Below are 288358 nucleotides of genomic sequence, written 5' to 3'. Positions count from 1 at the left end.
TCGGGTTAATATGTGAATTCTTTTTAGCTTTATGTGGAAGCTACTTTTACCCACATTTACAGACAACGAAGCTTATAACAGTGAGCATGCATGGACATAATTACAAATGAATACACAAAATAAATGAATCAAATAAATAGAGAATTCCACCTTCTCAAAAAAATGAATCTACGCGCTTTAGATGCACGGTTGCATTCATGATAAATGAGAAACGCAAGGGAAGTGCTGCTCCTTACACCGTCCAACTTTTCTCTTTGCAACCATTTTCTCTATCTCCATCTTAATTCAAGATGTAACTTGTCTCAATTCAGTGGCTGACTATGCATATTTAAACCAGACAGCGGGAAGTCTCGTTTCGTTATTTATACAATAAGTAACAAACGCTTCCGTCGAATAAAGCCGCGAACGTTTTTCAGACTGGCGTTCCACGTTCGAGATGATTTCAATTTACGTAACGCGTGTTAAGCAAGCTTTAGCTAGCGCGCGAGTATGTGCTCCGATTTCGTTGGCCACCGAGGGTTGCTATACTTTGACGAAGTTTGATGTTTCCTTTAATTAATTCGCACCTGCAAGCTACTGATTAGAATTGTCAGTGGAAATTAGCTTAACAGAGGGATCGCCTCGAACGCCGATTAAATCGATCGCATTTCGATGATTAATTATCAGAAGAGTCTGATAGAAAAGTCGGACTGCTGCTGCAGTTGTAATCGTCGAATCGGAAGACAAGAATACGTTTATTTCATTTTTGTGTAATTTCTACGTAGTGATCTAATTTAATTTCCTTTCTTCCATATTTATGGAAATATTTTTAATAGATGTCAGATAATTAATTAAAGAGCGTATTCTACGTCACGAATATGATTTCAGTGTTTTTCAGATACGATAGAATGTTATTAATATTATCTTGAAAATTTATTACCATTTCCCGTTTAGGATACTATTTCACCCAGTTTTGGTGGCCGACGGGTATCTTTAAGATCCATGGAATTAAAATTGAAACGGGGATTATGCCCGTTCGATAATAAATAATTTTAGCCACTTTCAGCCTCCGTGAAATAATTAAGCGAGAAGATGAAGATTTATGTATTTCTGTTTCCTCGAAAGCTTACAAAGACGTTGGTCCCGGTACAATATTGCTTTCCGCGAAGTTCAGTGTTTGAATTCGACGTTGAGTTGTTACAAGATTGTAACATTGATTAAGAAAGTTCGTTTCAACTTTTCTTGCAAACATTTTCTGCTCTCTTGATTGGAATAATAATTGCAGCGCCGCAGCGATTATATAAATGCAACGTTTTTAGCATTCTATCCACCGAACTATACAGGGTGTCCCGGAAATCGTAGTACAACTGAGCAGGGGGTGATTCTACAATACATAAAAAGAGAAGAAGATATTTTGGTATAACATTTTTTCATCCGGTGCTCCGTTTTCGTGACAATCGATCAAAGTTCGTTCAACTTGTAAACGATTTAATACAATTTGCTTGTCACGCATTTCTCTGCTCTGCTTGTCTCTGTCCGGGACAATGTTTACAAACAGTGATAATTGTACTGTTGAAACAATACAAAGTGTATCTACTGATTACTCATTTTTTATTCTTTGTGTACGCGGTTGTTGATCCGGCTAGTAGGACCAGATTGTGTGTACGCGTTTGGTACAATGCCGTAGTGATAGAGACGCTTGGTTGCTTCTATTTACACTTTATTTACAACACTGTACAGGTATAATATTCGCGATTTCTTAATGTGTTCGAACGCGTTATGTTCGAGTTATTATTCGATCCTAGTATGAATGCGTTATGTGTGAATGTTACGTTCGTTTTTAGTATATAAATGCGTTATGTATGAATGTTTCCTTGGATTTTTGTATGAATGCGTTATGTATGAATATTTCCTTGGATCTTTGTATGAATGCGTTATGTTTGAATGTTTGCTTTGATCTGTCTTTCGTTCGTCGTGTTCTGTCTGTTGTCACCTCGGTTTTCCATCGATTGGTGGAGGAAATGAAGCGTTTTTGATTGGAGGTGGGTGTGTCGCAAGAAACTTGGAATGAGGAGTGAGAAATTTGGTAGAAAGTTTTGGTTTGTGTCGTCTTCTTTGTTACAGTAAAATTGATGAATGGTTGTCCGTACAACGGTACTGTAGGTCTGTTGCACGTGTTGTCCGTTCGTCGAGTCGAGTTTCGTTAAGTACCGTAGTCGTAAAGTGATTTCGTTCGTATGATTTTTTACCTATTGCCAGTCTATTCGCATGTTCGTGACTTAATGACTAAAGGGATGGCTAGGCACTTTCGACCTTCGGTGTTGCCGTCGCAACATTCTTTTTTACTACTTACTATTACAATGCTATAATAATTGTTCAGTTTATTAATAAGTTTGCTCGATGAATTAATGACATCTGGACAGAGTGCAAGTTATTATAACTTGTTCTTTTATGTGATCCCATAAATAAAAATCTAGAGGCGTGAGATCCGGAGATCTTAGTATATAATTGTAAACACTGTCCAGGACAAAGAGAAGCAGAGCAGTGAAATACACGACAAGCAAATTGTATTAAATCGTTTACAAGTTGAACGAACTTTAAAGTCGATTATCACGAAAACGGAGCACCGGATGAAAAAATGTTATACCAAAATATTTTCTTCTTTTTTGATGTAGAATCACCCCCTGCCCGGCTGTACTACGATTATACCCTGTATAATATCGCTTGTAATAAAATGGTGGACTGAAAATGGTGGACCCATTTACCGTCGACTAACGCAGAACTTGTATTTTCAGGTTCCCTGAGGGCTCGACTTGTAAGACTATGTAAGGTGAGCTACACCACTGATTCTATGCACAAGGTCCGACCGGAAAGTATCCTACTTTGTGGTACATCAAGCGAAGGGGTTGATCTCCCTCAAATAGTAACTATGCTCCATTTGATACACTGTCCTTGAAATACCGCAATCTTCTTCCAGCGAACCTCCAACCTGTCGTAGCGGTTTTCAAATTCATTTGTCCCAATTGCCATCTAATCCCGCACAATATGACAGCACCTTTAACGCACCGTATCCACATTTCGTGTGGATCTCGATGCTATAGCATTCGTTTTCATTGCGATGAAAAATTACACGAACGCTATAACACTCAAAATAATTATCGGACCTTTATGTAGTGGATCTTTATGCAACGTGAAAAGTTCCTTTATTGATTGAAAAATCCAGGAGATTTGGATAAGAGTGTAATAATTTTAACAAATTTTTCTAATATTTTCACTACTCCGAATTTCATGTATACATTTTTACCATAGATAGCAATGGCTGTATTCTTATTTTAGTATAGAGTAATGTGGAATAAATAATAAAGAATACCATACGGAAATAGAATATAATAGAATAAATAATAAGGAATATAATAGAATAAGTAACAAAGAATGTAATATAGGAATAGATCAAATAATTCCATTCTACTATTCTATTTCTTATTATTCTATTGTATACATGTATATAGATCCATAACATGGGAAATATAACTATTAAGATTTTTTACCTTGTGATTTGTGTTATTTTAACAATATTTTAGGAATAACAAGCCTGGTAGAGTAGAGCAGCCTTTGTATTCAAAGACCTGTCGAAGAAAATTTCAACGAACCATCGCATTCGTTCGTCGCGTTTAACGAAGGCAGCTGCTTCGAGCCTCTAGCGGGAACCTTAAACAGATTAATCCTAATGCGACAAACAAGTGTGCAGTATCGCCACCTGGAATGATACCTTGTTGACCTCCATCCGATAGTGCTATAGGAATTAGCTGACAGTAGGCGCGTTCAGCTTCCGTCATAACAAGTTCCGTGCAGGTAACCTCCTTTTCGTAATTAACCTTTTCACTCAGACCTGCGACGGACCAGATCGATTTTTTTCATACCTCGTTGTGCCATATGTTGCACTGAAAATACTATACATTATTGTTGAATGATATTTCAGCTCCAGTCTGATAGCTGCAGTATTTAAAACTCATACCTTGAGTACTGTTATTTATATATTGCATTTCAATACTCGGCATTTAGATTTTAGAGAACCGCAAGTGACTTTTTTGAGAAAAGTGCATTTTTTTAAATTGTTTACTCGATATTTACGAAAGTGTAAATAGATCTCGTAACGCAAAGAGACGCAACATTTTTGTTATAGAATAAATCTTTTAGCATGTTTATCGGACGCCATTCGATAAACAGTTGCTACGTATGAAAGCGAGGGATGTTCCAACGAGACAGCATAAATGAGAAGGGGAGGCGTCCATTGTCAGAGTAAACAGGCGCAGGGTGAAGTTTATAAATATTGTCTTTGCCGTAAATAGTAATGAGGAGACAGCTACCAACTAAGTCGAGATGCATCGCGTGCATACGGCGATGCAGGCTGAATTTAAAATGGAATATCTTTCTTAAAATTGCATCGCATGATATGAATATTTTTGAAACGTTGGCCAAGCTACTCGAGTAACGTTTAAAAAATTATTACAGAAAGTGGCAATTCGTTGTAATGACAAAAAAAATAAAAAGTTAGTCACTTATTTTTTTCTTCTCATTCCAATCAATTGTAAATTTTTTAATACAATTTATCTAGACATTGTCTAATGAATTAGTTCTTTTAATACCTGAAAAGCCCCAGTTGTCTTGATTGGTTTTTTATTTTTAATATATTAATATGTATCAAACGCGTGACGCAAATATCGATACATATTGCAGCCCAACGAAATTAATTTCACTCATCTGAAATCCGAGCGACCGAGCAATATTTCTTCGTAGGAATATGCAGGAAACTTTTAAATGAACTTAACGAACTTGTATCCAGCATTAATGATACTGCTGCGAAATCGCTTGAAGCGGCTTAACTTTCCTGCTTGTCGGTAGTAAATTACTTTCTTCGGCGTAAACGGGAAGTAAATCAACAAAATGTTTAAAATATCAGTGTTCTTTCGGTTGCATTAAATCTCTAGCCTCGATTTCAAGAGACGAGCAATAATGATTCCGCGACGTCAAGGATCCTATGTTGATGCTAACCGTATGTGAGGTGTTATTATATTAATATTATATAATATTAATCGTGATATTAATACTATATAGTATTAATTATAATATTAATACTAAATAATATTAACTATAATATTAATACTAAATAATATTAATTATAATACTAATACTAAATAATATTAATTATAATACTAATACTAAATATTATTGATTATAATACTAATGCTATATAATATTAATTATAATATCAATTTATACAGATTTATTCTCACCAGTTTCTAAGTAGAATAAATCCTCATTATAATTACTAAGATAATGTTAAATTTTTACATCGTAAATCCTGTACTCGCATACGATAATCTATTATTTATTTGTTGCATGCCACGGCAGGTGTTCGTTGCATCAACGCATGCGTTACACAAATCAGAATGGAAATTAATTAATAGTGTGCAATAGAAGCATAACAATCATTGGCATTCATTCTCCTTTGAGGACAAGCATCGATCGTCAGGTTATGTCGACATTCAATTAAGCTTCGACTAATCCAACGATATCAATTTCCCCTAAGTAATTATGCAATTTATGTGTCGCCATAATTGTACGTACGCATTGTAGCATAAAGTTAATCACAAGTACAAGTGCTGAAATTGAAATCTATTTAACGTTGGAATGTAACACAAATATTTCTACATGTAGCAAACCGTTTGTTTAGTCCGATAAATGAAGCACTCATCAATTATACTTTAGCCATCTGACATATGGCTACTTTTCTATAAATGAACAAATGAAGGGCAAATGTAGCTCAGCTTTGTTTCTTCGGACGAGATTATACAATATTCTATTAAATAGATAATAATAATAATTTGTTGACCAACGACGAGAACCAATATTTTTCGATCAAATTATTCGCGTGAAACATAATTTCATGTCAAGAGAAATATTTTCAAATAAGCCTCCATTTTATTTTCGCTAAACGCGAACGTCTCGATGCGTTCGTGTCAGGCGATTGGATCCAGGTGTTATGTCAGTTACACGTCCGCCTCGGTTAGCTCACGGTAAATCCGGGTCGCGCGGCCTGAATGAAAAAAAGGGGGACCGTAATTTCATATACTGTTGCTGGTTCTTATCTTGTCCGTCCGCAGTGGAAGGGTTAAATCTCTGTTGATTTAAGAACGAATCAAAACATGGCTCGCGTATAAATCAAGCTTTCGTCGCTCTCTCGCAATCGCGCAGAGTTGATTACCAAGTCGACGAATGGAATTTATAGCGTCAAGACCTCTCCCCTCCCCCGTCTTGTCCCTCCCCCCACTCCCCCCATTTCTGGCCGTGCTAAATATCGGCCAGCTGATATCCGCGTGACGCTTTTAACGGCGACGAGTAATAGAGGTGTCGCTCGTTTTAATTATCAATCTCTCTCCCCCGCGCGGTCTATCGATGTAATCCTTTCCCTTTCCCCCTCTCTCTCTCTCTCTCTCTCTCTCTCGCTCTCTCGTTTCACGCAGAGAGAGGGGCTATTATTTACGACTTGATGTCATGCATGCAGCTGTTGGATAAAAGTGTCCCGGTAAACTGAAGCCCTTATCGATCGCGAGGAACGAGAAAGAGGAGAAAGAGGGCAAGGAATAGGGTGGAAGAACCGTGGAGCAGTGAAGTGGTCGGCTACACGGGCACGAAATGTATGAATTTTCCATGCGAGCTTTCGCTCTCCCGCTGATTTCTTTCCTCTATTTCGTTCTTCACCGCCAATTTTCTCCTACCGCCGTCGCATTAGCGCGGCGCAAAGCAAGAGCCACTACTTCCGCGCTTTCATGCCACCGGGATTAATAACTCGTTCTCCACTGTCAAGGCCTTGATCACTGGATCGTTTGTTTACCCGCGAGAGCTCCGCCGACGATCCGGCATTGATTAACGCCTGACCGTCGTGGCTTCTGACGAGCAAAGCTCTTCGAATGTCTCTCTGTGCATCGGAAACCTTTCGAGACGAATTATCTTCAAACCTCGCGCACGGAATTCATCGATCCGAATCGATATTGACAATACTATTAGGATAGTGGCTGCAATGCTACTGTAGTGCAGCTTATCTGTTTCCAGGAATAATTCAATTCATCGAATACTGTGTATCAAATTTTCTTATTCGAAAGTAAACGCTGTAAAAGAATTAAAAAGTGTAGCATGTAGTACTTTTTTAAACAATTTTTAATATAATTGTATTGCAAATTATTGCTGATAATAAAATATACGTTTGGCTTGCAAGAACGTGCAAGTTTTATTCCATAAAACTTGTATCGGGTTTTTTTAATATCAGGCATTTAGGTAATTCATAATATTCTGCAGCATTTGACACACGATTTTATTGGAGCAGTTAAAGGATGTCCACTAAAACTTAGCATTCGTCAAGAGGGAAGCCGAGGGTTGGGAATTAGAGTGTGTTACGTTACAAAATTTTGTCGAGTAGAAAGTTACGAGGAGACCAGGAGCGTAAAATTTTTAAAAACCAGGGTACTAATAACTTTACGGGGGAAATTTATGCGCAGTAAAAACCGTTGGCTATTTTACGTGGAAAAAATTCGAAATTATAGTTGCATATTCTCTCTCTTCACGAGAACAATGGTTCACGGACATTATTGTTACAGTCGGTTCGCGAGTAATAATTTATGTAAATGCGTATAGCAAACACGAAACACGAAAATAGCTACCGAAGAAAAAGAGAAAAGAGAGGAACATAGAAAAAGAGAATTGCAAATGGGTTGCGAGATTTTAATTGATTTCTGCGGAAATTTTGGAGTATTAAATTTCAACGTATTTCGCAGCACACATTAGCAATTTAATTGCGCGCCATAGATATATTCCAGAAAATTCAGAAAACGATAGCTCAGCCGGCAATTTTTGTTTTATTTCGTACGGTAGATAAAACAAAGCTTCGAGCATTAAATTTACCAACAATATTATCCGAACAAACAGCCATTGATTAAAAGCCAGGAATTCTCGACCGAAAATTATTCAAATTGATTCGTTCTGCTCCGCGTAACAGGGTATTATTAACTGGCGAGTGCACGTAACCGAGAGATCCTTAAAGGAATTCGTAACTAATGAACACGAAGGAGGAACGTAATCCTCAAACGTAGCTGGTTACGTTCGCTGGAATTGTTAAGTAACGACACATGTACACTCGGTATGCGGTGATCAACGATGTATGAAGACCACAGTCGGTGGAATCTGCAGTAGTCGGTCGATGTCAGCTGCATTTCATCCGACAACTTCGGGCCAGTTTTTTTGAAGAATCGAACGTCAACCGTTCAATGTAGGTCTCGGCTTACTTTCGCGAGCGCATACAATGGTTCGCGAAAACGCGCGAACACCATGACAAACGGAATAACTTTTTTCGACTTGAATGTTGTTGAGATGTTCGACTAGTTTCCTAGACAACGTCTAACGAATTTCTTTCAGAGCATGTCATCGATTCGAACGATAAAACTCACATTTTACAGAGAAACTAATAGCATTCGTTATTCGTCACCCTAATCTCCTTGCCAATAATAATCCTACTCTGTGCATCACCTATCGTTGCTTTAATTCTGAAACAATGAAGCAACGATATCGCGAAGGCTTGATTATTCCGCTACGCTATTGCAAATCGCGGACGTTCCCATCTGCGTTGATCGTTGGAGTGGCAAAGCCAGCCCAAATGCTACTACTACAGCTATTATTACTACTGCACCGAGAACAGTGACCAATTAACAATACACATACATAGTAATATACGTGATAATGCACGCAGGGGTCTTTGTCTTATATTCGTAGTATTCACTTGGCAACGAAGAATCTGAAAATAAAGAGTCTAGAAATCCTAGCTGAAAGGGGTTATCAGTTTCAAATTATTGTTTGAAATGAATCTGTTTTGTAAAATGACCCAAAATGACCACTAGGATCGTGGGAAGTGAGCATTAGGATGGTCACCGAAAACTACATGAATTTTGACCAAATTATTGACCAATAGGACGATCCCTACTGACCATTAGAGGATCACTACCGATCACTACCGACCCCTACTGACCCCTACTGACCACTAGTGACCATTAGTGACCACTAGGTGGTCACTACTCACCACTAGGGTGACCACTACTGATCCCTAGGATGACTACTACGGACCATTAGGATGGCCACTGGAATGACCACTGCTGACCACAAGAGTGTACCAAGGGTCAGTACTGGTTCATGGAGATCCACCATAGCTCAAGACGCTTCTGGAAGAGAATCGGGAACTTGTCTCCTTCCACTGGGAAGCACACAACAAATGACTGAACAATGACACTCCAATGAATATATTGTTACGAGCACCGGATGGATGACCGGTGCCGCCTTAGAATTCGCCCTTCAAATAAAAGACGGCAACGGGGTTCAGGGTCTTCCGACCGAGCTGAACTCCGGCAGTTGCGATTTGATAGTCAATGCGCGACATTGACATAAATTCAATCGATATATTGTAAAATAGAATTGTATCGTAGAAAGTTTGTAAAGAGTTGTGTAAATAAATTGTTAGTTGATTATGCCGCGAACACGCGAAACGGGGCAAACGGGGCGACGGGAACCGGACGAGGTTCCCGAAGCCCGCAACAATATAATCGTGGGTACCCCCACTACTTGTCTTTGATGAATGCTGATCGAAGCGATGGATGACGCGACCATTAATAAATTCCATTATTTCTAGCTTCTTAATGTCTATAAGAATTTCGTTTGTTATAAATATGCTCAAGCACCTTCTTGGCCATTTTCCTATTTAATATGCTACATATATATGTAAAATAAATGCATTAATTTGTCGAGCACGAATGCGTCTGAAATAAATGCTATCCAGATTTAGTTGATATAATAATAGTCCATCGATCTCTCAGCACTATCTATGGCTTTTGACCGTACTCTCCGCTTCCGATCACAATCATGCTTTCAACTGCGAACACGCGACATACGCTGCAAATAAAATGTTCAAATTTGATTTTACTTGACTGTTAAAAGATAATTGACATCATTCGATTCTCTACAGCTGAAAGCTCTTGCGCGTGCATACAAAATGAAACATTTCTGCAGTTGCTTTTTAACTCTGCACGCTTTGAAGTTGAACGGTCCAAGCGGATTGCGTAAGTCCTGGATAATTTGCTTGCCTAATGCCTTTGCTTTGTGACCATGCAGAGGCAGGGAAAAATTATATGAACGCTATGCTACTGCAGATTAAGTTTTTTATATGCACACGGCGATCGTATTATCTTGGAGCTCACTATAACTTGGTATAAATGCATGATAACAATCTTTCGTTGGATCTTTTTCTCTGATCAGTGTTAATGAATATACGTTGAACGATTTTGAAACAGTTTTACCATTAATTGACAAAATAAAGGAGGTAATACAATTATTCCGAAAGCAGAGGGCAAAATAAAATTATTTATAAAGCAAAGGAGAAAATAAAATTATTCATAAAATCAGGTACAAATGAAGTTCGATGTACCAAATAATTTTTATAACAACAAAGTTTAGACTTAAAAAACATTTGTGTAGTGAAACTGTTGCCATGAGTCGCAAGAATCAATTTCATACGTATAAAAGTGCCCTTTAGGATAAATAGAATAGATAGAATAAATCCGTAGATCAATCTGCATATACAAAAATCTGTTAGAATATACTCAACGTTCTTTGGTATAACTTTAGAATTCTGTTTCTCTCATCTCCAATAACAAGCGGACGTGTCATAATCCCACGAGTTTCAGAAAGACAAGGCAGGAATTAGCTTTTAACTACTCTTAGACACTGATGCGCCTGGGGAGAGCCAGAAGATGGTGAAAATTTCGTTTTCCTGATAAAGTTAGCGTTTACTACGAAAGAGGAGAAACGTCTTCCCATGAAAGGCGAAGTAACATCTTAATGGGAAAGAAAATGTCGCTTTGCTACAAAGCTACAATTTTAATAGACCCCGACGAAGACATAGCAGTTTATTCCCGTTGAATTTTTAGTAAGTGCGAACGTCGCGACAACCAACTCCCTTTTTTCATTGAACAAACAATGATCTTTCTCAAATTAAATATTTTATCATGTAGCCGACAAAAAAAGCGATAAAATTTTCCTGTAAATATCTTTTTGTCAAATTAACAGAGGCGCTCGCCTTGTCCTGTGCAGACTGCGCAGTAATTTTTATGCAGCATGTATGTCAACAGCGGTGCACTCCACTCAAAGGAAAAAGAAAAAAGAGTTCAGGTGTTCGAATTTCGTGGCGTTACGGAGTTCGAGGATGCATTTAACTGTCGAATAGAACCGCGAGAATGGCTTAGGTTTTACGTTAAATGGAGACAGACCGTGTAAATCGACTCCCACAATGCCGATTGTTTGCCACAATTTACACGTAAGTTTCCTAGGAAGCAACGTGTGACCAGCAGCCTGCTGGCTCGCCGAATAACGAAAGCGGCTCGAAATCTGCTGAATTTTCTGGCTTCGTCGAAAATATCGCGTCCTGTGAAATATTATGCTCACAGTTCGATGCTAACATCGGACACGGACACTATATTTCCGTGCGGAATTTTTTCTACGTGATTGCAGGAAATAGTAGTTCGGCCAGAAATTATTTTCATAGCAAAAAAACGAGGCTCGCACGTTATTATACGCGGTTGGCTTTGAAATATATTATCGTGACATAAATTTTTTAAATTATATCTATAGTAAATCAAACGCGTTTTTGGGCAGTCGGTGTAGTCTATTTTAATGTGGTAGTTGTATGAAATATACATCTACATTTACATAAAATATAAATATACACTTTATACATGGTATATCGTATTATACATTATTCCCACTTAAAATATGTAAAGTGCTTTTTCTTTGCGTAATTATTACGTAGAATGAAAATATATTTTTAGAGATGTTCATTATTAGTAATATCATGGGAGGTTCTTTTTAATAGAGGGATGGCGTTTAGTTTCAATGGCCTTGTTACATTTCCATGGAGAAATGAAAATTCTGTACTGATTGAAATATGGAATTTTTGAAAGCAAAGTATCTGTCGTGCAAACATTTTTACTTTTTCGATGTTTTCAAAGAGTTCTGCTCTTTCATTCTGCTTCATTACGTTGTATGAGGCAAAGGTTTAATCCAAACGTACGATATTCGGATAATAAGCAGAACGAGAAAAAATCCTCCATTCTTACTGTAACAGTTGCGGTTGCGTGCAACTTATAATTAGCGTCGTTATGATGCAACATCTTTTAAAACAGGTTTCTCACTAACGAACGTGGAAAATAGAAGGAAAAATATGTTTTTAATAACGAGATTAAATTTATGATGAAAACATCTTTTCTCACGGCGGAATGGCTAACTTTTGGATAGCAATTGTATATTAAATTGTTTAAAATACGCTAGTATTTAAAACAATCCTTGGGAACTTTATCCAATGAAGAGAAACGAGGAAAAACATTTGATTCATGAAATCGAAAGGACATCTACTGAAAATGCCCCAGAAATGTTAACGTTCCCAGAATGACGTTCTGTAAGATTTATAATTTCGTTGCTTCGTTCAGAAATTCAAACGAATCGTTTTTACTTCATGAGAATGCAAAACAAGGGATAGATTTTTCAAAAGTCCCCAAACCAGGACAGCCCGTTTAAGTTGAAAACGAAACAATGATATTTGATATTTTTCTGAAGCTTTCACTGTTTTGTATTCCCCGCGCGCATTGTTGTCGCGAATGCATAAAATCAGCAGTCTGTTTATGACACGGCGGAGAATTTATAATTTCGAAGAAAAACTTACGGGATATTCGTCTGCGACATTTCGGGACCCGATGTGCCAAGCACGATTAGTCAGAGAAATCCCAAGCGACCGTCGCCATGTCAAATAAACTAGCGGAATTTTCACGCAAATTCGCGCATTCATAGATCAGCTTAAACAGATTGCAGTTAAATATTATTAACGAAGTAAATATTACCGCTATAACCTATAAACGAAATAGCGCTGGACCCGATTCTGTTAAATATTACAATTGGCGAGATTTTTCGATCTGTACGTCGAATGGAATATAGTTCTATAATAATAATACAAACTAGAAAATTTTCTAAATGCAATATATATTACGTAAAATATAATATATAATATAATATGCTATATATAAAAATACATTGAATGCATAATACATATACAGAGTGTACCAATTAACACTTCTACTTCAGGAAAAAAGTTTTTGCAACAATACTTGAAATACGATAATATAAGAATATTCCACGTGTAATTAAATTTAATTCTGAATTACTTGAATTAACATTGCTCAACTAATTTTGCGTTTGCAAGAATGTAATCTACGCTGTAATAATAACAAGCTGAGAACATTTTTGCCATTCTTCAAGATAAAAATATCAGCTTTCCTCGATTCGCGTTTATTTCAAAGAAATATTTGAAACGCGAGGTTCCTTTATGCGCCACCCATAAAATGATAAAGAAGAATAAACATCTTTTGTAGAATTCATTCTACATTCGAGAAAATCGATTTGGGGATTCGGCTGATACGGGTTGGTTCGCGTTTAAAGTAAGGAGAAATGAAAAGTCATGGACAGACTAACGGGTAACTAAATCCCATGGAATAGCTTGCATGCTCGATGAATATTGGGATTTGCTTTCTTGGGCAACTGAACGCAATGAAAGAAAGATTTTCCTATATATTTTCGGCTTACTGCTACGCGGCCGTTTACTCCATTTTGGTTTTGCCGTCAATTAAAATACGCTTCGTGTGTATGTGCACACTTACATGGTGGAACACCACCTGTGTAGTTTGTTCCTGGCACCATTGTACACTAACAAAAGCTTGATTCCGGTTGAAAAAATAAATCGAACTTCTCGTACACGGGGTTATGTTTTTGAAAATAATCCAATTGAAGCGCTTTGGGAACACGCGCAGTTAGAATGTTGAAAAAGTAGAAATTCTGGTTAAATATACTATGCTGGTAACGAAGTCCTTGAAAAATTAAATGCCTGTCTCTTTGGGATAGTTGACAAAATATTATAACTGTAATAGTAATAACAACGAAAGCTTTCATTGATAATGATATTGTAATGTTTTCGCCGTTTATTGATATATATTTATATATTCTGCATGACTTTCAAACTGTATAAAGTATTTTAATATAAATATCGCTACACGTGAATGTAAATCATTTATAAAATAGTTCCAAGTCGTTTCAATCGTTCTACTGTTATTAGTATTATCCTATACGTAAATTTTGTTATTACCATTGTTTCTATCGAGAGAAACGATACCTCTTTATACAATAAAAAAAGGTTCAATGTTACGTTGATTGCAACGAACGGTGTCGAATCATGAAACATTCGCAGGTACGATGACATACCTCTCCGAATAGCTGGAGATTACAACGGTAAGGCTCTCGACTAATCCCGTACCATTAGTATACACTAACCGGAAATCTCAAGAAAATCGAAACCGGAAGAACATCTCGGTCGGCAGGATTTGAATGGCGAATCCTTTCAATGGAAAAGGAAACCGGACTGCTGAAACTGTTGTCGTTTCATTTTCGAACGCGTAGCCATTGTCGCTTTAACGCCTCAAGCAGAAGTTGGCTTTCTACTGTTTCGCGGAAAAATTCACGTCTTGACATTCCTAGCCACTTCCTTCTTTTGCCCAAGAAAACACATTCGCTTCCCATTGGGGAAGATCTCCCCGGTCCGCGCTATCAACATAGTAACCGCTAAAAGCAAACAACCACTGCAGCGATCGTTCGCGAGCTCCTGTTCGGATACATCGGAAGGCAATTGTCTCGCCAGTGAGATATTTAGTTCGCCGCCGCAACGCGTTGCAACGGGGAGAACATATCCCGCGAAAATTGATCGTTTCTTAACTCAGGGGAACTCTTTTCCTGTCCACCGCAGGTCGAAAAGGAAGCCAAACTCTCTCCCCCAGTTGTACCAAATCGACAATTTGGGAATAAGAACGATACGCAAAGTTACAATAATCGTCTATTTCCTGTAAAATACACATCCATGTCGGATAGACTGTAACATTGCCTCGAGAATGGTGTGTCGCGTTCGTTTCATATTTATCCGAGAGATTGCTCATCGACTTCCAGGCCATGGTTGTTGTTTCGCGAGCACCCGGTACATCGGCAAACGTGTTTGCTTGACGTCTTCGGTATCCGAAAACTAACAAACCCTCGTGTTCGATCATCGTCATTACAGGGAACACTTGCATTTTGGCAGGATTACGACATGGCATGTTAACGAGGAAACAGAACGTTAAATCCGTAATTCCGTGGAAGATTCTGTGCACAGCGTACCGCGTCACAGCGTTGGCCTATACATCAACCACAAACACCCGCGATTTACGTTTATTTGCTTTCACTTTATATAGACCTGCAGACTTGGTACACCCCGTCGCTCGTCGTCCGTGTGTAATGCCCTATGATTTATGAAGTCATTGCCCTCTGATCTGATAATTTTCATCTGCGCGAATAATTTATAGCTCGCGAAGGAACAATAAACATGGCTCTGATCGGAGTCACAGATTACTATGGATGAAGTGTCCGATGGTGGTTAGGGGATGAATATGTAATGGACGGTAGATGTTTTTATAATATCGCGGCAGAACAGAACCGTGCACGCGTTTATTTCATTCCTTTCCGTATTTATTTATTCATTTATTAATGCTTTAAACCAGACGGTTTATTAGCAAACACAGTGTTGTCGAATATTAATATATTCGATATCATTTCCTTCTTATTGGTATTTTTATTAAATGCATCGGCGTGTTTTGTTGTATATATATTTGAAAGATTTTTAGAAGCCTGCGTTATTTGTTAATCATCAAATGTTAAAAATACTTTTGGTAGATGGGCTAGATGGAGTTACCATTATTACGTACCGATTGTAATGCAGTTGTCAATTAGAACGGATTCAATTTTTCGTTCAATAACTAAAAGCAGTGCTGCAATTAACGGTCTAAAGTATGCTAACATCTGATTGCTCTATACTTTGGATAACGACTTAACTTTCTTCATTAAAATCTGAACTGCACTTCAAGCTTCCTCCCAACCGAAGCTTTCCTAAATGAAAGAAATCGACGACTGTATTTTATTGTTGTTTATTGCATTCGAGTCTTCGAATATATTTTTTTTGACCCTTTATAAATCTATTATATTCATGCAACACCCGTATGATATTACATTCGTACCTACTATTTTTTTAATTTTTTAATCAAATCGATACCTCTCCCAGAATCTTACATACTGATGAGATAAATATAATAAAAGATACAGATCATATATTAACAAAAGAGAAATCAAAATGCTATCGGATTTTATTGATTTATAAGCTCTCTTGCGTCTCAGGAATGTGCACACGTCACACATACACAAATATCATTTCATTGCAATTATGCTCTTTCAATGTTTCTCTGGATCCACGCTCTTAAATAATATTTCTTATTTTTTATTTACCCATCCACCCTTCTATTGGCAATGGATTTATCTGCTTGCCTTGCCCTGGTCCGGTTTTTCCCAGGCCCGGCGAACTTTTATGCAGGTTTGACGACTATACTTGCACGAACATCAACCAGTTAGATCTTCCGATGCTCTCCTTACGACTTTCTTACCGTTTCCTGCTTTCTGGCTGCCTTCCCAAGATTTTGCTCCAGTCTGATTAACCTTCTAACCTGACTAACCTCGCAAACCTTCGCGTGCGCACTTGTAGATTTATTAGTTCGCTACGTTTACAGAGTTTCCCCCGTGCTACCACGACTACTTCGTGCCTCGCCGCCAATCTCCTACCGTTTCTATTTTTGTCGTTCCTTTCTTCTATCTCTAAAATTTATGCAACCCCTCGAGGCCTATCAGTCACGTTCCTCTTTAAATTTCAACCGGAATGAACGAATTATTATTCGGACGGTACGCATCGGTGTGCACTTCTTTCGGATTTCACGTTGCAACGCGCTACGTCTCGATTATCTATTATCTACACCGAGCACATCACGATAATACCGGTTCGCTCAGCATTTAACTTCATTAACCTCGGGGATTGACCGATTGTGCATACATACGCACTCATATGGTAACCGAGGCCAGCCAAAATCCGATGCTAATGAAATTTCGCCGACTTAAAACTGCCCACGTTTAGCAAAGATCATCGCGCGCGATTAAAGCTGCTCTCTGTATCGATTCCGAACCGTTTTTACCCAGCGTTTTCGCTTGCTCTGGTCCACGTAATTTCAAATTGATTTCGCGGCAAGCGTAAATCGAAACTTTCGTTGCTCTATCGTAAAATAATGATTGCTCGGATTTATCGATTCGAACGCGGTTAAAACCGTACGTGGATAATTAGATCCCGTTGATTAATGTCAAAATATTGTTTTATCACCGATTACATCACTTACTGTTCTGTAGAGCGTATCTAGTAGCTCTCGATTATAGCTATTCGTTTATGGTTTCGAGCAATAATTAAGCAGAGTTGAGTTACTGACGTTGTATTTCAATTATACATTAATCGAGCCAGGTTTTAATTCAATCATGTAATCGAAACTATTCAGTTAATTAAATTGGTAATTATAATAAATTGGTAATTATAATATTAAAGTTGTGGAAGCGGGAACAGCGGTGGAAGAAACGTTTGCCTTGGTTTAACTAGACTCAATTTATTACAAGATAACGGTCGGTACAAACCCGCGATGCCCGCGTACTGTACTCGCCGAACGCTCTTACTGAACTAACTTACAGACTAGCCGTTCGCTCGCTCATGCATTCCCACGAAAATCATTCTTTCTCATTCTCACATTTCGCTTTCACTCTAAACTCACTAAATGCATGCACTCTCTGTGACACTCGAACCAATCGTCCAAACATCCGCTCGACGCTATCGCGCAGCACGCGGCCCGGTCCATTCGTCCAAACATTCTTTCGTCCTAAAACTAAACACATGGCGGAGATGTGGCGCCGGTTTGTCGCCGCCACAAAGTATATAATTCCAGAATTTTTAAGGAGTAAAATACATTTTCATTATCTTCTCTCGTCGGCTATTAATTTATAATTTCTTAATTCGTAACCTCGATGCAGGTACATCGTAATTTAGAATTAATTGTAATTTAATTACTTAGTATTTTTAAATTGTACTCTAACTGAAGTTATTAATAACGACGAGACTGAATTAAGTTAGTTCTTGTAACTACAGTAATAAAACAGATTATGCCAACTATGTATGAAATATATTTTCACAATAGTAATTCTTATTTTTGAGCATTTGTTTGAACGCATTTAATATCGGGATATCAATTTTTAAACTTATAAGATTCGTGAACAATTTTTAACGTTGCCAGAAGCACGAGGATTTTTCTTTATCCTTGTCATATATATTTAACATCTGAAAGTTACAATGGAGTCGTTAAAAGACAAAAATATGACAAAGACAGTGGCACGGAGAAAATCATTCTCTGATGAAAAAAAAAATGGCAATGATTGACGTTGTCCACGTTGGAAAATAGAGCTGTCATCGTCCCGGAAACAATAAAAAATACCTTGCGTTGCTTCCAAACATACTGAATCATTGATTGATATGAGGAAAGGATGACCATTTGTATAATACAACTGATAGGATTATTTTTGAATCACTGTATGTACAGTCCAAAGAAGGAAATAATACTGCAATTTTAGGAAATTATTGCTATCATGTCATTAATTATTAATATCGAACACAGGGAACAATGATCTCTCGTTTAAGACAATATTCTATTTTAAAAATGATTTGCACACCCTGTTCATGCGATTTCCTTACAAACATTAATTCGTCCAATTCCACCAAATTAAAAATACAATTTTCGTAACGTTTAATTGTACCATCATTATCACCTCTTATTAAACAAACGACTTAATCGTTCAAAGGGAATGCGAACGTAACATTCAGCTATGCACTTAAAATTTTTGGTCAAGTAAAAATCATACAAAATGGCGAAGTTATTCGTTGTTTCCAAAAGCGACCCTTGTAAAACGTTAATTGCTGGCCGTCACGGTTCAGAAGTACCGGGATACTTGAATTGAAAAAAAAAACGTTATTCATAAATTCGAAACTATTATCTACAATGCAGCGTGCGGGATTTCGAGCACCTTAATAATTGCGTACGTCTACTCTCAGTCACCAAAGCTATTTATTATTTCGCATCAAATTAAAGCGTACTATCGCGTTACGCATATCTAAACATTAAAAACGAAATAACAAATATTGTTCTTTCCACCTTAATCTCTGCATATTATGTATTTATTACCGTTTCTAATAAAGAGAGAATGAATTCCGATCAGCATGCCGCCTACGTATAAACTCGATACGACCGTAAAGGGTTAAATATCTCCGAGCGGTTGGCAGGATCGTAGAATACCGGATCGGAAAGAGTCCCGGCGAAACGGCAGTTTTTCGCGCGAACACACGTCGAGCCCGAACAATAATCGTCGCGCTATAAACTGGAAGTTCCCAAAGTGCAACGTAGATTAAGCTTTAGCAGTTCCCCGGGAAATGAAGCGGCGGAGGCTCTAGCGGAGGGGGCCGTGAAGCCCGAAGGAAATTCCTCCGCGTTGCCAAACTCCGGCCGCTGGCGGACATTGGTGGATGCCGCAACTCCTTTCCACAGGAAACGGGATACAGACAACGGAACATCCGCAACGGAGACAGGGACCGTCTATAGTGTCTCACCAGTCAGAAAGTTATTTAAAGTCAGATTTAGATTAGATTACGGTTAGCGGATTCAATGGGAGTTAAGCAATTAGATTTTCAATGGTAATCAGATTCTGATTATTGGTTTAAATTCGCGGAGACCGAGGCGTGCCGGTGCAAACTGTGCCCGGAGAGCTTTGCAGCTGTTGCGTTTGTCGAAACTCGTAAAATGCCTCAGCAGCCAATTACATTTGAGCGATACTGCTGTTTATGCCTGCTAGTTCAGTATGTTTAATAGGACGAAGAAAGTTCGAGTGCTTTCGTCGAGCTACAATATTCTATAATAGGTGTAGTCTATTTTTTCAGATCAGAATACTACATTTGTTTCAAATATTGTAGAAATGTTACAGTGACATATGTTTTCGCTCAAATGGACCATCGTAATTTCATATTTTATTCTTCTTGAGAATAATAATCGTATAAACACGTGTAAAATAACCTTGACATAGTCTTGATATAATTATAGTACTCTAATAGCAACCAATAGATTTGCAAAGTATAATTTTAGAACTATAATCTCGATCGTTATCGTAATTACCAGCGCATTACATTTATAGTAATGATTTATTGTAAGGTAGGTACAGACAGCATAAGACAGCGTAGGACAATTAGGGTCTATCGGTTAATGTGTTTCATGCAATAACTGTGCATTCATTATGGATACGCTACACGTAGTGCTAAACTTATCTGACCGTGTATCGTCATTATTGCAGTGAACAAAGTTATTATCAGTTGGATTAGTTTTCCATTCATTACAGAGATTTGTTACGCAATATATACAGTGTGACAAGAAGGGTTGTTACCAAACTTGTGCTGTGTATTATTGGGAACAAAAAAAGATGATAAATGTCCATGTAAACTTGTGACCAGAAGTGCTATATTTTCTATTATATTAATATGATATTATTGTATTAATACGTTATTATTATACTATATATATATTACTGTGCTGTATATATTATACTATACTAAGTTATATATTTAGATTTCCATATACTCTGGAAAAATAGTCATCCGGATAAACGTCCAGTAATAAAGCGAGGTTCCGCAGGAAAGGGTGTTCGCAAGGGTACGCTAAAAGTTTTCGCAGCCATTACAAAGGCCCGGTTGTATTTCAAGTATACGCGATATTCGAAATTTCCCTGAGACATAAAAGCCACGTGCTCTAACAGATATATTAAGGAACGATGCCATTAGGGACGGACGGGGGGAGCTGGTAGATCAGTAATTTCCAGCGATAAGCATGGCCCAGCCTCATCAACCGGGCAAAAGTTCTCGCCTTTAAACGTTCGCAGACTTTTCATAAGATCCTTCATGGATCCAAGTTTCGTTCAAATTTTCATCAACACCGTCGGAGGAAAGAAACTATCGCGGAACTTTCCGCAAGTTACGGTGTGTCTGGCCGCGAGGAGCAAGACCGTGCAGCGGTACGCGGCCCGGAGACAGCAGCTATCGCGTTTCCTCTTCACAACACTCGCTCCTACGCATTTGTCTTCATTTCTTGCGCCACTCTAACCGGTACACGTAGTTATGATTTAGGGGAGCAGTTTCCGCGACGAGCCGGAGGAGAAGAAAGTAAAAGAAGACGAGCACGGTGACGGCAAAGACGAGCACGGTGTTCTCGCGTTACGCCGGCGCCGCGCACTCCAGATTTCCAGATAATCCGTTTCGTGTCCGGGCGACACGTTTCGCCCGAGGACTGCGGTTAACGATAATTAGGCTATCGCGTGACAACGGATCCGCATGGAAAGTCTTACCTGCCCGCGAATCGTCGCGCCCCGCCTCGATAACGCTGTTCAACACGCGTTTTGTCACACGAACCTGCAACGCCGCGTTTAATAACGAATCAGCCGGCTATAACTTATTGATACCAACTCGTCTGACTTCGATCGCCCGACCTGCTTCCGAAATTATTGTTGCAGCAGCCAATATAGGATGAAACCTATAGACTGAAATCGGTCCCTACGTTTATTTATAAGTTCGTGGCCAATGACACTCTTTCGACCTTAGCACGGCTCTTGTGCAATTTCCGCCATAGTTTCGGCTTAATTAGCTGGCTTTAATTTGCTTTTACAAAAATACAAAATTATATACCAAGTTTAAATTGATCTCGAATTTTATCTGTCCATTTCGATCTTATTTCCTATTTTAAATGTGCGCATTTACCTGTTAAAAATCAACTAGAAGGAAAATGTATGGTGCGAGGTAGTCGTGGATATGAGTCATCGGTAAAGGGGTCATGCATTTGAACGTATGGTTGATTGAGGGACCTAACCCAACTGTATAAAGTAGCAATAATACGCAACCTTGTGTGTCGCAGCTCACTTATACAGTCCCTGCAGGTTTTCGAAGTTATCGTGAAAATTTCATGAAATTTATAGTAGTGATAATGTAATCTTGGCAAACCGAAGCAAGCAAATAATATAGTACTCTCGAAGATTTGTTCTTTACATTTGCTGTACAAGGGTTGAAAGAAATAACCTGGTTTATAGGTCGATTTGAATACGTGCAACGGAACGTTACATCGAAGTGTACAAGGTAATGAGAAAGTACACTGTGTCGCCCTTTGTGCTCGCAATCGTATTAAGAATAGTATCTATGAACGCTTGCAACGCGCGTGAAAGCGATACAGATCTGATCTACACAGATCTAACGAGCGCCGCGAAGCTAGCGTTACGTGGCGGTGAAGTTACCCTTATCAAAGTGAAAGTATTTTACGTGGAACTAGATCGAGGTCGTGGCGTGCGAGATTGTATTAGTATTAGCCGTTTGGAAAAAACTTAATTTCAAAAGCCGAATGGGGAACATGTACTCTATTAAATGAAAATACGTTGCCTAATTCTGCGCAGTTTTATCTCAATGCCGAGCGAATTCATTTCACTTCGCCTCTATAACCAAAGTAATCGCATACGTTATTCCGGATTAATTTTATTGAAAATACAAGAGGGGCCGGTTTATTTTCAAAAGATAGATTATTCTTATTACTTCCGAAAAGTCAATTAATATTATTACTATTCTTGAAACGTGAATTTTAAAAGCGGGTATTTCTTTTAAAAATATTTCAGAAGTGGTTTACCAATGTACGTGTACGTAAGATGCATTTATTTCAATATGTATTGTTATTTAAAACATTCTGCAGGAGATAAATGCATTGACAAATTAATAGAATTATGTTATTTGTAATTCTTGAAAGGGTTACCTAATATATACTACTATGTACAGGTAAATAGTAATGATGAATTCATCATACGTCTATGTCTGACTAATGCGTACTTGTCCTACTTACAAGAGGTTTAGGCAGCGATTTACATTAGCTACGATATATTTCTTTATGAATTATAAACTACAATAAAGCGAAATAGAAGGACATTTCTCAGATGACGAATTGTTGACCAAGAGTTGTTGATTATTGAACAATATTATAATGTTGTATTTATCACCCTAATGAATCAGTACTCAGACTACCTGATGAACGTCGCTTAATAAAGGAAATTGTTGTTTTAAAACAGAAATCATTGCTGTAGGGTGAGCTTTCGGACGAAATTATAGGTTACGAAACAAACAAGTTTTAATAGGACAGAATGACATTTAATGGACGAAAAATAGTGCTGCTCGAAAAGGATTCTGCACACTGCTATCTACTTATTTGCGGCGATGGGTGGAACTTTCTTCCGGAGCAACAGAAAATTTGTTCCAACTTCTAAATCCTTCTCATGCCTTGTTGCTTCTTGAGAAATATTAAAAAGTAATTTCCAACTTGCCGTTCCAGAAATTCAGCATGTACAGGGTGTATAAAAATTATATACGTCTCCGGATCGATGGAGATCTTCTAAAAAATGGATCGCAAAATTCTCTTTGACCTCGGCAATCAACCTCGAAGGATCAAAGTACGAAATTTCAACAAACATTTGACAAGAAAAATTCGGCAAAAATTTCACTGTATTTACCGATTAATATTATTTTTATATTACCGTATATCTTTCGTAACGTTTAGTTAAGAAATCCTTAAAAATCACAGTTCCATGTAAGCATAAATATTGTATTTTAGCAAATACGAAGGGTAAACTAGAAACTCTGACATCATCGCGGAACAGTATTTTCGAAACTGTTACCCGAAGCGTACCCAAAAACGAAGAATATGATTGGTTTTTTTTTGCGCTTTCGTTGAATACCTCGCTAGCCTCGGTGTACCTTTGCCTACCAAACATTGATCAACCTCGACAGTCTCACTTTTTATTGCCATACCATTTCCTCCAATTTTTCGCGAGCATTCTTGTTTCCGACTTCCACGCGAACCACTTCATACTGTTCCGTTTCATGTTTTTCTGAAATCTGACGTCACTGTTGTTTTTAGACCGGAACCAAAGAGTAATTAAAATTCACACGATTTTCTTTGAGAAAAAGTACGACGAGTTTCGAAAGCATGAAGGATATTTGTAATTCCCGTTTCGTTCGCATTCGACTAAAACTCGCCCGGTTTGGAATCGACACGGCGATCCGTAAATATTTGAATGTAAACGTCATGTCAAAGTAATTTCTATAAAATAAATAATGCAGAGAAATAGCGGAATTTGATGATGCCATGAAATGTCACCACTGATGACGAATTCATTTACAATGGGATGAGAAATAGGTTGCCCAGCCGTTTTGGAAATGTCTACAGATATCTCTTTCTCAAAATATACCGGGTGTTTTGGAAACAAATCAGTCCAAGTTCACTTTTCTTTGTAAATTAATTACGCGTCACAGGTGTCTTTTTTAAACAAAATTTAAACAATGATAGAGATAAATAAAAGTAAAAAGAATTAACTATATTCTTCTCAATTCAATTAGGTTAGAAATGTTGCTTTCCATCATTAGTGGCATTGTTATTCGCAAAATCCTCGTTTACCTCAACTTTGAGATTAATGGATTTAACATTGACGTAATCAAGCATAATCGTTCTCTAAGATTTTTGCGCAATTTTATTCATTGCAACACCGACGTAAAATTTCATGACAAATCATCGACGTTGAAATTCGACAATTTTTATCTATTTAAATCCTGCTTGTCACGATGTAACACACGTGTTACATGAATTGAAACCATCGTCCACGCGTTCTAGCAGTTGTTTCACAAATTATGATGCGTTACATGGTTGTTACAGTGTGCAACGAATGGCCCCGGGGCACAAAACCGTACACGAGTGCAAAATCCGGCTTGATGTTATCTCGAATTGGACAAAAATGCATCGATACAAATTTTCATTTGAAATATAAAATGTCGCGTCACTAGCAACAACGATAGTTCATCGGTCAATGAAAGCAGCGCCGATGTAAATAAATGAAAAGCGATTATCGTTCGTTCGTTATGCTGATTTCGTTGTTGCCCAGCATTTTTCTTGTTATCGTTTCATCGATCAGCTCGTAAAGACTTTTTTTAATTAGAAAATTGGTTCGCCAATATTTTTCTTCGCGAATAATCCCGATTTGACATTTTCATCGGGAAATATGAGAGCCATTCAAACGGTTTATACAGCCTCGGTCAAAAACTGACATTACTTTTCCGGCAGATCAATAGTTTCAAATTAGAGTGGGGCACGCTAAAATGAACTTAATTGGTTCTGGAGCCCCGTTCGCTATAGCATGCGATTGCATATTATCAGTGGTATATACGATATATTAGAATACAGACTTGTGGGATAAAAGTTAATGCGTTCCTCGAGCAAAAGAAATTGCAATAACAAAAATTTCGAAAATTCTTCTGAATCGATAAGAAGCATAAAACACACTGATGTTTTCAAATGACACTATGTACCATGCATGTTGTAACATTATGGTTAATGAAGAGGAGACGAATCTAACAACCTGCGGCAAATCCACGAGGAACAGAAATTCGCATAAATTCAGGAAGGGGTGTATTTTCGACCTTAACACTTGCATAATATCCAAAATGCTCTGCACCAGAAAAATAAATCGTCTGTCGTCAACAAATCCAAGTATATGCCACTAATAAGTTCGATCGCGATCGTCCCAGTACAAGGAGAAAATTTCTCTAAGTGTGTTTGACGGAATTAATTACACTAGTCTTAGGTTAACGACAGTCAAGGAGCACATTTCGGATAATCCCAGCACGAAATCGCCGCAATTAGCCTTCAAATGGCATTTTCTCGTTACTGTACCCGGCGAAAGGAAATTGGCTTTCGCCTGACCAGTAAACGCGCTACCTAATACATACTCCAATAGTTGTGGCTTTCGGATACAGACGGTAGCTATGCTAACTGTTTGTTTTCTCCGCGAAATTATTTACTCGTATCTCGAAGCAGATTCTAATTACGCGAATTTGTCAGTTGCTTAAGTTGCGGGGATACCGGGCGATTCGAAATCCTTGTTAAATGGAAAATCACTGATCGAATTCGAGCAGTATATGTATACATACATATATGGCTGTTCTACGTGGTGTCTACATGGCCTATATCTATATATTTTATTTTATGATTTTATTCTATATATTTTATTGGTGGCATAAAATTCTATATATTTTATTCGTAGTATTGAATTCTGTATAAATTTTATACAATTTATTTGCAGTAATAAATTTTATGTATTTTAGTTGTCGCATTGTATTGTATGATACAGCATGGTCTTTTTTTCAATGATTCTTTACGTTCTTATAATTTCATATGTATGATACAAGTATCTGACACTGTCAAGCATGCGGAATGAAAGAAAATCGACTTCAAGCAACCGAAGCAACATCCAGGTGCCCCTACGAATATATTTAGAAAAATTGTTCGTATCATTTGTTTGTCATATTTTCTTATTTTATTATCCCTAATTTATTAAATATTGTCATATTTTCTTATTTTTATAAGTCGAGTTTTAATCTGATGGTATCGTACATCTTGGAGTATAATATAAGGTATTTATTAGAAGTATTTATTATATAAGGTAAAATAACGCATCTAAAAATATAAGTTACGCAATGAAAATAAACAGGACCATCTTTTAAAGTAAAGCATTGAATGAATTGTTGTAATCTTTTATTCCATTTCTGTACGAATACCATTGACATCGAAAATGAGGTCGTTCCTCATATTTCCAGCAGACTTCATTACTAATTAAGGTAGAAGCATTTCGAGGGAGAAATGTCTATCGAATGTATGTATAATTACATCTGTGCACGAATAAAATCGTTTTTTGCCAGTTGAAATTTTTATCGCTTCTGCCTTCTGATGTATTGATTATTTATAATCGACTCGAATATCTCGATTTCACATAATAAGAAGATAGATGTGGAGTAGTTTAAAATAATTTTCCATTACCAGGAAGGTACCAAGTTATAAATTTGTGATGTCCATTATGTTCCATTAGCAATGTGGCATTTAATCCTTAAAATCGATACATAACCATTCAGCTCATGGCAACCGATGCTGCCGTGTAATTATTACCAACGGAGTGATCGACGAGGAACTAGTTTAAAAAGCATATTTAACCGAATTGACGAACAAAGCTGCAAATGGTACTGAAGCACGCTAAGCCGAGTCCCATCGGGAATGGCTTGCCATGCGAGAGTTAAATATTAATCGATCTTATGACCCAAGGGCCAGGATAATTGATTTTCATTCATTTTAAAACAGCGCCTCTGTAAAAAAAAACTGAAGAGTAGTAATTTTAAAGTGTAATAGAAATTGACGAGGGACTAGTTGAACTGGCTGAACTGCAAATTTAACCCTCGCTAATTGACCTGAATTACCTTACACGAGAAGTGTTTTAAGGGTTCGCGTAAAACTAAAAACCTGGATGACAGATATGTAAGAACTTGGGACGAGCAGTCGGTGATATAAGTATCTGTCAGTCTTTTAATCCATTTTTTAGATTTTGTTGCTCCGCTTTAGGATGTATTCTGGCAAATAGGATCTAACATCTGACGGATAAGATTTGTCCTAAAATAAGTATGTCATTAAGAAGGCATATTAAAAAGACGGATTAGAATTTTATCTCATTCCTAGGAAATTAAAATTAAAATGAGCATTGAATAACACATGGTAGAGAGTATAATATAGGACTTCGAGCAGCCTGAGAAATTTAAGAAACGTTTTAAGAAAATTACATTTCCACTCGATAGTAATTTCACTAATAACAGCGTATTAATACCATATAATCCGAAATTTTATATATTTCAAGGAACTGTGATAAGATCACCGACAGTTTAATTAAAACATATTTTGATAGCTGATTCCGTAATATGTATATCCAACACCGAACAAACATCACACTTTTTTAATCGTTTCGATGAAAACCGTTTCACCAATTTTATTAATTTCAGACTTGCACAGAAACAGAGCGAACTTTTTGCCGAGCCCGATAGTTTCGCGGAAACTTTAAAACCAATACTGGCCAGCTTATGTTACTCGCTTAATTCTAGAGAAATAAACAAGTTACCGGTTATTATTTTTAATTACACCATGGCATAGTTTATACTTTCGTAATCGATATTTTCGATTTTCAACCCCGCGAACAGCTTTATGAATATTTTACATATACCGATTCAGCTCGATCCGTATTGCTCGTGTTTGATTAATAATTCTCTGCAACTACTGGTTCTGCGGGATTGCTAAGTTTTATCTGTCAGATCGAAGCACATCACTATCGAGTTATATCTTCCATTCTGGGGCAATCCTTTAATGCGTGCGATCCAACGGAATCGATTTATACACAACGATTAATTACTTCAGCGTATTATGAAGACTGGACGTGAACAAACTATAGCGATACAGATCCCATGAGATTCGAAGTATGAATTTCGTGTATTACATGTGTAGATTCGACTTGAAGTCATCTTTTATATTGTCTAAGGCCTAGACTTGATCCAGATCGAATAACTACGATACGTGTTACATGGGTATATAATATTAGGTTGGTAAGAAATTAATGTCAGTTTTGGAACTTTCGAACTTTGAGGCATGTTTTGGGATAACAATTTACTTTAGTCTGTTCATCTTCTAATGTCATCTTACAGTGCCGACGTCGTGCTGCAGGCTGATATGTATGATTTTGTTTTTACTGTTAATTTGTGGTCACTTCAAGTTGTTAACTTCGTAATGGGTACCAAGCAAGTTCGTATAATATTCTTATATCAATATAAACTGGGTCATAATAAGCTGCAACTGCGACTCGTAATATGAACAGGGCATTTGGAGAAGTTGCCGTAAATGAACCCACGGTACAAGGTTGGTTCAAAAAATTTCAAAGTGGAGACGATAGCCTTGAAGATGAAGATGGTCATGGACGCCCTTCTCTCGTCGACAAGGACCAACCGAAGGCACTAGTTGAAGCTGATCCACGAACAACGGTTCGACAACTTGCACAGGAGTTAGATGTAAGCCATCCAACAGTTATCGACCACCTGAGACAGCTAGGAAAGTCAAAGAAGCTCGACAAATGGGCACCTCATGCGTTAAGCGCAGATCAAAAGAATCGTCGTTCGACCACACTTTGCACAATTAACGCTACAAAAGTTGGATGAATTGGGATATGAAACCCTGCCCCATCCAGCATATTCCCCGGATCTGTCGCCAACCGATTACCACTTCTTCAAACATCTCTACTACTACTTGCAAGGGAACATATTTACCAACCAAGCTGATGCTGAAAGCGCGTTCGAAGAATTTATCAATTCCAGAACAACAGAATTTTACGCTGCTGGAATTAACAAACTGTCAATTTATTGGCAAAAATGTGTAGTTTGTAATGGATCTTATTTTGATTAAAAAAAGACTTATTCCAATTCGTGATATGTCGATTTAAAGATGTAGTTTGGAAACCAACATTATTTTCCTACCAACCTAATACTATTGTGACTGTATTTGAGCCGCCCAGTGCACACATCGATTAACTCCACTTTTTGAAAAATCTTAAATTTAAGTGTCAAAGCACTTGGTATAGTCATAACTTTTTATATTTATAATAACTTTCCTGAATAATAAAGATTAACACCATTAAACGGCAAAATTTTTTCTTTTTTTTTTGGCTATTCTTTCTTGTTAATTTTATACATTAAATAATATTAATTTTATACAATAAATTATACGTTAAATGAAAGCTATATCTGTATTTATTCATTCTACATTATATATGTGAATCTATGTTATAACAGGAATTTTAAAAATCAATGTACATCATTTCATCGCGTTTCTCGACTTTTTGTTTTATGGAGTTAGTCGATGTGTGCACTGAACGGCTCATTTAACTAATTCTGATCTACAGTTAGTTCCATAAGTATTCGTACCCTCGTTGCTTGTAAGAGAAATCAAGGGACGTATGTAAGATTTTGAGATAAACTTTTTATTATGAATGAACACATGTATAAAGTTTATTTATACCAAACTATAATAAAATTGATTAACTACTGACAAAAATATATTGATTTTACTCCTCGTGGTACGTAATAACATCCCACAAAAGTATTCGTACCAGTGTAGATTTTGTCAAAAAGTTGCTTTTTTTAAAATTTACAAAATTTTACATACATCCCTTGATTTCAGCAGATTTCTCTTATAAGCAATGAGGGTACGAATACTTATGGGACTGACTCTAGGTCGGAGTTAAGACGATACTAGATTTCAATAAAAAAGGAACTAATCCTGAGTTTAGTCTAAATTGCATAGACATTGGGTCTGTATTAGATCTGATTTAGGTCTGCATTATGTTCGAAGCGAAAACGTGATTCCACGGTTGCTGTTTTATTCGTCTGTTTAAAATTGTTTTATACTTAAGCGAATTTTGTAGTCGCAGCGGCAGCGTCCTGCCAATCTTTTCTTCCATTAGTAGCTTTCCCATGTAAACAGGGGGAACAGCGAGGTAGAAATAACATAAGTATTCACCGAGGCAAATAAAACAGATCATCGTGACAACGTTGTTTACCCTTTACCTTTACATAGGAAGGGCAATTTGTAAATACTGTCGTACGCTTATATAAACCTCACGTTACGTACACATAATACACGGTATGAACCTAGCAACCGAAGGGAACTGTAACTCGGTTTCCATACTAGATAGGAAAAAAATATCATAGAGTACAATTTTCGATTGTCTATTAAGCTCTATTGTCGAATAGTACGAATTTTTACTAAACAACGTCGGTGGAGCTGTAAAATAGAATCGCGGATTTTTCGAAACGCTACGCTAACATATTTGGCAAATATTAATAACATCCTGATTTTGATGGCTTTGAAACACGACGTCAAGTACGTCTTTTTAAACAATAATCCTCTCATTACAACTATATTTTAACCATTGTCTAAGATATTAGAACAATTAATATAATATATTAACTGTAAAAAAATCCTAGGAGTTAGGAAATCTAGAAACTCGATAAAGTTTTATTCCCTTTTGATTGGTGTTCGAATATTCTCGCGGCGCGCCATGTTCCTCTGTATTTAATATTGTAAACACGACGGAGCCGGATTCCGCTTCAAATTCCAGCACTGATTCGCGGAGCAGCGTAGTCGTAAAATTTTCCGGGCGGAAATCAATTGTGCACAGCACGCGGTCAAATCGAACTTTTACCACTGCTTTCAATTAATTTTTCGCGTCGCGTTGTCGTAGATGAGAAGTTCCCTCTTCCTCCATCAACCAGAGGACGATAGGAGCGGAGCCCGGCGGTATAGTCAATCGATATTCACCAATTGTTCGCAATTCATCATCCTACACTTTCAAAGACCCGATCTATCACGATGAAATTACGCATTCCGCGAGACGACTCGCCTAGTTCTAGCTGATATATTTTATTTTATTGGGTATGCTTCGCTTGCTTATCACGTCGCGTTTATAAAAGTAAATCAGAATTAATTTATTAGCCATTAACCTATTAATTAGATATCGAATCTTTTATCCGCATTCGAAGGAGTATTTACCCGAATACATTGTTACCAATAAACGTTGATAACAATTTGTCACCGGTTTAATAAATTTAATATGTACCATATAATTATGCCTCTTACAAATATTTCTCCTGTTATTAAAATTGTGATTAACCGTGCTCGCGGAAACATTGTTAGAGTGATTTTAGGGCGTCTCATTGAATTCGCACAATAGCACTCTGCCCGGTCTTAAAAATCGAACGTGAGGTTTCGTTCTGGCGTGCTGTCAAATTATTTTATGGCTGCCTAGCTTCGAGACGCGAACACTTGGGCACCGTGCTCATCAGACCGAACCGTGAGAGCCATTTTTGTCCAGTGCAATGGAATTTTTAGCAAAGATATCTACTTCAGAAACTAAGTCACACGGGCCCGCCCATCAGTCTCGATAACATTAACAGAGAAGTAGTCGTCGAGCGTAATACACTCTCGGAGTAATACACTCTTTCGGGGTAGAATAACTGCGGCGGACTCGCGCACATTGAATATTTATCGCGGACACGAAATGACCGAACAAGAAAAACTCTAGGAATGATAACAGGAGAGCTCGCATAGAGCTCGGTGCTCTGGCTACGAAAACAGGAATAAATTATGTTGGATTCGGTTAAGATACAATTAGGGGAAGCAAGCAAGTGGCTGTGTGAATTTCTATTTCTATCGCTGCACCCGCGTCACGGCAGCATCAAACAGATGCATACACGAACAAGTCTTCTTTGCAGTGTCTTCGAAGAATACAGATAATTGAATGCTCAGACCAAAAAAATAATAACATTTTTAGATGTAGAAGGATCCCTTTCTATTTATTGGCATAAGCGACGTCGAAGGGTTGCAAGGGACTCGAAATAATATCTTGATAATCAACTATTATTTATTACTTCCAAGATAGAAAATATAAAGTACGGCACGAATTAGGAGGACGAGGAAACCCTCGATGTTTTACCATTTATTTGCAAGTTTGCAGACAATTGAAAAATATTGCGGGGTCGCCGACAACCCTACGGGGTCGTTGTAGCAGAATAATCACAAGCAGGATAAAATAACAAAGGCGGGAGAAACGACATGTGCATGTGTGCACTGAAATTGTTGGAAATTGTGTTCTAGTTTTTGAAGTTACAACAAAGAATGAAGGGCGGATGTGTTTCGCAAAACGTATTTCAGAAAATTCAAAGAATTTTGTTATTGAACTCGGTGCAGCGTGTGTTCGACAAATATTAATAGGGATCTATGGGGTGAAATATTCGTCGGGTTAATTCGCTGTAGAATGGCGTTAATTAAAAACTGAAGTATCGATTTTTGTAAAAAAAAAAAAAAGATCGAGTTTGGTGCTCGAAGCTGAATTTTCACGTGTAAAAACTTGTTTTCGAGAAATGCGCGTTTAAAATACTCCAAGTACCGTGGATCGCTTTCGGAACGTAATTCAAACGCCGGTAACTTTATAAATTTGGCGCGGATTAATTAGGAAGTTTTACTTATACCAAAATAAAATTAATGCGCGAATTGAATTGCACACTTTCCATCTCTTGCTGGTATAATCTGGAAATACGTGCGTCAATGTTTAGTCCGTTTGATTTCGGGGCATTTGCCTACGACGACCAATATTTAATAAACTGTGTATATGTATCACGTGACGCGTTGCTTCTCAACCGGCGACGTGACGCAACAAATCACCGATTAACATCCAGCTATTTTAACGATTGCAAAAAGAAGATTCTCTTGTACACAGTTATGTATCTTACGGGAATGCGGGAATGTAAAGCAATAATAATATTGCTACATTTCAGCCTAAATCGATTGAATCGAAAAAAACTTTGACGACCGTCGACGACTACATAACTGGGCACAATTTAACGGTTTCCTTTATGGCTAAATATTCTCGTTGCGAGACTCGAACAATGAATTTCCTTCTTATATATTAATGAAAAGCATTACCTCACTTCCGCAGAAGTTCAGGGAACAACATTCTCTGTGCACGTTAGATATTGATAGACACTAACGTGAAGCTTGACAACTCCGACCAAACTGTTACCAATTTTATAGAATTTCAATCACACCGACTTTCATAACTGCGGGTCACAGACACCGCGCCATGGCTGGGTCAACCCTAAAATGGCACACGGCTCCGATACACGCAGCGAAGCGCGAAATCATTTAAGTTGCTTTAGATGTACACCTGCATAGCCGTGTGCCACCTATCAACAACGACGCCAAAATTTTACCGCAAATTACCGCTTGCGTTTGCATGTATTACATATTGCACTGGATTTCAGTTTTGAACAATTTCATTAAATAGAGAGATTCCTATCATACCAAAATTCTTTGAAATTACAGCGATTAGTTTTACTCAGAATCGATATTGGAGAGTAAATGATTAAACACTTATGATATCTATAACACGATATCATTAAATATCTGCTTAATTCTAATTAATCGAACCGATGCTTCGTCGTCTTCTAAACCAGTAATATTTCCCAAAAAATGCTTTAGTATTTTTGTGAAGAGAATCGACTAGTATAATAAAAAATAACGCCGACTAACGTGTGTTGCAATAATCAAGCGTAGACGAAGGAAGTTATAATATATTATTTATAATTTTCATTTGTTTCTTTTTGATCTCTAAACATTTTATATGTATTAAAATTTACGAATATAATTTAGTTTTTGCCAGAATTACAATTTAAATATTAAATTGTAACAAAATTTTACGCGTGACGGATATAATCGTCATGACACAAAATTCTGCCATGTCTCCATGACGGATATAGTCGTCAAACACATTTAACTGGTTAATATTATCAATCTGTGTGCCCCTTAAAACCATTCAAATTCCGCTGGAATCATTTTCTACTATCATCGACGGTTTCTAAGATTTTTCGCTGGGCCGATTTAAATGGATCGCTCGGTGTACTTCTTTCGTTCGAAATGTTGTGCAGATAGCATAGAAACAGCGGTTACAGCGGCAGGAAAAATGAAGAGAAGGAGACGTATGAAAGGAGACTTTGGAGGAAACGTAATTGTAGCGTTACGCCGGAAGAGTATGAAGACTGATGTGCGAGGAGCGAGATGAATGCAAGTGAAAGGAGCGGGAAAAAATAACAAGACCTGATTAGCAGTACAGAAGAGAGAAGGATGGGGTTCCTAAATTGAGCCGGGGAACAGGAATGCGGATAAGCGAAGAAAAAGGGGGAAGCGCGAACTGGGAGCCAGAAAATGGAAGAATGGAAAGTTCTACTTGCGAAGAAAATAAGAAGGGTCGTGATGGAAAAGAGGGTCAGAAGAAAGGTATGAACCAAAACAGTTAGTGGAAAGCAGCGTGAATAGACACTGTGGAACCAACGGAAAAGAAGAAGATTACATAGGACTGATAAACGAAAGGAGAATCCTGCGCGAAGGGCGAACTTAGAGAGCGCTGTCGCTGCATAATTGAAAAATCTGACTAACTTCGACGATTTGCATACTGGATTGCGAGTATCGTTCATTGAACACTGACAGTAATAAAAACTTCTTCGAAAGTTATTCGAACAAAATGTAATCATTTATTTTCGGAAACGTTGTCCTGCAATGGTTCATTACGTCGAAGATTGAAATAGGACAGCAAACCAAATTTAGTAAATACAGCATACAGAATATTTGGATTCAAAAACCATGTATTTTCCGATATTTTGAGCTGTTTTTGTTACAATTTTTCCATTAAAACTCGAAAATGTGAAAATCCAATATGTACTCACGATGCTCCTCTCTTTTATAAACGATAATATTTGCATGCGAAATGGATATCAATTCAGAAATGTTTACAATATAAACCGCATTTGTATTTCATTTATCCATAAATTTGGGAAAATGTAATTTTTGTCAAAAATGATTTCCGCATCATTTTTTTTTAAAAGACGTTTCATTTATAAATATTACTGTTCAGATTGGGTCATATACGGGTAATATCTCCGAGACCGGATTGAGCGGCAGATCATCCTATATGGGTGAGAACACATTTTCGCCTAGAACTATAAACTTCATCCTTTCGGTAAGATATTAACCCTATGGTGGCCGACCGTCTACCAACGGCGCGGAAGCTCTTTTTGAGTCATTTATTATATATCCTAAAGTTCCCGTAATGTGCACATTGGCGTTAGTTATTTTATTTAATTGTATTTTGCTGCGATTTTCGACGAAAATATTTACAATATGTATTTCGAATATTTAGACTATATGTTTCGAATATTTAGAATAATTGAAAATATATTTGAGAATATTTAAGAATACTTAAATATATTCGAAAACATCTAAATATACTGCAGTATATATTGGAGAATATATTTGAGAATTTATTTGAGAATATATTGGAGAATATAGCTGAGAATATATTTGAGAAAATATTTGAGAATATTTGAGAATATTTAAATATATTTGAGAAAATATTTAAGAATATATGAGAATATATGAGAATATATTTCAGAAACAAAATATGAACACGTAAGTTACGATATCATTTTTCCTTATTCAGTATGCGTCCAAGTTGCCTGTAAAATATTGCATGCTCGCGTGAAGCAACGCATATCCGATTGTACATAAACAAATTTAATGGAGGAGATAAAAATGAAGTTTAACAGTTTATACGGTGTTCGTTCCAAGACGCGAATTTGATTCTACTAATTTTTACCCCTCAACCCTTAATACTAATATTGCTAATGTATTTTATCAAGGTTCGCATCAGGATAAGTTTGAAAAGTCTGCAAAGTTTGGAAAAAAATTAACAAACGAAATATTATAAACTGTCAAGAACTGATGTTATCCCAGTAGAAATGTTTACGGCCATTAGTATAGCGAGTTGTCTGTACTAATCGGCGATTAATCATCGCGAACAAGGTGGTGTAACAAATCGTTTGCATGCCATTAGCATGAAACGAGAAAAATTGCGTGGACCTTTTCGAAGTTTCGTAGCACGTGCAGCATCAGTTTTAGAATGAAAGTTTTCTTATTTGAGTAACGGTCAACCACTTAAAACACAGCAGGACGTAACAACTTAGATCATGAAATACTTTCAACTAATGCATTATGTATTCCGCGCCCGATTCGATATTGAAAAAAATATTCCGCGAAGGAGCTCCACGTCTCTTTAAGGTTGTTCTCATCCAGTGCGTTCTATCTACTGGAAGCGATATCACGCATAATAAAAGCGGCATCGCTATTCTATATTCAAATTTTGTCCGGAGCAGAGAATATTATTTTTCTGGACGACGTTAGTGCACCAGCCACCCAAATATCCAAACTAATCGCTATACCTAGTGCTACTGCTTACGATTACATTATCATTTTCTTCCGTCGGTTTACAAAAATTAACATTAAAGAAAAGATATTTAATATTAAGGAAAAGACTAGTACCAAAGAAATGTTTCTTTCGTCAACTAGAGGATGAGACAGATGGATCCTGGTGATTTATACGGTTCAACGCTTTTTGCAAAAACTAAATCGCATATTTCAGATTATTCCATTTAACAACTTCGAGCGAAAGCAAAGTCAAGTCGAAGTAAAAGTGTTTCTCTCTGCTATCTTTATTTTCGTTTCATAATCTTTTGTAACTGTTATTCTGTTTTAAGTTTTATCGTCCGTTGTATTCTTTCGTCTGGATAATCCGCGCTTCGCTTTTGTTTTCTTACAAATTTGTTCTCACCTACAATTCGCTAAATTATTTGGTAACATGTCATATTCTTATTTATACAGGGTGGTCCATGGAAGGGTTTCAAGTCACAACACCATTATTATTGGATTTATGAAAAAATGCCAAAACTAATTATGCAAGCCTTATTGTTAATTGCACATGCACTGCTGCATCTAAAAAAAAAATTTAAAGGCTTACAAATGTAGTGCTCTTCGAACCATTTATCTTTCTCCTTTGGCATTTTTTCATAAATGCAATAATAACGGTGTTATGACTTGAAACCATTGCGTGGACCACCCTCCTGTATATTATAATATATCATTTTTATTCATATTTATTACATCTAAAATACTCTAAAGATCACAATAAGACCAATTTAGATCAATGATTTAATAGCGAAGAAGCAATAACTAATCGGTTTCCACGGTTTCCCAATTAATTTTCTATTTATTTCGATACGGTTGGTGATTCTGGAAACACGCCACTATCGACTTATCTTGTGATCCATCTCGCTCGGGGTGTCTTTCAGGAAAGAGTGGAGGCCGACGGATTCGAAACTATCAGCGTCCGATCTCATCCAGAAATAGGTTAGATTCCCTAGTACTCCCTATAAACTTGTACACGTGGCCGAGGTTGTATACCCATAAACTCTCTGGAGCACGTACGGTTTCGGTAAAGCGACGATTAGTTGATAGTAATCGCCGACGCCGTGTAAACCGGAAAATTCGGTACACGCGGCGGTCATAATTCATTTAACAATTGAAAAACACTGACGGATAAACGAGGCGGAAAATTGCAGCGATCACTGTTTGCGACTCGTTGCAATTTCGAAAAGCTCTGTATCATTTTAATGAATCTCTCATTTAATGGCTCTAAAATACGGAAAGTTTGCGCGGGGAACTAAAGCAACGAGACTCGCAAATAAAATTAATTCATTTAAATTTGTTCGTTCCGATGCTGTACAAAGCAATAATAAACTATAATAACTCTGGCACGAATCAACAGCGTATCAAATATGACGAAACATCGCAGATATTTCATATTTTCGGTATTATTGGGCATTAAATTGAATCGTATTTAGTTGTTACAGAATTTTGATATGCGATTCAATGTACTACTATTGAAGTTATTAGTGCTGCTACAATTATTACGACGAATGTACCTGTAATTTTTATGGTTAAACACCTTGATAAGAACGTTTATAATATTCGCCCATTTTTCTTACAGATTTGGCAAGCCCGAATTCGCGTTTGGGGTAAGTCGAGCGGCGACGCCACACGCCGCAGCGTTCGCGGCGCAAGTTCACAGTCTGTCATCCGTCAGTTAATTTATAACAGTAATTAATAATGGAGTACCGGTTGGACACGTAAATTCTTGCGTGCTTCGCGAGACACATCCGGTGTAAATAAAAATAAACTAGTCTTGTTCCGAACACCAAACCAAAGTAATTAATTACACGCGAGGATCAGCCGAGACCGTCTCGAAAATGGAAGCCGAGTCCTGTAATTTTATCCATCTTTTGGAACTTGTGTTCCAGGGCCTCATTAGAGTCTCCGTACTTTACTCGCGCTCGCCGTAATCCATCTAGATTTTCACATTCAGTCCTCAGAAAAGTTCAAGCTGCACACGTATATTGTCGTACACGGTGTCACCAAGTTAAATATTCAGTCCTTGAGACGTCGACTTGTACTTGCTTTTTCTTAAGAATATTCGCGGAGAATGACATCAGATAAATTTTAATAAATAAAATTATTTATAACCGCAAGTGTAGTTGATGCGACGTAAAATACTATTTAAAAAAAAAAATTATTAGAAATATAGTATATTTTACTTGCTTTATATTTTTTATTTCAACATATATTAAATCTTATTTGCAGCACTGTCTACTGCTGCTTCACGAATAAATACTTTGAGAACATTTGGAAATTTTGCGTCAGTTTGTATGTAACACCGTGAATAAAAAGTAAGGTGAATTTGTTTATAAAATGTAAATTCTTTATTTATTCTTTTTTTATATTTTTCTCCTAGATTGGTAGGATTGTCTATAACATTTGCCAAGCGTCTGTTTGTCAGAAGTGTTTGACCAAGCGTGTTTTTGTAAACAATCAAATTTTGTTTGCGGAACAAATATTCCTGTGCGGACACGTTGAAAATGTTGCGGAAGGCCTTTGGTGACCAAACTATGGCACAAAAAAACGTTTATAAGTGGTAGAACGAGTTGAAAGCGGGCCGAGAACGCGTTGAAGACGAACCGCGCTCTGGACGACCATCAACGTCTACCGACGAGGGCCACGTCCAAAAAATCAAAGATTTGGTGCTTGAAAATCGTCGATTGGCAATTAGAGACCTCGCTGTCAACAAAGAACATTATTTGAGCGTTATGCGTCGTTTGCGTGAAGCTAATCGTCTGAAACGGCCGGAATTATGGGCGAACAACTCTTGATTCAATCATCACAATAATGCACAATGTCATACTGCATTGGTTCTTCGCGACTTTTTTGCCAAAAACTCGACTCATATCGTTCCGCAACCACCGTATTCGCCTGATTTGGCTCCGTGCGACTTCTGGCTATTCAGCAAACTCAAAAGGCCAATGCGGGGACGCCGTTTTGACACGATTGAGGAGATAAAAACCGAATCGAAGAAGGTCTTGAAAGCTATACCGGAAAAAGACTATACCGACTGTTTCAAAGACTGGAAAAAGCGTTGGCAAAAGTGCGTTTTATCGGACGGGGATTACTTCGAAGGGGATCCAATTGATTTGTAAGAATAAATAAAGAATTTACATTTTATAAACAAATTCACCTTACTTTTGGTTCACAGTAGTATATCACTGTAACATATTATTGCAAAACAACGAAGTACTTGCATCGAAAGGGAGCTACGGAAAATCTCTGCGAGCGGTAATCGATAGAAGACTTTTTACAGAGTCTAGGAGCGTGTAGCAGTGATAATTGAAATGAAACCGCAGTGGAATCACTTTCTTCCGCTTCCCTCAGCCGATTCTCCCAAGTGCACCGAGAATAACACAACAATCTAATTATCGTCGGGTTCACTGTTCCCGACGTTCCCACAAAAATGAATAGGGAGAGATGCCGGGCACGTTTCTGTTTCATCGTCGAAAACGGGGAATGTAATACAACAACCCGTTTAATGTTAAGCTCATCCCCCGGATACATGCAACGAAATACTGAGTCCTCCGCGTTGCCAACGACTGCTTCGCGAATCTATAGTTTTCGAAAATGGAAAAGCGTGTCCCTTCCTGGCTCATACCGTGCAATAGACTTTTTAAACATCGTATAAATAACTCTATTATCATTTCTGACTCTGCATAATTTTTATGCCTGGCTTTAAGCATCGCCTAAATTTTTTATATTGAGCATTCACTTGAGACGCATGATTTCTCTCGACGATTACTATATCTGGTAATCGAAACAAAAATCTGACCCTTTGATCCTGATTGTTAAGGCTATGTTTACAGTCTATTTTTTAGCAATTCCTCGCCGATAGAATTTGGTCGTGACATTAATTTTGATATATCTCGTGTACATTATGTTGATGATATAATTTGAAAATGCCTACGCTTAGTGTGTGCACCGTAAAAGATAATACTGTATTCCTTGCGATTGTAGTGTCGACGTTAACGTACAGATCGAAGGAGAAGGGGGGGGGGGGGCTAACGATCGCACTTCGACTTTTCCTAATTTCCTGACGGTTCCCGCACGTCTGAAGGGTCCTGGTTCCAAGCGATTGTCTTGTCGCCTTGTCGTGCTTTATAATGAAACTTCCCATTGAAGTCCCACCGTCTAATGACAACGCCGTTTGTTTTTGCGAATCCTGCGACACAGTAGCTACATTGTTGCGAGACTGCCTGCATTTTGCAGTAATGAGAGACATTGTGGTAGTCAAAATAGCAATTCCACGAGCTCTTTGTTTTCACGGCTGCAGAACGTAGTTCGTAATATCTGCCGCCAACTTGTACGCGTTCACGCGTGGCTACTTGCGAACACCCTCTATTAACAATTCGCGAAACATGTGTCGTTATCGGTTTATTCTTCTCGTTCGAAATAGACTCGCAAGCATTGTGTCACAGTTGTTAATCAAAGTCAAAGTCAATTGCAGATGTCGCTGCCCGTTGGAAACGTTCATTATTGACTTACAGACGACGCAGCTAATTGCTATACTCGCATGGAAACTCTGAGTACATTTAAGAATACTTAAGGGTATTTATATCATTGTAGAAATAGTACGGCAAAAGGAATGCTTTTTTTATAAGAAAGAATTGCCTGATTCGCTAATAAAAAATTGATGGGCTCCGTAATAGGATGCAACTTTCATTTTACCTATTTTGAGTAGATTTTGGGAAGATGTCAAAGATTCACGAACCTCGTACTTTCAGAAATATTAATAATATTTAGAATGACTCGAAATTCCTTCTGTAAAGCGCTTATAAATAACAGTGTTTCCAATGTGGGTTGTAATGGACCAGCATACGTATATCTGCCATGTCTATGTCCTCGAATCATCCGCCTTTCTAGTGTTAACTTCTGTCGTGTCGGAACAGACGGCAGACGTCGCGATATTATTCTGTGTCAATATTGGCTAATACGTAGCAGTTCTGGCTAATTATGATATTTCAGGAGAGGAAAGCAAAGTCAAATTTTACAGAAATGAAACTTGAATGTTCAAGGTGACTGTAGCTGAAGAAACAACAAAAATTAGGAGAAGCTATAGTTGCGTGTTTCTATTTTCCATTGTTCCCAATATGGGAGGATTAGTTCTATTATTTCTAATATAATGTTTTGTTAGGTTTTTGTTTAAATATTACTGAAAATGTAAAAACTACTTCGAGTCTATAATTACTCACACTAATGAGATATTGTTCAACTATACGATGCGTAAAATATTCTTCGAATAGCCAATTTTTCTCACTTGTACTATTGAAGTATTTGTGCAACGTTTATTATTAACCGTATAGTTTTAATAACGTAACTCTAGGAGTGAATCGAGTTTCCATGATTCTCGTGTAACTGGCTAAGTTGCAACAGCAGCTAACGAATTGAAACAGTACCCAGGATGCTTGTTTATGGTTGCTATCAGTGTTCCCGGAAACCGAGATGTATGAAAACAATAAGCTCGGTCAATGTGTTAAGAACATTTGAAGCTCGAAAATGGTTGGAACTCGCATCGTAATGAAATAGCAAGTACATTATGCTATGAATAATTCTAATTAGCTTTGCGAGTTTCATTCACGCCCGAGGTTCTAGGAAAACGTACCACAAACATGGCTACGAAATGCAGCGTAACAAGAACAAAAACCTGTAAGCGAATTACAAATGCGTTGCTTTTAAAGATGCCCTGACATCGTCGCTGCGACTGTTTGAATGCCGCGTCTCGACAAAAACGTACAATTCTTCTATTAACACTTTCAGCGCTGCCGAATACGGGGTAAAACATTTAACTCACTCACCTTAATTTTCCACGTAACCTACATGTTGTATAAACATATACTTTCATTCGAAAATTACTTGATAGAAATATGAGGGTCAGCTTGAATTTTTTAACTATAATGTGCAGCCTTTAACCCCTTGCCGTACTATTTTCTTTATAGTTACAAATTACATTATACTTTTTCTAGTGTAATAATTTCTTAGAAGGAAAGGGAAAAATATTTATTGCGTTTATCTACATTTACTTAAATGGTTAAATACCGGTGACAAGAGAACAACATTTTATTCTGGCTTAAAAGAACAGACTAACATTTATAATTAACAAGATATTAATAGAAACCCCTATGACGAGCCAGATTCGTCAAAATACGGCAAGGGGTTAATCAGGCCATTCGAAAGACTATTAAATACAGAATACAAAATTATTATGGTGCTATTAATAATTATGTCCATCAAAAATAAAATGAAAAGAATAAAAGACATATGTTTTTTGACTTTTTCAATGGGCCTTGCTACGAAAATAAGAAGGACTCGATGTGTACATTCCGGTGACCGAAATTTCATTAATTAATTGTAGGCTTAACGCCGTGTTTACCATAAACCGTGTTAGAAGTTCTAATACAGTAAATGCAAAGAGTTATCGGCTTTAGTCCATGCGCAGAAACAGATGGGAGGCAATTATTTACACGCGTCACAGTCATGAACAACGCCTTCGTCTACGACATCGCGTACACCTGAGACAGACTCGGCACTGCAGCATCCAGCTCATTCTTTTATAGCTCCATGGATCAAATGGTCAGTGCAAAATGCACACAGTCGTCTCATCATTCTGCTTTGAAGAATCCGTGTCTGTTTTACGAAGGAAATAACTTTTCCATCTTTCTCTCACTCTGTTATTAAATAATCGTTTCGCTGGTCGTTAAACTCTTTCGAAAAAATTATTTTGTAGGATTCTAAAAATTACTACGTACACAAGGATCTGTGACGCGACCTGGCAAAAAAATTAAAACACTTCGCGGCTAAGTTCATCGTGCGCATTAGCCGTTCAATTTCGAGTGAAAGCTGCAAAAAAATTGCAAGCTCCGAAAGAATTCGAGGCGTTCTTAATGAAAATGGTTACAATGGACGAGTTGCTGTTACGAAACGGGATATCAAAAAAACGAAAGAAGAGAAACCGTCTAATGCGAGCAAAAAATTTCATTTCTACTGAGAATCATAGTGGAATGATATAATTTTCGTTCGTGAGTGCGAATTTAATATTTCTGGTTCTGATGGAGGAACAATGGCGTTGTGTGCACCAATTTCTGCCCTAGATAGCAGACATCTAGCAAGATTAAATGATGGGTAGGAGATATATTCATTTCCGGTGGTTTCGTTAGCTTCCCCGCATTCGATTTAACGTTAACAATACCATACATGTTTTAAAAGTTATTTAACGGAGTTAGGCGAGCCGCGCTTCTGTTATTCCGCGGAAAGCGGTGCCGACTCACATTTCATCCAAACTGAATTATTACACCTCAAATATTATAAAAAGGAGGTAAAAGGTTTTGTTATCATATATGACCCGCCCTGTTGACGAACTATTAACCCTTTCGCTCCGACGGGCGTATATGTATATACACCCTCGAGGAATGACCATTTATATACGAAGAGCGTATATATGTATACGTTCATACCAAATATATACTTTTATTTCATACTTTGCATAAGATACTTTTGTTAATCAACAAACAGTTGACTATAATATTTAAAAAAATAAATTATGATTATAAACTTTTATAATTTAGAAAGTAAAGTGACGTTACTAAATACAATAAATATCATTGCAAAATTTAGAGAAGAAGAAACAACTTCTACTGCGTAGCGTCTCGTATCTCAGTGTCAACTAATCATAGTAATACGTTCCGGAGCGAAAGGGTTAAGGACGATATTTCAGAGGTCGCCCTGAAGAGAGGCACTCTGTATAAACAAAAACAAATCTCGAAACAAACCAACCCATTTGGAGACACCGTCTAACTAAATCTCGCGCGTGAAAGTCCTACGTTCGTCCGCCTAATCTCACATCAAACTAAAACGTAATTAACACGTTGACGCCGGCATGGGCCACCGGTGGCCCATGCTTGTCTGTTCCATGGGGCGGCCTGACCCACCGGTGGCCCATGCTAGACTGTCCCATGGGGCGGCCTGACCCACCGATGGGCCACGTTTGTATATCAAAAAATACGTAGTACAAAATGTAATTTTATTGATTTAACATTATACATTAACATTTCTACCTTATAATCAAACATTGAACACAAGATACACAACTTATAATTTAATCAATACATTTAAAATATCTATTTATGTTTCCGATGCAATTTTTTAAAACATTTCAAACAAAGTGCCGGCTTATTCGGACAACTGCTACAAAAGGTCATTACTTTTTTTGTTTTGTTTGCGGCATACTGTATTCCTTTTAAGTTTGTTAAGCGTTTGTAACACTCTTTACATCTTTTCCTCATCTTCCTCGCGGATCCTTGGTATGAACTTAAAAAATGTTTTTTCCGTCTCCTTACTATTAGTTCTTCACTAGGGGGATTCTCAACACTTTCCAATAGAAAATCAATAATTTTTTCTCTAAATTTTAAAATTTTGTAACGTTTGGTTCCCCACTTTTTGTGGATGTACCACGCATTTACTAAAGAGGTCCCGCATATTAGCTCCATGACAACTTTTCGATACCATTTTACTGTTTTCCGTAAAGATTTATAATAGGAACACATCTGATCAGATATATCAACTCCCTTTTTCGCACTATTGTAAGAAAAAACGGTATCTGGTTTTAATTTATCACCTTTGCCACGAATAATAGCGCAATTGTGAGATTTCGAAGTGGTTAACATGCACAGGGGTCTTTTGTCGGTCCACTTCAAAAATTTCACGCCGTTCCGATTTTCAAGAGATATAATGTCGCCGCGTTTATGTTTTTGTTTTGCTTGCGGCGGTAGAAATTTTCTGTTCATTTTCACTGTACCGCAAATATATGTTCTCTTAGTGAGAAGTTCTTCGGCTAAAGGAATACTTGTATAAAAATTGTCGGTAAATAAAATCCGGCCCTCGAATAATAGATCTCCTATCAATCTCATGACCATAAAAAACGAATTAGGGTTTTTCCCCAATTCAAGCGACTGGCCACCGCGGGTCCTATCAGCAGGTTAGACCACCCGCGGGCCACGTCAGAATTTTGGAAATTCAGTCTATTCGAATCAGGTAGTGGGTATTAGAGCGCAAGCATTAAACAGTATAATTTGGTGCCACGCCGCCCCATGCAGCGGACCGCTAGTTGAAGCGCCGCCGCACGGAACGGACCGCGAATATCCGCGCCGGCGTCAACGTGTTAAAGTGAGATCAAACATGGCCCTCGCCCCGGGAACAAGGAGCCTGGGTTTGCGCGCAACAAGACTTTAATATTCCTCCAGAAAAGTAACCGTCTCTGGAAAAGCAAACAGCAACGTCTCACCTCGCAACTCCGCTTCGCACCCCGCGCCGCCTGAACCGCGCTTTGCGGGTGCACCGATGCAAGAACAATCCCGTCGCGAAATAACAGGATGCGTCGCCATAGAAAAATTCGACCCGGTTTGGATCGCAGCTGCATCCCGAGACATCAGATCCATCCGCTATAGAAAACGGCGGTCGCGAGACGCCTCGAAGCTGTAAGACTTTTGAAACAACGTCTCCGCGGAGGTTCGCGTCGCCGTGTTTGTCGTTGCCTATTGTGAGGCGGGGTTCGAATAGTCATAGGTCAAGAGTGGAGTTCCTAAGAGACGCGGCTGCTAAAAAGAAGGCTGCGATGGCTGCTTTTTGTCGCGCGTTAAGATAATGACGCGTCGAGGCGGGGCGAGATGTTTGACGCGTTAAGCGTCGCCATGTCGCTCACCGACGACTGTGCTTTCCGTATATTTTAATTCATTGTGTGTACGTATAATATGTATATAATATGTATATATATAGTATATAAGAACATGAAAAATTACCTTTTGACAAAAGAATGTAGTATGGAGGCCGAGTTTCGTGGGTGGTGCAGAGGCTGGAAACAGCGAACATCCGTGTGCGTGGCTATCACGAGGCGATGTTCGAATGGACATGGGTCAAGAGTGCAGTTCCTAAGAGGCCAGCGACACGGCTGGTAAAGGGAAGGTTGCGGAGGGTTGTTTTTGCCGCGGAGCAACGTAGTGACGGATCGGGGGAGATGTAAAAGACAGAGGAGGGTGGTTGTAGCCGGAGAGGAGGGAGCGCCTGGAACTAGAATGGGGGGGGTGGACTCGAGTGAGGGTGGCGCTCCGGCGGCCAAGCCGGGAAACATGGACGGGGTGGCCCCGCGAGCTCTCTCAGTCGCGGACAAGCCGCCACGCGAGGATACCATCGGACGTGTTATCGCGGCAGAAGAAATCCGCTCGTGAACTTGATCACGGTACGACCATCCGCAGACGGGTTCGCTAACCCGCGTCCACTCCAGTGACGGCTACCGCTCGAGGATCTCGCGATAGATCCTCTGCCCTCCCGCGTTCGCTTTTCCCTTCGCGTTCAAACCTACCACTGCCACCACCACCACCACGTGGCGGATTAAAACCGTTCGAGCGCGCGGACAGTGAGATATCCGAGCGGATTCGAGCGTTTCTCGCACATCGGCGTCCCGAGCGGATCACACGTGATGAAGGGTGCGTATCTGTGTTTGTCAAGGGTTGCGCTCGCCTCGCGCCGCGATACCGATCTCCCGTCGTCGTCTCCGCAAGCTCGCCGCGCGCTCGCGGCAGTTCGCAACGCCGAAGCGGATTCGAATCTATGCGACCGCACCGGATCCCTTTTGTTGTGCAGTGAGATTTTTTAAATGGAAATCGGCCGCAGTTTGCCGCCGTTTGCCGCCGTTTGCCGTCGAGCCGTGGGGATGCAACGGCGAACCACGAAGTGGAAATAAGTGTTTACGGGATTCGTGGTGACCGTGATCTGCGACGGTTTTGTGACACCCCTGTGATAATACTGTGTTCGATCGAGATTATTCCCCTGGATCTGGGAAAGTCTACTGTCGAAGTGGAGGAACCTCGGGCTGATACGTCGACGTGAACACGGAATGTTTAATTTACGTGAAAATCCGCCATTCAGTTCGTAACGAAGGCGATGTTTCTAGCTATTTCATTTCACAATCACTCCCGGCTGCTTCGTTGAAACGAAAGCTACGGTAGATATTTAACAAGGAAACGTTTTATAACTCGAAATTTTAATAAATCCGCCGGATCGAGTAATGCTGCGTGGAAAATTACCGCCGAAACTTTGCCGTCCGATTATAAATTATCGGGAATTATTGGAATTCGTAGTTCGATGGTCGCAATGATGAATCGTTCGTCGCGTTTGACCAAGTCAACGATAATTAAACGTTCAGATTGAAAATTGTTCGACGATTTCTAATGTTTGTTTCATTAATTTATCGCGAACGTATTCAAAGCGTCGCCGACGAAGCCGCCATAATCAATAGTCGCGTGATAAATTGAACTGTAAATCTCCGAAGCAAAGTTCAATGGAAAGATTATCGGACAAAAGTTGAAATAATCTGCGTGGCAATGAACGAAACGACTGAAGCTATTGCACGCTGTAACACAATAGCCGCGACCATGCTACCCTTATTCGGATCGTGATCCGTTCAACTGTCCTTTCAAATGTTTTAGCGGGCTTTCGGAAAGCGAACTTTAAATCTAGAGAGTCTAATGACCTCGAGCATAATCGTATCCGCCGCATTTGTCCGTGCGGTGAATGCTCAAAGTGCAAAATCGCTTCGGTAATCCGTTGATTATGCGATGCAAGAGTTCCGTCACTCCTTTTCCTTGAACCTGGCGGCGGACATCTTCGAGATTTAATCGAATCGGCGGATCGAATCGAATGCAATTCGTCTTCCAAATAGACCGGGAAGACTGCAACCGCATAATTTCCCCCAAATTATTTGTCCGCTCGGATTCTCGCGGACGCTTCTCCGGCGTCGTTGTCTCGCGTCCGCGTTGCTTCGTTGAAAGCTTGCTCGACATCGAAAATTCGAAATCCGTTTCTTTACATAATACAGCTGGCCACGCATCGTTAGCATATTCAATAACGCGAGCGTTACATGCACTCGATAATGCGTTCGACGTAATAAGCTATCGACGCGACTCGTTCTAACAAGGGCCGCGCGCGTATCGTTGCATCGCAATTAACTCGACAATTAAATGAGATAGTTGCGTAACGGATTCGTCGGCGACGGTCAAAAGGAAACGAGCGCGCTTCGAAAATTCCGTTTTATAGTTGAAAGCGCGCGTCTACCGTTGTCTGAAATGTTTTTAATTTTCGCCCTTTTGTGCAACGGCGCGAATACTTTTCGCTCGTTTGTCGCGACAAAACGAGCATCGAATGAAAATAATCACTGGCAGAGAGCAGCTCGCAGCTGTCGGGGATGCATTCGAGAAGTGGGTCTGCGGAAAATAAGAGCAGAAACGTAGCGGACGAGACAACGAAACGGAAAGGCGCCGGGAACAATGGGAGCGAAGGCGCTGCGTCGGAAGAAAAGTGAAACGATTAGGGCGAGCGAGATATCGATGTCGGCAACACCGATTCGGCTAGGACGTAAACATTATAGAGGGCCCCGCATAGTAACCGGCGTCTCTCTTTCTCTGCAGTCGATGGGACAAGTAAACGGGCAATTACGGGGTGAAGGAGAGCAGCTAAACACGACCCGAGCGACTTTCCTCTGTGCGTGAATTTTTAACCCTGTTAAGAGAAAGTCCCGGAAGGAATTTCCCCGGGTAACGTTCGAGGAGCTCGACGGAAAATGAAGCAGTTACAGGACGCGACGGACCAATCTCCTCTAACGTCATTCCCTTTTTGAGCTTGTCAGATTAGATGAGATCGTGTAATGCACGGTGCGCCGGTGCCACCTACCTTTTACAGTGAACGATCCGTCTCCTCTGTCCGTCGTATCTGTTACGAAGCCCACGTGCTGCTTCTAATAATTTTGTGCGACGTATCGTTTGTTCGATTAAGTGTGAAGTGAAAGAGCCCGACGCGTCCTCGGTAGCCGGATTTAATTAAGTGTGACGGTAAAGTGATAGGAGTTACGGTGTCACCGTGAATCCCGCGGATTCTTTCTGCTACCCGTGCGAAGCCTCTAGATCACGTCCCGGCTGCACAGTAATATCGAAAAATCCGTCTCGTCCGCTATAGAGACCTCGATTATACGAACCGCACGGCTGACATAATCTCCGGTTAACCCTCGTACCTTCTCCGCGACGATTTAACATATTCCTCGCTTCTTTCGAGATGCTTATCTGTTCCGTGCGTTTGCCAAATGTATTATTTCCGGGACGGTATTTTCGTTCTCTTCGTTTTCGACGAAAGAAATTACCGATTTCGATGGCTTTTGCCTGCAACAGTGTAGCGGATTAGGATTAGGGTTGTTTATTATTTTATCTAGCCATTTTTATGGCACGGTGTTCGGTATATTTCTTTCAAACATGTTGGTTTTTATATAGAGTTCGAATATTCGGGGCGAAGCACAGTGGTACCTTTGTCGAGAATGTTGGCAAAAATTCATAACTTCGTACGAATTTCATGGAAATCGACACTTTTATGCTCTTCTTGTGGCTGCTGAATTTAAACATGTTATCAAAAATGCAGACACCGCTAACAGCGGCGTTATTTTTATCTTATTTTCTTCGACGATCAATAATCTTCTGGTTATAACTGAATAATTGAGATAGGAAAATTAGTGTGGCTATTTTAACCTTTTGTAATCGTATTGAGTTTATACATAGCTGTTATAATGGCCATAACTAAATTTAATAACGTTAATATTCTTTTTCCTGTGCAATATTTTTATATCAATCTTTTTCGATGTCAGGGCTTGTTCAATTTTCCATGCTTTTTCTGGAAGTCGGTACAGTCCCAGCGCAAACTATCTAACTTCAAGAAAATTTTTCGTTTTTTCCGTTCGCATGATTCTGACAGGTGCCATATGTCATGCTAGTAAGGGCTTATGCGCTGAACAGGCTGACATGATTGCACGCTGTCCGATAAATAGAATAACAAACACAACTATGCAAAGACGGAGGCGTCTCTGCATATCGTGGGAATTTTTAGCCATACTATTCACGGTTTCTGCAAAAATTGTTACAAACAGTTACATTATTTCAAAAATGGATACTATGTGAAACATACGCAATCTATAGACATCGCAATTCATTAAATTAAACGAGCACAGCACGTTACATTAAACATTGCAATGTAATATCGAGAGGATACTTGCAGTTTCCAAATTGATCTCCAGTGAGAAAATTATGAATTATTATTATTTATCATTACATTATACGATTATTATGCTGCATTATTTATTATTATGTGTTGCTGTTTATTATCCTTATTTTACATACTATTTTAGTTCCTACTAAAATTATTAAATTACACGATCTAATTACAACTTAAACTGACAGTAAAACCTCCGAATACTTGACGAAACTTTTCACGACGTTTTAAAAAAATTCGGTAGGATTAAGCAGAAAGTTCATACATATTAACAGACGTTTGCGTGGTCTTTCGTAGAAATGAAGCTTTTTAACAGTCACTGTTGTAAACCTGCGACGTTATCGGTTATTCATCGAAATTCATTTTCTGACTAGTCACCACTTTGCTATCGAAGGTTTAAGCAGGTCGAGGGAGAAATGTGCTACGTCAATACTTCTTTTCATAATGGTGACAAACTTTGTAACGATAACTATGATTCGACCTAACATTACAAGCTTATTCGTTTCAAGATACTAAATCGAAAAAACAGGTTTCCACAATCCTATGTTCTTTCATTTGTATAATATATAACTATCTTGTAATCAATTTCTAAAATCCATACTCTCGGCTATAATGCGATTATAATCTCGTTCAGAAATTCATTTGAGAAATAAAGAAATATATCAGAATTTATCTTAATATACGCTCACGTCTACGTTCATTATATATTAATTTTTATATATTAATATATTGACTGATTCTCCAGAAATGTGTTTGCAATCACATTTACCGTAAATTTAGAAATATTCGCTGAAACGATGATTTCCATAGCCCATAGCTTCTTTGAAGTTTAGAAACGTCTCTGCAGTTTCGTATTTGGCTTATTCTTATTTTTGTCGCAAACTCGCAAAATCCGTGGTTTAGAGATAGTCGTTCAGACGTCACAGGTTATCAGATATTGCAATGGGAGCGAAGAGTCGGCTGCGTGTGTCTGCGCGACGTGTTACGCAAACGTCTCCCGCGTTGTTCTTCGAACGAGAGAACGTCGCAATGTACGCGCGTGCCCTGGAACTTCGGCTGCGGAGTTACGACTGCTTAGTTGGCAGGAAGCTGCCATGTAACCGTCGAATTAGTACCTCGATGAAAGACCGTTTTCCCGGTGATCGAAGCACCAGCAATTTCCCCGCCAATAGGCTTCCTATCGTTTCGCCTATTCGCTCCCGGTGAAATTCTGCCAATAGTTGATGGGTTCGTAGTCCTTTTTTGCGGCCAGTGTTATCGATGATGTTGACGCTGCGGAAATATTGTTTCGCTACGATTTTCCTTTGTAGCGGCACCGAACAGATTAGAAGCTTTTATTTAGCTTTCGATAGAGGGATGGCTGATCCCTACAGTGATTAAGTGGAAACGAATTTCTTCGAACCCATTCGTTGTTGATAGAACAGTTCCCCGATAATCGAACAGATTTCATTGATAGCTGGGAGATCGATACGTAGCATTAACCTCTTCAAGGATACTGGCACGTACACTGCCGTCCAAAAGCATTCCGATGCTTACGTGCGCGGACGTCATCCGAATATCTGACGGACATTGCTTCCTTTTACTTGTTCACTCTGATATATTGCAAATACACTCGTTTCTCGATCTACAACAGTTTGCTTTGCGCGAGTCAAGATCACGTAAATGTAGTCTAAAAGCAGAGCAGGTGAGATAGCGAAGATAAAAGATAGCATAAACTTTAGGAATACGACTATCGTACGCGTAGCTTAGCGAAGAAGTAATTTTGATATTTCAGGAAACAAAAGTAGATTTTCTCTTTAATTGACAAATGTTTGGAGATATTATTTTCCTATACATTTTGAATTATTATCAGCATGGATGTTACCTCTTTTAATTTCTGCTATACTATATAACGTGTAGTTACAGTTTCAATCGTTTGACAATTAGTTACTCGAGTGATTTAGTGTTCAGATTATAAATAATAACGGTACAAAATGCTAATGACTTTCAAATACATTCGTACCTAACTTATGCGTTCTATGCGCAGCCTTGAAATATGCCGGGAAAAGATGGCATTAAAAAATAATAGCAATAATTTATGGCATAGAACGTTTCGTCCTTAATTTCCGGTTTTAATTCGAGCTAAAGTCATTCCTTCCGGCATCGCATTCACGATTTTAATCGCATACATTTTGCCACGGGCAGTACTAGTCTTTTTGCACGCCGTTAGCACTGGAATAAGAAGCAAACGAGCGTATTGGCATAGAATATTTCTCAACAGCTACTTCATGATTAGAAAGTATGCGAACAGCAGCGACGCCAAAGAAATCCAGCAGTATTTTTGAAAATTTCTGTGCGCCGAATGAGAAGACTTGAAAGATATTTCAATTTTTGCGCCATTTATATCTTCTCATATTTAATTACGCGCCCAATTATATTTAATTACGTGCTCCACTATTTTACATACAATTAACCTTGTACTACTTTATGCGAGACTGTTGATTTTACGATTTTATACCAAAAATACGTGAACGAAACAGAGAACAGTGGAGACATTCGAATGATTACAGTGTTTTATAATTTTTACTATTTACGAATAATAATTACATCGATCATTTGAATTCGTACGAGCGTGGATCGCTTTAAAGATTATTTAGTAATTAATTTTTCCTGCTACGGATGATTATGTTTATGAATCGCCTTACGAAACGATAGAACAAATTATTTTGCCAATTAAAAACGCCGAAGTTGTCTTAAAACATTGATCTTTTAATGCAGAAGGAGTTTCGCAGAAAATTTCACCAATATCAGATGCATATCCTCTTTACAATCGTTTTAATCGTTTGCCCGATACATTCTTTACACGTGGTCCAGTAATTCGCATTCAAAACTGTCTGGCCATTCGCTTATCGACTTTCGTAACATGTAAATACAGTATTTTAACGTATAAATTGGAAACTGTTCAAATTTGTGGAAAGTTGTTGAAAATTCGTCCAGCACGCGTGCTTTCGGTTGCCGTTCGATAATATATTCGTGTGACCTGTAATAATGTACGATACGTTCTCTATGACTCACTATTTCCGATCGTACCACATTTGGTGCTATTTATTCTTTATCGATCTAATATTACATCTACATATCACCCACCACATAACACATCCCCAATTTCAAAATAAATGCTACGGCTGGCCCAACGGCACAATCGATTCCTCCCACTGAAACGAACAGAAAAACAGTTTCTTCAAAAAACTTTAATCCAAACATCTTGTGCGAACCGCAATTGCGTCGATTATTTAATAACCCTTTGCACTCGAGCGGTGACTCTGAGGCACCACTAAAATTATTCTATCACGTTGCAAAATAATTTCTGTAACAATAAGGTTTGGATTTAAAAAATTATCAAGTAGTAAAACTATTGGCAGGAGTCAGAAGAATAAATTTTCTATGCATAAAAATTTATTTTGTTAAATAGAATGGAAATACCACGGACCAGAAAAATTATTTCAGATTTACAATTAAAATGGCTCCGAGTGCAAAGGGTTAAAATTGCAACGAGCAGACAGCGTAACCTTAAAAGCATTCTACAGTCACGAGTAATATAAAATTTTACAACCATCCATGAATTTCCATACACAAATCGTATGTTAGCTCCATCTAAGAACCTCTATAAACCGCAGAATTAAAGCCAAAGATCCATTAATTAATTTTTTAATGCCACCAACAAATTACAATCGTAAAACTTCGAATCAACTGGTACCGCATAATTTATTATGAATTTATTTTAGAAGCCTTGCGTAAAGGGAAATTAAACAGACGTGAAAGCCTACTAATAGGCTTTCGGGGTAGTAAAGAGTTAATACATTCACTTTAACATAACATTACTCTTATGGCTGAAATGTGTTCATTACTGGCAGGTAGGTTCCTTTAATCCGTCGCGCCCTGCACTTTTACGAACCGCTTTCATTAAAATGCTCCTTTAAATAAGGCCGAGATTCTTAAATTTCATTTAGCTTTAACCGATTTCGTTTAACCCGTTAACATAGGTCGACGAGATAACTCGTCGAGCGTTTTCGCTGTCTCTTTCCAAAAATCTAACCTTCATAATAATCTAACCCTCTAAATCTTCATAATCGCAACTGTTTTATTACTAGTTTATTACTCATATTATTATCTACTGGTTTGGTAATTAACTGATTGCGGATTTTATTAATAGATGGTCTTTGCACATTCTTTTGTTTTATCAACGTATTTTAAAGTAATTATGTTATATTGTTTTCTTACTATCTGGACTTTCATTTTCAATTTAGTAAGAAAATTGCACCCATTAATTATTTAGTTTCGTTTTTATTACAGTTTGAAGATGGAAGGGCAAGGCGCGCGTTTCTAACATATTTTATTACATTATTTCCAAAAAAGTAATCACCGTTATGTTATATACAGTATATTAAAATGACGCGCTGAAAGAAAGGCAGCGTCAAAATTCATTTGTCTAATTGAATAAACTTATATATTTAAGCAAAAGAATTGAATTTTCCTTCTTATTTTGAATCCGCGATTACTTAGTTACCAACCCAATATTATTTGAAACTAAAGGGTAGCGGTATTTCTTGACCATTCCCAAAGTTGCATTGAATATTTTCCACCTATTGTACTTTACTCTTAACTATAAAAAATATAAACAGAGAAAATTGAACTTTTTCGAAGAAATAAAGCAGAAGTTCCATGCTCGGGTCACTCGCAACCCCAGGGCTTAAAAAATTTCTATCGAACAGACCTAAAGCATTTATTTTGTGAAATTACTTTTTCTTGATGGCAAATTCCACGGAAATTGATATTTTCTTAAACGTAACCGATAAATTCGCGGAAGACGGGGACGTTTATCCTAGAATATTAATTGGCTAGAGGTCGGAAGAGTCTCGTAGCATTAAAGAGAAACAGTTAAAGCGACCGAAGGCACAGATTTTTCCCTGAGCGGCAGAGCGTCGTTCCTCGAACAGCGGTATCCACGTTAACAGGCTAAATCGTCCGGATTAGCGTTTCTTCTCGACGTTGTTCGTTGAATGTTGCGAGGATCGACGGCCTAGTTGTCTAAATCCCGGCTATTCCCGCACTTAGGATAGACAGTAATCGCTTCTTAGGTCAGCCTTAAACTGCGGAGTTCTACGCGTGACTCTCTAGGCGCGCTCTGGTCCCTGGGACTTGCCGGCGCACCTGCCAGGCGTCGATGCCTATATCTCTGGAACTTCGAACGGGGTATCGCGTGGCCGACAGGGATAGAAAGAGGTAATTACACCTCGTTCCTGCAGAATTGTACGAATACATACACAAGCCGCTTAAGACGCCTTAACTATCCCAGGATTTGTACCGTCGCGGCGCCGCGCGGCGTCCTCCGACTGTCGAGATTCGTTTAAGCGCTCCGTCCGGTCTGTCTCAATCACCGGCGTTCCCCGGTTCTATACCCACGTCCTCCGCAACTATGATCTCGTCCTGCAGATAGAAATTCAGCCGGCAACGAAACACGTTGAATTCCATTACTCTTCGACACAGTAATTCCGGACCGACGACTAGGGATTCGTGCACGCCGCGCTCGGTCTCCTCGACGCAGCGAGGCCGACGTCGGCGACGACGAAATGCACGCTTTCAAAAGTCTCTTCGCCGCGTTCGTTTTAAATGATCGAGCGCCATTTGAATTTTCCTGTCGAATCTGACCTCGAATTGCGTTACAGGTTTTATCTGCGCGTTGGTAAACACGGAGATTTTACCCTGATTTATTTGCAGCGGTGCACGGATTTTACATGAGATGGCACGGATCTCTGCGTCACAGTGTCTGGAGCTCGGCTTGGTTTTATCTGTCTGAGTGGAGGAGGGTTGAAAATGACTGTAGCGAAACGGAAGGGGTAGGCGCGTATCAATAGACTGCCGCGAGTGGATAAAGTGGAAGAAATAGAATTTTATTTTTAGTAGTTTTTATTTGGCTAAGTTAATTGCAGCACCGGGGAATAGTTGGGACTATTCTTGTTAAAATGAGTCTGGTGAGTTTCAATAGCTTTGGTCAAGATTTATCCAATGACCGCTAAATAATATTTTGCTTTGAAATTCTTTCAATGTGTCAGTAACACGTATGGAGTCGTGTAACTGGGGTGGTACAATCGGACAAGGGATGATCCTGGATGCGGAAATGAGTCGAAAAAAAGAATAACATTTTTTCATTCGAGATTCCGTTTTCGAGAAAATTGAGGCGAAAGATGCGTCGAGTTCGCGTGGCTTGTCCTATGACGAGAAGTAGAATTGGCATGTCATGGCCAGACGAGCCACACCATTCCTGTACCGTAGTATTATTTTTTCAATATAATTTTTTAATCTAGTAAAATCTATACTGTGGAATATATATTTTGTCATTTCATGGCGTAAACAATAGCAAGTGTTAATTTAATTTTCATCACGATTACTATCACATATCCAGCAAACTTTTTGTTGAATTAAACAAAGCAATCTTCGTTTCATTTTTATCATTCTTGTTTTTATTATTGTTCTCTGTTAATTCCGAATGAATTCTTAGTAATTTTCATTAAACCCTAGCTTAAAATTTCCCATGATTTTCAAGCATTTGTTACGATCCGAGAGCCAGTTTTCACACGTGGCCGCAGGTAAATGAGTTTTGTGGATATTTAGATTGATTCTAATTGGCCTCGTAACTTTCAAACAAATATTAATTGATACACCTCGAGCGGCAAAGGGATCGATCTTTGTGGGATCGTACCGACAACTGACTCGAACTGGGAAATGAAATGAATAATTTGTACACTGAATCACAAGTAAAGTTAATATAATATAACAAGTACAGGCTATTACAAGTGTGTAAGTATAGCGTAGAATTCGCGATAGTCCGAAGACACGCTCCCTGGTTTACGCACCAAGTCGGCGGGGGCGAACAACCTCGTATACACACTCGGTCACTATTTGCTCGAAGGAGAACTCGGCTCGATCACGCTACGTCTCGTCGTCTCGATTTGACTTGAAACTAACCCGATGGGAAGTAAAATCTTGGCCATTATATATTCGGCTGAACTGGAAAATTTGGTGGTGGGGGCTGGGCCTACGTGACCAGATCATCCCGCGGATGATACCGTGACACAGGCGGTCCCCAGCCCTTAAACTGGCGTCCATCAAAAACTAAACATTTTTGTGTTTGAATCGCGCTCATCGCGTTAGCTAGCGTAAACCATCAAGAAGGAGCAAAAGAAACGTCGGGAGTAATCTCCGTACGTAACACATTTATCACAACGTAAAACAGAATATTTTTTCGCGAAGCTGTATGTAATGTAATATTCTCCGCAAAATTCCTCTGTTTCGGTAAACAATAAAAATACAAATATTTTCAATTGTACATTGAATTGTATCGTGGAATCATTTTGTAAACTTTCATGAATTCTACAGTTTGTTAATAAAGCTTAAAAAGCTGTCGCTTGAGCGCTCTGGCAGGTTCAGCGTTAATAAGACTCTGCTAACAAAATATCGTAAAACAATACGGTGACGAAATGAATGATGAAAGAGAACAGAATTCCATTTCGCTGGAAGGGTTTTTTTACGAACTCTTTTAGACCGCGCTTTTCGATATTTGTATTTTATTTCTGGTCCCATTCGAACGAACACACGCGCGCGCGCGCATGCACATAGTTCGATACACGTTGCTATCAACACACATCTCTGGCGTCGCATCTTCCATTTCCCTATTTCTGTTGGCAACAACAATTTTTCAACCAGCGCTGAACGTCGGTTCATAGTGCCCCTCTGACACTATTAAATACGTTTCGAATTTAATTAAAGTTCGCTTTTGATCTAGGTGAACTACCGCGTGGTGGCAAATTGAGAAAAACTAATACTCGCGGAATGTTCTTTTGTTTGAGTTTCATAGGGGCTGCGCACCCGTCTGTTTGTTTCTTTTCAAAATGGTAACAGTTCAATCAGTTTTTCGACTTTCCTCGCGAAGCGAAGACGTCGATCGATTGTCGCGTTGCCTCGACCCATCTCGCTGTCCAATTCTCAAGATGTTTGACGCGGACCATTACGGATTAAAGCGTTCAAACTATCTTCATCGATGTCGAGTATTTGTTCCGAGCATTGTGCGCAGAACCGGGAGAAATAATGTTTTAAACAGCAAATAGTAAATAAATATTTTATCTTCGATCATTTAGATCGGTTTCAGAAATACGATATTTTATTTCTCTGAATGAATATACTTCTAAAAATATAATACTTTATTTTCATGATACTAAAATGAAGGATATTTTATTTTATGTTTTAGATTAGTTTCTTTTTAAATTAGAACAAAACAACGCGACAGAGGCGCTAATCCCTGCGGTTTAATGCGTTTTGCTCCCCTTGATATTAGGATTTGATTGAATATTGTGCAACAATCCCACGCGTATGTTATTCAACGATATCGTCATTCATCCCTTTGTAATCTACAACAGTCACGAGATGCTATAATAGTTTTTACATACGAAATAACTGTGGTATTATTGACGAGTATAATGCAAATCAGCAAGGAACTATTAATGCAAATGTATTACGCATTAATAATTAGTTTGGTTCGATGTAGAGCCGCAAAGGGTTAAATTAGTGCACACGATGCGTGCAAATTTGAAACGAAGCTTTCAATGATTATAGTTTTATTAGCGTTAATCGAAACGTGTACGATGTCAACAATATTAATTAGGAAAGTAAATTGTGAAATTAAAATTAATTCGGACAATTTGAAGATATTATACCATTACTGTCAACTCGTTAAAATGATTAGGAACATAAATAAAATAGTTCTTCCATTTGTGATGGCAAGTTATAATTTGCATAATAATCCGCTAATTTAATTGACGATCTATTTCCAAATAAATGACGATGTGTCCATGTTACTTATTTTACAACTTCCTTTTGATTGCACGATTTATGAGACAATTAAGCAAGCGAACTTCGAGCTGTATAAAATTGGACATTTCATTTATGACAAAGGCAGACGCTAGCACGTTGACTGTCGCGTCGAGTCGGTTATATGTGGGTGACACAGTTCTTCATCCATTAGACTGTTTCATTAGGACACGTAAAATCTTCAGAATTAAAGTCAGTGTAACGAACATTAGCTCTGCTGTTTCGGTTTTATTCACCGAAATACATTCATTTCATAGGATTGTTAATTAAATTAAAACACCAACAGCACGAGCCACAGACCAATGCTATAATTTCGCACGAAACACACGTAGAGATAGTCAACATCAAATATACCAAATCATTACGTATATAAAACGAAGGTGTTATTTAAAAGATAAAAAACATGTTACACAGATACATATTCTTGGCTGTAGTAAACTTTTATTAAATATAGTACGAATTCGTATAGTGTCAACGAAAATATTAGTTTTATCTTTTTGTAAATTTTATTTTCATTTTTACTTATTTTTCTTCCGAAGAGAAATTAATACAGAAACGCGCCGTATTTTTGAATATACATACATAGTCCATTGTCTAAAACAAATTTCGTTGCAGAAAATGTGTATTAAAATGATAGAAGAAAGGTTAGACCGGGTTTTAGACCGACGAAAATATAACAAAGGCAATCGAGCCGCCGCACTATAAAAAATGGAACAAGTCCAGGTAAATAAGCTCCGAGCAGGACATAAAAATATCACACATTGTCACCTGATAACAAAACAGGAACTAAAACTTTGCGACCGCCGTAACGTTAACATCAGCCTAGAACATATACTCTGCCGCTGTCCCCAATACATAGATGCATGAAAAAGATTAAAAATACCCAACAGCATTCGGTATTCATCGCTAAATAGGATAACACAGTGTGAACATTTTCTTGAAGGGATAAATACTTTACAGTAGACTGAGGAATTTAAGACTCGTATATGTTCAACTGATAGAAATTTTTCCTATATTCTATATCCTATATTCTATATTCTATATCCTATATCCTATATTCTATATCCTATATTCTATCTCCTATATCCTATATTCTATATCCTATATTCTATATCCTATATTCTATATCCTATATTCTATATCCTATATTCTATATCCTATATTCTATATCCTATATTCTATATCCTATATTCCATATCCTATATTCCATATCCTATATTCTATATCCTATATTCTATATCCTATATTCTATATCCTATATTCTATATCCTATATTCTTATCCTATATTCTATATCCTATGTTCTATATCCTATGTTCCATATCTTATGTTCTATATCCTATGTTCTATATCCTATATTCTATATCCTATATTCTATATCCTATATTCTATATTCTATCTCCTATATCCTATATTCTATATCCTATATTCTATATCCTATATTCTATATCCTATATTCTATATCCTATGTTCTATATCCTATATTCTATATCCTATATTCTATATCCTATGTTCTATATCCTATATTCTATATCCTATATTCTATATCCTATATATTCCTATACATAGTAATATATAGTTTAATTCTGGCAATATATATTTAGCTGCGCTTAGGGCTCCATAACTCTATTACTAAATAAATAAAAGGCAAGTGAATGCCACTTTCAAAGTAGAAACAGTTTTGGATATTGTTTCCTTAGGATCCTACCTACTCCAATGGATAACCACATTGGGCGTCCATTATTTTCGTATCAATAACCAGACGAATCCATAATTATCGTTGCGCAATGCATCTTCATCCGTTCTATTCAATCTAATACAGAATTTAACTCTCTGCGGTCGTAATACCTGTTCGCGAAATGTGTCCGGAAGCAGTTTCGCTGGTTTACACATACTACAAACTCGATTAATAGTTGCTCAATAATTTTAGATTCTTCGAATAAATGTTCCGCTTTTGATTACACTCATTTGCGATAAATGTACATCAAACCCTATTCGTCGTAGTATTAGCAGAAGTATTTGTATTCTTTTGAATTTTGTCATTCTCTTCGAAACTGCGAGACTTCCGAAGACATTATAGATTCCAATATATATCGGTCGGTAGAGACACCCAGCACCCAGAATTCAGTAATATTGTCACAGTGTGTATATCTCAGAAAATCTTTGGCAGCGACGTGAAGCTTTATGCAATAAAGTCTCCCGTATCCGAATACCCTAATATCGGCGGAGCATTCTACTATCCGGGCGTTCTGTTATCCGATTAGAGTGTCTCTTGGCAGCACACGCCTACTTTTATTGCAAGCACGTACTGTTTAGATACAACAGAATGTTTTATACATCGGAACCCGTGGATTTTCAGTAAACAATTTATTATAAAACTGTACACTGATGTGATAGATGTACTACTGTTGGTAATAATGATATATTATGTGTGTATAATGATGTATGTAATTATTGGTAGGTATATATAATTCTTCATCAGTCTTTTCCATGACAAAGATATTCAATTTCTATATATTGTTTTATTTATGCACTTATGATCGAAATGATTAAGTGCAATTTAAAGGAATAAATAGATCGAAATAATCTGAGAACATCGATGACATATTTTCTGGTTATTAAAACGAGTAAGGGAAGAAAGAGAATAATAGAGCTTAAAATCATAATCTAGTTTCCTTTGTTTATCGAATACAAAAGAAACTGTTAATCGAGTAAAAATTGCATTACACGGGGAAAATGGCGTATCGTGTAACCATGCAAAATTCGATATTAGTCGGTTATACAAGTTTAGAGTAAACTTAGATTAAACTCCAATTTCAACTTTTAGAATGATATTGCAGCTAGATTTCGAAGCAACGTTCAAACAAAGTTATTCGAGCTCTCATTATCAATTTGGTTAAAGCTGTTAGCCTGCTGATGTAGCAATCACTTCTCGCATAAATCTTAGATAGCCAGTCGATACTCTTTACAACAGACTTCCCCTGTATCGTATTTCACTTCTAACGATACATTTTCTAATGCAATTTAATCCTTCATTTTTGCTTCGCTCTATAGAAAACTACTAATTTATGAATTTATTCCAATAAAAATTGTTCCTTGGAGTATTTGGTATTACCAAAGCGTATTACTTGTAACGTAAGAAATATTTTTAGATTTGTGTAATGGATTATTCACTTGTAGCTTAAAAATGTTCCGGTTGCCACGAGAATCTGTGTCAAAATAGTTTCCATGCCTTGCTGAACAAATTCCAAATAAAAGCAATACAATAATCGATAGGAGCGAAATTGATAGGCGTAGTTCTACAGTGGCCCAGTTATCGAAAATCTTTGCCGCGATACAGTAAAGTGATAAATGGCGCAAGATTAGCAGAAAGAACCGGTAATTTCATTTTCCACCGCAAAATAGTACGAAACGAACGTGGACTGAATGGAATTCTTTGTTTCGATAGTTTCGAGATCGTATTGGTCGATTTTGTTACAGTTTCTAATTCATTTCTTTATAAATTGTATTTAGGTGACTAATATACTTTCTATTTTTCAATCTGCACAAATCTAATTAAACGGTAACAGGTCAGGATTTCTAATTTATTTTCCATAACGTAAGAGAGCTAAAACCATACTCTTATTGAAGTTTAACTACAGATATTCATAATTTAATCCAGTAAAAAAGCAGTAATCAAAAATAAATTTTTAATTACAAATGATCTTTACAGAACTCCTGTATTTGGTAAATGTTTAAAATAATATTATGTTCGACCCAACGAAAGGCGTGCCACAAACATTTCAGTTACATGTTATTAAATTATAAATTTAATAAAATTTTTATTATTATTTTTACAAATCTAATTAAATAGGAACAGATCAGGATTTCTAATTTAATTTCCATAACGTATGGTAGATAAAACTATACTCCTATTTAAGTTTAACTACAGATATTCATAATTTAATCCAGTAAAAAAGCAGTAATCAAAAATAAATTTTTAATTACAAATAATCTTTACAGAACTCCTGTATTTCGTAAATATTTAAAATAATGTTACGTTCGACCCAAAGAGAAGCGTGCCACAAAAATTTCAGTCACATATTATTAAATTAAAAATTTAATAAAATTTTCATTATTTTTAAAAATAATTTAATAAATTATTCAGCAGTATCAAATATAATGTTGAAAGAAAGGTTGGGATGCTTTTCAATTAAAGTCTACTTCTGTGAGAAACCTCCAAAGCGCTGCTGCCAACGTTGGCAGTAATTTTCGTATTCGTTTGCAGCGCGCTCGATAAAACCACTTGCATTTTGACATCTCCATTTCAACGGCGACAACTTCATACGACTTGACAGCGAAAGCGAAAACCATTTGGGCGAGTCGGTCGAACAAACTGTGCGTTTCGCGAAAGAACGGCCCGCGCGGGTTAAAACAGCCCTTAAAATCGGCGAGAGGGAAGGGTTGAAGCGCCGAGATCGGCAACAATATCAGCCTGCGAGCGAATAAAAAACAAACCGCTCGGAACTGATCGTCCAAGAATAAATCGGTTCCTTTTTCTGTTGCAGATCGCAAGAGCGCCGCGAGTACAGGAAAAAGCTGGTCGACGACCAGGGGTTCCGAAATTCTCTAAACCAATGGAACACGAAGACTGGACAGGCGAATTAACGATCGATTAATGTGTTCTATGACGCCTGCTTAATAGCCCGTGATCGAACTGTGCGATGCACGCGAACAACTGCACGATTTCCCGCAGAGCTTAATTTAAATGGACAGCCAGGAAGAGTCCATTCGTTCGTTTTAATTCGCGGCTGTGTGTAAGTGATAGTTGGGCGAGTTCTCTCGCGCCGGCAGAGAGAGAGAGAGAGAGAGAGAGGGGAGAGAGATACGAGAGATAGAGAGCGTGTCGCGCGTACTTTAATATTTTCCGAGCGAGTTTGGGGCGTCGTCGAGCGGCCGGTTCCGTTGGGATCGGTGTTCGTGGAGGAACGATCATCGGTTCCGCGCCGAAAAAGCCGCGCGCCGGAAAGTCGTGCAGAGGGATTTCGGATTGGCGATTAACCTCGGGCAGAGGCGAACCCCGACCGGTGACCGGCTAGGAATTATGAGCGGACCGATTGCCGATCGACGGATGCAGTGAAAGAGAGTAGGCGAGCTCGCGTCTCTCGCGTGCGAGGAAGCCGAAGCCCCGGGAGGCCGGTTCTCAGCGATATTAAAACTCCGGGGGATCGAAATTACGGGCGGCACCGGTAAAACCGTACAAATGGATTCGACGAATCGATAATGCACAATTGTAAATCCTGGCCCGAAGCGAGCCGCGTGTCTGATGAATAATACAATTCCTCCGGTCGCGTTGGATCCTCGCCTCTTCGGTCACCCAGGGAAAAGCTCCGGATAGAATCGTGGAATCCTTATCGACAGGCGCCGCGACGCGACGCGTCCCCGGACCCTTCCTAGACGTTATTCGAGCGTGTTCCGACGTGCAGGTTCGCGCGCTGGCCCGTGTGTCCTCTAACAACATTTAAAGAGTCTCGCTGCTGGTGATTACGCGGCGGCGGCGTCGACGGCGGATCGCACTCCTCCCTGCGGCCGACTAAGAAACCGGCGGAGCAAGCCGGCCGAAGCCGATCGAACGGAATCAGCGTGTCGGTGCCCGATTGAATTGCAAAGTCTCGATTAGTTATGGTTCCGGGCCGAAGTTTGCGTACGGTGCGAAGATAAACTGGGGAACAGCATGACAGTGATGTGGGTGGATGTGGATCCTCGTTTCACGGTTTACTTCGATCTCTCCGAGTAACTGATAAAGAGGTCGAAGCGCGGAACGCTCGTTCACGCTCGTTCACGCTCCCGCGCGAGAAGAGGAATCGACACCAAGAATTTCTGGAGACCAAGCGAGCGACAGCATGAGGGAGCATCCGGGAAGATGGCTGTGCGTCGCCCTGTCGTTGATCACGTTTCTTTCCCATCAAACCGGTGAGTTTGCATTCCCTTTTCACCGAGATCCTCGTTTCGTTTGCAGTAAAATGTTACAGCGTCTTCGATCCGCGAATACCAATTTACAATGAAAGCTCCGGTTCTACAAGCGGCTTTCCTTGGACCATATTATAGCAACGTCGCCCATGGAGAAACCATGGGAACGCTGTTTCTCGAACGGACTTTGTACGAGTCCGTTCAATTCGGTCGTATAATTGCATTCGGTTAATCTTTTTTCCATAAAATAACGCGTACCTCGAATGTACGTATTATTATTAAGTATTATTTAATATTGTCGGCAAATATTGGCAAGTTTATACATATTAACAATGTCTGTTCGACTGAACTTTATCTATTGAAACCTCTTAAATGGACGACCGACTGTTTCCCAGAGAAATAGAAAAATAATAGTCGGTCACATGTGTCATTTAAAAATCAATTTATCCATGGAAAATACACATTATGATGTACGAAGAGGTGGCAATGATGTTGGATAACTCGAGAAAAGAAAAGAAATTTCTTTACAATATTTGGAAAAGAATTGTTAACCCTCTGCTCTGAATTGACGACTCAAAGACGGCACTAAAAATTGTTGTACTATTTTTTAAAAGAATTTTTACATTATTCAAGTAGACTAAAACAATCGTCATTGTTTTCGAATTGAATTATCTTCGGGTGCAAAGGGCTAAATTATATATTGTAATAATTCTTTGCTGATTAAAAATCTGTCATCTTTAATCAGATTTTGGATAGAAGTCTTAGCGGATAGTGCCCCTCTTCCGAAGATCGTTTTTGGAATTCCAATTAAAAGAGAACTGAAACTCTTCCAGAATTTATGTAGAATTTTCAGCTGGAAGTTAAGTCGGAAATGGTAGAAATTTAAATTGCAAGAGACTATGCAGCTGGCAAGAATGTATTCCTTTCCTAAACTTTGTTTTCGCTTCTTTACGTACTTAACACCGTCACTCGTGTTGCCAACAGTCGTTATAGTCACAGTATTTTACTTATGCCAACAGGTTCGCCTAAAAAAGTACAATAGTTTTGGATTTATCGTCTCTGCTATTTTTAATTATTAACCTCTTAGGCACGGCTGGATTTGGCGCGAATGAAACTTTTCATAACTAAATTACCATATATATATTTATTCTTTTCTTAATGTATTGGACATATACACTTTCACTTTAATCGTTTACTTTAATAATGAATAATACAATTGCGTAAAGCGCGAAACATCCGCGAAAGCCACTATAATGGCGCGCCGTGCCCAAGAGGTTAAGCAAACAATAAATATAATAAAACTCCTGAACAATCGGAAATATTCTAATTTAAAATACGATCGGGTTGAGCTATTAAATCTCGTAAAGCGAAAATAACTTGCGATTCCCTTGGAAAATTAGCACTTCCCCGAGATTTACATTCGACCGGTCTGCTCGCGAGCTTTCGTGCTTTTAAAGACCGTTCCGTTCCAACGCCGGACGTGTCAAATTTATTTGAGAAATTCAGAGCGGGGCGATGCATTGACAGATAAGAAACTCCGAGTGCTTTTGCAATAATGGAAAAACAGAGCCATTCCAGCGAGGCGTTCTTGAGAGTGTTTAATCGCTATCGCGTTCTAGTTGATTTCCATACAATGAATGGATTCATGAATAAAGGAGATCCGAGGAGATCTCCATTGAAGGCAGCCTGCCAGCAATTCCAACGAAACGAAACCGCTATCGACGTATGGAAGAATTTATAATTCCCGCGGTGCGGTTCAACTCTATGAAATCGTGGTAGCAATAAATAGAATACGCCGAACGAAATATTATTATCCCCGAAACCAATAACCGACCTGTCGTAGATTACTGAACTTCTGACCGCATCTATCTTCGTTGCCGTTATCGTCTTTGTCGTTGCCGCGCAACTATAACATCCGCAAAGAAATGATTTTTCAGGCAATAATAACCTTTCCACGCGATGCGAGAAATAAAGCTTCGACGCATTGTGTTTTTAGAATACTAAATCTGAAATTATTAATTCGTTGTTTTCTTGTACGCTTAATTGCAATTTTACGAAAGACAGATATACATATAAAGTCGGATGATTAGTAGCAGACGAATGTTAACCCCTTGGACTATAATAACGAGTCAGACTCGTGATAAAGATTTCATGCACGATCTACTAAATATGAATTTTACTAATCTATTTCAAATCGAAACCAAATTTCATTCTTCTGTTATCAAAGTACAGAATCGAAAATAAATTGTTGTAATTTAGTCTCAGCGAGCTCCGTACACATGAGTTATTAATGAAATACACATGTGTCTATAAATCAACTATTTAATATAAACGTTTAAAGAAAGAAATATACAGCACAATTAACCCTTTGCAATCGAAGCCATTTTAACTTTAAATCTGAAATCATTTTTCTGATGTACATATTTACATTTTAAATAATGATGTGCCTTTTATATATATACCAAATTAACTCTTGTGATTCATACCAACACTTTCATTTTTAACAATTTTACTAAAATTATACATAGTTGCTATAAATATCATTTTATTAGGCAACAGAACAATTTTAGTGGTGACTCAGAGTCACCACTCGAGTGCAAAGGGTTAAGAGACGCGTTCGCACCACATGGCCGAATATCCGCAACAGACCGGGCACACCCAACGGACTCAACAAGAGAAGATCACAGACAAACGTACCCACCACGTGCACTGGCAAAACACGATCGCACATTGATTCTTCAATTATATTGATAATAAATGCTAATTAACACAGCACGAAAGGAATCATAGCGCAAGGGGTTAATTAGAGCAGCTATGAAATAAATCGTAGCACAATGGGCTAATGCAAACTGTAAAAAGGAACAGAAACAGGTCTCCATTGTCAGCAGCGATATCAGAAGAAGATATGGCAGGCCACAGGACCAGTTCCTTCTTCTTTCAATTTCGAAAACACGAAACTGACGTTCGCCGTGGTTGCGCAAGAAACAGTTCCCAAGCTTTTCTTTGGGCTACCCTGTATACACGGCAGCGTTGCAGGACGAGTTAAAAAGTTTACCGCGACTGTCACAGTTTTGTTTCCAGTGGTGAAAATTGAATGAAACCAATTCTACGCTGATGCCTGACATATTTCCTTCGCTGCGTCCATGTACGCGGTGCTATCTAAAACTTCCGGGAATTGGAATGCTCCGCTCAAACCGGATCCAACACAGCCAAACGTCGCGAGATACCGCGACACTTGCGAGGGGGTCAAAGTAATACAGTGGCGTAAATCATATTTTTCTCATTATTAAAACAAAGTGTTGTTCCATATTAAGATTAGCATCGCTTACTGTCAACATTTATTTTTGAGATTATTTACAATATATAGTTGTACTCAATAGTATAATATTATTAGGTCTACCAGAAAGTTCTGTTAGATAATCGAGTTTTAATAAGTATGCATAATATGTTCATTTGAGACATATATTTTTTATAAATTTTATTTACTTTTTATCACGCTAGAGATCATAGGTAACGAAATTAAATTATATAATAAATATTCTTAAATGTATGAAAAATTTATTATATTCTTTCACTTCGCAGACAGAACTTTCCGGTAGACCTAATATATAATATAATAATATTAAATATATAGAACATGAACTCAAAATTTTCGAAACTGTGACTACTATTATTACTACTAAAAATAACTATAATCAGAGGGGTGAATGGCGAGAAGAAATGGCGCAAATATTAGTGTGTATGAAATAAAATAGTATAAGTAAAAATAGTATAACCATTGTCAATTAAATATTCTATTAGTATCGTTAAAAATTATATAGATATCTGAAATGCAACAGTTCACCCTGTACATACATTCTTCCTATGAATTATTGCTTAGGACGTCATAGTACGGCGCGAGAGGCCGTCCATTTGATCTATATTATTTTGTAACATCGCGTCGGTATTGTCTTTCGATCTCGTAGACCTGCTAAAGTGACCGACGCGAATGAATAACAAATTTGCATGAGACGGTGCCCGGAATTTTGGCAAGTCAGAAGCGGGAACATAAAATGTTGAAGGAATCTGTCAATACGAGCGCGGACCTACGGGTCGCGCAGACGTTTCAATAGTAGGGAAACGTCATTTCATGGTGAAGAGCATTGTGGACAATCAGCCTCTACGAAACTGTAGAATGGAAATACTGAAAAATTAAGAGCAAATTATTCAGGGTGTTGGCACTGTTATCATTGGACTATGAATCTCTGTGCAATGGAAAAATTGTTCGAGTCAATTTTGTTGGATTTCAGGCAATGGAAACTAAGGAAAGCTTCCTTTAGAAAACAAATATTTAATGCTGAAGTTGCGAAGCACTGAAAGTAACTATTTCGGGGTGCTCCGTTATAAATAACAAGCATATGTTGCAGCAATTGTTATTACAGTATTTGTCCGGTGAACAAACTTATTAAACGAATTCTCTATAGGAGTGAGTGGGGTAAGTTACGAACATCTTAGCATGAAGCAAATAAAACGAATATCGTGGGTGAACTGTTCAATAACAAACTAGAATGATTAATATCATTATAAATATTCGATTGTTGTTATTATAGTCCGGATTACAATAGTTTGAGTCTACTTGAAAATTATTTCGCCTGAGCAGATAGCTAGAATCTCAGTGTGCGTCACGAAAGGTGGCAGGAAGCTTTACCGACCGAGCTGATTCGGAATGTCACGCATGCGTCCATCGTCGCGGAGCAATTTTTGGATATCTGCGAATATGTCAATCATCCCCTATACCGCCGCGGTTCTGGGCCAAGCTCAATGCGTTGCCTGCTACTTCCGAAAATAAAGTTGAACCTTAAGGGGTGACGTTTCGACGCTGCTCCACGGATCCAAATCAAACTGCAGTACGTCATGAAGACACTGACAGAAAATCACTTCCGTGTATTTCCGATCACGCAAATCCTCGCGGATTCAGTGAATTAATGTTCGATGAGACGGCCCCGACGACGACGAAGCAGAACTGACGTTTGAGGAAACAATTACGTTTCAGGCGAATCCATGCGATATAGGTTACCGCGAACGTGTTAATGCGAAACGAGTAGTAAAATACATTAGAGCAACTGTTACACGATTACCGAAATCTAACGAGAAGATAAGAAAATATAAAAATAGAAGTATATAAATATATTTCTATAAAAATAGAAATATATAAATACATTTCTAAAAAATAGAAGTATATAAATACATTTCTATAAAAATAGAAATATATAAATACATTTCTATAAAAATAGAAATATATAAATACATTTCTATAAAAATAAAAATATATAAATACATTTCTATTTTTCATTATTTCTAATATGAAGTGATAAAAATATCGAATGCTTTAATATACAATTAAAAATATTCTTTCAAACTTTGTGTATGTATGTACCAGAATTACAGGACAAGACTTCCAGCTCCTTTGGTAAAAAATCGATACACTCCGATAATGTAGATAAATAGTACACATGTTTATAGAGAGTGAATTGCATCCGAGCAAAAGGAATTTTTAGTGGGGAATCATCTACGGCAGATTCGACTAAATGAAACTCGCTCGATCTCGTGACGCTCGTTCATGAATAAGAATGCTGGTACGCGATCCTTTTCGAGATGCCGAAGAAAGGTATACTGCCAATAATTCTGACACAACGGCGTGCCGTTATCGACATCCGTAAGAATTTATAATTCCGACAATGATGTCCCCGTTGGTATGCGTGAAACGACACCGGACGAGGGCGCTTTAAACATCCATTTACAAACGACGATTCGCTCGGATGCGTCAATAACTGGGAGATTGAAAATGCTTGCCGACGCTGGCGAGAAATTCCGGCCACGAGAGAAACGAGAAAAAAATCGAACAATAACAAACAATTCGATAACCTTGCGACGCAGATGGAATCGTTTTCCACTTATCGATTGGTCGAGAGTAATCCTTTCGCAAATACTACGATACGTATCGAAGCACAGCTTTCTTTAACGTGGTCTTTAGTGATCTGTTTTTCGTCTGCTCCTCTCTTTGGCCATTTGATATTTTAACTAAAACTTGATATATTATATACGTAATAAAATGTAAGTAGTATACTATATCGGTGTTATATTATTATTATATTATATTAACAATTAATATATATAATATATAATTAAAAACTGCTCATAATATATCAAATTTTACTGAAAGTACCAAATGGCCAGACTTATGTATTTATACATGTGTGTATATGCTTGTTATAAAATAGTAGTTGAAATAAAAATAATGCTCGTGGCTAACTCTCTCTCTCTCTCTCTTTCTCTCTCTCTCTCTCCTTTGAATAACTCTCACGCGTCACTAGGATTCCATCACGTGCATATATGTATATGTATTCGCACACGATAGCTCGGTTATCCTTATAGCTAAAAAAACCAGAACATACAGTATCCCCCTCCCCCCTGCCCCAGTACTGTGTCGCAGTCTTTCACTGTCAACTGATTGCCGTAGAAATCTGACAAATTTATGACACGCGAGCAATATTTTTAGATATTGGCATTGGTACACAGTATCGTCAGTTTTCAATCATCTCACCGAGGTCAACAAAAAACCAGAAAGAAATTATGAGATAACTAAATACACTTCTGCCGATCATGTCGCTTGAAAATGTGACCCAGACTGCACTAAATATAAGTTTAATAAACTGTGGCATTGAAATCGACTTCAGTACTATTATTATTGTTGTGATACATTATCCATTCTAGCATTATATTGTAGTTAGAGTAATTATAATAATAGTAGAAATAATACTTTTTTATTTTATGTCTACTATGCCTTTCGGAAGAACCTTCTTGTAAATTTAAGTAAAGGGAACCGGTTTAAGTAATAAACAATTCCCAACAAATTTGTCGGATATATGTCAGAGTATGTTGATACGTATTTAGACAGGTGTGGACGGACGTCCGCAGCAAATTGCGGAGCGTGCAGTGGATTTTCGTCCGTTATTTTGAACGTTCTAAAGCTGTCGTCGCTTGGTTTCGCGACATGATCGCATAAAATTGCATTTATGGTTAATACATGAAGCGAGGAAATGAAACGATGACGTTTCGCGTGTCGGAATCATGAAATATTCGACAAAGACGCGGGACCCTGGATTTAGCTGTTATCGATCAGGTCTTGTTCCGTTCTCGCGAGGGGGAGGGGGGAAGCATCGTTTCACTAGTTCTATCGCGGTGTTACGAAATCGTGCCGCGTTGAAAAACTCGAAACACAATTAACCGGGCTCCCTAATTAACACGTTATTCTGCTTCTCGCGGAGCTGTTAGCTTACGGAGAATAAACGTCGCCAGAATTAGCAGAACAAATTTTTCCCATCTCCCCGGTCTACCCCTCGAGTTCTCGAGGCTCCCAGCCATCAGCTTCAATACAAGCTACTGCGGCCTGGATCAGAAGACGAGGTGTCTGGAAATTCCATGGAGGCAAACTTTTATAGCGGCATCACTGAAAATTGCATTTTTAAGCGGAAACTCATTTACTAGTAATCCGCTGCGCTGAAACCCCGTTTCCGACTTAAGAACCCAGTGTTTTCACGCGTGTTTCTCTGTTCCTGGTGACTTTTCGCCGACGCACAGTTCACACGAAATATTCGGTCAGCCTTCCGAGTGAAATAATTATTTAAAATGCGACCAAACGACTTAGACTTCTTTGAGATGATTTTAGAAAGACTGCTTTACCGGATAATGTACTAAGAGAATTTTTGCAACGATTGCGATTAGGTTCGAATGACTAAAGAAAAGAAGTGTATGATGTTTTTTAAATTCTCTATCTGAGCTCTTTGTTAATGTTTGAACTATGATCTAATATATATTAATAAAATATATGTTACCATATATTTATTTCTGTATAGTACTGAGATATATATCTCAGTATATATATACTAATTTTACTAAAGATAATTTTAGCATTTTATTTTCACTTTTATGTCCTTTTAGCGCGAACGTTGCAAGTGCGAACAAACAAATTGCTAATTTCACGCAGATAAATGTGGGATGCATCGACATGAAAAGTCACCGCGTTGCTGAATTCGCGGAGAATCGGCGAAAGTAATAGTTATCACCTACAACGGCGCTGCCAGGATAGATGAACAGTTTTTTTTTTTTTTTTAAAAACCTCGCTGTTAAAGTAATTTTGACCCGGAAATTGATGGCCCAATTTTTTACTTCAATATATTCCGTGCGGCGTGAAGGGAAAAAGTTTTAAGGGAACCATGTGTCATGAACCGAACATTTTTGCACCATTCCGTGACTTTTACATTGCGTTTGTTTTTCGGTTTTTGTCGGAATCATCGTTATCTCTCTCGGTTTTAATCTGGACGGCTGGAAATGCGTGCACGGTATTGTGAAGTTTTTAATGAATCGAAGTTTAATTGCGTTAAAGTAATCCAATATTGTTACGAAAGTATTCTCGTTTTCTCATTGTAGAAGATAAACGAGATTTATTTCGATTTATTTTAAGGTGATTGAGCAACAGTTATTGCTAAAAGTATTCTAGTATACTAGTATATAGTGCACGCAACTGGTATATACATTAACTTAATTTTATAACTTGTCGTTATACTTATATGGCGTAAAAATTCAATATTTGGTTGTATTGTTTCAATTCTGTAAGTAGCCTTGTATACTAAATCGAAAGTGTGCTTTAATATAATTTAACGTTATACATTATACTTTATACTTTTTATACTTTACATTCCATACTTCATTCCTTATATGTAAATTTTATATACTTTAACACTAATTTCTACAAGATTGGATTTATTCAGACTTTCTGCCATTTGTATTATAATTTATGCTTCAGTCGTGATATCCATTTAATAATTTCGTATGTAAAAGTCTTTATAATGTAAAAAATTCTATAAGAAAAAGAGTGAAATCTTGGTAAGCTTATTAGTTAGCACTTTAACAACCGCTCACACAGCATGTGTGTGATAGCCGGAACAACCGTTACCGACCGCTCACACAACATGTGTGTGATGCTGACGCCGAAGGTTGTTGACCAGTACCACACTCTTTGTGTGATAATTTATGAATGTAAACAAGTGTGGATATTGCTATTGGCTTCATATTTCATTGTCACGTCTTTGATTATAGGTAATTATCGCCTATTTTTAATTTTTGATTAAATTTTGTTGTTTTTTGTTTTATGTTAACTTTTTCGTGAATTTAATAAAGTTCTTTAAAATTAATTCTTCAAAAATACTGCCGGCCCCTGGCGACGTTTGATCGCGTAGACGTGCGGTCGTTAAAGTGTTAATATACCGTAAAGGATTCTGTCTTTCAATGTCCATTTATTTAAATACATGTCGTGGAAGTGAAAGTTGTACTAGTGTCCGAATACTTTTGGTAGCAACAGACGCCTCGAATTGAATTGTTTAAATAATATTGTGATATTTCTCAGTATCTCGAAAGATATTAAAAGAAATGGAACATTGTCATAGAAGTTTTGCAGGAAGAAAGTTTGGTTTATCATCGATGCGCGATAGCACTTCACACGTTCACGTTCTATCAAACAATGTACTTAAACTTCGTATTCTCGAAGCATAGCGTGCAGCGCTAACGATGTTACGATAATTTGTCGACAAATTGATACGTAGCGAATAGTGAAATTGCTGAAAATGAATTATACCGTACAATTATCGCTGTTGATTGCAGGTTAGAACACTATATAATAGGAAAACACACTGACCAAGCTGGAACGTGTAATGGCAAACTTTCCAATTCGATTTCCCCGTGAAGATAATTGCCGATACATTTTCAAACTACTTTTTCGTGAACAATTCACTCGAATAAATCTGTTCAAACTATAGTAGCTTGTTCGAATATGCGACGAACTAGTTTATAAATGAAATGTTATATATTCCTCCCTGTTATAAAGGAAAGTTTAAACGATCGATTCTACTCTAAGAAAGAGAAAACGTGACTAGATTGTGCTAACAAGGATTGAATAAAATCTGAGAAAATCACAGAAACGAATATGAAGAAATCAAAGGAGAAGGAACGCCCTAAAGAGAATTCTAGAAAAAGACTATATCACAACAAAGTGTCACGAGCTCCCCGAACAACTCGATTTCCTAAATTCGATCAGCGTCGCTCGCGAGCTTGCGCCGCCGCGAGTGTGTGTCCGAAGAACCATAAATAATCAAATTATTCGGATAGATCCATGGTAATACGATACTTCGATCTTGATACTTCGGGGAGAGTTGTCCCAGAATTGTACACACAGGCGGACGTGTTACACGTTTGCGGAATGTGGTTGATTGTTAGACGAGAACCCAATTTGCCAAACTCAAGTTCGTCGTTAGGAATGGGGGGAGCGTACCGCAAGGACGTTGCGGCGTTCTATTGAAGTTGTAGCAGCTGATGTTATTATGCCGTGTTCGGGTAGCTACGGGGGCGGATATTGTGGATTTAGAACATACCACATTTCAACTCCATCGGAGAATGTCAAAATTAAACCCCGAATCATTGGTACGTTATTAAATCCCGCGCGCTGCCGGAGCCGCCTCGGCTTTATTTCCATTCGATTATTGCAACAAGTGGCTTATTAAGTAATTCGATTGTGCCTCGCGCATATTTGTGTTGTCGCGGATCGCGAATTGCCGGCGCAGTATTTCTGAATACAAATGCGCCGGTTCCTACGGTGCACGGATGCGTCTTGACACGCTAGAATACCCAAACGCTAAAGGAAAACGGTACATTAGTGATCGACATACATGCTAACTTCATGGTTCGTGCAATTATTAGTGCTCCTTTCAACCTTGACACATTTTTTAACACATCTGCTGACATTATACGATTCCTACGCCGAGATCAGAGATTGGTTGTACAGTCCCGGAGAAAATGATAGGACGTTTGATATTTTTGAATCTTTCGCATAACGTAGTAAACTATATACGTAAATTGTACACACCCTATATATTGGAAGTGCCCTCTAAAGTAAGCATAATAACTTCTTACGTGTGTACACTCCCAAAGAAAAAGATAGCACACGTGCGCTATCTTTAATTTCTCGCGTTATAATTATGGTACAGGAAATGTGACAATGATACAGAAAGACTAACTTTTACTAATATGTAAACACTGTCTATATTGGAATTTCTACGTGATATTCTTTTAGGAGGGTTGGAAATACACAAATAGACACAGAGGAAATGAGAGCACAATCAAGGTTTATTTTGATTTTCTTCCATATGTAGCGAGGTTTAAGGAAGGTAAAGTGGTCAGTCGGTGTTCAGTGTTTCTTGATATTGGTATGTGTTGCATTTCGTGATGGACCGTGGTAAAAGATTATCTGACAGTCACATAAACGCAATTCTTATTGTAAGAAAACGGAAAGTAACGATTACAGAAATTGCGAGAGAAATTGGTCGAAGTAGAAAAGATGTGGATAACTACGGCAAAAGAAAAAGCATTGGAAGGCTAGCAACGCTATCGCACCGTGACACGACAGTGATTTCGTGCTGCATCTAATTCTTGTGTTACTGCAAGAGAAATTGCTTGCAAAGCTGATGCACAAACTAATATTCAAAATGTTCGACGTGTGTTGCAAATGAGTAATATTATGAACCGATCAAGAATAAAAGCCAAGCCACGATTAGCAAAGAAGCATAAGGAAGCACGCCTCGAATTTGCAAAGAAACATATACACTGGAGGAAAACCTGGACTAATATAATCTTTACAGATGAAAAACGGTTTTATTTGAATGGTCTAGATAGTAGTGCATACTATTATCATGACATTCGAAAAGGACAATTAACAAGAATTAGATGACAAATGAAAGGAGATGTAATAATTATCTGGGGCGGCATAGGGCACAAAGAAAAAACGGATATTATTTTTATACAAGGAAAAATGAATAGTGCAAGTTATTTAAGATTAATGAAAAACCAAATTGATAGGTATGCACAATGCATTGCAGGTCTAAAATTTGTGTTCCAGCAAGATAATGCTGCCGCACAAACGGCAAAAATTATTCATGAATATTTTTCAAAAGTGATAATTCCTGTTTCGGAATGGCCGGCGTGCTCCCCGAACTTAAATCATTGAGAATTGTTGGGGATTATTGTCAAGAGTTGTCTACGCAGTAGGTGGACAATTTGAAAATTTAAATGACTTAAAAATCAGTATTAAAGAGGAATGGAAAAATTGATCACAATCTTCAATTAAAGTACTGTATAAATCCTTACTAAAAAGAATGATAGAAGTAATTGAGAACCACGGACGTTCCACACATTATCAAAAACAGGTACAGTCATATCATTTTCATATTTGTGTATTTTAAATTTACATAATATGGAATATTTTTCAGATGTGCTATCATTTTGTTTGTATTCATTTGGGTATTTATATTTTTACGACGAGAATTCGTTGAAGAAAAGTCAATAAACGTTATGTTTATATATTAGTAGAAGGTGGTCTGTCTGTATCATTGGCACAATTTCCTGTACCATAATTATAACACGAGAAATTAACCCTTTCGCGCCAAGCGCCGCATATATGTGGCATCCAAATTATAGTATTTATTAAGTATTTTTATAATTTTGTAGGTCCTTTCATATTAAAAATGTAGACATACTTGTTACATTAACGCAATGATTGTTTTATTCAGCACAGTTATTTAAAACTAAGAAAAACGTATATACAGAAATCACACGCAATGTGCATATTTCTGGCGCGAGCTTTCGTTCAATGACAGTACTTCGGCGGACGACACTGCCGTAGTGGAAGGGTTAATATAGCACGCGTGTGCTATCTTTTTCTTTGGGAGTGCATATTATACAAGAACGAAGCTAGAGGAAATAATATGAACATGAGCTGATCTGCCACTGTTCATTTACATATTTTGCATTAATGTGTCCTCTGTCAGTCGTTTCTCACCATTGACTAGATGCGAGCTTGTTAATCTGTCATTTAGTTACAGTATTGGTGCAGTTAATTGTTAAAACAACGCAAAATGTGTCGCGGGAAACAATTGAACAGAAGTGAAATCGATTTTTATTGCTTCTTACTGCGGTCTTTTAAAAAATCCGAAAATCTGCGGAAAAAAGAAAACACAGGGAACACCTCGTGTAACAATAGAACGTCACAGACGGGCTATACTACGCGTTGCTTCAAATTATAAAGGTACCGCAAGACAAATCGCTGAGGAAGCTGGAGTTCCAGTTAACGTTCCGACTGTACGACGCGTTCTACTACTGTTGGGGCGTCACGACGTCGTCAGTAATAACGACAAATTGTGACGTTATATGTGTGGACTGTATTAAAAGTAGGACCGGAATTTAGTGGCGAAAGAACTTATATATTTAGCCTTGTACTATTTACACCTTTCCTTTGGAAGTCTGAGATCCTCGAATTCAATTCCAACTCTGACGTTCTAAAAAATGTTGTCTCTCGAGGTAAACTGCTACCCCTCTCACGCATTTCTAATACTCGCCGATTGGTTTTCCACGATTTTAACAATAACCAACCAGCGAGTCTATTCCGAGAAGGCACCCTTCCCCTGCGCCTTGGCGCATCCTTTTGGGCAGTTGCTGGTATATGGAAAGTGGGGGCGACAGCGATATTTTAACAAAGATTTTTAACGGGAAATTCCTTCAGGTGTAATTACGGCTGGTCACCGTTGTAAAGTAACATGGGAATTACCTTTCGGAACTTTCCTTTTTTATGACACGTCTTGGCTATTGAGCCTGAGAGAAGCAAAATCCTAAAACTAGCAATAAAGTATGCGTTCTCTCGGCAGGAAAATTATTTGAAATCTAAATTGCCTACCAGCCGTTGGCGAAAAATCCTAAACTCAAAAATAGCCGGCCAAGTACGTCCGTGTCATAAAGAATATTAGTGCTGGGCACGAACAACAACAAAGTGGTCGTATTGAACGAAAAAAATTGAAAAGAAGACCTTGTTTAAGTAAGCAACATCAGGAAGCCCGTTGAAAGTTTGCTCGAGATCATGTTCTATTGAAAAAAAAAGTGAAGGACTGTGATTTTTGGCGATGAACAAAAGTTTAATTTGTACGGCCCTGATGGCTGGTGTTACTATTTTCATGACCTAAGAAAAGAAGAACAATTTTTGAGTCGTCGAAAAGTAGGCGAAGGTAGTGTTATGATAAGGGCCGGATTTGGCTATCATGGAAAAATTGATACGAACTTTTTATCGGGCCGTATAAACAGTCAGAAGTATATAGACTTAGTGAAAGATCAGTTAAGCAAGCACGCGATTCGTATTGCAGGCAATAATTATATTTTCCAGGAAGATAATGCTGCAATACACACTGCAAAGACAATTAAAACATTTCTCACTTCCAAAAATGTGACAGTCTTGGATTGGCCAGGTGAGCTCGCCCGCTCTCGATATTATTGAAGATATTTGGCCATACTTGTCTAGAAGTGTATATGGAAATGGAAGCAATACAAAGATGTGAGAGAATTAAAAGACAGTATTATTAAAAATTGGAGTCATTTAAAACAAAAATGTATCAAAAACTAGTATAAGTCTATTACTTGATTCTAATAAACTTGTATAAGTTTATTAGATGATGTACAACAAAAAGATGACCTCACTAAATATTAATCTAGCGATCAATAAAATATTTTGTTATAACAATTGCTTCCGTTTAGTAATATCCTATCACTTTGTCCGTTTAAAGTCAGCACATTTCTACATTATTTTCTTTAACTCGTTTCGTGCATGAGATACAAGCTCAAGGTTTATTATGCCTATCTCTGAGAACATATCTAATACATAAGGTATATAAAATGTACTCACATTTTATTATATTTTGCGAAACATTCGAAAATGACAAACGTCCTACCAATTTGTCCGACACTGTACCTATTTATGGAAAAACAATTGAACGCATTCTCATAACTGGACAATTCTTTGCGTGTCTTAAATTATCAGAATTATATATTTTATTTCACATTTCAGATTATCAAATATAATATAAAGAACGTGAAATAAAATATATTATTTTGGTAATTTAAAACATAAAATAATAGCATGCTAGAAAAGCTGTTTTAAGTGCGTGGCTGCAGGACTCTACAATTTCAATTATTTCCCCTTGAGAGAGTTCGTCGAAGCAAGCATGGTGTAGTCAAAGAGACAAAAGACCTATCGTTGCAATGATAAAACATAACGCGTGCCCGGTTTATTCAATCTTTTAACATTCTTCTTTAAACTTAAATAAATCCGACTTAGATATAGCCTCACTTCGCTATCATTTTGTTCCGTTATAGAAATACAGTTCTATTTCATTTCTATATGTCCGCGATGGTATTTCACAAGTTTGTATAAAATGAAACCAAAGAAATCCATTATCAAGAATTTTGGCCACGGTTTCAGAATTTGGGACCATTGCGCGGCGGTCTCAGAAATCCACAAATTTTTCGGCGTATTCTACGGTGCGTCGATCGCCACTGATAACGATATTGCTAGGACGATTTCCAGACATAGTCCGTGGACAATTGCCAGCCATACTATAGGTCTGAAGAGGCCAATCGCCCAAATGACTTTCGCAAAAACGGCATCGAAGCGTTCCGACTGCGTCGCCGGATCGGATACGTTCCCACAACATATCCGTTCGATTTTTCGCAGGTATTTGCCATTCTTTCCGAAAGTGGATTGTTATCATTGCGTTTGAGCAACGAGTCGTAGACGCGGATGCGATCGAACAAATTTTTCTTAGCTTGAATATGCGCCGATCAAATATCGTATCGTGGCGAATGGTCTTCAATACACGATTGCCGATATTTCACGTATTTCCGTGATATCTCGAGCTGTTTGCCCGTCGTCTTTGACGGAAAAATTACCATCGCGAAAATTCGCGAGCTGAATTTGCCATATTTGGTAATATAATGGGTTGTTCGACGTTGAATCGATCACATTTCGACGTACTTCTCAGCGCCTTTGCGCAAAACACGACGAAATAGCGTGTGATTTTATAGAAATGGAAACAATGTCGCCTGTTTTCGTCGCTATTGACATTTAGATATTTATTTCTGGAACTAGTTTATTTATTAATATTTAAAAAAAATTATTTGATGAAGACAGTAATATTGTGGCAATTTTCTGCTATCCTGCAAATATAAATATAAAATACGAATATAATATAATATATATTATCGTCTACACAATATGAAATATTAAATTAAATCCAAAGACTTGCATTTTTAACGTAATCGGAAAAGGTATTAAAAAAGCTCTTACTTATATTAACTCAATATAAAATAAATTCATGAGTTTTATCATGTGTCTCGTGTTGCCTATATACGCGAGAATTAACATTGTTCAAATTACCGAAATGGAACGTAATCGTTCACGGCGCTATCTACCGTTTCAAGGAATTAATTTCACATATCAGAAAAAGTAGCTTCACTTGCTGGCGTGGACACTAATTCGCTGTATTTTACTGGTTTGATCAGGAACAGATCTCGCTTTCTACTCTCCAGGTCGAGAGCAGACCTCATTCATTCTGTTCGGTCAAGGACAGGACCCATTCGATTCGCGTTATCAAAAACTACTTCCGTTCTATTTATCTAACTACCCTTCATTATGCCTTTCCAGTCGCGGCGCGGCAGACCGCTTTATTCCACTTGCTCCGCCGTAGTTATACTCGGATTTCCTACTAGCACGGTAAATCTCAATCCCTGGCAATCGTTCACCACTCTTCTCTCGTCAAAATTATTTTCTTTAGTTTATCTCGACACAAATAATACAGTATTTTATACCATTTATTATATATTATATATAATGTTATCTGTGACATAGATATTGGGTTGGCAACTAAGTAATTGCGGATTCAAAATAAGAAGGAAAATTCAATTCTTTTGCTTGAAAATATAAGTTTATTCAATTAGACAAATCAATTTTGACACTCTCTTTCTTTCAAGGCTTCATTTTAATATACTGTATATAATATAAAAATCCTGCTCGCGATGCTTGCCTTTTTGTAAATAATGTAATAAAATATGTCTGAAACGCGCGCACCTTGCCCTTCCATCTTCGAACTGTAATAAAAATGATACTAAATAATTGATCGGTAGAATTTTCTTACTAAATTAAAGGTGGAAATTCAAACAGCAAGAAAACAATATAGATCAGGTGCTTTAATTCCGCCTTTTTGGAAATTATACAATAAAATATGTCTAAAATGCGCGTCTTGTCCTTCCATCTAAAAACAGTGATAAAAACGAAGCTAAATAACTAATCGATAGAATTTACTTACTCAATTGAAGATGAAAGTAAAGGGAGTAATGAATGAAAGTAAGTTGAACACGTTGACAAAACAAAAGAATGAACTAAGACCATCTATTAACAAAATCCGCAATCACTTAATTGCCAACCCAATATATATAATTACTATGTTAATAAAATCAATAATAATATAGTATAATAAAACAATATACATAATATTATATTATATAATAATTATGTATATTATATGAAATATCAACTATATATTAAATATATATAATATATTATAAAAACATTTTCGTCTACTCGAATCCGTCTAATTTGAACTACTTATTAATTAACTATTCATTGAAAGTTGGCAGCATTTACTTCTCCGTATATTTGTCCATCCTGTAGTTAAAAATGCCACATGCAACATTTCGTAATATCGATAATCTTAATAAAGGCGCAGAGAAGATACACGAAGCGAGCATAGCTACTAATCCTGGTGCGCATAATTTCATTTTAGCCATGACAAATTTACGCGAAAAATAAACCGAGTTTCTTGAAACGGAAGTAAGAGAAGCGTGCTAAAACAAGGGATTTCATTGTACCGGCTCGGCTTTCTTTTCAATGAAGATACAACTTCACTTGGTTTTACTACACGTCCAGCCACATTCCGTGTATTTTTTATAGCGTAGATTTCATTTGAGTATCGTGGCCCAGGCACGCGAGCATGGTATGACCACGCATTGTGCCCTGTACCTGTTAAAGTAAATTTAAAGTGCCGGGGTGTCTCCATTCCGAACATGGGAACAAAAATTAAATGCGCGAGTAAGCATTTTACAAATGTTCCTTCCAACAAATGGGAAGATATTCTTGCCTTTTTACGTTCTACCGACAATTCAACCGTTAAACGTACGAGCAACGTTCTACCGTTCTACCAATGAATAGAAAAATTATTTTCGACAGGTTGCAACGCAGAAATGAAAATGGCCGAGTACCTTGATCATTAACAACAGCTTAAAATAATACTTAAAGTTTAAGTTTGTATTTAAAATTACAATAAACAACAGTAAATTTGATTTATAAATTTATTTCCTTTCGTTTCACTGTGTATCGCATATTCGGTGCGCTAATTCCTGGCAGGTGCTAATTTCAGTTCGGTAAAACCTTTTTCCGAAGTTAGTAATCGGCGAAGTTAGTAAATACAGCTTACTATGACCTCAATTAGTAGACACAGTTAACAACAAGCACAATTAGTAAACGCAGCCTGCGTAAACAAATTAGACAAATATTGCTCACGTATTCAGCTACCTCCAATGAAAATTCGTTCGGTTGTTAATTCGCATTTTTAATAGATCTTTGTTGTTAATTTGGCTCGATACACGCGATGCAATGTAAAACTAAAAATAATGTGGTATGGCAGAATTAATAGCAAGATGGACTTTGTATACTATTTATACAAGTATGCAGATATGAATAAAGATATCTAGCTGTTAAAAAAAATATAAATGTGATCAAAATGTTGTCGTTTATTATTGTCTTTTTAAGCATTGGATCTGGTATTGATGAATCGAAGTATAGATTCAAATCGTATCTCGAAATTATATTCCACTTCGCGTGTTATTTTCGAGATCATTAATTTAATAAAATGCATATATTGAACGTAACAGATGTTTGATGCCTTGATAATAATAATAATAATTACATGCTATCATTGATTAAAAGGGTATGAATTTTGCAGACAGACCAGAAAATTCCCAAAGACGTCAGCATTGTGCTTCAGTAATCTGTTAATAAAATATGATATTTACTACAATATATATTATAATCTATTATATAAAAATAAGTCGGGTTTTCCTTCCTGACGCTATAACTCCAGAACGCACGAACCGATTTCCACGGTTTTGCATTCGTTGGAAAGGTCTCGGGCTCCGTGAGGTTTATAGCAACCAAAATTCTGGAAAAATTTCAACAGAAAAGCAGGAAAACAGGGAAAATCATTTTTCACATACAGTGCCATCTCTGATACATAGCATGTACTACAAACCAATATGGTTTATAAAACAAAAAAAATAACTTTTCTTCATCTTTTAATCCCCAAACGAAATGTTACAAAAAACGAAGCCATCTGGTGGCGAAACGGAGTTCGCCAGGTTTGCTAGTATATGATAATTATTATAATATATAATATTGTTGCGAAGGCTTCGGCCTCGCCTCGCCGGTGAACACATTCTTCAATAACTTTAATAACACTGTTAACACAATAAAACCCTTTTTAGGAATACCTGTACAATATTCAATATCTGGAAGTATTATTTTGGCGCGTGTTCTCGCTTCAATGGCTGGAGGGAATCTGTCGTCTTCCTTCTTGTTAAAAAACCTCGTTGACCGGATACCACAATATCGATCCGACGGCCAACTTCTCTCGATCTCCGCAATCAACAGCTTCCATCGTAACAATATTTAATACAATATCAGTACAATATTTAAATATCTCATTCGAATTTTATTTGGTATTACTACCTTCGAAAGTTAAAATTCCGAACATAATTTGATAACGGTATTACTAATCAGTTCATCGTGCAATTAACTTTCAGAAATATATCACTTGCTGCAAAGTCATGTCTCTGAAGTATATAAGTGGTTGAATAGGATCGGCTAGTAAATGGCACTCAGCCGTACAGGAGTAGGATATACGTATGTACAATGAAATAGACGAAGGTATAGAACGTAAACTATTGCTGTTGGGCTTATCAAAGTGATTCACGTGAATGCCCGATGGAATTATGCAAATGATCCGTAAAATTATTGTACCCTTCGGGCATCGGCAGACAGTAGCGTTACTGAACTTTCTCCTAAAATTGATGGAACGCTTTTGTGCCGTGGACTTGATAGTATCAACGCGGAAGGACGCAGATAACGCGTCTCTATGATCTCGCGAAACCGTATCTGCAGCGACAATTATGCTCCATAACCTAACGACGTGTCAATGAACTTATAATACAGAGCTTTTCAAAAGAAACTTCTCATAACTTTCTTTTCCAATTATTTCTTCTCAATTTAGTATAGTAATATTTTGTTACAATAATTGTATATCATGATATCTAAATAATTTATTCGAATAAAGAAGTTGAAATTATTCCAATAAGTACACGGAATAATTGATTAAGTATAACCAATAATTTGTAAAAAGCTTTGCTTTAAATAATTATTTAATCCGTTGGAACAACGATTTTCGACAAATATTTATTCGAATAAATATTTAATAAATGTTTATTATGTAATAACGTCCAGCTCTAAGTTATTCAAGTAATTACTTCTTCCGAGCAGTGTTTTCGAGAAAGAGATGAACCATCGTCGCATATTGGCGAATTTTTGTTTGCAGATTACTCGGATAGCGCGAGCTCGCAGCTAAATCAGTTTCCAGGAGAGAAAAAGAATTACACGATCATCCAAAAGAGCAATGGAGCTGAGAAATCGGTATAACGGTTTCCCAGGCACGTCCAAAGTTATTAACTTGGTCTTTCTCGTTACGAAGAGCGAGCGCGATCGGAATCGCTTAGATGTTTCGATTCACTCCTCCCCCTCGAGCCCTGAGAAAATCTTAGACTGGCTTTATTAACGTCTCGAAAAGTTCATATACCCTATTCGTGGTGAATAACAATTTTCTTAATAAGATCTCGTCGCCGAGGTAACACAATTTAATCATTTCTCAACTGGAAGTCGTAATGTTAAACAAGTTGATTGAAATATACGTGCTGCAGATTATTGCAAATTATTTTTATTGACGTTTAAGCATTCGAGTACATTTAGACACGGAATTTGTTATTCCTTTTAAGAAATTATCGCTATTGGAAATTTTCTAATCGCAGCAACTGTATTTTTCATGTCGTATTCGTGGTGATTATTTAACATTTTCGTTTTAAACTGGTTTCGTACCAAAACGATAACACGTTTTTAATCTTAGCAAATTTTATTTCCCATTAATGTCGACCGTAACTTCCGGAAACATAAAATCTAAGGTATCCGCTTCAATTAGATGATTTTATTCGTTATATAAATTTCATTTGTCGCGAGCGGTAAATTTTCTAAAGTGGATCCGTATATTGCTCGATAGGTAATAAAGTAATTCGTTGGAGAAAATTAGGTCATGGGAGGAATGTATTAAAATAGGTAAAATATATCGATACTGTATTAAAATAGGGAATTGTAATATTAATAATGATTATTGGGCTTCATCCAATAAACTCGAGATTTTATTAATCGTTACGAGATGTAATTCTAATTCGAATATCTCTCCACTAACCGTAATTAACAATTCGTCTTGTATCAAATAAGTGCCGTGTGCCCGCAAGATTTAACACGTTCATCGCCGACAATTAGACAATAAAATCCCCACATAATTAAAGCAATTTAATTAATTAAAATAAAACTAAAAAGTTCACATTTATCATAGGGGATGACATTGGAATTCTTTCGCATTCAAAAAATCATAGTCGAATTTATTTTGCTCGAATATATTGCAATAAAAATAAATTTTCAAAATTGGTCAGAAATTAATGTCACCCAGATATGGGTGACGCGGCGACGAACGTGTTAAAGATCAATGAATACAGAAACCTGATTTATTATTTAAATCAGATTTCTGTAACAAATTAATTTATTATTTAAATTAATAATGCAAAACTGTGGAGTAAAACAAGGAGGAAAATTGCAAAGAAGGAAAAACGGTGAATTTAGTTCGCGTCGGATAATACAATTGCAAGAAAAGATTGTTTTCCTCGCCCGGTGGAAAATTAGGAATGTAAAATTGAAATGTGAGGTTTCCTTTGAACGCGTTCTTTCCACTCGGTCTGAGGAGTCAGACCGAGGATCGCTGAGAATCCGAATCTTATGTAACGACGTCCCTGTTTGCGCGACTGTTAATAACGTGTCCGATAAAGTTGCAGGAACCATCGTCGTTCTCGTCCCCCCGTAAACCGTAGAGATTCAATTCTCCCGGGGTACGAGTATAAACGGCTATTGGAATTATCTGGAATTGGATACCAGCTACCAAAAATTTATCTACATTGTCGAATCGTTCGCGAAGATTTGTCTTGTTTACGTACTATTAAATAACAACTTCTTGGTCCACGTTTTCTTTTTGGATCGAAAGTCTGCCTTCTTTTCTCGGGCTGAACTTTTTCTTCCTTTAGATCGTAAGAATCGTCGTTGCGAGGAAAACATTTGTAACTCACGGGGGATGATCCCCAACCCCGAAATGTTAAAATTCTAAAACTGGAGATACGTACAACACGTGTAGATATGTTTTATGCGATCTTTTCCTTTGCGTACATTTACTTTCAGAGTTAGAAGTTAACCTCCAAATATTCGGCTCGTTTTTTGTCAAACTTGAATGTTTCATGACATGGTTGAAAGTACTTGCGAAGAGTTCGGAATTACCCCATCAATTGTATATTCGAATCTACTTAAAAGTATCGTTTTTTTGGATTTATTTTAAAGTGGTTCTTAAAGTACTCGCGAAGTGACGGAAACTACCCCCAATCGTATTTAAATAAAATTCAGATTTGTTCGTCCGTATTGTATAGTTATAAAAAGGAAAGATCAACGTGCCATAAAGTCTAAAATCTGAAACCATTAAACGAAGGAAATATAAATTATTGGCAAAGTGGATAGTTGAACTTGATATGCAGCTAGAGATGTTTCCCCATAATTTTCGCTCGTACAGATATACCATAATTGGGTACTCCGATCAGTACGCGAAGCTACTCGACGCGCAATGTAAAGAATTTAAATTGGCATACAGAGTGAAAATAGACTTTCCATAATAATCCGCCGTCCATTAATGACTCGGTAACGGCCTTACAATCCACGAAACTTAGGACGCGCTTACTATTTTCGTAAAATCTTTCAATATTATTGCACGAATGGTTCGGCTGTGTATACCGCCGTTTTCGTGCTTCAAAAACGATATGATCTCGATCTCTTCTATGGAGACGTAAACTGAGCCGTATTCAAAGCCCTAACAAGTCTAACTCTTGACCCGCTTTCGATAGATACTTCAAAACCGACGATATAGATATAGTAACCAGCCGCAGATTACGTGGAACAGTCTCGCTAAGACTGACTCTAATAGTATGTGTAGAAAACCTCGTACTTCAACGTTACGTATAATTAAAGGAGCGTGAACGATCTGATTAGAAAATTGGCTCCTTGGATAGTCTTGTTTCAGAAATTTATGCGCTGGTATTTCAGCGATTGAACCAGCTTCAACCAATCGATAGCCACGGGCAATCGTTTTTAGAAATCTCGATAAATATTCTTACCAACTACGTGAAAGTTCCTAATTAATGTTAAAATCGTTACGGGAAAAATAATAAATTTAGAATATCATTTTTAATTAAAGTCGCGAGTCTTTCAACTCCTTTGCTAAAAATGGTAATTAAAACGTTATAATACGTTTTCCAACCCCTTCGATTTCCTGACATTTTTGTAAAAATGATTTTTATAAGGCCTCCACCATTTTTCAACATTATCGGAAGCATATAAAATGTTATGCATTTACTTGGTTCACCCTTAAACGATTCCGTCTTAACTGTCCGAGTAAAACCTCGGGAGAAATGCCACGGAGAGTTATGCGTTGTCCATCGCGTGAGAGTATGATATTCTTTACTGAAACGATCGCATTGGTCAGTGGACAATCGCCGGAGAAGTACGTCAGGGGGAACAGCGTTGCTCCGCGGTATTTCTATTGCAATTGAAAAATAGCTACAATTCATGTAACATTCTCCCGGATTCTCTGACCCAGTTCCCCGTGCCAATGCAAAGCTCGCAGAAAATGGGTTTCCTAGGGTTTTAGAAGTACTGGAAGAATATTTGGTAGCGACCGTTTATCTCTCTGAACGGCGAAGTCGAATAGTCGCGAAAAATTTCGCCAGTATATTACAAATTGCGAATTTAAATGCGGGGATATTACAAATCTCGCTGTGGTTCTTGCTTTCGCGAACCTCAACTTCCGTTTTCCTCATTTCAACGGGCTATCCCGGCCTGCGTAATACCATTCGCAGTCAAATTTACAATGTTTATTCATACGTGTACGAGTATCATTTAACAATTTTTTGGCTGTCAATGTTAAAATTCGTAACACGGCGTACTCTCGGATATAATTAAGTTTTAAGGACACGCCAGTGTATTAAAAAAATTTGACATCAACTTTTTCGACCGGCACCATGGGTTTAGTCTCGATGCTTCGGAAACTATAATAGTTTCAGCGGCGATTACATGCTTCGACAGAGTTCTGCTGCGCACAAAAGAGAAGTTAATATCGATCATAGCGTTAGAGTAATGAAATGTCAAAGACTTCGCGAGCTTCTTCCGTATTGATCGTCTTTATTACTATAATTTAATTAGTTCTATTTTCTCAGGACTTCCTCGAAAGATTAAATTGCACTCAATCACGATAAGTTGTTTAATGAAATATTTGTATCTAAACTTAAAATCCACCTGCCGTTTCATTGACTGACGGACGTGTATTTTTACACTTCTCTATCTTTCTATCTCTGAATCTAATGCAAAAATAAACGACGTATTTAAGAAGAAATTAAATATAACATTCACGTTGACAAAGCACTCGTCGGTAATAAAGCCTGTTACCATTTTCTCAGCATGATCAGCGAACTTAAAGCCGTGAATCTTCCTTATGGTTAGTTTTTTATCATATCGGATGTATTAATTGCACCATTTAGTCACAGTTCAAACAGACTTCCACGCTCGCTATAATTAACATGGAGATTTGCCGATAGAAATTAAATTCAAATTTCATTTAAATTTAATTCAAAGTTAAACTGAAATTCAATTTAAGTTTTAATTTGATTTAAAATTTTAACATTTTATCCGCCGGAAATTTGCTAGCAAAATTTTCGATTATTTCTGCTATACGAAGAGAAATTTAAACCTTATTTATTCCCATTAAAATAGCAAACGAAATTATTGTACAATGTTAGCACGGGAGAGGGTAGATGGGGATAATTAATTACAGCCAATAAAAGCTCTCGAGGTCCGCCAATAGCTTAATATAATCGGCTCTTCTATTTATAGATCCCGTTTAAAAAAGTCGAAGCACGGGACACAAGTGAGATTGATACTTCCGCTCGGATTACGGGAGTAGCTCCGCGGCGTCTGGAAGTTTCTTTCGCAGCGCGTCCGCGGCGCGCGGAGAGACCGTGAAAAATCACAGTACATAAATCCATAAGGAACAATATACTATCTGAGATCACATAAATTCCAGGGCTTCGTTCTACACCGCGCGGATATACGGCGAATTGTATACCGCGGATATCGTTCGGAGATGAAACCGCATTTCTCATCGCATTCGATGCGCGCGAAACTCCTTTAAGTATTGCGAGGCGCATCTCGGACGGTGTAGAAATTAGCGGACCGTGTCAGCCGTGACGGGGAAGTAGTTTCTCTCATATCGGTGAATTTTTAAAGGGGCGCGTTGCTTTTTATGGCTACGTTGTCTTTTTATTCGCTTTCGTCGAGAACGAGGTTAATACGAAATGATTTCCAAGAACGAGAAATAGGCTCATAAATTACAAGGAGAATATCCCTTACCGAGCGACTAGGGTCCCGGAAGATGATTAAGAGAGGAGAAGTTTTATTAAACTGGAACATGGTTAACTATTTTGCAGTCGACTGCTTCGTTTTCGCGATAGAAACAGAGATTTGCTGCTGGCACTTCGAGGCGCAGTCACGGTGCAGTAACGTTTTACAGTATCCCGAGTAAATTGTCGCAAAACGAAATCGCGGCATTCTTGAGGAAAGTGACTTAATTAGTCACCTAATTAGCGAATTCGTTGGCTGTTGGCAGATAGCAGACAAGGATTAAAACGTCACGCGATAAACTGACTACTGAGAACGTTTTGCTTGCAACATGATTTCTACAGAAAGTTCCATTTTAATAAATTAACCGAATGAAATTATTAAAAGAAAAGGTCTGATTCGTTTGGTACTCTTCTGCCATGTACATTATTTATTTTCAATTCAATTGAATATTGATTATTTTCAAATAAGTAATTGAACTAAAATTTTGGCGTACCTATTTCGATTACTTATTTCATTTATCTAATAATTGAATTGTTTTCTTATATATGTCAGTCGGTTCTCTTGTATATGTGTTGATTGATTACGTTATTTCCCCGATACTAGGACATCGGTATTTATAACTTAAAAAAATAATCTCTATTTTTCGGTGTCAGTGATTTTACAAATTATTGGACACTGGTTCGATGTTAATTATGCGTTGAGAAGAACTGTGGACACGCTCCCAATATGTCATAATTTATTTCTGATTTCTGTATCTTGCGAACGCGCGTAAATAGGCCATGTACCCTGCGAAATTCCCAATAATTGCAACGGGACAGGTCGGAACAACCTGTGAGTAATTAGTGCACATTACTTCATTAGTGGAAACGTAGAAGTAAATACCGCGAATTGATGCCAGCTGCTTGGAACGTTGCAATTTTCAATGAAATTTTACAGTAAATAATATTTAATATGGACATGCATCCCGACGAAATTCGAATGCGACGAGAAGATAATATTCACATGGAGACCTTTAAAGACTTCACTCTCGACAATTTGATAAACAATTAAATATGTAAAAGACAAAAGAGTCTGCACAATTTCGTACAGCTGATTTTATTTCCAATTTACTAGGTGCATTAATAATAATTGATCTTTTCTCACTTCATTTTAATAGTTGAATAGATTTAATATTTAAACCACTGACGCCAATAACTTGAAATGGTTCAAAATTATTAAACTGATATATCTTCGCAATAAAATAATTTAGTTATTACAGTTTAAATGATTAGACACTCTATATTGTATTATAACGTTCTTTGAGTCTTCTTCTTAGTAACATAGTTGCCATATATTATTAATTGCACATGAATGGCTTAAATAATGAGAAAAGATTTTACGACGTCGTGAATATATCACGATTCACCCTGACAGGGCTAATTAAAAACTTACGATTGTGTGAGCTTGGCACAGTCAAGTCTACGCGGAATATATCCATGACTATATTGAATTCATAGAGTACAATCCCAACCACCAGAGCATAAGGAAGCGATGGGAAAGTACAATACCAAGAGTGACAAGGCATCGACAATGCTCGACGAATATTGAACTCGTAGCTTTGAATCCAGCACGCTTGATTCTTCCTCCTTGTTCCCAGGAGTCGACGTTTACTTTATTCTTCTGGGCGAACGAAAATATTCTTATTCTATGTGCGTATGATTCAAACAATTCGATACCTTTCCATCCAGAGCGCAGACTTTTCTACTTTAACACTTTATTCACATCACCACAATAACTAGACCCAATTGTAGGTGATACAGATAATTGTAGATTCTTTCCATATTTTTTCATGTTCAATTTACGAATATATATATATTTTTATTATTATATTTATTCCAATACATAGGGTGTCCCGCAATTCGCAGTACAACCGGACACGGGGTGATTCTACATCAAAAAAGAAGAAAATATTTGGGTATAACATTTTTTCATCCGGAGCTCCGTTTTCGTGATAACCGACTTGATAATCGACCCCCTGCCTGAATGTATTACGAATTCCGAGACACCCTGTATACATTCCTATATTATATTCCAATATATCAATTCGTATTTCAATATTTTGTTAATATCAAACTTCACAATGCCAGTTGCAATGCTTGGCCAATTGTAAAAACAACGTTTAAACTTTACACGGTCCACTATCCTACAATATGTTTCAAAAAAGTGTCCCCGTTTCATTTCCGTGTTCGCATAATTTTCCACCGGCAATTTGCATCGCTGCGGAGGTGTTCAAAACCGAGAAAGGCGTTTTCAAGTTATTTAGAAAAGGAATAAAACCGTCAGCGCTGCACGATTGATGTTCTTTTAAATAAAAGGCGGCATTGTTAAAAAATACTACATAAACATGCCAACACTTTGCAGAGGTTTGCGTTGGCGCAATAAAGACCACCTTTGAGCGTGTCGCCGGGTGGTTGATTTATTCATAAACGCGTACAAAGTGGTCCTAAGTTTCCCGACGAAAATTGCATCGGCACGTTCCACCAGCTAAACAGGAACGAACAATGCGTTCAGCAAGATGTCGCGCACTCAGTTGAATAACACTTGAACCGCCGGAGCTCGGGTTCACTTGGACCACGAATATGAATTCTAATTATGCACAAAAGTTTTTCAGCAATTTTTGCAACGATTAAACGCGTTGGAAAATTCAACGTTCCAGACAACTGTTAGCTATTTATTGAATCTTTATTCGGGCGCTGTTACCAAGTATATTGAATATCGAGTCTCCATTGTTTCTATTAAACAGTTCGATTGTTGTACGGACTGCTTACCCAGAATCCATTTAGAATCGACTCCCCAACAGAGGGGAGATAAGAGGTTCGTACAACGATCGTCGCTGTAAATACAATAGTTCATCGATCCTCCCTAATCTTCGGCGGGAATCCTATTTACGAAACGCTATCCTCCTCTACTAAAACTGTCCTCTACAATAACTGTCCGATATAGGGACAGTCATCGCGGGAATACTGAACTCTTCGCGAGCATACTCGGAGTTCTATTTCAGCGAGAAAGGTCCGTCGTTCGACTGTTAAAAGAATCGGAAGGCGGCGCGACGGTGTGGAAAGCAGCGTTCCGTTTCCGGCAGCAATGTGTCGTTAACGGACGGAGAAGAAATCCCGTCCGGTTTATATTGAATGTTTGCGACACGAATAAAATCTTCCGCGCGACCGCTCGCCGACAAACATTTCCATTCGAATAATTCTATATGGCTATTGCTCGGCGGACGCGGCCCGTAAAAAAGAAGCAGGTCTTCAACAAAAGGCGGGCCGCCGGTCGTACATAAATCTATATAGAACAATACATCTGGGTAACAGAGGAATTCTTGCTCTCTTTTTTCGCGCGGTCGCGCCGCGCCGCGCCGCGCCGCGAACGACGTATCACAGATACCATTCGCGGATGAAACTACATTTTCACCACTTTCGGGATCAATAGTGCATCGCGGCGAATGCGTCCGCGTCCTGAACCCCTCGTGTCTCTTATTGTGGTTGAAGAATAGCTGCAATCCCGAAACATCCGTAGATTCTCTGACCTCTTTCAAGAGGGTCTCTTCGTCTCTCCGGCGCACCGCGTCCTCGCCGCGCTGCACCCCGGAACCGCTGTTTCTCTGTTCTCCTCTTGGAGCACCTTTTACTTAGCGTGCGCGAAGTGTGTATTTCCGTGTGCACACCATTCAAGTGCCATCTGTCGCAGAACTTTCAGCTTCCACGCGTCTTCGCGTTTTCTAGTAATCCGATGGAACGGTAAATTGCTTCTCCTTCTTTCCGACGGCGGCCAGATGCGAGTTTCCGGGGAATTCGAGGGAATTCGTGGCAATACACCGACTAGGCTAACCGTGCCAATTACTGTGCCCGTTAAAGCGACGACAAAGTTGCCGACAAATTGAACGGGTTCTTTCACCTTACAGCAATGCTTAAAACATTTAACCCCCTGCACTCTAATAACGAGTCAGACTCGTGACGAACGTTCCGCGCGCGATTCGATAAATATGACTGCGAATCGTTTCTAGTAAGTCGAAACGAAATTTGAATCACCTGTCGTCGAAATCTGGGAATGAAAGTACACGAGGACAATCGGGACACAAGAATCATCCCATGACGTCAAGGAAATAATTAACCCTTTCGCTACGGAGATCTTGTGACAAAATGTTATAGCTGTGAACGGAACGCATTGCTGAGTAGTTGACACTGAGGTACGGAATGCTATGAAGTAGAGGTCGTTTCTTGTTCTCTAAATTTTACAATGATATTTATTCTATTTAGGTAAACAGTATCGTCTTGTCAGTGGTGTTTTATTTTATGATAATAAAGTGTTTGGGGCGTGCAGCGTTGTCAGATACTCAATTAACAAAAGTATCTCATGTAAAGTATGAAATAAAAGTATACGTGGTATGAACGTATATGTACATATACAATATGCTCTTCGTACCTCAGCGCCCACTTTTCCAGAACGTATATGTATCTTCGTATATGAATGGTCATTCTTCGAGGGCGTATATATACGACCGTCGGAGCGAAAGGGTTAAGGACGAAACAGTCGTAATCATAGCAGCTCTGAAAGTCATAATAGTGCAAGGGGTTAAACCACCCCTTGTGGCGCGTTTACACGAGCACGAATTCGTTCGTAATCGAAATATGGAAATAACGCAGAAATATTTAGCAAAAAAACGAGTTACTGTGTCGCTAAAAAGAGATGAAATTTTAGCAAATGAATGCTCAAATTTGAGCATAATACCAAGGGAGGAGCATAGTAAATAGCACGTTTACTCTACACGGACCGTGTCACTGGCCAGCTGCAGAGTGGCGAAGCTCGCGGAACTGTTGCCGTGACATTATCCTCCCACGGAGGGGAAGTCCCTCGTCGATTTCTGGATCTATGTAATGAGTGTTCTTAGCTTGTTTCCCGGCGACTGTAATAGAATTACAATCCTGCGCTCGGAAGCGAAACGGCCGGGCGCGCGCTGTTTGGTTACCTACGAGCGTAGGCGGCAGTCTTTACAGAGGCAAATCCGGCGGGAGCTCTGATAAAATTTCCCATTCGATTTCCTCGAGCGAAACCTACTGTAACAATATTTGATTCTATATTTTGAATTTACTTTCGCATGAGACGTCGCTTCCTTTTCAATTGCGGCCAGGCCTCCGATACAACTTGCCTTCCGATCCTTTCCGAAGGCTTTCGCAGGCGTGTACAATGCCTGCTGAAATTATTAGGGCGCCGGGATGTGCAATGTCTTTTCTGTGTCTACGCGAAGATTAAATCGCAGGGTCGAGGCTAGTTTATTTTAGTTAAATATCTCCATCTCTATTCACCAAATTTGCTGTAACGGCGGCTTTTTATTTTTAGTAACAGTGCTAACACTTGTCGCGTAAAATAAATGGTGTGCAACGATCGTTTCCTCGCATTACCGTAGATTTAAGGGACGGTTTGCACTCCTCAGGTACAAGCGACCCTTCCAGCGAAAAAGAGAAAGCGAGGAGTCAGTCTCAAGTAAACCAGCGAAGATTGCACGTCGTTCGAGAGTGTCAAGATCACTTATAGTATTTCGTCATAAAGTCATACGTATTTAACTATACATACCTTTAACATTGTTCACGCGTTACCTTGAGATTGAACCACTTGAAATAAATTCTAACAATAAAGAAAATTATTTGAATAAAATTATTTTGATCCTCAGAGAGAAACTTAATACCCTGCTGTCATTTCATTTCGTTTACCTAGAATAATCTTATGAATATCAGATCAGGTGTCTCCTAAAACCATTTAAATTTCATTCGGAACCTTTTATAATGCGATTAACGGTTTAAATAGGTCACTCTATATGCGACGGTGCTTGAAATAATAATGCATTTTTCTGCATCAGAAAATATAGACTTTTGCTTTCACGTGATAAGAGATGCGCAAGGTATGAAAAGACAAAAGACCGAGTCTAAGAGAAACATAAGCAGCCCAAGCAAAAGTTTAATTCCAATTGATCTCTACTCTGGTCTTGTTATTTTCCCAGGTGAGGTTACCTGGAGAAATGATTAAATATTTTATTATGCTTGCTGGCATCGAATGCACCCTCCCCCCACCCCCTTTCTGAATCAGGTAACTATAAAACTTTCGTCCGAAACGTTTTATTGTATCTCCAATAATACCTGGATAGTATCAGAGGGATAAAACTTTGAAAGTAAGTTCAGCTTCTGAACTCGAGTCGTTGTCGATAGAAAAAGGTACGTGTCTCGTAATTTTGCTTCCTACAGAAATACGTGAAGTTTCTCCGAGTAATCGACATCTCCCGTGATCCCGTATAATCGAAAAATAAATTCCTTTTAAATTGATAACTCCCCAACGCGGATGCTCTCCATAACATCGAACTGCGCCGAGGAGAAACTTTCAAATTAGAATGAGATTTCAGGCGACTAAGTAAGCGAAAGTCGATGGCAAACGATTGATGCGCCAGGTCACCCGGACACCATTAATAAAGGATTTTTAACACACCGCTTGGTTTGCCATCTACCACAAGACCGTGGCGAATTTATATTAATTTTACGGTTAGTCTCGCTCGGTTTTATTTCTGATACGATAAAACTTCATTCCTGTCACGTATACACATTAATATTTAACATATTTATTTCTATCACGAACGTGTATTAATAAAAGACATCAGGATAGATGTATAATGGTCAGCATATCAGATGAATCATTTAATATTTACTACATTCCTTTTAGTCATAAATGTATAAAACTCCGCAGTATAGGCATGAAGGACACCAAGATAACATTACTGGGCTCAGCTCGGTATTCTCTGGTGAAAAGAGTTACAGTTACTGGAGAATTTATAAAATAAAGAAGACTTTTTCGGAATTTATGGTCAAGAGACCGTTTCTTGGGAATTTAGGTTACGGCCTTCTTCAGGAAAGGCGTAGATCGCTTCGAATCTTACAGTCGTATTTTGCACGCTCTACCTAGGTCTTCCTAAAGTCGCCACTTGGTCACCAGTGCTACTGTCTTACGTTACGACTTCAAAAATTATATATTTATTACAAGGAATAAAGAATTATGATCAATCGTTCGCTCTAGAATTTTTTTTCTTCTACGGCAAATTCTCTGGTAATTGCAATTAACATGGGGAAATTGTGAGGTGATCCAATTTCTATTTTAAATGAACGGACAGCACTCTTTGCATCCCGGCTGCAACGGCACAGGTGATATTGAGTGTGCCAAATGCACCGTACCTGTACCAAAACTCGATTGCGTTTCAAACTGATTACCGGAGGACCTCGTCACCATTTGTTTCATCGCGGAGAAAGTTTCTCCCGCGCGTGTGCGGGAAACAAAACGGCCTCTGCAATTTAAAAAATTTTATGAGGCTCGACGCGATTCTTTGTGAATTTAGCGTGGCGGTGTGTGTGTGTGTGTGTGTGTGTGTGTCGCGGCCGCGGACGTTAAAAGGTTAATTAAGTTTCCCTCGAACGTTTCGCTCTTGGAACAATATGCCGAGTTTTCTGAAGCGTGGACAAACCCGCGTCAAATAACGCGTCTGTCCCTTCGAACGGACGAATAAAATTGCGGGAAACAAAAGCCCCGTCAAATGTTTTAGAAAAACAGATGGGCGGAGGGAGAGGGAAATGGACGCGGGTATCGACGAGCGAATGAAACGGAAAGACATCTTCGGGATCTAGGCATTGTTCGGGAGCTTGGTACGTTGAAATGTAACAATGCTCCCCCCCGAACATTCCAGCGACACGGAAAAGATTCGCCAGCAGAATCCGCCGATCAATTCTCTCTCGCCGCGGCACCGCGAGACGTCGTTGCTTGGTAAGCCCGCTCGTTTGCGCTTCTTTATATAATTTAATGCACTCGGAAAAAGTCGAGAATAGAGGAAACTCCGCGGCCTCCGCCGGACCAGAGACCCAAATCGCATTAGTTACGATTCGGATCCTCGAAAGCGTCCCCCAATTAATTACAGCAATTAATAAGCGAAAAATGTCGTGTCTTTCTTCGTGTGTTTTCTACGATTACTTAGTAATATGAAAAGAACAATGACAATGGCACTGCGGCGGCTGATTTTATTTTTATCGCACTCGATGTCCCCTACCAATGTATATCATTTCATGATTATGTCAGTACGCGGCAACAATAACGTGGTCTACATACGTGCTGGTACGGTGCACAGCTACTACTAGCCAATGTATGCACATACTAATTTGATAAGCAAATGTATTCACGAGAAATGAAATTGAACCTTTTCCTACTCGAAACACACATTTTCACAGCTGCTATAGTAGAATTATGCACGAACAATAGTGCATCAAGATTTAAAATTGTATGCTTTTACCTGCTATTATACCTGTGCATCGAGCACTCCAATTAAATTCACACGATTTTTATGTAATTCGAAATACGATCATTATTAATAGTCTAGAATGGGTGAGAGAATATATGAACTTTTACCGCAGAATGATTAATAGGCTACGGATTTTTATGCCAAATTAGAATTAACCTTTTCACCGGTCTGAGACCGAGCTCCCCAGTGATTTGATAAAGGATAATTTTACTTCAAATGAGCCACTTTTGGGACAGCCTGTCAATTTCCTGTCAATTCACGGGAACATGTACGCAGAGCTCGCAGTTACGCCAATGACTCTTCGATAATTTTGAAAGTGTATTAAAAACAAGCACAACAGGCGACAACTTTTAAATGTAGAAACCTCGCTTTGTACATCTGTAATTTAGCAGGATTTTTGCTAGACGTAATACAGGTACACAGCAATGTGAGAACGCATACACGCAGGACGAAGACAGCGCGATATTGGCCGCGGCTGTACATAAAGTTTCTTTGTCCGCCGCGAGGTTCCCTTTTCCGCGACTATCCCTCTTATTTCCCAGTAATTCGATACGCCGAGAAAATTGCTAGCGTAGCTGCGGTAATGCTTCCGTGCCCACCTCCCCGACACATAAATATTTCTATTGTGCGGCGTCGATTTCTTGCTCGATTATTCGAGCAGATCAACGCCTGGTAAATCGATTTTTATGTGGTGTGGGCGTGCCTCCGCGCGGCTCGCTAGCCCTGAAAGGAAGGGATTATACCGGATCGAGCGTAAATAACGATGCACATTTACTGGAAGAAGGAATACACCGCGCGGCGCGGCGGCCACCGTCGTTGCGTTCCGCGGCGTGTTCGCGAACGGAAGCGCACTTGAAATCCGATTCGAAGCACGCTTAATACGGATATTAGAAATCGATGTTGAAATAAAAACAGTGCGAGCATCTGCGGAGAAATACGGCCAGATAACGCGGCAACCGGAGAAACCCTCCCGATAACACGTACACGCCGCTTGCATCATGCAATATACAACTGTGCAACATGCAAAAAAGATTTATCTCAACGTATTCATCGTTTCGAGAGAAGATGCTAATGTCCAGATAAATGAGCGCTTGGTATAAATAAAGATTCTATCGTCCCCTGTAAAAACCCTACCGGTGCTAAAGCTTTGATAGGTACACTCGCGTCGGAAAGTATGTTAACACGTTTTCGAACGCAATACCTTTTTCAAATTGGACCAAATCGCTTGAATCCTCTTTAAACGTTTTGTAATAAATACCTAATTAGAAACTAAATATAAACGAAATAATATAAAGACGAAATGATTTTTCATTCTTCATACGAAAATCTATTCGTCGATTTAATAATGTTTTGGACATTTGAGAGTTGAAACGAAATGAATCAAGAAATAATTATTACAATAACAGTGTAGACATATAGTGTTTGTATTAGGTATTGTTTTCGCACGACAAGAAGGCACCTCTGCTTTTAGATTCCCCCTCCTACTAGCTGTCTCACTGGTGCAGCCAGTAGGAGGGAGAATATAAATACAAAGGTGCTGTCTTCTTGCGCGCGAACTATAGTATACTCGTCATCGTTTAGTCTTCGTGACAAGCTTTTCAAAGAAGTTGCAGTAGCTATCTGGTTAACCCCTTGCCATACTTTCACGAGTCTGACTCGTGATTATGATTTCTAACAATAACCTGTTGAGTATGAATGTTATTTCGTCTTTTTAAGTCGAATTAAAATTCTGCCACTAATATTTAAGCGCTGAAATAATTGTAAGCACGATATAAATATTAATTTTATTTCTCCTCTAAGAAATTATTTCAATCGAAAATTATTTAATCATTGCAACTGCGCTGATAAAAGTACTGCTAGGGGTGAAACACGCTTGATCAAGATAATCCAAGACGGTAAAAATTGATCAATTTACGAGTAATGAGAGCATTTATAATTGCGTAAATTTGCGACGAATGGCGACTGTTTTGTCGTTGACAACTACACGCTGGCAAGTCATCGGTCCGCGCGTCCAGCGTGTCATATCTTTCGAATAGTTCGCAGAAGTAATTCGAGGAACACAAATAACTTGGTGGAGACGCCTCCGGTCGAGTTTATACGGCAAAGTTATTGCGACGCGACAGCCGAATCTGTCTCTGCCGAATCAGCCGCGGTCGCATTTTTCAAATAACTTGTTGACACTTATGCAGCGGTGGTACAAAACGCTGGAACGCATACAACTTTTATACTTTATCGTTCCAGCCACGAAACTTGCAGGGAAGCCGCGACGCCCCGCGTCGGCCGGCTGAAATGCATGCAGACAATGCAGTTGCCTGCACGCGGCCGACCCCAGAATTTCATTCGATTGTGTACCACTGGAAATAAGTTTCGATATTATTTCGAAGTTCACGGCTGAATCCACCCTATTCGACTTTTGCCGTGTCCTCGGAAAATATTTATGGAAACTGTTCGGGAAAGCGCCGATGAAATTGTAAAATTTTGCGTACGTTTTACCTTGGGCAATCGGCTCCGCGTTTGCACTATGTACACGCTGTGCCGAAAATGTTAACTCCCAAATGGCACAGGTTTTCCTTAATTTTCTTCAATAATTTCTCGAAATTTTGAGTCTCATATTTATTCGATATGTGTTAAATTTAAAGTCGTCAAGATTTCTAATTTATGTCACAGCATTCGAGGTGCAAATAATCAGGTTCTTTAAAATTAATTCTTTACTTTTGCTACTAGCCAAATACTTATTACCAGAAGTTGTACTATCTTAATAAAGATAACCTCACACCTATCTACAATATTCTTACTTTTTTATTTATTTACTAAGGCTTGAAATCAAATAGTTTATTTATGAAATACAAGCTTGTTACGCGTGCTTTAATTAGTGAAAATAATTCCATGATCCCATAAACGTTTACCTAGTTTATTCTCTGTGCGAGCAACCCGCCGGGATAGTCGTACGGTTGATAAGTCAGAAGATGATTTACAAGTTGTGGGCAATTACTTGTCAAACTGATAGCTATCTGCTGTCACTTCACATGCGAGGGTGAAATCCTCTACAAGGATTAGCCCGCGAGGGACCGAGCTCAAGGGGGGCGTGTACTTAGCGGATCAGCTAACTGCCGCTTTGCGTCTCGAGATTCATGATACGTCACTGACTATTTGGATTGAGACGCAAGACGTCAAGAAAATGCGTTTGCCAAACGGTCTGTTAATAACGCGTCTACCAGGGATCCGATTCCAAATTCATTTCTCCGTACTCGAAAAGACCACTTTTTAATAAAGTAGTTGCATGTTATTAGGAAAGAAATTTCATTTATCAAGGGACAACGATGCACGATTTTTTAGCATTTTGGTAAATCGATTTTTAGCATTTTGGTAAACGCTTGAAAACGTCTCAGAACAGCCGTCCCACATTTTAACCCCTTGCCGTGCCATTTTCTTTAGAAATTTCACGATTAGAATTTCTTCGATCGCACTAAATTCTTAGATGAAAAAGGAAATTTTATATTTATCGTGTGCTTATATCTACTTCAATGTTTAAATATTGGTAACGAGGGAACAAAATTTTATTCCCAGTTAAAGGAACGGATGAATATTCATACCTGATAGCTTATTACTAGAAATCTCCATCACGAGTCTGACTCGTTAGAGCACGGCAAGGCGTTAAAGACATTTGACGACTATATCCGTCACGGAAATGTGGCAGAATTTTGAGTCATGACGACTATATCCATAAAATTTTGTTACAATTTGATATTTAAATTATAATTCTGGCGAAAACTAAATTATATTCTATATATATAATTATATAATAATTATATTGTATATATAATTATATAATAATTATATTGTATATATAATTATAATACATAAATAAATTTTAATCTGTTAAAAATATTTAGAAATCGAGACGAAATGGAAGAAACAAATACCACATGCTCTCTGTTTGACGACTATACCCGTCATCTATAATCATCGCTTGATTATCTCGACAGACACTGGTGGGCGCTCTGCAAAGAGATCGCTACAGTTAACTGGTTGCAAGACGCGAGGAGAAAGGAGAGAATATCAACTGCCTAGGTATTTGGTATCGCTGATCACGAACGGAAAAGGAATACGTATGTCCTCTTCCTCGTGAAATCTGCAATTACTTTCTCACGGTCGAACGTGCAGTAGAAATGACGAGACGCAGACGAAAAGCGTTTTGTTCTGGACAGCCGCTGCTGCGCCGCCGGCACAAAAACCTAGCACTGCTTGTGTTTTATCATGTGTTGTTGGCAGTGGGCCACCTGCACGCACGACCTCACATCGCTATTTGTTGGTTTCCGTCTCGTTAGGTGGAAAATCTATTTCTTCTCGTCGGCATTGTGCGAATCGGTTTGTACAGGGTTTCAAACGCCCGCCGCATCCATATCCCCGAGATTTCGCAGGTACGGACAGAGAAAAAAAGAGATATGGGGAGAGGCGGATGGGGGTGGAAAAGAAATTGACCGAGAGAGAATTGGGTGTTGCGCGATTATTGTTTGCTATCCTTTGCCTTCGGAACAGGCAACGCCAGCGATATCGGTGCTAGGCTTTACTGTTCTCTCGCTGATATTTTCGCTATTTAATTACTGAGAGCAATGGGCTGGAGTGACGAACAATTTAGTCGCGTTTAGAGAGCGGATTTTATGCATTTGTTGCAGGAATGCGTACATGAAAACGTAAAACAGAGGCAATAATTAAACGACAAATGGCAAGTTGATACAATTAAGAAACGAAATAAATATTCACAGTCTTGTGAAATTAAGATACGCGAGCTTCTACAATAAATCATATTTTTATCGTTTATACGTCATATAATAATTTCTATCATGGGGACAGAAAGAGATGGAGGGTATGTGGATAGGAGAAAAGGGGTGGAAAGAAATTGTTTGAGAGAGAATTGAGCGCTGCGCGATCATTGTTCGCCATCCTTTGCTTTCGGAAAATGCAACGCCAGCAATATCGGTCCAGACTTTACTGTTCTCTTGCTGCAGTCATTAAATTCGATTATTTGCTTTGGTCGATGCTGATTTGAGCTCGTCTCGCCGTATAATCGCTGCTGCTTGAAATGTTTTTGATAAGTGCAGTAAACACCGCGTTTAATTCTTAATTAACGCATGCGATTTCGGAGATATCGTTGTTTTCGTATTTCATCAGTTTTGGTCAGGATTTATTATATAAATGTAATTGTACACTTTAATTGATAATATAGAATTATTATATATATTATATAATTATTACATATATTTCTCAAAGATGATATTAATAAATCGCCATCAAGCTGGCAGCAGGGTATAAGTTGCTATTATATTAAATTATTATAATAATACAATAAATATTAGGTGCATACAAAATTTATTGTTTTCTTTCTTTTTAAGAACAGACAGAATTTTCCGGTAGGTCTAATATTTAATATGCTAAATATATTATCGACATTTCGTTCTTGCAGAAATATCACGTTTACTTTGCAAAGCAAATGGAGCAAATACCATCGAAAATGAAAGTGATCATGATAATTTTGGTCGGATTCTGAAGTGACAGATGAAAAACACCGCCAGGAGGTGGGGAGGCAATAGACTGTACACGTCTATCGATTATCGATACTTCCGTTTCCGGATACGAGCTAATACTTTTTCTATCCTTGTCAAACAAAAATGATATGGGAAAAACTCATGATATCGATTTTATTATCAAACTGTTAATCTGTCAATAATTAGTAACAATACAATGAGTCCGAACACGTTATATATTGTCATCAGACAATGTCATTGAAATCAACCCCTTTCGTTCTGATCTTTCGAACCCTGTGTTTATATAAATTAAAAAAAAATGTATTAATATAAATTATAGTAATGCTAGAACTAGTTCAGAAAACGGAAGTAATATACTTGTCACATTATATAATTACAAAGTTCAAAGGGCATAGTTTATGCAGCAGCTTTCATCCAGATTGTAGTACGTTATTTTATGATTTCGTGAATTTCCAACTATGTACAAACTTCAATTTGAACGCGTAACATAACCTGATTTTCCTGAAAATGTTACATGCCAGCTTTATTCTCTCAACCACTTGTGAATATGTTTTCACGCACGATTTCATACTCATTTTCATACTTGAATATCGCGTAGTATCGTATTATTTCACATTAGTTGTATTATATTTGACATATAATCTCTGATGCAATATAATATACAATATTCAATAACTAATATAATCAAATATCTGATATCTAATTTCAATATCTAATATACCTAAAAATATCTATTTTTTAAAAAAGGGTAATTTCATTCGTGTATTCCAAATATTGTATCAAATTTAGGAGTTCAATTAACAGCATAAAAGCTTTTTAAATTTAGAATATTCAATAGCTGCTATAATAAAATATCTAATATCTAATTTTAATATCAAATATATCTAAAACTATCTATTTTAAAGAAGGAGAATTTAATTCGTGTATTCCAAATATTGTATAAAATTTAGCAGTTCAATTAACAGCGTAAAAGCTTACTAAATTTAGCGTATCGAAGAACGGCAAAAGCGCAGCTTTAAAATAAAAAATACGAACGCGAGGAGTCATTACAACCGGAAAAGCTGGCACAAGATTGACGAAATATAAAAACACAAAGAAAAGAATGAGTCGGTCGGAGGAGTATGTAAACAAATTCGATTTCAATCGAGTAATTATCGACCATCGCTTCGCTCTTTCTGCAGTTAGAAAGCCATTGTCGTCGGGAGAAGCGCGGCGGGAGCAGCGCAGCGGTTCGATTGCAACGAATAATCCTTTTATCTTGTTATTTTTGGCAATTTAATTCGTTCGTCATACGCTCTGTTCACGGTCTGCTCTCTCGCAATCAGCAGTCGCTGGACTTAATGACGTTATCGAGGAACCGTGATTGAAACAATATTTGTTTTGCACTTATTAGCAATTAGTCGATATCGTGTATCCTCGGACGTGCGTCAAACTGGTTTCTGTATTAACTTTTAATTCAATTAAAAAATCAGCAGCTTGGTCTTGCTGTTGTTTTTCTAATTACATGAGGTTACAGGCAGCCGCGGTTCGATATATGTATGTGTAACTGCTTTTAATTGTTCCTTTTAATCACCGATTAACAACCCGTCGAATTTTGCGTTCACGATAACTTTTTAATCCCAAGTGAAATTATGATCGGAAAGTATAACCAATATACATATAGTTCAATGTTAGAAGTTACAAGCACGCTCGTCAGGTTTTATAAATTTAATTACGATTGAACTGCAATATTTGATAAGTTGTGTAGCAAACTTTTAACTGCTGATTTATTTCGCTAACTTTAAATTGGTTAACGTTAGATATAAAAAAAAAAGTACCATGACCCGTAACATTCCACGTTGCAATATTATCATTCGACGTTGAAATATAGACGAAAGATACCATGTAGATGCTACTCAAACTTTCATTCGATAATTACAAGGAGGATTGCTTACTTCTGGAGTGACGCAGTCTAAATGTTTGCACGTCGAAGTTTTGCATCGTTTGTTTAGTCATTCCAGTAATGCTTCACTTGTGTCCTCGATAGTGTCGTTCAGTTCATCTAAGTAGCTGAAGATACGAAATTGTATACATTGTTCTTATTGATTGCACGTCACGAGTTGCCAAAGTTTCCGCGAGCTATTTCCAAAAAGTAAGCAGACCGAACACACTACGAGGAACTGGCGACGCTATCGAAATATGATGACGTCATTAGAAACTTACTTGCGTTTATATTGTAATTACTGTGATAATGTTCACTTGATTATTGAAGACGATAAACTGGCGCAAAAAGCTATTTAGATATTATTCAGAACTTCACGTTATTATATCATACAATGTATTATATATTATAATACATGTATAATCTAGTATATATAACAATAACTTGAAATTAACCCTTTGCACGCCTATGTCGAGTGTGACTCGGTATTAGTTTTTATCTGAGCAGCTCCATTGTCGAGTCCCACTCGATATTATTTCATGTCCAAATAAATAGATGTCTAGAAGATGTCATACCCTTGAAAATTTCAAAATATGACAATAGTGTAAATAAAACCGGTGTTTAAGTGAATTTGTTTCATCCTTTATTTATTTAAATTGCCTTATAGTTAAAATAAATATCAAATAAAATACTTAAAAGCGTTGGAAGCTGCTGGTAACGAAATTGAAAAAAAATTCGGAGTGCAAAGGGTTAATAAAGATTTATGATCATGATATGATATTTAATATTTTTATATTCTATGTATAAAATTTTTACACTTTTGCTAATATATATTGTCCTGATCGCTGCGAAAAATATTCAGTAAACGGGTTCACAAAGATCGGCATGTATTTTTTATTAGTGTAAGGGATTTTTATGTTGCTGACAGTCTGTGAAAAATGATCCACGGTTTAGAAGATCCTGCGCTGCAGATACTAGCGAAAATGTGACAAAGGTGGAGACTTTCTTTAGATCTGATCGACGTTTCCGAGCGAGGATAAAAGACAGCCCTTGAAATACTCAGAAAAATGGTTGGCTCGCATTCGGTCTAAAGGGAACGTATCGTAGCGATACTCGCCGATTTTGATACAACCATGGCAGAAAGTAAATCTTAGGAAAATATTCAGCACGGTTTTTTACCAGCCACTCTCTGTATTGAATGGGCGAGAATGGTCCTCGAATTTAGAGTTGCCGAACGCGTTGGCCGAATTGTTTCGGAAAAGAAGAACTGTATGGAAAAAAAGAAGAACTGATTTTACCAAAAGTTCACGCTAGAGTAGCTACACTTTATAGTCATGAATATTATGTTCAAGCAAAGTAAGGTGGTCAATTTTCTATGCAAAAAAGAAACAGTAATGACAGAAAGTGGCAACTAGGATCCGCCATCGTTTTATCAATTTTTATCTGAAAGAATTAATCAATTATTCCATTAAAAACTGTCAACATAAAATGCTATTCTCATAGAAGAGGTATTAATTACTTCTTTGTGGTTGTATTAAATGCAATTACATGGGGGAAGCGTGCATATATATATAATGGTAGCTACACTTACAATAGGAGCTGGTTGCACTAAAAATGTGACTTCATTAAATAAAATGGAGCTTTACCCTGAACGACGAGGCTTCCACTAGCAGATTACCCTGCAATTTCGCTCTACGATCCCTTTTAAAGCTTGAGATGTCGCAACGGTCATGATCAAATTAGTTTCATTTTTCCTTTTTTTTCATACTGTCGTCTTCAGTGGTCCGCGAGCTGGGCTCGAATAAAACTATTTAAATTTTTCGATTAATTGTCGACAAACACCTTTAGCTATACGGAAATAAATCTAACAACAAATCGTCAAAATTATTTCCCCATTGGAAATGAATTTCTTTCATTTATAAATACCATACAAATATTTCCTGGTATTTTGTATGATTTAATCAATGTTTTTGCACGCGAAGATATTACAACAATTTGATTGGCCAGCTGAAGTAGTTCTAGGTCGCGATGTTAATCTCGAACTCGATTCAATTTCTCCGGGAATCAGCTGCTTTATTCTTGTAGTTGTTCTGATAGCGGCGTTGACGTTTTCGCCGTGCAACAATTTCACCGTATTATTCGTCCATCATCGGCAGATACCCAGCAATGAATTCTTTGTCGATCGAGGATCAGCGAACTTCAACCGTTTTAGCGGAAGGGTTGTCAGACTGGAAATGACGCGGTCATTCGGGACAAAGTTTCCGTAATTGCTTTTGGCAGGCCCGTTCCTTTATCTCTCGGTTCTTTCACCCTAAGTATTCCAGTACGCGCGGAACTGCCTCGAACTTCGTCCGTTTCCCCTTTCGCTTACACGTACATTAACGACCTTTTGTTACGCGTCCTAAAAACCTTCTTTCACACCTTTGATTCCTCCCGCTATCGACTGCATAACTGAACTGCCACCGGACTTACACGAAATGCTTTTATTTATTCTCCGTCGGAATTGTTCAAAAATTATGTTCTACTGTTCTTAAGTTCTCGTCATTGCCCCGTACACTGTGCATTACTAAAATTAAAATATATTCCAAATCGATGATTTTTCATCACAAATGCTTCGGTAGTGATAAAATATATTGCATTTAAGGAAATAAAATTGGCCTCCAAATCTCTTTGATGCGTTCACTTAGACAAATCTTATTACATTAATGTATACTGTACACGTGTAATACACGTGTTGTTCTTAAAAATGATACTTCCATACTTGTAAAATAAGATATTTGTTGGGATATTTTACCGCGACAAACATAATTCTGTATAAATAAAGTAATGGATGAAAAATGAAACGAGAGTATATGTAATCGAAGCGTGCGTGAACAATGAATATTTGAAACCGTTTTTCAATAAACTTGAAAACGTAAAGCAGGAGTTGTTTTATTCTTCGTCGTCGTAACAACACAGTGAACAAAATTACGTTCTGTATTTTCCCGATTGTATGTTTCATTCAACCAATCTAGCTTTATCTATACAGATGACGTTAATCAATACTCTAGCGAGGCGGAGATTTCACGTTTGTATTTTCTACTCGTAAAATGCCGGGAAGAATTGGTTTACGTAAGCGAAGCGTATTTGGACAACGCAAAAAATAGTGGATTGTTGTGCCGTTGTTGCAGGTTCCGTGGAAAAATTTGCTTCTGGAAAAACGCATGTTTTCTGTTAGGGAGATCGTGAATCGAATTTCCGGAATAATTCAACGCGGAACGTATTTTGCAAGAGAATATTTCCATATTTTATATTCACTCTATTTGTTTTACTTAACGAATCATATTTTGTTTAGCAAGCCATTTAACGTTAACGAGGCAGTTTGATTTACTGCGATGCTGTAAATTAATATGATGCACGTGTTTTCAATTAATGTTCGCAATTCAGAAACTGTGAATATTAATTCGATAAAACAAAAGTTAGATTTTCCGTGGAACGATTATGGTTTGCAATCATAATGCGCGCTGTCAATGCATTAAGCGGCTAACTTACGAAGCCGTTTCGCGAGCTTCTATTCACTGCACTTGTAGTGCAGGCTTCCGCGAAGCTCATTAAATTAGTAATCAGGAAGCGGTTTAATTACAGTCGAATGCTATGAACTCTTTCATGTTGTTTACTTTACGTATAAATATATAATATAAAAAAAAGTAGACACAAATTTAATTTCATTAAGGGAAAAACCCATAGGGACGAGTAAAAAGGATGGTCGCTTTTAAAGTACGTGTTTTTAAATACAATGAAATTTTTTATAAAAGAATATACAAAATGAGAATTCTTAAAGTAGAGTGGATGTAGCATTTATCATACTTAGAGCATCGTGTCATGGCAATTATTTGTATTGCTATTTCCAATATTCTTTTACCATTCAATTACGAACGTATCGAACAATTTTTCATTGAACATTTCAGAAAAAAGATCTATAAAACATCGAAAAGCAAGAAGCTTGGTAAACATAAAATAAATTGCAGCTGATGCGTTTGACACGGTAAATTGCAACCACCCTTCGTCATAAAACACAGAAACGTTGCAGCATATTTAAATCGCTTTCGGCGCAAAAAAAATCTCTGAATTTATAAACATTATACGAAATCAAAAAACCTCAAACTGCGCGCGCATAGAGAGTTGGAAAAAACGGGATTTTCTACGAGCTTCAAAGGACGTTTCACGAGTTCAAATATTCCGGTTTCATCGAAATAGTCTGGCCATACCGATTTCCAATGGTATGGCACAATCGCAACCGAAGGAATATTTCTTTTCGAGCAATAATGAATATCGCGCGCAAATGAATCGATTGCCAATATTTCAGTTTCGCTGCCTAATGTGTCTCTACGATTTTTCATTCTAGGCCGACGTTATTTATTCGTACAAAACCGAAACTTGGAGCTAGGTTCAACGCGTTGGTTATTCATTAAAGCGTGCAAATATAAATATTTTTACGTAGTGTAAATTTAATAGTTTCGATTACGCGAGTAAACGAAAAATCTAAAATTACATGCAGCCCTCCCTCTGTTGCTTCATTTACAAAAATTAATGTTTTATTTATAATGCAAATATTAGACATTATTGAAAACATTCTACGTAGGAACTTTTTTACATATGAGCCGAATATTATGAGTACAGAACAGATCCAATCGAAACTGAGGTTTTAAAGTAAAGAACCAAGTTCTAAAGTTTCATATTGACATTAATGCTGTACCAAAAATTTTGTGTCATTACACTAAATAATAGTTTTCGTTTAGCACATTGTACCTTCACATGTCTTTAATACATATGAAAATAAGCAAAATTAACGTGATATGATAAACAGAAGATTACAAATAATAAAGTTTGCATGAAACAAAGTAAAACAGAATGATACAAAAATACGTACACTAGGCGATTATGGTACTAGTAAATTCTGCTATAATCTTTTCGCTAATAACAGAATCGGTTTTTGCTCGCGAAGTTAAGCATTCTACCGTATCGTCTTTTTTTATCAGTGCTTTGCTACGAAGTTTCGTAAAAGAGGGGTAAAAATTTGTTTTCATTTTGTTATGAAGAGAATATTCTTAACGTTGTAAGTTCACGGCGAAGTAAACGAGTAAAGTCGTTTAGGAGTACAGTTATTAAGAGCATTCAATTTAGGGAGGACCATAGAGGCCAGGTCGACTGCAACATTATCATCGGGATTCTTTTTCGTTGCTATTTTATCTGCTGGACTAGCTAACGGCAGATTCGGGTAAAGTGCGCCCGGGTATAATGGTATTTTTAAAGGGGCAGGTATTCCCAACTCTTGAACAGAAAACACCATTGAATTAATCTCCGTGGAGAGGAGAGGAGAGACCAATTCCGTGAGAATTACTCCTTCCTTGGAGTGTTCGGTGTACTGTTCTTGTCGCTTTATTAAGTGACGTATATATCTTCTCAAGCTACGGGAACGAATTCTCTATTTTCGAGTTTTCCGATGGTGTAGAGTGTTCAGATTGCGACCATAACATCTCGTTTAAAATATCGATTAAATCGGCACTGTTATACGACTCGCGCCAAGACAATAGAAATTACGTGGAACGAAGCATAAAAACCAAATTCTCATTCGACGATATTTTAATGAATTTTTCCTACAGAGTGTCCAAATAATTGTGTTATAAAAATAAGCGGTTCCTGAGGCCGTTTAAAATAATTTTTTCCTTAACGAAAATGCAACCCGCGGCTTTGTTTAAGAGTTGTTAATGAAAAACATGGAACAATGAGGGGCGAGCTTGGTAGAACTGGCTTTCGACGAAGCTCGCCTCTAATTGGTCAGTGTTTTTCACAATTTTAATATATAATTACTTATTGTTTTATTTTCAAGTCATTAAAATCATTGAGAAATTAAATAAAATTTGTATCAGCTCCAGCTTGCAATTAATGTAGACAATTTTTATTCTGTGCAAAGATTGGCACATTGTCTTTGAACCCTTTGATAAAACAGAGTAATTATAATAATAAATAAATTAAATTTCCTGTTTGTATGTGCATACATCTTGTGAAATCAGGTGTAAAAAACCATGTTCCTACAATTAACAGCTCAAAATTTATTCGCTGCGAGTGCAGCATTACTTATCACATTAGTATGCGCATATATTGTCTAACAAATGATACATTTACGGCAACATGATCGCGTTGTGAGAACGTAATGTAACATTCTGCCATAGAAATGAACACGATCTGCATTTTAAAGTCATTGTTTTAGTTATGAACAAGCGAAGTCATTAAAATTACCACGTATTAATTCATCATTTTTGCTGACGTTTAATTAAATAAATATATTCTAGGTATAGATTTATGATTATCGTTGTCTGATAAACACATAATTCTATGTCGAATTGTCTTAGCCAGTGCGTTTAATCATTCCACTGCTTCGAATTTGATTTAATCATTTTTGTCGGGATTGTATAAGGTTAAGAAAACAATCAATCGTGATAAATAGTTTCTCGTTTTTCCTTGAATGTCGAATTTAAATCTAAAATCAAGATATTCCGAGAACCGACGAAGTTGCTACGAGGATAAAGTGGAAATATTTCTGAAATATACATGGTGTGAATTTAAGTTTTCTTACGTGCAGGAGCAAATTGCATACTCAAAAAGATAAACCAAGCCTTTCAAACGTGATTCTCGCGAAATCATCTTTCCCAAGCATTCGTGCGCGACATCTGAAACGCGAGGCGTGCTATTAACTTCGTTCTTTAAAATTTCCAAAGGTAAAACTTCCTCTGCGAAGCTGAATCCAAAGGTGATTTGAAATTAAATATTTCTTCGTAATCGAAAATGAGGAAGAATGTTGCACTATCAACGACACAAATTGTTTACTTTATTCTACCGCAATTTAGATTTTCAATATACATAATGCATGTAATCAGCATCGAAAAGACTGCATCAACAAAAATTCGACAAAATTCAGAATAGAAGAAGTTTCGGTCATAGAGATTTCTAAGACATTTATTAGGTACAATACCAAGCACAAAAGAAACGTATATTCATTGTTTAAAAGTATTGGTTTATTTTGAGTAGGATTTTTTACGAAAGCTAGGTATTTGATGGTTATTTTTTTCGTAACTGTCCGTTCTCGTATTTACACGATGAAAATAGCCTCGAACGTTGGGAGGAAAAATCTATTTCACGGAATATCTTGAAAAATAATGGAGATCGAAAAAGTGATAAAAACAAAAATGGTTCGTCTTTTTATAAAAAATAAAATGACGTAAACGAAGCGTTTGAATATTTATGAACGTGTGCGATGAAGCTCGATCGACACTTTTTGTTAATGCGTTTACATACGTTTTCATTCGATTCTACCAAATTGTTGGAAATCAAAAACTATTCATTAGATGCGTTTTATCGTGTACTAGGCAATCATCGATTCCGTATATTTTTCAATTTTTAAAAAACGATTGAGGATAGTGCTACATGACCGAGCATAACGCTTCGATTTACAATACGTGCAGTGATATGCATGGACGAGTAGTTGCATAGAACGCTAACAAAAACGATTCTATTAAGCATATATGTTACCAGCTGATCAATATTTCGTTTGAAATGGTGTATAATGAATATTTAAGTCATCCATTTTACATATCGTCGCCCCTGTCTTGGCTTTCCATTTTTATTCTGTCAAACTTGAGTTTCACCCCTGACTACCACTTCAAAGCACATATTTTCTGATGATTATGCAGATTTCGTCCAACTATGCGCCACGAGTCACGCAACTGGGAGGGTGTATCTCTTTTTTTTGCCATAAACGAAAAAAGATACTAAACGAAAACTTGAACACGATTACAATGTGATTCAGCCTTCAGTTACTTTCCTATTTTTACTCGTACCCAACGAAACCCATGCATGATTCAGGTTTTCAAATGCCAGAAGTAAATGTAATGGTAAATCGTGTGCTTTGTCAGACTATTGACCTCTTAGGCGCGACGCGCCACTATAGTGGCTTTCGTGAATTTTTCGTACTTTACGCAATTGTTTTATTAATTACATATATACATATATAGCTATACGGAAAAAATATATATTAAGAGAAATGGTAATTTAGTTATGGAAAACTTTATTTGCGCAAAATCCAGCCGTGCCTAAAAGATTAGGAAACATTGACGCATGTAAAAAAATAAACGATGCATGATTATACATAATAATAATTTTCTAGAAAATAGCTAAAAAATATATAGAAAATTATGCGATAATTACATGCACCCCGGACTGAATAAATTTGAAAAATATATATTTTAAAAATGTATTCGCGTAAATTATCGGTCTCGCAAATATCGTAAGAATATTATCATAAAGTACAAATTCCTTTTAGGTAATACGTAGATATATTGCTCGATCGTGTAGAGTGAATTTTCCTGTTGTATAAGATGATCGTATCGAGACGTGCAGCAGGTATAGCAATGTGAAATCAAACGGAAGAAGATTACAGTATTATGAAAGACCTTTTGATTGAAAGCTGTCTTACACAACTCCAGCAACTTGTATTCATCGCAGAGGCAGAGGGACTTCCGGAAAGCTTAACTCGAATCATAGATTATGTATATGCACTGGGTGGATCTTGAAAAACGGAACACCCAAATAAATTTACTGAACTTCACAGTGGATGAAAATTATCGACAAAGACTACATATTAAGGAATACGAACAGTCTTTCTAAAATATGTAGATTAAAGCGATGTTTCACCTCTAACATTTTCATCGATAATCTTCATAGTTGAAAACTGTGATCCTAGTTGATCAAATAACAATACCTCGGCGTACTTAATTTGCATAGTTTCGAATGAAAACAACAGCTCCGTTTACAAATTCTATACACCTTCGTTTAAATAATTCATGGAACGCAAACAACCTCTCTCATTCATTCGTCTAAGTAAATATAAAAGAACTCGTTAAAGGACTCCCATTATTTTCCTGGCTTCAACTAAAGAAGCAAGCATAATTCTGGCTTCGCGCCGCTTTATAAATTGAATCCGCATTTCATAAAGCGTCAAGTGTCACGAGTCGACTGTAACAGGCGTTCCGCTGCGTTCACGCGAATCATTAGCCGACAATGAATTCGCAATGAGATTCTTGTCAGCGGCAGTGACGCGGGTTTCGATATACCTTAAAGCGCGCAGCTCCGGAGACACGTAAGACCTTTTGTACGTTCAGGGGAATCGGAGTACCTGGGCCGCGCGCGTCGACGGCGTAATTGTGTTTGCGCCGTGAATCGTGATTTGTTCCGCTCTGTTTTAGCGTTAACGGGATAACGATTGTTCTCGAATCGATTCGTCGACTTCGAAAACTGAAGGACGAGGCGACGACGTCCGTCGGCACTGCTCGACGTCCCGCACGACCCTCCTGACATTAGCAGTGCGAGCCGAACGCTTGTTCAAAGTCAATTTACACGTTTCTTTTTGCTCCCGGCGACACCGGTGCTGTCCGAATGACAATTCCTCTTAATACCCGGCGTAACTCCCTTTAAACAATGATCCGCGATTTACGTCTCGTCCGGCGAGCTTCGAATCGTGATTACTTTCTACGATCCGACCGTCGCATGCTCCGACTACCCGAGAGCCTCTGTTGTTTAAGAAACTTGATATGCTTCGCGGTGATAGTAACCGGATACTTCAAGCTACATTATGACTTCTTCGATAGCAGCGGCTGTTATAAGAATGAAAGCACGTGAAATGGGAAGACATAATATGCTGTTATTTCTACTTTATTATCAAGAGAGGCGTTGGTTATATCTATAACCATCCATCTTTATTCTAAACCGTACTATCATTACATATTTTCACACCAGACTTTTCAAAGTTAATTTTTAAACAAATTTTTTTTCGATTCTGACACGTTATTAAATTATGTATTTCTGTAGAAAATAACGATTGCATTATTTGAAATATATCGTAGTCACGTAGACGTTTCATTATTATTTATTTTTTATTCAGATAAATATAATGGAAGTTTACTTTTGAATTCATTAAATACTTTTATCGTTTCCTGTTTGATCCGTTTAATAATTATCTGCGCTTAGGAATCGTTCTGTCATGAATGAATAAAATCAAAAGTTTACCAATTCTATTTAGGTTTGTTTAAAAATTGTGGAACATGCGTGCATGCTGTTGATTTTATAACTTGAGGTTTCCTTTTTCGATGCTTTCCCTTCCTCCAATATTCTCGAGGGATATTAAAACGGTAGTAATTTGTTTCCCACGTTTTCTAATTCGCTGAACTACGCCCGGGGGGTGCACGGGGTTCGAGTTAATTTCATTTAGCAGGAATTACCTAATTTCTCAATTGAAATAAAAAACTTGTAAGAAATGTTTAGCCCACCACCACGGAAGGTTGAGAATTAAAACTTTTGTAACGTACGCGAAACTGTCCGGCCTTTTCCTCAGGTTCATTTTACACCGGAATTGTTAGATACGAATTAGACGCGAACATAGCAATTGTTTCAACAATTTCTCACGTAACCGCGTTGTTATTTTGTCATTGGCACTTATTACGTGAAAAGTTTACAGTGTAGTAAATACACGAAAACAGTACCTAGAACTCACATCCCTTAAAGACTCGAGTTTCTATTACAGTTTAAAATGATTAGTTTATTGTGTGATGTCTGGACACATTTTTTAAATAATGAATAAAGATCGTAGGGAAAATTATAAACACTGATTTCTACAAATTTTATATCTAAATCCTGAAATGTTGAGATACGCATTTGTTAAAGAAAAACCAACGTCCTATTAACCCTTTGCACTCGAGTGGCGACTCTGCGGCGCCACTAAAATTGTTGCAACACGTTCGAAAATTATTTCTATAGATATCGCCAAAGCTGAGATTTAAAAAAATTGTTGAAAGTTACATGAGTCACGAGACTCAATTTCATATGCATAGAATAAATTTTGTTATATAAAATGGAAATATTAGAAGCCAGATAAATTATTTTAGATTTGCAGTTGAAACGGCTTCGAGTGCAAGGGGTTAAATCATTGTTGTACTGGATGGCTGGTAATTTTGTAAGCCGAGAATCTGTTCGGGCGTCCAGTCCGATACGAGACTGTGTCAGGGCACTTAACAATAGGCCACATGGCGGGTCATAAAGAAATGGGAAAGTTCCCATCGCCGGCGAAAACTATGCCTGCAGTCAGTCACAGCCGAAACATTGTATAGCACAGACGTCTTCATTTTTTAACTGTAGTTTTATATATTTTACGACCACTCCGCCTTTTGCTAGATTTAACATTCCTACAGTGACAATGAAGTAAATTACAATAAGAAGGCTCGCGAAGTCAAATGGCAACGTGACTACGTTCTACGTACGATAAGAAATGTCCAGAAAGTTTAGAAATATCATTCGAGTCGCGGAGAACGTGAACGTGTTCGCAAGTTTTCTACTACGGACTTACACTGTCCGCAGCAGTCGAACTCCACTCGGCGAATCTCTATTTACACCACGATATTGTCAATTGGACTCTCGTACGACGTATATACGGTTAGCGTAGGTGTGTAGATACGCATTGCCTACACTTCCAATTGATGCCGCTTCGCCGGGGTCAATAAAAGAAGCCCAAGGATTTGTTTCCTCCTTTCCCACCTATTGTTATTTATTCCTACGTACTTTGGAACTCGTTCGTTTCCGTTTAGACGCGCGTTACCATTTTCTTTTACGCTCACGGTCGATTTTTCTATACGCGCGTCCACTGAAAAATTTATTTTTCATCTGTGGTATAAAAGTTCGAACTTTATTTTTATTATCGTTCATTACGATCTTTGTATCCAATGGATAACTTTTCCAAAAAGAGATACATAAATTAAGCAATGTGACGACGCAAGTGTACAGATTTAGCAAATGTTGCTAAATTACCCCATTTGATGAATCCCATAAAGCTCTGTTCTACCATTCCGTAGAAATAAAGACCGGGAAAAGGGAAACATATATTTGCAAACGTTTGCTTCGCCGTGTTCAATTTAGTGACTAGGTATCCAATCTCAGGGGTGTTAACGTGTATATTGCGAGGAACGCAACAAGGTCGTAAATGGCCGTATCTTGAATCCTTCCAAGACCGCTGGATCCATAAATCCCGAAAGTAAATCGTGTCGATTCGTGAAGGAATGCTTGCAAGCGAGAATACCTATAAATTCTGGTAAATGGAGGAGCGGGGCGAAATCATCGTTACAAACGTTTAAATTAATCCCTAGCCAAATGGAACATTTCGCCGTAAAGTGTGTCCTTACACAAAAAATACCCACGTTTTAGGCTCAGATGAAAAATTATTTTTACTTGTCAAGCTTGTGTAATAGCAAAGCTAAAACAAATTATTATTTCAGTTATTCTGCCTAACACCGTCTTAAAATTTGGCTGAGGAATTTTTGCAGCCACTGCATGTTCGCATCGTCATTTTCTCGAAACAGTTCGTCGTATTTTATAGACATCTATCTATCTATCTATCTTTTAGGGATTTTCGTTGTTCGTACACCGTTTGCCGTTAAGACGGGTCATTCGGAGCCAAGACGTTCTCGAACGTTCTCCGAGGTTTAATGGCCCTTCGATAACGTCTAACCGAATAGCCTTAAAGACGTGAGCTGCTGAGTACAGCAACTAGCAAGAGGAATCGGCGCTTTGATGAGAGGAGACGCATACCCGTGGGGAACGTCGAAGGCTCGCAGAGGATGATACGCTTACCTGTTCCAAACTTACTTGGCACAGGACAAATGTTAAGAGAATGCTTCCTGCGAAGCATAGCCTCTCGCTACATGCCTGCCTAATACACCGACGCTTATATATATTAATCTAAATATTCCTGTCAAGAAATTTTTAGTATTTGCCGAATTTATTGGGACGTCCTCTGAAAAACAGTAGATACAGAAAAAGTTATTGGAAAATACGAATTAGCGCTTATTTGTTATTTAGCAAACAAAGTAAAGCGCTAGAGGTTATATATTTATAATGTTTACGAATGATATTTCCACCCTGTTGCCAGATAAATGCGGACTGATAGACATGCCAGTGCTACATTAAAAAATGATGAGGTAACCTACATTTCGCATTGTGCTGTGCATAGTCGAGAGTATCTAGAAATTTCATAATGCATAATAGCAGTAAAATGAAGTTACAGTCCGGAGTTTTACACGTGAATTTATTTCTGCATGCATTAAAGAGATTACGAAGTGAAGTTGCCCTGTGGAAATATATTTTTAAATGCAATTTTGAAGACAGGGAATTCTTGAATAATATATATGTATGCACAACATTATCTAAATGATACTTATCTTATAAAAGATAAAAAGAGGACTTATCGTATGACGAAATTACAGTAAGTGTCTATTATGTAATAAAAAGGCCACAAATTGATTCATTCAAAGTAGGAAAAACACTCTTATGCAAATTAAATTGTCAGAAATCTTGAATTTAATTTGATATTCCAGTTAATTCTAATGCCCTATAGTTCCGACGTTAAAGATGATAAAACGATCCATATATTTCTGAGAAAGAATGCAAACATTTTTGATAGACGGCGTTATTTTTCTGCCAGCAGTCGAATGTATCGGTTTCTAGTTCGAATACAGGGGGCTCGATAGCAGGTAGCCAAGCAGTCGAAGTGATAGCGTTTGCTTAATAAGATCCACGTTGTAGTACGAAACACCTCACGTTTCCAATACCGGGGCCAAGTCGATACTCCCCAACGTAAACTTTCTTTGAGCGTGCAGGGTTAATAGTTTTCCAATAAAAGTTGCCGAGGTCGCGAAATCCTATTGCGTCGAGAAGGCTACGCTTGGCCAACGGATGGAGACGCGGTCGACGTACCAGCAAAAAGGGAGGTCAGCTCGATTACTTTAACCGGTGCGAAATGTCCTTTAACAGAAAAACGATCCCTCCGAACGATAACGGGATTAATACGACCATTCCGGAGGCGCGATTCCTCGATGCCTCGGCCTCGGCTTTGTCTCGATCACGGAACTGAATCGTCTTGCGGATATAAACCTGCCTGTAAATTGCGACAGTAAAATTCCCTCGTAGAACAATTCCGACTAAAAGTGTAGAAAACCAATATACTTTTACTGCAATCACAGGGATGCGAAACGTGCACCTATACGAAACTCGCGAGCGCTTGGAATACACGATGCTTGAAAATAGTTCAAATATACGAAAGATTCGTACAAACAATATAGCATCAGGCAAGCACGTGGTACAGACTACAATTTTGATAACTAGCGTCAGCTAAGATAACAGAGACGAGCTGATGCTGGTGCAGAGAATAGTGGATATATCGTATTAGATACATAAAAGTGGTACAGAACACGTACAGTTACTAATAACCCTTTGCACTCGAACGGTGACTCTGAGGCACCACTAAAATTATTCTATTACGTTCCAAAATCATTTTTATAACAGTAAAGTTTAGGTTTAAAAAATTGTTGAGCAATGAAACTTTATTATATAGAATAAAAATGCTATGAGCTTGGAAAATTATTTCACATTTAAAATTAAAATTGCTTCGAGTACAAAGGGATAAAAGAAATTGGAACTCATAGTCAGACTTAACTTTTTTTATACAGTTTCATGGGCTCTGACGATAAGATACAAGCAACGCAAGTTTCGCTGATAGGAATTCACTGCTTCGAAAGTTATACGCGCGACTAGATGACAGCACTAGTCCGCGAAAGCCGCGATATATTTAGCTTAAACTCTGTTTTCTAATATTGCGATGACTAGAAACAGTTAATCGTGTTTCCTCAAAGTTCTCTCGCTAGTGGATTTCACGCATTCGTATATAAATTATGCAGAAAATCCTTGAAACTTCCAATGTACTGAAACTGTTGGAGTTAGAAAGGGGTTTCAACGCGCTTCCCTTCGCCGGGCGCTGACGCGCAAGATTTTTATTCCGCATAAAGATCCGCAGTATACTTATCGTATAAATTACACATACCCAGTCCGAAATACGCACGAGTTCATTTACCACCAAGCTGCGTGCAACCGTAATAAACCCAACCTTATCATAATGTAACTTGAACACATTTCTCGCAGCCTCTCGCCCGAAACGTGTAGCCTCTCTTCGCCGGTTAATGATTCACATTCACAAACTTTGCGTGTTTCCCCACGACAAACTAAAACAAAACGATATAAACGGCATGAATGTGTAATTAAAACGCATTTCGAGTCGCCCAATGTCCCGTATTAAAGGGCAGTTAATTATCCCAGCGCACGCACTCCTTCGCTAAAAAAAAAAGGATCGCCAAAGTTTGTTATTTTAATATTTACGGCAAGGTAATACATTCGCGAGCTTCATTAACAGTTTCGCGGGGCAGCAAATAACTTGTTCAACACACGGGATGCTGCGCCTGATATTATCATCTTGATTTACGCGTATATTATACTCGGCTGAAAAAAAGCTGTATTTAAGTTCTAAATACAGCACAAAGTGGGGCAAACGATGTTTTTCCAGGTGAAAATGCCCCAGAGATTCTGGGCTGACCTTCGATTTTTTAAATAGGGCATGTTTTTTCACACAGTCAACCTGTTTGTGGCAAATATTCGTTATCGACTAACAGACGGAACGCGTTGCCAGTGGAATACTTAACCCTTTGCACGCGAATAGCAAGTCTGAGGCGATACTGAAAATTTCTACGCTACTTTCAGAACAGTTTTAGCATTAATTATTGATAAATTATCGATTAAACTGCATCAAATAAAAGCGATTATACTGTTATAAATTTTTGAAACGAATGTCTTCGTTTTGGAATTAAAACAGTCTCAAGCGCAAAGGGTTAAAAATCGTAAATCATCGTTACGTTCAACTGCGGATAGATTTGACAAGCAACAATTAGCGAGAGAGCTGCGTCTGCTGGGACCTCGATCGGTAGCTCGGTGCCACGCTGGGCAACACTGATTTAAAGCTCGCTTTTCCGTCGAACCGAAGTTGGGACTCGCCGAAAAATCGCGGTCGTTTATCATCCCGACCTCGAAGTAAACTCGTGTATTATGAACGCATAAATTGAGAGATCGAATCCCCCGCCCGCGACCCGGCAGCTCGCCGGGGAATTTTATGGCCGCGAAAAAAAGGTAATACGGACTCTCGTTGCATGACGCTGACTCGGTAAATGCCTGGAAGTTCGGCGTCGTTATCGTTCCGCGGGATCGTTCGTCCATTAAGAGACATTTCCTTTTTCTGACACGATGTTAACCGCGATGCCGCAGCACGAAGCCGGCTCTGCTCTTCGAGTACACAGCGCCAAGTAGAACGCCTCGCCTCGCCTCGCCGACACGGAAGTTTTCATTCGGAAGCAATTTGTTCCGAAGTCGATGCTCGAGCTCGCGCGAATTCGCAAAAATGTCGCAGCAGCACACACGCTCGAAAACGACGGAAACGCGTCGGGGTCGAAGCTTGTCCGAGCGCCGGCGTCTCGAGCGTCGAATTCCGCGCGGCGTTTAGAAGTCGCGGGTGCCATAACCGCCCGCTGACTCACGATTGATTTCTTAGGGTGATCTTGTGCTATCGAGCTTGCTATTGTCGCTCCCAGAATTCGCTTAATGGATTTTCTTGCGGAGCCAAGTGTCCGCCACCGATGGCAATTTCATGATGAATTATGCGCGGTGTATGAGCGCAGCGTATAAGCGTGCTGCCAGATACCTTCCGATGTTATTGAATTACTTACCGAGTCACTCCGCCATTCCTCTATTAAACGAGATACTACTAGCTGAAATGCTTCATTCATTTTACAAATACACGTATTAAAAAGCATGTAAAATATATATTTTCCAATACGAGCCCGAAGTATTCTCTTTACCGAAACCATACTAATTTCCATGGCGCAGAAAATAATTACTTTTCTAGAGTAAACGCGCGCGTAGCGTTGCTGCAGATATTTTATATAAATTCACGAAAGCGTAAACTAATTATCTAACGCACGCACGGTGGTGTCCGCGGGATTCGATGCACCATAGACAATATTTTCAATGATTACAGAACGCATTTATCGAATCCCTCTGTAAAACAGGATTAAATCACGCGCGACTGGAAACATTTCAATTTCTTGTCCAGAAAATGCATGTTAATCGTATTACGTTCAGATTGGCAAAGTTATCGTAAAACAAGAATACGTCTCGCGTAAAGGTAGCAGAATTTTTTTTTATTTAAAAAAGCTTTCGAACGCGCGGGATCCGTAATCCAGGGAAACGCCAGAAAAACCATTTCCATCCCGAATAGAGTATGAAAAGAATGATGCGCAAGTAGCCAACGGAATACAATAAAAAGAGTTAAACGTTAACACCCGCCAGACGTGTAAAGCCGTCGAAATATACAATGGCATTACGATTATTCGTAGAATTTAATTCCTTATATTTTTCGAATCTTTATAGCAACTGTTCGCGAAACAGTTATTTTTATTGCATTTAAAATGAAAATCGTTGTTTATTAAACATCCGTGCGGTAAGAATGATTTTGTTAGTACTGCCAGACATACATTCATTTGATCGATCAAACACGTATCTGTTGAAATAAACTATTCTGTTTCTGCCTGCCATTAAATGTTAGATTAAATACGAAATTAAATGAAGCTAAATTAATCACTTGGTGCACTGAAACATTGGTTTGCTAAAATTTAAATTAATATGGTAATGTCTTTTTAAATTGCATGCTGTGATACAGATCATTGTGTTGGAAAGATTCAAATGAAAATGCTTCGACTTTCCTATCCTTATCGGTGTGATAGTTCCATGAGCTAAGTACCATAAATTGAAAGTAAATGGAACTCATCCCATAGCTACACTCCCGAACGTCGTTCCTATCCCTGGCAGCATGACGTGCTTCGATTATAATAAGTGGCTTACAGTATTCAATCCAGTTTACTCCTACTTTAGCATCCGAGATGTAACAGCTTCGTAATGTGTACAGCCTTACGGACGGCAATTTGACGTTCAAACTCGGTCTATACACTATTATACTGTTTTATCACGGCTTTACATTTTCCTATCCAAAGTACACAATACTTAATATCGAATGAGACAAAGCCCAAGGTATAAAGTTCCTTCCAACATTGTATCTTTATTAATTCTTTTTAATTAATTTATAATCACTTTGTCCGAGTTAAAATACTATTGATAAAGTAGACAGATTTCAAGAGACGCCAAGTAGCGAAGCAATTACGGTTGCTTTTTCTCGTACACCTGTTTGAGAACCGAAAGCACATTACGTCAATATTCTGCGCCGTGAAGGGAACAGAGCTTCCGAAAATCTTGATTAAAGTTTGAATTCCCCGTGCAGCGAACCAACCACAGCTTTTCAAATGGTCGTTGCATAATAGTTTTGAAAATAGTTGCACCGTCGCGGCCCGGTGGCTGCACCCCGAACTTAACATGTCGGCTACCATGCCAGACTGGTGCTTAGCTTCTCGTTGTTGCTGAAGTTGCCATAGACGGCCGAACTTGCAAATTTAATCGCGACGCTTCCGGTAAATAAATGAAACTAACGGCTCGACGGAATTCGCGGCAGCATAAACAGCCAGATGACAATGTAAAGTAAAATGTGGGCAGCATAACAATCAGCGTAATAGCTGGCGAATGAGTTCCGTCCCGCGGGATAGCTGTCATTCTTCGCGCAGATGGTATTTGCATTTGGAAAACCGGCATTGTTCTATACGCGGACCGGCAAACCAGAATTAATTAACACGCCTGTCTGTATCGATGTTCCATCAAACATCTCTCAAATCGTGAAATTCTATTCCTTGCCGGTTAATATTTATTAAGAGAACTAAGCTCGCAGAAATGCAAAATGCAACTGAATATTTATTACATATTTGTAAAAGCATTTAAGCATTTCAACTAGCATAGCGAAAACGACATATTACAGTTACAGTCGCGGAAGATGAACCCTCTCGACTGATACGCCACAAAGGACACTTTCGCGAGGATCTCGTAGTTCCGGTTTCATCGAGACGCAGTTGCGAACACCCCGTGACACGTATAAGACAGAAATCATAGGGCAAAGCAACTTAATAACGTTAGCATGCAAAGTAGTCTTAATCGCGCCGAGTTCTGTGCCGTAGCCGAGCATTTAGCTGGGAATGTCGCGCAATAAAGTTCACCCTTTGACGTGTTCTTCTCATGCGAATGTCGATAGGATACGGAGCATCCGAACCCTCTACTTGTTCCATACATAGCGCAGTAATATTCTCCGGCTAGAACTTGCGCGTTAAGATTGCACAATTGTGGAAGTATTCCACTTCTCGATACCAGAGCTGCCAACGATGCGCCGAGCATGCACTCGCGATACAGATTACCGAGATCCTTCGTTTTCGGCGCAACAAAGGCAACTAAATCGTCCCGCTTCCATGCCGCCCTTTCAACGGTCGGCGAATTAGCATCCGCGATGAGGTCTAGCCGATTAATTATTAATAGACGTTTTCAACTACCAACCGTACTTACAGGATCGTAGTTACCAGCCGAGTGATTGGCGTATCATAAACCTGAACACGTAACGCAGCAGTTAATGGGTCCGCTAAGCGCACCCCTCTGGGGCCAGTAATCCTGCGGGTCATCCCCAAACTCATTTTCATCATCTTGGTAGAGCTACGCGCCATAAATAGTTGCAGGAAAGTTCCTCTCATTGTATAAAAATTTGATCGGGCTTCTCCGTTACTTATTTAAGTAATACGATGCTCGGGTAACGGAACGTTTACGTGACAGAAAGTAGTAGAACTGGTCTTTCGAATGTTTCAAGCTAGAATTAAGTGTCACTGCTGGCTCACTTAAAAATAGGATAATCCGAATGACAATCGAAAACATGGTAAGCGATGGTAGAGAACAAGTTCGACTTTCTCGAAAACAGCGAAGACAGCCCGAGTGCAGGAAATCAGAGTATCGGGAAATAAATTTAACGAGCAACTCCGAATAGACGCACGCTGTGTAAACTTTCTCTACGATGCTACTAAATAATGCAGAGTTCTGAACACGAATTATAATACACGTTAGAGAAATTAGTTAGGGGTTAGACGCGTCTATTAATAAGACTGTGACGTCGACAACTCGTGCCTGTAAACTGTTAACTTCATTCTATGTGACAATACCACAGTGCAACAACATGCTTATCGTATTAAAAGCTTGGTGACTGCGCGGTGCTAGTGTCGTTGATGTTTTGCGCCTCCAATACGGCGAAATTGAATTTCCGAAATGAACACGTACGATGGTTTCAACTTCATCATCCGATCGTTTTCCCGCGCAATTTCCCAGAAATTACTTTTTGCTGGTCGAAATTGTTTCATGATTACGGAAATAATAGACTCGGCTGGCTTATGAAAATTTTATTATACGCGAAATATAAGTTGTCCGCATGAAGAAAGCTGTGTCGATGTTTCCTTCTTTTTGAAAACAATTCTACCGAATTCTAAATAATGCAATCATATTTTTTCATATTTTGAATGCTGTCATATCTTTATATTCGATATTATACAGGGTGTCCCAGAAATCGTAGTACAATCGGGCAGGGGGGGTTATTCTACATCAAAAATGATGAAAATATTTTCTTCTTTTTTTATGTAGAATCACCCCCGGCCCGGTTGTACTACGATTTCCGGGACACCCTGTATACTCGACGTTTCAATGTTATTATCTATTTATTGATAAATATACGTCTTTAATTTTTGTTGGTTTTTCTTGGGTTATAAAAAGAAGCCAGGTTATTTAAATAATTTAAATGCTATTTCAGCTTGTTTGGTCAAGCCTATATTGAAAAGATAAAAAGAATGCACGGGTTTTGATCGAAAAAAATTCGCAACTGAAAAATTTTTATGGAATTTAGGAAATCCGTTATAGTGCAGCTTCTCTAAATCGATGCCAACATTCCGAGCAGTCCAATTAAAGCAATTGCGAGGTATACGTGGCTTATAACAAAGGTACTCCAAGAATCTAGCGTTTCTTGACATTCGTAATTAAGGAATATACCGAGTAATAGGGTACCAGCCCGGAGTGGTCAGTCGGCGGTGTTTATAAAGGAATGTATAGTTAGCTAGTCCCTTTAAGCTCTCCATTAGGATTGCTTCAGATTCCGTATGCACAACGCGAGATTAAACAATAAGATTCCGGACGGGACAATTTGTCAACACGAGGAACGTGAACGTCCAGTGTCGCACGTAATTAGTGACGTAATCCGAGTTGTCATAATCCGAAAAATATGAATCATAATGGATATTGATATCTAGATTGCAGTACCATTAATTTCGTTCGTCAGTTGGTAGTGCAATTTATAATAATTTTGCACGATGTAAATGTTTCTTTAATGTTATTATATTATATGATGACAGACGTATATTCATACATGATAAAATACTCATAAAACAGCACCTTTTAGTACTCCATAAACCTACAGGTTCATTCCATAAATTATAAGTTGCAATGCGCTAAAATTGTTAAAAAAGGAAAGAAATAACTATTTAACTTCTCGCAGTCGACGCAGAAAATCTTGTTTTCGTATAAGGAACTATAATCTGGCATTAACTGCTGGCATTCTGGCGCTTTCACGATTGCCCCGTTTTCTACAGAATGGTGACAAAAGAGGAAGAAATTCCAGAGACCGGTTATAGGTACAAGTGGTAGTATCGTCGAGAAATTAGAGCAACCGATGTACAGCACTGTAAGGTGATTGTCCCGCGGGCGTGACTGCTTGCTACTATGCGAAATAAAAAAACAGTTTATGACAGCAGAATGACGCGCTATCTGTTATATACAGCGTGATCCATTAACTACAAGCACTTTGATGTTGCATTGCTACTTTATGGAACAGAAAATTACTGGCGTTAATATTTATAGCAACTGTAGCGACATGATTGGACACGCGAAATAGAGCTGAAAGGCATCGTCGTCGCTTTGTAATAGAAACCGCTATTCTTTAAGTTTTTTCTCTTTATATTTTTTTACAAGTTCGCCTTTTTCTACTTTCGTGTTAGGTTAAAGTACCTATTATGGAACACTTTTCAGGGAGTGCAGGGCTATCGCCGATTCTACTTGTTACTTTGAACTATGTAACATCCAAATTCTAAATTTAACCTACATTGTAAAAGTATAAATTTTCATTTTTGTTTTATTTTCAGCTTTTATTGTCCACCTGCTAATCTTCCTGCTTTATTATTTCTGTAGTTCGCATGATCTTTCTAGGTTTATTGGTGAAAAAACTAATAACGCCAAAATAAATCCCTTAATATATTAAACATTTTTGCTGTGAGTAATGATAGTGATGTACAGTCAGTCCCCTAAGTATTCGTACCCTCATTGCTTATAAGAGAAATCTGTTGAAATCAAGGGATGGCTGTAATATTTTGCAATAAACTTTTTATTATCTTATTTAATATTTTTGGATGTGACGAAAGAGGAAAATTTTGGAGAATTTTGGATAAGAGAAAGTATAAAAATATACTCGAAGAAAATCTGCACTCAAGTGCGATTAAGCTTCGTCTGGAAGTTCACAACTATTTTCAACGCGACAACGACCCGAAGCATACTGCTCAGATTGTTCGTGAGTGGATACTTTACCACGTTCTCCATTTTTTACATACACCTCCTCAGAGTCCAGATACAAATCCTATAGAAAATTTATGGGCGGAAATAGATAAAAGACTGCACGAGCATGAAATTTTCAATAAACAAATGCTAAAAAAACAAAATTTTGGAAGTTTGGAATAGTATTGAACCAAATATCACATTAGTCCTGGTAGAAAGTATACCAAATCGGTTAAACGATATAATAAGGCACAAAGGTGGACCCACTAAATACTAGAAAATTAATATAAAGCAAAAAATCTACTCTAATATGCGATTTTTTGACAAAATCTATACTTGTACGAATATTTTTGTGGACTGTTATTACGTATTACGAGGAGTAAAATCAATATATTTTTGTTATAATTTGGTATTAATAAACTTTATACATGTGTTCATTCATAACGAAAAGTTTCCCTTAGAAGCAATGAGGGTACGAATACTTATGGGACTAACTGTAAATCAGTGACCAGTGTAATCTTGATCCTTCAAAGAACGTCTCACGGTATCAGAAATGCACAGAATAAGTAGATAATTTTTCTTACAGTTGCACCGTATGCTGCGCCTGTTTTTCTGTAACAGAGGCAGATGCGTTTTTTAGGACAGACGGCGGCAGCGAGTTCCAAAGCGCCGTTCCACACAAAAAGTCTTATTCAGGGGGGATTAATTAATAATAATTGAACGTCGGCATTACGTGAAAGGCTGGATCTTCCTTTCGGAATCTTTTTCGTGAAGCGTGCTCGAGTGAACGAGGGGTTGTGAGTCGACGAGAGTGCTTCATCTCACCTCAGATGCAGCGGTAACTGCGCTTTAAGAAAGTATAGGTTCCTGACGCGGCAGAAACGCGGGATTCTCGTTCGAGTGACAAGAAGTAAAAACCAGAGTGTGTCCGATACGTTTAATATTACATTTCCCGTAATTGCCAATTGCATCGCGGAGGACCACTCGAAGTCGAGTGCAAACTTTTTCTGAACAAGTTCAAGAAAATCGGCGCAAATTTGCGCTGCCCCAATCGCATCGTAATCGAAAGCTTCTTTTACTGAACCGCATTACCTTATTAAGAATTTTCACTGGTTTCAAGAATTTTACAAGTGTCTCCATATTGTATATAATTACTTCATAATTAATTCTCAATTGTCTCTAGTATTTCTGTCTTTTAAAGATCGCGTTCGCATTATCGGTCAAATATTTTCTGCCAGATTTGCCAGCCCGATATTTAATAACGAAAGACCGCATCCGCAAAATCGTCTAATTATAAAGTTAACGAAGCACAATGGCCAAGAAATCTGCAAGCAGTTTAAACACAGAGACGCGCGTCCGCGATTGAAGATTTCAGAAGCGCGCGCTCATTTCGGCCGTGAGAAAAATTCGACTGAACCCAACCGGAGATTTAAAAGATTTCCCTGCGAGTTCGCAAAATCGCTGACACGAGGAGATCAGGCTCGCCTTTCAAACGTCCGTGTGGAAGAAGACACAATTAGTTAGGGGCCGTAAAGAAAAAAAAAAAGAAAAGAAGCGAAGGGAGAAGCAAAAGCGCTTTTTACGAATGTGAAACCCCTTACTGAAACGATGCATATTCCTGCACACACACACACACATCCTGCCAGGACGTTGCGCAAAGGTTCTTTGGCTTGCGGAAAAACAGACTCATAAATCAAAGTCCTTGCTTTGCGTGAGGTCTCACAATGCGTTAATTACTGCCAAGAGTGGGACTACTGAAAGTACGCTGGGAAAGTTCGCACGACCCTGCCGACCCTAAGGATTTCAAGAATATAAAACAGCTATTAAAAAATGTTCCTCCGAGACCGTATACTGATTAAGAAGACTTGTAAAGCTAACTTTTGCGGAGCAAATGGATGTACATCGAAATCGTTGTTCCATATTCATGTGAATAAAAATAAATACTATGATTAACTTCCTAAAAAAGAGTCAATGAAGAATTAACACATTTATGGAACGTACATTCTTTTGAACAAACGAACGCTTAATTTCACGAATTTAGCTCTCAAATGCCACGAGTGGAACATTGCAGCTGCCGAACAGGTCGGCGAGTCTGATGGTAAATTGTTTTTATGGATCCGTGAAATTAATTGCGTAGGTTGAAGGAAATCGACTTCCTCCCTCGTAACGTGTTACTAGCAAAAGAGGTCGACAATTGGGAAAAGTTGGTCCAGGGCGAACCGCTGTACCCTACGTACTGCGTAAAGTTAGGAAGCAAGGGTGAGAGAATCCCTTACCCTTTCATTCTGAGAACCGACATGCTCGATTTCTCTTTGTCCAGCGTGCACGCGGGTTTATGGTGGCCCAATGGTTATTGGGACGCAGGAGAGATCTCCTGCCAATAAATCTAGATTGGCTGGGTTATATAACATAGTCCGTAAAACACGCGCACCGAAAACTAAAATTTAAAAATAGCAGAAAACGACGGCCGCGTCGGCGACCCATGGATTCACGGAGATTTTCGACGGTAAGCATATCTCAAGAACCGTAAAAAATGAAGTGGATATTTCGTAAGCTTCCGGATCGCCGTTAAACACGCTATCAAGCAGCTTTTGATAGTCACGGCGCGAAGTTTTATAGCGCTCGGTGATGTTAATAGGAAACATTAAACAACGGTATCGAATAACCAATAATCGATCGAAGACACATACACGATGAGAACGAATATGCTGACCGAAGACTGCAAAACTAAAGCTTGTAAAATCAAAAGAAATACTTGAACTATGAAATGAAATGTAACGTTGTCATTTCAATAGGATCTTTTGTCTGTATTTAAACGAATTCAAGGGTTTGAAATACAATTCGAAATTTTTAAATAGTAAATTGCGGAAAACTCGATAGAAAAAGTTTCTCTATTTTTTAAGCCATCGTCACCTAATTCTAGGAGCGTGTACAACCGAACAGAAAAGGAATTTAAACAACGGGCAACCGAAAAATATGCGGGCAGGTTTATCGCAAAAGGAGATAAATAACAATCGAACCGTGCAAAACGCTTTTCTTCGCGAATGCGCGTTACTTTTGCTGCTGTGAAGTCTGACAACAATGGTGCACCAGAAAGCTGTGTCCATAGAACGAGACTTTTAATTAGCTTTATGCCGTCCGTGTCAACAATGGACCATTGTTCCGCTGCGCCGAAAAAGATAATTCAGATATTTGAGGATCTCTGATTGAACCCAACGCTTCCGCGAACTTGGCGGATAAGCAAAATAATACAAATGGGAAAATCTCATCACGAGCTTCGAACGGCTTCAGCGTTTGTCCAGAAATTGCGGTCGAAATCCTCAAACGAGCATGTCGTTTGAAGTGCTGCAATTTCTCAGGGGGATGAAAATGTTTATTTATCAAACGTTAGAATATATATCCTAACCCGTTTTGGAGAAACTCGACCGTCGTGACAACGAAACGTAGACTGATCGTAATTATTACTTGAAACCAAAAATTGTAATCTTTCAATCACCTGGTCGTTCGAACAATTCGTTTCGCATTACGCGATCAACAGTTTCGATAAATAAGAGATAGAATTTTGTCACGGATTTTGCGAAGGCAAGCGCAAAATTTGCCGAACGATTGTTATTTTTCGGGCGGTTTAAACGGAAGCAGTGGTAATCGCGGGGGTGGCGGTGTGTTTACACCGATGGAAAGACGACGATTTTTTTCATTAGCATTGCATTGGTTGAACGGAGTTCCGCAAGTTCGACACGGTGGAATAGCGAAGCGTCTTAAAGAACAAATGGCCCTTTGAAGTGGCAAGAAAGCCAATCCAGTCGGTCCGCGTCCCGGCGCAGGCACCGTGCCGTGAAATTCAAGTCGACTACACTTCCGGCCGAAGTGTAATCCGAAGTTCGCGCACGGGGAACTCGAGATCCCGGGACATCCAAGTTTCGAATTGCTGCGGCGGATAGATTATTCCGCGACGCGATTTCATTCGAGCTGACTTCAAACCACCGGGAACTTCGAATTCGTTAACGTTTCATGCCGAACATCTGGCGAATGTGCACCGTTCCGCCAAATTCATCTCCGTTACCGGACAAACATCCCTCCCTCCCCACCCTCCACTGACTGCTCCACGCAGCGTACGACCAAAGGAATCGATATTAATGAACTTATTGCTTTGTTATCCGCCATCGAACTCGGTTACGTTCTGTTGCTTTCAGGATATATCGGCGCACGAATGCCTTTAATTGATCGGTTTAACAAAGGACCCGAAACCCGACGAGCCAGTTAACGAATGAAATTACAACTTAGATTACGCAGATATAGACTGTCGCCGCGGCGTGGCCCGTTCCCACAAGTATTACAGCCCCGCTGCCTTGTGTAAAAGATTTGTTGAAATCGTGCGGCTGATTTGCCGAAGCTTAGCGTTTCTTAGCAATTTAATAATCTTGACCAACCGTTCGTTCGGCCTTTCTCTTTTTATCGTTGCCCTCAGACGGATGGAAACAAATACTTTATGATGCTTGGCCAAGGTAAGACGGGTATAAAAGAATTGTAGGGGTTCGTCTGGGAGCGACTGAATGTGGTCATGAAAACTTTGGACGAGTGTGCAGTTCGTAAAAGAACCGTGTCATACGGAACGACATTCTCCGCGGTGCGCTACAGGGTGGTCCTTAATTTGCTAGCTTGCGAAATTTTTTGTCAGTCTTACCACTTTTAACTTGGGCCACTCGGTGGAAGAATTGTCTATGCAAAAGTTCAGAGCGATGTTGTGTTAGTCTTCGATATACTTGTGTTGGAATCATTAACTTGCTCGGAAGATGGGGAATACTGTGGCACAAAATGGTGCATACATAATTAAATAAATGTATATATATCGATCGTGACGTTGCAAAACTGCGGGATCACTTCCCTGTTTTATACAGTAGAAGAAACGGACCGGACCGCCCTCTCTGGGACCGCGCGGACATTCTGTCGTCACGAGAGTACTCCCCGAGGAAATTCCGATAAACTAGAGTTAGAGCATTTTCTAATTCGTATTCTGTGCGCCAAGCCCGGCGGAGATTTCCGGAGCGTGCCACGTAGTCAACCGGACCCTCTGCATGGCACCCCTTGACTCTGCAAGCATTAATGGGACCGTTCTCCAAATTATTGGCCAACCCCGAGAAACCCTGCGCGCGCTGACGGCAGTGAAGAAGAGCCCCCCAATCGGCCGAGATGCGATTCATCTTTCAACGATTATGTCATAGCCCCGACTAACGATGAACTATTCCATTATTTTATCATGATAGCGGCTATTCGAGGCAGAAAATAGAGATGCGGTTATGAGGTAAGCAACGAGACAATCGTCTCGAAGTAACGACCGTTATTTCCTCTGCTGTCATCTCATTTTAATTCGATACTCGTATTGTGTACGCGTTTGTCACTTTGATCCGGCTCGAAGGACCCGAATTATGTATACGCGTTTGGTACAATACCGTAGTGTTGAAGACGCTTGCTTGTTTCTATTCACACTTTATTAACCCTTTGCACTCGAGTGGTGACTCTGAAGCACCGCTAAAATTGTTACAGTACATTTCAAAATAATTTTTATATTATGAATAGTTAGGTTTAAAAAATTATTAAAAGCATAACTGTCGTTGCATGAGTTACTAAATTCAATTTCATATGCATAAAATACATTTTGTCATATAAAATGGAAATGCTATGTGTCAGAAGAGTTGTTTTAGAATTACAGTTAAAAGGGCTTCGAGTGTAAAAGGTTAATACAACACTGCCCCGATGTTCGCGATTTCTGAATGTGTTTATGCGATTTCTGAATGCGTTATGTTCGACTTAGGTTGCGTTCTGAATGTGTTACGTTAGAGTTTGAATTTAGTTCTGAATTCGTTATGTTCGAGTTTTCTTGTCATTCTGTTCAAGTATGATTTTCGTTCCGTATGCATTATGTTCAAGTATGATTTTCGTTCTGAATGCGTCATGTTTGAGTTTCACTTTCCTTCTGTCTTTCGTTCGTCGTGTTCTGTCTGTTGTCACCTCAGGTTTCCGTTGATTGGTGGAGGGTAGTTTCTGGTGGAAGAAGTGAAGCGTTTTTGATTGGAGGTGGGTGTGTCGGAAGGAACTTGGAATGAGGTGTGGGTGGGAAATTTGTTCGAAAGTTCTGGTTTGTGTCGTCTTCTTTGTTAAAGTAAATTTTATGAATGGTCCGTCCAACGGTACTGTGGGTCTGTCGCACGTGTTGTCCGTTCGTCGAGTCGAGTTTCTTTAACCCTTTTACTACGGCAGCTTCACTGTCGTCCGCCGAAGTACTGTCATTGAACGGAAGCTCGCGCTAGAAATATGCACATTGCGTGTGATTTCTGTATATACGTTTTTATTAGTTTTAAATAACTGTGCTGAATAAAACAATCATTGCTTTAATGTAACAAGTATGTTTACATTTTTAATATGAAAGGACCTACAAAATTATAAAAATACAAAATTATTTTTGTATTTTGCCTACGGATGCCACTTGTATACACATAATTTTGATGCCACATATATGCGGCGCTGGTACCCAGAGGTCGTCGCGTGGATGCCGCATATATGCGGCTCTCGGCGCGAAAGGGTTAAGTACGGTAGTCCTAAAGTCGTATCGTTCGTAGGATTTTTTACCTATTGCAAGTCTATTCGCACATATATGATTTAATTAATGAAAGGATGGCTAGCCACGTTCGACCTTCGGTGTTGCCGCCGCAACACGTATCAACAATGAACGCAAGCGATTAATGAATGGAACGCTTGTTAAGTATCTTTCACGGAATCGATAACTTGCAAATTGCGTTGCAAATTCGTTTCAGTTAAGTAAGCCATTTACCTGTAGACTTTTGTTCCGTAATTAGTTCGAACTACGAAAGTCCTACAGTATTATACTTTGGATAGAACTTACGTTCCCCGATCCAAAATCAGTTAGAGGTCGCGGTTTAGCTGTTGGAGTCGTTTTGACATCAACTGCAACGCCACGAAGTTAAAACCATGTATTACCGTTCAGCTTATTCGCCCGAAATAACGAGCTGGACTCTGTGCTTGATTTCGACCGTATACTCGACCGTGAGACTGACTGGTAATACTCTGACCTAAGGCAGGCACAACGAGTTTAGCTTCGGCTTGTTATATCGAATAAACCACGCATTCATAATTAAGCAGAATTTGCAAGAGCAAGAGATCACAGGCAAATTCAATTATTATGCCGATGATTTTGCTTGTTTAATTTACGCTCCACTAATGTTTTCACCGTTTTACATAATCAGAAATATATTATACGTATATACAATGTAAATATAATCTTTAATCCGAATTACCGGTACGTTTAAACAAATTGTGAATTTCTACGAGTTCCGTTTAAGCGATGAAAATTCGGCAGCAGAAACGAAGTTGCTCTGCTAACTGACGGTTCCCACACTCGAACGCTTCCGCCTTCCCCATAATTTGGATACAAGAAATTGTAGAGCATACTTGGGACTTGTTCACTAGAATTTCCCTAGGGGCTTTGAGTCTATAAAGTGAATCACCTCAAACGAGCCACCTGAATAACTCCGACAGTTTTCGGGAGAGGGAGAGAGAGAGAGAGAGAGAGAGAGAGAGAGAGCGCACAAAGTCCCTGACATAAAAGTTGTTTGATTTTAGAGGGGTGTTTTGACGTACCGTGCAAAACTTTTTCCCAGCTGGACATGTTCGGCAGATTTCAGGACCACCGTGATTATTTTTCACCGAGGTTACGCCTTTCCTTACAACTTGGAACTGATACATTGCGAATACAGAACGTCTGATAAAAGCGATCGTACATTTATATATTTATATTATATATAATTTTTTCGTGTTAAAGTGTTTGATAAGTTGAAGCTCTCAATGTCTAGAAAGCCAGCAATTTGTTACTATAAAACATCAATAAACTCCAGAAACCTACTTCGCAGAATGTACCAAGTTCTGGCGATGCTTAGGAAAGAAGTACAAATAAAGTGTTGCACGCGAGAATATTGCGACGTTTTGGACCTAATTTTCAAACATGACTGAATATCGGAAAGAAATATGTACGCTATCCGACGTCGATGTTTTGTTGTGCGCAATGCAAAAGTGCCTAATAAGTAGACTGCGGATCCTTATTCGACATTGTTGTATGTCGGATAGAATTCAGTGGTGGATGATAAGATACACAGAGTGACCCACTTGAACCGACCTAGTTAACTATCTCCGAAACCGTCGACTATACTAAAAGATTAAAACGAATTCAACAATCGAAGATACTACCTTTCGGAATTATTTTTTAGATATATGAATTCTATTTCTTCGAATAAAATTAACGACACCGGATTCCATGAAAGTGGCAATTTTGTTTTGCTCCTATAACCAGCGGGAACAATTTTGATATTCGTTAGAATTGAGACATCCCGCGCCCACATAGTTCGCGTTCTGTTTCGGAATAACTTACGGTTTTGAGTTCGTTCGCGCACGGTAATTAATTAGCCTAATAGATATAACATTATAGCAAGCACAGGAATTTCAATTAGTTGAGTGTAGGAGGGTCGTCGAAAAATGTCCATGCAGAACAGTTTCTAATTAAAGAACTTGCGACTCGATACTCTGTATAAAACTATCTTTTTTTCTATACTACGTTTACCATCAAGAATATTTCGATCTTCTTTATTTCTTCACTGTACCAAAATTTTATAGTTGGCGTTTGAACATTTTCCGTAAATTTTTTCCGCTTGCTAATCATTTCACTAATGACGAATACTGATAACGACGAGACATTTCGCCCAACGATCGTTAGCGGCAATGCGCGGGAACGAAAGAAAACCGAAAGCCCACTGAGCTACTAAATATCAGCAAAAGAAACCGCTAAATAATAATGGAAGGAAACTCGTAAGTATAGTGAACTAATAACGACGAAACATTTCGCGTAATAATCATTAGCAGCGATGCATGAGAACGAAGGAAAATCGAACGGGTGGGAAGCACGGTATAGGGTGTGCTCCAGATAGTCCAAGTGTTACCCTTTCCTCACTCATTCGAGAATGTTTCATGAAAATTACTTCCGCCACTGACGCGTCCGCCCTTTATATTCGAGATACCCGACAGACGCGTCGGGTGAATTTACATGGCGACTTTGTTTCGTGCGAAACAGAGGCTGGTATCGTTTGGTTAACAAGCTCGTCTCGCGTTCCTCATCGAGAAGCGGATTTTATCCCGTGAGAGGGAACCTTTCGTTCGGCGCTGTCTCATTTACGTACGAATCCTATTCGAGATTCTGATTCTTTTGATCCGTCTGCCGCGCGACGATCGAACCGTTCCTGAAAACATTCAATCGTTCCGAAGAACCGGCTCTGTAAAGGACTGTTTACTACATCAGCCGCAATTTTTTTATTCTCCATCAGCGCAATGTCTGGCCGCCGAATACCGCCGGATACCGTCACTCGACGAACCGCGACACTATCCTGTACAAAAGAGAAGCAGAGCCTCCGCATGAATGGAAAATGTTGTTCGGGATTTGCAAGTAAAATGCGAACTACTAATTTACTTGTTAAAGATTATCTCGTCGTGTTCGAGATGGCTTCAAGACGATACGCGTACGAGGTATTATTGTTAATCGTTAACACTTCGACTGTCGCAGCGATAATAATAAATTTCATTTTCCAGTCCACAAAATGTGGACGTACAGTTAAAAATATACACACCGCATTCACTACTGTACTAGTTGAGATTCTTAGTTACGTTTCATCAATGAATTCCCTATCTTTGATCACAGTTGCCGATATTATTGTTAATAAACACATTTTGCGAAAGAACTCGGGCAGAAAATTCTGCATCGAATCGCTGCCACTACAAGGTTTATCGCACTCGTTGAATCTGGAGATTCTGTATAATATTTCGATGATTTTATCTATGTCATTTCCGCTTGGCTCTACTTCCTTATCTTCTCTTATTGCGACTTCATGCAGTAAAAGTGGGCTTCATGCAGCAAAACTGGACTTCGTGCCGTCCTCAATATTTCGTTTACGAAGTCCGACGAAACATTTGCTATCGTCGTACTGCAATCTTTTAATTTTCTGCTTCCAAGTCGTTTCACATTTTCTTCGTTTCTTTAAAAAATAAATACTTACTAACGTATCTTTTTCAATAATAAAGTATAATCTCCAGTATAACATTTAAATATAATAATAACAACAACAACATTTATAATATCAGAAATTGTAAAACAGATCAGAATCCAGTGATTCTCAGCAGTCCGATTTTATTCGTATATATTTTCCTGCGTCGCCAGAAATATTTAACCGTGTAAAAACATTGGGACTCCGTTAACGCGCGAATTTCCTCGGATATTTCTCAAGTTATTTCGAAAAATAAGAGTCTGGAATAAAGCCGAGTCCCCTCGTGCAGAAAGCGTCAAGAGAGGCTGCGACGAAAATTCTGTTTTCGATTGAGAAAATAAAATGGTTTCACGAGAGACGCGGTATCGGTATCGGTATCGGTATCGGTATCGGTCGTGATCCTGAATAGCAGCGATCGCTTTACCTTCCATGCAAGACTTGTTATTGTATCGGATTGTAGCGTTTATTGTTGGAACATCTTCCACCGTTTTCGGGGTACACACCGGTGGGCAAAATGATAAGGCGCCTCACGATTTTTTAACACGAACATATATTTGTACGCAGACGACAAAAATGAATGCACGGCAAAATAAAGCGGTGGCTTCCACGTCGTGTAAAATATATAATGAACAAATGGAAGAAAGTGAAAGACTGTGATCGTGTGCATTATTTCAATAGAACAAGATTAAATTTCGCCATCCTCAAATTGATTTAAACGAAAGAATAGGGAAGATTGTATCGAAAACTCAGCGATAACATTGTTGCAAACAAAACACATAATATACAGCTTACGTCATATTGATCCAACGTTACGTTGCAGCACGAATTCGATATGCGATGAAAACGAAAATGGAATCATCCCTGGCTGATGCGATGGCACTCGAGTAATTTTCTCTGCCATTTACGTAAGAACAATTTACGATAAATAATTCAACGGTATTCTTAGTTTATTGGCAAGCGTGGCACAAATCAGTTTTATGGGCAGACAGAACGCGTTTGGTCTTACATTACGGCAATAAAAATTATGCCAGTGGAACGTGAATTTTCCATAAATAGCCGGAGCCGAAATGACGTTCGAATGTATATATAAAATGTGTTTCCAATATCATAAAGCATTATTCAACACCGAAGCCGTATACGTATCCCCGTTTCGCGTGTATACGGCATTCAATGGAAATAGCAGAAAAGCTCGGCGTCTTTTTGTCGCCGAACTTTTCCAAACTAGCGTTTTCTGGCCAAAACGACATTTCCAGCGATTCATAGGAGTCTTGCAGATAATGGATCCCTTTCACCTGTTACCGCGGATAGAAATGCAGCCAAGTTCGTCTGAATCTCCATGGTAGAAGAATAAGTACTTGATGTGGTATCAAAAGATTCGGGAATATCGATAGAACAAACTGCGGCAATTCATTCATGACAAGAAGAATACAGCGGTTTTATCGTACGATTCCACAGTCTCAACTTTTCCTCTTACAGTTATAGACACTTTAATACTAATTTCATCGAATTAACGAATCGATTCAATACCGAATCGATTGTCCCTTTCAAAACCGTCTTGCGTGTATTTTTTAATGAAACGCTAAAATCGCAGAATTCAGAGTGTTTCTGCATTTATAAGTTACTATACATCCAACTCTTTTCTAACACGGTAGATACGTTCCTTAGTAAAGAAACGGGTTTTGGGTTTTTCCCAAAAAACCGTGCAAAAGAAGTAACAATGAAATCCATATTACATAAGTATTTATAAAACAAAAACAATTCATTTTTATTACAAAGAGATTAAAATTGGTGTACAGTGAAAATTCAATCCATAAGTACAAAACATACAGTAAGCCAAGTCACTAACACATCTAGGGGCATAAACCGATCGACGGTTTGCTTACTTACGTATACCGGGTGTACTGTATTCCCCCAATTGTATTTTGTTGCTGTACAGATAAGTTTCTGTAAGACACTGTAAAAATTAGAATTAAAAAAGATTTTTCAGGGATTCGTGCTAGAACAAAAAATTCGTATAAAAAAAGGTGTATTTATTCTTATTGGTGAACCGCGTTATTTCAAAATCGTGTAAAAAAAGAGTTGAGTGTACTATAAATACATTTTATTTGTTACTGTAATGTATGTGGGTGCATTTATAACTTCATTTATATCGGATTTATCTTTTACATTTATTCATATATACGTTCAATATTCTGATATCCAAACGTTCCATTATCTCATAAATCTAATTTAAAAATCTGATAAATCTAATAAAGATGTGAATCAGATGAAAGCAAACGAAAGACTGATCACTGTATTTATTATAACAATCGAATGAGGTAATTGATAGAACACTGATCGAAAATTGATCATGGAAACAATTACTGAGATCACGATTATCGAAGAATATTGAATAAAGAGAGATACAGCATTTTCTTCTGCAAACAATAGAAGTGAACGATAGAATGCGCGGGCAATCGGATATATATCATGGAAAGATTTGTTGCAGCGTCGCAAACACCTGCAAAAAGTTAATTCGTTGTCGTGACAATTGAGGATAGTTATCGCCTGAAGCGATATATATTCGAGAAAAAATTGCTGGATATATCTGCGCCCTCGTGACAGATTTTACGTCCTCCGAGTCACGTTTTCGATTCACTCTGCAAGGAAAAATTCGATAGCAGGTGAAAAATTCGTCACGATAGCTGCAATTGCACCTCCGTGCAACGATGAAAATATACAGGGTGGGGCATTTAAAACAGGTGACCCGGATAACTCGTTTGTCTTTAACAATGGACGGAAAAGTACCAGCCAAAAGTTGCTCGGTTGTCGAGAAGCGCATAATACGGAGATAATGATTTTGCGATAGGTGGGAGTATAGAAAGTGTACGGAAGTCGAATCTATTTATTTTTAAATAGAATAGTACACTGTTTAATCTGTAATTTTATTTCACGTAAACAATAGAGTATTTTCATTCTGAGGAACTTTTTGTAGGAGCTTTGTTATATAAAACGTTTCATACAAATGTACCATTCTATTTATAAAAATAGGTTTGACCTTTATACGTCCTCCATGCCTCCAGCCATTGCAAAATTATTATCACCATATTACGTGCCCCTTGAAGCGAAGTAACTTTTGTCTGGAACTTTTTTTTTCTATTGTTAAGAACAAACGAGTTATTCGGGTCACTCGTTTTGAATGGCTCACCCCGTGTACGTACAAGTATATATGCACATATATATGCGCATTGTCGTGAAATTGCTAGCGTTTCGTATGCGAATGTTGCGCAGGTAGATCCCTGGGACTTAGCCGACGTTTCGAAGCCGATACTTGTGAAACGGGATTTACAATAATTACAACCATAAAATACTAAATCGTTGAAATGTAACACACCTGACCCGTGTGCCAATTTATTTATCGGAAATTCTGTTCCGTCGAAATTTCGAATAACTAGCACAAAGTAATTTACTAAACAAAATCTGCGTGCAGCTTATTAAACCGTAATCAATGCTTCATTACACCGACGTTTGGATAATCATGGTTGTAATGTATGCATAATACCCGTGGCAGGCTAATTATAAATACTAACCTGTATTTAAAGTCTAGCAGAATGAAACTTTTAATACTGTGCAACAGAGATTTAATATTCTGCTTTACAAAGGTTGTTAAAAAATTCGCGAATTATATATTCTATGTCAATGTGAACACACGTTGAATTATTCGAAGATTTGTAAATGTTCAATTTATTCTATTAATCGAAATCAGAATTGTCAACAAATTTTTTTGACAGAAATATTACATTAAAAAAAATATTATAAACTATTACAATAATTTGTGACGAATAACGAACAAGTTCGAATAAAACTTTCGGCTGACGATTATTCGTTCGGATAATTATTGTAGATGAATGTTTGTTCGAAGCGATTCGAATAAAACTGTCAAACTTTGATATAAATACTGTGTTAAATGTCTGGATAGATTTCGAGATGAAATTAGCAAATCAGGTTAATTCTCCACATCGCCATTAATTGATTTGTGGTAGAGGATTCAAGAACAGGGATATGGTAATGTCGAAGCGTGTTCGTGTCATTATGAAAGCAAAGGGTTTATGGATCAACTATTAAACTTGCAAGGAGCTCAGCATTTATTGGGAATCTGTTTCCCTGTAGAACTGGTTCTACGAAGAGAATTTATATGAGGCGAAGTAATATTAGCATTACAAATTTAACATTTTCCATAGACAGCCGAAGCGTTCCAGATGGGGCGCAGACTTTATATTTTCATGATAACTTCATATTATTTATTAAAAATCTTGATCGATTCCACCACCTTATTCCAGTTGTATTATATCATAAAATTAATATGCAACAGGCGCAAGTAATTCAAGCTTGTAATCGAATATACACCTGTAACGAACTTCAAAGTGTAAAATACATGAATTTTCTATTCGGTAAATTATACGTAGACTGTAATATGTCATTGTAAATTATGCACTACCTGTAGCGATAGACTATTTTATAGTAAATGAGACATTCGAAAAATATTTAATAAAATTGGGCAGTATTTACAAAGGAGTGCAGTTCTGTCAATAATTATTAATAATAAGTGAAGCAATGTTGAGAAGCAATTTTTGGCTTTCGCTTCGCATTCGGTGTAAAAGATATAATGAGGAAGTCACGATTGTCACGAATTCGGGTGTAACATTGTTTTACAAAACACAAGTAGACGTGGTTTACGTATTTATTAGTAGGCTACTTCTACGTTCGCGGTTCGTCGATCAAAGCGATTCCACTCTACCTATTGTTCAGAGGGCATCAAGTGGTCATTCAAGGCGGACCAATTGTGATGACGAGTATTACGATTCATACCTTTGCAACAAGCTAGCTTACTATCCCTTTGTGTAGGATTTCATTCGATATTATTCATTTACAGAAACGATTTGCATCGAAGTCAACGTATTACTGTAAATATTATTGATACAAACCAAAATATTTTCCTGTACTTTCGTTTTGCCCTCAATACTAAATACTAAATAATTCTAAAGGAATACATCATTTCTCTTTCGAGTTCGAATAAATATTGTATACATCTCTGACAATCTATAAAAAACCCTTGCCGTACTTTAACGAGTCAGACTCGTGACGGAGATTTATAATAACGAGCAGTTATATACGAATGTTCATCCGTTCCTTTAAGTAAAAATCAAACTTTATTTTCTCGTTACCAATATTTAAACATTCGAGTAGATGCAAGGACTCGACAAATATAAAATTCCTTTCCCTTCTAAGAGATTAGTGCGATCGAAAATATTCTAGTCATAATAATTGTAAAGAAAATAGTACGGTAAGGGGTTAAGGAAATTCGAAGAATGTCAAATATGTTTGTTTATACATGTTCCCGGCATAATCCGAATCCTTTGAATAATCTCGTCGCCTAAAATATTAAATCGGCCCGAACAACTAGTAGAGGCTTAACAGGCCGATCATCGATTACCAATTGCGTATTATTGGCGCATTCGCTGGCTTTAGTTTACAATCAACGTCTGTGAAGTAAAACCGGCGGACGTCTTAACAGCAGAAGTTATGGTTTATTGCGCAGAATTTCGAATTTTCGCTTCGACTGGCCTTCAATGGCGAGCAGGCGTGTCATAAACCCAGGAGTTTCCGAAGGGCAAGATATAAATTAGTTTAACGGTTCTTGGAAACCGATACGCCTGGACAGAGGATTCAGAACCCGGAACAAACTCCCGGGTCGTTGCCAAAGTTCCGTTTACCATCCAATATAGGACAGGTATTGCTGTATGACTTTTTCGGAGCGACGCCGATAGAAGCACCATCGGAAAAGAAATTCGGTCATTATCAGACTGTGGATCTTTAGGCAAAATAAAAATTCACTGCGTCGTCTGCAACATGCGCGTACAAATTGTTCCTTTTAATAATGTTAAATAATATTTTTATTAATAATAAAAAAATGTTCCTTTTATATTTCATCCGCTCGTGTTTATTAAATATCGATGACAAAGGGCTAGCATTTTATTCCAATTTTCAGGAACCAGACTCGTCAAACTACTGCAAGTGGCTAATCGGAAACCTTTTAAAACGCGATAACTTCTTTATAACTGGACTGAACCACTTCAATTTTGTTTTAAATAATAGAGGAACTTGTCTACTGGAACGCCATTAGACTTTTTTTTATAAATTTTAATATGTTAGAGCAAGATTAGAGAAGGACTTTGCCTTCTAGAATTAAAGAGTAATATCTCAATGGCGATTTCTTGATTGTTGGTCACCGAAACTCTCCCGATACATTTTGCTCTGAAAATAGTATCTCCGCTCCGTTCTCCGTCATGCATTTTCTACGAAATTGTCCCACAGCAAATGTCTGAGGAAGATCCTCTACCATCGAAAACTAAAAAAATGTCACATTTCTTACCGACTTCCCCGGAACCGTCAGAGCTTAAAACTCGCCAGCAAAGTGTCATCGCTAGATTGCGGTGTTTATGCAAAATTTATATGTCAAAATATGCAAAATATATGCGAGATTAATGCAGAATATATTCTGGAACATGAAATATAGATGCAGAAACTATTATCCACCGTAATTTGCATTACAATGTTTTAGGATTATTTTTTCTATATTCTTGCCTCTCAATTCTTGTCTTTTATCGGATGAAATTAATTCAACGTTTTTTCAGCATCGCAGGATGTGACAAAAGAACATTTATACTATTTTATTTGATTTACTTATCTCGTCCGTGTCTACATACTAAAGTTGACCATGCTATTATATTATAAAATATATCATATCAGTTTTTGAAGTGCGAAACGATTCTACCTGAACGAACATACGCCGTAGTCTAAGAGAAGATTTTGATTACCTGTTAGCTTTTTTCTTTTCAACCGAATCATTTTTTGATGCTTCGGAAAAAGTTTGCCCGATTCATCACACATCGACGTCAGCACGATATCCGCAAAATGCACAGTACACGTGCACAGTTAAATTTTCAACGGTGTTGGCGAAATCACCGATGCCCCAAATTAAATTGAAGCTTCCGGACTTCAACTTCGTGCTCGATTGCAAATACAAATATTTATGATAAATGTGACAGCGATATTTTTTCTGCTAAATTGGATACGCTGGCGCGAAACATTCGTTTAAATTACACCGTGCCTCGTTCGCCGACTATTTTCCTGTCGAGCTTTAAAACAATCTCTCGCGATGTTAGCGATAATATTCGTCACCGCTTCTTGGCTCCGTCGTCATCGAGTATTATTAGTTTTTAACAGTATTAAAGTCATAGCAATTATATTTCTTAACACGTTCCGTGCCAATCCATTTTTGCCTGACCTGTCGTACAGGCCATTTCATATTTTGACTAAAGATTGATATATTAAATTTAATTATTAATTATTGTATATATAACAAATAAATAAACTTATATGTGCTGTTCTATACTGCATTTTGTATAATGCATGATTCTTTTGGTTGAAATATATTTTACAGAATTACATTTGTCATAAAATTTATGTTTTCAGCGCATTAAATAAATATGACTGCGTGTACCACCGGTGGTACACATGGCACGCAACGTGTTAACCTTAGATACTTATATCTGTCGTAATCTGTTGCAGCGAGTCCCATTTTTTACCATTTGTTCCCCTTTTCTTACTCGTTTGTTAGATGGCCACAACTTTTTATTCTACTTTCGTCCCGGTAAAGTATAAATAAATACAGAAAAGAAAAAAGTGACATTAGTTATATATTTATGAAATTATAATAATAATAGCGATAATAACTGAAAAGAATCGACTGCAGTTATATATCGAAGAAATCCTGAACAACGTGGCATTCAATTTTATTTTCTAACGATGAATCACATAAATCGAACTAGCTCAAGCTATCGAAATATCATCTGTGAATTAATCAGAGCTAACTAGATTTTGCCCATGAATGAAATTCTAAATAGGGAAACTAGGACGGGGTAAAACGAGAAATCGGTGCGATGCCGAATCGAAATTTAATAGCCGTATTTAACAGAAATATTCATTCGCGCAGTGGGTTTTCGTCGAATTCCTGTTATTATCAATTGGTCTTTGAATACACGAATTTCCAGTCTAATAATAAGAAACGAACCGAACAGAAGTGAATGGAACTCGTTTAATGCTCGCCGAATCTCACGGAAGCGAAACCCTTTAGAAAATGTTCAGTCGCTCGGATTAATCGGCAAAGCCTCGGCAACAGGAAAACTGATGATCATTTAATTACTCCTCGGCGAAAAGGAGCGATAATGTCCCGCGGACGCAGGGAGTTTGTACTGACGAAAACGTAATAACGTTCCTAAATTAAAATACCACCAAGGGGCAGCCTTCTCCATTAATCAGACAAGTATAATTCCAGCCGGAGGTCCGCGGAGGAGAACATTCTAAATTTCGCGCCGTTGAAAATCTGCGGTGTTTCTGACTGCGAAAGTGTGTCGACATAAATCATGCCGTCGTCATTAGTATTTGTAAATTGCATTCGCAGCTGCGAGCTGAGACAACGAGGTAATTTCAGTTGCTTTGTGCGGATACATTTTCCGGGACGAAACTTCAAATTATTCACGGAATATGCGCCGGTAAACCATCGGGGACACACTCTAGCGTTAGAATTGCTTGTCAAACTAGTTTCTACTGGTTCCACCGAAAAATCGTTTGATCCGTTTCTCAATGGATCTTTGAAACGCTGGACCGTTCCCACTTTACCTATGTTTCATTGGTTTGAACGAACTAGCCATTGCAAGCTTCCACGCTTCTAATAATTAAATGTTAAATAAATTATTCGTTAATTCTTGCGAACATTGTATCCTTACATTTTTCTAAGCCTAGGAAACGATTATTCTTTTTCTTCTATTTAATACCCTCCAAATTTGTCGTACTTCTAAATAAATGCGTTCGCCCATCGTACTAGTTGCAAGAGTTTGATTTTAGGCGAAACAGCCGAGCTAAATGACGCATACGCGTACGCACACAGAAAATTGGAGCTTTCCGACAGCACACATGCACCGATGGCAGTCCTCTTTTCATCCGCGCGCTGAAAAGTTAAAAAAAAAAAAAGCAACCGCATTTTCCGTTTTTCGGTACATCGTTTCATTTTTTGAAAAAGTACTTCCAAACAAAGTTCAACTTTTCTCTGCACAACTTTTTCCGATTTCTAGCGAACCTCGATATAAAAGCAGGCGCATTTTCGTGGCTGCGCGTGCGCATGTACGCGCCGGATTAGCGAATACAAGCTAGGCTGCATTGATATATTGCATTTTCTATAATCAGGAAAGTTCATACGGCATTAAAGTAATAGAACGCAACGCCATTTTCCCTCGGCGTCTACGAGGTCTGACAAATACCGTCTTTCCTCTTAACGCGCCTCTCTCTCTCTCTCTGTGTTCAGCGTGTGACAACTTAAATTATTGGACGCCGAAACAAAACAACGAGGAATATCGAATTGTTCGTCTCTTCCTTCCCGCGGACATCGCTGCTCGGGTAAAAAGTGTACACGGTTTCGCTCTCTATCATGCCGCGATCGCAACTACAGCCCGTGAATTATATTAAGCGAAAAACCCATTGATTCGGGCAGGGTCTCTTCCTTTCTGTTCGCCAACCTTTCGCTGCGTTAGCGCAAGAATTTTATGCGACAGAAACTCCGGAGAAAGTTTCGTTAATTAGGAAAATTAAAGGGGACTCGCATTTCGGATTGAAATTGTTTCCTTAGAAACGGAGACGTGTTCAACTACGTCAAACGGAGTTGGGCGAAAAATAATCCGATTAATGATCAATCTCCATGTAGTTGTTATAACTAATTTTTAATCATTCGTAATGATTGACGAGATGTATATGACGTCAGAGTTGGTATAAAAGTAATCTGATTAATAATTGACGATTATAATTCGTTGGTTATTATGAATTATAATTGTTTACGGTAAAATTGGTGATAACTAACGAGCTGTAATCGTTAACCCTTTCGGTACGAGCACTCTGTCCGCCATGACACTCTCGCTATACGAGGCCTCGCGCCGAAAATTGCCGCCGCACATGACGAATCCTCCTTTATAAGAAAATATTTCCAAAGCGTTAAAGAAAAACTGTGCTTAATAAAACGACATTTTTGAAGAAAAGTGTTGCTTGTAACTTAAGAGATATTCAGAGGTACTTATATAAAATATTAAGAATTATTTATATAAAATTCTGTTATTTATACCGGTCGTCGCGCGGACGCCGGATATATCCGGCACTCGTACCGAAAGGGTTAACTGTCGATCAGATTATTTTTAGACCAATTCTAACGTCGAATAATACGGTAAATTTTCAGATTTAGATTTTAAGAGGTAATAGGAGCCATCTTAGGAAATAGCAATTATAAAAATTTCAAAGCGAATGGAACAAAATCACGATGTCACATGATTGATAGATTCATTCAATATGCATTTCTTCCGAAATAAAACTGAAATGACTCAACCTAACTTGATAATGCTACGATTTTAGCAGCACTATCTGGATGCCTCTATTCTTATCGCTTCGAATGTTCAATATTGATTTCCGTTTGAAACTTTATACTTAAAATAAATGTTATCAGTATGATGAAAATTTACATTACGGATATTATATATATATATATATAGCGAGAGGTCGTTTGCAAAATCTTGCAGTGGATGCAGATAATTTTTATTTCCTCTACAAGTGCGCGAACTAATTATTACAAATATCGATATTAATAAAAATATAATTTGGCGACGGGTATCGTAAATTTTAACGATTTGTCATGAGAGCGACATCTCGTCTTGGAATAGTAATATTCGATTTGAGGCAATAGTACTACTGAAAATAAAGTGAATTCTCTCCTTTCGAGCGGGCAAAGAGCTTTTAACGATAACTTTTGAATTTTAGGAATAGTTATGTAGAAATCTTATGCAGTATTCATGAAAGCCGTATACTTTATTATCATAAACTGCAAATGCCTTTTGCATATTCTTCTCATTCCACGGTCCGTCATTTTTTCGGACATGTTCTGGCGAGAAAGAAAAGACATTCAGTTACTTGAAACTTTATCATACTCTAGAAATTGCGCTAAAATAGTTTGCGCAAATTTGTGTATACTTGACCACAAAGACAGTGTTCGTATACCATGCAAAAAATTCCTAAATAATATAAATCGTAGGAGGCTTGATTAACAGACAATAGAATATGATTAAGACATCTGGTGAGAAAATGGTTGTATACAGTAGACGTATGTCATTTTAATTTAAATTCTGGAATATGTATGTATAATTTGAAATATCTTCATTGTTACAGAAATATCGTATTCAGCGAAAAGTTTGTTATTCATTTTTATATCACGAGGTACCAATTGAAAAAGCACAATATAATCGTGATTGAATACTTTGGTCCAGTAGGTATTGTATTAAAAAATCCGTGCAAATATTAATTCGTCTATTGTACAGCAAATTTAGATTTTTGTTTCAACAGAACCAACTTTCTATTCAATCTTGCGTGCTATGAAATCGATGGAATACAATATGCATTTTATACATTTTTATGCATTCATGATAAAAGTGAGCAGACGCAATTTAAATCGATTGAAAGACTGAAATGGCTGAAAAATCCGAATTGTTCAACTGATATTATCAGGAAAAGAATGGAACGCCTGTTCCGCTCCTATCATCCTCCTATTAATTAGGAAAAAAAAACATGTAAAAAGCTAGCAAACGAATTGCGAAAATGGTAAAGCAAATTTAAAACCTGTGAAATACGAGGAGACCGAAATGCATGATTGGAACCGACGCGTGACGGAATTCGCCGGCTACGATATTATGGAAACGAATTTTTCCCCGCCGCTAGCGGCTTTATTAACGACACTTTTCGGACTAACGCAATTTCCTCGGAAGTAAACAATTATTTTCCCATTTTTTCCCGCGGCGTGTCGATACTGTTTTTTCGCCGTTCGAATGTAACATACGTTATTGGCTCGGACTTCGTTTCTACGTATCGATAATTAGTCGATCGAACCTTCATTTTTCATACCGTGTAATCGATCATTGTTCAATTTACTTGACGATCTCACGGCAGGGGGATAGAGAAAAAGCCGGAAATGTGCATCCATCACGGATCCATTGGAAAACTGTCGACAAGAGGTGCACGCGTCAACCATAAACAGTTTTGACGCATGAGAAATGGACCAGATGCAGCACGTGTACCCCGCTATATGTATCACTGGGAAAAACAACGTGAACGAGCAACTTAAGTAAAAAGTCGGTATTGTTTTTCGTCACGGTCCGCGATCTACCTAAAAAAAACTATGTCCTTATTTATCCGTGTATCGAAAGTAGTGCATATCGCCATAGTCTCACTCATCGATGCTTTGTATTTCTCAAGATTTTAACACCATGACTGGGGGATGTTCAAATCTTTTGTCTACTTTTGAAAGTTCATTTCTGTGTTCACATATTTACAGAAAACGAATTTCATTGGGACTCGCGACATTTTGGAAGACGAAGCGAGCAACAATTAGACAGCGGACTCCCTAAATTTATTATAAAAATTTCCAACAGTTGTAACATGTTGCTATTATAAAATAACGTTAAATCGTGCATTGGAAATCAATCGTTTCGAAACCTCTCGCGATGTTGCAACTAATCAAGAAAATGTCTCGAGCTTTCGAATAACTTCGAAGTGATTAGGTACGTAGCTCTCCTAATCCAGGATAACTAGTTTCCATTACATCCAATTGCTGAAAGCTTCGCACCCAAAATCGAGCGATCAGTTACGTTAAAAGCTTTTCCGGAAGCCATATAGATGGCATCTACTTGAATGTTAAATTTCAGCGAGGAGCCCATATAATGCTAATAAAAGCCTTAAAGATTCATTAGACACGGTTCAACTTGGCACATACTTTCCTGAATTCAGACCAGACCGAATATAATGCGTACATTTATATCATAGAAATCAAATTTAAAAAAGTTGTATTACAATCCATATAAACAAAATATGCGTTATATTATATCAATGTTATATTATATATTCATATTTCATATTTTGCGTGCAAGGAAATTGATCGCTTAAAAATAGCAAAATATTCGATATAACAGATATGATGACGCCTCGTGTATCATAAATTTTCTTCAGATAACACCATTGACTTATGGTTGGTGGAAGCAAGAGACATCTACGATCCAATTTGTAATATATCTCGGATAAAAGTGGCTCTGGTCTTGGTATTGGCCACCGATGTTCCCATAAACACGTGCCGTTGGCACGCTCCGTCCTATGTATGTCACAAAATCAATTACCTTAAACACGGTTTCAATACCACCACCATCGCGTTGTCGCGATACAATTTTTAATCTACGTATCCCCGCAACAATTCAGAGAATTAGCGAACGTTTCGAAGACGATACTCGAGACACTCGATCACCCAATTTTTCCTCTTTTATATAGCTTGTAGAATATTGAAGTCAATTCGCCGATAGAAGTTTTAAAAATTGTGGTGCCGCGAAGCTACCGCATGGGGTGAATATTATGGCGAAAATGCGCCCGGGCAACAAATAAGGTATTTCTACTATCCCTATCTATTATTTGCTTTTATTTGAATCTATTGCAGAATGTCTATTATGTCTCTAGTTTTTAATTTCTTTTTCACTGTAGACATTACACTTCGTCTAATGTGATTAAGTAATGTAATTAAGTAATATCATTTTATTTTTAAATGAACCGTTTCATATAACAGTGTTAAAAGCACTTTATCATATTGCAATTTCCAAAGCTGTCGAGACTAGCATACCCACTGCTCGTAAAGAATATTTCCTTAATCACAGATACTTGGAAATGAACGTGTGTATTTGAATTAACCATAATCGCAATTACATTCGAAAGTAATTGCTTCGGTTTATTCGCGAGAATTTCATTTCTGTTGCGGAAGGCACTTAAAATAGCATACATTTTTGATAGAAACAGCTCTTTGAAGTTAAGCAACCTATTAGTACTGTGAATAAGAACGAATTTCATGCTTCACTTATTTTTCTTTCAGCAAACTAAATAATTTTCATTCAAGCCGGCTATCAAAGGCTTCATGAACAGTTTTTCCAGTTACTACCCTTTTAAAATTTCTCTATTCTTCATATTGTTCGTACTTTGTGTTACAGTATCCGGTAAAACTTCCTTACAAGTTCCTGCTCCACAGACTTTGTTAGTCCCCGTAAAGTGGTAATTCTCACCACATGAAACACGCTGTCCGATTTCATTCAAGCAAAGAGTTTTCCTCGATGTGAAAATTGCTCTAGAAATATTTTCTAAGGAAATCTATTCGTTGCATGTAACTCCATGCATTCTATCTGAATAAGGAGCGAATTCTGTATAGAGAAGATTGACATAAAGATGACTGATATATTCTGTATGAAATCTATTATTTCCAGGAGTCTATTATTATTTCAGTCATAATTAAAATAAAAATATATCGAAATAATATATTAGATGATATACAGTGGGCCGCATTAATATTCGGACCGTATCTTTACTGTTTGTTGAATTAATGAATTTATAGTTTTTTAATAAGTCAGAGCACTTACTTTAGATTCTACAAACATTATTTACATAATCTGTATAGTTTTATTTTTAATTGATATTATTTCAAATCGGTAATAAACTTTAATGTTTAGTCATATACTAGAATTACGATGTCATCTGAGAGGGAACAGCCGAGTGCAAAGGGTTAAATGAACTAGTGCTTCATCTTGACGTCGTAATATATAATTTAATATCAATTAACAATAAAACTGTACAAATTATGTAAATGAAACTTATATTTGTAGAATGTAAAGTAAGTGTTCTGACTTATTAAAAAACTATAAATTCATTAATGCAACAAGCAGTAAAAATTTCTCAAATACGATGGTGTCCGAATATTAATGCGGCCCACTGTATCTATTATCTCGAATAAAACTGTGAATTGTTTCATATTCTTCGGCCAGGTCTGTGCGGCGCCACTGTACGTTACGAATAAATTAGCTATTTACATTCGCTTCGTTGCACTCTGAACTTTGATCTATTTCCAGCTCGCGTGTATTATAAAATAATCGCATCGAATCACCCAAGTCCATTCACGAGGATCCATATCGTCGATTTTTGGATTTGCAGGACCAAACAAGGAGCGTCAGCACGTTCGGTTGCACGCCATAAACTTCGCGAATCGATCGTCCCGAACGATTGGAATTCCTCGAAACGCCTTAATCCGGTTCGCGCCGATTCGGAACGCCAACAAGTCGAGCTTCATGGGCGATGTAAATGTGTAACGCGTGCCAAACCGGAGCCACCGCGGGCCGCACCGAAACCGTTTCGGTTTCGTTCTGCACTCGATCGGAATTATACTCCAGACACCGCATGGGATGGATTCCCGGCGTTGTTGCGTTATCGGGGATGCACTGCGACAAAATTCAACTGTAATGCGATTTTATGGACGCCGATCGCGCCGATATCGAAGACCTTAACTGGCTATCCGTAACGCTAACTTTTCTCGTCCTCTGCGAACGCTATCTTGGAACAATGCGAGATTGCGAATACCATGGGAAACGAAATTGTGAATCGAAATGATAAAAATAACAGGTTCAGCAGGTTTTATTTAAGCTGGCATTTAAGTAACGATTTTTAATTTTTAACGCCATTCCTACCGGAGGTGTCAACGTTTCTTAATCATTTTTATTTAATACCGTTTTTATTAAATAAAATTACGTTTTTACCAAAGGGGTTGAAACTCGTCTTTCGATCAATTTTATCCAAAATTATTCCGTTCGTTTTTATGTTTTGTATTTAGTAACAGTCGTAATCTCATATTATTGGTAGTTAAGTATGGCGTTAAAACTGTAGGAAAGGTTTTAGCATAAAAGTAATTCATTGATGGTAGAAATGGAATGCATCCGCTTTAAAAACACCAGCGTTTTAGGGAAGTTCGCGAGAGCTAAAATCAAGCATTGTCGAGCGCTGCATTGACAAAACAGTGTATATTTAAGAAACCCTCGGGTGCGATTTATGTCAGGAACACTTAGAGTCGAACAATAGAGCGGACAGCCTTGTGCAGGTCGATTATACTCCCAAGTTTCCGGTAGCAGCGGACGACAGCGCAATGGTCTGTTACGCGCGGCCTTGTGGTCGTGGCCCGCTGCGGACAAAATTCAACATTCGAGATCCCCGACGCCGAAACCCCGAAGCGAAGTCGCGAAATTCGAGTTCCAAGTGTATGCAGGTTACCGGCGCGAAATATTAGACAGGAAAATTCGACGCAATATTCGCAAAACACGCTAACGAGGCGATCCAGAAAATTGCTGGAGCTGGATAATACGGTTGCGCCACATTCACGCTCCCATGATACGCTCCCGAGTGCGCCGGTCTCTTAGAACAATTATTTAAAACGAAGCGAGACTGAACGATATTTGGAAAATTAATGGATCTCGGAAAATGTTCCAGCAATTTGACGATTCTCGGTACGAAGAACCGTGCGATATCATTCGGCAAGAATTTAACCTATTTTTATACTGGTTTTTCATATTCTTTGATGCTTTTTATGTACCTTTTATTGCTTTCGCACCTCCTTGTTATTTAAATAACTTTGTAACGCATGCAAAATTATACACGCATATGAAATTTTTGTACATATTATGTAACATATACTATAACTTGCTCTCTGATTGGTCCGTCTCTTTCGTTTGTAACTCGTTAACGAAGCCAGCACCAACATAATCGCTAAGAGAAAAATTCTTTCAAATCACCAGAGGAATCAATCTTTTTCGGAGGGACAGGGTGGTAATTCTCTGATACCCCCTATATGGAATTCTGCACCTTGTACGTCATAAAGCCGAAACGACGGCTGGCATAGCTCGCCAAGAAATCATTGTTGACGAGCGACGTCGGAGTGTCGATTGCGAAACGAAAGCAATAAATTTTGTTTCGTTTGAAGCGCAGGAAAGAATATTTTTCTTGGCACGCTGCATGGACCTACCCTGCACTCACAAGACTTGGCAGGCCTCGTACTACATAAATGAACCTTCACTCGATCATCATTTAACTTCAAACGTCAGAGTTGCACACGATTGTTACGTTTCATATGATATATGTACGCAGAACTTGAGAAAAACATTATACAATCCTGTCGATTATTCTAGTCAAATTCATCTAGTCATCGTTCATTACAGACAATTTTTGTAAATATCTTGAAAAATAACAATTTTTCGTTGCCCTGACACCGGAACGATTTACACAGAATGAAGAGAGAAGAAGCATGCATTTTTTTTTTCTTAGAGGTTTTACGTCGCATCAGCTGCAAGGTTATTAGCGACCTTCTATTTAAATAGACCTTATATTTTGTTTATTAAGCCTGTATCTCTCAGAAATTTTAATAGGTCCTTGATTTTGTTACTGTTTATGTTATCCTTGAGCAGTGGTTTTAGTTTGTGTTTGGTGCGCATATAATTGTATTTTCGGCAGTTTAAGATTAGGTGGTCCGTTGTCATTTGGGTGTTACATTCTTCACATAGTGGGGATGGTTCTTTAGTTAGCAGATATGAGTTTGTGTATCTGGAATGGCCAATTCGGATGCGGGTAATCGCTACTTGGTCCCTCCTGGGTAGTGTATTGGTCATTTGATAGTTACTGAAAAATTGTTCTGTAATGATAGTTATATGGAGTGGGGCTGATTGTTTCCATGTAGTTTCCCATTGTTGCGTTAGCTGGCTTTTGATCGTTTTTATCAAAGCATGCATCTCCATTGAAATAAATGATACAATTATCGATAGCGCAAGCACCGATGCACTTTGAAAATATCTAAGAGCTTGCAAATGTAACAATTTCTGAAATGTTCACGTGGACCACCCTGCGTATATTATGCCGGAGAAGTCGATAATTTATGAACGATATCAGATCGACTAATCAAATAGAGAAAATGATCGGAAACAGCATCGTGGGTACAGCAAGTTGAACGTGACGAAAGGAGGAATGCAACGCGTCGATGTTCTCGATGGACCGAACAGGTTGCCGAGGATCTCTATGTAATCGAATAATAAAAGTTTCATGGGAGAATATTTGAATGGCGGAAGATTGCTTGGCAGACCCAGTTTAAAACTCGTTACACACGGAAGAACAGACTGATTTATTGTATTCGCAGCATTCGACACCGATGAGACCAGTTTCAGCGACGTTTACAACGCGACGTTGCTTCGCTATTCGTAACAATTTGCGAGGCGAATCGCGGAAGAAGAAACGAAACGCGGCAGAGGAAACGATCGAATATATTTTCCCTTTATTGGGACTCAAAAATTGATCGCAACCGGTCCGCGCGCGTCTCCTAAAACAAACGTGTTTTTGTTGCAACATCTGACACGGAAGTGCGTTCCCGCAACGCGTTGTTCGTCCCAGGTACAGAGGCCCGTCAATTTTTTGATGGTCGATGAAACTCGACGGTCGTTCCTACCGTGCGTGGTTCGGCGAACATGCTGGGTCATCAAACTGCTTGGTTCCTAAACATGTACTCGCTGGGATGGGCGAACCTCGCTTTCCTTTGACGCGTAATGCATTTCAGCGGCAAATGACCCATATTCGCCGAACAACGCATCGTGGCAAGCCAACTTAAGCTTTTCCGATCGAGGTAATCTAAATGATACGGAAATCGAAATTAACTTCTCGCGCAACGCTGCACAATATTGCGCCGTTCAAAAATGCCGCGGCATACATACGAAAGCGAAACTTTAACAACGTTCGTGTGCAGGCTGGTCGAACTGTTTCCAAATGCAGCTTCTGCATTAGCCCTGTTAGCAAACTGCTATTATCTGTTAGTGTCTATCGTCTCCGAAATAGAATCTGTATTATGAGCGAGCTGTGGTCGATGCTGCGGTATCATGCTTCGATCGTTCTTTATTTTAACCCTTTTCATTCGAAGTGCAAATCTAAAATAATTTTCCTTCCTCTTAGTATTTCCATTTTATATAACAAAATTCGTTCTACGCATATGATATCGAGTCTCGTGACTCATATAACATATATACTTTCAACAATTTTTTAAATCTAAGCTTTTATATCTATAAAAGTAATTTTCGCCGCTCGAGTGCAGAGTTAATATCTCCTAATATAGAATGAAATATGCTTAAACATTTTATTGAAGACTAATGTGTCCTGATTAACATTGGAAATTGGTGACCTTTATATTCTAATATATCGTGAGGAAATAATAATATATTTATAATATGTATTATAAATATTTATAATAATTAAGAGTTATCTCAATAACGCTATTCTTTCTTTTCCGGTCTAGAAATTGAACATGTCGTTAAATTGATTAGGATCGCGGAACGGTAGTTACAGACTATAACTCCGGAAGTCGGTCAGTATTTTCGATTCACAGTTCAAGATTTTCTATGTATTGAAAAATCTCGATGGAGAATAGAAATGCAGCTATTAACAATCGATCACGATTTCAATGGACAGTTACGAAGTACGCGTCTGCAGAAACTACCCGCAGAAACAGTCTGAGATAACTTGGAATGGATCTATTGTTCCATTTTACAATGGCCCTAATGTCAAGAGTCAACCATCCGAAAACGAAAAAACGAGGAAACGATCTTTAAAAAAAATCGCAGGCTAACGTTTCCCAGAATTTTTGGTTCTCCGTTCGTCGAGCTATTTCTATTCAATTTTAAATTGCTGGTTTAATATTAATCGTACAATTAAGTAATCACCGTTGGTCATAATTATGCAATCTTTTATAAATTATAATAAACGGACGATGCATACGTTAGCGATTATAGATGCATGATTCTCGATCATAAATTCAGAATTTAAATGATGTATCTGGAACAATCTTCGATTATTTTAACGCAGCGCGCACACACTGTACAGTGTACTAGAATAAATCGTGACGTCAGCTGTTCAAAATAAACTCGTAAATCCTGAACCGCAGTTAGTATACTCAATTTTCGAAACTATTGACATTTTCTTATTATTGGTATCTGCTTAACATTTGATGTTATACCACACGATCATTGGTTTTGGTATGTTTGCTCGCCCTATATATGTATATGCGCATGGAGTGACATTATTCATGGTATGATCGGGGCGGATTTGATTGCAGCTATAATCATAAATGAATAGCAAAGTACGTCGAGGGAAACACAGTTCTTGTGGCGACCCGATTGGAAGATTCATTCATTATAAATAATTCAATTATATATTATAAATTGATTGGAGACTATAATTTATTTTGCTAAAATTTGGTATAGTATGATATAGTATTAATGTTAGACTAATGCTATAATACTAGTTGTACAACTAATAATATATATAATATTAATAGTAGGATGAATCGAGTAAATGGGTCGAGCTGACATTCGAAAGCGTTGCACCATGATTTCATACACTCGTTACGGGAATTTTGGAAAATATTGTACGAAATCTCTGGCTTTTGCTACTGAAATAATTTACCCCTATTAGTCCCTGCTTCATGAGTCGATAAGAAAATGATACTACTAAAAATGTGAATCACAGAACGAGAGTATGGGAATATAACTAGGAAAAGAGTCACGTCTGCGTCATAAATTCGGTCGCAATTGCTATTATGAAGGGAACGTATAACCTTTGGGGTCCATAAAGAGAATATATCAGGACAAGTGAAGCAGTATTTGCGAGTCTATCTGTCACAATGGAGATCTAACACTCATCTAGATATATTGAGTCGAATCGTAAATAACTTATATCACACGTACGTGTGTCAAAAATCGAATCACAATTACTAGAATCGACGATACTTGAAGATGTACAATAATTCACTGTTAAATATCAATTCAAATATCTTGAGGTGATACAAAATTGCAATTCCTACGATCAATAATAATTGAGAGGATGGAGTAAATCGACGTTTAATGTCAATGTTAAATGTTTCGAAGTTACGTAAGTTTAAGATCGATATTAAATATCAATAGCAAATATGACGAATCGATAACAAATATTAGACTGAATTAAGTAACAAATTGCGAGAAAGGGCATCATCGAACGACTTTGATACAAATTCTACTTGCTTATAAAGTCATTATATGGAGGACGTTCGACACCATCTGCGACAATATTTAGGATCGATTCTGCAAAATTCAACCCCCCGTTTCGAGCTTCAATTTGTGACAGATGTTGGCGCAACACTGACAAAATAAGTGTGTCACGCGAGATATCAACTACACCTGGTTGTTTGACAGTTGCGCCATCATTGTTACAGTTTGGAAAATAGATTTCTCATTATATTACTTCCTATCAGCTTATTGTAATCACAGTGGCATGGCGGATGCTTACCGAGTACGTGCGAAGTTTGCAAAGCCCATATACTCTTCGGCAGAAAATCCGATGCAAAAGACCGATAAACTGATTATAGATTTCACCCACCATGTGCTTCATAGCAAGTTTGCCAACATTTCTTTACAAAGTGTTCCAGCAGAAGCCAGTAAGAGTGTAGAGCCTTGTCGAACTTTTCGTAATCTCGATAAGGCGATCGATACTGACTTTTATGTTAATAGTGAGGTTTTTGTTTCGAAGAACCTTTTTTTTAATTTAAGGTTATACTATCCTTCAACCCCTTAACAAACTTTATCTCATTCGCAACTATGCTTGCACATTTTCTATAAATTTAACTAACTCGTGTTCGTACTCTTTCCACGAATATTAAATCTACTATATTATTAGCAATAAAAGCTAATTGGACTCACGAGCAATATTAATTCTTTTTACAAATTTTAGTGTCATATTTAATAACTTCAAAAATGTGTAAATAACGTAAACGTAATTTCTTTTAGTAAATGCGTTATAAAAATTTCCTAGAAAAAATAAGACAATGCTGCGAAAATTGTACACTTAAAGTGTAGATTATTTTAGCCATGCATTTAATACAAGCTTATCAAGTTGCATTACGATGAATAGTGTTATCGATTCCACTCCGGTGCACAGACGTAACGGACGATTGATTTTGAATGACCCCATACGTTTAATCTTCTAAAACGTACGATTAACACAGAAACCAAACATTATGGAACTAAATGACCGTATCATTAATGTTTTTGTCGAGTTTATTTCACGTCTAGATAATGGGGCATCCTTTTATGCAGAAAACGTGACTGAAGGAAGCAACGATAAGGAAGTAATGCTACGTTCAAAAATGAACAATTGAAAATAATAATACGCACGGATAAAAAACACAGTAGATTGTTAAACTGCGACATTTTTGTGTCGCAAGAAACCCCTCATTTTCCGATTACGAATATCATTAGTAACACCCTCTAGTATAAAGGTCTAGCCTAGTCGAAACGCTCCTATATTCAGGCGTAAAGTCGTAAAAGTGTTGAACGCGGTGCCGTCATTAGAGTCATTAGTTCTCCTTTACTGTGTCGTCGGGTTCCCGAGATACCACTTCAATCTTAATAAAGAGAGGTGAAAATCGAAAGTCGACGTCGAAAGTCAGGACCATTCACTTTAATCTCTCTAATAGTGGTCGCGATCGTTAATCTTCGTCGATGTACTCGAATCTTATCCGTGGATGGCCGTGTATTCGTTGAAAGGGTTGAGCAGCCCACCCTCCAGCCAATCCATAAAACACCTCTTGATCATAAACCCGTTCTTGCACGAAGCGCAGAGCCCCCTCATCGTTCCTGGAAAGGTAATTGCCTTTTTTTCGAGGCACCTCGGAACAGCCTTATGGTTCCTGCTCACGCACGACTAAGAATTACACCCTCCTAAATTCGTACACCATCTGATTTCGGGTTAATTGCTCGGCTAATTAATTGCGTAATTTATCGAGTGTTAAGATAAAGCAGTGATTTAATTTCGTCGGTGCGCGGTCTAACCCAGTCCAAAGACGACCAAGATGGAACAGAAGCCAAGCGTTGCTTTATCGGCACCAGTTATCCAGTCATTTGATTTCACGCTGAATAATTAATGTTGCGCATTTCTCTGGAAATTATTAGCGCGCGTTTACAGGCTGCCCGGTAATTCCGCGAACGAAACGATATTGTATAATAATTTTGCAAAAATCTTTCTAACGGATTGCTAAAACTGAAACGAACTGCGCGCGTTGGTCGCCGGGTTATTTAACACTGGAACGGCGAACATTTTTCATAAAAATATTATTCAGCCATGAAATATTTCTCTTCGTTAACTTCCCGAATAAGCGATTATTACAAATCAAGTTCAATAAAAACAAGGGCCCGAGTGCGAAGTTATTTTTATTAAAACGATATAATGGAATAATCGAACGATGAAAAAAAGTAGAATGTCGATGTGTCGAATGATCGAATGATGAATGAGAAGTGAGCGACGATTAAAATTGTTACGTGTATTAAAATATTTAGCGTGAAGTTTCCATAGAGATTCGCGTTAATGTTTTCATATTGTGTTTGTTAGATTGATAAAATATTGTTATCGACAAATACAACTGCAAGTACGTTTAAAATTGCATCAAATTTTATTCAGAAATTCCTTTTAATTATCCAAAGACTTTAACAACGCGTGTGGCAATTTAGTAGTCAAATAATAGTCTATGTATATTCTACAATAGTCTACGACTATGTATATGTCTAGTAAAGATATAACTCTATTTTAAATACAAATTTAGCATTAGATTCTACCGTCTTACCAATACCTCGATATGTGGTTAAAATTGATATTGATCTAATAAATATTTCCACGCTCGATAAAATTAGGTGAGTGTATAGAATGATGTTCGAAAACTATTATTAACCCGAATTTGAATAAGTAATATGACACTAATCTGTGAAATTATATATCTCGCAGAGGTTTCATTTTATACAAAGATCTTATAATAGAATCCTCGAATAGCAGAGTTGAATAACACCTTCAGTCAATCATCGTTTAACTTTTGACGTACGAGTTAACTGTGAGTGCTATGTTCCATATAGTATATGAATCAAATATACTACAGAGCCTTTATTTGGAAACTTTGAACGAAATATCCAGATTTTTATTCTACTAATAACAAACGATCGTGTCTCCCTCGAGGATAGATTTAGAAACGAAGATTTTAACAGATTTTCTACATTTTGTTTTTATTGCTGAGATCCAACTAACTGGATACAATATAATGACATTATAAAACTATAATTTAAGAAATGGCATCATGGAAATAGAATTATTGAATTACAGAGTTTAATATTAGTAACATAATACTATTCCAGTCTATTTATAATCTACCAAGTCTAATACTATTTATAGAAAATTATAATGTTCACTCGTGTTCCATTAACTGCAAATTGATTTTGGACGAACCCTTGATCGAACAATAAATTAAACATTGAGGAATCTTAATATTTTATCCGAGGCGAATTTCAATTGTCCAACGGTCTAGGTGTTCAAACTAATTTTAACTAATGCAAGCACTTCGTTATGCGAAAGAGATTCAGAAAATAAATCGTTGTTTCATATGCATACGCGGACAGTTAATTGTTAATCTTATGAAAGGATCCGGAAGGACGCTACCTCGACACATTCCTGCATACTCTTACCAGTGTGCCCATTAAATTTTGCTGCCTTCGTGGAAGATCTTCCTCTGGCAATATTCCAGACCTATATTTCCACCGGGCCAGGGATGAAGTAAAACGAAGAAACCCTGGGAACTCTTTGTTCCATAATCTTTTTCGAAGGAACATCTAGGCCGTTTGACGATTACGAATGCAAAAGTCGTGCGACTGAACGATATTCTTCTCAACGAAATTACGAAAAATTTTCTTTTAAAAGCTTCCTGTGACCCGTTCAACCGCGACAAATTTCGTATTCGTTATTTAACGACCAGAAATATTCCAACGCCGTCTTCGCAGTATTTATTTTTCGATTGGATGCTGTATATCACGCTTGAAAAATAATAGATTCCCATATTTGGTTCAATAGCCAACTTGCGGAACTTTTGACAAAAATATAACCGAGCGAAACACAGCGTTGCTGAATCTTGATAATAGAGAGGGACGTTAATTAACACTGAACGTATCGCTGCGGGTCAAATTACTGGTTTCACATTCTTTATTTCAAATATACCGAAATTATAAAGTTGCTTCCATTGGAAATTCTTAAATATATTCCTTTATTCGAACACACGTTATTACAAAAAGTTACGAGAGTAAATTCAAAATTGATAATTTGCAGATGTGAAAACATGAAAGGCGCTTTCCCACCTCGGCACGTTTAGTGTTAAAATCCTGAATTCTTCCTTGTGAGGATCAGGGAAACTAATACGCGAGAAAGAAATCCGTGAGCGTGTAAAGAAGATCAACGACAATCGAACGGACTCGGTTTTAATGCGTCAGTAAGAATCTAATTAACGTCGACGGGGAGTGTAACTTCGTTACTATCAGGAAGTTTTCTTCAGATCTCCTATTATCATACGGATTTTCCTCGAATGTGACACTAATCTGTCAGATATAATTTTATTCCTTTCCTCCGGCGGATAATCTCGCGTTTTAAAATGAATTTGTCAGCAGAGTCAACTCTTCTTATATTAAACGAGAATATCACTGAACTAACCTCAATTCCACGGACAAAGTAATAGTCTAATTTACGGAGAAAATATAGTTCGTTCTGTTTTACTTGGATCGCTTGTCTGCAATGACTAGGCTCTGTATGTTCTTATGTCTACGCAGAATTTTATACATTTGAAACAGGGCTTGAATTGTAAACTGAAAAATCATACAAATACAAATTATTTAGGCGCGTGTTGAGCAACACAGCGTGTTAAGTACAAAGAAAAATGCTAACAGCGGGTTACTTTTTTGTAGGTCCCCTGTAATGAATTGACCTCAAATAGGAATCTGTAGGTCGGGTGTGATAAGAGAAACGTCAGTGGGGGATGCTCCGGTTGTCCGCCCGCGGTAACCCAACCCAGTTAATAAGGCGCTCATTCAATACTAGTTATTAGGATCACGAGTTTAGATCTATGACACGGTCGGAGTGGAACAATGCCTGTTTGAAGAAGTTCTTAAATCACGCAGATTTGCTACCGAGAATAGATGCAGCCAGTGACTGGAAATGTTCAATGAACGTTCTTTGGAATGCATCCCAGCCCCATATTGCTTCTATACATGGTGGGCAACGTAACTGAATCCAGGTAATGATTCAGATACGTTCACCCACCCATTTTATATCGTCAAAATAAAATATTTATTTTCACAACTTAGCTGTGGGTTCATCGGGGTAAAATACTTTAACACGTTGAGCACTACGCTGATTTTTAAGGGGGTCCCCGTTAGGCCACGCGCGCGCGCCGCGTAAAAGGGCTGGTACTGTAATTAAGTAAATTTTAAATAAATTTTCTATAATTCCATAAAACAGTGTAAATTTGAAAGTTCTCATGTCGCACGCTGTCAGCCAGCGCGGTTGACGCGGTCTAAACGCGAAAGTCTAGTGTCAGCCATCGATGGCTGACATGGCCTAAACGGAAAGTCTAGTGTCAGCCATATATGGCTGACGTGGCGCTCAACGTGTTAATAGCTGAAATTTTATGCATATAATAAATAAAAAGAAATAATATTTCAAATACTTTTTATACAAATATTAGCCAGCTGTGATTGTGTATTACCTTGAGATCTCGTTGAAATTAAAATACAATCACGGTGCGATTTAAAAAGCGATTTAAATTTTGATGTTCGCAGTATCCTCAGAAATATCGTAGCAAATAACCGCAACACATTTACCGCAGAAATATCAAATTGCGCAATGAACAGCGAGAGGATTCAAAGTTTACCTATCGCATAATTAATATCATCGTTGCGGACGGTCCCGCGATTGTTTCAATTACTGACCGAATGCGATTTTAAACAAGCACAGCGGTCAGAACAAATAAAAACGTAATCACGCCGAGTAAATATTTTATATGAATCGGTGTATTTAGAACGAGGACCATTTTGCAACGATGGTCGTTAATTAAATAATGTTTCGTAACGTTTTGCGTAACGCAGGGGACGCGGTGGCAAGTCAAACGTAGAACCATGCCACAAGCACGCACGCACACGGTTCCGCGTTTCACCGTTCCCAATTATCGGCCAGGTGAAATGAATTCTCGTTTAAACGAATATTCTATTTCATCCGGGTTTAATTACTAAATGCACGGTCGGGAGAAAAGGAACAGGTGCGACTTACCGTGTGCGCCTCTCTTTCCCGAACCTAATTCCGCGTCACATCCACTCGTGGAGAACGTCCATTTTCTCGATAGGAGCGAATTTCCTGCCCTCTAACCTCCTACTTTTCTCTATCATGCCACTGTTATTTCTCCCCGGACAGAGGTCGGCTGGCCAGGGAAAGGGGTGTCATCTTGTAACGCGCCGATTGAAACGGAAAATCCCTCGACGGAAATTTACTTTGAGATCTAATCTCAGTGACAACAAGTTCAGAAACTAAGGCTATTGACCAACTGTCGTACCAGCCGTAAGAACGAGTTACTGGGTCAATAGACCATACAGCTCGGCCATCGGGAACTATCGTTGTCGTACTTCCTCAATCGACGCGTATTGATCCGCAACTTTCGCGATCACGAAATTGTCTGGATCACCCGGTTCGCACGTACTACTCCGTCCGTACAACCCACCCTGGTAACCTTGTAATTCCCCGCGAATCCCACTTGATTTTAGGATTCAATGCCAGAAACATGTCCGCTCGAAGTTCCAAACTTGTCCATAGAAAATGTGTGTGCGTTACGGATCATAACGGAGGTTTTGGGTTAGTGGATTCTAATATGCGGGGATCATAGCGATCGGGAAACCCGGGCAAAATTGGGTCATGGCGCTGCACGGGATTACTGTTTGCCTCGCGGTGTTGCGATCCCATATTATTGAAAGCAGCCGTAGATATGAAAACGGATAAATTATTCTGTTCTACCGATGGTTTCAATTTCGGTGTGGCGCACTTGAGCAGTTTTACGGCAATTTTACCGGAGGGCCGGCGCAAAAGTGATTGCGCTTCTCGCCGCTTTATATCGTAGTGCCTGCTCCGACGTAAATTGTTATTTGAACTTTATTGTTGCAAAAGATTCGCACTGCAGTTTTATCCGCTTGAAAATTATATTCACCGTTTTGCAAATTAAATTCTCCTTTTCCAAGTTAAATTCACTCTCATGCTCACCTTTTACCTAAATGAAATTCATATTTCTTTTTTTAGAAATAAATGCATATTTTTAATGATATTTTGTTTAACGATACGCTTGAAAACCAGAATAAATTAAGATAAGTAATTAATTTTATGAGTTGGAAGAAATTTGATGTATACGATAAAGTAATTAAAGCAATGATACTCATATATCGGAATCAAGTGAAACTGGAAAGTACTTGTTAAATATTATGGAAATTACTGTCGTGATTGAAATTAATCAGCCTGAAAAATTACTTCTCCGCAGTTTATCAAACGTCGCCTCAGAACTTCCCGTAAGATTTAATGAGACCGGCTAATATGTCAGTGTCTTACTATTAAAACTTCTGATGAACATTAATGATGACAAGAAATTATCTGTCCGTTATCAATCTCACTAACAGCTAATTATCGGGTTACTTCGAGTTAGAACGAAAACCGAATTATACCACGTCACTAATAATCTTCCTACAAATGAAAACATATTATACAAGGTGGGGCCGAAACTATTGCCACCTCAAATATTTTCGAAACTATAAGTTTCACAGAAATATTTGCTGAAACAAAATTGCACAGTACAAAGGGGGACATCCGGTGGCAATAATAGTTTTTTTGCAGGTGGAGGCACTTCGGACATTTGAAGGTCACCTTCATTTTTTTAAATGGATCGGACTGTTTTTGCTTCCGTATCATGATAGAGGATCTTAAGACGAGTTCAATGACCTATTACACAAGGTCATTGAAGGTCATAGAAAGTAGAGAAAGGCGATAATACTTGCGGTTTTGGTAGAAAATAGAACATAGGTTTATAGTAAGTGTTCGAAATGATGACCATAACTATCAATGCAACATTGGATTCTTTTTACGATTGATTGACTTGTAAGTCTTACAGCGCCAGAACTTATTGACGCACAGGCTGCAATAATTTTTTACTTTTTTTTTATTTTTTTATTTTTTTTTTGTTGAATGACCTTGTGTAATAGGTCGTTGAACTCGTTTTAAGATATCCTCTATCATGATACGGAAGCAGAAACAGACCGATCCATTTAAAAAAATGAAGGTGACTTTCAAAAGTCCGAAGTGCCTCCACCTGCAAAAATACTATTGTATTATCGCCACCGGATGTCCCCCTTTGTACTGTGCAATTTTGTTTCAACAAATATTTCTGTGAAACTTATCGAAGATATTTGAGGTGACAATAGTTTCGGCCCCACCCTGTATAATGTATAATTAAATAGTTATACAATCTTTTCTCGGCAGACCGATATGATACGCGAAAGCAAATTTTCACTATGCAGAGAATTATGGCAGTGAACGTTCTATCTACGTCTTTCTGCACGTAGAATAACTTCTCCTCTGTTGTGCTACTTATTGCATAATCCGATACCTAAGCATGCGTATTTTCTTCATCAGCTTAACATGTAAAACTAATCCCGTAAAAAGCTTTTACAATTCCCCAACACCGACATAGTTATGCTTGCTATGGACGTGTCATCCTACGTACATTGCCTCGTCTGATGTACCTCTCAACTTCTCCTTGTATCATGCACAGAGCTTTCTCTCGGCTGGTTTGGCGTGCTTTTCTCAGTGATAAAAATTGCGCAGCGAAAATCATCGTTTGAACCGACAACTAAAAACTTCAAAGTCCCGTCAACTCCAAGAACCAATACTATCGGTTATTTGAAAAACTTCTATAAAAGGTCAGCAACAAAGAGGTATTTATAATCGCGAAATGTTATAATAATTATTCGTCGTTAATAGCCATTTTTACGAGAAACTCCATTTCTCGTAAAAATTGTCTGCGTTGATTACAAGATATAGACCGTTTATTTTGAAAGTGGTGTAAGTCCATTTTTGAAAAAATGATATATCACGTGATTATTGCTTAATTTAATGTAAATTTTGTTATGTATAACTAGTCCGTGTTTAATTTCTTAGAAAATTCCCATGTTTTGTACAATTTAAAATTGGTCGGTAAATGAAATTGCATAATTATCGATTATGAAAGTGGTGTAAGTCCAATTGACAGAGGTAGGTGGCTTAGCAGATGGTTGCCGATCAGTATCCTGTTATTTTACATTTTTTCTATATTACGTGTCAAGAGTTACTAGTTTAAAAAAAAAATGCGATTAAGAAACAGGTAAGAAAAAACACTAATAGAAAACAGGTAAATTGGATGCAAATATGTTGGATGAGGTTTCTCAAATGTGCACCATACACTATTTTATATAAAACATCGATGAAGGACAAATAATTTAAAATTATAAATTTATTACCTACACGTCCTGAAAGACCGCTAAAGAAAAAATCGCCCTGACGCCTTTGTACCAAGCTGCCAGGTCTATTACTTATGAAAAATATAAAGTCAGTTATAAAGCAGTTATTACCTTATATACCTACAGTGCATCATGCATATTTTGAAACACTGCCACATGCAGAGCATAAGTAAATACTATCGATATCTTGTAATTTTAACAATGTAATTAGCGTCCAAAATTAAAAATACTACTTCTATTTTATGTCGTGTCATTATTTGTAAACAAAATTGTCTAATTTTGAAAGTGGTGTAAGTTCATTTGCAGCCCGTAAGTATACATCAGTTTAGAAAAATTCGTCTGAAACTTATATAATCAAATTAAATATTGATAAAACAGTAGAAACATTGCCTGACTTCGTGTAATTTGCCTAAATTTTTTAATTAACAGATATGTTAACTTTTAATTTTTTCGAAACAAGAGAAAATGGACTAGCAACGCTTTCAAAATAAACGGTCCATATAGGAGTTGCATGGAGATACGTATCATTTGTTAAACATTTTAAAAAGCTAAAACTCACTTTAAATTTCAGAAATGTTTTTGCTGTTTCGTATTTAATCCAATCCTGGTTAATGCATATAAAAATATGTGCATAATTAAATACAAGCGTATAATTCGAAGCAGGTACTAGTCGATTAGGCTAAAAGTTATCAGTATTCATTGATGAAGATTTTCTGATCTCGATGTGTGCACAAACCCAGCAGTAGGTTTCGTTAAATATGTACATTCTACGATTCAACTGGTAACAATGCGTGCCACGTGCGTTCATTGTAGTTAACAACCATGAATGTGGACTCCTGTCTATAAATATTCCCACATACATATTTACTCGAGCGCTTTGTGTCTCTTGAATCCAGCATTTGACGATCAATTGTTACTATTCAACGAGCTAAGCATTTCTCTTCGTGTATTGTGCGTGTTAATAATCATTTCTAATTAATCGTACAAATATATTCTATTATAAACTAAAAAATTTACGACGGGTAGAAATAATTAATACGAACTGTTGCGCAAGTTTGTGTCTTATTAGTTTTCTGTTTACTAATTAGTACCTTTAAAAATTAGTTGCATTTGAAGACACTGAAACTATCTGATACATACAATATAATAATAATAATATAATAGAATAATAAATATATAACGAAACATAACGAAAGTATTAAACAATAGATAAATTGTGAACTATGATCTTGTAGGTCACAAGTGCAGAAATATTTCTAACAGATTATTTGAAATAACGAAGTATCATCCATAGCATTGAACTCTAATGCACACTCGTGATACGACGGCAGAAACGTATAAAATTATTGGGAAATCAAATCTAAATTAATGAGTATTCAGGCCTAAATGTATTGACCAATTTGGCTCGTCGGCTGCATAGAGGCATTACTTGCCTGGCGCACGAAGGTCCGGAATTTCGGTCCCTGATTTGTCTCCTAACTACTTGCGTACATGTTCGCCAGTGTTATGCTCGCGTTTGCAAAATTAGTCCGGTTATAGCGTTACGAGACCGTAGCTTAGCACGTTAGAAATTTCAATCGATTTCCAAGTAATCTCGATGTTTTACTCTGCTTTTACTATTCGAGAATTTCGTCATATTTGCGAAAGAAATTTCATACACTTTATTACTCGTATTATTGCTATTCGTAAAAAAGCTATACTTGTTTTTAACGCATAATGGTACAACGATAAATCTTTATTGCTTACTACCAAAAATAATGTTGTATGAGAAGCACCTTAAATCGATATTTACAAGAATAACTAACAAATATGTTGAATAGCTCGAAGTGTCTAATAATCTGCACATTGACCCAATCTCGAGCGACTAGATTTTTCTTCTTCCGGGCAACAATTAAGCCTGATATTTATGTCGATATTCCTAGTTTGAATATATTCATATTCAATACCTCACATTGGACCGCCTATCATCAAGTATCGCGTATCGAGGCGTTTACATTGCTCTTGTATTTCAGCTCCACTAATTTCAATAACGCCAGAAAATGAGGGAGGATTAGAATTTCGATATTAATTAGTCGACTATAAAGCAGAACACCGTGTCCGTAAATAATCGTTTGCAATAACATATCAATCTTGATGCACGTTATTCGAAGAATTTGTTGGCACGTGAAACGTTCCATCGATATTTTCTACTTCTTCCATCATTTTCTTAATTATATTTATTTTTGGTCATCTGTGTATGAATAAAAATAATTTATCCGCGAAATATTTAAATACTTGTTCATCGTGAATGCATTATTTTATTTTGTTTCGTTGGAAATGGCTTTCGACCGTGATCATGTTCGTTACGCAGATGTAAAACTTCGATTGCGTGGGGAAGTAGAAGTGTAAATGCGCGAATGAATTTTTGTCACGTTCATAACCAACGGGTTTCGTTCTAATTTCGCCGGGAATTGCATACATCCATAGGAATTTGCATTTTAATCGTTAATATCCCGTTATCACGAATTTGTGTCCCGATAAGCAGTTCTACCAAAATTTGTTCAGGCGAAATTTTAAGCGAATTGCGTTAGATAGTTCATTGAGTTTCTGTAATGGGTTTTCGCGTGATGCAAACGTCATTTGCTTGAATTCTCTCTGAAACGTGTATAAAAATAGTTGTCCGAAGTAAAAGTATCATTGACACCTATCATCGTCACTTTTTGTGTTCAAAAATAGCACCAATTAACAAATCGAAATTACCTTTAACTAAATTCTCTCCAATTGTCCCAATTGTATAACGATATTAATTAATAATAATATTGAATATTGAACAATAGATGAAATGCATTAATTATTTATTGATTTATTAATGATTCAAATTTACACCACTTAATGAAGTAAGAAAACTGAATAGAAGTAAATTTTTCTCTTTCTTTCGGAAATAACATCGACTCGTATTGTAATAAATATGGGGCATGAAACTAAAACGTTAAACTACGACGAGCAACAATATTCTAGCGCAAGCGTAGTTTCAGAACTGTAATGCAATTCTTGGTGTTGAGGCTTTTTGGTGCAGAGTGTCTACCTTTGGTAAAATTACCGCAACGTTTCGCTGACAATGCAGTTGGCCTCATCAGGAGGTCGAATGACGCGCGCTGATACTTACACTCGAAGGCCTCAATAGCGTAATGGAACCTATGATGAGGAAGTAGATTAGAAATTGTAACACTTTCTGCTCAAATATATGAAACAGTCTATAGATAAATAAATAAAGATATTAAGAGATGAAATGGATTTTACAATTAAATGAAATAATTGAATGAAATCAAAATTGAACGAAACTGAAAGACCGTTATGTATATATTACTAAAGCATATATACTACAGTATATTAATAAAGTATATATTATTACATTTTTTTTCATGTTTCCATGCTGAAATTCTTTTTATGTATTTTTCTGCTTTATATCCATATCCTATTCCACTAGATGCTCGAATGAGAATATTTCCGAATTAGATGTATAGTTCAATTAATTTTAATTTGATGATTATTGAATTAATCACGTCGTATAAAACTTGCACAAGGAGCCTGCTGGTCGTATGACCGCAATGTTCGACAAATATTAACCTTTACAAACTATGCAGAGTGTTAATGAATTACGATAACAAACTTTCCTCGATAGGACTCATTAAAATGTTTGCTGTGTTAATAAACGTTATATCGTCGCTTCTCTAGCTTATACATATTTCAGTAAGAATGTTTCGCTACGGAATCAAAGTTTATCTTTTGGCAACGATGGAAGCGAAAAGGTAGACGCAATTTAAGTTTCTGCCAGCATGAAGCCATAAATCGGTGTATCGTTATGCTGTTCATTTAATTATATTATAAGCGCTTAAACAAGCGAATTTGTGCAACTAACCGTAACGTGTACGTAATGTATCAGAGAGAAAATATTGTACTTTATGTATAACCTCGCGTGACTTCTAGATGTTATTTTAATCATTAGAATATAGTATATTAGAATTTCTATACTACAAATTATTTAAATTCCCAAGTGAAAAGAAGCTTTTGTTTGTAATATGGTTTTATTTAAACAGCATCCACTTTTATTCGCTTTTTTAGCAGATTTCCTCAAGTATTTTAAAGTTACCATAAAGTTATTACGAAGCTTTGCGTTGATGGTGAGCCGCGAGGCTCTTTTCTTGGTGTTACAAAGATCTCCAACGAGTGCGGCATACTATTTCAAGCGGAGTGAATTAAAAATGAATTCCAAGTTAATGAACTTCCATGTTTTCATTACGACTTTTATAGTACCACGACGATTGATAAAATACGTATTTTCCTATATTTAAATGAACAAGATGCAACCTGTTTGTTTGTATGCAAAATAAATCTAGCCCATCCTGTATTATCGTAACGTAGAAATTTCCTAGCGCATTTAATTAGGAATATATGCAGATCGGGTGAAATTAATCTGAACAATGTACTAGCATTAGTTGCGTGAATTAGTGCAATAGACTCTACATTTTGGAGTCATATTAATAGCACTGATTTAGCTAGCTTACCCGTGGCAGTGAAACGTGGACGAATCGCCACGTTCAGGCATCGAAATCTCTCATTGTTCACTTAACGTGGTTAATCCGCACCTGCTGACCAAAGTATGACTTCCTGTAGAATCACAGAATTACCCAGATTACGCGGTTCATAGGAATCCGGCACACCGGAATCGAATAATCCGATGCATTCGTCTAACGTAAATCAGCATCGTGCTCTATTGATCGGATGAACGGAAATAAGGTTCGAGTTTCCAGAGGTTAACTAACTGGCTCGCACGCTTACCAAAATGTCTGAGATTGGAATCAAAACACGGTAGATTCCCTCCAATTGTCCCCCCAAAAAATGGACAATTAGGGCAAAGGAGATACCATTAACCGACGACTATAAAAACGAGCGGGGATCGAATGATCGCATCTTCTCTTCCCAAAACGTTCATGTTTGTATTATCCCCTTGCACTATAATAACGAGTTAGACTCGTGACAAATATTTAATGCTGGATCTTATGAATATGAATAGCATTAATTTCTTCTAAATCGAAATAAAATTGAATTCCTCTGTCATCAAAGTCTAGAAACGGAAGTAAATAAAAACAATACAAAAGATAAAAATTTTCTGGTTCTGTTAAGGACAGTATTATGAACAAATAAGTATTACTTTAAATACTACTTTAAGTACTACTTTAAGTACTACTTTAGTTAAACTGCACAAGAGAAGCATTTCGAATTTGTTAAATACGGATTTCTCAAACTTGTACTTTCCCTTTTTATTCCTATGCTTTGTTTTACGTGGTGCACAGAATTCGATCTGTGATTAAATAGTATAGAAAAGAGAAAAAAAGTTAACGCGAAATAAAAATGACGTACAACGCAGCAAGAAATTGATTAACTGAATCGAATTATTGGAAGCTGTGCTAGATATGTAAGTCGTGCAGGAATTCCAGCGGTAAAGTGAATAAATATCACGGCTGAAACAATGTACGTTATTAAACACTTGGGTTGATGCAACGGTTGATGTAATGGACAATATATTTCATAGCCCGGAGCTAATGAATGAGTCATAAACTTTGAATATAGGATTTCAACCGATTAAATGCGGACAGTTTATTGAGATGACAATTAGATTCGTATCATGTGCGCTGCTAAATTGACCAGTCGTCAGCCGCCATTTAGCTGCCGTCAGAATATTCTTCGGCCGGTTTTGAATAGCGATAATTATTACGTTACACGTGTAGTGGTTCCTTTGAAGAATATTGCAGTAGTGGTTAGCGACAGACTGCTCTAAAGGATAGTTGGAATTCAGGTTGACAGGTTCAAAGCCGCCATGGTCGGTACTGACCGATACTGACAACGTGATTTTCGTTTACACTCCGTTGTAAGTGGAATTACCATGCCGTGCTATACCTGTATACGACACCATGGTAAAAATGAAGAGGACATCGTGAAACATTATGTACACTGATTCAGCAGCGAATGAATTACTACTATAAAAATCTATCTATTCAGCAATGCGTGACTGAACCAAGCAAATACTATTACATTGATCTACAAAATTCTATTGATCCTATGAGGCACTGAAAATGATATAAAATAATCGTTCGAAAATGAAAATAAATTGCATTGTTCGCCTTTTCGTATTGCGATAAATTGTGTATATAATTAACAATTGCGTGACGAGTTTCTTTGAAAAATATAGTAATCCTGTCCGATCTATTCTCGTTAATATCGCGGATATGATTAAAAAGCTTCAGATAGACCCACCTAAATCTCTTTACATAACAGAAAATCGATTAAGGATAAGCTTTCGAGGAGCGTATTAGAAACTGTTTAAATCTAGGCCGATGCAATTACTAGCAATGCATACTGCATAAGGTGAGTTTATCAGAATCGTCATTAACATTTTATTGTCAATATAAATCAAATCGTACACATCAAATAGTTAAAACTAGGGTTATATAAAGGTTATGGACCATTAAAATAACGTGTTCCAAGTTCGTTGAATCGCATTCGATTATTAACAAGATCGTAACGTTTATGGGAAATTTAATCGATACAATTGTTATTTAGGACAAACTCATTCGTTATTAGTATACCGCGACATGTCCGAATCAATGTAATATTGTATAAATTAAACAGCCAATTATAGTGCTCCGTAAACCTAGTATTGAATATCCGATTTTTTAGTTAAATGGCAGAACTGGATCAATCTATCTATTTTCCAATCCTTTCGTCGCAAAGTGCATGAAACTGGTGCACTTAGTTTTCCTTATTAACCGTCACTCTTATTGTATACTTCGACTTGTGATTTATGGACATTTTAAGTAACATGACAAGAGAAATTTCAAACTACTTTTTACTTTAATTGTAACGTCAAACTTGCAGTATTCACGGAATCGCGCGGCAAAGTTTACTTCTCCGTACACGTTGCACGTCATGTAAGTCACAAATTATTCATACCAATTAGAAATTGGACTACAACGAACTGGCATGCGAGAGAAGCGTAGAACGAGTGGGGCACGTGTTGTTCGTTCAGCCGACACGATCATTAATTACTGTAGTCAACATAAGTTGTGGCACATTATCCGGACACAGAAAATTAATCAAACTTTTCTGTATCGCAGCACTGCGATATTAACACAACAATGTCGTTTGCATTTGCTTTCCTCGACAGTTGTATCAAAATCATTCTTTCACCTGATTCGCAACTTTTATTACGTCAACGAGAGTATTAATTTAATTCATTGAAACCCTATAATTTTGTATCCTTATTTTATTTTTTAACAATATGAAGAAGATATAATATGCTTCGCTATAATTTGTACTATTAATTTGATAAGACGTATATCTATTAAAATTTCGAGCCTAGTGTTACGCGAATGAATTCGAAGTTTGACGTTTGAAAAATTGAAGACCAGTAAAATGTACTATTTTATTATCGAATAGAAAATTTCGAAAAATCAGTCTACCGCAGAAAATTTTACACTGCATTTTCTAAGTGAGACAAACAAAGTTACATCGTATTTCACAGGGAACGAAAATTTATCGCAGTTTCCCGTTAACAATAAAAATCCGACGAGAAATACCATCGGCGAGTGGTGGAATGCAAAAATCGCACGACATACACGAGAGAATCGATTAATGCTCGAACAGCCACTGAAATTCAATCGAGGAATAAATTATTTCTAAAACCATGATTTAACTATGGCGTGTGCGATAGAATTCACGGCGAACCGATCACGCGAATCCATAATAACTCGACGAGTTTTCGTAAAAATTAATTTTAAATTGAAAAGATTGAAACGACATCGGAGCGCGACGGTGAAGCTCGAGAGTACGACGAGCAAGCAAAGAACCTGAACACTCATAAAGAAAACGGTCGTTGTTAGAATTACGTCAGCGAACTTTTGAGGAAGCTCGGGCGCAGCCATAAACTTGGTCAGTCGGCAACGAAATACATTTCACTTCTAATTTGATTCCATCGGAGTTGCTCGTTAACGCGCTACTGATTTGCTGAATTACTGCATGACTGAGGTACAGCGCACGCCTACCGAGTCCCTTCTCTCTAAACTGAGCTAACGCAATTAACCAGCTTTTGACGAGATGAGATGATGTTTCGTTCTAAGTCACGACTCTTTGACGACTTGATTACGGAGTAAATAGGACGAATGAGAAATGCGCGGATCGAAAGCTGCGGCCGTTCAGCAAAATAATCAATTCGAATGACTGTGAAAATATTTAGTGTAAAAGAACGTGCACGAGCAAGTGGTAAATAATAAAAAGGTGTACGAGCGAGATTACTGCGAGGACGAGGAAAAATAGCTGAACATTATAAATCGTAATTGTTTCCTCTACTATTTTATTAGACGTATACAAAGGAAAACGAGATAAGAGTTTTCTTTCGGCTCGTGGAATACGTTCAAGAACCGGGAGCCGTAACGGACGCTCGTTGTTATCCTTCAGGAAACTTCTGCGTTTATAGCACTGCAATCTGCTATACAAATTGAAAATCTAAGAATTTAGTCGCGGCGCAAGTTTGACGACTTACTGCGGATTAAGGCAGCTTTGAAATTCGGCAAAAGTTGGCCGAACCATAAACCGGACTCGCTACGTGCCTCGAAAAGTATCACCGCTGCCAGAAAGTGCTTGATCTAGATCGTGGACGTGATTGTTGGAAGAATTAGTTTGACGCAGATTGAAAACGTGAAATGCTATTGTACTGTTAAGTAGAGTTCCTAATTAGGTATTATTGTATCGGATGGAATTTATTTCATTAATGAAAGAAAATTATGCTATCTACAATACGACGGATACATTAATTTACGGTACGTATATTCACGTATTTATATTATAAATACACGAATAGTATATTTATATTATACTAGCAGCACGAGACACCAGAATTGATTTGATTACGTACGATAAGGTACTCCACCAAATCGATCATTCGCTGACGTCAACGACACAGATTGCCTGTAAAATGAAATATACTACAACACACTTGATGCTAAAATGTTGGCTGTTATTGATTTTGAATTTATTATTTATTCGCTCATAATATGTACTCGGATTCAAGTGCGTTCTTCAAAATGCAATCATCGAAGAGGTTAAATATAGATTATTAATAACGATCAACGTCGAAATGATCGAACAATATCCTGCCGGTTTGTAACAATCGTTTCTGATACGAAATGATTGTTTAATTGCTTGGATTCGAGTGTTCCGCTCATTTATAGTGATCACAATGACGTGACGTTATTCGAATAACGACGAAGAAATTGAAAATTTTCGGAAATAACTCGGCGACTCTTATTGGCGGAATGCCTCCTTACGGCTTGAAAAGTTAGTGATTCGTCGAGAACGGGTCGAACACGGAACCGTTCGACCCAATTAAGTGGCCAATTATCAAATTGGTCTCTTCCATCGACTAAGGAGACCCGTAATGGTAACAGATTACAGCCACACTGTCCCGTTAACTGGAAAGTATATAACGCGGGTCAAAAGTGGTACAGATGTTCAATTGCACTTTTAAAACTAATTAAAAGCAGTTCCCGGAGAAACGGCCGTTATCGGAGAATTCTAGCTGTATGGAGCGTGCGGTTGCAAAAGTGTAACCGGCTATTGATACGTCGACGTGTACCTACATATGTCGCTCTCCCATTCAATTTCGTCGGGATTCTGTTAATTTATTTCGAGCGAAGTTAACAAAACTTCCCACCCCGTGTACGAGCAACCAGATAAATACGAAAGGATTCCATTAATTACGGCACAAAGGAAATATTTGTGCACTGCGAAATGATTTCGGCTGATTTCATAAATGATACCAGTCATGCCCGCCTATTAATTATTTAGCAGGTGATCCTGGAAGCATATCCGGGATACCTTATAATTAAATAATGATTTTGTAGTAGCATTAACATCCGGTATCAACGATTTATAATATTCGTTCGCTCGAAAAAATAGCGGGATTCTTTTTCAGTATTGCAGATTTTACCGAAACATCGCGTGGAAATTCAACTTATTTTTTGGCAGCATATTTAGTAGCCTAGTGAAATATTATCAGCAAAAATACTGTACAGATAAATAAAAATGAATGGAGAAAATATTGTGTCATATCGTTGGCAGTTTTTTCGCGATGAAAATAAAAACAAAAATAAAATAACGTAATAAATTACGTCATCGTCCTAAAACACAATGAAAACTTGAGCCTCGTGAAAGTTCAGTTACTTTTTGTTGCGACAAAGGAACAGATTATTTTTCCGTCCACAAACAGAAGCGGAACCACATAGAATATTAAACTTCACCCGTTACGTGTTTATTCTTCCATCATGTTCCCACTGTATCTGTTTTTAGCGAAATTTGTTGGGACCGGCTAAATTCATTTCGAACGGCGTGGTTTTAAAATCATCGAGCTTGTTTTCCCATCCCCTCTGTAGCATGGAAATTTTTGCAAATGAGATTGAACGGCAGGCAGTTGAATTTAAAATACAGGACGGGCGCAGTTTGTCAGGATTTTAACGAACCAATGTTCATCGAACGGTCTTGCAAGCAGGACAATTTTATTATATTCTGTTAAAATACGCTTTACGCGCATTCCCGTATGCCCCGCTCTCATTTATAATCTTTCTCGAACTAGATTTATTCACACATTTAAATACATGAAAATATCGGACGTTAGTATCGCGTTCTTGTGATAAATATGGCAAATATGAGAAATATATTCCGCTTGGAAACGACGAACGGTATTCCGTTTCTGCGCGTATTAAAATTTAGTCATTGGTAACCATGGTGACGATATATTATATTATCGTTAAAAATACATTCTTTTAAGCAAATCAAATATTTTGCTACCAATTATAGTTACTGCTATTTACCATTTAACATATCATTTTGTTTAGCTCTGATTATAATATAGAACATAATCTAGACACAAACAATTTGTTTCCTGATTAAAAATTGTTAACACGAATATCCGAGCTTTTTTAAAGTAAGAACTCCGTATAAGATGCAAATTAATGGACACGATATAAATAAATAAGTCACAAAGATATAAAATGCATACTTTTTGAGAAACTTTAGTAATTAATCACTGAGAATCGATATTACGAAAGGACAAAAATCACGCGGGCGCTAAAATGTTTGAATATTGATGATCGGTATAGGGGTGGAATACATTATGGCGACACGTTATCAGTGTAGCAACAAAAAGCTCATTTGTATAGGAATTGAGGTCCATTGCAAAAGCTCGATGATCGCTAAAATTGTTCAGGCATTTAATAATCGTTTTCAATTTCCAGTCTTTCATTTGACAAGAGTTTAATTTCACTCGATGCTATTAAACAGTAGAACTAAATGCTATTCATATCGTATTGAACTGTGGCGAAGGTTTTAATCAATTTGATTTTCATCGAAGTTTTCTGACAATATCGGAATAATGCGATCACTATTTTGGCATGTGCTTGAAAATTAAATCTATTGTTATAATTATACAATCGCGAGAGATATGTGTACACGAAATGCAGAGCAATGGGAACATTTGAAGAATTTAACGATACCGGTGCATCCATCTTTTGTCTTGCGATTAGTGCAAACAAATTTTATTTTGTATATACATATGCGACTTAATTATAAGTTTATAACAGTATTTGGTTAAAATCTTCATGATGTATACAAGTTAATGAGACCTTGAAAATCCTGTAATTCAATCCACTTACAGTGCTTGAAAAAAGTTGCTGCATTGTTTAGCAATCTAACCGTGCTATCATCTAATTTACCTTTTATAAATAAAAATTAGCTGTGATATTGAGAGGTGCTTCGAAAGTGGACAATTTGAACCACGTGTAGGTGCTAATGGATGACGAATATGACCAACTTGAGCGACGTTATAGCCGTGCCACACTTTGTAAGCTATTTATATCTGTCGGAGGGTAAGGAAGACCTATATTACATCTCCTTTTACTCTTTCTAACCTATTTGTGCTTATAAGCGGATTAATCTGCATCTGCATGTGGCTGCCATTTTATATAGACCCTGACCACAAATTTCTAACAACATTTTTCATTGACATGCCGCCGAATACTGCGAATACCGCGGTCCACCGAATTTTTTATGCTATTAATTCTGATTTATTTCATTAATTTATTTTGCATTAATAAATTCCGATCTCCTATGCAAAATAAAAATTATGTATGGTAATTGTAAGAAACGCAAGTTTAAATATTGGCTATTTATTATGAGCAATACAAAAATAAACGCACAATTTCCTGCGATCATAAAATTAATGAATACGAAATTTGCTATCGCTGTCTATAAAATAGATAAAAGATAAATAAAAAATGTATAAATGTAGGCCAAACTACAGCCCGAGTATAATATCTTGGAAATTTCGGAAATTCTTGGAAATGGAGTCACTTCTCGTACGATATGAAAAGTCTGGAAAGCAATTCTGCGTGTTCCTGTCAGCTTCGTGGCAGCTGCTAATAAATCATCCAAGCGCCATAACTTATTTAAAACAACGTGTGTCATATTTTGCAACGAGGAAGGTTGATGAAGCATTTTGCCAATCTATCTGGTTACTTTATAAATAATTAATAGATCATTGACAGTAACACCACGCTAAAATTCAATGATACAAATGCGATTTCAAAGTTTTATAAAAATACATCGTTTAGTGGATTACCAGGCGCGTGATTAATGATGATGAAATAACCTTGTTGATAAAAATAGCAAAGGTAGCGCGATATTAATTATATCGAATAACTATTTCTTAACATTGCTTAAATAGTAGGTAGAAATGAACGAAAAGAAATAGGAAAAGATTTTTCCTTTTAGTCGCAAGAAAAACCACCCTTAAGAGAGGTCGGTGCGAAAGAATTTAGAAATGGCTAGTTCTATCATTGGAAGGGTTTACACCTAGCCGTGAAATATTTGAAAATATAGTAAGCAGTAGTTGGAATTGCGAATTCTTAGAATTCACGTTACTGAACGACCGTGTGGCTGTCCATACGTCGACCTATCTACGTTTACCGTCCGCTTGGGGTTCGCGAGAATTGCAACAGATATCAAAGTTCTTTATAGCCGCACCCAGACATTCCAAGATTTTTAAAAATATTATTTTTGGATCAAATGGACTACAAATTTCTACTACGATTTCGAACACTTGTAAATCAAAATTTACATTCTAAACAATTTTTTAACGCTAAACCAACCACCGTCCAAGTTGCCAGTTTCTTATTTTACAATTCTACAAACTTTTGAGACTCGCTGGAGTATCGTGAGAAATGCTTGAATAAATTACATTATTGGAGAAAGTTTTCTAATCAGAACTTTGTAGACTTTTAACCCTAACAGAGCGACTTTCATAACAAACGACGCAACAATTTCGTAATTAACTTTGAGTGCGTTCGAGGGAAGCTAACAACTATTACTATTTTTCTCACTCACTGCGTCAATTTGGCCGGAGAACCAATAAAGTTGAGAACCCGAGGGACAGCCGAGTGTTAACCCTTTGCACTGGAGTGGCGACTGCGAGGCTTCGCTATAAAAAGCTGCACTATTTCCAAAAGAATTTTCGCATTATTAAATTTATTCGTATTCAATAAATTGACATATAAAAATAATAACACCAAATGGAAATGTTGGGTTGGGGAATAAGTTCGTAGCGTTGTTATATTTTATTTATTTTACGACGATTTGTTGCTGTTTGACAAAGTGTATAATATTCATTCGGCAGAACTGCTTCTGCTCTACAAAACTGTGCTAATAGTTATAACGATAAATTAATCCATCATTTATTATTTATCTTTTTATTTATTACGTGAAAGTAATAAATAAATAAATGAATAAAGTAATTTCGGTATCTGCAAACGTTAAGGAATGTTTTTTTTCGCCAAACCCTTGGGATTTGCAAGTAAACAGCACGAATGGTTATTACGATCGTCGACTACGTGCCGTTACAGCCTCAAAGGTAATGGAGAATTAAATGACTCAAAAAGACGATTAACACAGTTTTGTAGAGCAGAAATAGCTCTATCGACTGAATATTATACACTTTGTCAAACAGCAACAAATCGTTGTAAGATAAAAGAAAATATAAAAACGTTACGAACTCTTCCGCCAACCCTATAATACATATTGAAACAAATGTCTTGATTTTGAGGTTAAATTAGTTCCAAGAGCAAAGAGTTAATATTTCTTAACAACGTACTTCGGCGATACGAGTAACTATTTTTAGGCTGCATTTCTGCGCAAATCATTACATCGAATGATATCTGAGAGATTGGGATAGCGCTACTCGGAAAATAGTGAAGCCGTGTGTACGCTGCTGCTCTGCAAACTGCTCCACCTTGATGATAGTTCCGCAATTATTAACAGAGTACTGAGCTGTTAATTGCCATCGTGCGACCCGGCGCAGTTATCTGGGCCATCTGCCGGGGTCGTACGGTCGTCCAGCCGTATTACATAAAAACACTATCATTTGAACGAAGACCACAAATGAAATTAGCTGGTCCGAAACCAGATTCAATTGTTCTTTAGACACTCTAGGACCATACCATACGGTGTATCGGTGTTTTATGCGCGATTATTTCCAATACTACTAATGACGATAGGGTAGAAGATGTCAAAAACGAATGCAAGAAGAATTTAAATTTATGAAAAATATCAACTGCGTCGTAGATTTCGTAACCAGATGACGTTCTTATAAAAATTCGCGTATCATGATAGACTGTCGTCGATGTGCTGTGAATCACAGTACGAGTAGCTCTTATCATTAATCATTTAGGATGTATCTTCGATCATCATCCGTCCCTTGTGTCTGTTCGAGATACATTTCTCTAAAAAAAAGTAGTACGTTCCCCGCGTCGATTTACCATCTACGAAATATGCGAACAGATGGACACCCGAATAAAATTCATTTTTTAAGATTCGATAAAGAAATCGGCAAACTGGAATATTCGTTTCATCGTTTAAATTAATGTGCCGCGGTACCGTCGATTCTGTCACCATAAGAGAAATTACATTACAAAGGAGATCCGATGAAAGAGTCTCGCATGAATTCTGCGCATGAGAAATTCGCAAACGCATAATTCTATATTCGTTGAATAACTTTGATGTCATGGAAATGCAGTTTTTCATTCGCAGCGTCTTATGGCGTTGAAGAAATTCCGAGCCGATACTTTTACCACCGGTATTTGGTCTTCCATTTATTCGTATTTATTGATTCTTTCATTGATCGTTGAATAACTCCGCGTCTAAAGAAGAATCTACCAAATTGCCTTACCGATGAGTCTGGCGTCCGCTTCAGAACGAAGTGCTCCTTTCCTTTCGTCTTGTTCTCTTTCTCCGAGTGAATAAGGCTGCAACGAGACGCGGGAGAAGAAGGAAACAGAAATAAGAGAAAACGTATAAATAGATTGATTAAAACACGATTGCGAGCGATAAAGCGGTCTTACATAAATATTCAAGACAAATTGCAAATTATTTTACGTCCCGAACGTACTTAATATTTTATTCAGCCAATGGAAATAGTTACTTTGATTTCGTATCAGGGAGTTTACCGAGTTTAACGATCGCTGCGACGGTGAAATATTTCATCCTTTCCGGTACGTTCACTGCATAAAATATGTATTCAGATATTTATAACGCATAATGTAATTTGTAATTTGGAACGACGGCGGCAGTAACACTGAGTTCTGTAGTGGCGTATTTAGTTTTAATATTTTGAACATCGATCAATGTCCAATGGCAATGTATTCGATTAACTGAAAAGAAATTGAGATTGCGACATCTAATCTTTAATTTGTCGGAAACTGTAAACTGTAACGGGGATGATTTAATTCAATTTCATTGAATTTGTTTATAATATCAACTATCGGCCAGCTTAAATTGAATACAGATTTCCATATATCAAATAAAGGAATCAAATGCCTATTTCAAAGCCATCTGGAAACTGAAATATCTTTTTGCCATTTTCGATTATCGAATCACCAACTGCCATGCTACTGATAAAGCGCTACGTGGCTTGAGAAAACGAATGAGATGTATGGAATAAAATCAGTGGATTTATGGTCGTTTCACAAGTGTCACTACCGCGCTAAAAAGTTGCGGAACCACGCGTATTTGAGAAAGTTGCGTGGCGCGCGAGATTGCACCACGGTCGTGAACGAGTCTCGCGAACGGCGATCGTCGCGAAGTAGAGGAAACGAGTTACACCGATGTTATCGATACAATCGGATTCCTCGGGACATACCATATATTCCGCTCATGATTACGTACATCCTGACATCTGTCCAGAATGGCACGTGAACTTGCCTTCGTGGTGGCCATTTGCTTGGGCTACGACGTTCGTTGGCCACCTGCCAAGAACGAATATCGCACAGCAGCGGAACGTCGAGCTCGAATCGTTGAATTACTGGCGAATGCTAACTACGGCGGCATTAGCCGGTTTACGATTTAATCGTAAGCCTGGCATCTGATTCTGCTAGGAACAAATAATGAAATGGCCTTGCCGGGAACGTGTAACCGGGTCCCGGCTTCGAGGACCGTTCGCTTTTTTTGCCGGATCAAAGAATCCAATTCTCTTCAACATTAATTTTTCGCGATCCCCTCCGGGAACGAGCGTCGAAGAATTTCGAAAAATATCTTGGGAATTATGGGAGTTACGGAAGTTTGAATCCGAGCGAGCGTGTCGGTTGAAAATTGACCTAGAGGCGAAATTTCGTGAACACCAATTTTAGGGGCAGTTTCAAAAGTTTTTAAATCCACTTACAAGCATTTATCATCCGATGGACCATGGACGGGATTCTGGTCATTCGCTCGCGAGCATCTCCAGGGAGAAACGTCAGTGATTTGTTCGTTTAACGAAGGATTCATACCCTTTTTAACCCTTCCACAGAATTTTTAGAATAAGTAAATTTGAGGGATATCGATCCAGCGTCGCATACGGCGGTCCCTCAGCTTGTTAACAAAAATAGACAGTTTGGAAGAGGAGATACGATTATTCGAGCCTCGCGGCTCGTTTTTATAATTGTGAACTATAAAATCTCGAATACTCGCGCCTAGTTCGCCCATGTCGTCCATTTTAGAGAGCGCGAGCTGCTATTAGAGAAAATTTACTCTGCACACAAATTTGATTCAAAAAGTCGTACCGTCGCAGAGATATTTATAACAAAAATGCAAGTTCTTAATAGCGCGTCAAAAAAAATTCCATAAAAGCTCGACGCTACCGCTGAGCAAATAACAACTGGCGGACAGTTCAGCGCGCTGGACGAAATATCACTAAGCAAACAAAAGTGTCAATGAATTTTTCCAGTTTCTCGAGCATTATTTAATTTAATTGAAAACACTCTCGCGTTCTTGCCGACAAAGCTCGACGGGGATGGATTTTACGAATATTTCGCAACGCGCCGCGCATCCGTCCGACCCTTACATTTGTTAAAAACGAGGCGCGTCGTGTTTGCCTTACCGTCGGCGTTTACATTTTTAAAGCGCGCGCGGTCAGGGAAAATTAATTGCGAATGATGGACCGATGAATTTTCACCGATCGGACAAAGACCGGGCCGCGGTGGGGGAATGCAATCCATCAGTTTGAAATAACGAACAGGGCGCTTGGGAACTATCGGCCGATGATACTCGAAGCGATCAAAGAGACCGCCCGGTCCCGTGAAAACGCTGATAGCAATCTATACGTTTCCTTGTATTTCTCGGGCGATCCGAGAAGCCCTGGACCGTCGTCGTTCGGCAACGAGCAGGTAAAGAAAAAGTCGGATTAAGATTGGGAGGAGGAAGGCGACTGAAGAACAGTCGGACTGTGCTCGGAAGACACCGATGGCCCGAGCCATTCAATAGGTTCCGCCTCTAGGTACGGAGGTCCGTTTCTTTTAGTGTATCGTTTCGACTTTCCCGTAGATAAAATCACGTTTACGTTTAGCCGCCTCTATTTCTCGAGAACCGGCGCGGCGTGTTCAAGGAAACGATTCCCGGCGACTGCCAGCGGTACACTCCGTTCGAATCGCTGCGTTTTCACTCAGTCTTTCACCTTTGGAAAGTAGTTGACCGCCTGCCGGACCGAACGATTCATTCTACGTTCGCGTGGAAACGGTTTAATCGCGCGTTTTCGCCCTACAGGTCAAACTCGGGCAATGTTAACACTTTATCTGCCGGAAGCCTAATAACAGCCTTCCTCGTGTCTGCGCTCTGCCGAAAGGGTGGTTAAACATGTTCGCTATCAGCCGCCTCCCGTATTTGCGACAGTCCGCGGTGACGCAGATCGCGTTTCTAGCCGCTCGAAAATCGCAAACACCTCCAAATTAACTTCTTTCGATAAAACAGAATTACTAGGCAACCAGTAACTTGATTACTAGGTAATCAAATGAAAATTGTCCGCAGCAATTGCAAGCAATAGAAGGTCGTGAAAAATATAAACGAATCCCAAACACAATTTTTGGATAACTTTGAACGATAATTTGATACTTTGTGAAGATTATTGATACATATGATTCGATACTTTATCCAGAATTTAGTAGCAATGAGAACAAATATTTTATCAAGATGCTCGGCTATCCCCATCGAAACGATAATAATTCTTGGGAATACATCCCTTAAAGTAAGGCTTGCATTTCAATTTGTGTAAGCGGCTAAATCTCAAAGTTCGGAATCCAATTTTCGCGAGCCCAAGTAAGATGATAAGAACGACTCTATGTAGAAAAGTATGAAGCGGATGGGCTACGAAGACAGAGTTTTACGTACATATTATCGATTCTGGGTTCGGTTTACAACGGCGTACAGCCGCAGTCGCGCCCTGCTGTAGTCCCACCCTGACCTTTCATTTATTCGCGCACTCCTACACACCTTCTTTTATTCTTTCCATTCGTTATTGCGTTCTTTATTAAATTATTACTATGCGAATACTATTACGTTTATCGTCTCTAATGTTCTATATCGCATTTATTCACTTTACTCGAGAAATTGCGTCGACGGGTGAATTATTCTGGCGCATCAACTTCAACAGCCACTCATCGACTGCTTAAAATTCGGAAAACCGGTAAACAGGTTTCGTTTCAGGCTCGTAGTTTGAATATTCTTTGTCCCCTGTAGTAAATTCATGTCGTGCTCGGTTCCCGAGAGAATCTGGGTCTATTGAGGGAGTGTTTTGTCCCAGTGGCACAGTAATTATTATGAATTACTCGGTGAATAGAGGAGACGGGAAAGAAATCCTCTGTCAGAGACCGGCTGACGGTTCGTTAACCGTATTCGAGTCGCAAATTTCTCGTTAGCCGAAGCTTTCTGTGGAAACGCTACGCTGGACAATCTTCTTTGCGTGCCTATGTACTTAAAAGCTTATCGATTAAGCTGTGCAAGTAACGAGGGTATCTCGTGACTGGTACAAATAAAGAAGCCGAACATGCCACGGTTTGCAACGTTCGACGGAGCGAGATGTGCGTAGATCGTCAACCTATGTATTGTTAATATCCGTCCGGGCGTTCGCGAATCGAGGGTCGTTCGAAGATTGAAATTTGTAGAGGGACGGAGCTCTCGCGAATCCTCCCGAGTAGCCGGCTTTCGCGAATAATCCAGGGACACGGTTTAAATAAATGCAGAAACTTATGAGCCGCTCCACCGGCATAACGCAAAAGATTTAACACCGTAGCCATCGATTCCATTCGAACTCGGCGCATTAGCAATTACAATTTTAACCTGCTAGCCCGGGTAGTTTCCGGCGCATTGAATATTAAATTCTTTCGGAATCGATCGAGATGGATCATCGCGGTATCGTTTCGACCCCAATATCTAGCCTTCTTTTTCGTTTACCGTATCATTATCGCATTATTTTTCTAAAACCAATTATTTTTATAAAACCTATTTTTATAAAACCTATTTTTATAAAACCTATTTTTATAAAACCAAAATGCATTAGAATAATACAGGGTGTCCCGGAATTCGTAGTACAACCGGGCAGGGGATGATTCTACATAAAAAAGAAGAAAATATTTTGGTATAACAATTTTTCGTAAACGCTATTCCGGACAGAGACAAGCAGATCAGTGAAATACGCGACAAGCAAATTGTATTAAATCGTTTACAAGTGGAACGAACTTTGAAGTCGATTGTCACGAAAACGGAGCTCTAGATGAAAAAATTTTATACCAAAATATTTTTTTCTTTCTGGATGTAGAATCACCCCCTGTCCGGTTGTACTACGAATTCCGGGACACCCTGTACAGCACCGTAAGCAATAAAATCAAGGAATAAAAACATACCCACCGCCGAGTTAAAGAAATAGCGGCGTCGCCTCCGGCAACGGCGTTTCAAACAGGATAAGCGTTCAAGACCGAGATATATCCACGTTTGATTATTTTCCCGATTGAACAAAATATCAGCGAGCAATAACTCCGATTACCAAACGTGATGAATTTTCAAGCCGTTAGCGAGCAATTCCGATATTCCGATAAATTGGCTGTTCCGTTCGTACGCGAATTATATGCGCGTAACATACGAGTCCAGAAATCGTTCGCACGAACGCGGTCTCTTAAAAAAAGAACCATAATTACACGGCCATCGAGTGACGCGGAACGTACCGCCGGATGTACACAACTTGGAATAAAACGTAGCTTAATTTAATTGCGCGCATTACCATAATTCGGTGGCCGCGTGGATGCTGTTATTCCTTGTACAGGGCCGTGATAAAATTTCATTAAATCGTTCCGTAATCGTGATGTAGAGGATGCTCAATCAATCCTTTCAAGTAAATTATCCGTGTAACGATTGATGGCGCGTAGTCATTAATATTGCAATTCATCGTTCTATTAGTCTGGTTTATTAACGTGCCTTTACCTGGCTCGTAGAAGTTTTTAACTATTTTGAATTTTCATAATTAAAGATGCGATATTGGAGAGGTTCTCGTGAGAAGAAATCTGTACAAGAGAACCAAGAATTCGGTGAAGGTACCTATCACTGTGCTAAAAACCACTTCACCACTTCTCTTGATTTCTTATAGAACAACGACACTAGAATGATTTTTCTCCGAAGAACTGGCTCATTGACTAATAAGTCTATTTTGAGTGAATATGATTACTTTTGAATGAAAGCTTTCAAGTCTGTAATATCAACAAAATTGTAAATCTCGATTTAAACTTTAAACTTGCTATTATCGTAGGTTTTACAATGGTTATTACGTTTACTGAAAGCTATATTATCCTCTTGAAAATTCTGAACGTATTGTATATTAAATCCAATTGGAACAGAAAATTTTTCTCCGACCCACGTCAAGTGTCGTTAATGGAAGCGTTTAAATAGCGCAACCTAAATAGCAATAAAAAGCTCTCAGACATGTACAAATCGATCCGTAGAAATTTCATAAGCAGAGGAAGCTGCTACGCGGATCGGGACTAATAAGCTAAAAGTAACTATAAATTTTATAAAACGTTTCCTCTTACTTTGTTCGAATCGTTTCTTAACAATTATTTCCTTTAATTAACGTGGAATATAACTAGAAAGCTAATCGTTCAAGCGACTCGAAATTTTATATAAGTATAGTTAAATTAATGTAAATCTGCAAACTTCGGGTGCTAACAAATTCAGGTGGAACCAGTTGGAATATCTCGAAAAACGTAAAAATGGATAAGCCAATGCTATTTCTTTATCAAAAGGTTTACGGCTGTGTCACACCACCATGGAAGTTTGTCGTGAAGTCGTAAACCATGAGCAGGAATCGATTTCTGCGTCATTTGAAGTAACTGAGTGCAACACAGTGCTTCCAGCTATTGTGAGCCTGTGCGCGTGAGGTAAGCTCTTCCCGACAAACAAATCAACTTCGTCTTTCTTTATATTAGCTGCAGTGTAGCGAGTGCAACGAAAAAAAAATCTATCCGAACGTTTCCGTTTTATTTCGGTGCACTAACGAGCGTGAGGAGTTGCATACTTTATCAAGCGTTAGGAAACAAGATCAAAAATTGGATTAGAATCATAGTGAATATATTGTAAAATATTAAAAAGACATATGCAATAAGAAATAAGTTATAATGTTACTACCAACGAAATGTGGTTCAATAAAAGATGAAAAGTAATAAAGTTTTTTCGTTCACCCGATACGTATATTAAAATAAAACAAAATTGCCATAAATGATATAACTTGATCAAAGTTCCGTCAAATATCGTCAGCAAATTTTACAGTAATAAAAATATTTAAACCATAGAATCCGAGGAAAAAATTTAATATCTGCACTCCCATTACGTTAATAAGAATGAGATTTGCTGTTTATTGGTTCAACAGCAAACTCATTACTCTGGATATTTCAGCTGGTGTTTGCAGGTAGACACAAACATGGGCTTATAATACATCGCAGATGCTCGCGTGCCACGTCCTTTTTAATTTTAATTCGCATGCAGACGTTCACTACTTTATAGTAAACCCGAAAGCAAGGATAATGGAAAATGTTTCAGACATTCTTTATGAGACTGCTCTTCCCATTTCATTAACTTTTACGTTTTCCTTTTCGGTGCAACATAAACGTCGGCGTTACCGGAATGCCTACCGGTCAGCTACGTTGATGGGAGAAATTTGTAATTTGCTATTGTGTGTCCACGGATTTACGTATCCATGGAGCCACGTGATCCACCGGCGAAGTTTTATTGAAAGCTGTTGGTAATCGGTGCACGCCGTTAATAATAGTAATAACCGAGGAATTTATTGGATTTTTTAGTCAGACGATTGTGCCACCGGCGAATATAACGTCCCCTTTCTTGTCGTATTACCATACGAGCGCATATGAATGAAGCACGTGCATACAAGCGTCGTGAGGCGGGACTAATGTCAAAAATATTGCTTTCAATAATAGGGAAAGGAATGGATATCGATCCTGGGGATCGGAAGGACTTCCAATAAACAGGGTGATCCATTATATGAACTCATGCGAACGAAATTCGGACAATGATTATATATTACTTATCATCCTTGAAATTAAAAATCATTGTCCAAACACGACGTTTCTATACTATTTTCATTTATTTGTATTCTGTAGTATTATACTGTATTCAATAGCGATTCATAAAAGAATGATTGATCGAAATTTATTATTAACCAGTTAACTGTGGCGATCTCTTTGCAGAGCGCCCACCAGTGTGTGTCGCGATAATCGAGCGATGACGGGTACAGTAGAGAATACAACTCAAATTATTTATAATTTTCATTTGTTTGTTTCATTTCGTCTTGACCTCTAAACATATTAAAATTTACGAGTATAATTTAGTCTTCATCAAAATTACAATTTAAGTATCAAATTGTAACAAAATTTTACGCCTGTTGGATATAATCGTAATGACACAAAATTCTGCCACATCTCCACGACGGATATAGTCTTCAAACGCACTTAACTGGTTAACCTCTTGGGTACATATGACGTCTGAGACACGTCATTCACTTTTTTCCCCTAGGAGCGGATGATGTGTCTGAGACGTCAAACCAAAAATTAAACTCTTGGGTACATTTGACGTTTGAGAGACGTCATTCACTAAAACGTTTATTTCTGTTTTGCAATTCTAATTACTTGAAAGCATCTTAATACTACATATGTCACCAATATTTTAGAAATAAATAAATTCTTACCTAAAATGTACTGCTTTTACATACTACTCCAAGCAATCAAAAATTATATCCGTTCCACATGCAAATATTTTCTCAAATAAATCCTTACACAGGGGGTTAATATCGACGCGAGCAAGACTGACCAGAAAAAGGTTAGTTCGCCAAGTGGATCCAGAATTTGAAGAGGCTTGAAATAAGTTAATGTAATTCATCATAACCTGTTTTCCATGAAAATTATCGTATCGAAATGGTAGGAGATCAATGCAGCTAGGCAAACCACTATATTGCATAATTTTGAACGAACGAAGACGCTCGAAAAGAGGAAAACCAAAACAAGAAGTGATTGAGGTAAGTCGAGCGGACTAGATACCAGAGGATCGTTTGACCGGGTTAGATCCCGATTTATTAAATTCCTTGGCCAGCTGCAGACCATGCAGGAGGTCATACATCGCCGCAAGCATGAGATCACAGAAACTGCTTCAAACTACAGCGTTAGGGTTGTTATCTCATCGATGTGACACCATGCCTCAACCTTCGAACAGTGGACAATTCGAAAAATTATACGATTGACTATCTTTACGAACATTCTCAGTCTTATTAGTCAATCAAAAGACGAATTTAGATTCTAATGGAATTGATAAACTACATCTTAATGACAACGTTTCGCTCGATACTGATTCACCGTAGTTTGACTCGTTAGACATACTAACGGTAATCAACAGCACCGTTAATTAGTAATCAGCAAACTAGCAAAAGATTTAGAAAGATCTTACTATTGTTACTATAATTAATTATTATATTCTTCTTTGATAATCTATTCTTTGATTTACCAGTTCTATAATTTACGTAAGTGTATAATAAATCAATCGAGACTCTTGTTAAAGTATTAGTCAGTCTTTGGACAAACGTACGTCTTACCACTAGTCGACATCGTTACAATTTACTGGAGTACCATTTTTGGTCGAATTCAAGCCTGTCAGTTGTATTTGGTTCCCGTCGAACTTCAATTTTTGTTAGTCAAAACGCGTGGCGTGACACATGTTTTTATCAGGATAGAATGGAACACGGTGTCAGGGAGCACAGTCGCCATTTCAAACGTGAGAAACGTTAACCGAGGAAAAACTTTTGCCTCTAAAACCTCCTGGAGGTAGACGAATCTATCTGCTGAGTGCTAATAGGTGTGAGAACAATGCGTTCTTGCCGGGCGGGGATGAGAAGTTAGCTAGCAGGATGTCACAGTCGCAAGTTACGTACGTCTCTCGCTTCGTCAGATTCTACCTTCGACGCTTTCATTTCCCGGCGATGCTTCCTCCATTGTAAAGTTCGTTTTGTAGCCATTGCGGCCAATTACAGAAACAGGTATGACATCGTTGTTTCCTTTCATTTGCGACACTTTTATCCTTCGGTTATGAAATCTCGCGTCCGTTCAGAAAAAATTAACGACAATCGTATTCATTACATTATACATGAGACATTCATCGCGAGTATCACTCGCAATTATTCCCGCCTATTACTCTGCAAAATAAAAACTGTCTGCATCCAATTTATAAAATCCTCTTTTTAGTTCTATTTAGTATCTACTTCTTGTAATTAACGTAGGCAATTTTTCTTCCATTAAACGCCAATTATACCCTCAGCATTTCTCTATCTAACTTGTCAACCTTACACTATTCGCGAGACGTGACCCGTTTAGCTTCTGCAAAAGGGATGGGCGCTTATTCGCATCTATAAGGCAGAAAACACGCAAGCCGCTGACGGAATGGAAATTCGGCTGACAGAGTAAAGTCGGCGTGACCGCAGTTGTCGACGAGTAAGAGGTCGCACAGCAACATGCAGTCCTGTCTACATTCATCCGGAAAGTCTTACCCAGGGCAGCGCGTCAGAGAAATCGAGAATTCGTATGGCGGTGGGTGTCGCCAATGGGAATACTTGACCGAAATCGCGGTCGCGGAGCAGACGAGCCGAATTGTCAACCAAATTGTCAACCGAATTGTCAACTAAATTGTGAAGTGAATTGTGAAGTAAATTGTGAAATAAAGTGTGAAGTGAATTGTGAAGTAAACTGTGACCTAACTAGTGAAGTGAATTGTGAACTAAATTGTGAAGTGAATTCTGAACTAAATATTGAAGTGAATTCTGAACTAACTTGTGGGCCAGATTGTGAACGGCATTGTGACAGAGTTAGACTGAGACAAGCAACCATTGGGACACCTTTGTTCTGCCGTCTCGTCGAAGGAGACTCAGAAGAAATCTAAGTACAAGTGCGGAAATTATAGCAGGATCGTCGACACCGCTATCTCTTCGAATCCTCGAGAAATATAGATTAGAGTAGGTCGCTTCTGATATAAATTGTAAGTGTACAACGTGTCCGATTAACTCTAATAAAATATCTTTGCGATTTTAAACAATACTCGACTTTGATATATGTATTTCACAGATCCTGATATTCAACTTCGATGACAGATAATTAGATAATGCAAATCTCTGAGAATAAAGTACTTATATAGCTATCCGCTATTTTCTTTCAAAGTAATTAGAAAATGCAAATGTAACGCAAACTACTGCACGCTTCAAAGTAATTAGACGATGGAAATGAATTAATACGAATCTTTTGAAAGTAGCATATTTTTCGGAAAGCAAGTTGTTGTTATTGCAAGAGCGTTTTGCAGGGTCGAGTATCGTCGGGAATATGAATTAAATTGAAAATCTAAATATATTTTCCGGTAGATTTACAGTTCTTTCATTGTGGAATTATTCCGTGCTTCTCTATGGAATTATTCCATTAGTATGAGCAGTGGAATTACATTTCAATGGTACATGGGATTGTATGAAATTTTTTAGCCGCGGCTTCGGTTTCAGGAGACTTAATTTTAAAAACTCGTCGAGCACGTACTTAGCGAACTATTAATGCAATGCCGCTCCATGAGTTAATTAAAGCCGGATTCGAGTTGGAATTTTTTTGCGGCGTTGTTTCGCCATATCTTAAGCTCGGTCGGACATGTCGTCCAGCCAAATAGCGTAATTCATCTCGAATAGAAATTACACGGCACGGGAAATTCGAACTATATCAGCCTAATTTATGTACATCGACTTGATAGTACGTACGGGCCCTTTTCGCGAAGTTAATACTTCGAGTTAACATAATCCAGGAATCCATAACTTTTTAATAGTATGCTGTTTAAGCTCGTCGGAATAGCCGGCAGAAAATGTTTTTGCGGGAAAGTTTAACTTCGAAAGTTAAATAGTGAAATATTGCGCATAGCGAACTCAGCCACCGTTCGCAAAGTTCGATGAAATTAAAAAGAATATTTATCATGACCAATTTAGGCTCTCGCTCGTTAGACTTTAATACAAGAATTTTTATGGTAAAATTGAGCACCTGTAATTCAAAGCAGTAGGAAGATTAAAACAATTTTAGAAAAGAATGTGTCACTTTAAATTTGTTACAATTATTATAGAGAAGAAGAACTTGCTATTTAATTTATATTTCTCGCAATCGGTGCAGACAATTTTTATTCCGCGTAAAGATCCACTGTCTTGTCACAGAGTGACGCGTAGATAACACGGCAACTGCCTTTATATTCCCTTGAATTTCTTTATTATTCCTGGCCTTGTTATCTTTTTACAGTTAATTTAGAAAATCCTTATTTGTCTGAATTTTAAGATGAATGGTTGGTAAGCTTATATAATGCTCAAGCTTACACTGATTAGCACCCGAGGCGTCTAGATGCTTTTAGCATAAACTCAGACAGGATATCTAGATCATTTTAGATAACTTGGTTCCTGGAATGATTCGATTACGCCTCGAGATTCGACGAAGATGGGGAAATTCGCAAATCAGCGGTGTCCATTGCGTTTTCTTGTTCCACGAGTTCACGCATTCCGCGAAACCTTCAATATTCCAGCGAATCCAAGCCGAAAGATTTCCTCTCTATTTCCCACGCTACGTATACTTGGGAACACCCGGATCCAAGGTCTCAGCGGTGATACCAAGAATTACGGTCCTCCCCGTAGGTAGGATATAAGAGTCTCCGCTTTCTTTCGTCACGTAATTGAATCCTTCGAAATCCTTCGTTCCGTACCGCGTTTCTTTTAAACTTCTCTCGCCTTTCTGTCTCCGTCCTCCGTATACTTTTAATTACGGTAAAATGCTCGTATTTATCGGGTATTCCCTTTGTCGTAAGAAATTGAAAAAGTTTGACGGAGCTCTCCTATTCAACTAACACCCGGGCGTTCGGCCGCACACACCGTGGAGGGACCAGCGATTACTTAAAAACCTCCTTATTTGCAGCCCGATACTCGGTTATATCTGGCCGGCCGCCACCGATGAGCAAAGTTTCCCTTAAATTGAGTCTGGGGCCGAGGTGATCGCCTCGATTCACGTCGAAACAGAAATGCAATTAGAATCGGAACCGAAAGACCGGCGCTGTTCGCGCTGTCTCGGGATCGTAACCTACATCGAGCACCGTCTTTTTCTTCCCCGACTGCTTTCACGGCTGATTCGTTGTTCGTCAAAATTGTTCGTTCGATGTAATCGAGTTCCTTCGCTTCGAAACGGTCCCCCCTCCGCGGCCACCCCATCGCGTTAATGCCTGTATTTAAAGCTTTTCGAATCGACTCGAGTTGGTTCTCTCCTCAATGGATCGCGTAACTGTGTTTTATCGAATCCTTTAAGTGCACGATACTCTTTTCTCTTTTCCTTTTTTCGCTGTGTATCGACGGTTACCTATCCGCCATTACCGGGAATAGAAACGGGGAACGATTCGATGCTAAATATATGGAACAAGTGGTGAAGTTTAAAGCGATCGTCGTCGCTCGTGTAAAGCGTGATATTACGTGCCGGGCTTTGTTCGATGACTATTGGAATGCAATCCTTTTAGCTGGTTGACATAGTTAGTCAATAGCTAGGAACGGATACTTAATAGGCGAAATGAAGCGAAGCATTCGAGATCCGATTCGTTTTAACTGCCTTATACGAGTTTATATGTTAACACTATAAATAATATATAAATTAAACGCGTTTCCAAAAAGATATTTAAAAGTTCAAATACTTTTTATAATGTTTACAGAAATTAAATGAAATCACTTGAACTACATAATCCTTTGATATCCCTATAAGCCTGTTAAAATATAAATTTCTCTTATACCGAATGAAAAAAGGAGCAGATCGCTAAAGAATTGTTGTTGTTGCAGTAGAAAATACGCATTAGCAAATATGTTTTCGCAGCGAACGAGAATAATAACCCGAACGAGTAACTTCGCTGCTGACGTAGCAGTTCACCGTCCCATATTTAGACGCTCGTGGGAATTTGCGTGGTTCCTTTACAGATTGAAATCTAGGACGCCTGGTTTATTTTCCGGAAAGAAAGGACGTTGTATTTTTTCTTCTGTAAACTTGATCGTTTTGTGCCGATGCCGTCGTATAAATCTTTAAGAACTCCGCGGTGCTGTCTGTCAACTGTTCCTCTTTGATTCTGTGTTCAACGACACGATATTTGAATGCATGCCGCCGTACCGAGCTGACAAACCATTTTGGCAACATGAAATATCGTTCCGTCGATATTCGTCTCCGAGTAACGAAAATTCCTGTAAAAGAGCTTACTGCAATATTAACTGTGCGCGGTAGGAATTTGTTGACAGGCTCCTACTAAACTCAACTTCGTTCACAGGAACAGCTGCTGGTATGGATTCAGCAAACTTGCACGAAACGTAAGAATTGCGAATAGTCGAACGTTATTAGGACATTATACGTATTACGTCTGATAAAAAAGTAGCTTCCACATAATTGTATTATTTCTAAGATTTGCTGCAAACATTGGCAAATACTTCATTCAGCTGTTTTATTCCATTTTTTTTTCTATTCGTGAAAGAATTATAAATTTTATCGTACTTATCAAAGTATCCTTTTACAAGTATTGTCAACTTAAAGGACAAAATGCCCGCTAACGGAATACAGAGTATTTTTTGGTATAGCGTAACATTTCGTTATATCATTCGACCGTAATTACTCAATAACTTTTAATTCCGAAACAGACCTGTTACTCGCGTTGTAATTGCGCCCAGAGAAGAGAGTTCCATGGTATGATTTCGAATCGAGAAATAATTCAATTATAAAAGCTGCAGACTACGTAGCAACCCCGATTGCAAAAATTATTTCAAAATATTTTCCGTCGCGAATGAAAACAGCGATCATTGATTTAGTTATTAGAAACGTCGATAATTTTTTCATCGCAACCGCGTCGCAGGTTCTTCATTGCTGATATTTGCAGAGTTTAAAATTACTGTTGATTACAGCGATTCCCGTTAATATTCGAACTCTTTTCGGAACGCGATAACTTTATAAAACATTTGCATTAAGCGTCAGTAATGTGTGAAGGGGTCGCGAATGAGCAAGTAGACCTGAACAGGTTCGACTGTGGAAAATAGAACGCTGGAGGGGGTTGCAGAAATGTTCGTACCCCAACAAACTTCCGAGCTCTCGAAACGTTCGAACGAATTAGACGTTCGAAATTTTCGAGCCTCCGATCCTCGAATACGAGCTATCGACGTTCTCCCCTTCCTCGACCCTAAACACCGCGGGCAACTTGAAGCCATAGGAAAAAGGCAAACGCAAAATGAATCACGCACCAATGAAAATTCAAACTTTTGTTCTTTTCGATCCATATCCAGAAAACTGACACAGGCGAACGGCCGAGGCTCGCTCGATCAAAGTAAGTCGCGACACTTACTTAATTCTTTGCAGACCACGGTTCTGTTTCAGAATTTGCTATAACAACGTGCGAGATGAAAGTACCTAATATGGAACACCGTTCGATTGTAACATCTCCTCGACACTACAGAATAAATGGTGGCATAAAAAATATATGCTCATAGTGCATATATAATGTTCGAATATTAATATTAGGTCTACCGGAAAGTTTTGTCTGTGAAGTGAAAGAATATAATCAATTTTTCGTACATTTAATAATATTTATTATACAATTTAATTTCGTTACCTATGACCTCTAGTCAGCGTGATGGCAATTTGTATATAAGATTTTTGAAAAATATATGTCTCAAATGAGTAATATCGATACTTATTAAAACTCGATATGATATTATCGGACAGAAATTTCTGGTAGATCTAATATTAATATCAACGATGTCCGAATATTGATATTAATACGGGTCACTGTGCAAGTACAAAAATAGAAGAAAAATCCATCGTAACGGAATGCACGTTATTTTTCCTGATTACGGCGGTGCAATTGAAAGCTAACCTCGTTGGTTCGAATATGCCAATACAAGGTAGAGATAGTCGTTTAGTTACAAACAAACGAAATGAAAAATCGATAGCTAATGGAGAAGCGTGGATTTCAGTCTTATTGGAACCGTAACAAGAAGAGGGTGGTTTTGTTTGGCTGATTGATTACCTCGTTAATTGCATGAACCTTGATACTTGCGAGCATTTCAGACCGCATTCCATGCAATCGTTGCGATTTTACCGACGATACCGGTGGTATAATGTAGTATTATTTCGAAAGAAACGTAGAAAACGATTATAAACTATTCAGTCAGAAAAATCTTAACTGAAACATATATTCCATTGATCGATATATGGACTGAATGATTCAACAGATTTTTCCAATTTTTATTCTTTCAGAGTTTCGATAAAAAAATTCCTCTCCCTTATACTTTATTTGTATTGAAGAATGGAATATGCGCAGCCAATGTCTGGCGATGGTGACGAAAGTAATATTAGCAAAGCCGATTAAGTGTTAGAACGGCGAGGTGATCTTTTCCCTCGCAATATAAAACACTTTACACATTGCTTGCGGTTTAGTAACAGTGGCGTTCGACGCCGACAGCCGATGAGATAAGCACGAACACCCCTACGCCTTTCCATCGGCAAACACGAGATGACTAAAGCATAATATTTAACCACTTCCTTATGCTATTCTTTAAAACACAGTTTGAAGTGTGGGCATGTTGTGAAAGTTGACGTTCGCAAATCAAGCGGGATCGTTCGAGGTTCCGACAGAAAACAATGGCCCTCTCCTAGACGGAAGTGTTCAGAAGAGTGCTCGATCGGTTTTTAGTATTATCTGTCACGAAAAGCTCGCGAGGAAGCTTCCAGTTCCTCGCATTTCGTGACCTCCTTTTTATACGTATGTATAGGGTACTTCCGCGCCGTTAATTCGACGTAATATTAACTTCCATTAAGAAAATATTTATTCATTCAATTTGTCGCTTCAGTTTGAGCATTCTCAACGAACGGTTATGAATTTTCCCATTCACGCATCTTGTACTTATTATAAAAATGAATTCTAATATGAAATACGACTCGTTCCTTGCTTCGTCGAATCAAATCAAGGAGGCTGAACGTTTCGAGTGCTGTATTATTCGAACATAGCATTTATTCGGCCGAGTTTTATTCACCGTTTCTCTCATTTCGTTTTTGATAACTGTTTAATTTGTCCGGAACATTTCTAGTATTACGTGAAAAGTAATTGTAACAATGCAATTATATAAATGAGGATAAAAGTTCATTCAATTGTATGGTTTAATAAATAGAAATGAAACAATACAATGCCCACTGTAAGATCATTTTCGCCTTGTTCACAATAAAAGTTTCATATTTACGTAAAGTTTCGTAACACGTCTTATCGCCTTTTATTCGTATTCTCTTAATACAGTTACTCTAGTATAGCCGTGCTTTCTATTGACTCTATACACGAAATTCTACGGCGAAGTAAACCTGGCTGAACCTATTGAATTGTTAAGCGTATTGAATTTTATCGAGCTCATAAAATAGTCTTCTAAAACCGGAATGGTTCTAAAGTGTTTGAATATGCAAAAGAGATATTCCGATATCCGACTGCAACTGTTATGAAACAAACAAATGTACGAATTTTCGAGTGTATCAATAAAAAGTTAAATTATTAAAAAATACTGTCTTGAAAACTTAAGGTTTCTGAACGAAAGACAAATAGACAACTTAACTCGTCTCCTCGAGTTAATTTCGTTGTTATCGCCATCTTATTTTCACATTCCAAGTTAAAAAGTTCTGAATCTTTTTTTAATTATTGCATTTCTATTTAATCATATATATATATAATTAAATATACTACATGTGCGCGTGAGGAAAATAGACATTGTCGGTTCCAGTGGCGATACAGCAACAATGTCTGCTGCAAAGATTTTTAATAATAGGAGTGATTATAATCGGTACTAGCAAGCGGAATCACTTGCGGTTATTGCAGTTAGGCTCCACGTAATCAATGCGGATAGTAAACTCGACAACATGCAACCGAAGCGAATTGGAGTTTAAGAGCTGGCCACGTTGCTATCTTCTCGTTGGCGAATTTACTATGTAGCCATTACCGCTTGAAGAGCCGATGTCTGCCAACAACGCAGACAGTCGATATCGGATCAATTCTACGGTGTATTATAATTATTTTTTATTCAGTGATACCAATGTAAGAACAAAGCCTTTTTAAAAGAATAATATTTTCAACCGAATGAAACAACTCTTTAATAAAAATTTGAACGAAGTGCTCTTTCATTTGAGATCCGATAATTGTCTTCAAAATTCATCCACAATTTCGCGAAGAATTATTTGTAAATTACGTTTCTATTCCAGAATCAATAATTCCTGTAAAATATTTTCAATATATCTATGGTTAATTATTATATGTACGGTCGACTATTTCTTCGAAATCAATATGCAATTACCGTTCCATTATTATTTTTTACATCATCTTTATTTCGATGCAAAATGCGTGCGCAAAAACTATTAATATTTATTTGCTTCTGTAATTTCATGGAGATCACTTCATTACGCTAATGAGAAGCATGGCTGGCATGAATATTCATGTTTGCACTACTTTCGAATTCATGATTCCTACCAAGAAATGTTAGTGGGAGCTTACTGCGAATAGTCGCAACGGGTATAAGTCTCGTAATCGCATTAACTTCTAAGTAAAACTAAATTAAATAAACCTGCCCGCGAAAATACAAAGGCGAATTGTTTCCAGTGTTGCGTAAAGCATAGTTGCAACTTTTCATTAATATAAATGCATGGCACACGCTCTCTCCAAAAAAGTTCTATTTTCGAGGGAATGAAATTTAAATGCTCCACGTGTGCACTCGCTCTTATAGGGGACCGAGAATGTGTTTGCACATTACGTGCCATTTTCACTTGAAAAAGAAATGCTCTGAATAGAAGGTAAATTTTTACAGTCGAAATTCTCAAGAGCAACACGCAATTTACATTTCAAGTTTTGATAATTCCGTAATATTGCTAATGGGTATAATAATGCGCTTAGCCACTATTATCACGCTAATATACTGCATCTATCGCATTGTTAATTAATAATGCACCGGTGTTTGATATCGATATTCTATTACCACGGAAATATTATTTCCTCCGAACCTCGATCAATTTTAGCCTATAAATTTTAACTGCTAATACTTTTAACATTCTATTCTATCTTTTATCCATGTTTTAAAATGCATTACGACATTTTTCTATTAACGTAAACACAATAATAGCACCACTAACACGTAGATTTAACACATGACCATCAAGCCTATTTCATAGAAATCTAAACTAGAAGCTAAGGTTTAAAAACATAGTAAAAATAACAAATATATTCTTTTGGTTAGCAAAGAACCTTCGACAATCTTAGTGGCAGTGAACGTGTCAGAACAAGATAAAGCTGGTCAAGAAATTTGCAATGCTTTTCTATCGCGAGCACAACGGAATTATAAACAGAACATTTTTCATACTTCTTTCATATCGCAGTTTTCAAATGTGATAAAACTCCATTCCGACAAAAGCGAAGCTTGACAGATACAATTTATTACAACGACGGCACATGATTTTGTTCCATGACTTTACGACGTGCTCTCAAACGTGATTCGGTAGTGAGATAAATGAATTACGAATCGGGGGGGAAAAAGAATGAAAAAGGGAATAAAAAAATAGCAGGAAAGTGTGCTCGTAATGCATCGGCGGCAGTGTCTTCTGATACGTAGGCAGTATTTCTTGAGCTTTCCACGGGTGTATTTCGCCAGGAAACAGGAGACGAGTTGAGAGGTCGAGCACATAAGCTACTTGGATTCCAGAAAAAGTTTTCGCATTAGGCGAAGCAGTTGTCTCAGGTACGGAGGCTGATTCCGATTTAACGACGTCACAGAAACACGAACTTCGTATTTTTGTTAGGGACTTGTGCTTCGAGCGGTTAATGTGCTCTTCGCTCAGATGCTGTGTATACCTTCGCTTTAATTCAACTTGTTCCGCTGCTAATTTTCTGTTTGTCATACATCTGTCTGCAGCGACCGTGCAAACACTGTTGCTGCAGGAAGTCTCGCCGCATAAAATTGTTCGATTCTCGATACATTCTTGTTACTTGAACAAATCGTACTACAATAAATCTATAAAAAGAAAAAAATCTATAAATCTAAAATACAATTATATGCGCACCAAACACAAACTAAAACCACTGCTCAAGGATAACATAAACAGCAACAAAATCAAGGACCTATTAAAATTTCTGAGTGATACAGGCTTAATAAACAAAATATAAGGTCTATTTAAATAGAAGGTCGCTAATAGCCTTGCAGCTGATGCGACGTAAAACCTCTAAGAAAAAAGAAAAAAAAATCTATAAAAAAACACTTCCGCCGATTTACATGAGATTATAGTAAAATATAGGTTTTTGAAAACAATATTTGAAACGATCATAGATCATTATGCATATAGAATGAATTTTCTTTTTACGAGCAAAGCTTTCTCGTTGCTTATCGATGATTTAATGCAATGCTGAGTCTATTAAAAAATAATTGTTTCGCGGCGAGGGAGGATTTACATTTTCCGTGTCTGAGTAAATTTTCTTCGTACATAGAATCAGATAGTGGATTTAATTAAACAGCGCATAGAAGAAAATATTCCCGCTGTCCGTGACTGGAGCTAACTTCTATATTTCGGTCGCATGAACCAACTATAATAGACGGAGCAATTCAGGCCATACGTGTAATAAGGGCGTAGGTGCAAAAAACAGATTATGTGAAAACAGCTTTCGAAGTATGTGTGCTACATACGGATGCCAGTGCTATTTAAATGTACGAGAACCGTCCGTATATTTTACATATTTAACTCTTATATAATACATATTTGGCGTGCGATTGGCCAATGGTGCAACGTTTGCTGGAACTTGTGAAAAATGATAATCATCGCACGTGTAACAGAACATACGAAAGCTATTCCTTTATTTTTCCATTAACATGTTTACGTCATTATAATTCGCATGCGGTGTTTCGTTGTAATTTGTTCATGCATGGCACTGCGATTTGTTTGGCTGCTGGGAATATTAATTTATTAGCCAATGATACTTTACAGTAAAATAGCTGATCGTAATTTAATGCATCACAATGTTTGAATATTAATCAAACCGCATGCACAGTTATCAAAATCGTGTACAATTCCTTTAATTACATAATACCTTGAAATCGTTTTCAAAATTCCGCCTCAAAAGAGTTAACACGCGTCAACATTGATTTATTTATCTGTAAAATGACTATGTACACATGCTGGCGCAAAGAATTGATAAAGTAGGTTATTCGTTACATTCTGTCCGAAGCCGAAAATCCATTGCAGATTTTTCTTTGAGGGTAACTTCCGTAAGATGGCATGGCCAGATATCGATGCCATAATCCACTTGGATTTGGAAAGGACGTGCAATAAAATCAGGAACGTTTGAAGCATACATAATGTTAGGTACGTGTGTCGAAAACTACAGAAATATTGACAACACAAAGGAATCCTTAACGAGCACAACATTTATGTAATCGCATTTTTCTACTTCGTTGTTGTACATAGGGTAACGAAGTCGATTACCTTTGCCTTTGGTTCGCTTCCCATCACCTTTACGTATTTCTCAGCCAAAACGAATGTCGTATTACATTTACCTTAATTACAATATTATTTAATTATACGATTACGTTTTGAATTTCTCTAATTAAATTTCTCGTAAAATACGACTGCGGATTTTATTATAAACTAGATGACAACGAGGATTGAACCATCAGAAAGAAGAAAAGGTATCGCTTGTCTTATCGTATCTTATTTATTACTTTATTCTACTTTTCTTATTTAGAAGTTCTACGGGAAATGACGTCCTTTATACGACGAAGATTTCGATGATATTGCTCCGGGATGCGCGACGAATTATTTCTCCACACATTGAACGGGATTGCAGGAGAAATAGTATTTGTACGGGGCATGTTTAATATGAATTACGGTGGTCGGTCTGAAAGAGACGAGCAGTAAAATGTCTGTTCTTTCCATCTCATCCTTTGTACTATGTTTTCTCGGAAGAAAAGGAAAACAATTAAAATTCTCCTGGCAGCGTTCTACGCTCGCGAACTGCGAAAAGTGAGGTAATGAAACTGCGCCATTTTACGCGGTTACGCTTGCATAAAACAAGATGGAGCAGAATATTTCATGGGTATGGGATCCCTTTGTGTGGCGTACGGTACTCTATACGATTTACGGAGCACACTCCGGTCGAAGAAAGCCAAGTTCGTTTGAATAAACACGCTCGTTAATCGCGGCAAGTTCTATTTCCCTGCAGCGGAAAGATTGAACGGGCGCTCGCACACAGTTGCTCTTTCAGAAGTTGCAACTTTTTCATGAACACGGGCCTCCGGAAACTCTTGGTCGCTGCGAGGCCGTGTTTAGCCAGACAACACCTTAACTTCTAATTTAAGGTTAATGGAAACTTGCGTTCCTTCCTGCTTCAACGTGCGCACGTGAACCTTATAGATTCCGAACGCTTCACATTTTGCCGATTACATGGCAGCAATTTCTTCGAGAACAGACGATATGTCGCGTCTTTCATTTTTTAAATATTTATAATTTATCCATTGGACGTTGAATACATCCTTACACTCGTGTCAAAGAAAATTCACCATCGAAAGGTTTCTATACACAGTAATCGAATTCGAGCGGGGAGATATAAACATCTTAAAAAATTTTGAACTTAGAGAAAGATGTTCAAACGAAAGCTGTGAACAACCTTGAGATCAACTAGTGGACGCTGTCTAAAATATTATTTTCAGAAATTGCAATTTGGCTCGGAGACTAACAAGATTGGAAAATGTTGTTCAACCACCCTTCTCACTTTTTATTTCGGTCTCAATATTTCACGTTCTACTTCCATAGTAAATTGGTGCGCTCGCGCGCACGCCGAATCCTCTGCGAACGTAACATGCCGATGCTGAAAGAATAACGAAAGAAGATCGAGAACCCCGGAAATTTCTAGTTACGGCCGTGACCAGCAGTTCGCGGAACGGCGAGATCAATTTGCTCCTCCGTTAAGGATCACATGCGCCAGATGTATCCAGATATAAACAATGTAACCCAGTTCGTTTTATCAAAGAATTGGATCCGTTTTCGTTCTTAATCAACATCGACCTACATTGATCAATCGCCAGAGGCCTCTATTATTGTTAAGAGAGATTCGAGAAATCGATTTTACAACGGGCACACGGGCATTTCTAAACAGTCGGCTTACACGTGCACACTCCAAGGCGGATTCATCATTTCATGCACGATTCCTGAGAGCACGATTTACGTTCCTTTCAACGGAATTAAAGGAGATTTTAGAATGCGATTCTCTACATTCTACTATTAATATACAAGTCGTTAATGATAAGTGGTGCTGACGATTTAATCGTACATACGACTCTGCCATGAGCACAGAATGATTTTCTTATCCATAGTCTGTAATCTCGCTTACGTTGCCGGACTTGTAACGGCTCACGCAACAAAATTTATTAAATACATGTGATGCAACACTTTTTAATAAATCGTAACAGAATTACACCTTGCTGCCATAAAACAGTTTCTTATCCAGTCAGTTTCCTGGATAAGTGTAATCGTTGAGCTTCTGCCACGGTGGCCGTTTATTACTCGTCGAGTCATCTCCGCGTCATGCCTCTTACGGCGACTTCCGGGAACGGACACTTTGCTCAGATCCCTTGATCCATAAATAGATTCCGAAGAAGCATGAAATTAGACGCGTACGTCTTCGATAAATAATATTAGTGTCGGGGGCGCGGCGCCCGGGTGCGAAAGAAGGATGTCGAAGAAACGTGAAGTGCACTACTTTCAGTATGTGCTAACTTTCGGAGCGAACAGGCTGAGATGTCGAGGACACGAACCACTTGGATTTCAGCAAGAGGTTTCGCGTTTCGTTCTCACTTACCAAGAGTGCAAGGAGATACTTCGACGATGTTTTCAGACCTCTTTCGCTGCAGACGGTCTATCAACGATTCTTCCATGATATTACGTAACGCGAAGAATCGATTCATTAATTAGCATAACAAAACTTACTCGCGATTGCTGCTATTAAACTATCGAAGTCCCGTACAGCGACATTATTAACACGTTCGACCGGGCGCATTTTTTCGAAGTCCGTACGGTCGGAGGGCTCGATATTATCAGTTGTGTATTCGTGTGGCGGCGCGTGTTTGTTTCGCTATTTTTTCTATTGTCAGTAACTTGAGTCCGAAGTCAGATATCGTTGCGTGAAATTGTTATAAAGTACTTATAAAACTTTATTTACGAATTGTGAAATATATGTACAAATAAAATGCAACGTCTGTGTACCACCGTTGGTACACGCCGGGTTGAACGTGTTAAGGTTGTCGTAGTACAAAGAGTTATTTAAAAGTATTTTGTTTTTATCGAAAACGTGGCCGAGTCAGGCTGAAATAAATTATTCAAAAATTGATCGAATCTGTTAATGCCGGTACATACATTATTATATGCACAGGGCCATTTTTATTCATCGCGAACGCCCCCTCAGTATCTTTAGATAAGCAATCGAGTCGTTTGTTAGAGTACCTGGACATTAATGTCTACCTTCTATCACGATGTCAGGGTGTGATTCATCATACCTTCAAGATTGATACTTAGATCCAGCTAGTCCAGGAAAATTAAAGCTTCTGGGATCGAAGACTTACTTTCCCGGTTCGCGGAGGATTTCTCTCTTGGGCATTTTTTAGGTAAATGGGTTACGTGAACCCATCGACGCGACTTGAAGCAGGTATTCAACGCGGTCATCACGGAATACGAATGCAGGACTTTTGAATACGCGTCTCCACTCGATAATTTCCTCGATTCGCGTTTCCAGGAAACTTTTCTCTTCGAAATGCGAGTCACTCTCGACATTACTTTCATACCTAACCCTAAATAGGCTAAGCTTCATGGCTAAGCAATCGATTTCATTCGTTCAGAGTTTTTTAAACGTCCGCAGAGCTCGTGGAAAATTCAGAATCGCTCCTCATTCGAATTGTTTCGAACAAATATTTAACCATGATAATTGTCCGTGTGCATTCTTTTTGGTCGAACATTTTATTCGGATGTGAATGAAGGCATTCGTTTGTAACTGAATATATAGATGTGAGCTCATTGTTTGAATAATGATCAAAAAGCGAAAATCGACTGAAGAAGATCGGAATATTTAAAAATTTGTACTCCCGTATCTTTACTATTTTCACTCTGAATATTCCAAAAATCGCGTAATCGTATCTCTTGTAAAATCCTAATTGTGACCACGCGGTCGGATGTAAAATGATCAAACAACTAGAGTTAAACAAAAGATCGGAATACCTAAAATTCGTTGCACAGAATTGCCTGTGACTGCCAGCACTAGAGCTCGAAAACTAGAGAATGCATGTGAAAAATATTTGTTACGTTTGCCGGTGTGTTCGTTAACGTGAAACTGCATCCTCGGTTGTGCAATAGCGGTCGACGGAATTTGGCGCTCCAACAAGCGACGCTTACCGGCTAATGGCCGAATTTTAACAGTTAACAAACGTATAATTTTCAGCGCAGCCTTTTTTGCTAACCACTCCACGTTTAGCGTTCAGTTAGAACAAACGAGGTTAACGAATTCGGCCATTCAACCTGCCGAACTACGAACAGATTCCGCTCTTTATTCGTCTCTCGTGTTTCGAGCGCGTGTCACCTGTATTACCGTTTCAATTTTCCTCGTTACGGCGCATCGCGATCGAAATTAACGTCTTCCCCCCATTGGTTCGGAAGATGCATTAATTGCCGATGCGCGCCGTTAAAGCGTGTGAAACGTCAAGCAGCGATTCCGAAACTTTCCGACCTACTTCTATTTACGGAAATGTGTGCTATACGTCGCGTTTGGTCGAGGCAAAAACTCGCTGACTCGGCACCAGTTTTCACCACTAACCACTGCCTAGGTGCTGCCAACTTAGGAGTAGGTTAACGCGGATACGTAGGCGAGACCCGCGAATTTCGTAGCGGTGAATAATTGGTTGCATGTTTACGGAATAATAAGAAATTATTAATCCATTATTAATCCATCGAGCGGCGATTCCAAAGCTCCAATTTTGAGACGTTGTTCCGTTCTGAGATCTGTTCGAACACTTTCGAGAGCCGCTCTACCGGTGGAGTTATTTCCGATGAATTTCGTTGTTTCCGTCGTTAGATCTCTAACGGTTCTTAATAGCCGTGGTCGTTAGCACGCGAGGCGACGGGCGTAACTCCGGGGAAAAAAGGTCGCCTCCACCGTCGTTTTCTTACAATGGCATCGACAAATAACTCCGGGTCACCTTTACCGGATTAAACTGTTTACAAGGAATCAACTTGTAAATTACGAGGTCGTAACGTCGACAGCTTTATGAAATTTCTTGCTTCGCCGGGGTGTGCACAGAATCCCTCCGAGAGTATTATAAAGCTCGGCCGCGATTCCGAACATCATTAGACTGAAATAAAGTTGTTAGAGTGGCGCGGTGACTCGAGAAGTCGGCCGGTAAGGCAGAAAGTATTGCTGTTTGCTCTGCAAGCGTTGAATATTTCCCTTTGTAGGCCGGGGATGCAGTTTCCTTTATGCGTGTCCCGGAAGAAATGCCTAATGGTTCCGCTTAATTGCTTTCCATGCGCGCGGCTCGCGTCTCTGTTTCCTGGGCCTGTCGGCTCGGCCGCCGCCGCCGAATTAACGGAAATAACATTGTTTATAACTTTTTAACGAAGAGGAAGAGAACGTGGAAGAAAAGGGCCGGCGGTAAAGAGCCATTGTCGAGACATCGCGGCGGAAACTGCTCCAAGTGATCACTGCCTCTCTCTCTGTTTTAATGACCGCTTTGTACCAAGACATAAAGTTACGGGGTAGCCCGATGAGGGCTGTGGACAAGAGAAAACCGGACTTCTTCTTCGAATTGCGAGGAAAGTAGTAGACGCGTCCCGCTACGGCGAGGGTGTCGCATTTTCTTCGAATTACTCATGAACAATCTCGGCGTAATCTTCGGCAGGGATGCATCATGGAGCTCGCAGGCCTCGGGCACTTTTCTAACGACTCCGCCATCAACCGTCCCCCCTCTGCTCCCCAACCCCAGTCGGACGTATTCGTCGAGTGTCCCGAGGACTTTATTTTTCGGCGACAATTCCGTTCGCACTAGCAAGTTGTACTCAAAAGAGAGAGCCTCACTGGAGAGTGGAAGAGGAACTCTCCCATCCCCCTGTCACCGCCTACAGAGCTACGCAATATTCATGGAAAAGACATTTCGAATACTATTTTCAATAATAGATTATTCTGGATCGAATTCAAATAGTTGTTACAACTGTTTTAATATTTTCAAATAGTTTGATATATTGTATGTATTGTAGTTTGTAATTAATGGAGAAAAATTTTATTTCAAACAAAACTCCAGCATCTATTTATCACCAGTAGCGAGTTGCATTTAAAAAATTCGAGTTTCACCAGGGTCTGGAAAATATGCTCTTCCACTCTGGTAAACTACCCCTACCACTGGCGACACAGCTTCCGCGCAACCTTTCTTTTGCAGCGTGAATTCTGATTTCGTGATCTATCGAATTTACATTCATTTTGCAGCTTGGTCGTAGGTGCCACATTTTTTGTAGGTCGTAAATCTGTTCGCAGACGCCAAATTTTTCGTAGGCGATAAATCTGTTCGCAGACTACACATTTTTTCGGGGCTCTTGGCACTTTTGAAGGAGTCTGCTTTAATCTTGAACGATTGCAAAATATTATTCATCGGCCCTTTTATTTTATTGCAACGTAAATCCTCTTCGATTTATTTATTAAAGCTTAAGCTGACTAAAAAATGGAATCTCCTATTTCACGGGTGATTTTTGATTTTTCAAGATGATCTACAGTCTAACGATCGCTATCTGTTGGATCCATTGCAAGTATAATAACGCGATCTGTCGTAAACGTATTCTTGCCTAAGACTAAACGCGTTTGGTACAGGCAGGTTTACGATGCGGCTGACAGGATATTACTGTCTTGAGATATTATCGATAAACGGTACTCTCAGCTGTCGACAAATCATCATTGGGGGTAAACGTCCATACGAGTAATTTACCGCTGCACATTTTTGGCAAACACTCCGCCGCGCCGTTCCAGCTGCGGAATCAATAGCGATTGACGTGCCATAAACATCAAGTTACGAGGCCTACTGTTCGGGGGTTCACTAAGCGGTTGGATATTGACCAATTTAAACACGGCTGTCCACGTTAGCAAACTGAATTGACTACTTCATAGCTGTAACAGTTATAGATTTTTCTATATTTAAACTGCCGGTGTTAATTAGCGAATTATCCAATAGTAATTACAGCTATGAACCAACACCAGTGACTCACAAAGGATGCTAGGCTCGATTCGCTTTCAATTATATTTTATTACTCAAAAAACTAAGCGACGTGTGTTTTTTTTATATCAGAACTAATTCGGTATAAAAGGGTGAAACCCACCCCCAAAAGTTGGCATTAAAATTCGTGAGAATTCCGTGTTTCCACCAGAAATTCCAATTATTCTCGTCACACGCTAAACTTTTAGAGATGGATCTCACCCCTTTAAACCAAATTACCATCGATATTATGAAAACACGTGTCGTTTAGTTTTCGCAGTGACTTTAATTTGTTTTCGGTCGTAATTAACTTTATATTTATCGATTCAGACGTATTAAATTGTTTAATCTATACAAGTAACTCTAATATTAATTATTTCTTAATATACAGTATAAATCAATAAAACAGCGTCGATAAGTACCTACGAAATTTTACATAATCCCGCTTTGCCGGACAACCTTAATTGCCATACTTTCAAAGAGAATCTATCAATCGATTCGCATTGAAATCGTCTCGCGATTTGACGTGTCATATAATGTAGAGCTTTTACAAAAAGCCAACGATGAGAGCAACGGGACGAATAAAGTGAATGGCAGGTGCAAATCCCGGCCATTAGAAAGACCCTCGAACGCGAACACGCGATTCTGTCACTACAGTTGACGTACACACGATTATCCGTTCGAGTTTTAGTCGTTAACTAATCCATGAACAATCCCACCTGTGGCCTATGTAATTTTATTTACAATCCACAACTTCTCTATCAACATTTTTACAAATAATAAAATTCAACGCATACTTTTCTTATTAAAATACTAAATTATCAGAGAACATTCAATTTTCGAGATAGAATTGAGGTATTTGGTACGAAAATTTAAAACCGGAGTACCTTTTTGATTATTGACTCTCTATCATACAATTAAGATTAACAAAGTTTTCCAATATATAGTAAAATATGTTTACATGTGTGCATAAAATCTTCATTCTAGTTATCACCATTTTAATTAGAATTGCTCACTCTTTACTTATAAAAAGTTGTGTCATTGAAACGTATATCTGAGTCAATTTACCAGCAACGTTATTTTTGTAAAAGCTGACAAATTCTATAGCTGACTAACATAAGTGTGATATACAATCAATTGCATCGCTCTTATCTGACCGCGCTCTTGGCTTTAATCAAAAGACGGATTCTGCGGAAGCAATCCGTCCAGACTCATTAATAAAGCAGCCCGATGTCGGAGCGGCCGTCATACTTAAACATTCCGAAGCTTCTAAACATTGTGTCTACAGAACCCTACATATGATGTCCGCAGAATTTTGCAAAATTTAGAAAGGCTCCATTCAATCCCCGTCCCTCTCATAAATCAGCCGTGAGCGAAATAGCGTCAGGCTATCTGTATTCAGCTGCTTTGAACCCTCCGGTTTACGAGTGAAGAGAACTCTCGCCAATGCACGCGGAAGGTTCAAGGAACCTAACCTTTTATGTGAACCGTCGCTGATAGGGCCAGCCTTTTCGTCTTCTAATTGAATTATTGTTCCAGTCTATAGAACTATTGGAACTAAAAAGAGAATATATTCTACTGAGAAAGTGTGAGCCAATTAAAAGTTGAACAGACAAAAGGAAGCAACGATTTACTTGGCAAACGCCATAGAAACAGTGCAATGTCTTACACGCTGACATAATTAGGACAATTGAGATGTAATCCAGGGTGTAACTATAGAACTTTTATGGAAAAAGATAGGATACAGTATAAGTATAGTAAACGATAGCTGCGTTAACTTATTAGACTACATGTTCTCGCGATAAAAAAAAATTGTCTGCGCAAATTACATACAGGAATTCCACTGATATTTATTTCGTTTAATAATTTCGTCTTCGTGTCTAATAATTTTATATCTGATCTAATGAATGAAGGAATGAATACTAAAGTTTTGACGAGATTCAGTAAAAATTTCATCGGCATAGGATAATTAATTTATAGACATAAATGAAACCGGAATTGTTTTAGACTAGCACAAACTCTAAGGTGCGCCACAACTATGACGTTTTGATATTCGATAATAAAAGTTCGATATAAAAGCATAACCATGGCATAATAAAATTCGAACAATATAGGTGCAGTTCGATTCGTTGAAAAAGTCCGGTCGAGACTCGAAGAACTCATCGAAGCGTAAGCACGGATTATCCTTCCAAATATTCTTAGGAGATGCAAATAAATGCGGACATGGAAAGCCAATAGAAAATTGGGATATTTTCTCGAATCTAAAACGGTCAGAAACGAAATGCATGCATGCTGCATGCGGTATGCACAATGGTTCATGGTTTGTAAAAGATTTATTTTAAGCGAATTTATGTAACATAAAATATTTCTGGAGCATCCGTACGAAACAGGATTTAAACAAAAATATATATATTTTTTAACAGTTCTGTCAAATTGCAAATAGTGTATCAATATTCTAAAATTTGTCGTGCTTCGATATTTCATTTCAATATTTTAATATTTCATTCAATATTTCAGTGTTTCAATTCGGTATTTCTTTTAAATGTTTCAACAAAAAATTGTACATTTTTAAATAGAGGATCGAACACTGGAAGCCGGGAACTATTCATTTAAATGATAGATTAAAGGAAACAACATTTTATTCTCGGACAAATAAGTTTCCTAAGGAGTGGGAACAGGTCATCTATCCTCACTTTTTCGAAATATAGCATGACTTATTTATCTGAGAACCCTGATCAGGTCTGCATAAATATTCTTTCGTAACAATTTCGAACGACTATGTATTCTATTAATTAATATTAATATTAAATTATCAGAATATTATGAAACGAAAAAGAAAGCTGCAGAACATGAGAAAAAGATAAAGAAAGAGAAGGGGTGGGCACATTCGGTACACTGTGAGATAACTGAAAACATTTTCCGCCGATAGAGAAATATGCCGGATAAATGTAGAAGATAAAGCTTCAAAGGAAAATTCTAATTGAACGGAACTGGAAGTGCACGAAGTTAATCGATAAGAACATGGAAACATATCTAAAAGACTGTGCTCCCCCGACTGATGGTTATCTTTTAATTGAATCAAGATAACGAACTCCGTCAAATTTGTAGCCGCGAAACTTTATACTATTTGATACCTGTAAAAATACTAAGAATTATCCGAAACGAGGAACCAATCGTCGTTCGAATTGGAAACTAAGACAACACTTGATACAATCTAGAAGATAACCACAGTCTTAATCACCGCAATTGCTTTTATTCGGATAACTTTAAAATAGTTGCAGAGTGGATTGGAACCTTCAATTACATTTAATAAACTGCGTCAAATGCCGATATTCTGGACACATTTGAGTATAAAAATCAATTTCTATTTTTCATTTTTAACCTGTTATAAAAAATACAATCGTTAATAATATGAATACGTCTGGCGTAAGATACTGGATTAATTATTTCGCATGTTTGTATAATAATACAGTTCCATCATAAAAGAGGAAAATATTAAACACATCGTGTGGAACTCGCGTTATTCGAGCTTATCGAAATATTTGATTTCAAATCGTCAGCACCGCCGCTGTTATTTTAATAAATGAATCGAAAATATTATTCGACTCGTTATAAAAATGGCAGACGTTTCACCTTATTTGCCAAACAATATACCATTCGCTCGTTGTAAAGCAAGCTCGCACACCCGCATAATATCGAATCGGACTATCCAATCGATTTTTGTGTAAACATTTGCGATTGCCAAGGCTATTGTCTACTCTCCCGATTTCCACTGCTTCCCGTCCGCGGTTGCTGATCTGTTAAAAATCTCACAATAGTGTTTGTTGGAAGCGAACGAAGTATCTGTCTGGAATTTTAATGTCCAGTCGGCATGATAATGTTTGCCATATAACAGACGTATTTATCGAAAAGAGACAAAATCGTGAAACAAAATAGTGCAACTTACAATGATCCTAGTACCGTTAAGAAAAAAATCACGAGTCGTATAACTATGACAACGTTCCCGAATGGAAACGAAAATCGACGACAATTCGCATGAACTACGAAGCCATAAAACAGCATGGAATATCAATTTTATGAATTCTTCTCCAAGAAAACTCTTTGTTATATCTACACCGCGAAGGAATATTTTATTAAATCTGCATGTTTGAATACAGAACGCAGTTGAAATGGAAATTCTGTATTGCATTTCTACTTCTGCCGCGTGTAATATCCTCGGATCGAAGTAACAATAAAACGAAGCACGTGCGGTTCAAATTAAAACAAAGGCCAGCGATACTCCATGAATTTCGGTATTTGTCCAAAGTCCATTACGTTGCTAATTTCGGGACACGAAAAGTGTGCTACACAGTTGCTGCAAAAGGTATTCCACCACAAAATTTCTACTTGGATTCATTTTGAACATATTACAGATTTATTCAAAACCAAACGAAATAAAAGAATAAGAAAATTTTACAATTTCAATTCGGTCGAATAAAATACTGTAAAAATATTTGGACGTTTTTCAGGCACGGCCGTTAAAGTATTAACGGCTTTAGCCAGCAGCCGCGTTTACCAGCGCTCGAAACAGCGTCTGAAATCGTCATGGGAATATTTTATTTTTGCAGAATGCGCGGTGAAGAGCGGCGGAGCGGTGGTGGAGCACCATCAGTCTTCCTACTGGGAGCAACCCTTTAGTCAGCCATACTTCGACAACACGACGAAGAGGGAGACGACGACGACCGTCGGGCAAACCGCACACCTGCACTGCAGGGTGCGCAATCTGGGCGATCGTTCTGTAAGTTTCGAGTTACCTTATTGCCTTGACCCCCATGTAATAAGAACGCGGACGCACGGAGACGTCGCGTTTCACGGATGAGTAGCCGTCTGATGAAACGGTCTCGCTCGGTCCACCCTGCACGCCTTTCACTCTGACTTTTCCCTTCGTTTCATCGACCGGGGATTTTCTAGCAATTTCTGCCGCGATTCCGGCTCCTGATTTCAACCCTCCCGACAGCGGGGGCTGGTTCTTGCGTCGACGACGACGACGACGACGACGACGACGACGACGACGACGACGACGCCGCGCTGCCCGGGGAACGGGAAAAGTGAAAGCGGATAAAGCGGCGCTTAATTTTTGACACGTTGGACAAAGTGAATATCTTACATCGCCCTCGTGATTTTTTAAGCGGCCCGGCTTTTTCTGGGATCCTTTCACAGCGAATTTCAAACGAAAATGAATTCTCTTAGTTTGGAGATTACGGCTACGCTCCCGTAGCCGTGTCTTATCTCGAAACATTTCCCTTGAAATTGTTATTCGGCCCATTGTGATAACTTCGTTGGTATTCTTCGGTCGAGTGGATATTTAACAGCAGATCCAGAGATGGAATAGGTTAAAAATTGCGTTCTTTAACGTCTCGGTTGGAGTATTAATTCGTGTGATTTAATAATTAATTAATAACCCTTTAATATTGCGAGAAGGTAATAGGTGAGGAATAACGAAATGAAAAATTGCGCGGAAGAAAATACTGTCGTTTATGATAGTTAGCAAAGGAACTGAGGCACTAAGTAGAAAATCAACTTAACCCAGTTTATATATATATATATAAATTTTTTATAGTAAAGAATAAATGACCATTGTCCCTTTATAAAAATAAAATTAAACAGTTGCCAGACAAAAATTGGAATTTTCAAGTCGTATAGTTACTCGAACAATTTCTATTACTTTTTACGTTTAATAGCTTCAACGTGGACAATGAAAGCGTTCTCGTCTCTGATTTTCTTCGGTAAAATTGTTCAACTGACTGTCATTTTCGGTCGCTGGCCGGAAGCGAGACGTTTCCCTTCGAACGACGGAAATAACGTTGTCCGACGATCGGTGGAATCTTACCGGGTAGTATTTTTCGGAATAAGTATGGGTCACCGTCGAATAGTGACATTACTCGTTATCGGCGTTAGTCATGCATCACCGCGTGACACACAGGAACCCGTTGGAATCCAATCACCGATCGTAATCGACGATAAATCAAATTTCTCTCCACCTCGTACCCACTTCAGCCAGTGTGCCCGCGCTGCACGGCTCTCTATCTGCGCCGGCCCAGGCGTTTATATTCGCGGTGTAAAATCAATGTGGCAACACTCGGTGCATTGTCGTTGCGTGCGACAGCTTCATGCCATTCGTTGTTTCAAGCGGCATTGAAATGGAAAAAAAAATACCAGCCTCAAAGGTTCGTTTACTTTCCTATTCATTATTATAAAACATTATGCACCGTTTCTGCCGGCGAGTCCTAATTCACCGGATGTTGACCATTTAAGCTGCGAAACTTTTATGCAAATTCGCGTTTTTCCTTTTCAGACCACCTTCGTTGCATACCGCGCCACAATGAACGTGTAATTCAGTTCCGCAGCCATTGAAACCGAGGAAAAATGCAATTCTAATGGAAATCAGTATTTCCGCATAACGACGCTGCGCTCGTCGTTCGTTGTTGTATTTGCTGCACGGTGTTTCATTGAATGTAAAATAATAATATACGTTTTATGGAACAGCAGAAAACTGATAATGAAATAAGAATGTTGCAGACTCGTTGAATATTAATTAGAACATTGCAATCTTCAATAACGACGCACGCTGCGTTCAGTTAATGAGCGTTAGGGACGAAATTCGTAGCTTCTAAACTACACGATTTTATATACAGGGTGTCCCGAAAGTCACTCTCAGTCTAACGAGTTATAGAAATGTTTCTTGCAATTATGTAATCTATTTGATCAATGATCGAGTCGTAAAAATATATTCCCGAAACATATATTAATATATATTCCAATTTATAATATATTCCAATTTACTGTTTCGCAGAAGTCACTTTAATGTTTGTCGGAATGTCATTCTGAATAATCAGGACTTAATTGAAAACCTTTGTTTCCAAAGAATGTATCGAACTGATAATATCCCAATTTTTACGAGACTGATGGAATTTTAAACTGTATCTACTATCAATCACGTTGATAGGTCGATGACAGCCTTCGAAGTTGGGGATGAGAAACATATTTCGTCGAATATCTCGGAAGCCGTTGAGGATGATAGAGGATCGTGTATTAAAAAATCTTGAATTTTTTATTTTAAAAAATTAGATCGATCAAGCGATGAACTATTTGTTACATTTACTTGATCGAATTTTGGCCTATTTTCTGTCTCACGTTCAATTCCTAATATCACGTTTTAGAAACTGTTGTTTTTATTCTAAATTGATTATTTATAGACGATTTTCACTTTATTCTATCAAATGCATTTTACGCGCGCGCTCTCTTGTGCTAACAGACTTATTTGATTATTCATGTGGGTATTATTCGTTGCATTCAAACGCGTGTGATGTATAGATCTCTGAGTCAGAACCGTTCCGACCTATATATGGCTGAACGGTCTGAGCACATTAATTATACCAGATAAACCCATTAATATGTATTCACGGAGATGCTTAAAGTAAAACTAGAAAATTGCAAAATCGTCACGAAAAAAGCTATTTTCATTCGTCCGACCAAGTTTCTTTTTTTCATTAAAAGAATTCGGAGACACAGCTCTCTATGCAAATTTCATTTCTTGCGTTTTGTTGCGCGCGACAATTTCACGGTTGCAAATATCAACGGAATATAATTAGCTGATTAATAACCGAGGACCTCCCGTGTATGTACGCCTCCATTCTCCGTTAATTAACCAAAACTTCTATAAACCTGAAGTTTGGTCGTCAAACTTATGCAAAGTTTATGTTTCAAAGTCACCGAACATTAAGCTGTTATATACCATCAAATTTGTCTTGTTATAGACTAAGACGAGATAATATGACGCTGCGAGAAATCTGCAACTATTTTCACTATTCAAGCAACATAATATCGTCTAACAAAGGAGACCTTATCAGGCTCTGGTTATTTAATTCTATTAAACACGATAATTACACCTGATGGTATCAGACCTCAATGATATATTATATTTGTCTATACAATTTTACAACTTATCGCAAATAAATTTGAAAGAGTATTCGCTTATTTCAATTTTTCATCTAATAAATTGTATTGATAACCTATTGAATATTAATTATATGTTTCATCCATCATATTAACATGACATGAATGGAAATTGATTGAGATTAATTTCTACAATTATCTATTTCTCTTATTTTATTTTGTCACCTATAAGGAATTTTATAAAGCATATATTTGAATATATAACACAAATGGGCTCTCTACAGTGCATTCAATAAATAATATTATTATAACTATTATTGTTATTATTAGTATCGCAAGTGTTTCGACTAAAAAATTCTCGAGGTGAATACGTTCCTTCATTTTAATGGAACGTCACGAGTAGTCAACGCAGGGAAGCTCATATATCCTCGTGAACCAGTTGGCGTGAAACTTGAATGGGAGTTGCAATGCAAACAGTAGTTATCAGAAAAATTCCGGGCCATAAAAAACACACGCAAGTGGTCTTAAACGAGCAAGTGTTTTTTCAGGTCTGTGCTATTCCTCGAGGCATAAAAATGAACTGTTCACCGTAAGCGTAATTTCATCATCGCATCGTTACAGGCGAAGATTCTAACACTCATTTTACGTTACAATTAACGCGCCGTGAAGTTCTTATCAAGAAGTTCTGACGTTAATTCGAGAATTCGTCGGAAATTATTTAGCGCTCAACGAAACGAAGTATAAAAAACTACACTCATTGAATTTTAACACGTTAATATACCGCGCGGCAGAATTAGTTCACGTTCATTAGCAAACTGTGGAAAAATTCTGTATTTAGTAACAATGAAATCTTATTCTTTACAGTTTCCACAGAAATGTATTTCTTTGTCGCGTTCGCGAAGAAATTCGTGATCTTGTGAACTGAATTTAACTATTAATTCGTCCGTAAATGTGCATTAACAGGCGCGAGATTTCATGGAAGTGGAGTCTGTAAAAATGACAAGAAAAATGTAGGAATAAAGTAGTCTCCCCGTAAACAGTCGTCTCAAATATCAAGCAAGTGTTTTGAATCAGCGTATTAAACTCGAATAAAGGTCCAATATCGGCGACGGCTGCGCTGCCACAGTTGCGTTTCTTTCACCTGCTAATAAAATAAACGTCTTTCCATCAATTGTGCTCGTGCTGCAATAGATGATCGCCCGATACTTTGATTAATTTACTCAGACGGCGCATCAGTAGCTTCGTTTATGCCTCGGTGATAGCGTGTTTGCGTATGGACACTGTAATTCACTGATAATTGCAATCTGACTTTAGTACTACCTTATATGTAACTATTATCATTAAATCCTAAACACTTATCAATAGAATCCAGCCAATAGCGAAATCGAGAATCAAAATATCTGCGCGGTGTCCTTAATTGATACTTAGTAAACGAAAACTTCCTGTTACAATTAATTTGCCGCGAAGACGTTCCGCGCCATCAATTCTCTGTTTTCAACATCGTTCGGCGTGGAGAATAAACGTTCCGCCGATAAGCCATCCATTTCCCAAGGTTCCCGCGTGCTCCTGTTCTAATTATATCTGACCGAAAGTTAAATTGAACCGTGAAGTTTTTTGCGGCGAAAAATTACAGGCTCAACATTCGGTGCCTGGATAATTGAGTTCGATAGCGGTCAGCGGCGGCGGGCGAAGATTATTGCGGATCAGTTAAATGTTTTCACGTCGAGAGCTTTGTCGAAAGTTTTTTGCCTCCCGCCTGGCCCCCGTTCCGCTCCCTACAACCCCTTCTTCTCTGTCGACGAAATACGATTTTCCCGTGATTCAATGTAATACGGAATTCGGGGGACAAAACGCGTCGAATAGAGGGTAGATTTTCTCGATAATTCCACGTTGGATTTACCAAAGCGTGCGAGCATAAATTTCATCTCTGTTCCGCGATCTTTTTTTTATCCAATAAATACTGAACTCGTTTTTTCTTTTCTATCAAATTATTCGAACATAACGTCGGCTGGTTATAAGGATTTATTCTCGTTCGTGTGTGGCGCGTGAACGCCCCTCCCACCATCGCCCGGCTCATTAGATTTTTCGCCTGCTATGTTTTCACATTTCATAATGCCCCGTATTGACGTACCGCCGTTTTAATTTAACGGGTTGACGGAACGAATTGCTTTCGGTATTAATCGAATCTCGATCTGCATCGCATACTACGGCTGTAATTACTTTCAACGTTAACGCGAGGATTAATTGTCCAATTGAATCGTTCTTGGATATTGTAGTTCACTGTTAATTACAACTCGATTTTAACGCTATCTTATATATTACTATTATATTATTTTTGCGTGTCCTCGATATCTTATTAATATCAGATTATGCGCCCCCTAAAACCATTCAAAGTTCGTTTGAAACATGTTTTAGTATCATCGACGGTATCGAAGATGTTTTCGACTGGATTGGTTTTCAATGGCTCACCCTATCTGCTAAATTTACGATTTTTGAATTCAAATTTAATTTGGCACCGCCACGAAAATTAAGTGAACAATTTATATTCATTTAAATTGACAATTCACTTTCCGTTCGCACGGAAATGCAGTTTAAATTATATTTGATCACGGGTGTATTCAACTTGGCTCCTAATTTTACATTTTAATTCGCAAATGCTCAAATTTAATTACCATAATATAATAAACCTCTGATTACCGTGTAGAAATAAAGCCATGCTTATAATTTAATAAAAATTATCGCTGTTAACATTTTCATGCTCATGATAGCACACGTACGTTTTATGATATAATTACATTAATTTATACCGAACTTTTAACTGACAAATTCTTGTATAACGTGATTTGCTAAATCAATATGCAAAATATTCGATGCAACGCGACACAAGATAATGTCGAGAATTGATTGCTTTAATTACAAACAGATTCTTTTCTCTTAATTGACATTGATCTTTCTATGAATCGAATTACGTAAAAAAGCTTCTAATTTGTTTACAGGTCTCATGGATCAGGCAACGAGACTTGCACATCCTTACCGTAGGAATCCTAACGTACACAAATGACCAGCGTTTCACGTCGTTGCACAGCGATGGAACTGACGAATGGACCCTGAAGATTACTTCGCCACAGGTTCGGGATAGCGGAATCTATGAGTGTCAAGTTTCAACCGAACCGAAGATTAGCCAGGCTTTTAACTTGAGCGTCGTAGGTTAGTAGATTACATGAGATTTAACGTCAGATTTTAACAATAATTAATATCATCTCCATAATCTAGCTAATCTAATTAACTACAAATTTTATACATTAACCCTATGCACTCATAATCACAGTTTTAACAATTCTTTAAGCATAAACCAATATAATAATGTAAAGAGTACTTTAATCCTATGCACTCGAGGGCTTATATTTTTTTTTTAGACGTTCGAGAGATTGATTTACGAAAATTTATTTGCACATCAAATAATAAAATAGTTCCAAATATTTCAACGAGCAACGATACTCTTCAGCTATGCATTCGGTGATAATCAATTTTCCCAACAAATTCTATATTTTAACAATTAACTTTTTCGTCTCTATTACAACAAACGATGACATAGCTATGAGAAATTTATTGTTCTCCGAATATAAAACTCCACATTGCACAATTGTGGTGCATTTTGTATCGTTCACTTTCGAAACTTTATTTGGCGCGTCACTGTACACGCGACGCGTGCAGTTAAGCTGAATTTTTAATAACCATTAAACCGAACGGTTGGTTAGCCGTTAAACCCTCGCACAGAGCGTCGGGTGAAGGGGATCCGGAGACAAAAGTCCAATTCTCCGCTTTTATGATTGATTCATACATATTTTAACCAATCGGAGCAAGATACGTATTTTTATTCAATAATTGATATAGATACTTGTTAATTAAAGGCTGGAGGATCCACGTATTCACTTCATGTACTCAGTTTTGTCGCAAATGAACTGCGACATTTCGTGCAAAGTAAAAATTGAAGAAACCGCGATAGATATTTATTTCGTTTCTTGATAACTTAATAATGATGCTGCAGTGTTTTTAAATCCATCGAATATTTTCGCCATTCTGTATTTGTTTTCATAATTTTTCTGAGAAAGGTATGGAAGTGATAAATGCATAATATCAACGTTCCAGAGATCGTCTTGCGTGCTTGGCGCTTTCAATGCGAGTTCCATTATCGCCTGAGGCTTCTTTGTGAGCTGTCTGTCAGCCGAAACCATCGATTTGTTTCACAGTCGACGACTCATTAGATTTATTAACTCATTATATATCATTACGGTCGATCGCACCACAGGCAATCCGAAGCATCTGCATTCATTCGAGAAATGTATTGATCTAATGCCCGGGTCCATTATGCTTGCAGTGTCGAAGGCAAAGATCAACGGCAATTCAGAGCTGTACATCAAAAGCGGAAGCGACATCAATCTAACCTGCGTCGTACTGCAGACACCTGAGCCGCCGTCCTTCATTTACTGGTAAGTTTAATTGGACTTTCCCGAATTCAATTTACGTTCAGACATAAATGCCGAATTCGCACGCTTACTGCGCGACACGGCCGAACTTTACCAATGAAGTTCTCCATGAATCATCGAGACGGTTCTCCATAGGTCTCGATTACAGGCCGAAGTGAACGCGTAACACGATGCTGATAGGCGGACGGAAAATCGGAATTGCTTTTCTTTCTCTCTGCCCAACCTGCGCGCGCTAATTGAACGCTTCGATGATCAAACTGCAAATAGTTGGTAATTTCGTTCGAGGTTCTGGGTTAAAGGTGATTAAAACCGGTCGGTATATCGCGTCGAAGAAACTCGGACCGTTTATACAGGATGCCTCGATTCAACCCTTCTACGTGAATCCAACACAAAGTCGGAGCTCGAGAAAATTTCGTTCGAATGACGGATAAGAGATCAGATTTGATTCGACTCGATCGGAAAACTGTCCATCAATCGAATAAAAATGTATCTAAGACGAGAAGATTTTATTCGAACAAGAATTCACTCGAATAATGATGAAAATAATTATCCGTACAGACGTTCCCGTGGCAAATAATCGATTCGAATAAAAATGATAGAACATAAAGTGTTTTTTTCATAGTTCATCGACTTATTTTCTTCAGATTTTTTTCAAAAGGATCAAAACAGTTGAGAGTTATTGCCGATCAGAAAATATATTATTTTCCATAATGAATACCAGTACAGTAAAAATATTTAGTTTGCAACGTAATATGATAGAAAATGCCTGCAAAATATCATCAGCGAAAATGATTCGAATGGTTCGTGCTAACAAAGAGTGTTCGCTTTCAGGTACAAAGCTGATCACGTAATAAATTACAGTCAAAGAGGAGGGATCAGCGTGGTTACGGAAAAGCAAACGCGAACGTCACGCCTCTTGATCTCCAGAGCGTTACGTGCTGATTCTGGAAATTACACATGTGCCCCGTCTTCGGCCGAGTCAGCTAGTGTCCTAGTCCACGTACTCAATGGTGGGTGAGTTAGAATAATAAAAGTTTGGAGAAGAAAACATTTCACTGCGCGTGTTACGATTTATAATCGAAATCTGTTTATTTAATGAGTTTTTAATTGAGCTCGTATCTAATTTATCGAGACAAAAGCAGAAATTTGAAAAAGTTGATCAATTCTCGTACATCACATATTACGAAACAGGGAGATATCAAAAGATTCTTAATGGTTTGAATTACCTGTGCAAAATTGTGATGGTTTTCTTCTACAAAATTAGAATTTAATTTTCTATGCCTATCTATACACTCTGTCGTGGAGTTATAGTAATATGTTTGGGTATATAAAAATTACGTAAACAGTGGACAAGGTAAATATTGAACCGCGTTAGGATTAAGAAAGCCCGGATCGTTGCGTTAAAAATTAAGATGCTCCTGAAAATATTTCGACGAGAAAGCTGCGAAACTCTGGGAGACTTTACGAAGCCCGTAAATCCGAGGAATGACAAACGTGGTAGGTCGAAGTGTAGATAAACTAAACGGTGAAGATCATAAAAGGGGAGCCGAATGCATGCGTCGTCGTCGGTGTCATCAGCTTCTGGCGTCAGGCGCGTTGCATAGAAGGCGATAAACAGTATGCCATTGCCGTATGTCCGTCGAAATGAGAAAGCTCGTAGAGGGAAGAGCCGCTTCGTTATTTCTGCAGCGCAGCAACGTGCGTACAAATATTTCAGTTTCACGGAAAAATTTAAATGTCCCGCTGTAATGCACTGTCGTCACCTTGCGGATTCTTCACGTTGAGCCCTTCTTTAACGCTATTTTTTATTCGCAGCTGGATAAACGCGTGTATTTATACAGCGCGACTCGTTTCACCACCGCGCAGGAATCGCTTATTTTTATACTTCGCGCGAGCAATCTACTTTATGAGAATTCTTTGTGAGATATCATGCTTCTATTTATACGCGGTGAGTGTATGTATAATTCTAATATACCTAAATTTATGGTTTCAATTTTGTACATTTTAATTACTTAATATCATTTTAATAAAACATTCACCGATCGAATGTTACGGTATTAACAAATTGATAGCAATACGACGCAGTTTCAATGATTTTATCGTGTTTTCAAAGTGATGTCTATTTACTAAAACGTATAACGTTGTAATAATATTTAATCTAAGTTTGATCATTACATGTTATAATTGCAATTTCTATGGTTTAAACATTGTTGCGTAAAACATTGTAAAGCCATGGATTAAATAGTGTTACAAAGTGTAACTACAAATAAGCTGAAATCAGCTAATTTGATTCTGAAATGTTTGTCGCTGAAGGCTCTAAATAAATTCCTGGACGGTGTGAACATGGCGTGTAAGTATGTGCTACATTTTTGCACCGTTGGAAGAAAGCAGGGAGTTACGAAAAAGAACGAACAAATGCACTTTGGAATTTGCTTGCTTACACGAGCATTCGATACACGTATTCCGAGTAAAAGTAGCTACGTGTACGAGTACGTGAAGTAAATTATAAAAGGAGAGTTGCACGGTTCTCAGCACTCATTGTGATACTTGGTACTGTTAGAAAATTCACTCGACACGTACGCGGGCGCTTAAAGCATCAAATATTTGCTCAATATATTTCACATTAATTTGACATCTTTACTGATTTAGAAAATCTCACAGGATCAAAACTTTTGGTGATTACAGCTGGAGATAAATAATTCGAGTTTAACACAGTATTACTATTTTCTATATATTATAATATAATATTAATAGATATATTTTAATATCAGTAAATTTCTTTCTCCAAGTCTAATCACTTTTTCTGAATTGACTTTTCAGCCTATCCCCATGACGGTAAAGAAAGTATTCTCAAAATTAATTTTAAAAATCGCCACAGAACAGTTTTCTATAATCATAGGTGCAAGTTTGTTTGCTACGTTAGTGCAGCGTTTGGTTTCGTACACCCGCAGCCAAGTATTGCACGCACTTCCGGTTGTTGGTTCAACCAGAACGAAAGAGAAAGGGAAAGAAAGAGAGAAACGATGAAAATAAGTTCGCGGGCTACATCTGTCTCGTTATTCGAGCTGTCAAATGCTGGAATATATCAGTCAAGATATTACCTCATGCAAATTCCTCCAGGTGCTCTTGGAAGAGCCTATGGCTGCAAATACACGTTATTTCTCGCGGTGGTGTGCCAACCTGAAGAATGAATACTGAAACACGCAAACGTATGAGATACGAGCATCAGCCACCGCCATTCCGGAAGGATTGCGTGTGACAGTGGAAAGGTATAATATCTTTCCTTGCTTTTCAGTTTCGCTTTCGACCTCCTTCCACTACGGTGACACGATTAATGGCGTTAAATAGTGCACAAATCACATGCTCTCTCTTCTCTAACAGTTCTGTCATACATACTCGGTGATCCAAAATTTATCGCGGCGCTACCCTCGAAATTTACAACGAATAACGCTACAGTTTACAGAGAGTCGAGCTTGAAAATTATATCCGACAGTTTCCGAAAATTATTGTTTAGACAGCGCGAGTTTCAAACCGAAAAATTCGCGTCCCATACAATTTATTTTCAATAATTCATCGCGAAAATACGTTTAACAAGCCATGTCTTGGCAAACGGTAAATCCGAGGATTATTTAAGAACGTGTAATAGCAGTGGTTGAAGTGATAATTGTTGTAATGATATGTTATTAAAGAAGGGGGTTTTCAATTTAATTGCAAATTTTATAGGCCTCGTTAAATCCAGATTCTTCCTGCTGCAGTAGTGCAAACCAGAAAACAGTCAGACTGCTCGCGTGCTAATAATCAAGATTTTTTGTGGGTCAATTACCTGCAATCTGAGATACGTCAACAAATCGTTCACGCTGCGATTTAATGCAGAACATATTAAAGAAGGGAGGGTAGGTGCGCAGACGTTATCGCGATAACACGGTGGAAAGAATCTTCGCATTAGCGCACTGATTCGGTAGCATTACATCACACGTTGCTTCAATTATCTGATCTTCCGCCGATATGATACTATTTTACTAATTAGCGCACTCTATTGTCTGTTCTATAATATAAAAGTAAATTGTTTTAAAATATATAACTATGATTCCGCATATTAAAACGAGTCTAAACACGATACGAATCTGATCAATCTAAGCTACATATTTCCGGATTAATTACTAAACGATCTACAGTGTGAGTAACGCACGGTAATAACTTTCAAATTACACTTTCTTTGAAAAATTGTTAATCAGATGACATTAAAAGGCACGCAGAAGTTCTTGCATGTAGCAAGATTTCAAAGCTTTCGAGCTCAACTAATTTAATGTTAATCGAAGTGTACAAGTTACGTGACTACCCTATATAAAAGTAGGCACTTCGATGAACAGAATGCTACTTCCATCATATTTGTACTCATTTTAATCAGGGAAATCTTAGCTATCCATAGGCATGGCTATTACAAAACTATGATAAAAAAATCGTGAAAATCAAATTTATAGAAATACATTTCATCTATATCTATTAATATACATGCTATTGTATACCAATACCCTTTCGCTTCTTTATCCCTGTCTATTCAGATGGAGTCTCGAACTCTGTTACGTGAAAGAGATATTACTGTATTATTTCTTAATATCGGAGAAGTAAACGCAAAGTAACAGATACTTCAAACGACATTGCTTCCGTGTGGTACATCGTGTAGTATGTAACGGCCGCGAGCTAGATCGTGTAAATTACAGGAAACCCGGCTTGTAGATAGACCATGCTACGCCAGACGAAGGCAGGAACGGCTGTAGGTACACAATGGCGTCCGCGTAAGAACGTAATATCTCTCTTTGCATTTCAACTTCGACTCTCTCTCCGGGAAGATTTCCTATCGGTATAATACCCGGGATAATGTCGGAGAGGGGATTAAAACGCACGATAGTGTGCAGACGGTACGATCACGGTAGCTCGCGAGTTGGAATTATAGTTATAAGTTTTCCGGAGTCTCGCAGCGTCTGAGTGTGTGTAATTGGTTTGTACGCGGCCAATTCCATTACAAGTCTGTCGCAGCATTAATTGACAATTTAGATCTTACGGATTGGGTTCTCGGAACTGAGCTGTTGGTAATAAAACTTCTAATCTAATTCTTACTAGAATATAAAAATCGATCGTGATTCAAACTTATGATAAAAATCCATTGTAACTGAATTCCATGCTAAATATTTATTATGATTGACATCGTCCTCTAATTAAAATCAATTAACCGGAGCTACTATTAAAAATCTATTGTAATTTAAAATTTTTCGGAGAAGTGATTCAACATATTTATTCTACCAAAAAATGCTACAAGTTTAAATAGATATATTTTTTGTATTTTCTCAATTGATACAAAATGATTGCTTTTAGTGCTCCGAAAACCCAAGTAGGCTTCTCTAAACCTACTTCCGGAAGAGAAGGTATTAAGAAGCAAGAAACCGCAAATGTTATCCATCTCACTCGGATGGGTTGCAGTGTGCATAAAGGATGCCCGAATTTCGGATCAACTAGCAGCATGTTTGCCAAGGCCATTGCGTCCGCTGCAGCGTGAGTTTATAATACACGCCAATGGATGCATTGGACAGCCAGCTGAGCTGCTAGCAGGTACACGTGAACAACGGGCCTTGACGGTCATAAACAAATTCGACTAATTAATTCTGCTCACGGTGTCTTCGTTCATACCGAAGGTAACAGTGCGCCGTAGTATAAACTCGACCGTAAAAGAAGCGCAGCAAATCGGTGAAATATAATTTCTTAGACATTGATAATCCAATTATAAAGTTCAATAAAATACATTTGGATACCAATCGTTTTACGATAGATTTTAGTAATTATCTTTGAACGTTGCTTTTAAAGGTGCCAGTACCATAAAAATCGCTACTACATTACTGATTTTATGCGTTTATGAGAAAACTTTATGCAATATAAAACTGGGAAATTGAATAACATCGCTTGAGAAGTGAACTTTCCGCGGGCAGACTTGCTTCACAGTTTGTTGGAACGAAATAGATAAAAAATAATAAGTCTGACGCAGAATAAGTACGCGTAAAACAGAAAGATATTTACTTCCAACAAATATTAGTACACCGCAACCACTGCGACAGTGTTTTCAATTTAATAACACTTTTTCCATTATATGCGCAAGAATTATCGCATCATGGTCCCTCGACCGCTGCTGTTCGGCCAGTGATAAATCAGTAACGCCGCGAACGCGTATTTTGCGCTCGTTCAGGCAGCTCTCACGCAGAAAAATCATTTACTGTTTTACGATCTGTTAAATAACACCATTTCAACGGCAAACTCGTCGCGAGAAGCATGGAGTTTCGGTGGAAACAGCTCGCACACTGCTGAACGAGTCATCAACGTGCATGCGTGCATTTTGGTATTCTGATTTCGAAGCTTCTGAAGTGGGTTCATGAAGCTCAGAAATGTTTATTTATTGATCGCACCGAATAACTCGCTTGGTTTTACTATTTACCTGGTTTTACTATGTACTATTTATGTGCTTAATCTGCTTGGAATGATTCATTAAGGACACTAGATTCCTACTACAAAGTATTTTCATTAAGTAATACCACTGACAACAGTTATCTCATTAAACAAATCAATTGTCTGTGAATGCAGTTACTTACTCTCGATGTGTAAAGGTTCTTTCCAATGATAATGGCAAGTACAATGACAAACTGGTCATGTATAAGGAAAATATTATTATTTATAATAATATTATTATTTAAATTATTATTCTTCAGCAAACATTTTACGAAATGCTTACGATCTAAGTAAATGCAAGCAGAGAATTATTTTGTAAATTTTTCGTAACCGGATTACCCGGTTAAAGAAAATTTTAGTCGGTAAACGAAAACTGTGAATGCAATCACCGTTGATCGCGTACCGTTGCTGTGCAGTGCACACACATGCAACTATTACTTTCGGCGGAGGCGCAGCACAGATACCAAAGTTCCTCGTTGCGAATGATAAAAGCGAGTAATTTCGAAACGAGGTCACTGCGAAGGAATATAACGATGATAGCGTTGTTTAATTCTCCGTAAATCGTGTTTTATCGAAACTGATAAAATCGGATAGAACCATCGACTGAGTGATGCGAGTAATCGGCGGCTATTAAATAACAATTCTGGCCGAGCGATAGAAACAATAATTATACAGGCCAATGCTACGTGTAACGAAACGCGGGAAACTTTTTTTTCAAGGACATCTAGATGAAACGAACGGTATGCGGTGTTCATGGAACGGCAATGGAATTGTCGTGTCACGGAAATGAAATTTTGCGCGATGGGGAAGAAATTATCACGGAACGCGTGTGAATATTGTATAATACCTCGAGCTTCTCTGAAGCTTGTTGTTTCCTTGAGAACAAGGATTTAAATGTACCCATTTTGTGAAATGCTCAGTTTGTTCATATTTAATTCACTGAATTATAATGTCTAAGAACAATTCAGGCGGCGTATCGTTTGACTTGTTCATTTCAAGCTGTTTATAATATTAAAGCTCGTAAGACTTCAGCTTCTACGCAGAACTATTTTAGAATAAATGATCGAGCTTCAATGTTAAGGTCTAGAGAATGCTCGTCGAAAAATTTCTCCCGCAATGATCTCATGGGGATAAAGATTAATAATAAAAACATCTTTAGAGTGGAAAGCCTTCAATAAATGGACTGTTTATTTTGAAAGTGGTGTAAGTCCATTATCTCTTGTTTCAGGAAAATTAAAGGTTAACATATCTGTTAATTAAACAATTTAGTTCATATTAATCCAATTTTGTTTACAAATAATGACACGACATAAAATAGAAGTAGTATTTTCAATTTTAAACGCTAATTAAATTGTTAAAATTACAAGATATTGATAGTATTTACTTATGCTCTGCATGTGGCAGTGTTTTGCATAAAGAAAATATGCATAACGCACCGGAAGTATATAAGGTAATAACTGTTTGATGTCTTTATATTTTTCATAAGTAATAGGCCTAGTATCTTGGTACAAAGGCGCCAGGGCGAATTTTTCAAATTTTAGCGGTCTTCGAGGACGTGTAGGTAATCAATTTATAGTTTTAAATTATTTCTCCTTCATCGATGTTTTATATAAAATAGTATATGGTGCACTTTTGAGAAACCTCATCCAACATTTTTACAACCAATTTACCTGTTCTCCATTAGTGTTTTCTCTTATCTGTTCTTTAATCGCATTTTGAAGATTTTTTATTGAAACGAAATTCTCTCGTTTCATTTCATGTAAAATGAATTTATCATGTTGACACATAATATGACACGTAATATAAAACAAATGTAAAATAACAGACTACTCATCGGTAACCATCTGCTGAGCCACCTACCTCTGTCAATTGGACTTACACCACTTTCATAATCGATGATTATGCAATTTCATTTACCGACCAATTTTAAATTGTACAAAACATGGGAATTTTTTAAGAAATTAAACACGGACTAGTTATACATATAAAATTTACATTAAATTATGCATGAATTACGTGATATCTCATTTTCTTTTTTAAAATGGACTTATACCACTTTCAAAATAAACGGTCCAAATAATACTGCTAAGTACATGCTAAATGTAGTCGTTAACAGGTAGAAAAGGATTCGGCGATCCAAGGACGTAGATTACCGAGTTCTGGATTTTTTAGGTCATAGTTCACGTCGACGGAACGGCACTGTGCAGTTATTATTGTATAAACATGCAGGCCGACATGAAAATAATAATGCGCAATTTATCATGAGAATCGCAGCCAGCCAGTAAATGTCGATACATCTGCGCGAGCTCGGTCAACTTTACAACGATTTGAAACGGTGCCAAATTTTTGCAGGGACCGGGAGGCGATCCACTATAAATTACTCGTGTCTCCCGTTCCGCGTGGATATCAATTATCAGCTACGTGTCCTGAAACACGTTAAAAGTATTAACCATTTGAACCTATCTGCAGTATCGGTACAAAAGACTGGGATTACGAGTCGGTAACGAGAAAATTTGTACATTCGTCATCTAGGACGTTGCTCTATGCTATCTGGACCATCGAATCGACCGACGCGGACGCGCGGGATGAAATGTTATTTAAAATACACAATAGATGTTCAGGGTCCGCGTTTCGTGCGTTACAGAACAATGCCTGTCGATATCGAGAAAACGTCACCAAACAGATTCGAATCTTTGTTGACGATTTTCAAAAAATGGAACTTCATTAGTTTTCTAATCGAGTATTTAACGCCGAGAAAGTCTTGAAAGAAATTCTTGTACATAGCCTGCGGGTCTTTATGGGAAATGAAAATGTGTTGCGTTAATTGTAAGAAACAGGAGTTGAATAAAAATGCACTTCCTATTTCCTTCGATTTAACGCGTTGACCAATCGTTCGTTGAAGACTGAAAACGCAAAGCAAAAGTTGTCTTGGAGTTGTCTATAACAGATTTACGCTCGCAGCCGCAGATAATTAAGTTCCCCTGGCTGGGTGACACGAATTAATATCCATGGCCGTAGCAGAGCATGAATCAAGTTTATCAGAGGTTCCCTCATATAAAGCTCATAAACTAGGATTTTATACACACCGGAAATTGCGCTCCGCGAGTTCGAAGGCATCCGCAGATAGGAGGGCATATCGAATCCCGTATCGCATCGTATCGTATCAGCGAACGTGACCTCTTAATACACGACTAGAAGAAAACTTCCACGACTAACCGAGACGAAGCTAATACGAAGCCATTATCAAAAGTTAACGGTCTTCCATGCAGTAACTACATGCCTTAGATTTATCGTGTTCCATCCTCCAGGAAACGAGGGGCTGGAAAACAGTGGAGGAGTTCCCCGTTCGAAACTCGTTCCTTTACCTGCACCCACTTCTAGCAATACCTACAGAAAAGATTACACTCGAGACCGGACTGCCGTTAAGAGAACAGTACTTTTTCGTTTGCGCTGTTATTATTAAAAACTTCACGGTATAAATTCTATCCAATTCGAGTGTCTCTCGAGCGACTCTCCAGCGTCTCAACCAATGGTGCATTTAAGTCCAGCCTGTATTATTGGAAAAGCTGGCTCAATTAAAACAAAGCGCCTCGACAATTATGTACTACCTACCATATTTACAAGAAATAAAACGCTCTTCATCCGAATATACCATGGAACAATCTTTTATTTAAGCTTCTTTGTTACTGGCGGCCGTTCTTGTCAAGCATTCAATTGTTTACTTATTTGTTTATTTCAGCAATTTTATGGGTTTTCTGCTTTGGTTTCATTACACTTTTCTCCTATTCTATTTGCAATTATATAATAAGCGTTGTAGTTCAAACGTCGTCTATTACTTACTTTATCGGAATAAGTAATTATCACCTAACATTTATATTGAAATTATGTGTAATTACTAAATTGGGTTTCTAATTAATAGATGGATATTTTTCAAGTTGTTGCACAAGGAATTGAGTCAGGTTGGAAGATTAAATTAGTGGAAGAACCGGAAAATATTACAATAATTTTACAAAATGAGGGTGAAATTAGCAACGAAATATCGCAGAAATAATAATAATAAACGGTACGAGCTGCCAGAAACACATGCAAACAGCTGGAACTTTTACTTGACCATATCTCTATCTCCTGAGCATAAGACAACGCTGACCTGGTTAAACTTCTGACAACTTGGTATATACGAGTATAACTCGTCTTTAATGCACATAAAGGACGACATTCGCATTAAATCGAACGGATCGGCCGGCGTTATCTATCGATTTACCAATTATCGCGTCTGTGATAGGTACCGAATTAAAATCAATTTAGTATGATCAATTTAGCTTTTAATTGGAAGGTCCAGAGGATGCAGATATTATTCGGTAGCTGTGGGGAAATTAAATTAGCACACAGTTACCTACGTTACGGGATAACTAAATTCGATTTACAAATGCAGTGTTTCGCAAAATGGCGCCTTCGCGTCTCTTGAATCTCGTAGAATTAATGCTGCAAAAATTCTTCGATTCGAAAACGACGCATGTGGATATATTTTCGGCATAAACAATTTCACGAAACCGCGAGGCCTGCATGAATCGTTAAATATTTCTAAAATTTCTCTTCTATTTTCGAAACGTTCCCGGCGAGAAGGAATTTTTCCCTGAAATGTTTCTCAGTTAAATGGATTGTATGAATTCATCAGTGGGACTTGCGCGTACCGGGTCGGCCTTGCCAGCCCGTTTCAAAAGCCGCTTGACCTGAAAAACTACTGGCCCAAGTTTTACAGTTTACAGCAGCGCACCGCCGGGAAAAACAAAGCCGCGCGACGAAGTAGCACCACGGAAACCAAGACGGTGTGAATGCGGCTTAAGAATGCATGCAAAATTGGGGAGCGTTAAGTGTGGATGGGAGGGAAAAGAGTGGTGGATTGCGTGGCTGCGTGAGACAATATAATGGGGCGGGCGAGAGAGGAACCAGTCAGTCAAACGTCTAGAATACGGAGTGCGGTGTACGGGAGGAAAGTTTCGGGTGCATCGAAAGCAACGGAGATATTTCAACTTCTAATTTATAGTGACTCGAATATCGTTCGTTAGTAATTACATTGGACAAGATAATTTTCCAGCATCAAAAAGCATTTGCGAAATCTGAATATCTCTTTAATTCTCAATATTTTCTTCGTTTACGATTCGTCGCTTTATTTTGAACTCTCATTTCCTTATTCCCTTGTGAGACGTAAACCAGGGAGAATGTGAGCACGTGTGAAGTGTACTCTAATTACAGCACATTCTACATGTAAATAAAATTACACTGCTACGACTGAGAATTTTTACCCTTAAAACATTATGTATTCGGGTCGCTGAAAAAAGGCGCGAAGAAGAGACTCTGAAAGCAGAGAAGTCGTGCAAAAATGCGTTCAAGAATTCTCTAACAGAAAGAATAGAAACGTGTTCTTGTAATAAAGAAGCTGTTCGAAGCTAAAACTACATCCAACAAAAAATGACAATTAAAATCAGTCTACTTCAAATATTCGAGCATTAAAATAAATGTAAGCAAGTAATAAATTTGCATTTTTTACTAACTATCCAGAAAATTAGTAAAGAGACAGAGAAATCTCAATTATTATGCTAATTATAAGAAAAATAAATAATAATTACATAATCATTCGAACGCAAAGTTTCGTGTAGTGGAAGCAGTCAGTTGTCACCCACAATATGAATTACCCAGTTATGGGAACAGCTTGCTTCTAGACTAGCTCGGATACATGGAGTTTTACTGTACACCGATCACTTAACTTTCGGTCCGAACAGATTATGGTATCCACCATGTGACCGCGCCGTCCCAAATAATACGATTATAAAGTTCGGGTTAAGCCTAGCTTGTTATACGCATATTAGGCCTGAATAAACAGGCGCGGTTAATCGGAGAAGGTGGTAGTTCATGCAAAATGGATTACAGATAAAGGAGGTTAAACATCGACCCTATAAAATGCTCGACAATTAAGCACAAATCACCGTGGAAATTGTTCTCGTTACTGGCTGCCACTTATCACGGGGAGAAACATAGGACCGATACAAGGCAAACTGGAGTGGAAAGCTTGCAGAAGTTTATCTCCGTCGAAGATAAATGGAAGAGAAACTCGAATCGATATAGATTTCTTTGTTGGTCTGTTCGCTCATGATAAAGGAACGTACAAATAAAACGCAGCCGGTTGTTTCTGCGTAGGTACTACGTGGACGCTTGATTTCTTTCTCATTTTTCAGCTCTATTGTTCTGTAAACGGGCGAATTTATTGAATCGCGAAACCTGTTGCTTACTTAACGTGTTTATTGCTTTAAGGAGTTACACCGATTCGGACAACCAATTCGACGGTGGTTTTTGAGAATTTATTCTCCGAAGATGCATTCAGTTGCATCGCTGACGTTTCATACACGGAGGTTCTCTCGCTTCTCTTCCATTAACTTCGTAAGAAAAAGAAAACTCGTAGCTATTGTATTACGAAACAGTAAAATTTCCTCAGGATTTAACCCTTCTCCTTTCCTGCAATATAACACAATAACACATATAATTTAACTTTCCTATCTTTGTAATCGCGCATTCTTGTTTTAAATTCCTGTAAATAAAATAAAAATAACCGTACAGTTCGCCCCTCTCTGCCTATAGCAATTATAGAATTCTGCTGAATAACGACACCGACACTCTAGACGTATCACTGTCAGCTGATTATTCAAGCCACTATTCAAAAGTCTTCTCTGCTACCTTATCTTTAGCTTACCCGGGATTAGCAATGTGAAATTCTAATGCTAAGAGCACTCGCGTAAGTGTTTAATACCGGGAATATCCATGTGGGGATTTAGTACCGAGAATATCCATCCTCATTGCGTTAATCGTAAAAATATATCTGTTGACATTCCTCTCGACTTTTATCACGATATGAGTACGAGTGAATCAACCTACTGTAGAAATTCCGCGGAATCATTTTTATCTCTTTTTCGAGAATTCGCCATTACTCCAAAAGGAGAAAACAATGAGCTTAATTAAGCTCTTTGATCAGGATTCCCAGCTCTTTAATTCCGCAAATTTTTGTCTGACGCAGCATTCTTGTCGAAAGAATTTTTGACCAATAATTAAGAGAAAATTTAAGAGAAATTAATTCCGATTATTATTACATTATTTTTAATTATCACCGAACTCGCACCAGTGGTGTTTTTCTGCTAGGCGAAAACTCCGTGGAAATGAAATAAATGTCCCGTTTATCTTGCCTTTACGAATAGCTTAACGCGAGCTTTCGTCTTGATAAAGCAGAGTAGAAGTGCGCTAAAAATTCATTAATACCGAACATCGTACATGCATAAAACATACAGTCTATATTCAACAATAAAGTTCCCGGGCTTTGTTGTTTGTGGGACGGGATTCTAGCGAAAATTAAACGGTAACTTGTATTTGAACGCAAACGATAACGTAAACCTGCGATATTTCCGGCGATCCTACCGCGGCATTAGTTAATTTCATTAACATAGAATTAACATGCGTTAAAACATTTCCATTGGCAAGCAAACAAAGTTAAAACTCGTGGAAAATGTAGTGCAGCGCGTTAGAGCCAGTTCGCTGTGGAGTATTCGGCCTCGAAAGCTGACCAAATTTATTTTATTCATTTTTGCAACGGAGTGAAACTACACAACGACATTAGTAACTTGTAAATGGTTTAAAATGTTATATCACTGCTGATATTATTTCACTTCAATGCATTTGAAAGAGTCTCATTTCTCGTCGGACTCGTTGCATACAAGACATTCGAATGTTGTTATTTTATATTGCACTCGCGATTTTGGTCAGTTTTTGACACCAAACGCCCCAGTGTACTTCGCTCGAATCGTCGATACCATAAATTGCAAGCCAGAAACATCGAGCACGCCTCCGGCAATTATTCTCTTAGCTATTCCCAAGGCCCTAATGCTGAAATAGTTAGGGAACAGCTACACCCTGTAATCAAGGAAACATTAGTTTACGTTGGATTCCTATTCAATTGACGCGATCCTCGGCAGACTTTTGTCGTGCTATCACCCCGGGACCCTTGGCAATTACTCGGCTCTCCATTTTGGGACACGAAAGGAGCGCGGACAACGAATTACGGCTAAGGTGAGTCTATGCCCGATTTGCGTGAGAGATAATCGGCCCGAGAACAGGTTAGGTGATAGGCGAACGCGCGGAACCGGAATGAACGAGCGAAAAGATTGCAAGTATATTTACGATATGGGCTGACTGTAATTTAATAAAGGACGATACCCTGGAAACTAATACGAGGAGCACGTGTATATACAGCGAGCAGCAAAATTGAATCCATATAAGTGCCTTTTAAATCGCGATGACGGTACATCCTCGTTACGCAAGAATCGATTAAAATCATTGTCTAGCAACTGGATCTGGAGTTTACCTAAATAACGAATAGCCTATCCAAGAAAGTTGTTTACATGCTGCAATTACAATGGTCTGAACAGGAAATGGAAACGATCGTGGATACAATTAGAAAACTTGAACGGTTTTAACGAGCCGTTTGCCAGGTACATACCCTCAAAGGCCCTCCGGTAGGTTCCTCCGAGGTTGGTATCGCAACCTTTGATATCACCGCCTTGCTAATTGCATCACGATCGATGCAATTGCAGCTTACTATAAACTGTAATCAGAAAAACGTTGATTGCATGATTGACGCAGTTAGGTTTGTCTCCAAGCGACACGAGCGTTGACAAGGCGTTTTCGTTTCCCAAGGAGACGGTGAATAACGTTCATTATCGAGATTCGAGCTGCTTCGTAAATAGATTCATTGATTGACAATTAATTGATCAATCAAACCAGTCGCGTTCACGGAAGCCCACTAAGAATTCTGCACTAATATTCCAGCGAAGATCACGTTCTCTCGTTGCAGAGAACGTCGCACAGAGTTTCATGTACACTCGACTCGTATTATGCAATAACCTTGCCTCTTGCCAAGGGAAGAGTAATTCTACCAATAACTCTCTCTACTAAATCTTGTACCAGCATCTCTCTCTCTCTCTCTCTCTCTCTCTTTTTCCACGATTTTAATATTACGTAATGTTTCATTCTTTCGCGCTTTTTTGAATTGTTTCTTATCGTCTCTCAATGCTTCGAGGTGCTTTATATTATAACATTTTTACAGCCGCGTATTTCTAATAATTACAATAGAAATGACAATCGGATTGCAGAGTCTGAGTCTGCCTTAAACCACGGCGTTAACACTCTTATTTAAAAATAATTTCTACGTACCACCTTTTTAATTTTTTATCATCCAACGAATTGCAAACTGAAAAAATTTTTTTGCTTATTCTCCAACAAACTAGTCGGACCGACGTTCGAAAAAATTGAGGTCGTTCGGAGCAATTTGGAAAAAGTTATTCCGTTCGAAAAGCTGTCAACATGGTTCCCGCGGCGAGGGCAGTCCTCCCCCTCGTTCTTTCGGTGACCGATTCCGGTTGGATCCTCTAATGAAATGCCCATTCTGGACCACAAATGTTTCCCGGCCGAAGCCGGAGTTAAGCATAAATATTCTCCTCATCACCTCCCATTCAAAGTTTCCCGAAGCAGTATTTCATGTAGCAGCGGGACGGAAAGAGGGTCGGCCACGAATGGGTTCTCTAGGACAACGAGGAGAGTCTCTGTCTCTGGTAGCGGAGAAAACAAAAGAAGAGGCGTAGGAATTAACCGAAGGAAGGTGGGAGGTGGCGCGGAACGAGCCGCGATAGCCACGAAACTTCACCTTTCCTCGAGATTAACAATCCGGCCCCGTCCGATGGGGTTGAAAAAGCCAGCTGCTATCTGTATTTAAAGTGTTCGCTAGGGAGGGCGTGCGCCGAGCAGCCGACATTTCTAATGCGGTGAAAGCAATAAATGGCAAACTTCCGTGGCCGCCGGCAGATATGCCAGCTGCATAATTAAGGCAGCAGAATGACACCGACACGCCGGCCCGCGATAATACGGAATCGGCCCTCGTATTTCGCCGGCGAGAAATGGTCGCTGTCAACGCGGGCCCCACCCGCCGTGGAAAGAAAACGGCCGCTTCTTCTGGCTCTCTATGCTTCTATCTGATACACGTGCCACCTTTGCTAACATCGATTCTGTTAACACGGAATCCCTCCGGAGAAACCGGTATAAAGAACGACGCCCGATACATCACCGGGATTCAATTGGATCGTAAAGCTACAGCTGGGAAACATGCTATCGGGGATACTACTGCGGTCTTTCAAACAAGAAATATTTTGCATCTACAAACGCTCACGGTACAAAGGTAATTGATGGTATTGCATTGTTTCTTTGCCAACGCCGGGACAAGCCGCGTGCCGAAGCTATGCACCCGTGCCACGCGATCATCTAATTGCATGTTTCCCCAGAGGAGCTCTTCGAAGAACCAGTGTCTACGCGTACGAGCAATTTTTCAGTCGTCCGTACGTTCTACGTACGAATACCATTCGACGGATTGTTTTCAGAACAGGTTCCTCTGCTCCGTTTTCTTTTCTTATTTATTTCAACATTCGAGGAGGCCTTATTTCTACTGTATTCGTGATCGCATAAACTACGATTGACTCGTTCGATTGGTTCGATTAGTTATACTGTGGCCTCCAACTTGCACTTGTAAGTTTGGTCATACAGATCATGATAGCTGTAATCATAAATACCAGAAATTATGTTTATTACATGTTACGTTCTTTTAATTCTTCCCCTGCCTTTGTTCTAAAGACCGTTCAGATAACATCCTGAACCAAACAGGGAAGGTGTAACGATTGCTTCAAAGTGTTTATCCATGGAAGCCCCTCTACAAATGTTGATAATTACTTGGTATATATTTGAACGTAAATATAAACGATCACATTTCCTAAATTCGATGGCAATTTTGATGCCGTTCCGCGGGAAGAGCACGAACGCCCGTTTAATACGAAAGCATAGTTAAACACGCGTGGCACATGTCACCAGCTCGAAATGTTGCAGAACGGGAAACGGTTCGCGCGGAAAACCATGCTTGCAAAACAAACCGGTTGATAGTAAACGATCAATTGATTATCATGCAAACGCTAACCGAGGTGCTACTATTGAAACAAATGGGCAACTTGTTCAATTGTACTCGACCCTGAATGCGTAATACACGTAGAGACCACGGCCAGGTAGATCCCACGGAACGATAGGCTACAAGAACGCGCGTAACGTTGAAAATCCTTTAATGCCCGCGCAACTTACTCTCCGGTGGACTGTTTAACAGGCCGCTAATGAAATTAAAACGGATTAAGGAAAAATGAAATGGAGCATTCCGAATGCAGGAGGCGCCGGCGCGAGCCGTGGACAACGGGTCGCGATGCCCATTAGGAATTGCAATTTAACGTTACATTCCGTGGCGACACCAATAACCCCACCAGCTCGTCGATATTTCGGATTTGCGGTCCTATCTCTCCCTCTCTTCTGCCGACGTTTCGCCTGGTTTGACGTTATTATTCCCGGAGTATTAGATTAATCCGCAACTTCGCCCGCGGACGTAATTTTCTGAAATTAAAACTGACTCGACCGGCCACGAAAACCCATCTTGTATCATCACTCGCGCGTATCGGGGCTGAAACTCCTCCGTGACATTTTTCTAATCAAAATGGTCGGTAGAATTTCGTGCGGCGAATATTTTGATAATTATTCGTGCCGTCTGTGTATACAGGTCTTTCGTCGATACCAATATACTTTTACGAGAAATATTACACGAATGTGAAATCAAGAATGCTTCGTTGAAAATCTGGCAAAAACATACGAGAGTATATTTGACCATACAGTATGCCAATAGCTTATATAAAACGTACAATATATGAATATTATTACCCAAGTAAACCTCTTCCTCTAGCAGCCATATTATCCCTTACAAAGAAGTGTATTTCCTTACCTATTCCCAGCCATTCTCAAGTATTTTTACCCGAGCTAAGTAATTATGTCAACAATATTCTCCGTGATTTCGTTGTTCCCTTCACACCGCGAGAGACAACGAAGTACACTGTGCTGTTTGGAATCAAACTGCGTGAATTCTCTGTCCAATTCAATGGTCATTTACAATCGCTTGTAAATCCCGGGTTCGTACCGCGTCGCGATACGCGTTCGAGATTTCGACTTATCGCGCGTCGAATTATTACCGGGCAACTGGTTCAAAAGGGAGCATAGCAGCGATCACAGTGAAGTGTTTGCAAACAGGTGTTTTCGAACATTTTGCCGCGAGTACTTCGTGCGAAAACCTCCGGAAATCTTTGTGGGTGACGCGAACCTTTTCACGGAGTATTTTTTTGTTTGTTAATTACTCATGCGCGAAAACGGAACGAATGATAGAGAGACTCTACTAGAAAATCTAGTAAAATATTTTTTAAAACTAGTTTAGTGTATACATAGAGAAAATCAAATCGTTGCCTAATTTCATGCATCTGCGTTCCATATTTAAATTTTGCGCGTATTCGAGTATAAATAATATTCGGAAAATAAACTGGCAGTGAGTTGCAAACGATATGCTCGGTACGCCTAGCAGCCGAAATATTTATCTGTGACCGATGAAAAATATTCTGTTAGCAAAACATTCGTTGATAGTGACTCGCACGGGAGTAATGCGTGATGCGTAAACAAATTTAAAATTTAAATCATCTTCACTTCACAAAATAACGAGTCGACACGATATTAACGGTACACACGTTTTTCCAATGAAAAATAATCGGTTTCGTATCATACATATTCATTCGTATCAGCTTGGCGGGTGATTGTACTAGCCGAGGCTATCGGAACAGTTAATCTCGGGGTTACATAACCTGAGAGGATTGAAACAAAAATTCCCAAATGATCGTTGTCAAAATTGAAATACGAAACGTTATATTGTCAGTTTAATTGAACTCGATATGCGCTGCACTTTGAAAAATGCCATTTCGTACACGTGACCGGCTAAAAACTGTTTCTAAGAACACGTCATTTCTTTATTTTTGGTTTGACAAATATTCTAACTGGCGTCCAGATGAATTCAGTAACCTACTATACTGTAAGAATAAACCTTGAGACGACGATAAAATAATTTATGCCCCAGATCACTGGCGATGTGGTAAATATATAGCTACACGTGAAATATCGGTAGATTTCGATTTAAGATCAAAAATATTTGAATCAGAAAGGTTCGTGTCTGGTTTTTCTACCATGGCGGAAGATAATTTCGCGTGAATGGTTAGCGCGGCCTCGAGAAGCCATTGCCGCATGGGCGACTTGCACGATTCAGCGAAAATAGATGATATTAAGTAATAAAAAAGCGATTGGGCCAGAGTTTCACCGACGCAGTCGTGGAATATATTGTGACGATATGCGAATGAATAATTTCCACGCGAGAAACCCGCCGTACGAGCTACGTGGACGGACGGATTAAAACTTTCTCATCGGCATCGTGGATAATTGGTTTAGTTATTGGATCCTCTAGTTGAATCGCGAACTCGCCGACGCAGTATCGCATTGCTTTCCTCACTTTTCGCCGCAGAGTTTCCAATTCCTGCCTCCCTATTTCTGTAATCCCCCCCATACCTTTTTATCGCTTTCTTTCGCAACGTTGCAATTGACCGCCGAGGACCCTTTGCTATGCAGATTCGATCACGCTATTGTTATTAGGCGAATTTTACGACGCCGTATCGATAAGATCCGGTTTACAATCAATTTGCGCACCAAGCGGCGATGTGCCTGCAACATGATCGCGCAACGTAGCTACGACGTAATAATAACCCGCGTAAGTTTTGCAGAGAAAATGCAGTCACTTTTAGAGATTGATCGAAGCCTGATTTTGAAACTCGCGGAACTTGAACTCGTGACTTTACGGGGTTTTGGAACTCTCGGAAAACTCTTCAAATGCTTCTTCTTTTCCCGGTTTTCTAAGGAGCATTTATTTCGTCAACGACTATAATCTCGACAAACGTCTTCGAGAATATTCAATTATTTGTTGAATATAATTAGATGAAAATTGCAATTAAAATATGTTTGAGGTCTAACCACAATTTAATGTATTCAATTGTTGCGAGAAGTTATAAATGCATCGCATACGTCGAATTAAACTGTACAGATAAATTAATTGAAATACCAGCCAATGTTCTTTTATCTTTTTTTAATGAGTTGAACGAGTGTCGAACTTTATTCTCGAATTTTCGACGAACAACGCCGAACAGCTTTCTGGATGTTTCAGCGTTTAGTGTGCATAGTCGGGAGAGTGTTAAGGTATACATTAAATATTGGATTTAAATTTTTCACGTATGTAAGCAAAATGGTGGTTTTTTTGGTTGTCAAGAACTTAGGCTGAAACGATAAATCATCCTCAGTAACTGCAAGATGTAATCGAGCATCGCGAGCACGACGCATAGAACACGTTTCAGGCTGTTGCGAAGGAATTAGCGAGTCGATTACGGAATACTATCCCAAGGGATGACAAGTATTTCGAATTACTTGTTGCACTGAATTCTCGCATCATTGCTTATTCATCTTTGAGTAAATACCGATTAGATATTGCATATCGTGATCCAATTTCTGGATACGGTTATAGAAAATCTCGTGGCTCACTTTTATAGATACCGATTGCCAACAACTATAAAAAATGAGGCAGTTTCACTATTTCCCAAATTTGAAATCGGCTCAGAGCACGGTAATAGAATTCATGTAATATTTGCACGTGTCCTGAATATCCGTGGAATGCACGAAACGTCAAAGGACTGTATTTTGTTGAGTGGAAGTCAGCAGTCAATTAACCGTGTCCGGTTCTGCCCTAGATACGATTTCGATGGACGGAAACTTAGTAACTTGGCGATGCTATTGTCGAACCAATAACACCTGAACAATTGCAAACATTGTGAAACACAGAAAATCTGTCGAAATTACGAAAATTATAGTTCGTATAGTGTCAACGAATACCAATGATGCACTCTGTGCAATGTAGGAAGAGATACATTATATTCGAAGCAATGATTTTCCATTATATTACTTTTAAAAAGTGAAATAACTCTAGCTAAAACAAAATAACGTGACATAATAAAAACGAAAGTGACGAGTACGAGAATAAAAGCACATAATTAATAGCTCAAACAAATATGTACGATTATTTATAATACCTCGGGACTCGTAGAGGTTTTTAGTATTTTAGGCGAACTTGTCCTCTCACTTTGCACATTTATGCAAATTGCAAACTGCTTTCCCTTCTCGTACATATCTTTTGTCAAGTGTGTCACATAATTTACATTTATATTGAGATCGGAAGATTTTGCTAGCTGCTCTAAAATATTTATTCTTTCGTCGTTTAGTCATCTGTCGCTGGCTCTATATTTGCTATTCATCTCCTAATTCGGGAAAATAATTACTTGATGTCGAGTAAATTGTATATAAATCCATTCCAAATAATAAAAATTATCAGCTATTCAAAAATAATACAAAAGAAATACCACTGTAATTCGAATTAGAATTATATTCAATGACAAGTGGAACTATCATCATTGGCCAGTTTTAATACAGCTTTTGCTTATCTCATATAATTCTCGCATCTGTTCATCTTCCACATTTTCCTATTCTTGCATACGTTATGTGCATATTTCTGCATATTTTAAGAACATAAACACGCGCAGTCTAATAATAACAGTTAAACATACCGTGCTGTGATGTCTTATGTATGTTAAAAAAAGCCGAAAATTTCGAAACCAAAACTAGAAACACTTTTGTCCTCCTACATGTTGTAAATTCTACTAAAATTTATGCAATCGCGCCATCATAAAATACCTTTCTTAATTTAGAATGACCTCCATGCTATTTTCCGTACGATCTTCTTTGTTCGTATTTCTCTCAGCGATCCTTTTATCCATGTACTCGGATTGTGCAGAAACCGCCTTCCTTAATTTTGATTGTTCTCCATGCATTATTTACCATTTCATTTACCCATGTTTCTCAACAATTCTTTTATCCATCGCTCCTACGTCATAGCTCAAGCACCTTGGGTTCGCTAAGCCCATACTGCAATCGGCCATCAAATCTCAGCCGGCTACAGCCCCTCAGGGTCAAAAACTATTTAAAAGTACATCCGTATTCGTCAAAGTATTCCTAGAGGATTTTAATCTATCCCATAAAGATTCAAGTATGCTGGCAATGTACTTAATCCCATCTCTAGTCGTAACATCTCTGTTCGATTCGCAAAAACAAGGAAGCCGTGTTGAGTAAGTCCGCAAGAGGGATCGACGAATTAAAAAGTACCGAAATTACGGGAAACGACCGGACGGGAGGAAGCACGATATTTCACGTGCAACGGCCAGCGAGGGGCCACGCTAATTGCGCCCAGACTTCCAAGAATTCTTCGTTGCAACTGCCGAGCGATAATCAGGAAAGTAACGCTCTTTCGCACGATACGGGAAACTCGGTGTAACGCGAATGTACACGTCTATTACCGGCCCTAATCGAACGATCGATCCTGCTTCTCTGGCTGAAAGTACGTGGCTGCGTGGCTCGCATGCCTGCCAAGACACTATTCAGCGCGAGAGTGCAACTATTTTCATTGCACCTTCCATTCTGGGGAAAGGAGCAAGAGAGAGGGAGATAGAGAGAGAGAGGGGGGGGGGGGCCTGACAGAAAAGCGGAGGAATTCTGGTAAATGCGAGCCGAATGAGGATAGCAGTCAATTCTATGGGATAACACATATGTTGGCAATAAAGCGTCGCTAACCGGTAATTTACACGATATCCGACGACGCGCGATTTCGATTTATACAGCACGCAAATCGGTCCCCCTAACAAGGTGACGGGAATACACGCTCTTTAAAAACTTTGTACACGCCGAGTATGATAGAGGTGACTGGAACGTGATTTTTTCAGATCGCATACCAGTCTGATATTTATGACTGTCGTCGAATCAACACCCACGCTGCAACGTTTGTTTGCTAGTAGGGTAGTCGAACGGTTACTGCAGGACGAGCAACCACCGTGCCTTTCATTCGTTTTCAGGCATAATTACTTTACATTTGTAGCGTAAACATTTCAGCCAATATTTGTATTAAAAAGCAAAGAGAATAAATAAATGAAAAGAATTCTTTGCAACTTGTTTATAGAAAAATGAGAACGATTTCGCAACGTATACCTGCGGAGCATTTATTCTTTATGTTTACGAGGACAGATGCTTTTTAAAGTTTAGAGGAATATTTCAGAACTCATGCGCATTCGGGTAAATACGTAGAAAATTGAAGACCGTACAATTTCAGGTTATATCCAGAGTAAGCGTGTACCTTAGCAGGAATCGTAGACGTATTTACGAACAGAAAGGAAATGTTCAGTTGTCATGTTATTCCTCAAAGTTATTAAGAAAACGTAGAAAACTTGCATTCGGCTTTACCCAACTTTTATGGGATCACACACTAGCTCCAATGTTTCTAATATCGTATTAAATATTATAATATTAAATGAAAGTAGTGCCTGGGTGAATTTTTCATCAAGACTGGACCTTTATTTTCAACGATGTTACGGAAAGTATCGATCAATGTTAACGTGTATTCTATACTGTAAAAAATTAGTTCGAAGCACGAACTTCGAAGGCGGTCCCTTGAGCTGGAATACGTAGCGCTCACGCATACCATCGGAAATATACGATGCACGTAATGCATTTTAGATTCGATTGCATTTTGGGGGAGATGTTTTCTGGTTCAAATGTCTATGACCGGTCTTGTCAGTTATGCACGCTACTATTGACAGGACATCTGGGTAGAGTCGCTTACATATTTATCGCGCAGCCTATCAGCGTGTACTGTGATCGCGACATTTTTATTTCCTCGCTTCTATGTAGTATCGCCTCTTCAGAATAAATCTTCCGCGAAATCTAACGGAAGTCAAACCCATTTGTTTAGTCAGGATCTCTGTAGCGCGAAGCGAATACATCGACGCTCGGAACCAATCGCACGACATCAAACTTTTAAAAGATAAAAATACATTGTGCTAACAAAGTGATACTTGAACGTTCAACTCGTTCTCTTGTCTTCGGATGTTTCAAGGATATATTAGAGAATTCAAATGACTATTACTGCAAGTAATTACGAAGATCGTAAAATGCTCCGTTTAATTTATCGACGCGTAACAATGCAGAGGCGACTCTTATTGTCAGAGTCGCTCGTAAAGTTTATTCTTCTCTTGGAAGAAACTAGGCGCCGTTACTCTGTTAAGTTTAAACCCAGATTGACACTAGTTATGCAGATTCACGCGAGGCGACTATACCGTGCCATTTTACTCTTATGCTAATAAGAGATTATCTTCAAAGTTGTTAGTTGTTCAAACAAGCGTTTCATATTGAAATTAGCCTGCTCCATGGGCAATATTGTACGAAGATAATGTCGCTGCCCTGAACCACGACAGTGCACAGCGCGGACAAATGACAAAATTTTATGTCCCTAATTTTTCAGCTGTTTCGGAGAACATTTATTAATAATTACTTAATATATTACTTAATATTAATACATTAACGTCTGCATGCTGGAAAGTGGTTCTTATTGGCTGCACGTATTATGTCGGCCGTCTAAAAATAAATCCTCTATATACCTTATATAAATTGCCTGCGACTCGATATTAGGTGTTAACATTATATATGTTAATTGCGATATTGCTTATCGACGAGTATTAGCATATCTCTACAACCCATTATTATCGGTTAGAACTCTGTTCCACGCAACTATGCCGAACTGTAATTTGTTGAAAAAGCAGGCTCAAATAAAAATCACGAAAAGAACGCCTTCATTATAGCGCGAAAGTACAGGTAATGGAAATATAAAAAATACGACGTCAAAAATATGCTTCCTAATAATGAAGTAATTTTCTATGAATGCATCCTAGACAAATCTATCGAGGTATAAATAAGAGACATACCCGACATCAAAGAGATTGATCGATATTATCTGATAACCGAAGGTATTGGTATGCGTCAGTCAGTATACCCTTGCAGTATATGCGGCGCGGAAATAAAAAGCGATCATATATAGCATCAGTCTCATTACATTCCATAGACACCTCGTACTCCAAATATGCTTTCTACATCTGAAATACTTCTTCTCCTAATCGGTCGGAGGGATTGAAGTAGGACACCTTGTTACGAAACCACAAGCAGACTGGTAGGCACGATACAAATACGCCCGCAGTAGACACAGCATACGCGGCCTACGTATGGGTTAGCATTCTCCATTTCGTAGGATAAACTTGGCTATGTACCTCGACCGGGTTTTCCTCTTTCCTGAATCCTCATCCTTGCTCTTTCCGAGATGAATACTCGGTGTCGGGGTTGGCTTTGCCTCATTCACGACGTACCTGGGGTACATTGTATTAGCAGCCGCCTATTCGGCGACCCGGATACCCGCCTACTGATGTCTCGTAAAAAAAAACCCGCAATAATTCTCGCTGGCTGCCAGTGCACACCCTCTTCTCATCCGTTTTGGTATGAGTCGCTGCAAATCAGAGCGCTTTAATGGGATTATGCGGTGTCGCCGCGCAAGGGGCCGCCACGTAAGGGGACCGCCGCGTCGTGCCATCGAAATTTTCATGAAAACGGTTCTTCGCGGAAAGAAACAGCTGCACCTATTAAAACGGATCAAGGCGAACGACATTTTTGCCGACCTTAAAATAATCTTTGACCTCGTTGAATTAAATTTGTTTAACCGACACACCGTCCGGAAACAGCGCCACGGGCTCTTTGTACTGCCTTTTGTATCTTACTTGTACGAAGCCTGTATCAATCCTTTTAGTGATTAATTTTGTGATATCAAGCTCCTCGAATTTATTCTGAAGTTATTCTGAATTGTATAGCAGTCCGCGAAAAGTACCTTGGGAACGAGATTTTTGTGTCATTTATAATGTTAATGAACAGGTCTCAGCGGCAGTAAGTCCCGAACTGTTATACCAGTACTCATCTCGTATACAGTAGGAGCTCGATTAACCGGATTATCCACGATTATCGGCGATTTCGATTATTCGGAGTTCCAAATTGCACCTCGGAATATGCATGAATGGATTTTATTGCTCTCTTTGGTTTGTAAACTAAGCAGGCTGTTTAATGGGCGTCGTTTAAATTGTCAATAATAACAATATTTTACGGAACGTGTAGCAAATTGCAGGCATATAAGGGAATGTCTTGAATGACAAATATTACGATATAAAGAAGAATGCTACATCTATCAAGTAGTATTGATAGTAAGTACTGGTTTAATTCAATATATGCATCAGTATCGTTTTTCTACACAGAAATGCACTTCCCGTCAAGAAGAACGTCTATTGCGTAGATAAATCACATTTTTAGCTTTTTTCCTCGGGCCTCGATCACCTGATAGGTCTCGATTTATTGGAGTCGTCTGTCTTCCGATTAAGCCGATTAATCGAGACCCTACTGTAGTGTAAAAAGTGGACGCCCGCTGTTTTGGAATTTATAGCTGCAATTACCATAGTGCACATCCTTGCCAACGAAATCTTACGCCATTAAAAGATTTTTGTAAATCATTTGTACGAGTCACGTCGAAGAATATATACTTTGCACAACACATTTGAACCTTGTATGTGCAGAAATGCATATGATTTGGATCTTGCATAAGTTTTCATTTAGATGGCAAATCGAAATATAATTCATTCGCTTTATAGTATCTATTATTATCAGTTATTTGACAGCTTTAGTGTCAAAAAGAATATTTCGGATGAAATATCTTATTCCGTGTTCTCAAGCCACTCTTTCCTATAGAACTATTCCTTTGGATCGTGCCACGACTTCCCAATACACTCGGTATTTCTTTCGGTGTGTCCGTAACGCGTTAGTTGTGTCGAATAAGATAGTCGTTTCGCAATTGACGTGCCGCAAACAGCAGTCCGGGCAGCTCTTTGAAACCCTCGAAACAACTTCGGACAGTTCCCAAGAACTCGGGAGGTATTGCAGCAAGGCGGCTGGGAACGTAATAGCTTTATGCTGATTATTAATTCGACGAGTTTCCTTGCGACTACGAGGTATCGTTAAAAAAAAGAAAGCCTCGCTTCGAGGATTATATTTCAAACCGTTGCATTTTTTATTCATTAAATATTTGCCCTTCCTTCCCCCGCTTTATATCGTCGTGTCTGACTTTCGATGTAAATTTCAAAGAGAATTTAACAAATATCAATATCATTCGATTCCACTGCAACGTAATCAAACCCTTCCTGCCAATATTTAATCTTAAAAGTGAGTCGCGGAGGATATCACAAGTTTCCAAGTGAAATAAATTCCTCCAGTTAATATAGTTTACATTTTCCTAACAATCTTGTTCAGTAAATAATGTTCAATATTTAAAGTGTACTTCGCTGTAGTAATTTGCAGCATTAGAAACAAAATTATTCCACGGTGTATACAGAACTATCAGCGAAAATTGAAAATCTATTGACGTATAGAGTTATACAAAAGGTGTTAGAGATAAAAAAAATTAACGCCAATTCTTAAAAATCGAAGGACAAGAGTCGACAAATTTGTTTCCACCAGGACGTATCTTTAAATTAATTAATATCGATTGTGAATTACAGGATCAAATGTTACACTCGACGACAGAAAAATTCAAGGTGATATCCCGATAAAGAAGCACACTACTGAAAAGTTAAATAGCATATCGCATGTTCCACGAGCTTCTTCCGAAGCAATGCTACGATTCTCGCTATTCTTTCATTATCATTGAATGATTCGCGTGCTCGCATCTCCGTCTAGGGAGAAAATAATCTCCGTACACGAACAGAGGCTTAGTATTCAGTGGATTACTGAATTAACGGATGTGTTTCGCCGATTTGGCAGCACCGAGTCCAATTATGAGAGAGATTTGCGCGCGATCGCCAAAACCTGCCTTCATCAGTCATGAACAAACATTGGCGACAGCTGATTTGCTAATTGCTTCCATACATTTGAGGCCGGCTTTTGGGGAGGCCGAGTACACAGTCATATAAAACCACTAATGCCACGAATAGGCCAGATAAATTGGCAATCCCACGATTAATCAAATATGATTGAATCTTATGGGAAACTTGATTAGAACCGCAGATGGGTTCCTCATTTCGATCGATTATTACAAACGTCTGCTCTGTTAAAGAGCCTGCGAGAGTTCCAGCTCCTACTCGTGCTCGTGATCGCGAGCGTGCGTTCGCTTACTGATAAAACTTTGTTATGTTCCATTTACATTTCCTACTGGAAACTGGAATGATGAACCCGCCGCGCGGAAATACGACGCAATGCTGCCTCAAAAGAATAGGTCGGTTTGGTCCGAAATTGAAACTGTACTCGTTGCTGTATTTGATCAAAGTGAACAATGGATGTGATTGAGAATGCAAATTGTTTTAAAGGAGATACGACAAAGTGAATGCATCTGCGTTGAATTTGCATTTTCTTACCAATAAATTGGTTGCGAGTCTGTCGAATTAATACCAAAGCTGAGTAATATAGTACCTTCAATGGAAAATAGTAAATGGATATTTTATTTTAGACCATGCAGATATTTTTGAAAATAAAATGCCTCGTTTGTTCTACAAATAAAATATTTTATTCCTTAGGAGAAATTAATATTCCAAGTAGTATATTTTATTAATCCTATCGTAAATAACTAATCCTATTCCAAATTCTATGACGCAATTTTACTTTGCACACATGTTCGTCACAAGAAAGTGTACGCAATTAGAAACTCTCTAAACAAATGAAAAATAACTAATTGACTCCTAAAGAAGACTTCGCGCACACATTCTGACGTCAACAGAAAAATATTGACGTAAACATTTCGAAACCACCCTCGTGGCTAGCAACTCGGTCTGTATGAAAATTAATTTCTGACGTTAAATACCGGGAACAATCGTCTCTACACCAGCGGCAAATTGAAGTTAGATTGAAACTGCATTCAATTACAGTTCCTTTAGAAACGTCCGTTTCTCTTGCGACCCGGAACGAGTTTACTTTGACGTTTACTAATTTATTATTATCGTAGCCGTTATTAAGTTGCGTTAACAAGGCGTTTAATTACTTGAAAAAAAAAAATCACTGAGCGCAACGTCATTAAACCGATTGTCGAGGCAAAATAAGCCATCACCTTGTTCCGCTGATGAATGGATTCTCTTTGGTATTTAGGGAAATTCAGCGTATAATAGATTTAACCGCGACGAACCATTAAATGGCGGTCAGCGGGCCATTATATTATTACCATGGATAACGTCGTTACACCGTACGGTTCTTTATTGGTTTTACATCTCGCGATAAAAGTTTCTTAGAGTGGTCCTCCGTTTCGCGCATCCTTCATTTTGCGTCGTAGAACCAGCGGCGTTTGATATTGACTAGATTTTATGGCCGCTTTACCGTGCATCCCCGCCGTAATTGAATACTAATTTGTAGCCACAGGTGTTTAGGCAACATTTTTCAATCTAGTCCATCGATTACGGTCTTCGTTGAATTACTGTTAAATGCCATATTTTTGTTGGGAGTATCCTTTTGCCCTTGCGGTAAAAAATAGTGTTAAAATATTCTTTACAATTGTCATTTTATTAACACCAATCGTAAGGTCAACGTCTCCGTAAATACTGCTGGGTGCAAAAGCAAAATCATTAATGTAATTCTGTGGAAGCATGCGTACAGAATCGGCTTTATTACGTTAAACATTCGTGACGCGAACCGTGCGACACAAATCATTAAACACCACTTGCTCGCAATTTAAATCACTTACCCGAATTTAATTTGGCGGGTGATAGTCCGAATAAATTGGTCCCATGACGAGTCAATCCTGAACCTTACAACGACAAGAGAATTTAATTGAAAATCCGCGCGGCTATTCGCGACGTATTGAAAATGAACGTGACGGAGAGGATGAGAGACAGAAGCACGAGAGATAGAGAGAGAGAGAGAGAGAGAGAGAGAGGCAGACAGAGAGAAGGAGAAAGTACCATATAGCGATAGACACGTCAATTAACTTTCGGAACTTCAAAGCGATCACAGTCGACGTGTCCACGTAGCGTAATATAGAAATTTACTTCTTTTTTAAATAAATAAACACGTTTCCTATTTACGACATTAATTGGAAATAAATTAGACGATATTTTCAAATGAACATGAAACAAATGACATCAACGTTAATATCTTGTATCAGGAATTAACTTTTATATACAAATGTATACACATGAATTTTATACTCTAAACGACTTATTTATGGGAAACAAACACTTTAAAAAATTTAATTCAACGCTATTTTTATTAATGGATACAAGAAACAGTATTTGAAATTTTGATCGAACACTGTTCCTACCGAAGTAATCAAAATACACCTCTTGTATCGTAAAACTGTCTCCATTTTACAATGTTATCGGAGCCATTAACAACGTTTAAGAGGAATTTCACAGACGGCGAGCTCTTAAATAGCGATGCAAGGAAGCGAAGCAATTGTCCTAGTTGTGTCCATCGAAAAATTTAATTAAACTTGCATTTGGCTGCTCTTCAACTCTCTACGGGAGGCCCCGCATATTTTATTCATCTTGCATGTTCAATTCCGTCTTTCGCTGCAAAATTAAAAACAAACGGCGCACGGCTGCGAGAGCTGTTTTATTTTCGCTGGAGACATGGAATATTGTTGGTTCCGTGCGACGACGCGAGATCGACATCGACGTCCTGCTCCCCTATTTTTTCTCCTTGTTTTTTTTCGAATTTCCAGCAATAGAGTTTACGCTCGAGCCCGAAACAAATTGACCAGCTCTTAAACTTCGTCTTAAACTTGTTAATTACTATGTCTCTGGCATCGATCTCCGCTCAAATTCGATAGAACCTAGCCCCTGTCGAAGGCTTTTTACAACTGCCTCGAGCTGTGGAAGAACTTTTTAATTAAAAATACTATCGGTAGCAAGGAGATGCTGGAAAGAAATAGTATAATGTACTTTTTTTTTTCTTCTGGTACTCATTGTACTACTTTAACGGACATCAAACTTTGCCTTCTGCATTTGTAATTTATACTTGGGGATATTCTACATCTAATTGTAGAAAGAATGACGCTAGATATAGTGGGGATAACTTTAATTTTTCTGTGAATCATTTTGCAATGACCGAAATACTTTTTTAAATCAGTTACCGAACTATTAGGGGAACCAAAAAAATGTAAATAGTTATAGTTTATACAAATAGAAGTAGGAAAATTTGTAAACCGGAAGCCATGCTAAGCCACATAGGCAAGGATTATGAATAAATAAAAAAAAACTATTAGGGAAACCTTATATAGAAGTAATAAATGAAAAAGGTTCTCAGTAAATCTGGCTTGATTCGAAAAGGGAAGAATATAAATTGTAACAATTAATGTACAGAATTATATCACAATGCAGGAGGGCGTAGTTTAATGTCTGCATTAAAATTCTTACGTTCCATTCTAATGTCCAAAGAATTTGCGCTTATAAAATGTTGTTCATAAATGAAATGAAATAAAATTGTGATTCGAGTTTTTTCACGAGAAGAATTTCAGTATGCAAGTGATGTTATATATGAAATGCAACGAAAGCTTTTTCATATTTTATGAACTCTCTTTTTCAAACATGAGAAACTGGACATTCATGATTAATAGCAACTCTAATATTTAGTATAACAGTTTTTCATTTAAGGCTCGGGACATCAGAATTAGTTATCAGATTACTAATTACTGGTTATGTCAATGTTATGTTAAAAGCTGGTTAGTTGATCATTTTAAGAAGCTTAATAAAAATAATGTATAATCTAATTTTTAATTATGATACTGTAGAAATATAAAAACGACTTAACTACTATCTTTCGACATTTTAAATTACTCTTATTCGCAGACGACCTAAAAATCTTCAGCAACATCTCAACCCTTGATGATGCTTCCAGAGTACAGTCAAACCTAGACCGTTTCTGCGAATGGTGTCGCACAGAAACGGCATGGATCTCAATATCAGAAAATGCCATGTTGTGAGGTCCTCCCGTCGTTCTGAACCTTTCATATATCCTTACTGACTCAACAACCGTATTCTGTCTTCAGTAACAGAAGTTAAGGACCTAGGAATTCATTTCTCTTCTACCCTTAACTTTTCCAGCCATATTTCTTATATTGTTAACTCAGCTTCCCTAACTCTCGGTTTCATTCTACGTTTTTCCTCTGAGTTTCACTCAATTTATACTATAAGATTACTATATATTACCCTTGTTCGTCCCTTACTTGAATACGCCTCAATTATATGGTCCCCGAAAAGCGCTAATCACGAAATCATGATCGAGAGAGTAAAGCACTCAGATTTTGCGTGTATAAACTAAATGACCCTATATCAATTTTTAATCACGATTACTCCATGATATTAAACACTGTCAACCTTGAAACATTATCTGCACGAAGAAGAATAGCTGACTATAGTTTTATCTTTAATTTAATTAATAATTACATTGATTGCTCATCTCTTCTTATGCAAATTAATTTTTATGTGCCAGTACGTGTATCGAGATCAAGAGCAGGTTTTTATACACATATATCTAAATCTTCATATGGATTAATTAATCCAATCTTCCGTATTCTTACTAACTCAAATATCCTCTATAATCAAATAAATTTTTTTTATGGATCTTTACTATGGATCTTTCTTTAATAATGCATTTATAAACACGTCCCTTCGTCGCCTAAATGAATAATAATAAATAATAAAAAGCAGGAAATATGGAAGTCATAAAATTTGAACTGAATAAATTCTTTCTACATTATAGGGTAATTACCGTAAGTTTAGGTTTAACAGCGGACGTGTTGAAGCTGTACTTTTATAACATTCGGTTTTAAATAGCCGTGGAACCCACAGAAATCCATGTGAACCGAGACATCTACGTGCACAGTGGATTACGTACGTTTTACATTCGTCGAATTCAGTGTTACGTTATTTCCAGGAGACAGCGATTTCCATTGGAATTAATATTTATGGAATTGCGAGAATAATCTCGCGCGACATATATTAATTCTATCAGTGCAAGAACGCGTGAGAATTAACGCTTTGAAATATTCGTTCATTTGATAACGTTGAATTAATCACTTAAAACGGGGCGTTACAAATTATTCAACGACACGCATTATTTATAGATCGCAGTTCGACATTCCCGAAACTAATTACATCCGCGTACACGATTTGTTAAGTATAACTTTAATGACAATAATTGTTTAACCGTTGGATTTAGTTTGCAGTCACGTAGCTATAAATACGTTGTGAACGATAAGCGCGGCATTACTATTACTGATTGTGAGAAGGTAATATTGATTCATGGTGCGCCGTAGCAATACGGACGAAACGAAACCGTTTGTTGCTGTGATTCAATCCAAAGAGAGTTTCGATGCATCTCATAAACCTCTCTGTGCGAACGTTCCGTCACAGAAAATCAAATGTAAAATTCCGTATCTGTAGCTTCAATAACATATAATATGGACGTCGGATTCGATGCTCCGCAAAAAGATCGCCATTCATTGTAACTGCAGCACATCGCGAAATGATGAAATTAAATTTCTGCCCAAGCACACAGCACGAGATTCAAAGTGATTTTTATTAAATATGACGTTCCCTGTAACACCTAAACTTGCGAAACTGACATATTTCTTAATAATGCTGTAGATATCTAAATAACAGGAAAACCCTATGTCCTAGTTAATTTTAGGACAATTATTCTTGGTCTATCTATTCTATATTTATATTCTAGGTCTATCTGACATATTTTGCAAAGAATGTTGCATCAAATATTAATATATGTAAAATATGAAAATATCCTTATCGAATTATATAATTTTTTTCAAAACAAGAAATTAATTTCTACAGATTTTAATCTGAATAGAAAATAAATTCAACGTCGAAAGGTACACTTTTACCCCATTTTGATTATGTGGGAATTTTTGTGGTCGAATTTTGCGATTTAACGGATTACGTATTGAAGTAAATCCAGGTGGACAATAAATATAAACTTTCTTTCGGTTCGGAGGAATTATTGGCATCGAAAAAGTCCGAATCGTAACTTTGCTAAAAATGGTACAACGAGGGATTAACAGTACGAAACTCGTTTCTTTCATTCGGAGAATTTCGAAAGCACTCTGCCGCGGAATCGCACAATGATTTTTCTAAAGCACCAAACGGCCGTGGTGTTGTTCAGATTCCGAATGTTTCTATCATCTGTAAACTCGAGGCCCCGCGAGTGCGACAGAACTCTCTTTACGACTCTTGATTTGATTGGATTACTTGAACTGAGCCCCGGCTACGTGGTAAAGGTACAGGAAAATTGTGCTCTTTGAACCCGCCTCACGATACGTGTCCAAAAGTCTAGCTTTCAGAACGACGACAAATATAATTCAGGACGTGACTCTCCAGTAAATAACTTCCTGCTCTCCAACTTCCGGCCACCTGGAAGTATTATTTGTTCGTTTGAAGTTTCAAGCTACCGTTCCATTAAGTTTGCTGAACTGGCTACCGGAGCGGACGGATTAGTAAAACTTGTAAAAACTGAAATTCTTTCGACGCTCGCGTGACCCAATTCCCATTGCCATCGCGGCGAAAGAAATTTCGTTTACAGAACCACCACCGCAAAATGGAAAACAAATTTATCCATACGAGCTTTCATTTCGCGGTAATTAAAACCGAACGTTCATTAAGTACTGTTACGTTGCTTCGGAAGCATCGACACAGCGCTCCACCTGTTCCAGAAGCTCCTCAATTCTCTTGAAATAGTATCAAGAAATTAAGAACAATGTAACCAAGATGGAAATGGTTTAATTTTCACTGCGAGGATTGTATCAGCTGAACGGAATGAATTTTATATGGTAGCTAGCATCCCTTCTTTTTATACATTTTGGAAATAAACGCGCTGATAAAGTTTCATTTGGAAATGAATTTTTCTCCAAGCTGTATAATGAATTCCCAACGCGAGATCGCGAAAATCCCCCAGGGAATTAAAGAGCGCCGATGGAACGCCGTCTACGTGGACGTCATAAACCGACGAACCGATCACCTAAGGGTATTGTCCAGGTGCGCTGATTGTGAGATCTACGGCTTAACACCGCACCGTTGACTTTAACTTTCGCCAACTTGGTAAAATTTACGGCTACCGATGTTTCCAAATCCCCACGTACCATGCTCCAACTCCTGTATTTTCTAGCCACTATTTCCCCGAGAACTGCATTTAGATGAACGCTTTACTTACTTATTTTAGAACTAATCCAAACTTCGAAAATACAGGATCTCTCATAAATACAGAATTTTCTGAAAACTTCTACCACTCTGATTTACTAACATGGAATTGTAGATTTATTCCCTAGCTTTATAAATATTCAATTCTGTAAATCTATTCAAAACAATAATCACAAGCCACGATGCTGTGAATAGACCGCGGATAATAATAATAATTTTGATAAATTTCAGTGTACAGTGTTAACACCGTGATTTACTTCGGTCGACAAGGTTTAATTAATCAGAAATTTCGTCCGATTTAGATCGATTTAGTTCTTACACACGGGACTAAATAATCAGAATACACGGAGTAATGGACCCAGACGAAAGATATCGTTGCTAAATGGGATTTTACTTGGTGTCTGTAGTCCTTTAAGTGGCACTTTGACTGATGAAGTGGTTAGCGCGGTCTGTGTGCTTCTAAATAGTATGGCAGTTTCAGTTAGTCCCCGGGTTGTTCTAAGGAGGTCAGTCGGTGTTGATATCTCCACCAATTAACAAGAGATTAGAAGGTAGCGTTGTCTCGCCCTGACCAGCCCGTAGGATTCTGGCTTAACAGAAACGCCTCATAAACTGTCCACACAGTGCTGGTACGTTCCGTCTTTCATAGGACGAGTACTAGCGATACTTCCAATTAACCAGTTAACTACTTTTAACAAGTACGTTCCTCGTGAAGAATTACTGTAATATTCTTTAATAAATTATGCAATCATATCTTAACTTGTCGATTATAAATATAATATTCCGTCATACTCTGTAACGCACAAGGCCAGGCATGCAAGCCATGTCAAATAAGCGTGGTATTTAGCGTGTTAAAAATTCATAAATCTTTTATACTGAAACACTCCTCTTCGTATGAATAACGAAGCTTTCGGATATTAGCGTGTTAAAATATTAGTAGAGCCGTTTAATTGTACTTTCAGTTTTTACTGTAGTAAACACCATCAAATTTAGCTTTAGCAATCGAGAAACTGAATTTCGCAAAATTCCATAGAAATTCGGTATCGTCGTTCGATACTGTTCGCAATATAACCGCGGGAAGTTAGGTTAAACAACGCAATCTTCCAGTTTCTCTCGATGCTAACTCGTCACAGTTTCACCTCCTCTGTACCTGGGCCGATATAGCGTTTTCCCCCATGAAAATGGCTTTTTTTATACTTCTCTCGGTGGAATTCGTTACCCAATCAGCTCTACTCGGACGCCGCATGCAGTGTTTTATTGCTCGCCGCACCTGAAAATCCCAACGCGCAACGTTCCCTTCTCTCCAAACCATGCTGAAATTTATTATTCTGTGTGTTTTATAAATTAAGTTCCGTACATCGTAAAATTAGAGATTGAACAGCAGGAATTACAAGATGCATCCTCACGCCGACATTTCTTTGTGTTTTTCCAGACTGTGCCGATGCCAGGAGTTGCCAAAGCAATACTTAAAATTATCTGTTAACGATTCGATAAACCTTCGTACAACTCCTGCAATTTTATAATCGCAGAATGAAAATAATTATAAAACATTGACACACATTTCAACACGTTTTCGGATCGAAGCGCGTCAAATTTCTTCGTAAAATCTGCGATGACCAACGAACCGGGTTGGAATTATGTTAGCAGCAGCCATGAAATTTTCAGGTGGTTTTCTCATTGCGTTACGCCTACTTTTCCCGGTGCAAACAAGCAAAAAACCCTGGCCAAACAACTCTGTGTTCCAGAAAACCATGCTGAAGAATTCATTTTCAATTTCCAGCAGTACCGCAAGTTTTCAGAAAGGAGTACATAGGCTATGGACGGTATAAGAATTTTCTCAGAAGCCGGATGTATTCTCCTTCGACTGCACCATAACATAAACTGGCCGCATTAAAAATGGCTTCCCCTACGTCCTACTTGGCAGGCTTTAATTCATTACAATTTGATGGCGGCTTTTAGTGGAAATTTACAACCTTGTAAAGAGATTTAGAGACGCTGGAATTAAGACGATTTACTTCTAATCTCATCTAAGACGCGTAATAATATCTTTGTCGAAACTTATTACGATTTTTAATCCCTTGAATGTTGAAGCTGTTTAAGAGCTGCAGATGCTTTAAGATGTGCAGACTAATTATAAGAACAACTCGTGCATCAATGGGACTTTGTAAATTTATTCGTGTAGAAGCTGTTTTCACTAACTGGTTCAAGCTATGAAGTACGTAGTTGTGGACCATGATAATATATAAATATAATTAAGTATATATTATATATTTATATATTCGCTCAAAGTTCAGATAATATTATTATATTCTGAGATCAATGGCGTATATATCACGTTATGTGAAAGACGACATCTAAGCGTTGCTCCTGTATCAGGTATCAATAACTTCATGCTATGTCAGCAACAATATACTTAAGATTATGAGAGCAGCTGCGTCTGTCGTTAAGTTAACCGCGTTAAATTAACCCCTTACAGCCTATTATCGATTCTCACTCGCTTTAACGGCGTGCTATACCGATATACAATATGGGAGTAAACTCATGTGTGATGCAACCGAAAATTGATGACGCAGTTGAGAACACACCTTATAGGCATTAGCATCCATCAAGCCTTGGGTGTCCCGAAGGAACGTCTGAAAACAATTCCTTTCGAAATAGAATCGAATCAATCGTGAATCACCGCGCATTTCGTTTCCCCTTTCAACATCGAGTGAAAATTAATCTTCTAAAACCGATTCTATCATTTTTCTATAACACTGAACCAAATTACGAAATAATAAATGAAGAATAATTTCAACGTGCAGGAGTTTAACAAATCGAATCATCAAAGTGTGTTCGTTAGAGCCGGGTCTCGAACAGACCGAATGCATGATCGACCATACTTACACAGCCTACAGTAAACTAACCCGAGGGGTTGTTTCAAGCAATTATTTTGGTCCACTGACAATGATAATGGCAAGTACATAAAATGGCAATAGATAGAAGGGATATCTGTGGATAGAAGTGGATAAAATAATAGCTATTAACAAAGAAAGTGTCATCTCGTAAACACAACTTTGGAGAAGCACAGCTGTACATACAGGAGGATCTCGACAGTAAAAAAGAAGTACGGGAATCCGCACTTCTAGCATTTCGGTTATCTATTCCCATAATCCCTGTCGCGGTTTCTGATAGGTTTGCGTCTTCTTCGATCACCAGTCGCGATGATCTAATCTGTCCCAATCCCGCCACCCTCTCCTAATCGTCTGAACTAGTTGATTCAATTTCGAATCAACCAATCAAAAAATCCCCATCTCCCGATCAGGAACTAGACATGAAAAATATCAAATCAAAATCAACGCTAGCTTCAACAAGCAAAGGATTATTTGAATAATTGTACCGAATTTATGACTTAAGTATGCAAGAATTCTTTTTCACTATTTTAAATTAAACTATTATGTTATTATGTTTTAAAGTTTTATTATACCAAGTTCAGAGGTGTTCTGATATGATAGGAGTGACGTACTTGAGAATTCGTACTTCAAATCTGAAACAGGTGAAACGCCTGGCTGAACGTTATTAAATATCCGACAGAACAATAGCTACAGGGGTTATGACAAACGTACGTCGTGGTTTGTCGGTGGCAGCATTGAAAAGTCTACTAAAGGTAATTAAAATGATTCTGTTTCTCGTTAAAAGTACTACATTACGTTCGTTTATAAAATATACACTATATAATTTAATAAAGCATATAAAAGTATATATCCTCGCGAAGAAGTACAACATTTCGTGTTACGACGAGTATACTCATCAGAAACAGCTAACTGGTTAATTGCTAGAAGCTCGGAGTACAAGTTAGAAATTAGACAGTCAAATAACCATATTTATACTCTGCATTTAGATGGGCTGGAAGTCCGTCATCCAAGTACGAACAGAAATTTACTTATTTGCGACACTGTAGAAATTTCGTACGAGTATTAAGTTCTTGATTATAGTTACTTGAGTTCTCTTAATTAGGTGATCCAAATATTGGTAATATTCCGTTCCAATTAGTGTTTGTATGCCGATAGTTGCGCATGTGTGGGCGTGATGTTAGAGACGAGGAGAAAATTCTTCGGTGGAAACTTCGCTCGTGATATTCTGGAATTCTAGGACAACGACTTCTTAGTAATAAATTATGTCTTGGCAAGTCTGGGGTGGCGCGTGATGTGTGGCTATCCGAGAACTCCAGTTTATGACTTCTTGCATTAGTGGTTCCGAAGTATGACGATAGTGACCCCAGGGTAATTTCGTTAGATCGGACAATCGAATCAGCAACGATTAAATGTAACAGATGACGAGACCATTGAACAATTTGCTTCCGAGTATCACATCGATCCTCTTACCTTCGAACTGTGCTTGCATAATGATAATACTTAACTTTTGTGCATTGTACCGGATTACACTATTAACCCTTTGCACTCGGATGTTGCACAGGGAGTTTGTAGAAGAAAGATCGGTATGCGAACATAGCACGCACTGTACATATAGTGAGATTTATAAGTCGAATAAAAAATTTGACCCCACCAAATATGGGTGGTGTAGATCGTGCGGATCAATACGCTTCGACGTATTGTTTCCTCCGTAAATCACTGAAATGGTGGAGGAAGTTATTTTTTTGGGCGTTGGAAATGTGTGTAATTAACTCTTATATAATATATCGGATCTCACAACAAACAAATAATGAAACACCATTGACGCACCACAAGTTCGTCAAGATACTCATTGACCAGTTGAGGGATGATTTTCATATATCGAGAAAGCGTCTATCCACATCTCTTGAAGACACCAGATTAGACAATAAACTACATATTCCCGATGTGAGACAAAGAAAACGGGATTGTATAGTTGGTTCCAACAGGAACATACCTGGTGGCAGGCGTCAAACAAATTATTATTGCCAAATGTGTACTAATATGCCTGCAATGCATATTGGGGAGTGTTTCAAAATTTGTCACACTGTACAAAATTATAAACAATAAAATATTTATTTTTTTGCGAATATACATTCCTCGATGTCACCCGCTTCACATAAGTCCAATACCATTATAATACGTCGCTTGGTTCCAAAATTATACTAAATCATATGAGGGTTTGTAAATGGACGTTTCCGCCGCAAAATAGTGTCGAGTAGCTTGTAGCCAGCGCCCAGAATCGTGCCGAGTGCAAAGGGTTAATAGAAACTACCTGTTCGTAATAATTAATATTGTAATAGATAGAAGATAACATATGCTTCACTAATACATGTTTTTGGTTCTACATTTATACATATTTTTATCATAATCTCTACATTAGGATAATGCACGCGTTTTGAGAATTTGCGCTACCTTCTTCTAGAATGATCATTGCAAAAATAAGTTGAAATAAAGACATCATAGGTAAATTAGACAACGTAACAGTAGACAACATAATAGTAAAAATAAGAACCAGATTGGTGGGGTCGATTAAAAGATGTTTAATCCGTAGCCTAGTTGCGAAAAAATCACAGCAACTAGAATGAAAAGTCGCTCACAGCTCATCAATTACCTGGTCTGTCGCCCGTGCATTATATTAGTTTCGAGTGCATTCGAGCTGACACGCGAAAATAATAATCCAAAGCCTCGCGTGCCGACGACAGTTAAGCGTAAGAAGCCTCGGAAGATGACGTATGCAGTGTAAATGCAGCTGCGCGACACAAGCGTGATGCGGTATACTGAAACCGCAACATGACTGCGAACTTGGCACCAAAAGGAAACCGAGATTATGTACATCGATGCAGCTACATTAAAACGAAGCATAAACCGTGGAGCCTGCTCCGCACCGTCGCAGGCGTTACGTATGTTTTGGTTGCCTCCGTTACTTTACCTGCGCGCCACAAATCCTGAGCACTTTCTCGCGATTACCGGCCTGATTAATGCTTCTGGAAGTGCACTTTGTGCTTCGCCGTTTAGCCCTCGCGTTGCACGAGTTTTAAAGAGTTTACGGTGCACGCCGTTCCCGCAGCAGTTGCGTTTCGTGCTTTATGCATTTCGATCCAGATGTCTGAAACTATCGATGGCTTCATTCCCAGGTGAAATAGTGCCGGAGGAATGGAACTGGCGGAGGAAACCAGCCAAATTGGCGTCGCTATTTCCTTTCTCGAATGTCACTCTTATGTGGCGAAGGTAACTTCGAACTCGAAGGAATGTTATTTGATTATTGATTCGATACTCCTTAATGTCGTCGCGTCCATAGACCAGTCTCAAGATAAATTAACAATCTCCGAAGAAAAGCGAACCTTTGTCTATCACGCTGCTAAATATTGATCGTGAATTATGTCTACGTACCTTCTGTATTATTTTTCCACAATGTTCAGTAATAAATTAATGAACGTAATTTCTATCGAACAAGGCACTTGGACAGGATTTCTCAGCGGACTTAGTACATTTGTTAAAAGAATAAGAAATCGCTATCGTTAATTTTCGAGGTCATCGTGGGCGATAGTGCTAGTTGAATTTTCACCAGACACTTTCCGCTATCTCATTCTCACTGGCAATACCATATCGCGAGACCCCACGCAGCGGTAGGACTTCGGAAGATTTATGGTTCTGTTTCAGCCTGAACAACGACCCAGTTTTAGCGAAGACGCACAGAGTTTTCTATTAGATTTCATATGCACTCCAACAAACTGCAGCTCCCAAAGAACGTTTTCGAAGAAGAACTTTGACTTGCATCGAGAAGATCTTCGACGTGCATAGAAGATCAGGATCGTATCTTTGGGTTGCAGATTTTTAGTGGGTGATCGAATTACTATAGAGAAAAATGTGCACTTTTACTCTGTGTATGTAGATGTACAAGGTGACCCATTCACTTAATGTAATTGTAGTGCTTTTTAACGCAAAAAGGAGGGTGAACTTTTGATTTTCAATTACCTTCACATCATTAAGTTATAATAAGGGAGCGACATTTACTGCATCGAATAAAGAAGCGACAGGTAATACGGTTTCATCCTTATCTATTCCACGACCTATTTTCAACGTTCCCAGGAATTCCTGTTTTTTATTCTCTCTGGATAGAAGAACCTTTTGTTCCTAAACCATTTTATATGACACCGAAAATTTAGTTTTTCATTTACACACGAATCTGTATTCCGAAAAACCTGTGATAGCCGCACCTGCAGCTGAGCAACAGCGCTGGACGATTGTCAATCTGTTGTCCTATTATTCCTGCACATGGAACTGTCCACTTTAACTCTTGAAAAGCTGGAAATGTAAATGCGAGGTCAGGGGCCAATGCCATGTTAAATTTTATTCATATTCAATCCCCTTCTATTTGACGCCAGAATCGTAGAGCACTGATTAATGTTTTTTTCTTTTTGTTACATTTGTTACTTAAACGTAACTTGATTATAGCGTTATTTCAAAACTAATGGTTCCTGTTTGGATTAATGATTACAAATACCGCCACTGCCACAATATCATTTGTTTCACATATCGATAGAGACCGATGTCGAAAATAGTTAAATTGATGGGAACAAGTAATACCGCGTGACACCATCGGTTTGTATTACACGCGAATTTGGATATTGATTTCAAAGCTTCTACCGAATCAGAAAATAAAGTTTTATAACGTAGAAAGAATTACAGATTTTCAATGGTTTGTTCATATATAATTTTCCTTTTTTCAGGAGTGCAAGCACTGGTTTTAATTATTCTAAATATAATTATCAATATATTATTTATTTGGTTATAATACAAATATGTCGATTTCAAGTATAAATATGTTCTAGTTTGAAGAATTTCGTTCATTGCAAATGCTGATAAGTACTGTTAACAAAGAGTTGGCTCCAATCGTTTTAATAAGCTCTTTTAATCGACGAGCCACTTTTGAATAAAACAGAATATTGAATTTAGTCGAACTTATTCATACTGCGACCCCATAATTTAATTTAAACATCTTCATTGAGAATGTTCAAACAGAATATAATAAATATTCATTCGAAACAATTCGACAAATTCCCAATTTTTAAACTTTGCTCACTGATAATATGTACCAATATCAAATAGGAAGCATCGAGGGTTTCCTGACTACAGCCACCATTTGTTGGAAAAAAGGTTAATAGTATATTTAATAAATAAATCAGGTATTGTAAAGAATATGCGAGCAACGCGATTCTTCGTCGGATCTTTAAGAACGTGCGTTTCACAGACGTTAAATGATTCAGAAATCGTGCACGAGTATGCCCTCGTTCGATCCACATTTACGTAAAATGTCAAAGATGGCACACAGATCCGCAGTTGAACGCGTCTGAATTATCGCGCGCGGTTTACAAGAGGAAGAAACGTCTCTGCATATGTCGTTCGAGTGCGTTGCGCTCCTTTCTAAAATACTTCGAGTAAGTTCAGCGACGCAGTATGTTTCTTCTAAATTCCAGCGAGTTGACCGAGTTTTACCGAGTTATCGTATTCGTCGCTGGCACGGTGACGTTTTTCGTTCGTTGAAAAGAGGTTTTAATGCCACCCGAGGCAAGGATTCCGAAATTACGGTGGTGGGGAGACTTAAATTTAATGAGATTCTTTGTGTTGGACTGCCACAGGAAAATACGCGGGTGGCGCGTGCATTTAATGATGAAAAGTGCTAACAGTGGTAAATTAAATGGACACTTTATGGCAACGCGGACACGAAATTGGTTAAAATACCGTCGAGACCAACGACACTTCGAATTATTTCATTTTCATTTCGAGAATCTATTTGTTAAAGAGAAAATGCACCGCTGAAGAACCTGGATTTTTCTGACGATAAATAAACCGCCTGTTTCCACGAGTTTTACAACATATAAAAATATACGAATATTATAATTAGACCAAGGATTTTTGTGCATTTGCAGTATATTCAAATTTCTATACTGCAATAAAACGCGTCTTTTTAATTAACGTATTATTAACAATAAGATATACCTCACATAATACAGTGGTTGAATTCGATTGAGAGCAGAGCTGATGTATCTTAACTCTAGGCGTAAATATGAAACTTTTGAAACGTAACCATATTATAAATTTCTAACTGGAAGGACTGAAACTTTCTTCAACCATAAGAATATCCCTCTGAATACCAAATTTGCCGACATGTGGGAACTATCCGTTCCCGTATCCCGATTTACGATCCTCAAATAGTCCGCCAAGTTTCGAAGGAAGGAAAAACCAAAAATAATACTTCACCACCAACAAAACACTTTGCCAGGAAGAAGAGGCACGAATCTCTGGCGAGTAAGAAAAACCGAGCAATGTGCATACGCTTGCATGCATGTACATACATATGGTTGAAAACGGCAAGAAAAATGATAACCAGCGTATACCTAATATAGAAAACAATGGTGCAGCAAAACATAATTCACAGAAGTATGATTTTTCTGGAGTATAAAAGTCCTCGCACAACAAGAAGTAGCTGCCGCACCCTCTCTTCTGCCATAACTTTTTACCCACCCTGTATACAGTAGCTACTGAATTTTTATTAGAACTTTTCGAAAAAATCTGTCCATGCAAATACATGTTACAATAAAAATTCTACATAAATCTTTTTAAAAATACTCTAGAAATACCAAAACCGGGCTACGTTCACTTCTTCCCGATTTTTACATCTAGCATTTTTTTAAAGACGAAGAAATTTGTCCAATAGCCCTAGGTGCAAAGTTACGACAACTGTATAGGATGAAAAATTGTCGTCACATGAATAATTTTCCATAATTGAAAGGAAGCTTGCACGTCGAATAACAGACCTTCACCGACCACAAACCGCACCGACAAAAAGCGAAACAATAAAAACCGCACTCGCAACAGAGTGTATAAATTCGAGATCGACTTGAACAACTCGAATAAAGCATTGCGAAAAAACAGTTTCCATTGGGAACATAAATTATTGGCGATAAATGGCATTCAAATGGATTCAGCCAGCGTCGCGGAAAAAGCTAGGGGCCTTGTTGCCAATATATTCGCAACGGGAGCGACTCGTCGCCATTTCGTAGCTGTGGATGGCTACTTTTTCTCTCGAGAACGCCGGTGGTCGTTTTCACTGAAAAATGAGTGCTTCTTGCGCCGCAGGATCGTTTGTCGAATTACACACCGTAAATTAGGGGCGAGCTACTGCAGAATTCTCGGGGAAAAAAATAAATAAATACATCCACGAAAATCGTGGAGGTGTTCACGAAGGAAATCCATTGCCCTTGGGAAAAGGAAATGCTTGTTATCCGAATTTTCTCCTCGACTATTCCTCGAACTGTCTCGACTTGCTCAAAGATTTCGAGACAATTTTTCACAATCTATCGGGCACGCTATCTTACCATACTGTTCACCAAATAATTTCCCGAGTCTCGTTAATATCGATGCTGTTATTAAATATTTGACCTGGAGATGCGGAAAGCTACTCTGCCGTTCCAATTTTTATATACAAAACCAGTTGGTGCATGCGTTCTATTAGTCCTCTATTTACATCAAATATAATTACATGTAACTAATTATTGATGTTAATATCGCTTGCCTGTAATATGGACAAAACATACTAATGGCAATCGTCCAAAATTCATGTGACAATTAACGAATGAATAGAAACCGTGAGCACTGTATAATCGAAAACATAAATGGATTAAAAGAATAATACTGTTTATGCAGCGCTTCAAAATCAATTTTTTTGTCATATTCTGCAGCATACGAAAACGACCGTTTTAATGCAGACGATTAAGTATAGCCACGATGGTGGAAACAGTTGCATTCGTTGCACCCCCTAACTTGATAAGCTTATCCGCATCGAGGCTAGCTGCATGTTTCGTTTCATCGACTCAGGATAATCTCACAGTACAACTACACACACTCGGCATATTAGATTCGATACTCGTCACACCGAAATTTCTAGCTTCAACTTGTGACCACAGATAATGCACAAACTTCATACAGTAAATGGACTTGGCGCTGCAAGCTGTTGATTACTTCCATTTCAGTGTCCATTTACAGTCGATGCTTTGAGTCTATTAGCTCTATAGACTTGCAGTAATCACACGTTACTTATGCACGATTTATTGCTCTTTGATTCACCGAGTTATATATTATTCATTTAACGAAATATATTCCTCCGTAGTTAATAAGATTCTTAAAGCGTAACTTGAAATCACTAACGACCGAATTGTAGCTTATTATTATTTATGATCCAATGGTAAATTAATTTCAGACTCTATTTCAGTCCTAGATACATGTCTACCTTGTCGACGTAACGTCAATGCTGTGGCTGTATTATCATTGCAAAAAACCAAATTTTTCCTTTTAAATTCTGACGAAAATTGTGTATCCTAATGATAAAACGATAATATTATAACATAAAATATACTCAGGGAAGGTGCAAGAAGAATTTGAAACAAAGATTTTTTATGTTTTATAGGCGACGATACTAATAATTTCACTGTTTGAAAATGTACTTGGTACATTTGCTGTTTCTATTTTTTACCGTACTACTTCTTGTGCTATTGTTTCGAGTACGGGTGACAATTGAACGGTGTTTTATGGCGAGTACTTTTATCTTAGGCGACGACAGTGTAAGAGGTTGCCAAACAGCAATCTAAAACCGATCAGCCCTTTGTTGATCAGTCTGGAACCGTTCTCCACATTTATGCGGATCCCTGGGTTGATGCACAGAGCGCTCCGGGCGTCGCGGCGCCGCACAGTGCCGCGGCATTTCTGTCACGCATGCATTCTTGCCCGTTAAATACGCCAGGATGGCGCAGAATGCGGAGAAAATCGGCTACCAGGGATAAGCCGGCCGAATTGTACGGGAATGACAAATATAGGGGAACCGGTGCACCAGCAACATGGTGTATACTCGTGGCGCACGTGCACATTATCAATTTGAGACCGGCTCGCGTTCCACTTTGCGCCGTCTCAAAACTTTTTGGGCGAAATAGTTTGAGAAGAGCGCCTCGCTATTCACCGGCGCGACACGGTGGGAATTGAACGGCGAGCTCCTGTTAAGCAAAATCGAATTTCCGGGTGTTCCGATTGAAAGTTATGCGGCTGCGTATTTTCCAAGAAAATTTGGTTTGCGCTATGAAATTTGAACACACAACTGCCTGCGCTACTATTTCAACGTTCAACCGCGCCGAAGCTGCGAACTTTATTTGGATTTGTCGCTATACGCAGTTCGTTCACGTTTCCTCTATTTTACACGAGTCTATCCCTTTCTCTTTGTCTCTGTCGTGGCTGCACAAATACCGAGGATACAATTCGATGACACGATACGCAAGGAACATGATCATCAATCCTTAAGTACTGTTGCCAGTCTGTGCAATCGCTACTAATTATTCACTTAACTGTGGTGATGTATAGTCGTGGAAAAATTGTAAAAAAAGTAACGCTTTTCACCCTCTGCGATCTATGCTTAGCAACCAAAGCTGTGTGTACGTGCTTGGATGGGAGTTTCGGTATATCAATTCTCAACATCCGTCACTTCGGGAACGGTTAAAACGGTGCCCGATAGTTAGTATCATTACTCCTACGTTATAGCTTCGGCACCTTGGGTTCGCTAAAGCCCATCCTACAACCGGCTATCAAACCTCAACCGGTCGCAACCCTGAGGGCAATTTAATTGAACTGTCCAAGTAATTTTGACTTTTTTATTTTTCAACGTTACGTCAACAATAACGCAATGATAAAATATAGAATTCACTAGTCTATTGTCAACTTGTGAAGGTGGATGATGAATTGGTCGATTCTAATATTCCGTTAACCCCTGCAATACTGAGAAATACGTACACGTTCGTGCCACCGTCTTAAAATTCGTTGACAAACGAGTGGCAGGTGACCCAGTTTACGGAATCGCTGCGGCTGACAGTAAAAACATTTTGCAACTCCACAAGGAGAGCCAGCGTCGACACGGGTGTCCCCCGCGTGTCACGATCAGTTGTCACGAGTTCGGATCCCGTCGTAATTCCCTGCCTGCTATTTGTTTCAGGGGAGCATCCGGCGGCGATGCAGCATGGGAACTCGAGCAACAGCGGCGCGGCGACGAGAACGCTCGCGTTGCTCCTGTTGCTTCTGCACGCCGGTTCGTTCGCGAGGTGACTGGTCGATCACGGAACTTCCCAATAAGAACAGAACCGAAGGTCGTTTCCCCATTATTTAATCGAGCAAAAGAGACCGAACGGACAGCGGGAACGGAAACAGCGGCAAGGAAGTCAGGAAGGAAGCGTCTCAATCAACAACAGTAAGCACCTTGTGCCCCCCATCCTCCCCACATCATATATCACCTTTGATCTTTCTTTTCCCTGATCAACCGGGAGAGAGAGAGAAAGAGAGAGAGAGAGTGTGTAAGAGAGAGTGAGAGAGAGAGAGTGAGAGAGAAAGAGAGGCCAGGCAGATCAGCGGCCGTCGAGGAAACCACGAACCAGGCTAGTGACCGCTGGGAACCCTCAGTACACGTTCTCTATGTGGACACCTCGAGGATTCCAGCTAGAACAGTGCTGTTCACGGCAGACAAACGAGACACAAACAATATCCTGACCAGCATGCTCCGGGCACGAAACGACGCAGTAACTCGATATCTTATCTGTGGTCTGGTTTAGCCAGATGAAGAGGATGCCGACTCGCGAGGGTCCCGTACCGAGGACAGCACTGAGCCAGAAGATCTGCCCGCGACTCGAGGAATAGTCAAATCTGCAGTGTGTCTAACAGCGATCAGTGTTCACGGCTTCTTGTTTGTATCTGTAGAAAATGCCGCGTGTCTATCGAGCCAAGCACCAGTGGAGACTGTTCGACAGTGACTAGCACGGTTCGCCATGCGAGGTTCGCGCGGCTTCTGGACCACGCAGGCTCTACAGACTATGTTAGATCGTCCTCTTTCGTTTCGGCAGAGCAAGATCGGACGGCCGAGAGAGCTCCACGAAATCTACGCGAGAAAACTCGTCGACATGTAAATGGGTGTTTAGTATGAGACAGTTGGACTCGGTGCGATCCACCAGACGCTCTGCGGCGACTATCATCAAGGACACGAACGGTCCCGGTGTCATTGTTCGCAGTAGCGTTGGACCTTCGCCAGCTCCGGCACGCGACACGTTTTTGGGTAACGCTCGGTGTCGCTGTATTTTCAACCGGTGCCACATACGGTCCCACGCATCTTGGATCGTTTCGTCTTCAGGGGATTTACTATTGTTTCGAAGGGAACGGAGACCCACGCGTTTTCGCAATTCAAGGGATTAGGAAAGCTGGTTCGCTATTATTCCGGAAAAGACTAATTGTTCCGTTCGAACGATGGGCTGGTTAATTGTCGTCACTTTCGCGATGTTCTAAAGCTTGCTATTTTCTGTCAAAACGTTTAATTCCTACCGACGGGTCTGTAAATATGAATTTGATGATTGCAGTCAATTCGGAGATAAAAGGCCATGCATTTGATTCGTTTTCTGTGCACCGAAAAATGTCTACCTTATGTAACATAATCTTCTATATCGAGAAAAGGTCCATTTCATTAGAACGGTGATTCAATTGTCGCTAACATTCGCAACTTAAATAAAGGGGAGCAAATACTTTGGTGCGTGAAGGGTTCGAGTGTAATTAGTTAACGTGATTTATAATTTCAAACAAAACTGATTTTATTGAACGACTAAATTCCGACGGCATTTTATGCGATTCGCCAAATCTTCCATGCGAACAAGTTGAATTTCAATTCCGACGAATCGGTTAGAAATTACAGCTTTGAAGTCCGACCGCACATGCCTGCTGTGGTGCTATCATGATGAAAGCAGTCTTTCATGAACGCTACCTGTACCGTGACAATTTCACATGCAGCCGCAATAATTTTCCCGATCAAACGGCGCACAGCGGCACTCGAGGTTAATAGTATCGTCTGACAATGACAAACGACCAACCTACGAAAGGACCAGAGAAATTAATAGGGACCGGTTTAGCGCCGTTGTCTTCGTCGATCCTGGAGCCTTTGTGTTTCGGATAACCGTGTTCCTTTCTTTTTGATTCGATGAATCACTTTGTGGTTTAAGAAAGTCCCCTGTCCGTTACCAACGTTATCCGACTTATCTTACCATGCTGAGAAGCGGAGTGTGTTTACGGTTACGGCATCACAGTTCGCGCAATGAACGCGAAAGAAGCTCGATAATTATGAGAATTGATGATCTCTTGGATTACGCTGTCCTTCGTTCTACGATGACATTTTGTTACCATTATGTTCCCAGCCTTAACAACTTCTTGCCTTCTTTATTTACGACGACTGTGGAATTTACTTCGCCGGGATAGCATGATTTATGACGCTTAATAAAGAAGCAGCTCGACTTTATCGTTGCCGCGATACGAAACGACTAAAATACAGTTCTCTTTCTCTTTACGTTGCAGAAACGCAGACACGATTGGTCGGATATTCTTTAAAAGAATTGACGGGATAATTGATATCGTACTACTGTGTACAAGGAACAATAACTTGCTGTGTAATTACGAGAGTCTACAAGGAGTGCGACTTTGTGTCTGTATTTTTACGAGAATGAGTTTCTATAAACAAAATTTAGAGGTGTTAGTAGTAACTCGTAATTAGGAGGCATTTATACGATGTTTATAGAGGAGTGTAAATAATTGTTTATAATTAATATAATTAGTCACTGATTACCAGCAGATAAGCTAGGTAAATGTTAATAATGTAGAGTATCTCTGCACCAATAGCGATTCGTAATCAGCCACGTTTATTGATCTCTACATTCCGGAGAAATTCTTTAGAGATGATTAAAAATAAAATTAATTTTAATCGTCGGTTTTTGAATCATCTCGCAACTTCCACGCTGCAGCATTTTTTATAATACAATAAAAACAGGTTACGCGAATACTTCCGTACGAAACTTTTTACGGTAGCCATTACCTGTTTTTATGAGACGCCGGTATAACGCAGAATTTTTATACCCTTTCTTCATCATACCGAACTACGAACGCACTTCAATAATTCTAGTTAACAGATTCTCAAATTTCGACGATTAAAATTTACTGTTTGTTCCTCGCAATTAATATCGATTGTTGCTCCACATTTCATCTTCGCTATGATTTTATTAAACTAATTTCTTAAAGTTTTGTTTTTTTCTATTTTTCCTTCTTGAATTACTCTATCGCTAAACTGAACATATCGAGGTAAACTTCAATTATTATAAACGTAAATCAAGATCGAAAACCGAATTGTTTCCATATCAACGTCTATCAATTTATCACGAATTCTTATCATTTAAAAGGAACATAATTCCGCCAAATTTTCTGTCCTTATTTGTCACCAAAGTGTTAATTTCTTCCCCCAAAAAATGTATGTAAAAATTGTAAACGGGTCAAGGTGCGGTTTAATTGTTAAAATTATGAGGCAACCATGTTTAATCTCCTACTTTAAATAATTGAAATAAAAATCAGAAAATGAAGCAAAAGTTTTCATTTAATTTAATGCTTCGAGGAACGTTTAAAACAATATGAATAAATGTTAATTAGCACCAGCTTATTCACCACAAGTTGGATGCATCATAAAATTCATTTACCCCATTATCTACACGTGTATCCAGGACTGTGTAAGTTACAATAATTGGAACACGGTTACTAAAACATTAAAATACTAACCGCTTTTGTTTTACGATTTTCTTTTTTATGCCTTGGCTCGGAACATTCTAAAACTTTGATGTCCCATTTCATGCAGTAACCATTTTGCCCGTCCATTTGATGAAAGAAAACATTTTTCTTTAAGTTAGTGCTGCAACAGTCTGATCACCGTGGCTATAATAAATTATTGTTGAACAGAGTTAAATTGTGTGACGCGTTTCGTTGCCTGTAAAGTTCACAGTATAAATTCCGAACGGCGAAGTAGTAGAATGAGTCAGTGGTTGCTCAGCCAAGTAGAATAAGATAACACTGCCTACACATATTTACCTTCAGGAATATTGTATTCGTTACATTACTATTCCATTTGATAATTTAAACATTTTTGGACTAACAGACAGGGCTATAGAGATTATATTTTATTCCAAATTAGCAACAAACGTTTCTTTTAGTTACGATACAGATAATGACTTCAATAGAAGTGAGAATGTGTTGTTCTTTAGAACTAACTGTAAAAAGAATAAACTAATTTTCAGCGAGAAGAAATTAACCGGCAACAATTGTAAAACAATGAATTCCTTCATGAAACATGAAGCATCCGGTTCCCTAATTAAAATCTCAATACGAACATGGTACATGCTCATAAAAACGACAAAAAATTTAATATCCATGTCTGATGCCGCAGAAAATCTTTAATTAACTAGCATTTATTAACCTACGAAGCAGTCAGTTAATTAACCAAGCAAAAGAAGAGCTGTTTCCCTACCTATATTGCGAATTACAAGCTATTCAATTAACATGCAATAATTAACCTAGACCGGTTCGACGATAAAAAGTCCATCAATTCGGCTGGAAGGAACCATTTCCATATCCTAATTGCGTTTCTTTGTTATTCGTGTTCACCCAGTCGTAATTTTATTCCGCCAGTTTAATATATACCCTGATGGAAGGCAACAGTGGTGCACAGTTTTAACGACGACAACACAGATGTTCCTTTTTCTCGATAACCATTCGACTGACCGAAGTGAAATTTAATGTACTTTTATTGCTGACGATAACACGATGATACCGCTGTTTTGAAAAAACAATGTTTCGAATATGTATTTAGTAATTTTTACTTGCTTATAATTATTTTCTCCGAGTCGGAATACTATAAATATATTAGTGGATACTATCGGGCAAACGCGAGACTGGGCGACGGTTTAATTGTCGTCATTTACCGGAGCTCTCGAAATCTTGCTACCTCTTGCGAAACAATTTACTTTCGATTCGGCCAAGTCCGTTAGAGATTAGAGCTCCGAAGTTTCAAGGAACCCGGCGAACAATAGCAGCGTCAATGGGGGGATAGGAAAATTCGCGGGTGGAACGCGTCGAACACGGTATCGTGCGGTAATACGCGAACGGCTCGTTTACAAGCGCCATCAACGCGAGAAAGCATTACCCTGCTTATCCTTGGTATTCCTTTTGCCAACCGTAAACACGAATCCCGAATGACTGGGAACGTTTATGCGGCACCAAGTTGAGAACAACGCCGCGGTTTTCGTGGATTCTTGGATAAGAAGCAACGTATTTTCCGCGCTTCGGATCCACCGTGACCCGAATATTACGACAAAACCTCGGCCCGGAATTCCGCTCGGATGTCGGAAGCGGGCTGTTGTCTTTTCCCGCCCCCGTTCGCCTGCAATTCCGCCAGACAAATATTTTGGACTTCATTGAGTTTATGGGAGCCGCGAGATTCGTCGATGAACACCGAATCGGCGGGACGCGCGAATTTTTTTCTAATCTTCATGCACCGGACGATCTCGTAAAACTGACAGCCGCGGTTGGCGGAACGCGTTTCTCGCTAACGTTATTTCATTTTCCTACGAATTTACTCGTGGTACATTACCACCTTCCGGGATAAAAAGATAGCGCGCTTTGAAATTAACATAATTTTTACTTGTTTCACGTTGCAACCAAGGTTTTCTTTTTATACAAAAAAAACTTGCATAGTACCACTATGAATATATACAAATGAAATAGGTTGGAATTTCGACAATCTAAATAAACTTATGTGAAAAAAAGGAAGATTTTTTTATGGGAATACAAATAGTGAGACAAAGTGATAGTACATTCAACTATGTATTATCTGTATGATATGTACTATGAAAAATTGAAAACCTTCCTCCTTTTGTTGATGATAGCGGAAAAATTTGTATTCGAAATACAACAGTAAAAAACGTTCATAGGAAATTAAAGATTAATTGGGAAGAGATATTTGGCACGATGTGAAAGAAAAAACAACGAGATCGTTAGTGTATCGCTCTTCCCTTCGTATAAACCAAAAATCCGATTTGCGGAAGAAAAACTACGCCAAAATAGTAAAAAAGCAGAATCATTAAATTGAATCCGCATACAAAGAAAGAAGTTTTCCACGCTAGATTGTGATAATTTCTAGGATTAATTTGCAATAGTGTGAGTTACGCTACACCCCGGTAGATTAGAAAACAGCAAAAATATTTGAAGAATTTCTATATTCTGTTACACTATTTGCACCTTATTAATGCGATAAAGCTAATACTAAAAAAGCTATTTTTTACTTTAAAAAAGTGGTATTAAATTCGTTTCGTTGCACATGCTCGTATATTTTACAATATAAAAAGTGAAGAAAGATGTAAAACAACTTGCTCGCCGGTCGAAAACAAGTTCAACGAGAACAAACCCTATGGCCCCACAAAAAATCCCGTGTCCGAAATTCTTTCAATTCATACCGGAAGTGCAAAATACCGTTAAACCGCTATTTTTACGTAATACACGAGATCCGTTCGTTTTTTGTAACAAATTGCAAATAGCCCCGGTTACGGTCTTCCACGTGAATTCTTGAAGTTTGCCCTTCATGCGGATAAACAAACTACAACCACGTTTTTCTGTAAACCGAGCGACGAGATAAAATTCGTAGGAGTTAGTTTGATTTCTAGGTCACCAGTCCGCAAGTGTTTTTCCTTTTTGTAGCGAGCTGGAGCAGAGAAATAAATATTGAGGGTTGGCCCAAATTCGCGCACGTTTTTACGGAACCTCAAACGTTCGAACATGTTTTATTCGATTTATATAATATGTCACGCATCGGGAGAGAATTTTAAGCTGCGCTTGACAATTTCAGCCGTTCCCCAAGCATTTTTGAACCGCCCTTTTGTGGCCTCGATTCGCTGAATTTTCGAAACATTCGTAATTGTAGCGCGGAACGGTGTTGACGCGAAAATGGAAAGCCGGGACAGGTTCGATGAAAGATATCAAAAATTAACCGGAAAAGATGATTCACAGAGAAATATCCGTCGGACACGTCGAAGTTCGCGTGAACGTAAAGACTTAGAAAATTTCGGTCATTGGAGAGTACTATGACCATGTAAATTTACGTTGAAAAATATGTACGACGAATTTTTGGATCGTAGTGTACTTGCTACATTCCATAGAGACTGTTCGCTTCAATCGCATTTTCCACACGTACAATTAAAAATTTAATTCAAATGTTTTCACAAAACGACTGCAGCGAAGGAGCAGAATATTTTTCAGACGTACAATAAAAGCGATTCTAAACGTATTCACGAAATGGCTGAAATGAGAAGCACACTGGAAAAATAATTAAATTTAATAAATTGTCTAGCGTCATAGTTCGTCCGTTCAAAGAGATTTGGGTTGGTGGAAAAATTCAGCCTCCCATTAGTTTGCTCTCTGTGTTTCGAGACTGACATTTTACGGTTCGAAGATCACACGAGCACTTGAACATATTCACATAATAGAAACGGTCAGATGTGAACGGTGAACAGAGAAACCGTGGGGAAAACCGTGGTCTAGATTTTGATTTTAACATCCCCTATGGTCGAAATGTCGGATAACAAGCGCCGGGGCACGGAAAAATTCAGCGAGATTTACGGAGTTACCTTAAAACGGGTTCACCGAGGCGGATCGTTGATTTTGGATCGACATACGAGGCCACCACATATCCGTGTACGTATAATAGACTCGATAAGTTCTAGGACTAGGCACGCTGCGTTCCCAGGTGGCGCGTCGAAAGGAATAAATGTTCCATACACCATCAGCTACGTGTTCGACGCGTTTCCTACCCAAAGTTTCTGTAACGCGCAGTTGGACAGCATCGAGAACGTATGTTTCCGAAGATAAGGAACCTAAGCTACTGAAACTGATTTCGCGACTTAATGGAAATGGAACTGCCTAATTCCACGAGTGCAATAGCCTTGCCCTCCACCCATACGTATTGTGTAAGCAGCACCATCCTTCTTAGAATACAGAAACTCACGGTGAAAGAAAAACACGGAAACAGAAGACTAAAACAATTTCTCCGCTGCTCCCAATTTCTTCAAAGAATGCTTCGAATTTCACATTTTTTAATTTTCTTTATACATTTCACTAAGAAACATATCACTTCTGAATTAGTTGATACATTCCGTTAAGAATATAATATTTCTAAACTTATTTATACACTTTATTTAGCAAATATACAATAATATCTTTCAACATGTTTATACATTCCATTACGAAATATGATATTATTCGATCTGTTTATGCAGCTGTACATAATTTTCATAATTGCGAAATACATTTTTAACAGCGTTATCGATTTATGTAAATAGCGCATCCTCTCTAAAAGCAAAATTGATTACATTTTAAAGTTTTATCGATTAAACTTTCTTCCGTCATTTATTAAATTAATTTCCTTCAGGAATGTAAAGAACAGCGATCCTGAAAAAAGTCTTGACCTTTTGAATGGGGATTTGTCCAAACTAGTGAAGAAAAAGTGTAAATGAAATATAAATGAAAATGTAAACATTAATTCTCGCGAGAACAAAGCTTTCTACAGCCGAGTCATACTAGAAATTTTCGATTTACTTTTCCACGCGGAATAACTATGTGTTCCGCTTGCATCATTGATTGCGTAGCAATCAATATAATGTTGTTTCACTCGGAAAACATTCGGAGCATTTAAATAAATTTTCGCCAGCCGACGGTTAATACAGCATGCAATCAATAAGTGAGAGGGCAATATGTTTTCCAGTTATACGGCGATGGAATCACGAGCCATCAAGTTGCTTTGATAAATACGTCAAACTGCTTGCTGCCACATTTAAAGTTCCACGTTCTTCAAGATACTTCGAGTATTTATCGCTTAAACGCATTGAAAATCTGTGATCGATTTATTGTCGAATCGTTTCATAAATATGCTTCCATGAATCGTGTATAATATAATTAGAATTTCGAATAGCGCGGGATAACGATGGCATGGAAAGTGTAAACATAAAAAATTTCTTATTGTTACAATTTCTAGATTTCCTCAAATTTTTTATTTTTTAATAAAATTTCGTTTTCTAAGAATATTAAAAAAAAAGACAGGACATCAACGAGCATAAGACTTCACCCTAAACATTAATAAATCGACTCGATATTAAATGCATTTTCTGTAAGATACATATCCGTATGCATTGCTCAATTTGCACAATTTGCTCAATTTTCTCAATGTGTTAATTAAAAACCGAATCTATCTTATTGCTCCGCCTTGAACTAAAACTGTGCGCCCTGTTTCTAGTGTACTATTCGTCGTCGAACGCGTTCAAATATGTTGAAATGCTTAAAATCGTAGAACACAGCGTCGCAGTTCAGAGAATCTACCGAATAGTGTTATGTGGAAAACACGTGTGCTGCTTTCACGGTGATGACATGAAAAATCGTTAAACCTGAAAGCTCCACTTTGTCCCAAAATTGAATTTCTCAAAAATTGTGACGGCAAAAACGTTTTCTAGATTCGTATGTAGTGAATAAAAATTCGTCGAGGCTAATTAGCGGAGTCTCAATTCGGGAACAAACTCACAATATCTAACACATAAATACAAGGAACACGAAAAATCTGCTTTTATACACACGTATTTCCTGTATCATTTACGATCGAATATAATTCAATTTCAATACTTTACAGTATTATATGATTTTGAATATATTCCAACATTTACAAGTAAAGTCAATACGAATAATTATACATATACTTAACAATAAAGAGATAATCATCGGATTCTTTAAAGTTCAGTACCGATAAAGTACAAGCATAATCGTAAGTTCAATTATATTTTACCATTTTCGAAGTCATTTACATTCTATTTAAATGTCGGAAAGAATCTGTATAGCTACTGTAAAGTTTACGAAAGACTTTGAACAATATTCAGAATCTTTCGACCCATCGTATGTACGCAGGCGTTCAAAAGTTTGTAACCGCGTCAAATGTTCTCCGAACATCGTTAATAAACTCAACGATTAGATCAGCTGTCCAACTGCGTCGAGGAAACTACTTCAATGTGTTGGCGTCTCTCAGTATGTTTGTAGTAGGACTTAAATCATTCGCGAACGTCCAGATAAATGTGTAAAATTACTGGCGCAAGTCGAAGGTCCGATTGACTGATTTCAAATATCCGTATGCATGTATAAAGCAAACGCAAATGGTCACCTGCAAGATTCGCATAAAACTTCGCAACAGTCAAATTAACAAACTCCACGAAACTGCGAAGAGCAATTGTTGTTCGTTATCGAATAGAAATTGGCGTGATTTCACAATTAATATTCGTTTGGATCGCCATCAAGCTGAGTGTACAGACGGTCAATTCGCGTGTCCCATGAATTGATTTTCGAAATTGAGAAACAAGCGGAAATTAGTTTTCTTTTCATCCATGGTTGTATTAGGTCGAAACCGAAACGATAGTAGTTAGTGAGAGCCGTACTTTATTACAATTTTAATATTCAAGTACGCTATGAATCCACAAAATCCACGATTCTGTCGGTCAGTGTAATATCGATTGATAGAATATCGAACACTAAGTTTTTTACTTACTATTTCTGAGACATGTAACGAATCTGTCGATTAAATAAACCATGCTAATACTGAGCTGGTTCCATGAATGCTTAATATCATTCCATCACTGCCTGTTAAGGATTCTATAACGATTGGGTTTACGATGCGTACGTGACTTCCTGGCTATTTTTGAGCTGCAGAGCCTTCTTGGCAATTTTCATGTTGTTAGCATCTGGCACCATAAATCAGGAGAAAGACGCCAAGCCCGAGACGAGACGTCGGACCCTTGGACTTTCTCCTGGTGCTCAATAGCCGTTTGACGTATCATAAACCCCGTACGCCAAGCGACCCTGTGCAGCCACCGAATTTGGGGAAAACCCAAGGCATCGTCCTTCGGAAACAACATTCCGAAGGGCGGTACTTGATCGTCCGCAACAAATTTCGGATTGGCTGATAGGTGTTCGCCTAGTACGAAAAGGTAGGGATAAGAGTCTTCGTGGAACGCGAACAGCCACGAAGACGACAGAAGCTACACAGAATCCAAAGAGTTTATCCACTCTCTACTACTGCACCACTCTGTACTGCCGTAGCGACGGCATTTAATAAGTGTTGGTTGTTTGTTACAATAAAGCAAAACACATTCAATACCAAAGCGTGTTCATCGAACCAGCGACACACCATCCCACGCCTTAACCCTTTTAGTGCCGGACGAAAAAGAGGTGCCTATGCGAGAATAACCGGCCGAATTTCACAGTTTGACTAGGGTTTGGGAAAATAATCATAAAAACCAAACGGGAAACAATATTTACATGATTCAAAAATCAGTATACTAAGGATGAAACAGAGAACAAAACAATGACACTAATTTTTCTTTACTCGTTTAAAATTATATAAATAACAAAGGTAAAAGTCTCCATAAGAAAAAGTAAACGTTGAGTTTTCTCTTTCAAAACGTATTTGCGCATACAAGAAGCCATCTTTTCATCTTAATTCTATATAGACCAATTATTATGAAGTATATATTTTGCATTTATGTAACATCTAAATATATTTTGCTATTATGTAACAAGATAAATATTAGAATTATGAATTTGTTATGGGAATAATTAATTATTAAACACTATTAGAACTATAAATTGAACTTTAATCAGAACTTTAATTATTTAAACAAAGGTATAAAATACGTCCTTTTCATTTAAGATATTTCAGGTAACTAACACGAATCAATTCAACAAAAACAATAACGATCAGAAGAGATTCAATAAACCATCGCATGCCTTCACATCTTAAACATATTCGGTGGTATATAATAATTTGATTGATTTTTGCATGTTAACTTATTTGTTGAAATTCAACAATAAACAATATTACATAACAAAAATAAAAGAAGAGATCGATTGCATAGTGTGGGCGATAAACCACCTTATCGCTCCAGCGTAAACAGGGTCCCAGCACACTCCGGTATAGAATGTGTAAAATGTCAGACCCAAAACGGTTTACAAATTCTTTGTCAACGAAATTTGATTATTTACAATCAAATTAGATCATTTATAAATTTATTAACAGATAAAGTTGTCTCGCAATGCGAAGAATAAGACGTTATTACACGCACGACGATATATCGTCGTTGGCACTTCTGGCAAGTGTAGCAAACGACGATATATCGTCGTCCGGCACTAAAAGGGTTAAACACTGCCTACTTTGCAAGAGTGAGCGGTCTAGTGCCCCGAGCATGTTTCAAAGATTTTTTTCCATCGTAAAAATAGAGACACGAAATATTGAAAGACTTGGAATCGCAATGTCTCAGAAAGGAAAAGCCATGTGTCTAGCGGCGTTTAACTTACAATCACGTATTATTGTTAAACCGATTACATTATTGTAAATAAATCATTTATAAGTAGTAGCTAAAAGCAATCACTATTTCGCGAGTTTATGTTAATACTGTGCGCAATAACGTTTATTGAGAATGTGAAATGAATATGATTCTACCATGTGATGCAGCGACGTGTGAAGATGAAACATTTTGATCTGTGAAATATGTATAAGTTACTAGGTTACTAAAAATTATAATATATATATATACATATACATCTATAGAAATAAATACATTCGTTTCTTTCCCTTACACTAGGTTCAACACTTCCGTCGTTTATGTACATTCAACAATTATGTATATATTTACGTTTTTACACGAAACAATTTTGTAATGTGTAAAATTTATTTGTTGACAATGTATGGAATATTATAAAAACTGTGTGACAAATTCTTTAGTCAAGACTTTCTTTTAGTCCAATATTAATCTTAAGATGAGCGTAAACGAATTCCTTTCAATAAATTATCTCGACAGAGATGTTTCTAAATTCTGTGAATAATTGTGAAAAGTTCTTTAACCATTGTATTAGTATTACAGGATCTTGGTTCTATAAGAGGCAGCGATTGTTCTACTATGTTAAACAGCAAATTTCGTTTGATACTCAAATTATACGTAACTATACCCCAGAACTACGCGCTAATTAATTGAAAAAGGAATCGCAAATATCATGTGTACTATAAACTAAATGTGCTTGAATATCTGTTTCGAGTAGTATGCGATCGTATACTTTAAAAGTGGCGTCAACCAGCTTTCCAAATACCAAAGTCGGTCTCACTAAACCAACTAAATAAATAAAAAGACCTATGGGGTTTAGATCATTTTCAAAATAATGTTTGGACAGAGGAAATAGTCGCTTTTATACTTACATAGGGTTTTCTATTCTAATGTAAATACATACATGTATCTCCTTAAGTTCAATTTCGGGACTGTAATATTCTAGTTACATTTTACGCTAACTATGATTAAATATACATCATTTTTATCAAACCGATACAACATTCTACACTGAAAGCTGTATTATATTATTTACCGACCATTACAAGTACGTTCATGTCACGTCACGATATCATACCGCTAAAGTGATCAGTAGATTGCGGATTTTGTGTATTTATGGTACACCCGTTCACATGAAAATACAATCAG

General features: G+C 38.2%; 1 protein-coding gene and 1 pseudogene across 1 annotated transcript; both read left to right on the top strand.

The window, feature by feature from the left end:
- Nucleotides 1-28891: 28891 nt before the first annotated feature.
- LOC144470034 (histone-lysine N-methyltransferase SETMAR pseudogene) lies at nt 28892-29236 on the top strand (annotated as a pseudogene).
- Nucleotides 29237-65280: 36044 nt separating this feature from the next.
- Nucleotides 65281-275015, top strand: LOC144469856 (opioid-binding protein/cell adhesion molecule homolog). The gene is made up of 6 exons (XM_078180541.1): nt 65281-65887; nt 218462-218631; nt 224786-224996; nt 226168-226279; nt 227108-227286; nt 274906-275015. Exons 1-6 carry the CDS (start codon nt 65818-65820, stop codon nt 275013-275015), a joined length of 852 nt encoding a protein of 283 aa, XP_078036667.1. The 5' UTR covers nt 65281-65817.
- The last annotated feature ends 13343 nt before the right edge of the window (nt 275016-288358 follow it).

This window comes from Augochlora pura, chromosome 5 (genome assembly GCF_028453695.1).
Source record: "Augochlora pura isolate Apur16 chromosome 5, APUR_v2.2.1, whole genome shotgun sequence".
NCBI lineage: Eukaryota > Metazoa > Arthropoda > Insecta > Hymenoptera > Halictidae > Augochlora > Augochlora pura.
Note: the sequence above shows the minus strand (reverse complement) of the source record. Positions and strands in the feature narration are given on the sequence as shown.

Excerpts from the sequence above, each read along its gene's own strand:
- LOC144469856 (XM_078180541.1), top strand. The coding sequence starts at position 65,818 with ATGAGGGAGCATCCGGGAAGATGGCTGTGCGTCGCCCTGTCGTTGATC. Across the intron at positions 65,888-218,461 it reads GTTTCTTTCCCATCAAACCG|AATGCGCGGTGAAGAGCGGC; the intron begins GTGAGTTTGCAT and ends TTATTTTTGCAG. Across the intron at positions 226,280-227,107 it reads CCGCCGTCCTTCATTTACTG|GTACAAAGCTGATCACGTAA; the intron begins GTAAGTTTAATT and ends GTTCGCTTTCAG.